At 41.7% G+C, this 264,309-nt stretch overlaps 1 protein-coding gene, 1 long non-coding RNA gene and 1 pseudogene across 3 annotated transcripts; all 3 read right to left on the bottom strand.

Moving 5' to 3' along the window:
* Positions 1-42,574: 42,574 nt before the first annotated feature.
* On the bottom strand, positions 42,575-52,608 carry LOC118894136. The gene is made up of 3 exons (XR_005019657.1): positions 50,678-52,608; positions 46,622-46,715; positions 42,575-42,974 (listed from the first exon to the last, which is right to left on the bottom strand). It is a non-coding gene; the product is annotated as an uncharacterized LOC118894136 (long non-coding RNA).
* Positions 52,609-63,350: 10,742 nt separating this feature from the next.
* LOC118894135 lies at positions 63,351-67,336 on the bottom strand (annotated as a pseudogene).
* A 3,568-nt stretch (positions 67,337-70,904) lies between these two features.
* On the bottom strand, positions 70,905-171,570 carry RYK (receptor like tyrosine kinase). Of its 2 annotated transcripts, none has more exons than XM_036849924.1 (15): positions 171,161-171,570; positions 134,317-134,438; positions 123,316-123,415; positions 121,436-121,570; positions 118,202-118,255; positions 114,397-114,541; positions 108,523-108,623; positions 105,424-105,558; positions 104,055-104,141; positions 98,691-98,760; positions 93,105-93,237; positions 92,044-92,153; positions 91,724-91,883; positions 72,482-72,618; positions 70,905-71,333 (listed from the first exon to the last, which is right to left on the bottom strand). In XM_036849924.1, exons 1-15 carry the CDS (start codon positions 171,387-171,389, stop codon positions 71,222-71,224), a joined length of 1,830 nt encoding a protein of 609 aa, XP_036705819.1. In that variant the 5' UTR covers positions 171,390-171,570; the 3' UTR covers positions 70,905-71,221. The 2 variants fall into 2 exon arrangements, with proteins under 2 accessions (XP_036705819.1, XP_036705820.1); XM_036849925.1 differs by having other exon boundaries at positions 105,424-105,549; positions 171,161-171,389.
* Between the last annotated feature and the right edge of the window lie 92,739 nt (positions 171,571-264,309).

The following is a 264,309-nucleotide window of genomic DNA, read 5'->3' on the forward strand; positions in this document are numbered from 1 at the left end:
GGGCTTGTTTCTGCTCATGGCGTTCCCGACAGCCTGACTCTCCCGCTCCAGCCCGTCCCACTCAGCCACCCTCTCGCTGCAGCAGAGACACAGCCCCCTCTGGGCTTCCTGACACGTAGGGAAGGGGGCTTATCATGCCGATGGACCGCGGGCTCCACGGGAGCAAGGGTTTTGCTCTGCTTTGTGCCTGGCGCAAGTGGGTGCTCACTGAACACCCATTGAATGAATGCGAAACTTAATCCCAAGGTCTTTGAGGGCCTGGAGGGTGGGTTGGGCAGTGCTCGCAGCCGCTGCCCTGCACTGCCGTGCTGCTCTTGGCCTTGCTGCCCACATCGCCCAAGAGGAAGTCCTGAATCCCGTTCCCAAGAGACTGGCTCCTTGAAAGGGGCCTCTGGACGTCACAGGCTCACCTCCTTTCCCCAGGTTCTGTGGTCGGGAGTGTCTGTCTGGACGCCGCCCGGAGTGGCCCCCAGTCTTCCCATTCACCTTTGAAGGCTCCTCCCAGCTTCCCACGCCCCCCGCCCCCCCACCCCAGGAGCCTCACTGGGGGATGGGGGTGGCTGGGCTGGTGCTCAGAGACATGTTCATCCACGGCCTCCAAGGCTAAGGGACATTTCCGAAGTGCCGTCCCTTCCCAGGGCACAGGGCCGGTTCCCCAGGAGTCATCGGCAGAGTCCACCTGCGCCGCTGGGAGCCTCACCTGGGTGGCCAGGCGTCAGGCTGACGGTGCAGCAGCCCCTCCCTCAACGAGCCATGCTCTTTGCTCACTGGCGCCTCCCCAGGCACCTGCAACGTGCCAGGCCCTGTGAGCGCTCGAAGTTCACCCCACTGAAGGTCACGATCCTCCATTGTAGGGAAGAGCTTTGTAAGTCCAAGCCCCCAAAGGTAGGTGCCTCAGCCCAGTACTGTTAGCGTCCCAGCAGAAGTCACTTCTATACTCTTGCCCATGCAGGGAACACTAGGGAACATGACTGTGTCGAGGCAGTGGTAGGGTGGTGGGCTTAGCACATGGTCAGGGACTTTGCCTTAGTCATCCTTGAACCCCCAGAGCAGGCCTGTGAGTGTTTGCAAGGCCCTGTGCTATGGCGACAGGATGGCTGAAGCCCCACCCACTGTGCGCTGGACCCCCTACCTTGACCACGGGCCTCCGTCACCATGCGGGCTCTCGAGTTGGGCCACAAGGGCTCCCACCCTGGCCCCACCACTCCCAGCTTGTGTGACCCCGAGCACACTGCCTCGTCTTGCCAAGCTTAGGTTTCCTCGACTGTAAGACGGCACAACAGTGTCACCTACCTCACTTGGCAGCTGTGAGGATCAGACGGTATAATCCACGCCAAGCGCTTAGAACTGTGTCAAGCATACATCGGTGTTAGCCACCGCCATCACTATTCCTGCAGAGTCCTGCAGCCTGCAGGCCAGAACTGGCCCCTGGGGGACCCCTGTCTGCCTCCCGACTGCTGGGTCCCTGTCTTGCTTCACAGCCCGGCCCTGACATGGTTTCTTCAAGGAGGAGCAGGAAGCACCCCTACCATGCGGGGAGCAGCCTCTTGGGAGGCACTGCTGCGTGGCCAGAACAAAGCCTCAAGCGGCAGTGTCCAGAGACGCAGATACTTAAGGATCTTTCCGGCCCCAAACTTACAGACGCAGAGACCCGCAAAGCACTCCCCCCAACTTCCTCACTGAAAGCCAGAGTCCTGCTGGGAGGATGGGGGTGCTGTGGCCTCAGCCCTGACCTCTGACTTCGGGGAAGAGCCTCCTTGGAGAAGCTATTCAACTTGCAGAGACCTTGTGGGAGGGAAGGGGGTGTCCCACCAGGACACCAAGGGGAAAGGGCGTTGTTTACATTTCCTCGGACTCTATTGTTTCAAAGGACACAGCATGGCCATTTCCCACAACAATGGTGGGATGGAGTCAGAATTCCTCACGTCTTGCAGTTGAGGTCGGGCTGGCTGGGCGGTTTGTTTATAACAAAAGTCATCATTTTACCAAAACTATTTACTAAAAACTATCTTCCCGTATCAAATTTGAGAATTTTGGTCTAAATGTGACAAGTGGGTTTACTTGCTACAGATGGTTTTCCTGCAAAGACTGGCCAGGCTTGGTCAGGTTGTTGAAGTGAAAACAGTGGCCCTGCAGGCACCCTACATACAGGGAGGCTTGCAGAGCAGCTGCCCTGCACCGTGGGCCCGAAGGGGAGCAAGGCTTTGTCTTCCTCAAGCCTGTGTGTCTAACCACCACAAGTTACGGGCCTTGAGAAGAAACGGAAGCCCATTCAGTGATGAGTCAGACGGCGAGGTTGAGGGGGTAGCCTAGGTCTGTCCTGGACACCTCAGTACCTTCCCCATCTCCACCTTCCAGGGGCTCAAGGCAAAACCTGGTGCCTCTCTCCCCACCACAACTCCTGCTGGCCCTTCCTTCAGCGTCTGTCCAGAGCTGGACCACCTCCCGTCACCTCCACGGTGGCCACCCCGGCCCAAGCACTATCTTCTCCTACCTGGGTCATTGCCGTGGCCTCCTCCCTGGTCTCCCTGCTTCTGCCTTTGCCCCTCTACAGTCTACCAGCTGGAGAACGACCATTTTAAAATGTAAGTCCGAAGTTGTCACTCTTCTAGAATGGTCCAGAGTCCAGAGGACCCTTCCCAGCTCACATGGAGCCAGATCCAAAGTCCCTTCTGTGGCCTGTACAATCTGCTCCCACCCCACCCCCAGCACACTCACCTTGGTCCCCTCGCTCACCCCTCCCAAGCACGCTGGGCCCTCGCTCTCCCCTGAGCAGCCCCTGCACAGCCCAGCTGTTCCCTCTGCTCCCACAGAGCCTCCCTCACTTCCTTCGAGTCCCTGCTCAAGTATCCCCTCATCCCTGACCATCTGGACAATTGCCAGTGTCCACTCCACTGCACACCCTCGTCTCCTCTACTATGTGCTTCATAGCACTGCTGACACCTTAGCTGTCTGCTCACCACTTACTTGTTCATCATTGGTCTCCCTCCCTAGAGCATCAGCTCCTCAGGGGCAGGAAGTGGTGGTATTCACGGCTCCATCCCCACTGCCCAGCCGCCCGTGGCAGGAGCTCGAATAACTCTTGGTGAATAAATGGTGATTAAATGAGTGAATGCCGAGGGCAGCCCCAGACAGCCGTGATTCCTCTCCTCTGCCCACGGCTGACGGAGCCGGGGACTGCCAATCCCCAGACGGGCCAGCAGCCAGGCAAGTCAGGAAGAGAAAGCTCAGTCCTCCTGCATGGTGGGGACTTGTGGACCAAGCCCTCATCCGTCTCCAGCTCTCTCTTTCTCAGGAGTTTAGAGAGGATTAGCCAGGAGATAGCAAGAAAGAGAAGTTACCTGCTGAGGGTTCCCAGTCGCAGAGACAGTGGCTCCCCATGGAAAGACTGCGGGTCCGCAGATGAGGCCCCAGGTTGTCGCAGACTTCTGGCTCCAGGTGCCACTGGGAGCCCGCAGGCCCAGGTGAAGAGCTGCTCCCTCCACACGTATGGTATTACGTCCCTGGTGTCGGCGTTAGGATTGGGAGCAGGGTCAGGGAGGGCTACTCTGTGTAAGTGTTAGGGCTCAGGGCAGTTCTGGGTGAGACAGAGGAATGCCTTCGGTGGCCTTTGGCTGGTCTGGCCATCCAAGGAAAGCATTCCAGAGAAGGAGGGCCAGAGAGCACACTCTCAACTTCCACAGGCGATCGTGAACTTGGGAGAATATTCCAGGTAGAAGAAAAAAATACAATAAGAAATAACAAAACTGTTTCCTGAGCAGAGGCAAAGAAGCTGGAAAACAATTGTGTAGATTGGCTAATGTGTGGAATTCATGCTGCGGGTGGGGGTGAGGGGTCAGGAAGAGGTGATCAAATGTTTCTCCAGCACCTGCTGTGTGCCAGGCCCTGTGCTCCGTGCTGGAAGACGAACCAGGCCCGATTCTCCCCACTCTATCACACCCTGCACAAGGCAGTGGGTGTCAGAAATATGTGTGCAGCCAGCATCACATGCACACGCATACATGCTCATGCACATATACAGTGCACTTCCACACACACATACATGGAGAAGACATACTTGGATGAGAGCTTACTCAGCGGCCCTTGTCAAGTCTCTAAAATGATTTCTCCCAACAGAAAACAGGCAGTGGCACTAGAAGATCCACAGGGCAACTCACAGGCTGCACCCAGCTCCCCGCCTGCAGCCCCCTGGAGGCCAGCCTCCCACCCTGAAACAAATCCCTTCAAGTGGCTCTTGTTCCTTCCAACAAAAGCACCCAACTCCTTCCTCCCATCAGAAACGTTGAGAATCTAAGGTGTCATCAGTGGGAAAAAGCAGGGTGCGGAACAACGTGTGAGTAGGTGGATTCCATTTGTGATGTTAAAAGTCGCCGTAATCATGGATGTGTGGGTTAGCTCTGGGGGGAAACAAAGATCCTGGCAGCATGGGGTGGGGGGCTGGAGTGGGAAGGAGAGAGATTTCATTTTTACTGGGTTTTATAACACATTTTGAATTTTGTATCAGGTTTATGTATTACTTAATCAAAATAAGAAACTAATTCATAACATTTTAAAAAATGCCCTGGCTCTGTGGAGCCAGACTTCCTCACAAGCAAGTCTCCAAGCATGGTGGCCCACAGGCCTTCCTCACCATTGGGTGCCGGCCAAGTGCTGTGGGCCCAGGCACACCATGGGCTCTGGCCAACTCATACACAGAGCGCCCAGGCTGGGAGGCACGTGGAAGCCCTCGGGCAGGGGGCCTGGAGAGCCAGGCGGCGTCTGAGCTGCTCCCACCGCGGCAGCCTGAGGAGGCTCAAGTCCAGACCTTTGCTCAGCCCTCGAATGGCTCTGTTGGAGCATCGCGGTCCCAGGAGAGCAAGTTCCATTGGCCAGTCCTTGGTCTGATGCCCGCCCTCAGCTGCATCAGAGCAATAATGGGAAGGGACTGGGGCTGGGAGTGGACATCCTGCCCGTGCCTGGGCTCACCCTGCCAGGGCTGCCCACAGTGGGGAAGCTTCACTCACTCCACTGGGTGCTGCAGGGTGCCAGGCCACCACAACTGGCCGAACATCCCCCACGGGGGTGATGGAGCACAACGCACTTGAAACTACGGGGTGGAACGTGGTGGTGGACAGTCAGATCAAAGGAAGCACAGACTGAGTGACCAGCCACAGGAGACGGCTTGCATCCCCACTGACAGAGTGCCCTGTGAGAGAAACGAATTGGGTCTTGAAGAACTGCTAAGCTATTCTGAACATGAAGTTACAATTTCAGAGGCAATTAACGGGATTTGGTTGTGTGACTCACATTATAAGCCCATCAGGGCTAAACCTCCGCGTGGCTGGCGTGCCACAGCCTGGGCCTGTTTCTTGGCAGGAACTGGAGAGCTGATCACCGGTGATGCTCCTGGGAGCATGTCAGAGGTGGGTTGAGAATGTCAGCCGCCCGAGAATGTCAGAGGTGGGTCGGTGGATCCCAGCACGTTCCCGAACCTTCTGGCTGAGTGGCTTACTTCTTGGCAATCTTGCGGTGCCCTGCAGTCTATGGAAGGACATTTCTCTTTCATGAAAATATTGAAATAATTGGAGCTGAGTGATACAAGTCTGGCCTGAAAACCCCCGCCGTGAGTCCTGAAGCTGAGGCTGCCAAACCCCAGTGTTCTCACTCACTTGGTCAGTATTAAACAATGACTTCCTCCCATGAATAGGGATGATTAAATACATTTTCCTGGGATTACTTTTTATTACATGAAAATCTGTATTTTGGAATAGTTAATAGGCTATCTATACACCTAACTATTGTTATCAATAAGATATCAACCATTCTGCGATGGCCAAGGGGCTTTTCAGTTATGGTCGATACCAAAAAGCCAAAGGCCTTATGAAAAATTATTCCTGTCCACAGACTTGGAGAAAGGAGCCAAGCACCCCCAACTTCCCTTGGCATCAGCCATTCAAGATGAAGGCTCCGTTTTAACTTCAAAACATTTCTTCTGGTCCCCTCTGTGAGAAGAGCTTGTTTTGTTCTGCCATGTATTCTGCCTGTCTTCAACCTCTGGCAGAGGTCCCTGGGACCCTCAACCCAGGCCTGTTTCCCCAAGAGGGTGACCAACTGCCCCAGTTTATGTGGGACTGAGGAGGTTCCCAGGGCATGGGGCTTTCAGAACCAAAACTAGAAAAGTCCGGGGCAAACCAGGACAAGTTGTCCAACCTAGTCCCCTATCACTCGGTCCCATCATAGTTGCTTTCTCCACTCTGATCCACAAGGACAGGGAGGGACAGTGTGGTCTTGGCAAGAATAAGTCAACTCCCAATAATTTCTCCCACATGGTGGTCCACCTGCTCCAGTCTCTGTCCCAAGGGCTTTTCATGTATTATCTCATCTCACACTTTCCACAAATGCATTGTGGAAAATCCCAGAGAGGTTAAATGACTCATCCAAAGTCACCCTGACAATAGGTGGAGAGGCAGGAACGGGGACACAGGTCTACCTGACACCAAAGCCTCACCCTTCACCTGGGAACAACATGCATATAAACCAAACAATCATTCTACAGTTTCTTACACCACTTGCCTTTTAAAACTTTGCTCGGGAAACCCTAAAAGATTTTTGAAACACTTTGTACTGTCTCAAAATTTAACTCTACAGTATTTTATTATAAGTCTAAATTGCTCTAAATATATATAATTTTTGATATATTGTAAATATTAAATAAACTGTCACATCACTCTTTAAAATGTATGCAGTGATGGGAATGCAAAATAGCACAAACTCTGAAAAGGGGAATTTGGTAATACCTAGCAAAATTACATGAGTGTTTATCCCTTTACTCATCAACCCTACTTCTAGGAATCTATCCCAAAGATACACTAGCAAAAAATACAAAATGGCATATTGTAAGGCTGAATCACTGTTTATAACAGCAAAAGTCTGGAAATCCACATTTCCAGCAATCAGAGACTGATTTAATAAACCACAGCATGTCAATACAATGGAGTTCCATGCAGCTATGAAAAGGAATGAGGAGAATTTCTGTATACATTTTTGGTATAATAGGACATGTATTGTTCTATGAAAAAAAGGCAAGGTGTAGAATCATGTGTATAGTATACTACATTTTTATACAAGGGCCGGGGAAATATATGTATATACATATTCATATTTGTCTGTATTTTAAGACAAAACAACAACAGTTGAAGAGTAGATAAAAATGGTATCCTGCATGGAGAGGGAGTGTAAAGGATTTAGGGGAAGAGACTGGAAGCTGAATTTCTCTGAATTTACCTAACTTTATAGCTTTGACTTTGGAATCATGTAGATGTTTTACAGAATAATTAAAGAAAATTAAATCAAATGAACCTAAGTGGCTATCAAGCTGGTGGCTTAACCATACAGAGAATTATTAAAGTGACATTAAAATACAGTAATTTGGATGAATATTAAATCTTAATCTTAAATAGAAATCTTTTTTTTTTTTTAATAGATTTATTTATTTATTTATTTATTTACTTTGGCTGCATTGGGTCTTCATTGCTGCGCACAGGCTTTCTCTAGTTGTGGCGAGCGGGGGCTACTCTTTATTGCTGTGCTCAGGCTTCTCACTGCGGTGGCTTCTCTTGTTGCGGAGCACGGGCTCTAGGCGTGTGGGCTTCAGTAGTTGTGGCTCGCAGGCTCAGTAGTTGTGGCTCACAGGCTTAGTTGCTCCGCGGCATGTGGGATTTTCCCGGACCAGGGCTCAAACCCTTATCCCCTGCAATGGCAGGCGGTTTCTTAACCACTGCGCCACTAGGGAAGCCCTTAAATAGAAATCTTAAGTTGCTTAGTTGCTTAAGTTGCTTAAGTTACTTAGTTCAGTAATCATACTGTAGTGATAATATTAGTAACATTATTTTGAAACTATTGTATATTAGGATAAAATAAATAATTTTGTTAGTGTTAAGAGGAATCAAAATTTTCAGCATAAGAGAAAGGAGATACAAATACAAAATTTTAAATGTTAAGTCAAATTCTGTAATCTTAAAGTTTAATCTGAAATATTAATATTGACTCATAATTTATTTTTATGTTAGAAAACAAATACCTGTTTCCTAGCTCTGCCCTCTGAAAAGACTTAGAATTAATGACTCATCCAGTAGAAATGAGCACTCCTAGCACCCAGATTATGGTCTCTAAATACCATCTCCCAGTAAAAGGCTTCTGGGAGAAATGTCCAGAGGCTGAAGCAGGAAATTTACAAGGTGAGCCTGTAATACCTTGTTAAACTAGAAAGAAAGGATGCTACCCAAGACTATTAGGGTCATGTCAGAAGATCACAGGAGTCAAGTCTTACCAGCCAGATAGACATGAAACAATTTGAGCATCAAAATGAATAATGACTGCAATGAAATTTTACGTCAAACATACTTAAAATAACTGAGTCCATACATAATAACACAAAAACAAAAACACTGACTCAGATCATGGGCCCGGAGCACCCTTGCATGTCTTTTATGGGTAGGCTAGGAATGCAAGCCCCTGGCCACTCATTGCCCAGACCATTTATCAGGGTTATGTTAGCAGAGAACAACCTTGGGGGATGAGCAATATCTCCCTCCAGGACAAAGGTGACTCCTCATCCTCTAAGCTAAGTGTTTCTCATTGCAGTGCAACCGCACTGCATGTATGGCATCCACCTGGGCTGCTCTGTCTCACCCCCTGGGACCTGGAAGACAAGGGGACTGACACTTACATGAAACCATGTTGCTTGCTGTGACGTGAATAAAAGTCCATTGTTTCTGACCCAGGAGTTGCGTGTCTTCAGCTGACATCCATGAGACTGTGGCAGCTAACTTGATGGCTCTTTGTAAGTTAAGATCCCAGACAGACACTCATCCAAATCACTGGTCACCTTTAGAAGTTATAAGGACACCAGCTTATTATTTTGAAAATTAGTAAAAAGCAATCATTTATTGCAAAACTGGCACAAACTATACTTCAGGTAACTAAATATTTGATGTAGGAAAATTCTTTATAGAAGGATCTTAGCTAATGAATTCAAAAGCGGTAGATAGAATTTGAAAATCACCATTTTGCACACCCTAATATAATAATGAATCTAAGCAATGTTCATTAATGACAGTCCTTTAAAACCACTAGCTAGAATGTTGATGAAAAACTCTGCAGTGCAGCACTCACACAAACAAAGACAACAGGCATTTATGTGACTTTTGCTGCAATAAAATGAAAACAAAATCACACCATCTATGAAGTGTTCTTATAGAAAATCACATATGAATCTGATTAAACCTCCAGACCTAACCACCATTCACAGGGAAGAGAGGGAACAGAGAAACCTGTGAATGACACCAAGAGGGTGCAATCAACAAAGTCCAGAATATGGGAAACTCTATAGTACAGATGGCTTGGTTTCTTCAATAAATAAAAGACCAGAAAAAAACAAAAAGAGAGAGGCAGAACTGCTAGATATTACAGGAGACTTAAGAGATGTCAACTAAATGCAATCACTTTGAGAACTTTGTTTGAATCCTGATTTAGACAAACCATCTGTAAAAAGACATTAATGAGACAACTGAGGAATTTAAACATGATGGAATATTTAATGATATTAAGGAATAATTGTTAACTTATTGTGTCACAATAGTATGTGGTTATGTTTTTGAAGGAGTCCTTACTTCTTAGAAACTGAAATACACACAGATGAAATGATATGTCTGGAATTTACTTTAAAATAATCCAGCAACCCAGAGGCCGGGGAAGAAGTGGGAGTGGGGCTTGGAGATGATACAAGACCCATCATATGTTAATTATTAAAGCAGGTCATGGGCACATGGGGATTTGTTTTAATATTTTCTTTACTTTTGTGATTGAAAATTTCCATAGTAAAAAAGTATTTTTAAGCAAAATGGTACTATTTCTGGGCTTCTTAAATAATGTAACTAAAATCCAAATACACAAAAGTTATGTGTTTGATGGAATTAGAACAGTACATCAAATCTGAGAAGAAGAAATTAATCTATTGAAGCAAAGCTGATTTTCTAAAAATTGTGGGCATTCCATCCTAAACAGCATTTGGGAATATTTTGTCCCACTCCCATACCTAAGTAGACAGCCTGCTTTTAATTTACTTTCTAGAAATTATTAGCATAAAGAGAAGGTAAAAATACTATCAATCATGTGAAAGACATTAGAGTTTTGGATACTAAAAGGAGACTGGTATACTTGAAAAGATTGGAACCTACTGGACTGGGGGTAAGCGGGAGTGTGCCGGCTCAGATGCTGTCCTGGCTTCCTCTGCCCCAGCCTCCCACCCCATCCCCGAACCCACTAGATCTCCCCACTCTGCACCATAAGCCTGCTATCGGGCCCTCCTGGGTCCAGTTTGCTCCTCCCCTCTTCTCTCTCTTTCTTTGTCCATCTCTCTCTAGCTCCCATGTCAGGGCTTGCCGCCATATGTGACATATATGGGAAGCGGTAGGTGCCATATATCTGGCCCTGCCATAAATCTGCCCACAGGGAGGGGGCCCCAGTCCTCCCAGACTTCAGGGAAGGGCCATGATCTTTGACCCCCTCCTCCCCATGGGCCCTCCCCTCCATCTTCACTTTTCCACCTCTGGGTCTCCAGATAGGCCTTCCTTCACTGCCTCTCCAGGAAGACGGTGTCCCGTGTATCATTCCCGGGCCCAGCAGCAAACCCACATCAGCTCCTGCAATGTGCTGGCCTCCTGGAGAAGCTGGCCAGGCTGGAACCCCCCGAGCCGTCGCAGTCATTAGCAGGCTGCTGCCCATGATGGGAGGAGGTGCACCTGGAATGAGAGGGGACAGAGTGGAGGGTCAGCACAGGACAGCATGTGGTAGAAGGAAAAGGATGGCTTAAATGCCCCCCAAGAGGGCACATCTGCAATGCTCAAAGAAGGAAAAGGTGAGTCCAGAAGACGATCAGCAGATGGTCAGCAGGCACTCATTCGGGGGGGGGGGGGGGGGGGGGCATGGGCTAGTGAGAAGGAGGGACAGCCGGGGGAAGGAAGGCAGTCAGTTACTGAGTCATTCATTCCGAAAATGGGTGCAGTGAGAGCCCCTGGCTGTGCTGCAGTGCCTGAGACAGAGTCCTCCAAGAGAAGGTTCCCTACTCAGAACATATCAGAGAGCTTGTGCCTGAGGGACCACTATCAGAACTCAGGCCTGGGGGCCCTCATCAGGGTTCAGAACCTGGGGGACCCTCATCAGAGCTCAGGCCTGGGGGACCCTCATCAGAGCTCAGGACTCCTCAGGGCTGGCCCTAATGGTCCATGGCCTGCTGGTAGCTACCTGTCAGAGTTTCAGTGTTTCCACACCTTCTTGATAACAGGCCCATAGACCCTCTCCAGGCACTCAACTCCTGTTGGGAAAGTTTGGCTGGAAGTACAGTGAGATCGGGCCAGGTGAGAAGAAACGAAGGGCCTCCCCAGGACTCTGGCCTGAGGCCAGCAGCTGGCCAGTGTGCCCCTGCAGAGAGGAGGAACCATCAAACAGGAAGTCCCCGCAGATGAGGGGCTGGGAGTGAGAAGGTTGGCAGAGTTCTGTCTGGAGGGGCTCTGATGTCCCCGACACCCCTCAGTGCCCCCATTCCCACCCCGGGGTGGCGGCACGCATGGGGAGGCTGCGGTCCGAGGAGCATCAAGTCCCCAAAACGGAATCCCTGTGAGTCCAGCTACCCTGACGCATCCCACTCAGAGGCACTGAGAACCCCCGCCACGGCTCTGACCACCCCACTTCTGGGTTCTCTAGGGCAGAGTGGGACATAGGCCTGGAGTCGGACCGGAGGACAGATGGGCCAAAAGCAGGAACATTTGATCTGACTGGCCAATGTGCACGGACTTGTCTTACAATGGCCCTGCCAGCGCTCACCTGCCCCACTGCGTCCTGCACACACTCTGTCACGGCCACTCAGCTGTCTGTCATCTGTGAGGGTGTGTCGCTGTGTCTCCCCGACTCAGCGGCGGAGCCAAGCTTACCACAAAGGAGTGAGGGACAGAGCTGAAGAGAGGAAGAGAAGAATGGATGATGCCTGTGGCCTTGGGAGCCCTCCAGGAAGTGTCTTACTCCTTTGGACCTTGGCTCTGTGACTGCAGAAGGGAATGGCACTCAGCCAAGCCCAGAGGACTGCAAAGTCAGACTTCCAGGAAAAAAATTTCAAAACACTGAAGTTACTCAGTCCTTGAGCGAGAGGCTAGCCAGGGACTGGGATCCGCTTTCCCGGGAAATGCCCAGCCTCTGCCCAGGTGTGTGAAGAGCCTGGCTCTCCAGACGGCCCAGCCAGCCTGAGTGGGCATCCAGAGCCTGCTCGGCAGAGGCCCCACGGCTCAGGCCCCGCACCGCCCCTGGATGCCAGTTCAGAACCTCCTGTGGGGTCAGTGAGCCTGAGCCGGAGGGCGAGGAGCAGCAGGAATTTGCGCCATCCAAACCAGAGATGCTCACCTGGGGCTGCAAATCAGGATCACCTGGGGCAGGGGAGATTTCTAAAAATAGTACTATTTCTATCCCACTCCAGACCACCCCAGAATCTCTGGGGTGGGACCCAGATCAGGGGATTACAACGTGCAGCCAGGACAGAGAGCTCCCGGCCCATCTCCTGACATGTGAAGGTGGGAGGGTGACCCTCCAGCCACAGAGCATCTCAGCGAACTGACTTAAATTCTGCCGTCACCGCTCCTGGACTATGCATCAGTGTCCTGCTAACTAACCCTTATTCCCAAGAGAAAACACAGACTCCTTGGCCTGGCACCCGGCCGAGTACCCACCGTCCAGAAAACAACCCTGAGCGATACGGCGTGTGTCCCAGGGGTGCTCCTGGGTCTGCAGCTCCTGACGGCATCAGAGAAAGGGAGAGAGGGTGGGCGGGGGAGAGACTGCAGGGGTAAGAACATGGACTTCTGGTCAGTTGGGTTTCAAATCAGATCCTGCGACCTTGAAAACGTAACCTCTCTGAGCCTCTTTTTCCTAAAATGAGGACGGGAATTCTGACTGACTCAGATTTAAGGTGAAGCGTTTAATGAAGAGACCCCAACTGGCACCCAGGCAGGGCTTGATACAAGGAACTGTCGTAGCATCGATGTGGGCCTTAACGTGTTACCTGCTGCAAAGGGGAACCATCTTTGGGGAGGGGTGTTGGTAGTCTGTCTGTCTCCCTGTGACTGGCCAACAAGAGTGCCGGTTCCTGCTGGTCAGGCTTTGAAGGAGGTAGAGTCCAGCCCCAGAGTTTAGCTCTTCATGAGAACGCCCTGCCCAAGGCCACCCTGGAGGCTGAGTAGGAAGTCTGCCTGAGTGAGCTGAAGTTTGGGGGCAGTTCCAGAACCCACTGAGTCACAGCCCTGGCTTCTGCAATACTCGGATGCCTGGAGGCTGGAAGAAAGACACTACAAATGTCACTTGCCCATTGCTCAGGAATGTCAGAGGGCATGAAGGTAAATCCTAAATTCTGTGGGATTACAGAACCCCCATCAGAACCCCCTCCTTCCCTTGTGCTGGGGATGAGAGAAGCACAACTCTGGGCTAGGCTTCCAGCCAAGGATGCTGACTCACACAGAATGACCAGGTGACATTTGTGCAGGTGTGGTAAGAAGTGGGTGGCCGTGCTCAGCTTATCAAAACTGCTGGAAAGAAAATCCTCTGAGTCCCATCCCTAAAGAAATCAATGAAGATTTGCTTAACTTTTATGCCTGAGAAATAGGATTGTGGCCTTCCCAGGAAACTTTCCCTGATTGCCTACTACACCCACAGTCTACCTCATCCAAGTACCTGTTACTCCAATGCTTGCCCCACTGGCTATTTGCATGTCTGCCTCCCCACTGGATGGTAAGCCCTGTGAGGCAGGCCTGTGTCTTGTTCATCACTGTACCCCTGGCACCCAGCACAAGGCTCCTTCCAGTACAGCCTATGAGGCCCCAAACATGGAGTGAGAACATTCAAACACCAGGCTGGACCCTGGTCTCCAGATGGCACAAGCAGACATCCTGCCCCCTCCAAAGCCAAGGAGGCTGCAGCTGAACTACTCTGACCTCAGGACCACCTAGACTTGACACACAGCTCATCAAGAAGTCAGCCAACTTGGCTGCTGGGCAGGCTAACCTCGCTGGGGTCTCCCCAGCACCCCCAGCTTGCTAGTGTAGCCTTTGAGAATGGGCTTTGTGCCCAGTGCCCCTTCGAGACTGGCCTGTGTGCGGTGGCGAGGCCCTGTTATCTCAGGGAGGGAACAGGAGTTTGGGTTGGGCAAGAACACACTTCCTGGAGGGCAGGGCAACCTCACAATGGGAGACGGCAGCTACCCTCACCTGCTCCCCAACAACTCACACAGCTTCCTGTAGTCTACTCCCCGCAAAAGGGGGTGTCTGAGCTGTGAGGTGGGTGATTTCGTAGAGCCTCCTCAGACTGGACTAACAGGCTATTGGGAGGTCTTTGACTTTTACTTTGAGTGAAATGAGAACCACTGCAAGGTTTTGAACTAGAAAGAGATAAGCTTTGACTTATCTGTTCACAGGATCCATCTGGCTGCTGTGATGAGAATAGACTGAAGGGGGACAGGGCTGGAAGTGTGAGACCTCCTAGGGAGCTATTTGATACTGACATTCAGTGTGCACTTCCTGTGAGCCAAGACTTAATCCTCACAAAACAACAACAACAAAAACCCACTATAAAGTTGGTATAACTATAATCACACTCTTTATAAATCAAACTATTGAGTCAAAGATGTTAGGTAACTGCCCAAGTATACAGCCAGTAACTGGTAAAGTCAAGATTTGAACCCAGGCTTTCTGGCTTTAGAGTTCACACTTTTAACCAGCTTGTATTTCAAAGAAAGAATCAATATGATCTAATAATGACGTGATGTGGGAACTCAAGAAAGAAACCAAGAATGATCCTAAGATGTATGTCTTACCACTTCTAATCAACATGATATTGGAGGTACTCGCCTGGGTGATGACATAAGAAAAAGAAGTAAATGAATAAAAGTTAGAAAGGAAGAAGTAATACTGTCTTTATTTGCAGACAGCATGCTCTTATATGTTGAGCTCTCCCTGGTTTCCTTTCTAAGAATTAAGCTGGGACCATCATAGGGTTCACCTCATTTTCTTCCCATTTTTCAAGAATCACTGTTCTTCATTGCCTAATATCTAATGTCTTAACAATACTGTTTCATATATTTGTCCAGATTTTTAGTTATTTTGGGTGGAAGTAAATCTGGTCCATTAATCCATCTTGGTCAGGATTGGAAATTGTAAATGTTCACCTTTTGATAGTGAACATGTTTAGTCTATTGTGCTTGTTTCCTTGAAACTTGCTGCAAATACCTTGGCTGCTGACAGATGAGAGATGATCCCAGGATGTTCTGTACATGGAGGAATGTGGGGTCCAGGCTCACCTCCCACTGCAGTGCCACTGCCATTCTGATGATTGTTTTAAGTATTGAACAGTTAGAGCCGGTTTTTGTCCAGGCTGTTGTAGCTTACAAAATTTAATTCCTTCAAACACTGGGTTGCTAATCTACTTGCTTTCAGTTCCATTTATTAATCATAACTAAGGTTTTTTCCTCGTCATAGTTCTCAAACCCTGAAGTGCTTTCCCACCCCTCTCCTTTGCCTCTCTCTCAATGTAAAGGCAGCTACCTTGAGCCTATCCAGCTTGAACAAAAAAGACCAAAATTTAAAATTTTCCCTGAGGGCTTTATTCAACTGATAAGTTTTACTGAGCCTTTATTGCTCAAAGCTTTAAAAATACTCTCTCTTACTATCTGGGGCTTCAAAATATTTGTCTTTCCCTCCTTTCAAGGTGCCAAATTTCTAAAATCTCCCAATTTCCTTTCATTTCAACATTTACACTGGCTGAGTCTTTCCTGAATGCACGTCATCCTTGCAATATCCTGCCATCAAGGCCAATAATATCCACACATATTAATACTCTACTTCCCATCTTTTTCCTTGGTACTGATGACTCATTAGGCATGGGATCTTCCTCTCACATTCAAAAAATGATGATTTTGTCAAATGTTTTTTCTCTAACAACATGGACCTCTATTTCTCCAGCCCCCAGCATAGCTTCCTCACTGCTTACCACCTACTGCTATGCTAATGTCACATACTGTAGGATTTAATTTCAGCAAGACTCCACTTCCTTTACCAATTTCTGTGTCAGTCAGAATGGACTAACAACTATAAGAAACCTAAATCTCAGTGGATTAATACAAAGACTTTTTCCTCCCTCACACAAACAAAGTGAATGTTCCTGGTTGGCTCTCCCTTGCATCTTATGGATCCTCCATCGTCTTGCAGCCTTCTTCTGGGTCCTCTGTATTCAGATAGCTGCCTTATAGGTAATGAGAACAGCCAAGAACCTCATAGTATATCGTAGGAGCTGGGCCAAGAAGTTGAATTCCATTGATCAGAACTAATCACATGGCCCACCCAGAGGCAGGGGACACTGGGAAATGTAGTCTTCCTGTGTGCCTACAAGAAAAAGTAAATGACTTCACAGTACTGTCCAAGTGCCTACCTTTACACTCACTCATCTACCATGAACCCATCAAGAACAAAATGAGAATATCAACAAAGAGAAAGAATGTATTAAAAAAAAAAAAACAGAAATTCTTGAACTGAAAAATACATTAACTGTACTGAAAACTAATGAGGGGTTCAACAGCAGACTTGATCAGGCAGAAAAAAAATCAGCTTGAAGAAAGGTCATTTAAAATCATCAAGTCAAAGGAGCAAAAGGAAAAAACTGTATGAAGAAAAATGAAGAGAGCTAAAGAACTTATGGGACACTATCAAGTGGACCAACATACACATTGTGGGAATCCCAGAGGGAAAAGACAAAGAGAAAGGGGCAGAGAGTTTACTTGAAGAAATAATAACTAAAAATTTCCCAACTCTAAGGAAAGAAATGGACACACAGATTCAAGAAACTCAAAAAACTCCAAAGAGAACCACAATGCGACATTATAATCAAACTGTCTAATGTCAAAGACAGAGAGAGAATCTTAGATGCAGCAAAAGAGAATCACAAACAAGGGAGCCTCCATAAGATTTTCAGTGAATTTCTCAACAGAAACTTTGCAGGTCAAAAGGAAGTGGGATGATATATTCAAATTGCTGAAAGAAAAAACTGTTGGCCAAGGATACTATATCTGGCAAAACTGTCCTTCAAAAAATGAAGGAGAAATTAAGACTTTCCCAGATGAACAGAAGCTGAGAGAGCTTATTACCACTAGACCTGCTCTAGAAGAAATGCTAAAGAGAGTTCTTCAAGTTGAAACGAAAGAATGTTAGCAACATGAGCCATTTTAAAATATAATAATCTTGCTTTTGCACAGCAAAGGAAACCATCAGCAAAATAAAAAGACAACCTAAAGAATAGGAGAAAATATTTGCTAATGATATGACCAATAAGCGGTTAATATCCAAAAATATATAAACAGCTCATACAACTCAATATCAAAACAATCCAAACAACCAGATTAAAAAATGGGCAGAGATGCGGTGCGCTTGCGCCCCGAGCCACGCACGCGCGGTAACGGTAGGATGGTGGCGTTGGTACCTTTTGTGGTTCCCATCGTGGGTGACAAAACCTTGCTGGTGTGGGAGCTGAGCTCTGGACCCATGGCCAAGGCCTTGCAAGTGAGCCGAGCAGGGGCGGAGGGAGGGGTGGAGGAAGCCACCTCGCGCCTCAGTAACTGGGTGCCCCGGGGTACTGCTTCAGCACCTCATCTGCCTGTGGTCTCCACTGAGAGGAATCTTAGTTCTAGAGCCGACCTGAGCAGTCAGCTCGCCCCCACAGATTTTTGAGAGATAGTTCTCAACAGCCGGCATTGCCTCCTAATGCTTCTCGAATCTTAGGATTTCAGAGGGAAACTTGTTGCTGAAATAAGAAGTGTTTGGAGTTGCAGGATCACCACAGTTGCCTGCGGCGAAGGGCTGGGGGAATAGAAGGGAACGGGCGGTTTGGCTTCCTGGGCGTGAAATTTCCTGCACTTACTTAGCATGGGACCACCCTACAGCATTCTCTGTTCACAGTCTTCTCCCAGTTTGGCCTGTATTTGGTCCGAGTCTTCCCAAACGCAGCAGTGGTCGGTCCTGTGTTCTATGCCATCATCAAGGTTTATTCAGCAAGGGATGCCCACAGAGCCCAAAAGGCATGCGACCAGAAGCAGCTTTTTCAGACATCTCCAGTGAAGGTGGGTCCAAATGTGGAATTCCTCGCTCTACTGGGATGAAGTGCTGAATGTAAAACTAATAGGCCATCGGGAATTCCCTGGCGGTCCAGTGGTTAGGACTCTGCACTTTCACTGCTGAGGGCCCGGGTTCAATCCCTGGTCCGGGAACTAAGATCCCAAGGGGGAAAAAAAAAAAAAAGGCCAGCGTTTGTACAGCACTGTGGTGTACAGAATGCTCTCAGATGCACTGCTCCACTGATCCCCCAGTTCCCCAGTTCTTTCTGTTTTTTTAGATGAAGAAACTCGAACTCAGGATGGTTAAGTGACTTACTTAAGGTTCACGACAGTAAATGTGGAAACTAGAGGCCAAACCCAAACTTAACTGATGTTAAACCCCATGTCATTTTATGCTGCCCCTTAATTTAAGAAATCTTCACAAGAGTCTTCCTTATATTTACTTTTATGTGGATTTTAAATGTGTGAGGTTGACAAATTGTTTTTTAAATTAATTAATTAATTTGTTTATTTATTTTTGGCTGCGTTGGGTCTTGTTGCTGCGCGCCGGCTTTGTCTAGTTGCGGCGCGCCGGCTTTGTCTAGTTGCGGCGAGCGGGGGTTGCTCTTCGTTGCGGTACGTGGGCTTCTCATCGTGATGGCTTCTCTTGTTGCGGAGCACGGGTTCTAGGCACGCAGGCTTCAGTAGTTGTGGCTCACGGGCTCTGAAGCACAGGCTCAGTAGTTGTGGCATGTGGGATCTTCCCGTACCAGGGATCGGACCCGTGTCCCCTGCATTGGCAGGCGGACTCTTGACCACTGTGCCACCAGGGCAGTCCCGAGCTTGACAAACTTTTGTCAGATGTGACATAAAGGAGGCTTCATCATCATCATCACTCTCAAACTGCCTATTCAGAACTCCCTTCAGATTCCAGAAAATGGTTAAAATATTCTTTAATGCATTGTAGAAACCTTATTCCATATTAACATGCCATGCAATTTTACTTCCCCAGAATTAACATTTCATTATGTGCCTCCATTCAGCCACCATTCCTTTTTCAAGGACCTTTTCAATTCCTCTGAATAAGTGAGTGAGGCTTCGATTTCCCAGACCTTTCACTTTATAATTGTGTGTCTTCTCTGACTGGCTTCTTGCTCTGGCTACTTCCTACTGACCTTGCTGCCTATTCTCACCCATATTTCTTTACTCACTGATTTCACCTTTATTGAATCTGAGAACTCTCCTCAGATGTGACTCCAGGTACACTACCTCCCACTTCTGTACCCTGTTTAACACCCTCTTCAATCCTGGCTGTACTCCCTGGGATTGAAATGATTTCATATCAGACATTCTTTAATTTGCGGACCCTGCGACCATTTCACATAACCACTCAGATATTACGGATGGTCCTGGAAAGATTATGAAACAGTTACTTGGTATCAGTTGTGAGTAATGAGTTCTTTTCTTATATTGGACATTAAGACCATTCCATAAGCTTAGGTTCTGAGATTTTCACAGCATAAAGCCCGTCACTGATAGAGTAATGAAGAAAATGTTCTACAAGTCACTATAGAGTTGAGAGGAAAGGGCATTCGTATTAGATTTCTTTATTTAATGCAGAGCCTTAGTTTACTACCCACACCCCCGAAATTGTTACCTACTTTAATTATGCGTTCTCTTTAAATTTTATTTATTTATTTATTTGGTTGCACCGGGTCTTGGTTGCAGCAGGCGGGCTCCTTAGTTGCGGCTCAAGGGCTTCCCAGTTGCCTCACATGGGCTCCCCAGTTGCAGCAGGCAGGCTCCTTTAGTTGTGGCTCGCAGGCTCCTTAACTGTGGCATGCAAACTCTTAGTTGCAGCATGCACGTGAGACCTAGTTCCCTGACCAGGGATCGAACCCGGGCCCCCTGCATTGGGAGCACGGAGTCTTAACCACTGCACTAGCAGGGAAGTTCCAATTATGTCTTCTTTTATTCATTAGCAGGTATACATACTTCTTATCTTTTTTTCCCCTGTATTTTTTATAAATACAGACAAGAGAATAACATCTTCAAATAAAATGAAGGAAAGGCCTAATGTATCTGAGTTTTTCTCAGTAGCACGAAGGGAAATGTTTGCCAGCAAGAACTGTGGCAAGGTTATCCCAGATGTCAACTGTCTCTACTACCCAGGGGCTCAGAGCCCTTCTGAAGCTTCCTAATTGTCCAGGACAGCTCCATTATGACTCACCATACAGGGCCTAGCCTCCCTGTTTTAAATGTTGCGACACTCAACATTTAAAAATTAGTCTTCATTTCTCCTTCCCAGCAGGCAGCTTCAGTTGGAGAAAGTAATTTCATTTTCTTATGTACTCATTCATTCACTCAGTCAACAGACCATCACTCATCTATTATATGCCAAGATCTATGCTTGTTTCTGGTAACAAGGAAAGAATAATATATGGTTCCTTCAAGCACTTAAGGAGCTCATAAACTAGTGATGGAGGAAGATGCACAAACAAATCAATAATGAATTAACAATGAAAAAAAATGAGCAGAAGATCAAAGAACAAGAGATGGTCAACAGGTACATGAAAAGATGTTCAACATCGTTAATCATCAGAGAAATGCAAATCAAAACTACAATGTGATATCACCTCACACCTGTCTACTTGATAGCTATCATCAAAAAGACCACAGACAACAAATGTTGGCAAGGTTGTGGAGAAAAGGGAAACCAATGTTCATAGCAGCATTATTCACAATTGCCAAGATATGGAAACAACCTAAGTGTCCATCAACAGATGAATGGATAAAGAAGATGTGGTATGTATATATACAATAGAATACTACTCAGCCATAAAAAGAATGAAAATTTGCCATTTACAACAACATGGATGGACTTGGAGGGCATTATGCTAAGTGAAATAAGTCAGACAGAGAAAGACAAATACTGTATAATATCACTTATATGTGGAACCTAAAAAATACAACAAGCTAGTGAATATAACAAAAAAGAATCAGACTCACATATATAGAGAACAAACTAGTGCTTATCAGTAGGGAGAGGGAAGGGAGAGGGGCAAGATAGAGGAGGGGGGCTAAGAGGTATAAACTATTACGCATAAAATAAATAAGCTACAAGGATACATTATATAACACAGGGGATATAGTCAATATTTTATAATAACTGTAAATGGAGTATAAACTTTAAAAATTATGAATCACTATGCTGTACATCTGTAAATTATATAATACTGTACATCAACTATATCTCAATTTTTTTAAAGTAAAAAAAGAAAGAAAAAAGTAAAAAAAAAATAATGATCTCCAGTAATAGTAAATACATGAATAAATATAGTAATCTTGATGCATGGAACTTAAATACACATGTGACAAAAAACATTTTTTAAACCAAAAAACCTATGTTATGGGAATACAATGTAATTTGAGACATCAATAATATAAAATAGAGGAAGTGGGGAGCTGTAATGGAGTAGAGATTTTTGTATGCAACTGAAGTAAAATTGTTATCAGTTTAAAATAGCATGTTATATTTTTAGGAGGTTTTATGCAATTGCAATGGCATCCACAAAGAAAACATCCATAGAACATACACAAAGGGAAATGAGAAAGGAACCAAAGTATATTACTACAAGAGAAAAATAAAGAAATACAAAGGAAGAAAGGAAAGGAGGGACAAAAAAGCTACAAGACATACAGAAAACAGTTAACAAAATGGTAATAGTAAGTCCTTCCCTCTCAATAGTTACTTTAAATGTAAATAGATAAACTCAACCAAAAGACATAGATTGGCTGAATGGATTTTAAAAACAAAATCAACAAAAGGTTGTCTATAAGTGACTTACTTTAGATCTCAGGACACATTATAGGCTGAAGGTGAAAGGATGGAAAGATATTCTACAAATGGTAACCAAAAGAGAGAAGGAGTACTAATATCAAAAATAAAAATATACTTTAAATCAAAAACTGTTACAAGAGATAATTCACCAAGAAGATATAACAGTTATAAATATTTATGTACCAAACCTCAGAGCTCCTAAATATATGAAACAAACTGCAGAATTGAAGGGAGAAATAGACAGCAACACAATAATAGCTGGAGACTTCAATACCCCTATTTTCAATAATGAATAGAACAAACAGACAGAAGATCAATAAGAAAATAGAGAACCTGAACTTGAACAATATAGCAATTGGACATAATAGAGCACTCCACCTAATAACAACAGAATATACATTCTTCTCAAGTGCACTTGGAACATTCTCCATGACACACCACGTGTCAGGCCATAAAACAAGTCTTAACAAACTCAAGATTGAAATTATACAAAGTATCTTTTCTGATTACAAATGGAATGAAATTGGAAATCAAAAGCACATGGGAAACAAAAATTCATGAATATGTGAAAATTAAACAGCATACCCTTAAACTACCAATGCACCAAAGAATAAATCACAAGAGAAATTAGAGATAAATGAAAATTAAAATACAATATACCAGCACTTATGGGATACAATGAAAGCAATGCTAAGAGGGAATTTTATAGCTGTAAATGTGTACATTATAAAAGAAGATCTCAATTTAACGTCTTAAATTTACACCTACAGAAACTAGGGGTAAAAAACTAAACCCAAAGCTAGCAGAAGCAAGGAAATATAAAGATGAGAGAAGAGATAAATGAAATAGAGAATAGAAAAACAATAGAAAAAATCAATAAAATTGAGATAAATTTTTGAAAGATTGATAAAATTGACAAAATCTTAGCTAGATTAACTAAGAATAAAAGAGAATACTCAAATAACTAAAATCAGAAATGAAAGAGGAGATATTACAAATGATGCCACAGAAATAAAAACAATTCATTTTTTATATAAAAAAAGAATACTATGAACAATTGTATACATAAATTGGAAGAAATGGATTAATTTCTTGAAACACACAACATACCAAGTCTGAATCATGAAGAAACAGAAAATTTGAGCAGACTAATAATGAGTAAGGAGATTGAATAAGTAATCAAAAAGCTGCCATTGCTGAGAAGAGGGAGAGGGTGTACCCATATGTAATGAAACCAGCTCAGACCTGACCCTCAGGGCTCCTCCTCCAGCATCTTGGGATCTGACACTGCCCCCAATAGGGCAGTGACAGACACTGAGAATAGGAGAACTAGACACTGATTCATACCTGGCTCTGGCTTTAGTCCATCCATCTCCAGCCCCACCTCCCGCCATCACACTCTTTGACTTTAGACACAAAGCTATAAAACAATGGAACAGAATAGAGAGCCCATAAATAAACCCAAGCACTTATGGTCAATTAATCTATGACAAAGGAGGAAAGAATATACAATAGAGAAAAGACAGTCTCTTCAATAAGTGGTGCTGGGAAAACTGGACAGCTAAATGTAAAAGAATGAAATTAGAAAATTTTCTCATATCACATATACAAATAAACTCAAAATGGATTAAAGATCTAAATGTAAGACCAGAAACCATAAAAATCCTAGAAGAAAACATAGGCAGAACACTCTTTGACATAGATTGTAGCAATATCTTTTTGGCTCTGTCTCCTCAGGCAAAGGAAACAAAAGAAAAAATGAACAAATGGGACCTAATTAAACTTAAAAGCTTTTGTACAGCAAAGGAAACCATCAACAAAATGAAAAGAAAATCTACTGAAGGGGAGAAAATATTTGAAAATGATACATCTGATAGGGGTTAATCCAAAATATATGAACAGCTCATATAACTCAATATCAAAAAAACACCAAACAACCCAATTAAAAATTGGGTAGAAGACCTGAATAGACGTTTTTCCAAAGAAGACAGACAGATAGTCAACAGGCATGTGAAAAGATGCTCAACATGGTTAATCACTATAGAAATGAAAATCAAAACCACAATGTGATATCACCTCACACCTGTCTACTTGATGGCTGTCATCAAAAAGACCACAGATAACAAATGTTGGCAAGGATGTGGAGGGAAAGGAACCCTAGTACACTGTTGGTGGGAAGGTTAATTGGTGTAGCTGCTATGGAAAACAGTATGCAAATTCCTCAAAAAAAGAAAAATAGAACTACCATATGACCAAGCAATTCCACTCAGGGATATATATCTGAAGAAAATGAAAACACTAATTCAAAGAGACACTTGCACCCCAATGTTTATAGCAGCTTATCTGCCATAGCCAAGATAAGGAAGAAACCTAAGTGTCCATCAACAGATGAATGGATACAGAAGAAGATATATATATTCTAATATATACATATATATGTATTCCATATGTATATATGTATATATCAGAATACTACTCAGCCATAATAAAGAAAGTTTTGCTTTATGCAACATGGAGGCTATTATACTTAGTGAAATAAGTCAGGTGGAGAAAGACAAATACCATACAGTTTAACTTATATATGTAATATACAAAATAAACAAATAAATAAATATACTGAAACAGAAATAGATTCACAGATATAATGAACAAACTAATGGTTACCAGTGGGAGAGGAAAGTGGGGAGAGACAAGATAGGGGAAGGGAAATATGAGGTATAAACTACTATGTATAAAATAAATAAGCTACAAGGATATATTGTACAACACAGGGAATATAGCCAATATTTTATAAAACCATTAAATGGAGTTTAATCTATAAAAATACTGAACCACTATGCTATACACCTGAAAATAATATAGTACTGTAAATCAACTATACTTCAATAAAAAAAGAAAATTAAGAAAACAAATCCATTTACAATGGCATCAAAAAGAATCATATCTAGTAATAAACCTAACCAGAGAGATGAAAGATTTGTACACTGTAAACTACAAAACATTGTGAAAAATATTAAAGAAGATACAAATAAATGGAAAGGCATCCCATGTTCATGGATTGGAAACTGTTAAAATGTTTGTACTACTTAAAGTGATCTACAGTTTCAATGTGATCACTATCAAAATCTCAGTGACATTCTTTGTAGACTTAGAAAAATACATCCTAAAATTCATATGGTAACCCAAGAGACCCTGAATAGCCAAACAATTTTGAAAAAGAGAAACAAATTTGGAGGTCTCATACTTCCTGATTTCAAAACATATTACAAAGGTACAGTAATCAAAACAGTGTGATACTGGCAAAAAGACCAATACATAAATCAATGAATAGAATAGAAATCCCAGAAATAAATACATATATGGTCAAGTGATCTTCAACAAGAATGTCAAGACCAGTGAGTAAGGAAAGTATAGTCTTTTCAACAGATAGTAGTAGGAAAACTGAATATCCCCATGCAAAAGAATGAAGTTGAACCCTTACTTTACACCATATACAAACATTTACTCAAAGTGGATGAAAGACCTAAGTGTAAGACTTAAAACTATAAAAGTCTCAGAAGAAAACATTAGGGAAAATCTTTATGATATTGGGCTGAATGTTTTCTTAGATATGACACCAAAAGCATAGGCAACAAAAGCAAAAATAGACATGGGATTACCTCAAGGTTTAAAACTTTGGTGCATCAAAGGACATAATCAACAGAGTAAAAAGAGAACATAAAGAATGGAAGAAAACATTTTTAAGTCATATATGTGATGAGGGTCTAGTGTTCAGAATATAAAAAGAAGTCCTACAACTCAACAAGAAAAAAATATAATGACCCAATTAAAAACGGGCAAAGAATTTGAATAGACATTTCTCAATGATGATATACCATGTCCAAAAAGCATATGAAAAGATACTCAACATCATTAATCATCATAAAAATGCAAAGCAAAACCACAGTGAAATACCACCTCAGAGCCATTAGGATGACAATTACTAAAAAAAGAAAGAAGTAGAAAATAACGACTATTAGCAAGGATGCATAGAAATTGGCACTCTTGTGCACTGTAAGTGGATTTGTAAAGTGGTATAACTGCTATGGAAAACAGTACGAAGTTTCTTCAAAAAATTAAAAATAGAACTGCCATACGATCTAGCAATCCCACTTCTGGGTATATATCCAAAATAATTGAAACCAGTGTGTTGAAGAGATTTTTTCACACCCATGTTTATAGAAGCACTATTCACAATAGTCAAGAAGTGGAAGCAATCCACATATCCACTGATGGATGAATGGGAAAACAAAGTGTGGTGCATACATACAATGTTATTCAGCCTTAAAAAGGAAGAAAGTCCTGTCAACATGTACAACATGGATGAATCTTGAGGACATTATGCTAAGTGAAATAAGTCATCACAAAAAGACAAATACTGTATGATTCCACTTATATGAGGTATCTAAATTAGTCAAATTCATAGAAAAAAAAAGTAGACTGGTGGTTACTAGAGGCTGAAGAGAGAGGGAAAGAGGAGTTGTTTAATGGGTATAGAGTTTCAGATTTGCAAGATGATAAAATTCTGGAGATCTATTTCACAATATGTTAATATACTTAACAGTACTGAAATGTACACTTAAAAATGGTTAAGAGGGCAAATTTTACGTTAAGTGGGTCTTTTAAAACCACTATTTAAAAAATATGTGTAGGAATAAATAAAAATGAGACCACTAAATTTCAAACTCAGTGATCTGTAGCCAAACACACACTCAGAGAAAAACTTATAGCCTTAAATACATTTGTTAGAAAGAAAGGTTAAAAATTAATGAAATAAGAGATTAACCAAGATGGCGGAGTAGAAGGACGTGCTCTCACTCCCTCTTGCGAGAGCACCAGAATCACCACTGGCTGCTGGACAATCATTGACAGGAAGACCCTGGACTTCACCAAGGAGGATACCCCACGTCCAAGGACAGAGGAGAAGCCACAGTGAGACGGTAGGAGGGGCGCAATCAGAGTAAAATCAAATCCCATAACTGCTGGGTGGGTGACTCACAGACTGGCAAACACTTATACCACAGAATTCCACCCACTGGAGTGAAGGTTCTGAGCCCCACGTCAGGCTTCCCAACCTGGGGGTCCGGCAACGGGAGGAGGAATTCCTAGAGAATCAGACTTTGAAGCCTGGTGGGAATTGATTGCAGGACTTTGACAGGACTGGGGGAAACAGAGACCCCACTCTTGGAGGGCACACACAAAGTAATGTGTGCATCGGGACCCAGGGGAAGGAGCAGTGACCCTGGGGGAGACTGAACCAGACCTACCTGCTGGTGTTGGGGGGTCTCCTGCAGAGGCGAGTAGTGGCTCTGTTTCACCGTGGGGATAAGGACACTGGCAGCAGAGGTTCTGGGAAGTTCTCCTTGGCGTGAGCCCTCCCAGAGTCTGCCATTAACCCCACCAAAGAGCACCGGTAGGCTCCAGTGTTGGGTTGCCTCAGGCAAAACAACCAACAGGGAGGGAACCCAGCCCCACCCATCAACAGTCAAGTGGATTAAGGTTTTACTGAGCTCTGACCGCCACAGCAACAGGGAGGGAACCCAGCCCCACCCATCAACAGTCAAGTGGATTAAGGTTTTACTGAGCTCTGACCGCCACAGCAACAGTCAGCTCTACCCACCACCAGAGCCTCCCATCAAGCCTCTTAGATAGCCTCAACCACCAGAGGGCAGACGACAGAAGCAAGAAAAACTACGATCCTGCAGCCTGTGGACCAAAAACCACAGCTACAGAAAGATAGAGAAGATGAAAAGGCAGAGGGCTATGTACCAGATGAAGGAACAAGAAAAAACCCCAGAAAAACAACTAAATGAAGTGGAGATAGGCAACCTTCCAGAAAAAGAATTCAGAATAATGATAGTGAAGATGATCCAGGACCTCGGAATAAGAATGGAGGCAAAGATTGAGAAGATGCAAGAAATGATTAACAAAGACCTAGAAGAATTAAAGAACAAACAAACAGAGATCACCAATACAATAACTGAAATGAAAACTACACTAGAAGGAATCAATAGCAGAATACCTGAGGCAGAAGAACGGATAAGTGACCTGGAAGACAGAATGGTGGAATTCACTGCTGCAGAACAGACTAAAGAAAAAAGAATGAAAAGAAATGAAGACAGCCTAAGAGACCTCTGGGACAACATTAAACGCAACAACATTCGCATTATAGGGGTCCCAGAAGGAGAAGAGAGAGAGAAAGGACCAGAGAAAATATTTGAAGAGATTATAGTCGAAAACTTCCCTAACATGGGAAAGGAAATAGCCACCCAAGTCCAGGAAGCGCAGAGAGTCCCATACAGAATAAACCCAAGGAGAAACACGCCGAGACACATAGTAATCAAAGTGGCAAAAATTAAAGACAAAGAAAAATTATTGAAAGCAGCAAGGGAAAAATGACAAATAACATACAAGGGAACTCCCATAAGGTTAACAGCTGATTTCTCAGCAGAAACTCTGCAAGCCAGAAGGGAGTGGCATGATATACTTAAAGTGATGAAAGGGAAGAACCTACAACCAAGATTACTCTACCCGGCAAGGATCTCATTTAGATTTGATGGAGAAATCAAAAGCTTTGCAGACAAGCAAAAGCTAAGAGAATTCAGCACCACCAAACCAGCTCTACAACAAATGCTAAAGGAACTTCTCTAAGTGGGAAACACAAGAGAAGAAAAGGACCTACAAAAACAAACCCAAAACAATTAAGAAAATGGTCATAGGAACATACATATCGATAATTACCTTAAACGTGAATGGATTAAATGCCCCAACCAAAAGACATAGACTGGCTGAATGGATACAAAAACAAGACCCATATATATGCTGTCTACAAGAGACCCACTTTAGACCTAGGGACACATACAGACTGAAAGTGAGGGGATGGAAAAAGATATTCCATGCAAATGAAAATCAAAAGAAAGCTGGAGTAGCTATACTCATATCAGATAAAATAGACTTTAAAATAAAGAATGTTACAAGAGACAAGGAAGGACACTACATAATGATCCAGGGATCAATCCAAGAAGAAGATATAACAATTATAAATATATATGCACCCAACATAGGAGCACCTCAATACATAAGGCAACTGCTAACAGCTATAAAAGAGGAAATCGACAGTAACACAATAATAGTGGGGGACTTTAACACCTCACTTACACCAATGGACAGATCATCCAAAATGAAAATAAATAAGGAAACAGAAGCTTTAAATGACACAATAGACCAGATAGATTTAATTGATATATATAGGACATTCCATCCAAAAACAGCAGATTACACGTTCTTCTCAAGTGCGCACGGAACATTCTCCAGGATAGATCACATCTTGGGTCACAAATCAAGCCTCAGTAAATTTAAGAAAATTGAAATCATATCAAGCATCTTTTCTGACCACAACGCTATGAGATTAGAAATGAATTACAGGGAAAAATACGTAAAAAGGACAAACACATGGAGGCTAAACAATACGTTACTAAATAACCAAGAGATCACTGAAGAAATCAAAGAGGAAATCAAAAAATACCTAGAGACAAATGACAATGAAAACACGACGACCCAAAACCTATGGGATGCAGCAAAAGCGGTTCTAAGAGGGAAGTTTATAGCTATACAAGCCTACCTAAAGAAACAAGAAAAATCTCAAGTAAACAATCTAACCTTACACCTAAAGAAACTAGAGAAAGAAGAACAAACAAAACCCAAAGTTAGCAGAAGGAAAGAAATCATAAAGATCAGAGCAGAAATAAATGAAATAGAAACAAAGAAAACAATAGCAAAGATCAATAAAACTAAAAGTTGGTTCTTTGAGAAGATAAACAAAATTGATAAGCCATTAGCCAGACTCATCAAGAAAAAGAGGGAGAGGACTCAAATCAATAAAATCAGAAATGAAAAAGGAGAAGTTACAACAGACACCGCAGAAATACAAAGCATCCTAAGAGACTACTACAAGCAACTTTATGCCAATAAAATGGACAACCTGGAAGAAATGGACAAATTCTTAGAAAGGTATAACCTTCCCAGACTGAATCAGGAAGAAACAGAAAATATGAACAGACCAATCACAAGTAATGAAATTGAAACTGTGATTAAAAATCTTCCAACAAACAAAAGTCCAGGACCAGATGGCTTCACAGGTGAATTCTATCAAACATTTAGAGAAGAGCTAACACCCATCCTTCTCAAACTCTTCCAAAAAATTGCAGAGGAAGGAACACTCCCAAACTCATTCTATGAGGCCACCATCACCCTGATACCAAAACCAGACAAAGACACTACAAAAAAAGAAAATTACAGACCAATATCACTGATGAATATAGATGCAAAAATCCTCAACAAAATACTAGCAAACAGAATCCAGCAACACATTAAAAGGATCATACACCACGATCAAGTGGGATTTATCCCAGGGATGCAAGGATTCTTCAATATACGCAAATCAATCAATGTGATACACCATATTAACAAATTGAAGAATAAAAACCATATGATCATCTCAATAGATGCAGAAAAACCTTTTGACAAAATTCAACACCTATTTCTGATAAAAACTCTCCAGAAAGTGGGCATAGAGGGAACCTACCTCAACATAATAAAGGCCATATATGACAAACCCACAGCAAACATCATTCTCAATGGTGAAAAACTGAAAGCATTTCCTCTAAGATCAGGAACGAGACAAGGATGTCCACTCTCACCACTATTATTCAACATAGTTCTGGAAGTCCTAGCCATGGCAATCAGAGAAGAAAAAGAAATAAAAGGAATACAAATTGGAAAAGAAGAAGTAAAACTGTCACTGTTTGCGGATGACATGATACTATACATAGAGAATCCTAAAACTGCCACCAGAAAACTGCTAGAGCTAATTAATGAATATGGTAAAGTTGCAGGATACAAAATTAATGCACAGAAATCTCTTGCATTCCTATACACTAATGATGAAAAATCTGAAAGAGAAATTATGGAAACACTCCCATTTACCATTGCAACAAAAAGAATAAAATACCTAGGAATAAACCTACCTAGGGAGACGAAAGACCTGTATGCAGAAAACTATAAGACACTGATGAAAGAAATTAAAGATGATACCAACAGATGGAGAGATATACCATGTTCTTGGATTGGAAGAATCAACATTGTGAAAATGAGTATACTACCCAAAGCAATCTACAGATTCAATGCAATCCCTATCAAATTACCAATGGCATTTTTTACAGAGCTAGAACAAATCATCTTAAAATTTGTATGGAGACACAAAAGACCCCGAATAGCCAAAGCAGTCTTGAGGGGAAAAAATGGAGCTGGAGGAATCAGACTCCCTGACTTCAGACTATACTACAAAGCTACAGTAATCAAGACAGTATGGTACTGGCACAAAAACAGAAACATAGATCAATGGAACAAGATAGAAAGCCCAGAGATTAACCCACGCACCTATGGTCAACTAATCTATGACAAAGGAGGCAAAGATATACAATGGAGAAAAGACAGTCTCTTCAATAAGTGGTGCTGGGAAAACTGGACAGCTACATGTAAAAGAATGAAATTAGAATACTCCCTAACACCATACACAAAAATAAACTCAAAATGGATTAGAGACCTAAATATAAGACTGGACACTATAAAACTCTTAGAGGAAAACATAGGAAGAACACTCTTTGACATAAATCACAGCAAGATCTTTTTTGATCCACCTCCTAGAGTAATGGAAATAAAAACAAAAATAAACAAATGGGACCTAATGAAACTTCAAAGCTTTTGCACAGCAAAGGAAACCATAAACAAGACGAAAAGACAACCCTCAGAATGGGAGAAAATATTTGCAAATGAATCAACGGACAAAGGATTAATCTCCAAAATATATAAACAGCTCATTCAGCTCAATATCAAAGAAACAAACACCCCAATCCAAAAATGGGCAGAAGACCTAAATAGACATTTCTCCAAAGAAGACATACAGACGGCCACGAAGCACATGAAAAGATGCTCAACATCACTAATTATTAGAGAAATGCAAATCAAAACTACAATGAGGTATCACCTCACTCCTGTTAGAATGGGCATCATCAGAAAATCTACAAACAACAAATGCTGGAGAGGGTGTGGAGAAAAGGGAACCCTCTTGCACTGTTGGTGGGAATGTAAATTGATACAGCCACTATGGAGAACAATATGGAGGTTCCTTAAAAAACTAAAAATAGAATTACCATATGACCCAGCAATCCCACTACTGGGCATATACCCAGAGAAAACCGTAATTCAAAAAGACACATGCACCCGAATGTTCATTGCAGCACTATTTACAATAGCCAGGTCATGGAAGCAACCTACATGCCCATCAACAGACGAATGGATAAAGAAGATGTGGTACATATATACAATGGAATATTACTCAGCCATAAAAAGGAACGAAATTGAGTCATTTGTTGAGACATGGATGGATCTAGAGACTGTCATACAGAGTGAAGTAAGTCAGAAAGAGAAAAACAAATATCGTATATTAATGCATGTATGCGGAACCTAGAAAAATGGTACAGATGAGCCAGTTTGCAGGGCAGAAGTTGAGACACAAATGTAGAGAATGGTCATATGGACACCAAGGGGGGAAAACTGCGGTGAGGTGGGGATGGTGGTGTGCTGAATTGGGCAATTGGGATTGACATGTATACACTGATGTGTATAAAACTGATGCCTAATAAGAACCTGCAGTATAAAAAAACAAACAAAACAACTAATACTAAACTTTCATTGGGTTATTTGTATGGAAATATGTTAATATAAATGTTTCAGACATTACATGAAATTTCTAAAAATCTTATATTTGTATTTGTATGGAAATATGTATGGAAATATGTTAATATAAATGTTTCAGACATTACATGAAATTTCTAAAAATCTTATATTTGTATTTGTATGGAAATATGTATGGAAATATGTTAATATAAATGTTTCAGACATTACATGAAATTTCTAAAAATCTTATATGTTCTGGTATAATCTTATAAGTAATAATCCTAGTTATTACTTTAAAATGTATATCTCAGAAATAACTAATTTTCTTGTCAACTGCATTATTATGAACTTTCATCAAATCTTTAACCGTGGTCATTTTTAAGTCTTTTGTCATTTACAGACAGTTCTGGGTGTACTCTGATGATTTTGCAAATATGTTCCTATAAAAGGGTTTCATCTTCAAGAAATTCATGGAAAAGACTCTGACAAGTACAGGTTTCTGGTAACTGACTATACTGCTGAACTGAATGAATAAGCATTTTCAGAACTCTAATGAAAAACTGATGAACTCATAAAAGTGCTAACAAAAGATCAAGATGAAAAAAAAATTAATTACATGGGACTGAGTGAACTGATGAGGATGAGTATAATTTTTGTGACTTTCTGTCTGAATTAAAAAAAAAAAAATCCCACAAGGACTCAGAGGCAAAGAATATACAAATCAATTTTCACTGCAAAGTAAAGGAGCTGTTACAGTGGAGGATTACTGGACTGAATGTCAATATTATGACATGGTATGAGTGTGTTTCATGTTTGGTAATTGCAACCATTGTTGCTTTTGTTGTGGTCATCCATGTACAATGCTTGGTGTCAGTCTATTTATGTCTTGTAAAAATAAAATACAGTGTGTGTGTGTGTGAATAAAAAAAAAAAAAAAAAATTAATGAAATAAGATTTAAACTCAATAAGTTCAACAAACAAACATATTAAAAACTATAGACCAAAGATAATAGAAGAAACATGTCAAAGTCAATAAAAACAGAAAATAAAAAATTTTAAAACAGAAGTGATCAATACAACTAAAAACTGGTTATTTGAAAGAATCAATAAAAAAGACAAATCTTTGGCAAGTGTGATCAAGAGAAAAAAATGACAAAAAAACAGTTTAAAAAAAAAACCAATATCGAGAACATGAAATAAGACATAATTTTTGGAGAAGAAAGTTTTTCAATTATGAAAGAATTTCCATATACCAGATTCTTTTCTCACAGGTTATCACAAAATATTGGGTATAGTTCCCTGTGCTATACAGTAGGTCATTGTTTGTTATCCATTTTATATATAATAGTGTGTATATGTTAATCCCAAACTCCTAATTTACCGCTCCCTCCTCTTTCCCCTTTGGTAATCATAAATTTGTTTTCTATGTCTGTGGGTCTGTTTCTGTTTTGTATGTAAGTTCATTTGTATCATTTTTTTTTTAGATTCCGCATATAAGCAATATCATATTTGTCTTTCTCTGTCTGGCTTAATTCACTTAGTATGATAACCTCTAAGTCTATCCATGTTGCTGCAAATGGCATTATTTCATTCTTTTTTATAGCTGAGTTATATTCCATTGTATACCACATCTTCTTTATCCATTCCTCTGTCGATAGACATTTAGGTTGCTTTCATGTCTTGGCTATTGTAAATAGTGTTGCTATGAACATTGAATGCATGTATCTTTTAGAATTATGGTTTTCTCCAGATATACGCCCAGGTGTGGGATTGCAGGATCATATGGTAGCTCTATTTTAGTTTAAGGAACCTCCATACTGTTCTCCATAGTGGCTGTACCAATTTACATTGCCATCAACAGTGTGGGAGGGTTCCTTTTTCTCTACATCCTCTCCAGCATTTATTATTTGTAGACCTTTTGATGATGGCCATTCTGACCAGTGCAGCCACTGTAGTTTTGATTTGCATTTCTCTAATAATTAGCGATATTGAGCATATTTTCATGTGTCTCTTGGCCATCTATATGTCTTCTTTGGAGAAATGTCTATTTAGATCTTCTGCCCATTTTTTATTAGATTTTTTTTTAATATTGAGCTGTATGAGTTGTTTGTACACTTTGGAGTTTAATTCCTCATCATTCTCATTGTTTGCAAATATTTTCTCCCATTCTATGTGTTATCTTTTCATTTTGCTTATGGTTTCCTTTGCTGTGCAAAAGCTTTTAAGTTTAATTAGGCCCCATTTGTTTAATTTTGTTTTTATTTTCATTATTCTAGAAGATGGATCCAAAAGATACTGTTGCGATTTATGTCAAAGAGTGTTCTGCCTATGTTTTCTTCTAGGAGTTATATAGTATCTGGTCTTCCATTTATGTCTTTAATCCATTTTGAGTTTATTTTTGTGTATGGTGTTAGAGAATGTTCTAATTTCATTCTTTTACATGTAGCTGTCCAGTTTTCCCAGCACCACTTATTGAAGAGACTGCCTTTTCTCTATTGTATACTCTTGCCTCCTTTGTCATAGATTAATTGACCATAGATAGGTGCATGGGTTTATTTCTGGGGGAAACCTGAATTTATGGATGAGTTTCTTGGAAAATATTTGAGTGAGGATTACACAATATATATAATTGTCAAAATTCATTAAAATAAAGACTTCTGCATTTTGTTGCATATAAATTATAACTTAATTTTAAAACATAGATAATAAAAATTGTTTATCCTTCAATGATTTCCCTCTACATAAAACACTAGGATCATATACTGTGCATAAGAAATCTATCAGACTTTCAAAGAACAGATGACAATAGCTATGAGCCTAAAAACTTGTAGACAATTTCTCAATATAGCTCTGAAACAAAAAAGTGGCAAGTGTAGTACAATGAAATGAGAGTATAGAGTAGCTGCACCTATAAACTTAAATTTAACTTTTATAATTATTAGAAAATCAAATCTGGATCATATCAAAAGAACAATGTGTTATAACCAAATAGAGTTACCTCAGAAATGTATAGGTGGTTCAACATTAGATAATTTAAAAATAAACTTACTATATTAACAGATTAAGAAGAAAGGGAAAAGGACCTTCTTAATTGATGCTATAAAAGCATTCTTTTAAAGTATCTCTCAGAAAGCTACAGAAGACATCAGAGTAAGTGATGAAACACTGGAAGTATTTCCATTAATGTAAAATAACAAGGCAACTGCAAATATTGAAGATTGTCCTAAAGACTTTTTCTAAGGGAGAAAAAAACAAATAACATACAAACCCAGAAAAAATATAAACAGAAAAAATTGTCTAACTGTTGGTAATATAATCAAATACATAGAAAATTTTATAACATACCATCGATAAATTGTCAGAACAAGTAAGAGAGTATAGCAAGTAACTTCTTTCACCAGCAAAAAAACATTTTAAAACTATAGTAGAAAAATTCCCATTCATTTTTTCAAAAATCTATAAAACTTCTATTTCTACTTTTGTAATGTGTAATAATAATAATAATAATTTTGAATTGTAAAAGACATATATGAAGCAAATTACAAAATTTTGGAAGACATACAAATAATAGATTATAGTTGGAAAATATACTGTGATAGTGGATGGGATGACTCTGTTAATATGTCAATTCACTAAGATGTAATTATTAACTGCAATTACAATAGAAACATTTAAAGGATTTTATGAGAGATTCCAAAATTCATCTGAAAGAGAGAATTTCAAGAATATAGAAGATGAATTGAAAAGACAAGAAAAAAGTGATAAGGGAGGAATGTGGCCTTTAATATAAAAAAGCATACTGAAAAGCTATAATAATTATAACTGCATGGTGTTGATTCAGGTATAAACAAGTAGATAATTAAACAGAATAGAGAATACAGAATGAAACCTATGGATGCATAGGAATTAAATATATTGAAAGTTGCATTGGAAAAGAGTTTTTGAAAGTATAGAATATTCAATCAACAATTTGGGAACAATTAACTATATAATGTGGAAGTGGAAACAAACTTGCCTTATCCCTTCACAAATATGAACTCATCTATAAAAGTACTAGGATAAAATTTAGGCTAATATATTTATCATAATTAGCAGATAAGAAGGAGTTCTTAAGACATAATTTTTTTTAATTGCAAATGGAAAAAAACTAATGAATTTGATTATATAAAAACAAAGGAGAAAAAATTAGTGATAGACTGGGAGAAAATGTTTGCATAAAACATATCAGCTAATAAATAATATCCAGAATATACAATGAACTACAGTGAAAAGAAGAGATAAAAGAGACAAGCCACCTGCCTAGAAAATGGGCAAAGGTTATAAACTGACAATTTCCAGGAAAGGATATACGGATGGGCCTAAAACTTTAAGGGAGGGACCCTTACTCTTTTATCAGAGTTATCTGTAGTCAAAAGAGCACCCCAAGAGGGTGAGGAAAACCCACATTGCTGTTTTTTTCCCTCTATCCTTCTGCCACTTGGCCTAAGACATGGGTGCAATTGTGGGAAATGGGGTAACTAGAGCTCCAGTTTTAGTTTTCTAGCCAGAGGACCACAATGGGGAGCCACAGGGAAATAAAAAGTATGCAGAAGGTTGCAGAGAAGAGGGAGCTTGGGAGAACAAATCCATGAACTTGTTTACGAAATCCTGGGCTCACCTCTGAATTGTGCATGCATAGATCTAATTCTATACAGCATACCAAAGGTTTTGAGAACTAAACTAAGAGATAGACTGCTTTCCAGGTCCCAGACTGACCACTAGGTGGCATACATGCAGGACAGATCTGAATAGCACTGCAAAGGCTTGAAAATGGAACTTATTTAAAACCACAAATGACAGAAGGCTGATTGGAGTTTGTAGCCAGAACTGAAGTGAGTCGATTGCCTTTACAAAAAAAATTTCAACATTTTATATAGAATTTAAACAAGACCCAGTAACCTATAACATAATAATCACAATGGCCAGGATGCAATCCAAAATTACCTGGCATACAAAAAACTAGGAAAACCTCAACTCTCATGGGAAAAGACAATCAACAGATGCAAACATCAACATGACATAAATATTGGGATTATCTGATAAAGACTTTAAAGCAGCTATTATAAAATAAGGATCAAACTGTTAAAATGAATGGAAAGATAGAAAGTCTCAACAAAGAAATAGAAGCTATAAAGAAGAACCACATGGAAATTTTAGAACTAATACAATAACTGAAATAAAAACCTCATTGGATGGACTTTTAGTAATAGAATGGAGATGACAGAGGAAAAAGTTGTGAATCTGAAGATAGATCAGAAGAAATTATCCAATCTAAACAACAGAGAGAAAAAGATTGGGGGTAAAAAATGGACAGAGCCTAAGAAGCCTGTGGGACAATAAGAAACTGTCAAACTTTTTTGTCAACACAGTTGCAGAAGGAGAAGAGAAAAAGTGTAGTGTAGAAAAAAAATACATGAAGAAAAAAGGCCAAAAAACTTCCCAAATTTGGTGAAAAATATAAACTTATAGAGTCAAGAAGTTAAATTAACCCCAAAGATAATAAACCCAGAGAAATTCATGCTAGACACTTCATAATTAAACTGCTGAAAAATAAAGAGAAGGGAAAAAATCTTGAAAGCAGGAAGAATAAAAAAAAGATGCATCATTTCTTCTAGAAGAACAAACAGTCAAATGACTATGGATATCTTATCAGAAACCAAAGAGGCCAGAAGGAAGTGGAACAACAGTTTGAAAGTGCTGGAAAAAAAAAAAAAAAGTGTTCTGATTATGGTAGTGGTTATAAAAATCTATACCTGTGTCAAAACTCATAGAACTATACACTAAAAACAGTCAAATTTTCATATGTTAAACAACAAAAACAAGTTGCAAAAAAAAAATACAGTTCAGGAGTAGACTTCATCAATTAAAGCTTACTTCTACACAGAAGTAGTTTCTTTGCAGCTTCTTCATTTGCACTCTCAGCTACCCAGATGGTTAAAGTTACCAAGTGTGTTAGATGTTCTTAAAGCCACTAAAACAGCCTCTGCTTGCACTACAGTTAGGCATTTCTGCAGAATTTTTAGCTTTTTTTTTTTAAGGTCTTCACATCACACTAAGGCTTTGTCTTTAATTATAAGAAAGCTTGCCTCTCATGGCTTCAAAACACTAACGTGTTGGAGAAAATCACATGAAAACTAGCAGAGTTTCTGAGTTATGCTGACATCATTGTTTATCAATCATGTGTGAGCTAATCATTAAAGAAACATTGTAATGGAACAGACTGTATTTGATAACAATGGGAAAATATTACATGAAGTTAAAGTGTTCTAAGGTCATTTTTGCCCAAGAGGTAAGTAAAGGTATTGACTTATACTGATCTTTGGTAAATCAAAGATGAATGTTATAATTTTCTGAGTAAATACTAAAAGAATGAAAATAGAGCATATACTTAGTGAACTTAGAAGCTAATTGAGGGGAAATGAAATTATTAAAATATATACCTACTCAAAAATAAGAAAAGAAAGGAGAGAAAAGTATGAGACCTATGAGACAAACAGTAAGCACATGGATTTGAATTAAATTGAAATATACTAGTAATTAATTATCTAACTACATAAAATCAAAACAAAAGTGATGTTATTTACAAGCTATATGTTATAAAGAAGCAGCAAGGTTTAAAGTAAAAAGGAGGAAGGAAATATATCATGTAAATATTAACTAAAAGAAAGCTGGCTTAGCCAATTTAACATATCTCTATCTGTAACTGATAGAAAAAGTATACTAAAATCAGCAATATTTTTGAGCTCATTTCAGCAATGCTATTAAGAAACTTCACCTACAGACACATTGTTGTACCTGACAACTTATAGATACATGTTCATTGCAAGCACATGTGGAACATTTATAAAAATTTACCATAAAGCTATAAAACAAATTTGAAAAGAATGAAAACACATAGAGCATGTTCTGTGACCACTATGCCATTACTCTAGAAACTGACAACAACAAAAAAGATAACTAGAAAATTTTTGTATATTTTGATATTAGTGAATACACTCATAAATAACCAGTGGGTTAAGGAATCATAATGGAAATCAGAAGGTATTTTGAACTGAATAATAATGAAAATGGTAAATAATAAAACTCATGTGATCCAGGGACTTCCCTGGTGGCACAGTGGTTGGGAATCTGCCTGCCAATGCAGGGGACACGAGTTCGATCCCTGGTCCAGGAAGGTCCCACATGCCGCAGATCAACTAAGCCCATGTGCCACAACTACTGAGCCTGCGCTCTAGAGCCCACGAGCCACAACTACTGAAGCCCACATGCCTACAGCCCGTGCTCCACACAAGAGAAGCCACTGCAATGAGAAGCCCGCACACCACAATGAAGAGTAGCTCCCGCTCGCTGCAAATAGAGAAAGCCCGCGCACAGCTATGAAGACCCAATGCAGTCAAAAATATATTTTTAAAAAACTCATGTGATCCAGCTGAAGCAGTATTTAGAAGAAAAGGTAGTGGCTGCAATGCATATATTAGAAAAGAAAAAACACTTAAATATTTGAATGTAGAGAAAGTGCAAAACAAATCCAAATAAATGCAGAGGAATAAAGGAATTTATGAAATACAGATGCAATAGAGAGGATCAGCAAAGTTAGAAGTTTATTATTTGAAAAGATTTTGAAAATTGAACTCTGATAAGACCTGTCATTACACTAGCAGGTTCTCACTGTGAAGACTGGAGGAAAATCCATGGTGCTTCCAGCAGGGGGAGGGGAAAGTACTCATTTTAAAATATGAAAAGTAACCCAGAGTGTCCTGTTCTCTTTAACAAAGGCCTGCTGTGAGATAATAGAAATATGTATTGGTCTCTGTCCCCAGTTCCAGGCACAGAGGTCCTAAAATCTTTGTAAAATCCTGAGAGCACTAGGAACATCTATTCTTCTAATGAGGTGATTCTGATGGGCTCCTGAATGGCTGGATGGGGGCTGGTCACCAGAAGGACCAACCCATGATTAGAAGCTTGGAATTGTCAGCCCTGCCCCACCCCCATCCTCAAGACGGGGGAGAGGAGCTAGAAATTAAGTTAAGAATTGATGATGCCTATGTGAGGAAGTCTCCATAAAATCCCAATAACAGTGGGTTGGGAGAGCTTCTTGATGGGTAAACACATCCACATACTGGGAGGGTGACACACTCCAAGTCCCAGACCTTGCCTCATGTATCTCTTCATCTGCTGTTACTCTGTATCCTTTATTATATCCTTTAATAAACTGGTAAATGTTAAAAAAAAAAGAAGAAGAAGAAGAAGGCACAGTATCCAATATCATGAATAAAAAAGTGAAATAACTACCAACATTATGGACATTAAAAATATAACAAAATAATTTTGTAAATATTATGTATACATTTAAAATTTATAGGGAAGTTGCTAGGGAAAATATAACTCAAGGATGATAGAAAACTAAATATTCATAGGCTTCCAAAGAAATTGAATCAGTAGTCAAAGATCTTGTCACAAAGAGAACTCCAGATCCAAGTCACTTCAACAGTGTCCACAATTAATCAAAAATAAATAATTGCAACCGTACATGAACTCTCCCAGGGAATAGAAAAGAAGGAATATCCCCAATCCATTTTTCCTTTTGGGGTTTGGCATCAAAACCCTGATGCCATAATCTGACACAGAAAGTATAAGAACAGAAAATTAGAAACTATTATCACTCATGAACATAGATTTTAAAAGTCATTTTTAAAAATGCTATTATATCAGATACTGTACAGCAAGATATAAAAAGAATGCTACATCATCATCAAGTTGCATCATTCAAGTAATACAAGATTGGTAAATTATTAGAAAATCAATCAATCAATTAGTTTGCCACATAACAGATTAAAGACTGTGAGGTCCATCAATACATTTTGTATTGTGTTGTTGTGATGGTTGCACAACAATATAAGGTATTAGAATTAATAAGAGAGTTTAGTGCATTTGCTGGGTACAAATTCAATATAAAAAATCAATTATATTCCTTCAGCAAGGTTACTGGATACAATATCAACATACAAGAATCAACTGTATTTCTATATACTTGCAATAAACAATCTGAAAATGAAATTAAGAAAACAATTCAATATACAATACCATCAGAAAGAATAAATACTTAGGAATAAAGATACTTAAGAATAAATTTGACAAAATAAGTGCAAGACTTGTACACAGAAAACTACAAAACATTGCTGAAAGAAATTAAAGAAGCTTTGGAAAGTCATCCCATGTTCATGGATTGGAAGACTTATTGTTCAGATGGCAATACTCCCTAAATTGACCTACAGATTCAATGCAATCCTAATCAAAATCCTAGCCGGGGTTTTTTCTTTCTTTTTTTTTCAGAAATGACAAGCTGGTCCTAAAATTCATGTGGAAATATAAGGGACACAGAATATCCAAAACAATCTCAAAAAAGAAGAACAAAGTTGGAGGACTTAAACTTTCTGATTCCAAAACTTACTACAAAGCTACAGTAATCAAGACAGTGTGGTACTGGCATAAGGATAGGCATATGGATCAATGGAATAGACTTGAGAGTCCAGAAATAAACCATAACATTTATAGTCTCTACATATTTACCTATTCTGGACATTTCATATAAATGAAATCATATAACATGTGGTGTTCTGTGACTGGCTTCTGTCACTTAGCACAATGTTTTCATGGTTCATACTTGTAGCATATATCAGTATTGCATTCCTTTTTATAGCTGAATAATATTTTGTTGTATGGATATACCACATTTTGTTTATCCAGTCATCACATGATGGACATTTGGGTTATTTGCACTTTGGGATATTATGTAGAGAGTTTAGAAGTCATCACCCTCATTCTCGCACAAGAAAAAAGCTAAACGAACTGGAAATCAACAACTCTTTTTAGATCCAGAGAATTGACATCATAGGGCAAACTGTTTCCCTGAAAACTAGAGAAACAGATGGATACAGAGAACCATATCTTACCAGGAGAATCCCAGGACCAGAAGCTTGCAGCTGGAGCCAGTACTGATAGGAACACAAACTATAATTGACAAATTGCTGGAAGCTCAACATAGACAAGCTTGAGAGCAAAAAACTCTGGAGGGGACAGTCGTGGGGATTCCCAACACTTTTATTACTTCCAGGAGCCCCTCAGCGTCTCATGTGAAGATTGGAGAAGGTTCCCCTTTTGCTTCTGGCAGAGGAGGGAGAGAGTAACCAATTTAGAATATGCCCAGAGCATTCTTTTCTCCTTAACATGGCCTGCCCTCAAGAGAAACTATTTTACCATAGCCTGACTGACTTGAGTTTTGCCCAAGACTAACCAACCTGAGGAAAGGAAAATATTCAACTCCAGTCCCCTATAGCCTTCCTGTCTCACTTAAGGGGTGAGGGAGCTGAGAAGCACTTATGATGCTCAGGGACACAGGCCTACTAAAAGATTGAGATCCAATCATAGTACCATAGAGTGCATCCCCTTCCCCACACCTCGCCTCCACGTCTACAGAACTCCTGTACAACAACAGGGGATTACTTATAGCTAAAAGGTTGCAAACCTCAGGTTCTATTTAAGAAGGAGTCTCTAAGGAAACTTAATGACAACAGGGCAGACAAAAACAAGAACACTAAAAGAAATTTTAGTCTCTGACACCACAGTTACTGCAAGTAGTAAACACATCCTAATTCCTAGACAGATAAATATAAAACCTCACATTAATGCCCTATTGGTTCATTTTACACAATATATCATGTCCAGCTTTCAACAGAAAATTCCAAGGCATGCTAAAAGGCAAAAAACAACAATAAACAAACAAACAAACAACAACACACCCAATTTGAAGAGACAAAGTATCAGAACCAGACTCAAATATGGCAGAGATTTTGGAATTATCAGACTAGGAATTTAAAATAACTATGATTAATACACTGGGGGCTTTAATGGGAAAAAAATGGATAGCATGTAGAAACATGGGTAGTGTAATCAGAGAGATAAAAACTCTGAGGTAGAATCAAAAGGAAATGCTAGAAATGAAAAACACTCTTAACAGAAATGAAAAATGCCTTTGATGGGCTTGTCAGTAGATTGGACAGGACAGAGGAAAGAATTAATGAGCTTGAAAATATGTGAATAGAAACTTCCTAAAAAAGCAACTATACACCAATAAAAATTAATTAAAAAAAGAAACTTCCTAAATTGAAAAGCAAAGAGAAAAAGAAAGAAGGAAGGAAGGGAGGAAGGAAGGAAGGAAGGAAGGGAGGAAGGGAGGAAGGAAGGAAGGGAGGAAGGGAGGAAGGAAGGAAGGGAGGAAGGGAGGAAGGAAGGAGGGAGGAAGGGAGGGAAGGAAGGAGAGAGAGAGAAAGAAAGACAGAAAGAAAGACAGAAAGAAAGAAGGAAGGAAGGAAAGAAAGAAAGAAAGAAAGAAAGAAAGAAAGAAAGAAAGAAAGAAAGAAAGAAAGAAAGAAAGAAAGAAAGAAAGAAAGAAAGAAAGAAAGAAAGAAAGAAAGAAAAAGAAAGAAAGAAAGAGAGAAAGAAAGAGAGAAAAGTAAGGGGTAAATTCATTAATCATTGTAATGAATTTACCCCTTACTTTGAACAAGTGGGACTACAGAGAGTATAAGCAGAAAACGCCTTTATTCCTGCCCCTAGTAAAATTTCCAGCAGGTTCCATGGCTTTCTGATCACTCTTGAATAATAAAAATCTTCCAGTCTCAAGAATCCTATAATTAATATGACTAGTCCAGTGCAACAATCAAATCCTTCTCTCTTCACTGTCAGCTTCTCCTGCACTCCCTGGCAAACACTGCTGGTCTGGAAGTGCTTGTGGAATGGATTCTCTGAGTCTCAGTTTCCTGATCTGTAAAATAGAGGTATTTTACACTGCACTGCTTACCTCTCAGGGTTGAGGTGTACAATAAGGGGAATAAAGTGGCAGAGCATGTCACTTCCTGAATGTGTGACCCTCTGGTGTGTCTCTAGAACTCTGCATACGATGCTCTTTCTGGCCAGGAAGACTCCTCCCAAATCCGCTTCTCCTGGCCAGCTCTACTCTTCCTCAAAACTTGGCTCCTGGGAAGCCTTCCTGACACCCCCGGCTGAATTTGGGGCCTCTCCCTCACATTGCCCTCTCTTGGAGATTGATTGCACTGTTTGTGCTTGTGTTTTCTTATTGTCCTCTAAGATCCACCACCACAGTCTGCAGTGGTGTTTGTTGAATAAACAGAAAGAGAGCAGAAGGGAGGAGTGTAATAGTCCTTGATAAGCGGCGATGAGAACTTAACAATGTGAGGTTGGTATTATTGGCAATAAATGAGAGAGGGGAGAGGCAGGCGAGGAATGAAAGCAGGAAGAGGGAAGAGACAGGGTAGGAGAGAAAGGAGAGTGAGGACCAGAGACAGAGCAGCTACCCAGACTCACAGGCTTCTTGTGAGAGTGTAGGAGGCAAAGGGAGTGGGGCCAGCTCTTCCCAATCTCCTACAGAGCAGCTAGAGGAAAGAGGAGGGAGCAGGGTTGGGAGGCTGGTCAGCTTCTCTCTCCCTGATCCCCGCTCTCCCTCTTGTTCACTGTGGCCCAGCCCTCCTGTGGGTGGCCTATAGGCAGGTGGTGGGGGGGGGGAGGGATTTAGAATAAGACTGTCTCCAAAGAAGTTCTCCCAATTTCTTCTTCCTTGCTCTTCCCTTGTATTCTTGAAATGGAACATTCCTTGGACATTTTCTTTATAAGTTCTGCATGTGGTGGTCTGTCTCAGACTTGGTGGAATCTGATTGTCTATCACATCGGTGACTCAGACAAACTGAAGAGTCCCATTTTAACATTGCTTACACTAGTTTAAGAAATGACAAAAGGAAATAAAAAGTACAGCACTAAGAACGGGAGAGGGGGCTACCAGAAGAATTTGAAGAAAATCAGATGGAACCATCCTGATGGGCAGAGCAGAGGAAGCAGCCACAGAGGTAGATGCCTAGAAAGTAAGAACCACCTCTCACGGGGGCCTGGGAAGACTCTGTTGTCAGAAGGTACAGGCACAGAAGGCAGGAGACAGTGGGGAGGAGAAATCATGGCGAGTCTTAGGCCCACCTGGAAAGAATTGTGTCCAAGAGAACATACACCCTATGCTTGCCTCTGTCTTGAGTAGGCACAACAGTAGGCCAAGATGGCACCCACCCAGGCCAAACCAGAGGGTGCCCTATAAAAGAAACTAGACAGGATTTGGGGGGAAGCCTGGGGTTCCTCGTGCCAGTGCTGCCATCCCAAGAAAAGACTTCCCCATTTTATTGGGGGCTGGGAGAGAAGTAGTCCTGGTCATGACCTCTAAATGGAATCTTGCCAGTCAACATGCTCAAGGCTCCAACTTGGAGGAGAGGGCTGTTGAAAAAATAGATCCTATGATGGTAGAGAAGACCAATAAGAGCCACCTATATTAAAACACAAATCCTTCATTCACAGATATAAATGGATAGCCAAGGATCCCCAGATCTTTGAGTAAAACCAACAACCCATAAAAAAGAACCAAGATAAATAAACAGAGCTATGAACCCAGGAGAAACGGGGATAGTGTGGGGGATAGGAAATAACATTTTTAAAAAATCTACTTAGTATCCTCAGTGAGGTTTTAGGAGGTTTTTCTTCCATAGACAAAGGAAAAAAGTCATCCAAAAAGAGAAAATTGAAAACAATAAAAATGTCCATGAAAATTAAAAATGTAATTGTCAAACTAAAAAAATGCAAAGTGAAAGAAATACCTGAGAACAGTAGTTCTCAAAATGTGATAACCAGCCACCAGCAACAGTATCACCAGGGAACTTTTTAACATGAAAGTTTCTGGGTTCCAGTTCCAGACTTACTAAATCAGAAACTGGGAGTGGGGCCCAGCAATCTGTGTTTTCACAAGCCTTCCAGGAGATTGGGGTGCACCTCAAGTTTGATAACCACTGAGACCTAAAACAGAGAACAAAAAGACAAAGAGGTGAGAAACATGAGAGAAAAATTAAAAGATCTAGAGAATCAATGCAGGAAGAGTTATAGAAAGGGAAAACAGACTTCTGGGGAGTACACAATCAAATACATAATTTCAGAAAATGTCCTTGAACTGAAGAAAGATACAAATCTTTAGATTTAAGAGTCTCCAGGGTTTTATCCCCTCAGAATTGCTGGGAAGATTAGAGCTAGTACATGTAAAGAATCTGTAAAGAATCATGTAAAGGATCTCATAGCACAAAGCAAACACTCAGTAACTGTTACTCCCTTCTCACTCCTTGGGTGCTTGGCATGTACCCTTCCAGACCTCTATCTACACCTTTACAGAGTCCTGCTTGTAGTTTATTTTTTTCATAAAGTTCATCTTACTGTACATAGTGTTTTGCAACTTCGTTTTTTTGCATTTAACAAACAGGATGTTCTCCCAGGTCAGTTCCTCCAGATTTACTTTAATTACTAGGCAGTATCCACACTTCACCTGACTCTTGTTGATAAGTTTGTGTCTATTTTTGCTACAGTTATAAATAATGCTCTACTAAGTTTCAGGTCTACCAACAGTATGTGAAGGTACCAAATTCCTTCACCGTCAACACTTGATATTAAAAGTGAGTTTAATTCTTGATACATGTTATTAAAAAGAAAAGATCCCCTTGCTGCATTTCACTGCATCTCCCTGACTTCAGAGGAGGTGACCTCTTTCTTGTGTTTGTTGAACATATTTATGTTCGCCTCCGTAAATTTTACATTCATATCCTTTGTCTAGTTTTTTTCATATCAGGTTGTTTATCTTTCACTTATTGTTTTATATAGTCTGAAAACTAATTTTTTTCTATTGTGTATTTAACACATTTAAATTTGTAGCATAAGGTTGTTTAATATTAATTTTTGAGAAGGTTGTAAGATGACTTTCTAATTGAATTTTTCTCCAAATAGATAATTTTTCAAAACCAGCATTTGAATAGTTTTCTTATCTTAAGAAAATATGGTTTAAATCATTCCCCCAGGGACTTCCCTGGTGGTGCAGTGGTTAAGAATCCACCTGCCAGTGCAGGGGACACGGGTTCAAGCCCTGGCCCGGGAAGATCCCACATGCCGCGGAGCAACTAAGCCCTTGCGCCGCAACTACTGAGCCTACACTCTAGGGCCCGTGAGCCACAACTACTGAGCCCCTGTGCCACAACTACTGAAGCCCATGCACCTAGAGCCCATGTTCCTCAACAAGAGAAGCCATCGCAATGAGAAGCCTGTGCACCACAATGAAGAGTAGCCCTCACTAGCCGCAACTAGAGAAAGCCCACGTACAACAACGAAGACCCAACACAGCCAAAAATTTAAAAAAAAAAAAATTTATAAAAATAAAAATTGTTCCCCCATTTTCACATGTAAATGTGCCCAATTCTGGCCTCTCTATTCTGTTCCAGTGATACATTTTTCAAATCCTTAGTAATCTACCCCCCCAACCATCATCACTACTACCAATCACCATCATTGGCTATGTTTTTCAAAATATTCTTATCTATTCTTGAACATTTTTTCTTCCAGATAAATTTTAGAATAAGCCTGCTAAGTTCATTTTATTTTACATTCACTTACTACTTTTTCAACATTCTTCCTTTGTGTAGATTCAAGTTCCCAACTTATATTACTTTCCTTCCCTCTAGAGAACTTCCTTTAACATTTCCTGTAAAAATAAAAAGGCCAATGGCAACAAATTCCCTAAATTTTTGTTTGTCAGAGAAAGTCTTTATTTCGCTTTCACTTATGAAGGAAATTTTGCAGGGTAAAGAATTCTAGGTTGGTGAGTTTTTTTTCTCCCTACATCTTAATTTCACTCCACGGTCTTCTTGTTTGCATGTTTTCTGAGGTGAAGTCAGATGTTAATTCTTACCTTTGTTCCTCTGTAGGTAAGGTGTTTTTCCCCTCTGGCTTCTTTCAGAATTCTTTTCTTTATTTTTGATTTGCTGTAGATTGAAAATGATATGCCTAGTCTTTCTTCCCTCCTTCCTTCCTGCTTTCCTTCCCTTCCTCCCTTCCTCCCTCCCTCCCTCCTCTCTTCCCTCCCTCCCTCATTCCTTCCTCCCTCCCTTCCTTCCTTTATTTCCTTCTTTCTTTTTTGGCATTTATCCTGCTTGATGTTCTCTGAGTTCCTTCCTAGATCTGTGGCTTGTCTGACACTAACTTAGAAAAATTTCCAGTAATTACTGGCTCAAGTATTTCTATGTTCCTTTCTTTCTTCTCCTTCTGGTACTCCCATTACATGTATGCTACACATTTTGTGTTGTCTCACAGACCTTGAATATTCTGCTCTTTTTGATTGTTTGTTTTGTCTTTTAGTCTTTGTTCTATTTGCTTTTCAGTTTTGGAGGTTTGTATTGAGATATCTTCAGCCCAGATTCTTTCCTCAGCTGTTCCAGTCTACTAATAAACTCATCAAAGGAACTCTTCATTTCTGTCATGCTTCTGATCTCTAGCATTTCTTCTTCTGCTTACACTGCTCATCTGTTTTTGCATGCTGGCTACTCTATCCATTAGTGCCCTTAGCATATTAATCACAGTTGTTTTAAATTTGTGGTCTGATAATTCCAATATCCCTCCCACGTCCAGTTCTGATGTTTGCTCTGTATTTTCAAATTGTTTTTTGCCTTTTAGTATACCTTGTAATTTTTCTCTTGAAATACCCAACTCTAGTCAGCTCTAGCCTTCCACCTGGTAGAAGGGAAATTCCCAACTCTAGCCCCCTCTAGCCATTCTGTCCCACTGGAATTCCTCCTACGTTCATTTAAAAAGTGCTCATTTATAACTGTATTGAACCTATTAGCTAATTTGGGAAGAACTGATATGTTTATAATTTTGCATCTCTGTATCCAGGAATATGTTTGACATCTCCATTAATTCAGGGTTCCTTTTTAAAAAGTTCAATAACTTCAGTAATGTTTGATAGGTTTTTATACGTCTTGCACATTTTTTGACCTGTTTATTCCTAAGCATATTATATAGCTGTTTTTAAAGTTATTTTTTATAAAATCCTTTAAAAAAAATCAGGTACCCTTATTGGGTATTGTTGGCTTCTTGGAATGCTAATGGTTTTAGTAAGTTATTCTTTACTGGGCCTCTTTCCTTTGTTTTTTGTTGTTTTTGCTTTTTTATTAGTTCCAATAGTTTGTCTGATAGCTTTATTAGTTTTAATTGTCAGTTGAGTCTCCTGCATTTTCTAGGTACATAATGAAATAATCTGGAAATAATTAAAATTTTTGTCATCCTTCCTGCACCATCACCCGCCCCCCTCCCTGTATTATTTCTTATTCATGTCTTACTGTCCCATGAGATTTTGACAAATAAGGCCAGGCAGAATATGAGGTCACAATCCAAATTTATGGCCCACATGCGAAAAGAATCCACTGCGAGCGAAAGTCAGCAAAAGCATGAACAGCTTCAAATTTCTAAGAACTTCAAGAAATGGAATTAGTAGATCCAGATTATTAAAAAGGAATGTGTACAATAATTAAAGAAACAAAAGGTGCAATGAAAAACATAAGCAACTACTTAGGTAAAAAGAGATATATTTTTACAAGAAAAAAAAAAGAGAGCTTTTAGAAATGAAAAATACAGACACAGAACTTTAAAACCCAAATTCCATTAAAGAGCAGAAGAACCACAACTGAAAAAAAAAAAAAAAAAAGAATTGGTGAATCAGAAGCTAGGTTACCAAAAGCTACCCAGAATGCAGTACAGAAAGTTAAAATGAGGAAAAATATTAAAGAGAGGTTAAGAGACATGGAAGGTAGGAAGAGGCAACATTAGACTTCAAAATATTTTTTTCTCCCTCTTATTGTTAAAGATTAATTAACCCAACACTATACTCTAGTCCTATATCCACACTTGGCATTTCCTCCCAGACAACAGGAAGTTAATCAAATGCTTACTGTAGCAAGTACACTTGCACAAAAATATATTTTCCTTAGATCTTCGAAAATAATTTCAAGGCCGCTTCCTGGTATTCTGTGCCTAGATGAGAAAGTATATTTGTAACAAAGGTACTGTGCACTTTCTAATTTTGCTGCATAAAAATTTTTGAAAATAAATCAAGGAACCTAATTCTTGGGGCAAGAAGGAGTGAGGGAAGGCATTTGTCATGAAGTCACCGTGGCAGTTGCTGATGCCTCCCTTCCATGGTAGGTCAGCCAACAATGTCAGCTCTTCAGAATGACATTCTAAGTGATGTTTGTGCTGGTGAATTAGAGCAGGGAGTCGATGATGTCTAGGTCATGGGTCATTTCCTTAGTGGCTCACGGCCACAGGCAGCAGCCCAACCCCAGTAGGCGCCTTGTGGTCTCAGGTCTGGGTCCAGAGGTCAGGGCTGTTGGGCTGAAGTTGTTATCACTACTAGAAAAGCAACTCCAGGAACTCTAGCTGGATCATGTACATGCTTAAATACAGGTTGAGTGAATGCATAAACATATGAGCCAGCACTATGTTATGCTGTGGGAAAGGCACTCCATCAGTTGGTCTCATGTAAAAACTTCCTACACATGGACATCTCACCCTGTAGATCAGCATTAAGAATTAAGTCCATCCTTCTCTCTCTTTTTTTTCAGGAGTGTGTGTCTTAGAAACCAACCTTGTCTCCGGCATACCTTTCTCCAGGGCTTTTGAATACATTTAGATTTTTTTTCTGCCAGTAGGAACTCTTGGAATAATGAATTCCATATGTGTATATTTCTCAGTGGGAAGTGGGACGATTACCTTTATTTGGTCAGTAAAATTACTCTTTGCTCCAAGAAATCATTATATTTCATAAGCCCTAAGTGCTAGAAGAAGTTGCAGAGGAGAGGGTGGACTGGTCCTTCACTGCTTAGGGAGCTTACAATGTTAACAGACTCCAAAATACACGTCTTTGATGTTCACGTGAAGCTATGCATCCATACTTGTTGAAGGAAAACATTTCTCATACCAATTTTTCAGAATGCTTAAAATAAATGCTTGAGTGATTTTCAAAAAAGGAAAAAGAAGGTAACTCTGGTAACCAGGGTAGCACTGGGAAGAAAATGGGAACAGGAGACCCAAACAAGTTGTTATTGCCAAACTGGGGGAGGGAGCAGAGGGCATAGGAGAGGTTGGCCTACAGGCAAGACTCTCTCCGGAGGATGGGGGGCTGGAGAGGGCTTGCCAGAGAGACCCAAATTTCTGCCCCTGGATGACTCAGTAAGAACCACAACAGGAGTGAAGGTAGCTCCCTGGGGAGGTCCTGATGGAGGACTGAAAATGGAGAGGACGAGTTTTGTGTTGTCTGCGTTGGGTTTGAGGTAGCTGTGTGACATCCAGGTGGGGATGTCCAGGAAGAGATATTCAAAAAGGCCTGGACCAGAGCCCCAGGTGTGGAGGTGCTGGGCACAGAGCAGGAATCTGAGCATAGATGGAACACCTTAGGGACGCGATGGAGAACGAAGACTGGGCTAGGAGCCTCAGGAAGCCCTCACGTTAGGGGCGATGGGGGAGAAAGAAGTCTGTGTAGAAGGTAAGAGGAAGAAAAGACCCAGGAAAGAAGCACTGAGGGAAGAGAGGGTCTCAAGCAGGGTGATGTGGTTGGTAGGGTCAGGAGGAGGAGGACTGAGGACACTGAATCTGGTCGCCTTGGGAGTCTTGGGACCTGCAGAGGAAGGCATCCCAGAGAGTAAGGACACTAGTCCCAGGTCAGGGTGCTGACACCCGAACAAGCCAAGAGATGCCCCAGGGGTGCTTGAGCCCTCCTCTTCCAGGCAGGGGAGACTGAATGGAGAGTGGAGGGAAGTGCTGGATCGAGGAGCGACCACCAGAGATGGGAAAATCACAGGGAATGAAGACCACCCTGGGAGGGGACCCAGGGTGGGAGGGGACAGTAGTGTTGGCAAGAGGGAGAGATGAGAAAGGTCTTTTGAGAGAGGGGAGGGGTGTCCCAGGAACACAAGATGGACTTTTTCGAGAAAGAAAGGGGAGTCGCTGACTGGGGCTGAGTCAGGGAGGGGGTTGGGGAGGGAGGGGCCAGTAGGGGGGGGAGGGGGCTAAGATGAGGATGAGGGGGACAGGAAGGGCCAAGTGAGGGAGAGGACAGTGAGGACAGTCTGTGGGATACCAGTTGGACGGACCACAGCACAAAGTGACTCGGGACAAAGAACAGCTGGGCTTCTGAGAGGGCCCCTGGCCTGGCCTGCAGCTTAGAAAAGGAGCCCGAGGTCATGCTGGGGCCAGCCTTCCTTTTTCCTGAGCCCCAAGGACCTCGAGGCCTCCAGGTGACCACACAGCCAGTGGTGGCTTCTTTTCTGGGAACACTCCCCAGCCCAAGAAGTCCTCTGTCTAGTATAACCACCCTGGCCTTGCTCTGTTTCCTGTGGTTTCCTCCCTTCACCCACAGCTTCCAGGGGAGGCAGGCGATACTTCCTGTGCAATTCCTTCTGGAATTCCTGCCCAGGCTTCTGGGGTCTGCAGCTGTTCTGGAGAATCAAGCTGTGCCACACTCATCCACTGTGATAATCCAGACGGGCCTTTGGTCGGGAGGGTCCCCTGTCACAGGATGGCTCAGGCAGCTGTGAGGAGAGTGGCCGGGAGTCGGGGAGGCTGGGGGGTAGCTTGGTTAGAAGGGCTTGAGGTGTCCGGGCAGGAGTGATGGGGGCCTGGACCAGAGGGTTGGTGACGCAGTGAAGAGAAGTGGAGGTGCAGGGACGTGTTTTAGAAGTAGGGGATTGAGCAAGGGGCTGAGAGAAAGAGGGGAACCAAGGCCGGTCTCTCAGACCAAGGGACACTGAACGTTGTCACCTGAACAGCAGACTTCCCAGTAAGCCGTGTACTCAGTGAGCGTGTGATGGCCCAGAGGGTTTTCTCCAAGCCTGGGAAACCTCCGGCAAAGACAGCGGGTGTCTGTTTTCCTGAGACGGGGCAGAGGGTGGGCAGGGCCTCCGGATGGGAGCATGAGAGGGGCCGCTTCTCCTGCCCAGCCTCTGCAGGGACTTCCCCGAAAGGTTCAGGGTCAAACCTGAAGCTCCTGGGGGAGGTCCAGCCTCGTGGGACCACCTTAGGCCTGACCCCCCAACTTCTCCCCAGCTCCTGCCCTGGGTGCAACCATGGTAGTGTGGGCTGGGAGGCCAGGCCAGACTGCTTTCACCATCCTGAGAAGAGAAGTCCCCCTTGACCTAATGTGATGCAGCTTTCCACAAGATGGACATTTTTGGTTTTTATCTCTGGGAAATGGAGTATTTGTTTTCCAACAAACAAATTCTTGGATAGAAAGAACTGGATTTGCAAATAAAAGTTTTAATAAAAATGGGGGGAGCAGGGGAGGAGGAAGGCAGCCAGACGGTTTCCAGCTGATGCCACAAATGATTTCCTTACTGTCAGGATGAGGCTCAGCCTCAGGGTGTGTGCAAAGCTGCAGTCATACCCTGGGGCCAAAGTGGTCTGAGCCACTGGGTTTGGGGGGGGCGGGGGGGCGGTGGGGAGCAGAAGTTCACAGACATAGGCTCTCCTCACACCAATCAGAAAACCAAACTCCAGGACAAGTGATGGCCACTCAGATGAACAAGGGCCACGCGTGTGCACGTAATCCACACCCAAACCCTAGCAGCATTCCCATCCCACAGACAGTGGCTCAAGCCGCTCCCCCTTAGAACGGGGGCCACTGCCCCTCCAGGGACCACCCCATGTCTCTGGAGATGCTGGAGGTGCCCTCCCCAAGTGTTTAGGCTTCGCAGGTTTTTACCGGGCCCTCGAGGAAGGCTCTCTGGGGCTGGAACCCTGGGGGTGCCCACAGTTTCAGAGCCTTTCCTCCCATACTCATTGTACCATAACTGGCTGGTTATACACCCTAAGCCCCCTCTTCTGTCCTCCCCTGCTACCCCCACTAGACTGTGAGAACAGGGTGGCTTCCTAGCCTTCTCCATTCCCAGGGCCTGGCAGAGCTTCTCAGTGTTCTAGTTGAATAAACAGACCAATGACCAAATATTCAACCAGCTGATCAAATCCCTTTGGTACAATATAAATTTATTCCTGAGTGGTGAGGACAAACAGCCAAATTGTATCTCCCTAAAAACCCCTCCTATACCCAAGGCCTGGCAGGAAGATAAAGCCATGATGGGGTGCCTCGTGCCCACACGTCACGGCCACAGCACTGAACCCAGCGTGGGAAGCAGCTGGGCTAGCTCTAGATCTGCTCATTCTGCTCTCCTGCACATGACTGATCGGCCGATAGTAGGTAATACACAGGTTTGCTATGCTCTGGTATGAAAGGATGAGATGAGCTGGGCCAATGAGATGGCCTGTCTCAGAAATTTGATATGAATATAAGCAAAGAAACGGCCAGTTAATTGCAGATACGTAGTGTGTACATAGAGGATTAGGAAGGCCAAACTGGCTGTATGTAAGCTTCAGTTACAAACTATAAATAAGCAGAGGAAGAAGCTAGCTGGTATCCAGAGAGAAGCCAAGAGGAGGCTTTATAAGGCTAGGGGTCAAGGACAGCCTCTTGGACAAGGGAAACAAAAGCAAAAATAAACAAATGGGACTACATCAAACTAAAAAGCTTTTGCACAGCAAAGGAAACTATTAACAAAACAAAAAGGCAGCCTATGAATGGGAGAGGATATTTATAAACCATATATATGATAAGGGGTTAATATCCAAAATATATAAATAACTCATACAAGTCAACATCAAAAAAAAGACCCAATTACAAAATGGGCAGAGGACCTGAATAGAGTTGACATTTTCCAAAGGCATATAGATGGCCAATGTACACATGAAAAGATGTTCAACATCACTAATCATCAGGGAAATGCAAATCAAAACCACAATGAGATAGCACCTCACACCTGTCAGAATGGCTATTATCATAAAGACCACAAATAAGTTTTGGCAAGGATGTGGAGAAAAGGGAACCTGTCATGCACTATTGCTGGGAATGTAAATTGGTGTAGCAGTCACTATGTAAAAAAGTATGAAGTTTCCTCAAAAAAATTAAAAATAGAACTACCCTCCAAACCAGCAATTCCACTTCTGGTATTTTTCCAAAGAAAAGGAAAACACTGATCTGAAAACATATATGCAACCCTATGTTCACTGCAGCATTATTCACAATAGCCACGACATGGAAGCAATTGAAACGTCCATCCATAGATGGACAGATAAAGATGTGGTGTATACACACACACACACACACACACACATACACAAACACACGAATATTACTCGGCCATAAAAAAGAATGAAATCTTGCCATTTGTAACAATATAGATTATATTAAGTGAAATAATTCAGACAAAGACAAATACTGTATAATTTCACTTATATGTGGAATCTAAAAAACAAAAGAACAAACAAAACAGAAACAGACTACAAACAGGTGGTTGCCAGAAGGGAGGGGGAGGGGGATAGTGAAAAAAAAAAGGTAACTATGTGAGGTGATGAATGCTAATTAGCTTAACTGTAGTGATCATTTCAAAATGTATATTTATATGAAACCATCACGTTGTACACCTTAAATATATACAACTTATGTTAATTACACCTCAATAAAGCTGAAAAAAGAGTTTAAAAATAAAATTTTAAAAGGACAGTCTCTATTGCAGAGGGAGGAACACTCCCAAACTCATTCTACGAGGCCACCATCACCCTGATACCAAAACCAGACAAAGATGTCACAAAGAAAGAAAACTACAGGCCAATATCACTGATGAACATAGATGTAAAAATCCTCAACAAAATACTAGCAAACAGAATCCAACAGCACATTAAAAGGATCATACACCATGATCAAGTGGGGTTTATCCCAGGAATGCAAGGATTCTTCAATATACGCAAATCAATCAATGTGATACACCATATTAACAAATTGAAGGAGAAAAACCATATGATCATCTCAATAGATGCAGAGAAAGCTTTCGACAAAATTCAACACCCATTTATGATAAAAGCCCTGCAGAAAGTAGGCATAGAGGGAACTTTCCTCAACATAATAAAGGCCATATATGACAAACCCACAGCCAACATTGTCCTCAATGGTGAAAAACTGAAACCATTTCCACTAAGATCAGGAACAAGACAAGGTTGCCCACTCTCACCACTATTATTCAACATAGTTTTGGAAGTGTTAGCCACAGCAATCAGAGAAGACAAAGAAATAAAAGGAATCCAAATCGGAAAAGAAGAAGTAAAGCTGTCACTATTTGCAGATGACATGATACTATACATAGAGAATCCTAAAGATGCTACCAGAAAACTCCTAGAGCTAATCAATGAATTTGGTAAAGTAGCAGGATACAAAATTAATGCACAGAAATCGCTTGCATTTCTATACACTAATGACGAAAAATCTGAAAGTGAAATTAAGAAAACACTCCCGTTTACCATTGCAACAAAAAGAATAAGATATCTAGGAATAAACCTACCTAAGGAGACAAAAGACCTGTATGCAGAAAATTATAAGACACTGATGAAAGAAATTAAAGATGATACAAATAGATGGAGAGATATACCATGTTCCTGGATTGGAAGAATCAACATTGTGAAAATGACTCTACTACCCAAAGCAATCTATAGATTCAATGCAATCCCTATCAAACTACCACTGGCATTTTTCACAGAACTAGAACAAAAAATTTCACAATTTGTATGGATACACAAAAGACCCCGAATAGCCAAAGCAATCTTGAGAACGAAAAATGGAGCTGGGGGAATCAGGCTCCCTGACTTCAGACTATACTACAAAGCTTCAGTAATCAAGACAGTTTGGTACTGGCACAAAAACAGAAATATAGATCAATGGAACAGGATAGAAAGCCCAGAGATAAACCCACACACATATGGTCACCTTATCTTTGATAAAGGAGGCAAGCATATACAGTGGAGAAAAGACAGCCTCTTCAATAAGTGGTGCTGGGAAAATTGGACAGGTACATGTAAAAGTATGAAATTAGAACACTCCCTGACACCATGCACAAAAATAAACTCCAAATGGATTAAAGACCTAAGTGTAAGGCCAGACACTATCAAACTCTTAGAGGAAAACATAGGCAGAACACTCTATGACATACATCACAGCAAGATTCTTTTTGACCCAGCTCCCAGAGAAATGGAAATAAGAACACAAATAAACAAATGGGACCTAATGAAACTTAAAAGCTTTTGCACAGCAAAGGAAACCATAAACAAGACCAAAAGACAACCATCAGAATGGGAGAAAATATTTGCAAATGAAGCAACTGACAAAGGATTAATCTCCAAGATTTACAAGCAGCTCATGCAGCTCAATAACAAAAAAACGAACAACCCAATCCAAAAATGGGCAGAAGACCTAAATAGACATTTCTCCAAAGAAGATATACAGATGGCCTACAGACACATGAAAGAATGCTCAACATCATTAATCATTAGAGAAATGCAAATCAAAACTACAATGAGATATCATCTCACACCGGTCAGAATGGCCATCATCAAAAAATCTAGAAACAATAAATGCTGGAGAGGGTGTGGAGGAAAGGGAACACTCTTGCACTGTTGGTGGGAATGTAAATTGATACAGCCACTATGGAGAACAGTATGGAGGTTCCTTAAAAAACTACAAATAGAACTACCATACGACCCAGCAATCCCACTACTGGGCATATACCCTGAGAAAACCATAGGTCAAAAAGTGTCATGTACCAAAATGTTCATTGCAGCTCTATTTACAATAGCCAGGACCTGGAAGCAACCTAAATGTCCATCGACAGATGAATGGATAAAGAAGATGTGGCACATATATACAATGGAATATTACTCAGCCATAAAAAGAAAAGAAATGGAGGTATTTGTAATGAGGTGGATGGAGTTAGAGTCTGTCATACAGAGTGAAGTAAGTCAGAAAGAGAAAAACAAATACAGTATGCTAACACATATATACGGAATCTAAGGAAAAAAAAAAAAGGCCATGAAGAACCTAGTGGCAAGACGGGAATAAAGACACAGACCTACTAGAGAATGGACTTGAGGATATGGGGAGGGGGTGGGGTGAGATGTGACAGGGTAAGAGAGTGTCATGGACATATATACACTACCAAATGTAAAATAGATAGCTAGTGGGAAGCAGCCGCATAGCACAGGGAGATCAGCTCGGTGCTTTGTGACCACCTAGAGGGGTGGGATGGGGAGGGTGGGAGGGAGGGAGATGCAAGAGGGAAGAGAAATGGGAACATATTGTATATGTATAACTGATTCACTTTGTTATAAAGCAGAAGCTAACACACTATTGTAAGGCAATTATACTTCAATAAAGATGTTTAAAAAAAAAAAAAAAAAAAGGACAGTCTCTTGGGAGAGACGACATGCGTGGTGGTTTCTGCAGGTGAGGGGTTACCTAGATGGATGGGAAGTGGGGGTATGATGCAGCATTTATAGGAAGGGAGATTACGTGTGAAGGCACAAAAGGGATGCGTGTCTAAGAACCACTGGCTTCGTGAGTGAGTAGAAAGCAAGGGAGGGGAAGAAGGTGCGTGTGAGGGGGACAGCAGGGCCAGATGGTGGAGGGAACTGTGCTACGGTGGCAAGTCTGGCCCCTGCAGGGAATGTTGAATACACTCTGGGAAGGCCTCACCTCTGGACACCTCCATCCCACCATGTCGCCCTCCCAAACCCACGGCTCCACCATCTCCCAGGACTAAGCCACCTCTAGACCCAACGCCAGATCCCACTCTACCCACAAACCACTGACTCCTTTCATCTCACATCTACGCTGCAACCTCTTAGACCCAAGGCTCCAGGCCTTCAATATTCTGGTCTAACTACCTTGCCCAGCTGGAGCTCACAGCTGACCACCTGAACTACATCTCACCAACACCCTAAACTCTCTTGCACTGCTGTCCTCACACCTGTCCAGAAAACCCACAATCCTCCATCAGCCCCCCAGTCAGCCTTCTCTCCTGTGGTGGGCTCCTAGCTGGGCCCCAGATCTATTCTCCTCTTCTTCCACAACACTAGAGTTTTAGTTGGTGACATGGCTGCCCAGCTAGACCCATTTCCCAGACTTCTTTGCAGCCAGATGCCTAAGTTCCCACCAATGGAATGTGAGCAGAAGTGATGTGTACAACTTCCCTCTGTCTTACCTAAGAGGAAATTATTTGCTTTCCACTTCTGCTCCTACCCCCTTTCAGGAGCTGGAACACTGATGTGCAGAGACCCAGCTCTGGCCATGCAGCCACATTAGCATAGTCTATGGAAAGGTGGAACAAGATGGAAGGGACCGAGGACCCTGAGTGGTTCTGAAAAATGAGCCACTCCACCCTCCTCCCTTTGCACTGTAACATGAGAGAAATAAATATTTATCATATTTAACCCACTCCTTGTTACAGCAGATTCTACTGCTGTCAAATGTGTGGAGAACAATGCCGCAACCCGTCAGGGCAGTCCCGTCTCCAGGCCTCAGCTGAGGTCCACCTGCACTTGATCCTGATCAGCTCCCTTGCAAACTTCCCCTAGTCAAAGCTTCCAACTCTCATGTTTAGCAGGCCCCCATCCAACCTCTCACTCTCAACAATCCTGTCTTGTGGCACAACAAATGTGGAGACCACCAAGCAGGGTCTCCCACCATGTTCTACACACCCCTGCGGTCCTCTCCTCTTATCTCAATGGTTGGCGTCCTTTTCTCTGTGCTCTGATTAGACTCCCTGGATTAAATTCACAGCTCCGCTACATACTACCTGTGCAACCCACCTCAGCCTTCCTTTCCTCAACCGCAAAACGGAGGTGACAATACTACTTAACAGGACTGTGAGGATTAAAGGAGATAATGCATGAAAAGCAACTGGCACAATGCCTGGCATATAGTCAGCAATGGGCACCTGCCACTAACATCACTGAAACAAATGTGACCACATCACTACCTGATGGAGACCCTCCACTGAATCTCCGTCACCTACAGAACATAGTCTAAACCTCTCAGTGTGTTAGGCCCTTCATGACACATCTGCCATTTACCCCTGGAATCTTCTCTCTTGCCACTCTCTGCCTTGAACACTATGTTCTAATACCAAGCTGCCCACAGATCTAAAAAACAAAAAACACACAAAAAAAACCCCATTCACTGATTAGACAAATATATATTAAAGTGCCCACTTTTGGAGCATTAGTGACTACTCCAATAAATTAATTCCCCTTCCTGGAAAAAACCACCCACCTCCCTAAAAATCACCATGAGAAAAAGCCTATTTTTCATCCTGTGTCTGGGAAGTGATACTGAATTCAGTTTCCTAAAATAAAAGTTAGGTTACCCTTCTTTCAGCTTTAAAATGCGATGCTACGCTAAGATGGTTATGGGGAAAAAAGCAATCTTTATTATATCTACTTTTAAATCTTGTTTAATGCATGTGAAATGTTGTATCCCATGGAAAGGGAAGGAGGTTCCTTTCAGAGGGACATCTGACGCATGAGCCAGATGGTGAGGCTGGCAACACAGGATGTTGTAGGAAGACGGCCAAGGTGGCCAGCAAGGACGGTGGGGATAGGGGCAGGCCCTCAGGGCAGAGCCAGTCCCGGATTTTCACAAAGCACGCAGCACCTGGCTGCAGCCTCCTGTCTCTTCCTCTTCCTGCCTTCCCAGAACAGGCAAGAAGGACCCTAGGGAGTACTTTCCATGAGACAAGAGTCTGCTTAGCTGACCAAGAATGCCTGTCAGGTCAAATAAAGCTGCCCTCCTTTCAGTCAGGTCACCTGTGGGTCTTTCTAAGGGGAAAAAAAGAGCAAAGGCCAGAGGGACGCTGCCTAGAGATCCCAACACAAAACTTAAACACAAGTTTATCAAGACATTGCACTTCCTGACGAAGAGATTACGGTCAAGTCAAACCCATTCTGGCCTGAGCAAGTCAGAGTTAGAGGAACTTTATTCAGAAATATGAACTCTAGTACTTTTCTGGGGCCAGGGCCTATGACCAATTCCTCCTCAAGTCTACCAGAGTGTCCAGAATGTCCTGTTCTCTGAGTTATGTAGACAACATCTAAGGTGTTCTTTAGATATATAGTAAGTAATGCTATCACCAAATACTTCCAATTCAAAATTAACAAACCTTATATGAATGCAAATAGTCTTTAAAAAGTCATATAAAATATAGTCCAATAAATTCATGTGATATTTCATTAAATGAATAAACAAATGTTTAAGATCTTTTAATAAGAATTTTTATGGAGACAGATAGCTAATCTCTAGCTTACTTCCAAAGGCCCTAGGTAGTCAGACCATGAAGCTAGAGGAAAGGCACCTGGTGGGAGATACTGCAGGCCAAACACTGAGGAGAACAAAAATATCCCTGCAAGGCCAAATCTATAAAGTGGTGGCAGAATTATGGACTCGTGGAAAATAGTAGGGCCGAGGCCAAAGTAACAGCAATCACGATGGAATAGTAGGGTTTTCTGGACATAGAGGCTAAAATGTTCCCTAGTAATCCCTACCAGGCTTTCTCCTCAAATAATGGCAGTACTTACCAACCTGAAAACAAGTTGACTGGGCACTCGCTACATTGGCAAAGACTTCATAACCACTGCACTTCCTCTCATACTGACAGTACTCTGAAGCAGTGATATACTGCTAAAGGAGGCCAGATACCAGCCCCTTACCCCATTTCTGCACAGTGGCAGACACTGCTAGTTGCCCACCAACAGCCATCCCTACTTTCCTACCAACGGAAGCCAAGTTTCGTTCAAGGTAAGAATGTGCTCAACTAAAAAGTTTCCTCAAATGTGCATAAACTGATGAATGAATAGTATATATATATATATACACACACACACATTACAGTGGAAAATTTGGCAATAAAAAGGAATGAAACCCTGATACATGCTACAATATGAATGAACCTCAAAAATGTTACGCTAAGTGAAAGCACCTAGACATAAAAAGTCACATATTGTATGATACCATTTACATGAAAGGTCTAGGATAGGCAAATCTAGAGAGACAGAAAATGGATTTGTGGTTGCCGAGGGCAGGGGTGGGGATGGAACTAGGAGTGACTGCTAACGGGCATGGGGTTGCTTTCTTTTTGTGTTGGTAAAAATCAATTCAATTGTGGTAAAGACTGCACAACTCTATGAATATACTGAAAATCACAGTTGTACACTTTAAATGGTTGACACGTGAATTAAATCTCAGTAAAGCTGTTGAAAAAAATCCAACAAAACCGATTTCCCAAGATGCTGGACTGCTAGGGGTGCCCATGTGCTACAGTTCTGTCCAGTAAGGTGCTGGTGGAAGTATACTATGGGAAAGTTGTCTCCTCAAAAAAAAGACTCAAGTAACTCATGCTTTTTGCCTTTCATCTTTTTCTCATCTTCCTGCCTACTAAAAGTCTAGGCCCTGGGGGTTCCCTCAGAACAAAAACATGTTAAAGATGACAGAGCAGCAAAAATGGAGGTAGCGGGTAATGGATGATATCCTGGGATCACTGCACGAGCCCTGGTTTGTCTCTCTCTGGAATTGTTATGGGAGAGAAATAAACCTGTACTTCATTAAGTGATTATAGTTGTATTTCTATCACTTGCAGCCAAAGGCTATCCCTAATGATGCCCGCCTATCTAATATCAGCCTCGGCTGATTCTTAGAGCCAAGAAGGAAAAGGAAAAAAAAGTAGACTCAGAAAGACACAAAAAAGTGGATTCCAAATGTAACATTCAGACACCATGGAGTCAGCGTTAATTTTTTTTTTAAAGGGTAAATAGTTATTTTACTTTCAAACTATACATGTTTTTCCCAATTTTTGTATACCCCCAAGGGAGTGCTTACCCCTCTCTAATAACAAATCACTAAAAAATGCTTTAGTTTTAAAATACTGATGAACCAAATACGAGCAAATGGCATATTATTATTATTATTATTTTTGGAGGGCCTGGTTCTTTATTTCAAAAAGACATTTATCAATGTTCAGTACCATAACAGTTACACGATTGCTTTTTCTTTCTCCCAGTCGGCCCCCAAAGAGAGGACACCAAAGGAGAGTACATTTTAAGCCAGTTTTGCTGTAGGATGCACACCTAACTGACCTCACCGAAACCTCACCAAAAAGGGGGGATTGGGTAGGGAAAGAAACTTTAAAAGATCAGCACACTGCCAGCCCAGACTGTAGAGAGCTCTTATAGCCAGATGGGGTGACCAGTGTGCCCCAACCCCAAAGAAGCAAAGTTTCAAAATAATATAAAATTTAAAAACAATTTTGTACATAAGCTATTCAAGATTTCTCCAGCACTAACTGATACAATGTACAATGAGATGGCACTTTTAGAGACAGCAGCTTCAGACCCAGAAAAGGGTGATGAGTTTCATATGGCTAAATCAGTGGTAAAACATAATTTTCTATTCTTTCTTTCAAGGAGGCAGGAGAGCAAATTAGTGGTCACCTCAACATAAGGGGCACATGATCCATTCTGTGGGCGGCTGGGAAACAGGCAGAGCTGGGACAAGGATTTGGTCTCAGAGGTCTCACCATCTTAATTTCGTTTGGTCACTTCTGATGGAAAAAAAAATAAAGTTGCCCCAAAATACTGTAAAGCTGAAAACCTGAACAGTGTTTTTTTTTTTGTCTTTGTTTTTTTGGCTAACTCCTTCTGGAATCACCTTTCTGGTTTGGCGGGGACTTTTTGTACAGCAATGAGGTTTCCCAAAATGGAGTCCTTCTCTGGGCTGTCTGGCTCTCAGGAAGGCAGGCCCATACCTTTTTCCCTCCTCTATGGAGAGGGCAATATGCATTAAGCTGAAGAGTTACCTTCCAAAAGTGAGAAAGGGATTAGACTGCTGCTTCAGAACTATGGAATTATCTGGAATGTTTTACAAATGGCTGCTACGTCAACAGCAACAGAAAAGGTAATTACACAATGTGTCCATCACAGCATGCTTTTAAAGACACCTGGCATTGTGCTCACATTCCCTTACACGTTGTTCCCAAAGGTGCTCAGCCTCTGGTCCAAATGGGATCTCTGGGGAGAGGCAGAGACAGTTTGGCGAAAAGGACCCAGGGGTGGGGGTGGGAGAGGTGGCGAAAGGAGAAAGCAGCCTCCCAGTTAAAGATCAGCCCTCAGCTTAAAGGTCAGCTTCGGGCAGGGTGGCCTCAGCAGAGTCGGGGTCAGAGGGAGGAACAGCGCAGGGCGGGACCGGGGTGCTCTGCATCTCATCCCGGTCAAGCAGAGTCTGGTCCAGCATCCTTTGTGTACAGAGGTGCTCCTCTTTGGTGCATATCAGTTCATCTTCCAAATCACCAATTGTCTTTTCCAGCTTGGCTACCAATCTCTCAGCAAACTCAGCACGGGTCTCTGTCTCCTTGAGTTTATCAGTAAGAATCTTTCTCTCTTCCTCATATGTCTTCTTTTTGAGAGTACTTTCCTTCAGCAGCACTCAGACACTTCCGGTTCTGGTCCGTCAGTCTGACCTGCTCATCCATCTCTCGGCAATGGGACTCTGCCAGCTCAGCTCACTCCTCTGTGCGTTCCAAGTCTCCCTCAATAGTCACCAACCTAAGAGCCACCTCTTCATACTTCCTATCTGCTCTTCTGCAATGTGCTTAGCTTCTTTGAGTTGGATTTCCTGGAGCTCCATTTTTTCTCCCTCTTCCAAGGCTCGGTTTTCAGTAACCTTCATGGCTCTCTCGCTGTCATCAGCAGCTTTCTCGGCTTCCTCCAGCGTTTTCAGGGCAGTGGTCAGGCGTTCTTGAGCGCGGTCCAGCTCTTCAACCAGCTGGACCCTATGGTTCAAGGAGGCCGCCTCAGCCTGTTCCTGGGCCGCCTTTCTCCTCCACTTCCGCAGGAGGCGCTCGGCCCTCTCCTCCGCGTCACCGGCCTGCAGCGGCAGAACCGGGGTCTCGTGCTTCACTGCCTCGGTGGTGGTGACCCCGGCCATGGTGCCGCCCGGCCCTTGCTCGCCTTCCGGTTCCTGCCTCCTCTGCCCGGAGCTCGGTCACTTCTCCGCAAATGGCATATTATTTGCTCAAAGTGGAATCATTTCAACTATAATTGATTCCCAATTTTTTTAAAAAAATACGTTTCTAACATCTGTTCTTTGAAGGGTTAGAAGACATCTCCCATTAAACCCTTTAGGCCTGGTCAGCCTTAATCCTTAAAGAACAGCACTCTGAGAGAGAAAACAAAGGCCCAGAGTTTCAGTCTACTTATATATAAAGTCTATGTTCTCAGTACACTTATGCATGATGTTCATGTGTCCCAGAGGATTAAGTTCAATGTTATTCTGAACTATTAAGGGCAAAAATGAACGTAGAAACAAAAATTATTAACAAGCAACTGTTTACCTTTTTCTTTTCTAGCCCCATAAACTATATCACCTCCTTTTTATTGTATGCGTGGGGGTGAAGGGCATGGGAGAGTAACACCTGGAAAAGAATCTTCCACTCAAGTCAATGAATTACTTCATTTGAGATGATTATTTCATGTACAACTCCAAATAAAGTTGACCTTATAGAAGTACGAAACAGAATTTGCAATCAGGCTAATTGTTTCTGTGACCAAAGAAAAAGAAGGGAGAATGAAGTATCAATGAAAAGGTGGCTGGGGGTGGGGCTGGGGGGTGCTTAAGCCAGCACTGGGGTGGGATATGGTCTTCCCTACCAATCTGTCTCTTTTTATTTCATGCTTTATTGGTTTATATTGCATAAAACTTAAACCCTTTAAATTTGAATATAAATATCACATTATAATAGAACACAGTATTTTAAATGAGATGTTTTACAGAGTTACCACTTTTTTTTAAAGCCTAACTGCTCTCATGTGCAAATTTAGATGTTTTTACTTACCAATTCACTAAATATTCAACCCTACCATGTGTCAAGCACTAAGTAAGCAGTGGAGATTCAGACCTGAGTGAAACACTAGTTCCTATCCTCAAGAAATATAAACAGCCAAGTGGTAAAAATAAGCCCCCAGCTTAGCTTTGTCAGAATGTAAACCCAGGGAACAAGGCTGAAAAGCAACTACGGCAGAGCCTGGAGGAGCGGGGTGAGGTGTCAGGGGAGTCTCTTGGGCACCGGGCAGTCTGGAGTAGAGTGTGGCACAGGCAAAGGGAAGGACACATGAAACAGCACCACGCTCAGGCAGGAAAGTGGTAAGCTGGTGAAGCAGGAGGGGACACAGCAGAGATGAGTGGAGCCTGTGTACACCTAGGTGCTCTGAACTCCACTCTGAAGGCTCTGGGAAGGGGCTGAACGGTTCTGAGCAGAGACAGCTCAGTTTTAGGAAGCATTACTCTGGCAGAGGCTGGCTGGGTGGGATATAGACCAAGGCCAGTCCAGCAGTTTCAGCGCAAGAGGCCAAAAGATGATGATGGTGAGCAAGACCATGGCAGGTCTCAGGTCCTAAGGAAGCAACCTCAACAAAGGCAGGTTTTCATATAATGGAAATGTTTAAAGTTCTGTGCACCACTTCCCTTCACCCTCGCATTTTCCCCCAATAAAAACATAACCTTTACCACAACAAGAGGCTGGTGGCTAGAGTGGAGAGGCTTTCACGCTTGCAGATCAAATGACAAGAACAAAGAGTATTCCACACCCTAAGGGATTTTTCTCCCTCTGCTCGCTCATTCCCATCACCAGTGAAACATTTCCTGGAAAACAAACATGCCCCGTGCCTGCCCCCGCAACCTCCCACCCCAATACTTCTTTGACCTCCTCTAGTTCTGTTCCATTTCCCTTCACAGCAAAACTTTCAAGTAGGGTCTCCACTGTCTCACCTAGTATTTACACTTCCACTTGTTCCAATCCCTACTGCTTCTGTCAATAATTGCATAATGCCAAATCCCACACAGGCTTCTTCTTCCACTTTGAAATACTTTCTTTCCTTTTTTCCTGTTTTTCTGTTGTTGCTTTTTCCAAATGTAGTGGTTTCTTCTCTTTTTCTGTTATTTCTTCTTCCTCACTAGATCATTAAAAGTTGGAGTTACCAGGACCCTGTCCCAAGACCTCCTCTCCTTCTACACTGGCTCCCGAAGCAAGTTGATCCAATATCATGGCTTTAAATACGGTCTGTATGTTACACTCCTACATTTATATGTTCAATGAGACCTCCTCCCTGAGCTGCAGGTTCTCGTCTATCCACTCAAAATCTCCACTTAGATGACCAATTGGCATCTCGAACATGGCTTACAACAAATTACTGATTCCCCCTGCCAAAGCAAAATCCTGTTCCTCCTAGAGTTTTTTTTTTCCATCTCAGTATATATAGTTTGGCCATGCAGCCAGACTATGTGTTCAAGCTCCAAACCAACTAGTTATTCCTGATCACTCTTTCCTTCTCCACCCCACCCTCCAGCATCCAATGGATCCAGATCCAATCTGCCCCTCCCAATCTCCTGCACTACTCAAATTAGTCCAAAACCACTATCTTTTCTCTCCTAAACTATGCAACAGTTTCTTATAGTCTCATTGCCTCCACCCTTGCCTCTCTACAGTCTGATCTTCACAAAAATGTTGTCATAATCTTCTGTAAATTGCAAATCAGATCACGTTACTCCCTTATTTAAAAACTCCTTGACAGCCGCATAGCACAGGGAGATCAGCTCGGTGCTGTGTGTCCACCTAGAGGGGTGGGATAGGGAGGGTGGGAGGGAGACGCAAGAGGGAGGGGATATGGGGATATATGTATATGTATAGCTGATTCACTTTGTTATAAAGCAGAAACTGACACACCATTGTAAAGCAATTATACTCCAATAAAGATGTTAAAAAATAAAATTTAAAAAATTTTAAAAACTCCTTGAATGAAATCCCACTGTACTTAGAATATAAATGTGTCCCATGGCTTACAACCACCCCCAGCCCTGTTCCAATGTCTGTTCCAGCATCTCCCAGACCTCTTCCCTAACTACATTCTAGCCACACTGGCCTCTATTCTCCTCCTCCAGTGGCAGCAGCTGGAGGTGAACAGGAAGGGCTGACACTGGAGGCCAGCTCATTCCTGCTTTAATGCTTCTGCAGTTATGTCCCTTCTGCCTGGATCTTCTCATAGGTGGCTTTTTGTTACTCAGATCTCAGCTCAAATGCCACCTGCTCAGAGAAGGTTGACTAAAGACATGTAAAGTTATTCTCTATGATACCACTCTGTATTTTTTTTTAATAGCACTTACCAAAATCTTACTTACGTTCATTATCTGCTTCTTCTAACCAGAATGTGAGACCTAGAAAGGGAGGAACATCATGTCTTGTTCCCTGCATACCTTGAAGGCCAGATATACAGTGGGCGCTCAATAAATACATAATGAATGAATAACCCAATCCTCCTTACTTCTATAAATAAAATTTTCTTACAAAGGGGGTGTTACGAGAAAGGAGAGAATATAATAGAGCTCTTGGTCACTAGAGCCAGCTTATACCACATCAGTGCTTTACTAATTTGCTTCTTTCCTATAAAAATTACATTTTCTACAAAATCTATTCAGTAATATTCACAAACCACTGGAACAAGACCAGCCATGGAAATCTCGTAACTGCTCTTTTCACTGAAGTCAGTGACTCCAAGTAGTTCCGCAAGAAAAATCTATTTAAAGTCTTAAACCACCTCTAAAACAAATATACATACATAAAATAAAACAGCTTACAAACAGAGATATGGTTAAAGGCACCACACATCCAGGAAAACTGAGAGCACCTCTTACTACATGCTAATTTGGGACAGAAGTCAATGACAGCACTTTTTTCTTTGAACCGATCTTGTGCACACAACTGTGATATATAAACAATGCACTAACCTGAACACATAAAAAAATGCACTGAATGTTGGAAGGGATGCTAGAGCGGAACCACTCACTTCATGTGCATAATAATACACAATAAACGCTATAAATAAATATTTGACTGAATGCCTTCTAAGACTGCAGGTTGTCAACCAAAACTTCTGTAACTTACAAAGTTCAAAGAGCTTTGAAAAAGCTGGCCCCTTAGGGGGCTGAGTATTTCATAAAACCAAAGAACCAGTGTTAATAAATGGCATACAGAAAGATCATGCTCTTGGCCTGCTTGTGACAGAGCACGTACCATGTGAGCTATTTTCCCAGATGTGCTGCTGATTCATAAAGCTCCTTTAAGAAGAGCAAAAGCCTCCAACTGCTACGCATTCTCTCCGATGTACCTGTGAGAATGGGAGCAGAGGCAGGCACGTGCACGCCTAGCTATTTAAGAGGTCCATTCAACTATGTCTTAGGCCAACTCTAGCCAAGTAGAAATACATACGTACCCTGAATTTAACGGCTCTGGAGAAAAGTTTCAGTGCTGTAATACTTCCTTGTAATAATCATCTCAACTTTTTATTAGAACCTGGAGGCTGAGCAGAGTCAGCTGCACTTGTGTTAGGGCTTGGGAGTCTGAGTGAGACACCCATGAAATGAAACAGGGCTATCCAGCTGTTGTGTGTTCAAAGACTTACCAGATACAACCAATCATTCATTATGAACAATATTTTCAATACTGTCATAATATAAAACAAATCCTTTGATTTCTCAGGTGTTTTTAAAAAACCATTTTATAGTTAAGCCAGCCTTGAAGATAGGTACAAAATCTACCTGTTTACATTTTTTTACTCAAAACAACTCAAGCACCCATTCTGTGCATGGCACTATTCTAGGTGCAATAAAAGGAATTCCTAACCTTAGAAACAAGATTTCACTTTCTGGAATTGTGTTATCTCCTTTTCCAGAGAGTAAAAATAAATAAGATCGCCACTGTTTACTATTGACCTGCCCCAAACCCACTTCTGGCTCACAGAAATGCTAGGTTCTGCCAAAATTAAGATGTTTCAATGAACTCAGCTCCTACTTCCCCCAAAATAAGAAAAGAGAACTCCTTTTCATTAAAAAAATAAAAAACAATTCTCCATGGAAGGGCAGTTTCTGTTTCTAATGAGTATTTTTCTCTTTTTTTCCCCTCTAGCTTTTCTTTAAGTTTTCTTCCTCCAATATTGCCTTTTCCTGTACAAGGCAAAGCGACATCTTTTTCTGTTTTTCTTTTCCTAAGAAAAAGTACTGCATCTTGAAGACAAACCATTCCCAAGACTAGTGATAAATATTAAAACAAACAAAAAAAACTTTAAAGGTGAATCACCTACATTACCTTGATGAAGTAAAAAAAAAAAAAAGCAGTTGCACTAAGGTAGCTATTCCAAATATCTGTGTTTAAACAATTTTAAAAACTGTTTATTTATTTTGTAAGAAGAATGTACCCCTAGTCCAAAGTTAACTATGTGTAAAAAAATTTTTGGCCAAAAAATTTACAAAAACATTTTCAGTTCAACCTAATGAAAGTGATATCTAGAAAATATTTGACATTATTAAGTCTGCCTTAGATAGTTCCGATTCTAAAGCATTCCTAAGGCACGGTGTTCTGGAAGACAAATGTGCTTCTGCGGCGCTGCGTGGCGTATGCGGCATCCGTGACTGGCTGCAAGTGAGCCCTGGCAGGCTCCTTCCTCCTGACGCTGGGGGACTGTGAGAGGAGTCAGACATAGGCCCCCAGGGCTGCATGGAACTCTGTGAGACACTGGACCAGCTGCTGGAACTTGGGCCTCTCTTCCGGATCTAAAGCCCAGCAACAAGCCATCACAGCAAATCTGCAGAGTGACAAGACCAGAAAATTTGGCTAGTGATGATATAGTACTCCTAACCTTTTGGTCAATATGATACCAGTTATGTTGTCTATCTAAATGTGGGTGTGGAGAGGACGATATATTAAAAAAAATCAATCAATATTACTATCTGTTGGCAGAGCTAAAATGAGTTATCTGGATGATATTTGTGGATTTCAATTCTGAAACATGTCAAAGTATATCAGCAAATAGAGATTGTATATAACTACCTAAAACACAGTCAAAATAATAACCTGTGTTATCCTGTTCAGTTGACTCTTAAACAACACAGGGGTGAGGGGCGCCAACTCTCTGCATAAAAATCTGCGCATAGCTTAGTTAGCCCTCCGTACACCCAGTTCCCCCTCATCCGCATATTCAACCAGCCATGGACTATGTAGTACTGTAGTATTTACCACTGAAAAAAATCCACACGTAAGTGGACCCACATAGTTCAAACCCGCATTGTTCAAGGGTCAACTGTATTTAAGTTCTGAAAGAAAGAACTTGGAAGAAGAGGAACCTTTAACTAAACTGTAAGAATCCTGGATCTACAGTAAAATCTGTGCAAAAGCTGCCACCTTGCCACAGTATAAAAACCTTCAGGGGATTCTGGAACTGAGACTCAATCATCCCTGAACAGCCTCCTGCCCACTCCGATCCCATTATATGGGAAGACTAACTATGTGATAAAAGCAGGAAACAGGAACTATCCCACTCACCAGACCAGAACATCTTCCTTATACGTGTATCAGTTCACACCAGCTGGCAAGGCACAACAGCAATGAGAAAGGCTCTTTATAACTAAGGATGTCCTTAAGGCTGTGTAGGTCCTCACTCTACACAGGAAAACCGACAGTGTTCAGTGTTTTCTCACTATGTACATAAGTCTCTTGGATTAGATTAATCACTACAAATATGAGATGCAAAAAGTCCTAATGTCAAATGCATTAAAAAGAATGAATGAGTCTGGCTGACTTTGTAGTTTCTCTACAGGAGTATAATTCAAGTCCAAAGAGGCATTATTCTCAAAAGGGAAGTCTCTGTACGAGTATGGACACCTGTTCTTTTTCTTTTATCCAAATGTTGTAAATGGAATGAAATCCATGTCTTCAAGCTCAGAAAAAACTTACAGTTCATCAGGACAGTTGATTGGCTGGGCTATTCGGTAACCGTCTTTCAGGTACGCGGCCATCTCAAACGGGTCGATGTCCACATAGGGCGTTTGGCCCAGAGTCATGAGCTCCCACAGCGTCACTCCAAAGGCCCACTGAGAAGAAGAACGGCAACATCGTGAGGGGATATTTAAAACAGCTGTCAGAGTGCTGCTGCCCGTGGCCAGGTAGGGACCAAAAATGCAGATTGATCAATTTTTTTTTTCTTTTTTTTTTTGTGGCATGTGGGATTCTTAGGCATGGCATGTGGGATCTTAGTTCCCCGACCAGGGATCAAACCCGCACCCCCTGCATTGGAAGCGTGGAGTCCTAACCACTGGACCACCAGGGAAGTCCCAGCAGATCAATCAACTCTTAATGAAAGCAAAATGTTATTTATAAAAAGAAGTCTACCATACCCAGTTAGATTCTCTTGTTGGACAGAAAGGAACATTTTAATAAATGCATCCTTTAATGTGAATATCATTATTGTATATTCTAAGGTAATTAGAGCCGTTGGAAAGAATTATTTTTACTGTTGATTACAAGCCCCACCACCCAAAACTGTTAATTATGTCTAAAATTTTCCTAATATGTAAATGTGTTACTTTAAATACCATAGCTAGTCTGCATAGTTGAGAAGTGGAAAATGCAAATCATGTAAAATATAATGTCATGGATTTTTACTATATTCAGATAATTTAAATTAACAGATGAAAGTATACTGAAATAATATCTTCCAACCTTGCTTGGGTAAAATATCAGATTTATTTAAAATCAACATGTAAACTATTGGTAGGAGCAGAAATCATAAGCAGTGGCAACAGTGCTCAGTCATGGTCCAGCCAGGGCTCCTCAGTTTGCCTGTGGCTTCTGGGCAGTGTGTGGATGGCAGGAATATGTCTCCACAAAGCTGCTGCCATGAGGCAGGGCAGGACTCAGACTGGGGGCTCCCACTGATCTGCTGCCACGTGTCGGCCTTGAGGTCAGGAGAGCTGAAGGTGGGTGAGGAGGAAGATACCTGTGTACCATGCTATCACGTTTATGAATACCTTCAAGTTCTAGACATTTTTTTTTCATTTTTCATTTTTTTTGTCATTTAACTTTCACAATGAACCTATGAGAATCACTGGTAGCCCAATTTTACAGATGAGGAAACAGGTTCAGAGAAATAACTTGCCCCCAAAAACACTTTTTATAAGTGAAGGGGGAAAAAAGGAAAGGAAAAAAACACAAGAACAGGTCTGTTTATTCAGAAAAATAACTTGCCCCCAAAAACACTTTTTATAAGTGAAGGGGTAAAAAAGGAAAGGAAAAAAACACAAGAACAGGTCTGTTTATTCAGAAAAATAACTTGCCCCCAAAAACACTTTTTATAAGTGAAGGGGGAAAAAAGGAAAGGGAAAAAGAGGAAAAAAACACAAGAACAGGTCTGTTTAATAAAATCTAAGCACATTGCATCAAATTCTAAGTTATTTTGTTCAATAATAATGAAATACTATCTAAAGTATACAGATTTTTTAAAGCCTTATATTTGTGAACAATAGTTTTATTTCTTATAATCTAGGCAAACAAGGAAACAATGGAATGACATCTTAGAATATTTTTTAAAACTGTCAATGAAGAATTCTATACTAAGCCAAAATGTACTTGAAAAATGAAGACAAAATACAGTTTTTCAAACAAAAGCTGAGAGAATATGTCACTGGCAGACCTACACTTCAAGACACGTTAGAGCAGCTCTTCATGTGGAAAGGAAAAACACCAATGGAAATCTGGATCTACACCAAAAATGAAGAGTGCTAAAAATATACGAACAACAACTAGGTATTTTTTCCTCATTTAAAAATTTCCTTAATAGACTGTTTAAAGCAAAACCCCATGCACTGTGGCGTTTATAATATAAATGGAAGTAAAATGTATGTCCATAATAGCATAAAGGATGGAAGGGGATGAGTGGAAATACTGTATTGTAAGCTGCTTATATTAAACATGAAGTGGCATAATATTCGAAAGTAGAAGGTGTACACTGTAAGCCCTAGAACAGGTTTCTCAACTTCAGCACTAGTGACACTGTGGACTGGGTGAGTCTCTGTTGTGAGAGGCTGTCTTGTGCATGGCAGGATGTTTAGTTCAGCAGCATCCCTGGCCTCCACCCACTGGATGCCCCAAGTTGTAATAACTGAAAATGTCGCCAGATATTGCCAAATGCCCCACACTCCCAGAAGGGAGGGTGCAAAACTGCCCCCGGTTGAGAAACCCTAAGCCAGACTGATGAAAGAAAATAAAAAGACACAAATAACCAATATGAGGAAGAAAAGAGGAAACATCATTACAGATCCTATAGACATCAAAAAATATTATAAGCAACTCAACTTTATGCCAATAAATTCAATAACTTAGATGAAATGAACAAATTCCTTGATATATACAAGTTACCAAAATAGATACAAGAATAGGGCTTCCCTGGTGGCGCAGTGGTTGAGAATCCACCCGCCAACGCGGGGGACATGGGTTCGAGCCCTGGTCTGGGAAGATCCCACATGCCGCGGAGCAACTAGGCCCGTGAGCCACAATTACTGAGCCTGCGCGTCTGGAGCCTGTGCTCCGCAACAAGAGGGGCCGCGATAGTGAGAGGCCCGCGCACCACGATGAAGCGTGGCCCCCAGTCGCCGCAACCAGAGAAAGCCCTCACACAGAAACGAAGACCCAACACAGCCATAAATAAATAAATAAAATAAATAAATAAATAAAATAAATAGATACAAGAATAAATAGAAAATCTATACAGCCCAATATTTCTTAGAGAAATTGAATTCATAATTTAAAATCTTTCCACAAAGAAAACTCTGCATCCAATTTCACTGGATGAATTCTATCAAACTTGAAAGAAAAAAATACGATATTAGTTTCCTAATACAATGTTAGTTTCCTAGGGCTGCCATAACAAAGTACCACAAACTGGGTGACTCAAACAATGGAATTTGCCTCACAGCTCTGGAGGCTAGAAGTCCAAAATCAGGGTGTTGGCAGGGCTACACTCACTCTGAAACCCACAGGGGAGAATCCTTCCTTGCCTAATCCTACCTTCTGGTGCTTTACCAGCAATCCTTGGTGTTCCTTGGTTTGCAGCTGTAGTACTTCAATCTCTGCCTCTGTTTTCACACAACATTCTCCCCTTGCATGCCAGTGTCTCTTCTTATAATGATATTAGTCATATTGGATTAAGGTCTACCTTAATTATGACTTCATCTTAACATTATATCTCTAATAACCCTGTTTCCAAAGAAGGTCACATTCTGAGGTATAGGGGTTAGAACTTCAACCTATCTTTTGGGGTAACACAATTCAAACCACAGTACAATCCTACACAAACTCTTTCAGAAAACAGGGGAGGATGGAACACTTCTCGACTCATTTTTAGGCCAGCATTATCCTAAATACCAAAACCAAAGAGTTTAGCTTTTTGGAACTTAATATCTTTTTTATCAATTGTTACCATTAAGGTAGAACAGTGGCCATCCTTGAGGTCTGTGCTTTGGGAGGAGGGAAGAGACAGGAATCAGATGCAGATGGATGTATATTTTTAAAATCTTCATAGAGACAGAGTCTACTGGAATTTCCCTAAACCTATTGGTTTAAGGGGAATCTTCTATTCTGCTTAAAGATGGAAAAACGATTTCAAATTCATAAAAGTTAAAGGAAGGTGCCTGCTGACATACAGGTGTTTGTCTTTAAACTTTATATGAACTTTTAATAATGACAGTAATTAGTCAATGTAATGCTTAATTTTTAAAATGCTGTCCAGGGCTTCCCTGGTGGCGCAGTGGTTAAGAATCCGCCTGCCGATGCAGGGGACACGGGTTCGAGCCCTGGTCCAGGAAGATCCTACGTGACGCGGAACAACTAAGCCTGTGCGCCACAACTACTGAGCCTGCGCTCTAGAGCCCGCGAGTCACAACTACTGAAGACCGCCTGCCTAGAGCCCGTGCTCCGAAACAAGAGAAGCCACTGCAATGAGAAGCCCACGCACCTCAATAAAGAGTAGCCCCCGCTGGCCGCAACTAGAGAAAGCCCACGTGCAGCAATGAAGAATAAATAAAATCTTTATTTATTTATAAAGCACCCAAAAAATAAATAAAATAAATTAAATTTTTTTTAAATAAATAAATAAATAAAATAGTGTCCAACTGCCACAGGGAAGGTAGTTCACTACACAGATGGAACAGAGCCCAAAGAAGTGAGGCTAGTTGGAAGGGTGTTCCTACCCCTTATTTACAAGATGAGATGGGTCTGTTCTTATTCACTTATTGTGGTAGCAGCTTCGGGAAAGGAATAATCAATCCAAACTAGATTTTGGAGGAAGAAACAATGAGAATTGGTAAGAAGTGGATACTGCCACTTGATGAGTAACCCCATCCACTGACAAGGGATGTTCTAACAACTTCTGACTGTAAGACTTTCATAGTAATGCTGGTGGTATCTGAGACCTGGAGTGTACACAGGTACCATAACAGTACAAAATATATAAGATGACTTTAAAAAAATACTTCTTTCACATTGTTGTATCCACATTATCACTAAGCACCCATCTAAGTTTCATATGTTACATATTGCAGCACTAATAAACACCAAAAAGAGAACAATAAAGCCAAAGGGAAAGTTGCAGTTTCATTTCCTTACAAGCCAACAACCAAAAAAAGTGATTAATTACATGTTGGCTCACCAACCCTCTACAAAAAAATCAAGACCAAATAGCACAAGGATAATTTGTGGAAAACTTGCTCTCTAAAGTCTTCTGATAACTGAACCATTTAAAATTTAGACAGACTTATTCTATAATTTCCTCTTGTTTGACGTCTTTGGAAAGGGGGCAATGAGAAGGTCAGCCTGTTTTTTCCAGAGTTTTGTAAAACTTTTATAAAAGGCTCTTGCTACATCCATTTAAAGAACATGTAGAGAATAACAGTGTTCTTCTATTCATCTTATTTCTCTTCTCCCAACTTGTGTTATTTTACAGCTTCTTAATATATAGAATACAAAATTTTTTTTTCACTAACAACATTTACAGATGTGACTTGTCAAAAAGTATATAATACTCGGGACTTCCCTGGTGGTGCAGTGGTTAAGAATCCGCCTGCCAATGCATGGGACACGGGTTTGATCCCTGGTCCGGGAAGATCCCACATGCTACAGAGCAGCTAAGCCTGTGTACCACAACTACTGGGCCTGCGCTCTAGAGCCCGTAAGCCACAACTACTGAGCCTGCGCACCTAGAGCCCATGCTCTGCAGCAAGAGAAGCCACCACAACGAGAAGCCCGCGCACTGCAACGAAGAGTAGCCCCCCGCTTGCTGCAACTAGAGAAAGCCCGTGTGCAGCAACGAAGACCCAACGCAGCCAAAAATAAATAAATGAAAATTTAAAAATAAATTTATAAAAAAGAAAGTATATAATAATTCTTTTTTACCCTTTGATGTAATGTTCACTAATGTTGGGACTATTCAGAGATTTCCATTCTGTTACTTCAGGCTGACCTCAATATATTACATATGATGAGAAAAAAATTTTGTCCAATTCTAAATGATCTCATCTGACCACAGTAAAAGCATAATCAAGTGTTCTACGGCTAGGCCTTTCTGTTAACACTAGAAACCTAACATCCCTTTCTCATATATGGAATGGGTTCAGATGACCAAAGTGGAATTAACTTAATGTGGGACAAGTGCTTTCCAAGCTTGGGTAATAAGAAAAATCACCTGGAGTGTTTGTTAAAATTACAGATTCCCTAGCCCCATCCTAGTAATTCTGAGACCTGGAACTCAATATTTTTAAGAGTCCTAGCTGGGTCTTAAGATCCTGCAAACTTAGGAACTAGTCTTAGATGTGTTAGCAGCAGTGGTCAGACAGCAAAGACAGAAGACAGTTTTTATGTATTTTTATTGTAGTATGGCCAACATACAATAAACTGTTCGATTTGATATATTCTCACACATGTATACACCTCTGAAACAACTGCCACAATCAAGATAATGAACATACCCATCACTTCCAAAAGATTCATACAGCTCTAATCCTTTCCTCCCAGTCCTCCCACCACCGCCCCACTATCTCCAAATAACCATTAATCTGCTCTCTGCCACTAACATTAGTTTGCATTTTCTAGAATTTCACATAAATGGAATTATTAAAACTGTACATTTTGTCTAGCTTCTTTCACTCAGAATAATGATTCTGAGATTCATCCATGATATATCGACAGTTCATCCCTTTTCACTGCTGAACAGCAGTCCATTGTATGAATACAGCAGTTTACCCATTTACCTGTTGATGGACACTGAATTATTTGCAGGTTTAGCTACTAAAAATAAGGCTGCTATGAACATCTATGCCCAAGTATTGGTAAGGACATATACTTTCATTTACCTAGGAGCAAAATGACTGGATATGGTATGTACATGTTTAACTTTTTAAGAAACTGCCACACTGGGAATGGTCCCTGGTGGTCCAGTGGTTAGGAATCTGCTTTCCAATGCAGAGGATGCAGGTTTGATCCCTGGTCAGGGAACTAAGATCCCACATGCCATGGGGCAACTAAGCCCAGGTGCCCCAACTGCTGAGCCCACAGGCCTCAACTAGACAGCCCACACGCCACAACTTCAGAGCCCACGTGCCGCAACGAAGAGCCCTCGTGCCACAACTAGAGAGAAGCCCATGGGCCACAATGAAGATCCTGCGTGCCACAACTAAGACCCAACGCAGCCAAAATAAATAATTTTTAAAATTTATTAAGGATAAAATATCTCATACTTAAAAAAAAAAAGAAAGAAACTGCCAAACTGTTTTCCGAAGTGTATGTACCATATTACATTACCATCAGCAGTGTAAGAGAGCTACCGTTCTTCCATATCCTTGCAAAGACTTCGGTCTTCAATTTTAGCCATAGTAATGGGTGAGGAATGGTATTTTGTTGTGGTTTTAGTTTGCGTTTTCCTAATGACTAATGATGTTAATCATATTTTCATGTGCTTATTTGCCATTTATATATCTTCACTGGTGAAGTGTCTGTTCAAATATTTTGCCCATTTTTATACTGGGTTGCTTTTTTATTACAGGTTTCCCCTGCTATCTGAAAGTAGAGCATTCCTATTTTGTAAACAGAAATGCCATAAAGTGAGGCAGCAATTACTTTAGAACACATCTTACTAACACATGCACAATATAAATCGAGATAAATCACAGATGCTCACAAGCACAGTTCAAAGCCATGGTGGCTTGATGCTGAGATGCTGAGTGTAGTGTCTGGCGGGGCCACTCTCACTGCCTGGGGTGCAAGATGCCTCTATAATGGCTGCTACAAAACAAACACTTGAATGCTATTTTTGCTTTTTACCTTTTTTTGGTAAAACCAAAAATCCTCTTTGGATTTCTCTTGGTTTGTGAAAACAGGTACTAACATAGGTCTTTTGTAAAAGCGAAGTGGCATAAATCAAACTTTTGAAAAGTGGGGAATACCTGTACTGAATTTTTAGAGTTCTTTATATATTCTGTAAGTATGTCCTTTACCAGATATATGATTTGCAAATATATCCTCTGAGTGTGACTTGTCTTCTCATTCTCTTAACACTATTTCAAAAAGTACAAGCTTCAAATTTTGATAAAGTCTAATTTGTTCTTTTACAGATCGAGTTGGTGTCTTGTTTAAGAAATCTTTGCTTAAGGTAAAGCTCCAAAGATTTTCTTCTATTATTCTCTTCTAGAAGGTTTATAGTTTTAGGTCGTGCACTTAGGTCTGTGATTTATTTTGAGTTAATTTTTGTACATGGAGCAAGATATAAATTGAAGTTCATTTTTTTTGTAGCTGGATATCCAGTTGCTCCAGGACCATTTGTTTAAAAGAGGATACTTTCTCCATTGACTTGCCTTTGCACTTTTGTTGCAAATTAGTTGTCCATACATATGTGGGTCAAATTTTACATACTCTATTCTGTTCCACTGATCTACCTATCTACCTTAATGCTAATACCACAACTGTCTTGATTACTGTAATTTGAAATCAGACCCGTAACTTTCTTTTTTCAAAGCTGTTTTGGCTATGGTTCTTTGCCTTTCCATATCAATTTTATCAATCTGTCAACTTCAGCAAAAAAAAAAAAAAAAAAAAAATTAAAAGGCTGCAAAGATTTTCTTCGGAAATGTGTTGAATCTATAGGTCAACTCGGAGAGAATTAACATTTCAATATTGAGTTTTCTGGCCAACAAACAAGGTACACCACTCCACTTATGTAGGGCTTTAATTTTTCTCAACAGTGTTTCATAGCGTTCATCATATAGGTCTTTCACAATTTTTGTCATATTTATTCCTAAGAATTTCATATTTTATGATGCTTTTATGTTTTAAAAAAACTTTAATTTCTGATTTTTATTAGTATGTAGAAATACAACTGACTTTTCTACATTGATCTTATATCCTGTAATCTTTCTAAACTCATTTATTAGTTCTAGCTATAGCTATCTTGTATATCACATTGGATTTTCTTCATAGACGATCAAGTTGCCCACAAATAAAGAGTTACTTTTTCCTATGCAATATTTTCTTGCCTTTTATTTCCTTTTCTTCCCTTAGTGCACTGGCTAGAACCTTGAGAACAATACTGATGAGAGTGGGTGCCCTTGTCTTGTTACTGTTATTAGGTAAAAAGAATTCAGCCTTTTAGCATTAAGTATGATAATAGCTATAGGGTTTTGTTTTCGTTTTTTGTAGATGCCCTTTACCAGACTGCTAGGAATTTTTACTAGAAATGAATTTTAGATTTTTTTCTAATACTTTTTCTGCATCTACTGAGATGATCATATGGTTTTTCTTTTTTAATATGTAATACAGTAAACTGCACTGTTTGATTTTTCAAATGATTGAAAAAGCCTGTATTCTTGGGATAAAGCCTATGTGGTCATAATATTATTTTTAAATATATTCATGGGTTCTAAACTTCTGTTTAATTTTTGCATCTGTGATCATGAGTGATAATGATCTGTAGATCAGTTTCAAGGTAATGTTGACTTCACAGAATGAGTTAGAAAGTATTCTCTCCTCAACTTTCTGAAATTGTATAGAATTTTTATTATTTCTTCCTTAAATGTTTGAAGGCATTCAGCAGTGCCCTAGAGTTTAATCTAGACCTAATATTTTCTTTTGGGGCAGGTTTTTAACTAAATATTAAATTTTGGGGGAATTACCTGGCAGTCCAGTGGTTAGGACTCCACACTTTCACTGCTGAGGGAGTGGGTTCAATCCCTGGTTGGGGAACTAAGATCCCACAAGCCACGCAGCAAGGCCAAAAAAAAAAAAATTCCATTTTTATATGGCTATTCAGATTATCTACTTCTTGAGTGAGCTTTGAAAATTCTTATCTTCCAAAGAATTTGTCCATTTCACCTAAGTGTCTAAATTTATTGGGAAAAAGTTGTTCATAATATTCTCTTACTGTTAATACCTGTGAGAATCTTTAATGATATCATCTCTCTCATTCATTATATCGTTAATTTGCAACTTCTTCTTTTCCTGATTAGTCTGGCGAAAGAGTCATCATTAATGATATTCTCAGAGTTAAACATTGGTTTCACTTGATTTTTCTCTACTGTTTTTCTGTTTCATATTTCACTGTCTTCCATCTAATCTTTATTATTTCACCTTTCACCTACTTACTTGGGATTTAATCTGCTCTTGTTCTAGTTTCTTAAGGTGAAAACTAAGGTCACTAATTTGAGACTTTTCTTCTTTTCTAATATTGATGTTTAATAGTATACATGTCGCCCTTGAGCAGCATCCCCCAAATCTTGAAATGTGTTTTTACTTTCATTCAATTCTAAGTACTTTATAATTTCCCTTTTGATTACTTCCTTGACACATGGGTTATTTGAATGTGTATTATTTAGTTTCTAAATATTTGAGGATTTTCTAGATTCCTTTTTGTTGTTGTTGTTAATTTATTTTTATTTTTGAGTGCATTGGGTCTTTGTTGCTGCTCGCGGGCTTTCTCTAGTTGTGGTGAGTGGGGGCTACTCTTCATTGCGGTGCGCGGGCTTCTCACTGTGGTGGCTTCTCTTGTTGCAGAGCACGGGCTTCAGTAGTTGTGGCTCGTGGGCTCTAGAGCACAGGCTCAGTAGTTGTGGCACCTGGGCTTAGTTGCTCCGTGGCATGTGGGATCTTCCCGGACCAGGGATTGAACCCGTGTCCGCTGCATTGGCAGGAGGATTCTTAACCACTCTGCCAGCAGGGAAGTCCTAGATTCCTATTTTTGATTTCTAATTTAATTCCATTGTGTTCACAAAACCCTACTTTGTGTGAATTAAATCCTTTTAAATTTATTGACTTGATCATGATCCAGAATGTGGTCTACCTTAGTAAATATTACATGTGAACCTGCAGATATGCATTCTGCTGTTGTTGAATGGTGTGTTCTATAACTGTTAACTAGATCAAGTTGGTTGGTACTGTCATTCAAATCTATATCCTTACTGATTTTCTGTCTATTTTACCAATTACTACACAAGGGGCATAAAAATATGTTCAATTATCTTTTTAAAGGATTTAAGTAATGAGAAAAAAGAACTGTATACATTTACCCATGCAGTTACCATTTCTGGTACTCTCTGTTCCTTTGTCAGACCCGTATTTCCATCTGGTATTACTGGTTCCTAAAGGACTTCCTTTAACATTTCTTATAGTGTGCATCTGCTAGTTATGAATTCTTTCAGCTTTTCTATTTCTGGAAAAGTCTTTATTTCCCCTTCAGTTTTTGAAAGATATTTTATCTGGGTATAAAATTCTACATAAGTTTTTTCTTACAGTAGATATTAAAGATGTTTAAAGATGTTGCTTCACTGTCTTCCCCCTTGCATGGCTTCCAGTGAGAAATTTTCCTGGTTCCTCTGTATATTAACATTCTTTTTTTTATGGCTGCTTTTAAGATTTTCTCTTTATCGCTAGTCTTGCGCAATTTGATTATAATGTGTAATGCATTAGTTTCTTCGTGCTTATTGTGTTTGGGGTTTGTTGAGCTCTTAGATCTGTGGATTTATAGTTTTAATCAAATTTGGAAACATTTCAGTTATTTCTTCATTATTCTTTTAGTCCCCCACTGCCCCGCAACTCCAATGCATGCTTTTGTGGACCCCGATTACAACTATATTCAGCAACCTGAAGTTGTCCCATAGGTCAATGAGAGATCCTTCTTCAAGAATTTTCTGTACCTTCTCTCTTCTATCTCTTGCTTTATTCCCATCTCAGACAAGAGGTATACCTCCTCCCATGCCAAACTATACCTTTACGTGGGTTTCTGAGCCCGTTCACCTATCATCTCTTGGACCTCCCCTCCAATAATCACAAGTCCATCTCTTTCTCCCCATTGCTTCCCTGCCTAAAAGCCACACCAAACAAACCCAATAGAATAAAACACAACATTAACACAATAAAACCTCTCTTGATCCTGCCATCCCATCAAGCTACAATCCTTCCACTCCTTTTCATAGCTAAACTTCTTCAAAGTGTAATCTATTTATTGTCTCCACTTTCTCACCTCCCACAGAGCCCTTAACAATCATATCCATCTTTAATGATTTACTAAACCTGCCGTTCAAAAGCCCTCAAAGATTTCCTCATCCTTTCTGACTACTGCAGATATGTTTAGAGACTAGACTCTCCTTGAAACTATTTCCTTCCTTGGTTTCTAAGACACAGCATTCTCTGGATTCTCTTCTTACCCTTCTGTTTTATTCATTGTTCATCTTTCCTTTCTCACTAACTAAATATTCCCTACATTTTCTCTTAGCTTTCTTCTCTCTTTATATTCGCTACCTCTGAGATCAACAAACTCTCTTGTTTATTCAATCACACACTTTTACGAAGCTGATGTACAATTTCTAATATCCTGCTTCTATGTCTATCCAGAATTCCAGACCTATGTTCCACCCATCAGTATCCTGAACTCAACATGCCCCATAGCAAATCAATCATGTTTTCCCCTCAAACCAGACAGTCTACCTGTTGTCCTCAATTGTGTTGCATCTTTACAGTGCAAAGATTGCACTTATGTTTTCAGAAACATGGGCCCTGGGCACAAAAGCAGAGTAGGTATCTATGCAATATATCTAATACTTAAGAGAGAGACCTTAGGCCACAAAGGTCAATTTGTAATAAATCAATTTACAATAAATCATTTACTCATAAATAACAACTGTAGTCAAAAGAACACATGGAATCTCTGAATTGAAGTCTGTAGGAGTGAGACAAGGAGAAAAATGAGGATTCAACATGGAAACAGAGGGGAGAAGAGGACAGTGTGAGGCCCTCCAAGATTCTTTTACACAGTCAAGTACACAGCTCTCTAAGGATAAGATTAACACTGCTACGTGCACACACACACACACACACACACAAACACACACACAACTTTAATTCTGTAAATATGGAAAACCTTCTAAAGGAAAATAATTAAGTCAGAGTTCCCCACTGCCTGTTCTGGGAAAAATGACTTGTGCCAGAAAATATAAGGCAGCGTGTGATAGGTGCCATTATTAGGTAGACAAAGAATTCTTTATGGGTGTCATTAAGTAGATACAATTCTCTGGGATTCAAAGATGATCAAATTAAATGGCATAGAAGCACCTGGTGAGCTTGGACTCAGCAGGAATTCCGGATTGGCTGAAATGCAGAATATAAGGAAAAGTACAGTAGAAAATATAACACTGAAACAAGAAGATAAGGAACAGAAGTTCTGAAAACCAAGGCGAAGGAGTTTGGATTTCTCTTTACCAATTCCTTTAATTAAGAGTTCACTCTGAAGATCAAAATATCATGGAGTAACATTCCAAGCAGTGGAAGCTTGAGTCCAGTCGACTTTCATTAACATTAACTAAACAATTTTCACAAGTTTCCAAAACTAACACTATGCCGTACTCAAGGTACAGGCTTTATGAGTATATATCCCTTTCTGAGTATCCAATTTTTGAAGCTATACTATTCTACGAATTTTAATTTTTCAGACACGTATTTTCCAGGCCTTTCCAATAACCACAGCGGAAATATATATCTATAGAATTATGTTACTTTAAAAAAGCTTTACTGGATGCACAGTGGTGGGCCAGGCCCCTGGCACACTGAGTGGAGGCAAGGGCCAGGAGCCAGGATCCAATTAATAAATTTACACAAGTGACCTTTAAAGGGCTCTTTTTAACAATTCTTCAGTGTAAACTATCACCTAAAAATCTTAATAATCCTTTATACTTATCACTGTGGCTTACACTTTTCTATTCCAGCTAAACAAATGTACCCAAGTGTACAATGACTATATAGTGTATTTTGACTGCATCAGGTATCGAATTTAGTACATGTTGCTAACTCTACTTCAAAAATCAGCAATCTCTAGGCACAGAGTGTCCTACATGACTGAAAAGAGACCAAATCTGTCCTAGGATCTAATATCGGATGCCTACCAAGCCATCACACATATCTGCTATATATGGTACTTTCCTCCACTGTATCAGATGCTTAGACATTGCTCTATCAGAACACTGGGGCTATTTGAAGGGGATATTAAATAGAATGATAAGGACAAGGCAGGAAAGGAAAGGAAGGATATGTTCACAAGATCTCTTAAGGAAAATATCTATTCTCAAGGAGAGCCAAATACAGAAAATAAATTGAGTGCAACTACTTGATCACAAGACAGGAACTGGTCACTCTGAAAATATATTAACTGTTCCTAAAGTAAATCCATTTATTCCTCATTCCCAGGAAATATTAGGACTATTTCATAAAACTAAACAATATTTTCTTAATGTTAATAATATTAAACTTTAAATCTTTATTTCCTAAAGTAATGTCTGAATGATTTTTTCACCTCTCCAGCTTTTTTCTAATGTCTTTTAATCAATTCATCTTAACATGAATATTTAAATAGTACGTCTAAGATAGTTGATGTATAAAATGTGCAACCATAATGGAAACAAATTAAATAATGGGACTCTAAGTATTATTCTAAAATTAATAATGAAGAAAGGGAGTAAAATAGAAAGTTTTCTATTCTTTTAAAAATAATAAGCATTCTCTGAAAACTATAGCTCTCTCTGATACCACAGTAGTTCAGAAGACCACTCTTCATGGGCATATTATGAATGTGAGTTTCTCCTGCACCAGTCTGTTCAGGGTTGTGGCAATGACTTTCCATGGCACTGGGCAAAGAGGAGCAATAAGAAGCACTCTGCAGCAAGCAGAGTATCTGCATAACTACAGATTTCTCTCCTTCTTCTGGAGATAATCTCTAATGTTCACAAAAGAAATAATGTCAAGGAACACATTTTCATATGCCCTGCACCCTAAAAACTGTTCGAATACCTTAAAGGATCTCCTCATTGCCATAAACCACACTGATAAGACTCACATGGAAATCATTTCCTTGACTTGTTTTTTTCCCAAGAAAATGCTTTGTAAACACAATATAATACCATAAAGGCAAGAAAACCACCAAGAAAAAACTCTTAATTGTGTATTCCTGATTGCATTCAGTCTCTTAATAGAAGGTAGCCTCTTACAGAATTAGCTACTATAACTAGCTAAATAATTCAAAGAAGACATAAATCAAGAAATCTATTTTCAAATAAAGGAAAAGAAAGTCACCAAAAAAGATCTATGGCAGTACCACATCTGATGAAAACAGAATAAAAACAATATCCAGAAATTCTTAATAATGGCTACGATGATGTCATATCTTAGAATAATATTAGAGATTTATAACTAGTCAAATCTGGTTGTGCATATTTCCTAAGTTCAACAGTTAAAAGCTGATATTAACATTATAATAATCTTGACATAGAAAAATTTAAATCCTTCCAGTAAAAACTATTAAAACACAACCCAGAAATGCAATGTATTATTTTTAAGACAGAAAACATTAATGTATTTCCAAATAAATCAGGGAGAATTTTTAACTATAAAGGAATGCAAAAATGTTAAGGGTCTTTTAAAGGGCAGAGAAAATGTTCCCTCCAAGGCAGTAATATCATTTGTTAGATGCTACATTCATAGCTAAAATATGTACTTTACATGTGTAGATATTCTGGGAGGAATGGGGTTACATTACTTATTTTGCATTTGACTCTGAATGAAGTTTTACAGCCCGAAAGTAGAATATTAAATGTAGCTTTTTAAAACCCCAACTTAATCCATAAAGGAAAGGTGGAAACACAGCATAATGATTATGTATACACATTTCAATACAAATGTTAAAAAGCAATTTAACATGTGTGCTTTAACATAAGAATTCAAAAAATACTCAATCCCACAAAACAGAAAGGCAGGATTTTTACACTAAATAGCCCCATCACAGTCATAGGAAACAGAACAGTATTCCCATTCCTTTCAATCTCAATTGTCCAAGGAAAAAGATATTGTGGGGAAAAATACATTTTAAAGGAAATGAATTTATAAGAATCTAAAGAAGAAATATCTGAACATTTTAGGAGCTGACCATGTTAAACGTAAATCAATGTGGGTATTCTCACCAACACATTCTAAGTACAGCTCAGAAGAACTTGGGTCACACAGACATTTCAAGTAAGTTTATGCCAATACATGCTAAAAGTGGTGATGATTTTAAAGTAATTCTCCTGTTAAGTCAAGTTCTTACATAAAATATGTGAACTGCTGCAAAATTTGTAAAATATCATAATTGTAAGAAAAACTAATTCTAAGTATGATTTTGAAATATTTGCTTAACCAAGCCATATATCCTCTACATGGACTTTACCAGCTAGTAAGCGCAGTGTACCCAGCTGAAGAGATGTAGATCACATTGCTTAGAAATGTATTAACTATAGTCTCATTAGTTGAAGTGTATCATCTAATTTTCACTCTGGAGTTCCTGTGAAATATGTGATCATAAGTGTTATAAAAAATAATTCCTAAAAAAATTTCCTATTACTGCTTAAATATACAATGGAATACTTACATAGAAATAAGCAAATACATTAAATTAAGCATGCATATTTTGGGGGCTTCCACTGTGCAAGCTAACAGTACTACTGGCCATCTTGCATACCCCTCTGAAATATTACTTATCAATATTCCTTTTTCTAAGAGAATAATCAAACAATTCCCAATCTCCTTGAAGTTACATGGCATCTTTGTATTACAGACTGCCATCTAAGCAACATCTTCTATTTCCTGCCCGTTAGACTAGTTTTGGGTTCACCACAACTGCCACCTCATTTCTGTTAAGGCAACTATGCTATATTTCAATGAGTAATAAAATCATAAAATTTTAAAATCATCAATCTTTTTAAAACCATTAAAAAGAATATTAACATCCCAAAGAGATGAGTGAATTAATCTTTTAAATCAAATATAGAATGATATTTTCAAAGATGTGAGGAAAGTTTCTTTTACTTTTCTGCATTCAAAAATGTTCAGATGCAGGCTTTTCTACTAAAGGGGTGGATTTGAAAACCATGTAGCTCTAGTTCAACTGCTATTATGTTTTAGAACTATGTTCTAAAACCAAAGTTAAACTCAATTTTTTTCCCCATGAAAACAGCTTTGCTTAATGTAGTAACTGGTAAAGAATCCCACCTACAATTCAGAACTTCTGAATAAAGATTTGGCAACCTGAAAAACAAGCACCTGAGTATAACTGGTCCTTACTGTCATTCAATACAGCAGCTGTTTGCTAGCCTAAATCAAGCTCTGCTTTCCTTTTTTTTAAACATCATTTGAGAAAAATAAACATCAAAAACAAAACAAGCAACCCCTCCTTCCCCCAAAAGAAGTCCAGGTTCTCTTTAGATAGCTATGAGAACTATGTAAGTTGCTTTGCGTATTTGTATTGCTTTACTTGGAATTTTAACTTCTTGACATTAATGTTAGAGAAGTTTTATTTTATTATCACAGCTCTGGAAGAACAGACCAGGCCTAGTTTCCCACTGCAATACAAGCTGAACCCTCAGGGCTCTGTGTCTAAGAATCAGGATTTATTCCTCCCACCTCCACCCATTCTCCAAAAGGCCCCATGCCTCTGGCTGGGAAAGACTGTGGCAACAAGTTTCCATCCACTATTAACCTTTGCAGCTGCTCCATGAAGCAGAAAACATCCTTCGCATCATCACTCATATCTATTCTGCCCATCTCACAAGTGTCAGATAAGCTTTTTTTTTTTTTCTTTTCAGAGAGTAGTTGATTATAAATTAAGTTAAAACGAAGTATTCTGAAGATATGCATAATGAAAGACCTTCACTTACAGGAAAAAAGTTTAAAAACTATATATGTAACTTGTTCATTCACATCAAGTGAGCACATCTCATCAAAACACTTGGTATGCAGAAAGGCACAATATATCAAATAGCTAACCTAGCTCCTGAAAAAGAAAAAAAAATTTAAATTAAAAGACTATAATAGGGCTTCCCTGGTGGCGCAGCGGTTGAGAATCTGCCTGCCAATGCAGGGGACACGGGTTCGAGCCCTGGTCTGGGAAGATCCCACATGCCACGGAGCAACTGGGCCCGTGAGCCACACTTACTGAGCCTGCGCGTCTGGAGCCTGTGCTCCACAGCAAGAGAGGCCGCGACAGTGAGAGGCCCGCGCACCGCGATGAAGAGAGGCCCCCGCTTGCCACAGCTAGAGAAAGCCCTCGCACAGAAACGAAGACCCAACACAGCAAAAATAAATAAATAAATAAAAAAAAAAAAAAAAAAAAAAAATATAATAAAAAGAGAGGGTTCCTCCCTTAACAAATCATTTTAAGGATTTTAAATTGGAAGATTAGTTTTTCAATAAGGAAATCTTAGGTAATTTCAATTACTGAGTGTAGTGGATTGAATGGTGGCCCCAAAGATATGTCCACATTCTAATCCCTGAAACCTATAGATATTACCTTATATGACAAAAGATGTGATTAAGTTAAGGACCTTGAGAGTAGAAACATATCCTAGATTATGAGATAAATCCTAAATGCAATCATATGTATCACTGTAAGAGAGAGGTAGAGGGAGTTTCGAGAGACAGACACATAGAGGATAAGGTGATATGAACATGGAGCAGAGAGAGAGATGGAGAGAGATGGAGAGAGATGGAGAGAGATGGAGAGAGATGCAGCCACAAGCCAAGGAGTGCCAAGAGCCACCAGAAGCTGGGAGAGGCAAGGACGGTTTCTCCCTTAGGGTCTCTGGAGGGAGCACGGCCCTGCCTACACCCTGATTTCAAACATGTGGCTTCCAGAATTCAACTGTGAGAGAATAAGCCTCTGCTGTTTTACCACCAAGCTTGTTGCAATCTGTTACAGCAGCCACAGGACACTAATACACTGAGGGAAACTGTGTATTAAAAGAGTAGTCCTTAACCCACACAAACTTAGTAAAAGGGAAACCCTATATTATAAATAAAATATATCACTGAGACACAAGATATAGTAAGCCCAATTTTTATAGCTGAAACTTTGAAGCAAATTACTCTATAAAATTTTACATGTAACACTAACAGATATTGAGTGATACAGGGGGACCTTATAAGCAGAAGTTTTACCTAATCTCTAAATATTCAGCTATAATAATAAAGTGCATTAAGCAAGAGATAGGGAAATAAATTAATTTTCCAAATCAAACTAAAAAGTGGCAGACATTAAAAACAATTAAAATGCCTACAAAATACACACGAGTAACTGTGGCTTCTGAAACTATGCATCACTAAGTTTAAAGGATCCCACTATATGATCTGCTTGAATAGACAGAACCACCCAGAAACTGACAAAAAGGAAGACAGTGACATCTGGGGAACTGTAAGCTACACAGGCCATAAAACTTGGAAGAGGTCGTTTGAAAAAAAGAAAACAATAAATCTTTACTATCTGACAGCCACTTGGTCATTCTGAGACTTAAAAAACCTAACTTCAATATCATCACCTTTAAAACTGGGATAGTGTCTACCTATCTCATAGTGTTAATAGCCCCCTCACAGGTCATCATGAGGATGAAATGAGATTACACACAGTGATGCTCCATGGTTTGGGTCACAGCTTATCTCCACAAACTAGCTGACAGTTAGAAAGCTAACTATACTTGCTTTCTGAATAAAAAATTTCAGGGAACAGTTATCAGATTTAAAAAATTGAAAAACATTTTAAAAGCATTTGGAGCCTCCTCCATTCTGCTGATATCCCGGGGTCCCAGCACTTACCACATCACTAGCACTGGAGAACTCATTATTAACCAGACTTTCAAGAGCCATCCACCGAACTGGCCTGTTTTCGTTGTCCCCCAGACAATGATAGTCCATAGGGAACAAGTCTCTGGAGAGGGCATTATCTGTGATCTTAACTTGAAGTGTGTCATCAATGCTGAAAAGTAGACATGAACATCAAATACAATTGAATACTGAAAAAATATGGACCACAATCACTCATAAATACAACACAGTTCCCACTGTGACTCATGGAGAGAACCCAAATTCAGGGAACACTAAATATCAAACGACAGTGACAAGCTCATGGCACCTACACACAGTTCCTAGCAGCCAGGTCTTTGTGGATGACTTCCCTTCTGGCCAGATAGCTCATTCCACAGGCAATCTGAATAGCCATGTGGACCAGGTCTTGTTGAGAAATTGCCTGTGGTAACAGAAAATGACAATGTTTGCAGTTAGCACAAAAACTTTGATGGCAGTTATTTTATTCCACAATCTTACTCCATCCCAAAGTACACCTACACACTAAGTTTTAAAAAGCTACTTCTTGACCAAGAACATGTTCCCATAGCTTCCTATACTTATACCTACTACAGTCCTTATCATTCTGTACTGTAATTTACCATTTACTTCACTCTCATCTGTTAGGTGTATCTCCCCAACATCCAGCATATACAGTAGCGGCTCAATAAACATCTGTTCAATGAATGCTGAATTCTAAGGGTAATATTTCAAATGTTTATTATTCAATAACTTGTTCTTTTCTTTTCCAATGTTAAGCTTTTATTAGGAGGTTATCCCCCGGGGACCATTTTCAAACTAATGCTAGTTTACAGCTCTCTCTGATGTGCTCCTCTAGAGCTAGTGTGCCAGGACTGTAGGTTGAGGAATGAAATTCTTCCCCAGGTGATGCTGGTGGGCTACGGCTGCCAACCACTTGCTGGAAACCCTGGCTACCAAATTATCACCCACAATCTACACCTCCAGCTACCACCAGCTTTTTTTTTTTTTTTTTTTTTAACATGGACCAAATGGCTCTGTAAGGTCTATTTCCATTCCTAGAAGGGAGATCTAGTACAAGTACCTTCAAAGAGTTAGGAGGAAAATGACTGAGATGGTGTCACAGAGGGTTTGAGGTGATTATGAATAATACACAATGGTTATACACGGAAAACCTTCAGCATCAGCAGAGTGTAAGCCTGAATCACAAACCATCTCCCTCTAAATCAACAGGTTAGCAATATCTTCTGGTTCAACTTGAGTTTCTTTTTACAGACTTCTAAACAGTTTATATATAGGAATGCTAACATCTACCTTCAAAGATATTATTAGAAGCCACTGGTAAATAATCGGTATTTGGGCAAATATTTCTCACCTGTGGATTATTGGCCTCTACTAATTTGCACTGCCGTAAAAACAATTTAAGATTCCCCCAATTCATGTAAGGCAATATCACCATGGGCTTTTCTCCTTCTTCTATACAGACATGGGTAATAGGAAGAAGATTTCTATAAAATAATAAGAAATCAGGAGAAACACACGTGAAATCTGAAACTTCAGGGGGTTATTTTTAATAAAAACTAATAAAATAAAGATAACCTAAAACAAAACAAGAAAATCTCAAACTTACTTAAAAACATATAACCATTAAAAATGTAAAATTATAAATGCTCTTTTAGACTAGACTTTAATGTTTTCCACATATCCACTTTCTTGATAGGGAAAAATTATAAACTCAGAAGTTGTTTCCTGTGGACTAGATTCTCTTAAGACACACTCTAGCCACACTAAATCTCTACTCTAAAGGGTAATCAAAGGGACCTAAAAAATGACTTGAGCATGAGCATATGATAACAGCCCATTTGGTTCATTATAACGCTTAAAAAAAAAAAAAAAAAAAAAGGGCCCCAACGCAAGTCTGCAGAAAAGAATATGATAATCAAGAGCTTGAAACTGTCACAAAAAGCCAAGAAGTTCTTAGCAGGTCACATGGGATTTCTAAATCCTAAATTTACCATTTACTGTCTGTGTGACCATCTCTCTTGGCCTTAGTTTCCATACCTCTAACATGGGGATCCCACCAGCCATACAATGTTGCTGTGATATACAAATAAGGCCAAGCACGCAGTAAAAAAAAATCTTGTTCCTTTTAAAATCTCCATGGCACACATAAATACTTTCATCCTATTGCCTAATGACACCTCTTCCATTGGTACCTGGAAATAACTGTTAATTTTTCCCAAGGCTATGTAACTTTTTACGTAATTACCTCATTTCCCCCACTAAGCTGAAAATTCCTAGACGGCAAAAACTAAAGTGAACTCCTTTTTTACACCCAATGCTTTGTATTCTGTGCCACAGAAATAAGCATTTAATAAATATTTGATAAGTAACACCAAACAACAACCTGAAAAACATTCCTCCTCCTTAACTTGGAAAATTCTGCCTCTAAGGATATTAGTAAGGAAATATTATTAAACATATGAAAGCTATATGAACAAGGATAGTTAATGCAGTATTACTAGTAAAAGCTGCAAACAACAAGACTGTCCAAAAGTAAGGAAGTACAGCCAAATAATAGGATAGTATGTAACAAATAGTCACAAAGGGATGCTACAAGAATATGAGTAAAAGCTTACTTATAGGAAAGCAAGATACAAAATTCACATGTTTGCAGGATAATTACAAATATGGTGGCAAATACAACTCTGCACAGAAGTATGCCAAGAGTTGTTGTTTTTGAGTTGTGAGACTTTAGATCATTTCTACCTTGCTTTTCTGTATTTCCTAAATTGTCTCAATTGAGTATGTATCTCTTTTAAAACCACAGTCACACAATTCTGGCCTAACAGTGCAGAAGTGAAAGCTGTGGGCCCCCCTCCTGCTGTGCAGGAGTTACTAACAGGGAAAGCACTGACCCTGAGGAGCCGGGAAAATGAGGACTCAGAGATCAGTAAACCTGTATGCGGCAACTTCTCTGTAAGGCTTCTGCTTGCATTACAGCCCAAGAGTGGCAGTGATGATTAGTCCCACTTTACAGGCGAGGGAATCCATGAAGGGGGTAAGGGGTAAGGTAATCTGCCAATGACAAACAGCAAGCACATAGAGGAAAAAATTCAAATCTTCATCTGATTCTAAAAACCTTGTGTTTTCCACTGGATCACTGGACATTCCCTCCCAGGGGAGCAAGACACACCAAGTCCCACACATACTAAAATGACTACAGCAGGAGGATGGAGGGAGGGGGAACTGGAGGAAGGCAGTCAAAGGTACAAACTTCCAGTTATAAATAAGTACTAGGGATGTACTGTACAACCTGACAACTATAGCTAACACTGCCGTGTGATATACAGGACAGTGGGTAAGAGAGTAAATCCTAAGAGCTCTCATCACAAGGAGAAAATTTTCTTTCTTCTTTCTTTCCCTTTTATTGTATCTATATGAGAAGATGGATGTTAGCTGAACCTACCATGGTAATCATTTCACAATATATGTAAATCAAACCATCATGCTGTATGTTTTAAACTTATACAGTGAGGTATGTCAATTATTTCTCAATAGAAGTGGGAAAAAATGACTACAGCAGGTGTGCACTCAGGTTTCACTGAACCTACCATGATTTCAGGAGTAATGTGAAGAGCTGCCCAATCTCTTTAACCCTCCCAAAATTATTTCTCTGCACCTTTCCTCATGACTGAAACTCACTGAGCAAAGTTAACGGAATCTGACCCAAACACAGGAAGTCTGCTGGATGAGATCAAATCATTTATTCTATCACCAGAGGATTAAAAGCCCTCGGGGAGAAGTAACAAGCTGCATGAAAACGTTTCAGAGAACAAATGGCTGCTCTTCGTTCTGCCCAGTTTATAAAGGAAAGGAAGATAAAGAGGAAGATCTGGGATCTATAAGAAGAGTGGGTGAGGCAGAAGCAGGTGCTATAGAGGAAAGGCAGGTTCTGCAGGGACTTAAGGCAAGAACTGGTCCAGTTCTCAGTCTTGCCGAGCGTGCCTGCAGAGTGAGAGCCATGAGGCATTCAGCAAAGTGCTCGTCATCATCAGGCACCCTTGGGCCAATGGAGAGTCAAACTACAAGCAGAAATAGATTGAGTACTTTTTATGAAGCACGTCTGATGGAATTTAAATAGATCGACAGCTATCTTTTATTTATACAGCTATTTTAACTTATAATAAAAATTATTCTCAAAAATTCCAGTGGAAAAAGGAATGAAAAGAAAGAATTTCAAGATGCTTTAAAATATTTCAACACTTTAAAACTCTTAATCATGGAATGTTAAAACATGAAGTAAACATGATGAATTACATACCAAAACTAGTTTTTTAAAAAAGGTAAAATCAGAAACCAGGTGTCATGTCTTGCTGAGTGTATTGAATTTGCTTGATAAATTCTATAATATGATCACTGAATATCATTATTTCATTTTTAACCCTCATGCCTAGCAGTGTTCCAAGTGCAAAATGGGCACTTAATGAATGAGAACATATGCATACACAGAGCCATGAACAGTCTAGACATCAGGGGTCAAAAGAAATGTGTTACAGGCCCTAGTCCCCTTAAAAATGAAATATATTGCTACAGTGAGAAGAAGGAACCATATACTTTCTACATATTGACAATGTGTTTTGCTCACTAAAAACCAGGAGTCCCGGTATCACTTTATGAATGAGGAAGAACAATTAACCAGGATCAAACCATAACCTGCCTTTAGAAGACATTCCCTAATCACTGAATGTACAGTAACAAATAACCCTAATTCAGTAAGTCATCCCATTCCACCACCTAAGGGTATCCTGGGGCTACTAATTCATCCTAGTTGGATGCTGGAAAATCCTATAGCTTAAAGCTGCCTGAGAAAATGCTGCAAATGCTTGCTCTGAACATTTTTCAGCCAAAGCACCTTTGGGCTACTGTGGATATAAAACTGCTTCTTGAGAAAATCCTGGCTTTGTCTATATTTATCCCTGCCACCCACTTCTGTGCTGATGTGGTACAGACCTTTCATCAAGGTAAGAATACTAGCTAAGTACCTAAGTACTAGGTTAACATTACATACTAGTATTAAACACTCTGGTTCTTCCCGCTAGGGTCAGCATAATAAATCAAGTACTCCCAACATTGTCAAAAAGGACATTCCCAATTGATCATTACCCAGTTCTTGCTTTGTTACTCAGAGGAAACAAAATGTGTTTTTTTTTTTTTTTTTTTTTTTAGAAAATATAGTCTAAAGCGTAAGTTATCTATCCATTCCTCTGCAAATGAGTTCTATTCTTGGAATGAATCAGTGAATCAGGTCAATGGAAGGTAACATTCTTAAATCACATGACTTTAACCCTTCAAAAGGACATTTTTAGTCCCTCATTACTGTGTGGTCAATTTTTTTCAAAAGTCTCTGGCTTTTTTATTTTCAATGAAACTAAAAAGTATATCTGTTCATAATCTTAATCAATGTCCCAAGTATATGATAAAGCTAATGACATCTGCCTCAGAATGTGAAACCAGAAAAAGTTTTCTCCCCCAAGAAACATGTACATTTCCTTCCCTTCTAATACTGAGATGTATCAAACTTTAATGTTTCCTTCAGCCTTGCTTGCCCAGAAGCTAAGAGTTGTTTTATGTTCAATCACATAAAAATAACTGTCTCCTTAACGTTGGCTTATTTGTCTTCTTTTCCACCATCACAATGCCAAAAAACTCAATTTCATTTTCATTACCATTTTACTGATCTTACTATAGCTGCCTTCTTTTTAGGTTCTCAAATTCTTTTGACTATGAACCAAAGTATAAATAAAATTCAAAAATAAAACTCTGCATAGTCATCTTATTTTTTGGCAGAACTCAAGTAACTGCTCAAAGTACACAGAAAGTACAATGCATAACGCCTTTTGCACATGACTTTCTATCTTTTTTTTTTTCCCGGAAGTCCATAAATATCTTCCAGCAATGATGGTCACCATTCCATTTTTTAAACATATGTGATCAAATTTTCAGTAGGCACACAAATTAAGCTGACTCTGTATAGTGCTTTAAAACAACAACAACAAAAACCTTGCCCAAACATTGATACTGCACATTGTGATACTATAATTACACCCTTTTTGGCTCAGAAGATAGAATCTCTTGTTATAGCTCTGTGAAAAGGACTGATAATAAGCTTTTAAAAAAAGTTCTTCCTATACAGAACTGTAAATATTTTTTAAAAATCATACTGCAAACTAATGATAAGAGACTGGTTAAATAAAATGTGGTGCATCCATTCAACGAACTACTATGTAGTCTTTTTAAATGTGGATGTGAATTTATAGTTACTTACATGAAAAGTTAGATACATTGTTTTGCCATATCAAGAAGTGGGTTAAACCTTGTTAAAGATAATGGTATTGTGATTATATAGAAAAATGTCCCCAACTTTTTGGAAAATGCATGCTGGAAATGCATTGAAAGTGCTGAGATATCCAATTTAGTTTAAAATACTTCCACACTTGCAAATATCTACCTATATCTACCTAAATAGATGATAGATACATAAACATGCACAGCAAAAATGGCAATGTTAACCACCAATGAATTTAGGAGGTGGGCTTATTGGTGTTTATTATTCTTTTCTTTGGTACTCTACATGTTCAACATTTCATAACAAATATTTTTTAGCATACGTATATCATTATCCTACTTTTTAAAGGGAAAGATGCACATAAATATAAACTCTTTCCTGAAAGCTCAGCTACAATTATCCAGATGTGGGCTTACATACTCTTCTTTATATTTTACTGTGTTTTTAAATTTTGTGCAATGAGCATGCATTTTCACTTTTATATTCAGGAAAAAATAAATTAAGTTATTCCAGAAATGCTTTCTATTAAGAGCACATTACAACATTCTTAAAAATGTAGCATACAATGCTACCATGCTTAACACTTAAATGCTGGGTGGTTTCTCCTCTCACCTGTGATGAAGACCTCGTAGCTTACAACTTTCAGTGAGCATCATTGTCACCTGAATTTCAGAAGCTTGATCTACATAAAGAAAAAGACACTGTCATATATAGTATGATAATATTATACATATGACATCAATATTTTCTGGTATTGGTAAGTAACTATCTCAGACTGTATGGTAAATTTCATTAAAAGTTACAGGCAAATCTAAATAGGTCTAGCCTAAAATTCTATTGTAGTAGGTAGAGTCTCACTGACAAGGTCAACATTTACAGATGCCATTAAGGATAAGTTTGACTACATAAAAATCAGAAATTAAGTAAGGTTCCAGAAACAAAGTAGAGAAAGTAATAACAGGCTGGAAAAATATCTGTAACACATAAGGCATATAAAGGGCTGATTTCGTCTTTTTCCCCCTTCTTTAAAGAACTCATACGATAAGAAAAAAAACTGAAAAAGAGGCAAAGGATATAAACACATAGGTTACTAAAAAAACAACACAAATGACCAGCAAAATTAAAAAAACGACTTTCTGCCTCACTCCTCAGTAAAAAAATGCAAATTAAACTAGGAGATGCCATCTTCCTCATCAGACTGGAAGAGACACAAAAGTCAGCCACCTGCCAGTTTGGGCAGGAGTGTGAGGAAACAGGCTTATCAACAGGTGGGGGAAACAACAGCTAACACAATTTTTAATACCTTTTACCATCATCAATCCCACTGCTAAGAGTCTACTCACAAAAGCTCATCTGTATAGAACATAACAAGAATACTGTTCAATTATAACAGCAAAAAAACTCAAAACGACAAAAGACCCAAGTGCCCATCACAGAGAGCTAGTTAAATTAGCACGTAAGAATACTATGCAGCTACCTTAAGAAAAAAAAGTCAGATTTACATGTACTGACAGAGGAAAATCTGCAAGACATATTAAATTTTAAAAGCAAGGTGAAAAACTGTGTTTGTGCGATCAGTTATATTTCAAAATCAAATTTATTTGGAAAATTAGATATATTTGGATGTGTTTTTCTTCTTACTCACAGAGGGAATCATAAGAAATTGTTTACGGGAGTTACTTTTAGAGATGCGAGAATTTACATTTTGCACCTTTCTGTCCTGTTTAAACTTTCTAACCTTACAAACATAAAATTAGAAAAAAATGACCACAGGAGTTCTGACTGGAGATTGTGGTGCATTTTACTGTTTTCTTCTTCTTACCTCTATGTGGTTAAACAAACAAAAAGAACTACTATTATATTAGTAGAAAAAGATTTAATTTTCATATAACAGCCCAAATTAGCATGATTATTCCATTTTATTTTTAGCTTCTGAACTCATGGTTTTTGGTCCAGGTAACAAACAGAACTAAAACTGGCTTTTAGTTCAATGTTTTTGAAATAAAACATGATAATGCAATTTACCAATATCTTTAGTCTGCACCTTCAAAAGAATTTGAAGCCATTAAATATTTGCACAAATCTACAAGGATGCCTCCTCTTATAGGGGCCACTACTTCAGTAAGTACAGAGGATTTTCTCCCCTGTCTGAAAAGAACATTTCCATTAAGTGAATAGTATATTTTCATTATAAAATTGAAAATGAGTTTTAATTTTTAAAAAAATGGGTTTTAAATATCAAAAACAAAATTAACAGTATACCTTTAAAAATACTTTCAAAGAAGCCAATAATCGATTTGTATGTCAACAATAAAATAAAACAGTAATAATAATTTATAGATCTTCTGATCAATGCAGTAAGAGGGAGAAGAAGATAGAAAGATGGGCAAAGCCAAGATACACCTCCCAGCCCTACCCAGTAAAATGCTAAACCAACAGTAAAATCCAGACCACTAAACTCAGGCACCATGATTATACACTCATTCCTTAAAAGTGGAGCTGTCAAAGCTGAGAAATAGTAAATTTCATTTACTTCCAAGACTAACCCGTGGAATCACTCCCTCTCTCATTACTTGATATTAGTGTTCCCTTTCCAGACAGCTTCACTTAGTTAAAACTTTTGTAGGAATACAAAATGGGTAGACAAAAAGCCAAGGACGTGGAATACTTGCTACTTCTTTGAAAAAGCACTTTATCTCAGTGTCTGCTGAAATAAACTCTAGTTGTTTAAAAACTGCTTAAAATTTAGGAACATTTAGTAAATGGCAGAATATGCCTTTTTACTCTTTCTGTAATCTAAACAACTGTTAATAAAATTATGGCCAGAACTATTTGGGGGCTGGAAGGATCTTTTTAGAACTGAAAACTAGTAATAGTTGGAGGTCTGTACCCATTTGGTAAGAGTTTACCTTCTTGTCAACTGGTACAGAGATCCAAGTAAAATGAAAGGTAATTTCAGGATGTGTCATTTTTTTCATAATTTTTTAAGGTTTTAACTTTGATAAGCATGTTCTATTAAGCAAGGGACACTTGAGCTGGATAATGAGCTAAGGAAACTTTGGAGAAAAAATAATTTTATACATTTAGTAAGAAAAAATCATTTTCCTGGATTCCTTACCCAGTCTGGTCCTAGTCTTATAATTTTAAATACTGAAAGGTCTATCTTTAAGACGTATACATTTGAAAAGAATACTATACAATAATTTACATTCTAAAAGTTACAAGAACAAAATGATTTTTAAAAAACCCTACTTATTTCTAATTTGTAAAAAATTAGAAGCTATAAAAGAAAACAAGAACTTAACACCAATAACCTCAAATTAATTGATTTACTTCATGGAATTCAATTTCACAATATTCACTGTGTGAAATTCAGATTCCTAATTTCAATCTCTGGAAATTTATATTGGAATATCCATTAAGTCTCTGTGACAAATGGTAACTTTTAAGAAGCCAAACTCCAATTTCCTGCTTATGCCTAAAGGCAAAGGTAGGGACTTCCCCGGTGGTGCAGTGGTTAAGACTCCACACTCCCAATGCAGGGGGCCCGGGTTCGATCTCCGTCAGGGAACTAGAGCCCACATGCATGCCACAACTAAGAGTTCACATGCCGTAACTTAGAGTTCGCATGCCACAACTAAGGAGTTGGCGAGCTGCAACTAAGGAGCAGGTGAGCTGCCACTAAGGAGCCCGCCTGCTGCAACTAAGACCTGGTGCAACCAAATAAATAAATAAAATAAATATAAAAATAAATAAATAAAAAAATAAAGGTAAAGTAACTGATCTTTTAAAAACTTATTTTTGCATTTTTAGCTGTACTTATAATTGTATAGCATGTAACAAGGCATACATATTTGTGAAAGAACTTTGTCAACTCTACGTAGCTTCAATTAAAAAATAAAAATAACATTCCAAAAGAATAAATCTCAGAGACACTCAATCATGTGGAGTTATCTAACAATTTTGAAGCAAATACCGTGGTCGGTAAACTTCCTCTGTGTTTCCCACGCAAATCATGACCATATCTTGGCTAAGGACTCACTATGCTTTCTCTTGTTTCCGTCTAGCTCAGAGAGAACATTATAATTACAGTGGTAAGACACAGAAACAAGCAAGTGACTACAATTCAAAGGTACACGGAAAGAGAAATCTTATCTTGTGAAACAGTCCCAGTATCTGCATTGTGTTTTCTTATCACTATTATTTCCTTTCCCCCCACTTCCAATCCTAAATCAACCCAATTCTACACAGAAACCTCTTTTGTTAATTCAACATTCCTTCAGAACAAATTAATAGTAGCCCAGTTCTAAATTATCCATAGAATATTTACAAACCCCAGAAGAAATATTAGAGTTAAGGGGGAATGTTTCCTTTACAAAATGGAGAAACTGTAACAAAAGGCAGACATTATTAAACTTAGGGCTCAAATTTTACATTTATAAAGAGTAATATGTAAAGTATCCTTCAAAACTAGTCAGAAAACCTAGTGGGACCAAACCTAAAAATCAATCTTTAGAAGTGTTTTGGGGTTAGGAGAAGTGAATGAATAAACTAAATTCATTTTATTAACTGTTAACTTACTCACTTAACAGTAAGTTAAACCATCTGTTTAGAAAGAAGAAAGTGTGTGTTTGTAGCATCCTTAAACAAGCAATTTTGCTAAATTAAAAGAAATCAAATTCTAAAGTTTTTTTGTTAGATTAGTACAACCCAACTTTTTAGAAACAATAAACATAAACCCTTCATACTTCCTAAGAATTCCTTTAACTAAATTTAGAAACGTAAGTTCTTATAAATTAACTTTGTGAACTTCATAAAACTGTCACCTCCTACTCATAAAACTGAATTTAATTTTGCCCTCAATTTCTGCATTTGGAATGCTAAATTTGTTTTTCCAAAATTAAAAACCAGTTATTTCAACTTACATCAGACACTGTCAGACATTAAGCACTCTTTAAATTACATTTTCTCTCTTAAAATGAACAAATAGACTTATCTAAGAATTATTTAAGCTTTTACAAAGCTTAAATATACAAATCAATTATAAACCATTACAATTTTAATATTATAAAAGGTCTTGCTAATTTACCAGTATTAGGCAATAAGCCATATAAAAACATAGTCTAGTTATATGTTGACAGGGAATCTCTAACTGAAAAGTTTATATAAATCAATAAGTGAAGTCAGTAAGTGAAAAATTAAGCATCACATTTCTCCAAAAGGAGAATATGTGAAAATAGGTATTCTGTTCATGAGAATATAAACTATCACTACCTTTTAGAAAACAATCTGGCAACAACTATCAATATTTTAAATGTAAACAACTTGTGGGGCAGCAATTCCAACTACAGCTATACCTGCAAAACTCTACCAAGAAATAATACACACACACACACACACACACACACACACAGATATTTTCTGCAAATTATATATAACAGCAAAAAAAAGGGAGGAGAGGGAGTGAGAGAAAGGCAAATAGCAGCTATTCACATAAGGTACAGTGGGTCTGGGGGTCATTTTTTTTCTTTATAAGTCCTCAGTATTGGGGGTGGGGGGGTGCTGAGATGGAGGGAAAACTACTATCAATGTTTTTTAAGAAGGAAAAACCAAAGAATTTTAACCTAGGAAAAACATAATATTAGATATAGCAAAAATGAAGTCAAGTGGATGCAGTTTAATTAGAAGCCTGAGTAATATCTAATAAATATATAATAATAATAATAATAATATAATAATAATAAAATATAATAATCTAATAATCTAATAAATATATAATGTCTTAATTTATTAGCTTCTATTTTCTATACCTTAATGAAAACAACACAAATCTCCTAAAAGGTTAGACTGTATGAGCTAAATTAACATGGACTGATTAAGGTCTGGCACACACTGAAAATCTGAAACAATTTCGCTGACATAAGCCACCTTAGACAGAAAAGCAGTATGGAAACAGAATGGGAAATAAAATCCTACCTTTAACTGTTTTTACAAATGCTTGTTTTTCCTTATTTGGATCTTTTTCATCTACTAAAATCCCATGGAAAATACGCCCAAAAGTACCTAAAAGGAAAAATAATAATTATTGAGATCATATGATAACGTTCATAAAATTATAAGTACAAAACTTTCTGGCACAATACAACTTAAACATAACAAGGGAAAATGTGGTCAACATTACTCCTGCCCTAGCATAAAAAGACTCAAATCTTTGTTTTTTAATGACTGTTAAAGGCTCTTTTTAATTACAAAATATCTTATCTTGCCTTTTGAAATACCAAATTTAAACTATATATGAGAATTCATTCTGAAATATCCTAAATAAACTAATGATATAGACAGGAGCACTGGAGCTCAGTAATGGGGTATCCATAGAGACATTTATGAGTTTCTAGGCTTAGCCTCAGAGCAACGACAAAGGAGAAAAATGGACTCTCCTCACACATTCAAAAACACCAAAAAAATCTGCTTCCATTAATTACTATTTGCCACTGGAGACAGTTCAAGCCCCTCCCTTGGCTGTGACTGACCTACAAGCATCTCAACCAAACAGATGAATTCAGAATGACTCACATGCATCCAAAACATTCCAAACTGAGTTATGGAAGGGGGGAAAAAGTAATTCTCTATTTAACAACTTGAAGAGCTCAATAAAGTATTTTATTATTAATTTCTGTCTTCTTCTTTCAGCATTCTCCCCAGCCAATACCCTGAAACTCAAAAAAGAAAGCAAGGACCAGCAAGAGGGGAAAGGTAGGGTACTATCTCTCAAACACCTATCATGTGTTAGTTCATTTAATGAACATCAGTTCATCTAATCTTCATAAATGTCTAAGAGTAGACAACGGAGTCCAAATTTAGAGAAGAGGAAACTGGACATGGAAAACAGGAAATGATTTCTCCAAGGTCACACAGGTAATAAATTGTGGGACTGGGATTGGAAGTTGGGCATAACTCCAATCCCCATGCATGCGCCTTCTGCTAGAACCCATACACTTTCCATCACAGAGAGAATTACTTAGAATGTTTCAAAGAGGCCTGCTAGGTAGTGATCATCTCAGACAAGAACTAAACAGAAAATATACTTTAAAGGTGACAAACACTAATAATCATGCCTTAATATACTTGAAAATCAACACTTGCACCAAAGCTGTCCATATTAAGGCAAATTGAAAATCTAAAGAAAGGGAAAATAAAAATCAGTGTTATAGAGGAAACAAATTGTGCACGGCTTTCTATCCTTAAACTCAAAATGAGATCAAATTCTTAAATTCTGAAACAAAAAAATTTTTATACTACTAACATTAAATCTTCCTTGAAAACCTGATTTTGAGATAATAGATACCTTCTTGGAGTACATCTTTTAGAGTTATCCTCTCCCTGGATATTGCGATATCCTTCACCTTAGCTTTGGCCTCCAAAAGAGTGACACTTCTCAGGTCATTCTTCTCTATCCTCAAGGTAGGATAACCTGAGGAGCCAACAAAGCCAAACCAAGAAATATAAATACCCTTATTATGGCATCAGGGTCAACTAGTTCAGTTAGAACCTCAGGACTCAAGTCACAGGAATGAAACAATGTAAGAATCATAAATGGAAAAAGGCACACACACGAACAGGGAGAATTACTTATGAAGGCCATACTAAATTTTAAAGAAACACTTTCCCACCTATCCCAAAATCTTAAAATGCAGAATTAAAACAAGAAACACTAAAAATAATATTATATTACTACCAGTTCAATTGTTCTTCAGCCAAATGAAACAAGCTTTGATTCATGGAATTTAATTTAATCCCTCATATGGACTGCTTTTCTCTCCAAAGATTTTCTAATATAGTCTCCTAACAAAAAAAAACCTTTTCGAATGAAGAGATGTTTGTAAAAATATCTTTTCTAAAAAAAATATGTAATTGATTTAATCATTCTGGCATCCATACAGCCTAGTCATACCACTGTGAGATTCATATTCGTTTTTCGGTTCCCTTAATTCCCATTCATTCTTAATATGATGACAGCAAAACAGAATTTCTGGCCATAAATTAAAATTCTCATTGCAAGAAAAAAAGTCAGAATAAAAGTTAGTGTTAGCAAGCAGAAATTGGACTGGTAACCCCACTGGAACAGTATTTTGGGGAAGAAAAATCCCTAAAGAATGGGTGGACCTGGACAATGGTCATCAGTGGCTGTGAGAAGAACCACATGAAGGGCTCTGGAGAACTTTGTAATGGATGGATTCGGCTGACAAAGCCTGATTCCACTGATAGCACTGTGACCATGATATGTCTAGGTGCGTGTGCATATGTGAGCATTTATGAGTGCATTTATGAGTGTTTAGTCCTTCCTGGAGTTCTCTGAGTTTCTTGCATCTGTGGATTGTTGTGTTTTGTTATTTTGGAAAACTCTCGGCTATTTTGTCTTCAAGTATTTTTTCCACTCCTTTCTTTTTTTATTTATAGACAAATATACTTCCATTGGGTTTTCTTAAAAGCACTATTTGTTTTTATCATACATAAGAAATGAAGTATCTATCTCCTTAAGGTAATGTCTACAAAACAAATAAACTTCTTACTGGTGGTAAATAAAAAAATTTGTCAACAAATAAATGTATTTCCACTGACTTTTTAAAATGCATTTTGCTTTTAGCATATATAATAAATTACTTATCTACGTCTTTAAGGTTATATCCACAATCAAGAATTGACTCTAATGAGCAAATCTTGACAGCTAGACATTAAAAGCAATGATGTGTTTCTTATAAATAGTTTGGACTACTCTCCCATCTATCATTATATTTCCTGAGGAACATACGTCTTTCTTTCCTTGGAGATGTTAACTGCTGTTATGATTTCTCTTAGATTTCTTTTAAGCTAGAGTGCCCCCTCCTTCCCTTTCGTTTTTCTTGCCACATCTTATTAAAGAAACTGCGTCAATTATCCTGGAGAATGTCCAGCATCTGCCTCTTCTAGTGTCATCTAACTTGTTTCTCTATCCCTGTATTTCTTGTAAATTGCAAGTCAGTTTTACAGCCTTGATTAGATCCAGGTTAACTCTTGGAGGGGGAGGGGAGACAAGAATATTCCATCTGGGAGCACAAAATACTTAGCTGTCCTACTTTTAATGATGCTAAGTTTCAGTAGTGGATTCAGGCAGTGACACTCTGATCCCTCAAATGGTAAAGTTCCCTACTTCCTTTTGTTCGTATAGTTTAAAACACTGACGATCTTTTCCTGAATCAAGTATTTTATTAGGGGATGCAAGTATGATTTTCTAATTCTATCATTCCTTCCACATTTATTAGCTGGGATTCTTCTGTAAAAAAACATTTTCCTTCATAAACCAGCACTATCTGGTTATTGTGAAATAGTTCAGGTAGCCAGTTGTCAGAGTAAGGCATTATTGGTGCCTTAGTTAACTCCCATAATGACCGATTTTTCTAAAAAGTATCATTACGAACTTGTGGATTTTTACCCATTTTTACATTTCACATTTACATCACTTCATCAATCCACTGCAGTCATTATTCTTTCTGATGCTCAATGGTCCCATTTTGGGGAGCTCTTGTCTTCAGTAGCTTCCTGGATTTTTGGCTCAACACATGTCCCAGGTTTATCTTACACATTCCCGACCCAGTCCTGGAATCATCCGTTTCTCCAAAGAATCCTGGTACTTCTTAAGGAGAAACAGTACTGAAAGACCACAAGAGGGCACTGGGTGACAAACAGATACTCTTTAATTTTAGTTTACTAGAGAGTAAATGTCAGCCCAGGGGAGATAATAGTTAATCGCCTACAAGAACCTCATTAATCAATGGCACCACTGAGTTGAGCCCTGACTTGTGGTCCACTGTCTATCCTGATGATTGTGTAGTTTCTTATTTGTATGGTGACTGAGTCCTCATTATGTCTAAATTATACTCTAAGAATGATTATTTTCCCCCAAACAGCTACATGTTACAGTATAAAAACTTTCATCAAAATCCTGTTCAAAAAAAGGAAATCAGACCCCATTCTCAACTCTAATGGCAGCTAGTTTCCCATCATGATCAGAAAACAATGTAAAGTCCTAACCACAGCCCATGAGACCATCAAATAATTCATTAAAATCTGAGTCTCTGCCTTCATAGAGATCAGTGGCTTATTCTAACTACCTGAAAATCCTCCTTCTGAATTTGTATAGAGATGATTCAGCAGCCCTCTTAACATAATCTATAGAAACCTCCCCAAAACTAATTCTAGCAATTAAACCTAAAATTTTAATACTCCAATTTTGGAATGTTTCAGTCAATGCTCTAGAAAGCAAAAGTTAAAGCCTAATTCTGTACATGTTAGATAATATGTACACAGAATGGCACACGTCCCACAAGCAACTAACCACACAGGACCAAGGAAAGACAGACCATAGACAATTTTAGTAAACCATCTTTAGAATTAAATTAACTCTTACTGGTGATAGGAGTTGCATTGTTGGGTGTGTCGGCTCTCAGATACTGAGTCGTCTGGGTAGATGGCTGAGACAGCCCTTGGGAACTACTGCTGGCACTGATGCTGCAAACAATTTTTAAGAGAGAAATACTTGGCAAGTCAGCTTCAATGAGAAATTTCTTTTTTCCATACATACAAAACGCATGTAGCCATTATAACCAGCTTAAAACCCTAACGGAGATCACAATAATGCATGGATCTCTATCACAAATGTTCCATATTGAAATTTTAATCTGCCTCATAACGTAGAGCTCTATTTTTTTCCTTCCTTTCTACCTCCACAACCACCAGGCAGGTTCATCATATCATAGTCATTCACAAATGTGGTATTCCTCAGACACCATAGATAGCAGTCCTGAACCTCACAAAATGTTATGCTAGGGAACCATCTCTTAGGAAAAGAACTCATGCCTCTCAATGAGATTGCTTTTAAGAAAAGGAGTATAAAGACAGGTCTCTTTTAATGATGGTCCAAAATCAAATGGCCTACAGATGATGGAGTATGAAAGCAAATCAAACATGCCAACGTGCTCAAAGCTTGGGAAGGGACTTCCGACCCGGTTCAAATCTGTTTAATCATATACATTTTGTTTCTTCTACTTCCCCAATCCCAACCTTTTTAGAATTTACGGAACTTATTAGAAATCTCTAGCACGTGAAGCATTCTATTATGCCATATTCTTTAAGTAATGAGGAGACCCAGAAAATGGTAGGCTCAAATAAATGTGAATCCCATACTCAAGACTACTACAGATTAATGTCCTTTTGTCTTGTCAGTGGACGACGACCTTATCCCAGGGTCACCCTTGCACACATTCCAATTTCACTGCCTCAGCCCTTGTACTTTTGCAGCAGTGGAGAAGTGAAGCATAGAAATTCAGCATGAAGAGTGAAATCACAGGCAGGATGCCATCCCCTCAGGAGGAAGGTCTACTTTCCATGCCTCCCTTAGCTATAGGATCAGCAGAGTCCCATAAGAGGCTCCCAAATTTCCTAAATATGAAAATCGTTTAAATGACCACACCCCACAAAATAGTTCTGTATTTTCATAACCTGATGATTAAAAAAACACATAATGATAAAAAGATGCTACTCAAAAATTGATCTATATAGGTCTACACATATAGTGGGTATGGGACAGTACAGTGAAGAGATGTAGAGCATAACCTTGAAATCAAAACTGCCAGCACCACCATTTATTAACTAGCTGTATGACCTTAGGCAAAATGCTTTTGGAGCCTCAAATTCCTCGCAGATAAAATAACCATAATACTACCTCCTGAAAAGGTTGCTAAAAGGATTACATGAAAAATATAATCCTTTTAGGGCAGTGCCCTGCCCTCAAACATACACTTACAAATTATTATTACTAATTATGCATATTATTACCAATATTATGCATCCTTAATTCCTGGAACCACCAGGCACCTGTTTTTGGAGTTCTGAGTACATACTACTCAAAGACCACGTCGGAAATCAAATCTGTTAAAAAGTCCAAGATTCAATAATGGGGAGAGAAGAGAAGCATTATCATCCCCAAAGAGGGGGGAAATAATAGAATACAATTTACTTACCCATAAAATGGGACTAAGAAAACCTACCTCCCAGGATTTTTGTGAGGCTTAAGTTGTATAATACACGTGAAAGTACAATTTAAATATTACCTGCAACCAACGTACAGGTTGAATAAATATGCACAGACCCCAAATTATTTACTAGTTATTGTGTTTCTCTTCAGCAGCTCAACAGTAGGTGGCACTCTTGTACCACCTCAGAATTCCTGAAAAGCTTGGGCATACAAAGATGTTATGCGCTCATCCATATTTAGTGGTCCCTACAATGAGCATAGCACTAATGTTAAGCGATCAGAACAAACCTTTGAAAGCCCAGACTTACTGTCATGAGAGAAGCACGGAGCAGTTGGGGATCAACCCCTGATACCTATTAAATTCAATATCTACATCACATGAGGTAAAAAATGAGATAAAAATGTACACTTGCTAGCACTTAATAGTTTAACACCAGTCTAAATAAATTATCTCATTTGACTTTCATACGCAAGTAAGATTAGTTATGAAGACATTAACCCTGCTTTAGCGTTGAAGTTAGAACTTAGGGCAAAGATCATCATTTTCCTTCAGAGCGCTTATTATAATTTATATTTCTCTATTTTTCTGTGTAATTCATTTATTTAATTATTCATTCAAAAACTATTTACTAAGTGTATACTAGATGCTAGATACTGTGCTAGGTGCTGGGGATACAGCAGTGAACATAAGAAACAAAGATCCCTACCCTCATGAAACCTACATTCTAGCAGGGATTTCTGGTTTAATGTCTATCTTGCCCAAGCAGACTGTAAACTCCATGAGGGCAGGAAAAATACCTATTTGTTCACTCCTCCCTTCTCAGCACTTAAGCCAGGGCCTGGCACAAGAGGCCTCAAGTGGGCCCAACTCTTAGTGAGAGCTCAATTAACACTTACTGAATCAATCAATCAATAAACAGAGAAAAACATCCTTCCTTGGAATAGAAAGCTATAAACCACATAGAAGAGTTGCTGCTGACATGAGCTACTGATATATACTGAAAGAGGGAAAGAATTATTGCTCTAACAGAATGGTTTCCTGTCTCTCTCTACTCATCCCTCATTCAACAGATTCTTCATGCCAACATTCATTCAGTGATACCTGCTAGACACTGAATAAGGGGAATACAGAAATGAATAAGGGGAAATAAAAGGGACCCTGTCACCAGTAATGGCAAGGGTGATGGGGCAATGCAGATAATGGAAAATGAAGATATTGCCAAATAACAAGTTCAAGTATCCCACAAAGGAGTGAACTCTCCTACAGTTGCAAGCTAACAGGGAAAGACTACCGTACAGACAGGGTGCAGACCAATCCCTCTGTGGAAGGACTTTACAAAAGCTCTGCATCTCCAGAATACACTCATCTGGCACAACACAGAGACTGAAAAGATGAGCTTATAGTCTCAGGAGAGGGCAAGTCACACACGTGGGCTCCAACTGCCCCTGGCATGAGCACACCTCAGGCAGTTTTATTCTCTGCCTCTAAATAAGCTCTGTGTGTAAGAGGACTCTGGCTCCTGAGTGTCAGGAATGGGAGAACTCTCTACCATCCCTGTGCAAGCAATTCCATGGAGCCATGGGTTCCATCAAACCTCACAGGGCTGCTGTGAGGATTAAGAGGATTAATGGATGTAAAGCACATGGAACAGTGCCTGGCATATAACAAGTGCTTTATACAATTACAATACTGAGTTATTACAATACAGCTATTACAACAATAATGAGTCCCTCCTGTTGCTTGGCCCTGGTCCTAGCAGTGCAACCCTGAAAAAGTTACTTAATCTCTTCAAGCCTGTTTCTTTATCTTTAAAACAAGGACAGTACCATACCCATAAGCGGCTGTGAGTGTCAAATAAGATAATACATGTAAAGTGCTTCGTACAGTACTGGTAAATAGCACTCAATGAAATGGTAGCCATTGTTATCTCAGTGGCCCCAGCGCAGAGGGAAGAAGCAGTGTCTCTATTAGATTACTGGATGGGAACTTTCTAGTCACCACTATTAGCTTGCCTGGCATGTAATAAATAACAGCTAGTAGAATAGGAAAGAGTTGAAGAACAAATTAGTCCATCACTACCAACACACTGCAACTTTCTGAAAAGAAAAATCATAATAATGGCACTTACTATATGCCGGGCTTGTTCTAAGAGCTTACACTTTTATTTCACTAAAACTTCACAACATGCCTACAAAGTATGTGCCATGATCATCTCTGCTTTAGAGATGAGGAAAACTGAGACATAAAGCAGCTACAGAACTTCCTCTATCTGGGCCACAAAGCTAGTAAGTAGCACAGCCAGAATTCAGAGATGTCCACGCTCTTAACCACTAGGCTGTACTCTGAAAACAAGTGATGATGAAAGCTACTTCTATTCAGGCAACGTCTGGAAACATCTGCCTGAAAACTAGAGAACTGGAACACCAATTCATGGGTGGTAACAAATTATTTCAGCAGCAAAGGTATAAGCCCCATGGATTCTGAAGTTCTTACACAACTCTGATCTCTGTGGGTTCAGAGCGCCCCCACACAAGCAGCAAGCATTCAAGGAGAATGTGTTTACCAAGACAGACTACTAAATGCCATGCCTTCCAGTGACCTCTAACTCTGCCATATCCTCTCTCAGAGTCCCATCAAAATCTTCCTGTTACTTCACTTCCCCCTCAGTTCTTTCTCTACAAAACCCGATTCTAACACAACCATATATACAAAACATACTCTGAAACACCCCATCCGTGAATTTCCCTTCTCACTCTGACCTCCTCTCTCTTCTTTCTCTCCTCAGATAAAGAAAGTGTAACAGAGGGGACAGAGAGTACTTAGGGGCAGGAATTAATCCAACCAGGATACCCATCCCCTTGTGCTTTTGTTTCTGCCACACATATGCTTACCTGCTGTACGTACGGCACCATGTAGGACTGGGGAGTCAGCAGTAAGATGCACTGCTCCCTAACTGGGAAAAGCTTACATTCTAGCAGGAGAGACAAGTACACAAAAACTGATTTTAGAAGGAAAAAGCAAAATAATTGCTACCAAAAAGAGAGAGAGACAGAGAAACAGAGAGGGAAGGAGAGAGAGAGACAAAGAGAGGAGGGAGAAATTGATGGTTGGGAGGCTTAAAAAAGAGTTCATGAAAGTGATGGCAATGGAGTTGAAATGTGAAGAATGGTTTGAACCAGTGAAAAATGCAGGGAGCCCTGTGGGCAAAGGAGAGCATGAACAAAAGTCCTGGAGGGCAAAGTGTAGGGCAAAAGTGAGGAACAAATAATCATTTAACTGGAGCGTGAAGTAAGGATGAGAGACAAGGCAGGCTCATCTCCAGACTGTAAAGGAGGGCGCCTTGAAAGCCAAGTCACGAAGCTGAGAATGTCTTCAGTCAGCAACTGGGAATCACTGAGGAGGGAAATGAGAACTGTGCACTAGGAAAATAAACCTGTCTATCATTCCATCTTTACCTCTCACCCTATCCTGGCTATAATGTCCTCCTGGTCATCTTGACTCACCCAGGCTGGGACAAACACTTGTTCTATTCCCACACTATAATACACATACCACAATCATCAAATTTACAAACTTTTATAATTATGGGTTAATGTCAAAGATTAAATACTTGAAGTCACGAAGTATATCATTATTTTTTTTTTATTCCTAGCACTTAGCATAATATCTAACCCAGTGTATCTCAAAGCCTACACATTAGACTCATCCAGAAAGCTTTAAGAAAAATACTGATGCTCAAACACCACCCTAGACCAATGACATCAGAATTTCTGGAAGGGGGTACCTAAGTGCTGATGTATTTTAAAAGCTTACCCATGACGCTAATGTGCGACCAGGTTGAGAACTAATGATTTAAATCATAGCAGGTTCTCAATAAATGTTAATAAATTGGATGGATGGATGGATGGACAGAAGGATGGATAGTGATGGAGGGACAAACTAGAAGGAAGAAACAGGGCTATTTCAAAAAGGTACTAGGAGTCTAGAAGAGAGTCATGTCAAAGGGGATGGGGAAAAAATTGATCTCTACTACTTCTCCACCAACTAATAAACTAATTTCTGACTTCACAAATTTTTAAAAATAAAATCAGAGAAACAAAAAGACAGTATTTTTTCCCTTGGCTAGGGCTTAACCACCCTTCTTCCCCTGCACCACTGTGCACCAGGGGGCATGGGTGTGTGTGGGCTCCCATGTAAATGCAAACAACTGCTTTTATTTTTTTCCTTTCCCAAAATATATACGATACCTGTCATCCAGTTCAATCCTTTTCATACTATGAAGGTGCAAAACAGCTAATATTATTGCTACAAGAAATATTACTGCACAGCAAACCCCTACGCTGATATAAAACACACGCGTAGAAGTGGTTGGAGCTGCATGTACAGGATCATCTGAAATAAAAATGAACAGCACATTAAGCTTTTTAAACAAATATCATCGATTGCTTTGTGACCCAATATACACAACGAGCACCCTGTTCTTTGTAAAAGACTTTCATTTCACGTGTCCATTCTTTGATAAGATCAGTTACCAGCAGCCTGTTGATGTAAATTCACACAATTTAAAAAGTGTTTTTGTTGTAGTAAAAAAGGGATTTTAAATAGAACTTTTGGTTAATGAGTAAAATTCACAAGTGGTATACATATAATAAACCATCTATAGCAGTGCTGTCCAATAGGGGAATGCTCTATAGGGTGCATCCCAATATAGCAGCCACTGGCCACCTGTGGCTATTAAGCACTTGAAATGTAGCTAGTACAATGCAGGAATCGAAGTTTCAATTTTATTTCATTTCAATTAATTTAATGTTAAATAGCCACACGTGGCAAGTAATTACCATACTGGACAGCAAGCTCTACAGACCCTTCCTCAACAGTGACGCCTGGTACGGAGAGATCAGACATCTTTGTTGCCGATGACCACTAACTCACAGGGGGAGGGATATACAGTAGAGCGACCCACAGGTAAAACAAACAAACAAACCTTTCATCTTTTTCGCTTTTGAGAGTAACAGAAATTATTTTGCTTATCTGTTTTTAAAGATAAAAGCAGGAAAACAAGACTATACTCATGAAATAAAATAACAGTCACCTTAATATTATTCAAAAAGAAAGAAAGCCTCAGCAATAGGGGAAATAATTCAAAGACACAGAGACACATGTATACACATACACACAGGAGCAACTGAGAAAGAGACACAGAAACAAAGATCCACATGATAAGAGCAAGCAGAATGGAAGACAGAGAAATAGAAACAGAACTGGTGTAACTGGAGATTCATGTAAGTTTTGATGAGTACTCACATCAGAATTCTAGTGAAGAATTTGGGTTTTATCCTAAATGATATAGGAAGTCACTGCAAGGCTTCAACCAAAGGAATGACACACACGATCATACTTGAAAACACAAGAAACACAGATGACTCTGCATGCTGTATAAAGAATACTGTGGGGAGGGGCAAAAGCAGAAGCAGGCACAGATCAGGTTACTACAGCAGTCCAAGAAAGAGAGAGCAGCGGCTTGGACAAGAGTGTTACGGGGAAGGTGAGAAGTTCATGGATTGGGAAGCAGTCAACAGAGTTTGCTAATGGATTGAACCGGGGTAGAAAGAAAAAGAGGAAGCAAAGCTTTGGCTTAAAGAATTAGGTGGATAAGGTACCTTTACAAGGAGAAAAAAGAAGCGGGTTGGGGAAACAGAGAATCAACAGTTTTGTTTTGTCCAAGAGTACCTAGTACACATCTACGTGGAGATGTCAAACTGACAGAAATACAAATGTGGAGTTATGGGGATAGGTCAGGACAAAAGATAAAAGTCATAGCTTTCAAAAACTTAAAAATAAGATTGCTTTCTAAAAGTTAAACTTTGAATCAACAAATAATAAACCAGAACAGATCAATGCAGAGAGACCGAATGGCTTCTAGGGCAGCTAGACTTGACAGCAGCCTGAATGAAGGTATGACTTTCCTTAAGAATGCCACAGGCCGTTCAACCTTGAAGGGGTGGGAAAGGAAGGTCCCAAAGGCTGATGTTGGCAGTATCCATCTCAGCACACTCCAAGGCAGAGGAGAGGGTACCGCTCTGCTGGGCAGATCACCAAATGCGCCCCGCCTGATTACCTCCAAATTCCAAGGCTTGTGTATGTACTGTTCCCATTCCCTCACTTTGACATTTCACCTGCCACCACCTAGTCACCCTTCAGGTCTCAGACGAGATGCCACCCTCCTCAGGAAGCTCACCCTCATTCCCAGAGGAGGTTACTTGCCCCTCTCCTCAGGATTTCCAGAGCCCCTTGTGCTGGCCTCGTCACAGACTGCCATAAGATACTGTCGTCACTGGTACTGCAACTCCATTTCCTCTGCTACATTAGAAAGCCCTGGGGGCTTACGGAGTCTGCTTTGTTCACAGTTTAATCCTCTGCCTCAATCATACCACCTGGCACATCATAGCCTCTCGGTAAACGTTAGATGGATGAATACACAAAAAGGGAGGGGAGGAGACAGGGAGCAAGGAAGAGACAGACAGAGACCAAGGATACGCAATACTGTATTCTGTTTGTCAAAAATAATAACCCTAATAGCATAAAAGAAACGGATAAAATCACCAGAATTTTACAAGTAAAGTTGGAGAGCAGCAATATTTTAAAAAATAGTTTTATTTTCTTCTCAAAGACAAATCCAAATGAAATATTTCTAAAAGGCAGACAAATCTCATATTATTTTACCTTCAAAAATGGTCTACTTTGAGACAACCCGATACTTTGTGCCTCCTTGAGGCGATGAAAAAGATAAAATAGGAAGCACATACTACCATCTATGAACTATTCTAGCCAAAAGAGTTGGTCCTCAACCTAACGAAGTACAAAATCTAACTACCAGTTTAGAAGAGAGAAAAACATGTTAAATGACACCACAAAAATGCAGATGTGGAAAATTCTATGAGACAAATGATTCAATTTCTTCAACAAATAAATGACAGTGAAGGGAAGGGGGTGGTTTCTGATTAATATAAAATACATGTCAACCAAATACAGTGTGTGTAGGCTTCATTTGGATACTGATTCAGGGAAGAAACTATATTTGAGACAATCAGGTTAATTTGAACATGGACTAGCTATCAGAAGATATTAAGGACTTAATTTTGTTACATGTGATAAATCAAATACAAGTGAATAGGTGTTGGGTGATTGTGGCTTTTTTTTTTAATGGCCTTTTAAAAAGTTACCTACCCTGAAACATTTATGGGGTGAAATGATATGATGCCTAGGATGTGCTTTAAAGTACTACTCTATCCTTCCCCACCCACGCACCCAACTGAAAAAGGAGGAAGGAATCAACGGTACAGGACTGGCAAATGTTGATCATTACTGAAGCAGGGTGATGGTCACACGGGGGTTCATCAAAACATTCTCTTGACTTCTGCATACTTGAAATTCCCTCCCCCAATTTTGTTTTAGTTTACTTCCATACAAAGAATCTAGTAACATTTTAAGATACTGCTATTAAAATGATTTCAGGAAGAGTAAGAGTTAATGATGTATCCATGTCAGAAAAGGAAAAAGAAGTCTAAGTTATACTACCTTACACAACCATTATCAAAAAATAAAAATCTCCTTCAAGTTTCTGCTCTGTAGGTTTAAACAATGTGGATATTTAAGCCTGTATTTTCACCTGGATGAAACTAGCTGAGGGTTACATCCAGGCCATGAATTAGATTTTCTATCCTTCTGTTAAACAGATGAAGATCTTACACATATTTCACGTTCATACTTTAATTATGACCATTTGAAATGATGATATAAATTCTTGCTTATAAAAGTTTTTACATCACATGAAATATGTAAGAATTTTGCTTTACAAAATTTTCAATATTCTAATAGTTTCATCTGAACATACCAATCTACAAAACATCAGTGAAATAAGCAGCATGGCATCATTTAATCTTTTGACAAACTGGAAACCACAAAACATCCAAGCTACACAAAACCATGTTCATTTGCAATCCATCATTTTTCATCCCTAATGATGGAAAAAGATAATACAGTAACACTTACAAATAGTTCTGCTAGTGTTTTTGTCCAAGGATGAAGTTTTTACTTCTTCAAGTTCTGAATTAAAAAGGAGATAAAAGATGCTTTAGAAATTCTTTCTTTTCCATGAAAATCCTTAAATACCAAATAATATTTTCTGAATTTTTTCTAACATAGCTTTATGTTCTAACAGAAGTCCCTGAACTAGGTAACAAGGTATTTGTTGCAAGATAATAAATATATACATAGCTAGTGGGAAGAAGCTGCATAGCGCAGGGAGATCAGATCAGTGCTTTGTGACCACCTAGCGAGGTGGGATAGGGAGGGTGGGAGGGAGATGCAAGAGGGAGGGGATATGGAGATGTACGTATACATATAGCTGATTCAGTTTGTTATACAGAAGAAACTAACACAACATTGTAAAGCAATTATACTCCAATAAAGATGTTAAAAAATATATATATAATAAATGCTACATTACTATTCTGATAATCATCACTATATTCATCAATCAACAGTCTATGCCTATATTAGCCAATGGGTATTACTTACAGATAGATGCTCAATGAAAAAGGGTTTCTGTGGTCAAGAAGTCTGGGGAAAGCTACATACTATAACCTCTGTGGAGGTTCACAGTGCACATTAGCAGAGTGCAAAGGCTCTAAGGAGTTTGAGAGTAACAAAACCTGTCTGATCCAATAGTTTACACCCTCATAAAGGAAAATTTTCTCCCCAGTAGCACCCATTAACATTCTATACAGTACATGTATGCTTTCTGTGGCAGACAGTTTTCAAAATGTAGTAAGCTGGAAAGCCATATAAATATATTAGGATCACATAGTAAAGAGTCATGAATGTAAACCGGATGATTAGGGTGGCCAGAAGTATGACCACCAAATAAAAAGGGTGGTACTATATTAAACTTAATTCTAAAACAGAATAGAAAATTACATCAACTGCTAATTTTCATGTACATATTAAAGAAAATGGAGAAGGTATGGGATTATTCTGAATATCGGCTGATCATTAACCTTAGTGGGCTCCACAGACCCCCACCACACTTGTCCAACATTCTGCCTTTAAGCACTAACAGATGAAGTGCCATGGTATAGGCAGCGCCACCTCCCTAGGAGCCAGGAACCACCTGTTCTGCATTCCTCACTGACTGCCTATGCAAGCTTAGGTGACCACTCCAGGTCCCAGTCTCCTCATATTATATAACAACTAGGTTGAACTAGAGTCTCTAAAGTCTTCTTTGCCTTTAAAATTACATGAAGGTATAACTGGATATGCAAGAACTGACAAATGTATCAAAACACCAAAGCTAACAAGGGACTAACTTTTCATTTTAAAAATGTCCATTCTGACGAGATCGCACATTCAGGGTGGTGTGGCCGTAGACTAAAAATGTCCATTTTGGATAAAGAAGTGGTGAAAATACACGTGCATGCACACACACACACACCACACACATAATGGAATACCATTTAGCCATAAAAAATAAGGAAATCCTGCCATTTGCAACAACATGGATAGACTTTGAGGGTCTTACGCTAAGTGAAATAAGTCAGACAGAGAAAGACTATGAGATATTCTATGATCTCACTTATATGTATACAGAATCTAAAGAATTAAAAATTTTTTTTAAATCATAAGAAAAGAGATCAGATTTGTTATTATCAGAGGCAGGAGGGAGGAGGAACTGGAGGAGGTAGTCAAAAGGCACAAACTTCCAGTTATAAGATAAACACTAGGGATATAACGTACAGCACGGTGTACATTATATGTTATTTAACACAATATGCTAACTGTATGATATATGTGAGAGTTGTTAAGAAAGTAAATCCTAAGAGGTCTCATCACAAGGAAAAATTTTTTTTATTTTTTTGCTCTCTCTTTCTATTGTATCCATATGAAATGATGGATGCTAAGTAAATTTATTATGATAATCATTTCACAATGTATGTAAATCAAACCATTATGCTGTACACCTTAAACTTATACAGTGATGTATGTCAAGTATATTTCAATAAAACTGGGAAAAATACACATGGAGAGTAACTGTTTACTTTATATTTACTCTAATTAAAAGATTAAATTAGAGCTTAAAAAATGCCCGTTCTAATGCAGTACAGCTTTTTTACTGGCATGTTACCTGGACATTAGCCATTATAACTCATGTGCTGGCCTCAGGCGTTCTCATAACACTCAGCACTAACTTTGACTAGGAAATGTGTTAAGAGACAGTTTGCCAAAGAAGCCAAAAAAGCAAGAGCACGGGTTTGCAACCTAGCTCCACCACTGAGCTGTCCGGCCTTGGCAAGTTGGTTGGATTCTCTGAGCCTCAGCTTCCTCCTCAGAAAATGGAGATAAGGAGAGAACCTACTGCCTAGGGCTGCTATAAGCATTAAATGGGTTTAATGTGTGTAAAGTACTTGGAACACAGCAGGCACTCAGCAAGTTTAGCGGGGTTTTCTTTAGCTTTTTTTTTCCCCTACCTTAGATACTAACCAGCTCTACCAATGTGACTTTGTAAATTCAGGTCACTTTAATCTCTCTGGAACTTAAAGTGAGTGGGTTGGACTAGATAACCTTTAAGGAGAATTCTAAAATTCTTTGATCTATGACCTAGTATGCTGGAGCTCTTTCATATCCACTGTAATTTCTTGAGTAACAGATTATTCAAAAACTACCAACATGTATTAAGTACCCACATATGGTATTCTAAGTTTCAGGTTAGTAGCTTCAATTAATCTAAAATCAACCAACCAACCTCTTGAAACAGGTTATTATGCCATTTTACAGATGAAAAAAACTGAGACTTAGGTTAAGAAACCTGTTCCAATATCCTGTCAAGAGCAGAGCTGTAATTCTAACGCAGGTCTTTCTGGCCCCAGGGCAATGTTTCTACATAACAGTAATTCATAATTAACACCCCATTACTCAGGGGTCCCTATCAGAATTACCTGATTTCTTTACCTCTTCAGCCACTAGTGCTATTTCACACTCCTAAAGGAAAACGTCCTTAGCAATTCTGATAAAGATTTTGAGAAAGCAGGAACTGAGTGGGGCCTGAATGAAATTCCTGGCTACAAGCTATCTCGGTGATTATTTCGGAATATCATCAGTTAGTGCTCTCTTTTCTCACTTGCAACTATAATCAAGATTTGATCACAAATCTGTAAAAAGGTGACAAAATCTATTTTTGAGCTTCTCACATTTATATAAAACACATACTTTGGTAAATAAATTCCTTACTTTTGTAGCACATTTTCCTTCGTTTAAAATTTAAGACTGTAAAGTTTTTTGAAGAATTTACTGTCAAGTTGAGCTGCATTAGTATCATAACCTCAGAATCTACTTTGCCAGTACAGGAAAGCTCGACCCGAAACACTGTTTAAAAAAAGAAAAAATATTTTAATTTTCTAAAAATCAACATTAATGCCCATTGAATAACTTAGAATTTATTTTTGTTGCAATAAAACTAAAAATAATACATTTACATAACATACTAAGCAGAAACTTTCAGAGAACTTATGTTTAGACTACACAACTTCGGACATTAGGTACTTCATTCATTACAGATATAAAAGTTAGCATTAAAGAACAAACCAAGACATAAAGGAAGAGAATTATTTTCAAATTTGCTCATGATTTTTAATGTATCAATCTGTCTCATAAGTTCTCTTATTATAATATAGTAAAGCTACAGAATCATAAGGCAAACCCTACTACCTCACCAGTCACAATCAACAGTAACAACAAAAATTACTTGATAAAAAGGAAAGACAATTCACCACCAAAATGCAATTATGTATTATTCTTAATGAAGAGATTAAAAATAAACCTGTAAATGAAACTGATAAATTCTCAACTATGAATTAAAAAGAAAAAAAAAAACCTTTCTAAACAGAAATCGGCTTTAATCAATTAATGTAGCAAGGGGATAACAGATTTTGGTGCACATCCTTTTTTTTTTTTTTTTTTTTTCTCCAATCTTTCAGTTTAAGACTCTTTTTCTACAAATTTAGAATACATCATTCTACCATCTATATCAGCGTATGAACAATATGGGCATTTTTTAATTTCTTTACTGGCCCATAAAAACTAACCAGCCTTCCCATGTTTTCTTAAAGCTTAGATTAATGAATGTCACTAATAACAGTGAGTAAGACTGTTAAAAAAGTTCCATAACACTGGGGCTTATACTGTCAAGTTTTAAAATTTTTCATTTTCTTTATATCTCACATCTTCAGGAGCCTCTCTCAAAAGGCTGGCTCAAAAGTAGTTAAATTGGTGTAAATATGACACTTAAATGATTTACTCAGACATGTCCTGAGTGCCTATCCTGTTCCAGATGTTATGCTAGGCACCAAGGGTAGATAGCTGAAAGACAGCTCCTGCCCTCAGGGTGGCACAGGCTAGAGGGAGAGACAAAGACAAAGAATTACAAGACAATGTGATCAGTTCAAAACAGTTAAATACAGAAGAGTTAACAAATGGAGGGAGAGGAAGCAGGAAAAGGAGAGTACAGATTCTGAGTCTTGCAGAAAATTTAGTATGAATAGAAATTCACAAGCAGGAAAGATGAAAACATGGTTCGAAATACCGAGACCAGCATGTGCAAAGGCATGGCTCTGAGAACTACATGTAGCATGGTACTGCTGGAACACTGGGGCAAACGCAGCAATAAGGTTTAGACAGGCAGGCAGGGGCAGATGGTAAACACAGCACACTGGCTGGGGAGTCTGCAATGTACTCAGCTGATTGGGGTAGGGGCACTAAGGGGCTGGATATCACATGGTCAGAAGTGAGTGTTCAGTGATTGCCAGGGCTGCAGTGTGGGAACTAACGGAAGAGAAACAAGACCAGACAAAGGGACCCAGCTGGGGGCCAACAATGCATATAAGGAGACAGAGGAGAGCTGAGTGCAGACAGTTCTGGAGGAGACGGAAAAGAGGAAATGGTTTAAACAGTCCAAATAATCCCTATTTTAAAAAATTACTTTTCAAAGTACTTACGCATCTGATACCTACGTGTGTGCGTAGAACACTACATTATCAGTAGTTTAACTGTTCTTTGAGAGTACATGGGACACGGTTAAAAACAGTATGTTAAACTCTGTCACTGAGACTCACCTGATAAAGTGCGTGGAACTTCCCCCTGAGCAGAAATGTTGACCTGCGGCATGTCCATAGCCACGAAATTGTCTACTTGGAATCCCAGCTTATATTCAACCTGTAAAATGGAGAAATAAACAAACTGGATACGTGATAACAGAAAGGGCACCAACAGCTTGACCTCACTGATTTAGGTCATTAACTAATGAATGCATGAGCCTTTCATAAGAACAAATAATCTAGCTATTTTTTAAAAAGTCCAAATTGCCAGAAACAGTGCTAGGAATGTTCCTTTTTTTTTAAACAGTTGAAGAAACCAAGCCAGGGAAGTTGAATATATGCAAAGTAGCTAGAGTGGGAATCCAGCTCAGCTGCGTCTGATTCTAAGACTTTTCTCCACCAGACTGCGTTACCTCTTACATGACCCATTAGATTACTACTGTCTTGGGGGTGTGTTTATTTTTTTCTTCCAGTTTTATTGAGATATAATTGACATATATCGCTATATAAGTTTAAAAGGGTTACAGCATAATGATTTGACTTACATACATGATGAAATGCTTATCACAATAAGTTTAGGGAACATCTATCGTCTCATATAGATACAAAATTAAAGAAATAGAAAAAAATTTTTCCTTGTGATAAGAACTCTTAGAATTTACTCTCTTAACAATGTTCATATATAACATACAGCAGTGTTAATTCTATTTATAAGGTTGTACATTATATCCCTAGCACTTATTTATCTTATAACTGGAAGTTTGTAGTACCTTTTCACTGCCTTCATCCAATTCCCCCTGCCCACCTCCTCTGGTAACCACAAATCTGATCTCTTTTTCCATGTGTTTGTTTGTATGTTTGTTTGTTTTGAAGTATAAGTGACCTACAACACTATATTAGTTCCGTTTCTGCAACACAGTGATTTTTTTCTATACATTTCAAAATGATCACCAAAATAAGTCTAGTTAAGATACGTCACCACAAAGATATTGTTTAGTTATTGACTATACTCCCCACACTGTAAATTTCATATCCTTGACTCTTTTATTTTGCAACTGGAAGTCTGCACCTCTTAATCTCCCTCACCTATCTCTTTCCTCCCTCTCTACCCTCTCTCCTCTGGTAACCATCTGCTTGTTCTCTGTATTTATGACTCGGTTTCTGTCTTGTTATGTTTGTTCATTTGTTCCTAGGAATTTTCAATTGGATAGAAATTCAATCCAGTAAGCCACCCTCTATTTCATGCTCAGAACAGTACCACCACTCTCCTGTACAATGTGCCATCTAGGATTCAGAAATTCTGCTGAGGACCACAGCCGCTGACAGAGAAGCCCTGGAGAGGCAGATAGATATGAAGGGCCAAGGAGCTGAGATGTATAACTTACAGACCATGACTAGTCACCAATGTCTTCTCTATCTGATAAAAGCCAAGCTCTGAGGGCCTGCATGTGACTGGTGGATGAAGGTCTGTTCTACAGATCCACTCACCTCACAAGCAGATTCCAAGGTACAAATTTCTCATAGAATATCTAAGCCACATTCTCTAGTCCAGCTTTCACCACTGAGAAAGTTTATGTTTGGATGCCCATCTAACCTCTGGATCTATTTCTCAAGTGATTCAGAATCAGGAAAGGAAGAGGGGTGACTAGGAAGATGTCCTGGGAACACCAATATTCTCTATCAATACCTGGCCTACATAGGTGGCTTAATAGAACCAATCAGCATCAATCAATAAATATAGTCCTGTTGCTAGAGAGATGTTCATGAAAAGAAAGAGCTCAAACTGCAAAGCAACAGGTGGAATTCAGAACGGCTACCACCTTCAAGACCTTCAATGAGGCCTTATATTTCTCGTTACTCTTTGTCCTGCCCTCGGGGACTCAATAAGAATGGTACCCCTCTCCCATTCAGTGGTCACAAGGGCTTTTTGGTGGAGGCTGGGACTGGCAGAAGCCAAAGGGCAGTGGGTTAGGAAAACAGTAGTAGGAAAGAGGTTCAAGAAACCATTCTTCAAGAAACTTGACTAGGAAGAATGTAATCAGGTAATAGGTGGGGAGCAGGGCTGGAGGTGGGTGGTGGGGTAGATTTCAAAGCCTTTCTTCTTTTTTCAATGGGAGATACTCAAACATGTTTATATGCTAATGAAGAAAATCAACAAAAAAGGACTTAACAAAGAGGAAAGGAAACAGGGAAAGAGTAACCTTCCAGAGTATAAAAGAACGGATGGACACCTGAGTATTAACTGGGTCAGGAGGTGTTTAAACCATGGATAAGAAGGGCTCAATCCAATGACTGTAACTCCCCCTCTGGGTTTCTCTTTTCACACTCTACTTGAAAGTCCCAGAAAGCTGTAGGGGGTATGCAAATATTAAAGTATTGCTTTACAGTTAAGATAGGTATACAAACAATTGTTAAAGGCTGTATTTGGTAAGTGCCATTTTCATAACAAAGGGAATGTTCTTGCTGCTGCACATCAGTGACTTAGTGGCACCTTGGCTAGAAGTGTTCCCTCTCATCTTAGCGTGCCGAAATACCGTCACTGCCACCAGGGGGTGCGAGAGAGCTGCAGCCTAGCAAGCCTGGGCCAAGAATGAGCAGGCTTTCCCAGCAATACTCACTGACTAAGAGAATGCATTGACTATATCCCTATATCCATGCTACCTCTAAACAGGGCAATACATGAAGGGCAAGTGCATGAAAAAAAAATTAAGCACAGTCAGCAAGAACTGGATTAGAACCATGAGACTGTGTGACCATTAGGTAAATTACTAACTTTTCCGAGTTTCAGTTTTTATAAAATGAGGCTAGTACAACCATGTTATGAGGATCAAATAAAATAATTAATATGACACACCTGTCAGTCTGGCACAGGTCCCCTCTAATAAACGCAGACCCCAGTGGCATCAGCAGTCATTCCAGAGTAGCTACCCTATGCCCTGCTGCACTTCCCCATAAGCACCAGCCTACTCCTGGCCCCAGATTCTGACACAAGCTTTCCTATGCCCTGCCAAGAACAATATTGCAGCCCTTCTGTTTTGTCCCACATCTTGGGAACACCACTATTCTGAACAGCCTCCCATACTCTCAGCCTCTTCACAGGTGTCTTCCCCACCTTCTCCCCCAGCCTGGCTTTCCTAACCCTCAACCCTCAGGGCCTAGACAGCAGAGTCAGCATTCTTTCAGGATCATTAGGTCCTACACACCCCTTCCGCATGCAAAACCCCCTATACTCTGAAGCTCCCAACTTCTACTCATAACGGCTATCTCTCACGCCATCATCATCAGTGACACACAGGGACTTTGCAGAGGCCTGGGCGCTTGGCTCACTCTGTCTCCTGCCATCTTCCCGATGGCTTCAATATTAACATTCAGTGTTCCTATGTACTGAAGAATTGTCCCATAACCAAAACAAATGCAAAAATCCCACTCTATCAAAGATCCCATCATAACATCTGATTCCTATAAAACCGGTTCTTTGTCTCCAACACTCTGATTCAACCAACATTTATGAAGCACATTTGTAAGCCAAGGGCTATGCTCATAGTTGGGATGCAAAAGCCAATAAAGCTATTTCCATCCTCTCCAGCCTAGCTAGTGACCTGGTTTCACTTTCCCACAGACTGTGCCCCAAAGAAGACTAGTTACCGACACAGTCGTATTGCCATCAGGACTCTGACCACCTCTCACTCTACTTCTGCTGCCAGCACTGCTGGGGGAAATCACACCTGGAAGAGAAAGTTGCTCCTACACAAAGATGATCCCCAGGTTCAGGGCAGGCCGTTAATCCTGCTCAGCAATCCCTTCCCCAATCACCCCTCTCTCCCTAGTCTTCTCACTCCAAATCTCACAGGATCCACAGCGTCACCACCTGCTGCCCTCCCCACTTCCCTTCTCTCAGACGATGCTCTTGTCCCCTTCGGCTGGCACACAGGAACCCCCTTTCTGCCTTTCTTTTCAGCTCCAGGCAGATCTGTTAGAACCCTCAACCTTTGCACACCAGTCCCAAGGAGAGATCTGTTCTCCTCTCCAAATGATAAACCCTTCTCTCCTAGTATACTAGCTCTAGCCCACTTCACCACTGATGGGACTTTGTATCATCAACTCATCTCTCTCTCTCCTATATCTTCATTTTCTCCCATATGCCCAATTACCTACTAGACATATCTACCTAATAATCTTACAGCTCTCAAATGCAGCAGATTCAAAACCAAACTTATTATGCTTCCCCACACTTGCTGTCTCCTTTATTCTAGGTCTCAGTTATTGCAAGCAGAGACACAGCTAGCCAGGGACCAGAACCCCTGGGGCAGCAGACAAAGCCAGTGGCAAACAGGGTCAAAGGCCCTAACTGCAGTGCTGAGGGCAGGAACAAGACTAGCTCTGGAGAGTCTCAGTGCAGCCAGGGGTTGGAGGCGGAGAAGGGCAGGAGGGAGAGAAGTAAGCTTGTGAGTGGAGCTGGGTAGAGTCAGGGGCACGGAGAGAGGTGGTGAAGGGGCTGAGTAAGATTTCTGAAAAGCCCAAACCTTTGGCCAACAGCAGCCTGGAACAAAAGAAGTGTGAAAGCACCATGCCTGTCCTTTGCTTCCTCCCTTTTTTGATGCACTGCCTAAACATGAAAGGCATTCCAAAGCAGTTCTCTTCTCCCTCAGGAACCTTCAGAATATAAAATTTTAAACTGCAGTTTCTGGGGTTAGAAACTGCCAATTATTAAAGGCCAGTTTTTTCCTATTTTGGCATGTATCGATCTATATCGAATCTCACTTGCCAATGATCCTTTGAAGAAACAGATCTCCTCTAAAGCTAACATTTATAATCTACTGGAACAAAAGGAAATCTGAACAGCAGTTGTTTATCAGAAAAAAGAATGAGCCAAAATACTTCAGAAAAGAAACTAGAGAATATATAAATATTTGAATAAGCTAAGAAATAAACATTTTTGGTAATCTTCCCTTACTTGGAAACAAATGGCAATTGCAAAGAGGCAGCTGCTGAGTAAAGCCACTTCCTTTTGGAACACAGTACAGATTTAAAGTGAATACACTTGTCTACAGCCAAATAGGCTTTTAATTTCTCTGAAATTACCCGAAGTGCTGCATTTCTCATAGAAACCCCACTCTGCAGGCGATACAGCAGGCTGAGCCCCAGGGCTGCTGTAGGAACTCTGGACAAGTTCCCTGCAGACCCTCCTGACAATGATGAATTCCTGAAACCAGAGAACAGCTATGGGATGGGAGTGAGCGGGGATTGTATTCTGCTACATTTTGGTATATTTTTGCCTTTCAGCTATCTAAAATATCTACTGACACTTAACAGATGCAGTTGCATGTTTTTTTCTGGATATTGGAGAATGTCCTGGAATACAGAAGAAACTACTTATTCGTTAAAGCCACCAGTAGTATTTTTTTTCTTTTTTTGAGTGTGTGGCCTTGTGAAAGAGAAGCAACACCAGAGTTCTCATCCCATCTGGAAATGCAATTAACCCATCATATTTACCAACCACTCACTAAGGCAGTGTGACACAATGTCATGAATAAGACACAGCTCCAGCCTCTGAGAAGACCACAACCTGTTTGGCAAGATAAAACAGAATCACGTATACACTGAAGAACACTATGATCAAAAGCTTTGATGTGTTAAAACTAATGTTAAAATATCTACAATGTGAAGTGAAATACCAAGAAGCCTGGAGATCTCTGGAAGCAAATACCTCATCTTCTGGCAATTCTCAAAAAGCAAGAACTACAAAGTGTTGGAGCCTGGGAGCCATGGCCCTCCTTTTGAAAGTTCCTGATTGCATCCCAGAGCCAACATGATCAGTTGAAGAACTCTCCAACATGTCTCTCCTAGCCCCTTGCATGATTTTCCCATTTCAAAAAAATACACACAAACACACACACACACACACACACACACAGAGATGCTTATCTATGCACAGACTATCTTTAGAAGGGGAGACTAGAATCAGGTAACAGTGGTTGCCAATGGAAGGCGAACTAGGTGGCTAGATTGCTTGGGGATGGTTCTAGGAAGGTGTAGGGGATTTATTTTTCACTGTATACCCCTATGCCTTTTGCATTTCGTACCATATGCATAAATGAAATACTCAAAAGATTAACTTTTAAAATAGACAAACTTCAATTAAACAACTGTGCTAAAATCACTGAAGAGATTATGACCTAAAACTGGAATTAGGAGCTGCAATGGAGGCCGAACATGAAATTAGATTTAACGTACACACATTCCTTAGGTTTTTACTATAAAACACTTTAAGATATAACATGATTAGCACTTTCCTCTAAATTCTTACACCTGCTACAGATGAACTGTGAAATAAGTTTAGCTATATATTCAAACTATGAATTCCATTCACTTTTCCAAATTTACAACTTTATTCAGAGTAAAATATCTGGAAAATCCCAGGTGTGCAACTAGTTTGTCAACTAGCTTGTCAAATGTACCCAACCTATGTTTTCACACTTCTAGATACAGGAATCCACCACTCCTAAAGCAGCACATTCTAACTTTGAAAAGCTCTAACTGCTCAGAAGTTCCCCATTTGCTGAGCTGTGCCCTGTGGCTTCTACCTGTGCATCTCTTCCATAGTCGGTTAAGGAATACCTGTAACTAACTACCAGGTGCTACACCAGGCTCAAGGGCCACAGAGGACAAAAAGAGGTTCCTACTCTTAACATGCTCAGCACCTTGGAGGGAGACAGAGAAGAAAATCAACTACTAAAATATTCTTAGAGTATGATAAGGGCTATGAGGGAGGAAAGAGAAGGTCACTGTGGGTACAGAAAAGGGCACCTGACATAGATGAAAAAGAGGTGACACCAAGTATAAGTTTTGAGATAAAAAGAGTTAATGAGGTAAAGAATGGGGAAAGGGCATTTCTAGCAGAGCAAACAACAGCAATGTAACAGGGCACAGGGCATTCCAGAAATTGCCAGACCCCCCCCCCAAAAACATGGCAGTAAACAATTAGCAGGAGGGCAGGCAGAAAAAGAAAAGGCAGGGATGAGATCATGAAGGCTCCCTAAGAAATAGAACTTTATTCTGGTGGCAACCAAGAGCCCTAGGGCAGGTTTGCGGGGGGTACAGCAAGAGGTCAGTCCAGAGGCAAGACCAGTTAGAAGACTATTTCTGTATCTAGTTAAGAAACAATGAAAGCCCAAACTAAGGATGAGGCATTAGTCTCGAGAGAGATAGGAAACGAATTTAAGGTGTAATTATGAGAGAGAATAATCTGGACTGGGAAGGTGAAGGAGGAGTCTAGGATCCCTTCTAGGCTTCTGGCCTCGACGTGTAAATAAATGTGATGGCCTCCAACAAGTCAGGGAGCTTCTGCCTTACGAGGACTATCATACCAGCAAGAGCAGGCCAAATGTGCACTAATGATGGTAGTTAATACCCGCCACAGAAGTGGTTTGGAAAGTATGCTCTACAAGATAATGTGAAGAACATGAAAGGACAGTACAGCTGTACCAAGGCTCCTCCTAATCCAACATGTACCCACACCAACACTGCTTCCCACTCAAACATATATATTCATCTGAGCCCCTTCTTCTATCTACTCTCCTCCACTCCTACTTCCTCCTTGCGACAGGCTCCTAAAACTCCTCAGGCACCCACTATCAGCAGTCAGACCCCTGAAACTCACTCCAAATTAAAAAAAAAAAAAAAGTTAGTGTATATTTTTAAAAACGAATGAATAAGAGAATGTTTAATTCTGTTCAATTCTAACTGCCACATCCTACACTGCCTTTTTATTCATAAGTCACTACTCATACACTTGCCCAGAAAATATTCTCATGGTATATCAGCATTTTTTTTTCCCAAGTGGTCCCAGAAACAATCACATCCTGTTCAAAGTCAGCAGCTTACCCAGAATAGAATCTCTACTATTTCATTAGATTTTTCACTATTTTAAAATATATGTATTATTTGTTTTCATATTCATCAACATTAAAGATAGGAAAAGTAACAAAGGACTAACCATCAATTTTTTGGAGAATATAAAAAGCTTCTCTGCCTGAAAGATTCACAGAAACGATGGATCTCAGAGTTGCAAGGGAACTTAAAATTCAAGACTGCCACTCCACAAATGTTTAAATTCCTTCTACAGCACTACCACCAAATGGCTACCTAGTGCAGATCACCTCTTCCAGTGAGAGGAAACAATCACACTGGCTAAAAGTGAAACCTAGTTCTAAACACAGGTGCAAAAATTAGTGGTTGAAAGGGTGTTGCGTTATGGGATTTTAATATATAATTTCAAATTATTTCCCCACGATTACCTGTTCATTATAAAGGAGAGAACTTTACAGTGGAGAAACCTGGTGAACTGTGTGATCACAGTTAACATCAACAGTAAGGGGACAAACTGACATCGTGTGCACTGTGGAGGACAGCAATGCTGTAGTGTTACCACCAAGGAGACATTCCGGAATCTAACCATAAGGAAACCTCAGACAGACAACTCAAACTGAGGGACAGTCCACTGGCCTGTATGTTCCTAAATGTCAAAGTCAAGAAACACAAAGAAAGGCCACAGGAGAAAAAAGGGCTATAAAGAACATGATTGGGATAACTGATGAAATATGAGTTCTGTAGATTAGATAATAGTATTGTGTTAATATTAAGTTCCTAACCCTGTTCTTAGAAAATGTACACTGATATACTTAGGGGTAAAGGGGCACAATGCACGCAATTCACTTGCACACAGTTCAACGGAAAAAAGTGTGTGTGCATGAGGATGGGGAGAATGAGCGAATGAATGATAAAGTAAGTAAATGGAGCAAACCAGTAACAATTAGTGAACTTGGGTAAAGGATATTCTTTGAGAATTCTTTGTACTGTTCTTATAATTTTCTCTATGTTTGAAATTATATCAAAATTAAAAGTTACCTGCCCCAAATAACATCACACAATGTTATATAAGAATACTGAAAAATGTGTTAGCTGTTTCCTTGAAGAGTCCAGGTGCCTACCCATTCAAACTAACAGACCTCAGATTAAAATGTCTCAGGTGAACCTTTTCTGAATTACCTATATCACTTATGCTGGCCCTTCAGTATATTCAAGTTACCATCTACTATATGTTCTTAGTTCACATGAATTTTCTCCCTCTGTTTTTGCAGATTTCACCCTAAAGAGATCTATCCACTCCTAAAAGAACACCCCCCTATTTGGATACCCCAAGGCAATAATGTTGGACAGTTGAGGTGCTCTAGACAGCAAGGCACATACGCTTTACCCAGGATCCAAGCTAACTCAACTTTAATCACAGCATTCCTGCAGCTATGTTTTAATGCATGTATGTGTATGTGTGTACGTTTCTCTAATGTACATGTGAGTATATATAATAATGTGGATATATGCATATTTATATAATCATTTTTACTTATCTGACTGGCAAACAAATATACCTAAAATATTTAGCATTAAATGGTGAATTGAAATAAGCACTCTTATTCACTTTGTAAGGAATGTTGGCTTATTGGTACCATCTTGGGAGAGGGAAGGGAGAAAGAATTTGGCGATATCAATCAAAATTTTAATCATGCACAGTCTCTGACCCAGTCATTTCACTTCCTGGTCACAATGTACTACTCAGAAATAATGCCAAAAGTACACAAAAATTTCTGAACAAATTAAGATGTTCTTAATGTATGTATACATACATACTCATAAACATTCACAAACACACATATTTTTTGTTTCTATATTCATCAATAATAAAGTTAGAAACAGCAACAAAAGATGAACTACCAATTGTTTTTACCATTCTTTTACCATGGATTTTGCCTGCCAAATGAAGTGAAGAAACTATTTGTAATAGTGAAAGGAAACATTGTTTGAAATAGTAAAATGCTATTAAAAATCCATGCGTCAATGAGGCACTTAACAAATAACAATACATCGTACATCCATATGATACATGTTATATATATATTAAAGAGACTGAGTTAAATCTGAAAGTAGAGAAATGGAAAGATGCCAAGACATAGTATCAGGTAGGGGGAAAAACACTGTACAACACATGTGTTAGAAAATCCCCTTTTTGTTTAAAAAGGAAAAAGAAATGAGCTTTGAAGTATACCAAATTATAAACAATGATTACTTCTTGGTACAGAGGTACAAAGTCTTAACAGTTCTTAAAACAATTCTATAATATTTGAATTTTCCTAATAACCATTATTGTTTTCTAAATAGACAAAAAAAGAGCTATATTAAAGTGATCAAACTTAAATGACTTGCAACAAGTATAAGAACAAATACCACTTTATAATAATTTTAAGATAAACTGTACAGAAGGTATTCTTATTCGTTTTTAGTAGCAAAAACTATTTTTATTTCCCAAATAAAACCCTACTCAGAAGCTTACATATAATGCTGCCAAAAGAAACTGAAGTTGATCGGGGGAGGTGGGCTCTACATTCAGCCTCTCACTCTCTGACCTAAGAGAAAACTTATCATGTTAGAGGAGCCCAGACAGTCAGAAGAAATGTGAAGAATTCAGCAACAAGCAAACCAGGCAAGAGGTTCGTCATAGTTACACACAGGTGCTTACGTCTGCTGTACCTGACTTTTACCACTTCTCCATAAATGGGAGAACTATATCCAATACCTCAAACATGTCTGAAACACCTAACTTACAAATTCCCCCACTGCTCACTCATATCACTTCATCATAACAGCATAGTCATTAACAGGTCCAACTGTCCCCTCTTCAAGCTAGAGCTACATCCCTATTTGAAAAGCTTGAACAGATGTAAGTGTTCTGCCATAAGCTAGTCACATAAATAATGACTACCTTCATTTTCAAGGATTTGAGAAAGTCTAAAGGACTAGGCTCAAGATTTAAAATAGAAATCTGAAAAGATCCAGTATTGCTACAGCCCACCACCTACTGACCCCCTTGTGCGGTTGGCAGCCCATTCCTCAGATACAGTCCTTGCCTCAGCCTCTGGGCCTGGGTGGTCCTGTCTTGGCATCTTTGGTTGACTGCTCTCTTACCTTGGACTTTGCATGCCAAGTGAAGTGCAGGAAATTTGTCTCGCTGGGTACTAACAGGTTAAAGGATAGGGCGTAGTGACTAATAAGATCATTTCTCACATAATAAAGTTCTGCATCAAGACCTAGAAAAAAAATAGAGAAAAAAATTAAACGCCCATAATACCCTCAAAAGCATTAACCATCAGTATTTCAAATACTGATTATTATAAAAATAACATTGATGTACAAATGCACATCACAAACATATCCCACGTGTGCTGCCTTACAAAGTAGGAAGAACACGGGATTTCATCATCGCCAACAAGGATTAAGAAACTGAGACTCAGGACAATTAAGTGGTCCTCCAGCTAAGCACAAGGGTGCTGGAGCCAGAACTCTGGGAGCCACGCTGTCTTCCAAGAACCACCAATGTGGTACACTTCCTTTTGGAAACAGACCTTCTCAGAGAAATGCCTACAAACAAAAGCCCCTTAACCCCACAAAACTGATGAGGATTTAGGAAGAGAGATAGGCACCTGGGTGAAAATATTAGTGTGAACCAAGGCCTCAAGACCCCAGCCAGAGATGACCTTGGCTTCTGTCAGTACGACGTGCTGGCTGCTTGGAGGGCATGTTACCAAGGTACACTCACACCACTGCCACACAGACACACATCTTCTTCCCAACCTGAACTACAAGGTGGAGAACACCATACTTCTCGTATTCTTGGGACAGTCCTCTGCACAAAGCAGATGCTCAGTAAACACTTGTTAGACAAGTTAGCACTGCAGATAAAAAGAGAAATAATCGAGATGCCTGAGAAAGCTGGAGATTTCAAATCTCACTCATTGCCATACCACTTTCTTGCCCAAGGTCACATCCAACCTCCAACACACATCACATTTTTCAATTTTGTGATACCCCTTCTTAAAATAAAAATTTTAAAGGCAAAATTTAATCACCATCTTGAGTGGAAAACCAGTAATTATTGTGAAAAAATACAAGGTAACCAAAAAAAAAAAAATCAATTAAAAGGAAAACAAAACATTACTAAATTCTAGCTAAATACTGTGGCCTACACCAAGGCAGTGAGCCTGAGCCCAGCTCATCGTTTACCAAAAGGGAGGAAGGGGATAATATAGCAAGTGTTTGAGAGAGGTAAAGAATCAGAGGTTTTCTCTATGATAACCCAAAAGAACTGGAAGAATGAAGGCAGGGAGTAAGTTCTCTCAATTGATTTACTGTTATTTAAAGTTGTGACTAGGTGTCCCTCTAGTAATGCATGACACATATTCCACACATGGGAGGGAAAAAGGTACAGGGGAGGCCAACTGAAATGTAAATTTCATACTTACTGAGCCTTATACCAGGAGTCTAAAACACCTTGTGGTATGCAAAGAGGTCAAGGTGAGGCTCTCACACCTCCTAAGACACAGATATAGAAATGAATAACTCTGTTATAGGCATTTCTCCTGTAAAATTAGTTTTCTCATTTCTGAACTGAATCTAATACAATCATTAATTCAGAAATGAGATTTGAGGCTTACATAGAGGAAAGCTGCTGCACTGGTTGAGTAGCACTGCTTTATTGATCCTATAGAGGAAACCAAATGCAATGAGAGAAAGTTAGAGGCCATCTGCAAAAGGCTCTCCCTGCCAGCAGAACAGGAAGTGCTAGCAAACAACTGGGGAGGGAGGACTGGTGGGGCTGGAGAAAGGAGGGTAGGGGAAAGAAAGTAAGAAGGTGGGAGAGAGGTAGGAGGGAAATGCAACAAGAAAGCTGGGTACAAAGAAGGCCATCAGCAAACACAATAATTGTAAATAGCTTAAATTTTGCTTGTTTTTAAAAATGTTTTTTTACTCTAGTCTAGATTGATGCTGTTCACAAGAGATATACAATACCTAGAACAAAATTTTAAAATATATGCCAGGTTAAAAGGGGGAGAAAAACAAAGAAGTAAATATGGCAGTACTGACATGAGACAAATTAGAACTCAAGGTAGAAAGACTTTATATTAATAAATTCATTAATTAATATGAATTTATTAGTAAGAAAAGGTTCATATTCATAAAAACATAAGATACAGTAGTACAACTAACAAACGAGCTTCAAATATAGAAAGCCAAAAAAAAAAAAAAATCAAGAAGAAATAAATCCACAATCATAGTTGGAAACTAACATCCTTCAGAAAACAAAAGATCAAAACAGATAAAAATTTAGTGTGGACATATAATTTGAACAATGTAATTATGAAACATGAAACAAGGGAGGTTCATCATGAATTAGACCCATACACATTTTTTAAAATGGATTCTAACTTGAAATAATGCAGGCTACCTTCTCTGATCAAATACCACAATAAAGAAATTAACCATAAGGATAAAGTCAAAAGATGATTACTTGAAAAGATTAGTAGGGACTTCCCTGGTGGTCCAGTGGTTAAGAGTGTGACGCGGACTTCCAATGCAGGAGACTCGGGTTTGATCCCTGGCTGGGGAACTAAGATCCCACACGCTGCAGGGCAACTAAGCCGGCGCGCCACAACTACAGAGCCCGCGTTCCGCAACTGCAGAGCCCACGTGCTCTGGAGCCCATGCGCCACAACTAGAGGGAAGCCCGCGCACCGCAACGAAGAGCCTGCGCACTGCAACAAAGGATCCCGCGTACCGCGACAAAGGATCCCGCATGCCACAACTGAGACCTGACGCAGCAATAAATAAATAAATAAATAAATAAATAAGAAAAAAGGAGACACAGATTAACAATATTTAGGAAGAGGCAACGTTACTACAAATCCTATAGATGTTAAAAAAAGAATATTATGAACAACCTAATGACAATTCAGTAATTTAGATAAAATAAAAAAATCCTTGAATTTACCAAAACTGACAAGAAGAAATTAAAAATCCAAATAATTAAAAATCTTCCCTCAAAGCTCCAGGTCCAGATGAATTATACCAAAACATTTAAGGAAGATCTAATACCAATCTTGCACAAACTCTTTCAGAAAATAGTCAAAGAAAGAACTTCCTAATTCACTTTATGTTACACTGATATTAAAACCTGACTAAAACATTGTTAAGAAAATTAGACTGACTTCCCTCATGAACACAGACACATTCTCTATCAAACATTAGCAAACTGAGTCCAGCAATATGGAAAAAGGTTAATACATCATGACCAAGTGTTTATAAAAGGTAAACCTTTAAAAATCAATATAATTAAACACATTAATGAATAAAAGGCAAAAACCCAGATCATTTCAATAGATGCAGAAAATGCTTTTGGTAAAATTCAAAGTCTAATAATGATTTAAAAAAACTGGGCAAACTAGGAAGAGAAATAAACCTTCTCGGTCTGGTAAAGAGTATCTACAAAAACACTATAGCTAACATCATACTCAATGGTGAATTTAAATTCTTATTTCTAAGATGAGAAACAAGGCAAGGATGTCCACTTCCAACACTTCTATTCAACCTTGCGCTGGAGGTCATAGCCAATTTATAAGACAAAAAGTATAAAAGTTAGAGAGGATGAACTATAGTTCATTATTCACAGATGACAGGATTACGTGTGCAGAGAAAACACTATGAAATCCATTATTAATAAAATCCTACTAAAACCAATTCATGAATTTGGCAAAGCCTCAGAATACAAGGCCAATATTCAAAAAATTACTTGTATCTCTATATACTAGCAACAATTGGAAAATAAAATTTAAAAATCAATACCATAACATAAAAGAAAACATTATCTAGAAATAATTCTAACTAAAGATAAGACCTCTTTACTTGGAAACTACAGAACATGACTAAGAAAAATTAGAGATGACCTAAGTAAGTGGAGAGATACCATTCTCTTAGATAAGCCTCAACACTGTTAAGATGTCAAGTTTCTTAAATTGATCTATAGCTTTAAAGTAATCTTAATCAAAATCCTAACAGATTTTCTGAAGAAACAAATTAACTCTAAAATGAAATTTAAATGCCAAAATAATCTTGAAGAAAAGAAAAGAAAAAGACAACGTTGGAAGACTCACACTACCTCATAGGTAATGAAAGGATTCCAGTTATCATCCTATTTCACAACAGGATGAAGAACTAGAGTAATCAAGACAGTGTGGTATTGGTATAAGGATAGATATATCAATGGAACAAAACAGAATCCAAAAATAAACCCACAAGTAAGGGTCAGTGGAATTTCAACAAAGGCACAATGGCAATTCAATTAAAGTGATGCTAAACCAAATGGATAAAGGTATGGGGGAAAAAATCTTGAGCCCTATCTTACATATCACACAAAACCTGATCTGAAATTGATTACAGACCTAAATGTAAAGGCTAAAAGTATAAAGCTTCTAGAAGAAAATGATTATCTTCACAACCTGGGTTAAGCAAAGATTTCTTGGACTGGCCAAATAAACTACAAACCCAAAGAGAAAAAGAATTGATGAATTGGTCATCATTAAAATTAAAAACTTCTGCTCCTTAAAAGATATTAAGAAAATGAAATTCAAGTCACAAACTGGGAGAAAATATTCACAACTCATATACCTAAAAGGACTTGTTTCTAGAATAAATAAAGATCTCTTATGAACCAAAAATAAAAAGACAACCCAATTAAATAAAATAGGCAAAAGATGTGAACATACATTTTGTAAGAAAAGATATGTAAACAGACAATGAGCATATGAAAAGGTGCTAAACATCATTAGTTATCAGCGAAATACAAATTAAAATCACAATGAGATACCATTTCCACTCACAAGAATGACTAAATGTTGGCAAGGATGTGGAGCAACTGCAACTCTCATACATTGCCGGGAAGGTAAAAATGTCCAACTACTTTGGAAAACAGGCAGTTTCTTATAAAGTTAAGCATATGCCTACTCAGACCCAGTAATTCCACTCCTAGGTAATTATCCAAAAGAAATGAAAACATATGATTCCACAAAAAAACTCATATGTGAACTTTTATTCAGAATAGACAAAACTGGAAACAACACAAATGTCCATCAGCAGATAAATGAATAACCAATTGTGTATATAATGGAATACCACTCAGCAATGAAAATAAACTGTTGAGATTGTAACAAAAGGGATGAATCTCACAGACAATATGAGTCAAAGAAGCTGTACACAGAGTACATCCTATATAATTCCATTTATATAACGTTCTAGAGCAGGCAAAACTAATCTGTGGTGACAGAAATCAGATCAGTGTGGTTGCTTGGGAGGGGGTTGGGAGGGAGATTGGTGAACTGATTACAAAGGGAACCTCCTGGGGTGATGGAAATGTTCTGCATCTAACGGGGGTGTGGTTACATAGGTGTATGAATTTTTCAAAACTCGACCAACTGTATCTGCACATTTCACTGTATGTAAAGTTTACCTAAATTTTTTTAAAGAGGGAAAAAGAGAGTCAACAAGTTTTTACTTCTCTTTTCCAGTCTCAAAAAGCTTGCATACCATAGAATGTTACTATCACCAACATAAAAAGTTTCAGAAAAAAAAGAATTAATCTTAAGTGATCAACAACTTCCAAATTTAAATTTCAAACATCATTTACAGGGAAATGAAGAATTCTGTTCCTAATAAATAACAGTTATAATGTTATTACTGGTAATAACAACGATGTGTAAATATTTAAATTTTCCAGACACAGTTCAAAGTGTCAAGAACATCTAGGAGTTCTGTAAATTCAACTCCACATAAAGCTCCTTCCCAGTATCTTAGCTACCTCATTCATTGAGGATTCTGGAACCAGTTTATGAAATTTCTATACACCCTTATCCTGTGACTTATTATGGCAGACCCCCAATGTACTTGAGACCAACCCACTCTCAACCCAACCTTCAATAACCCTTTTATTCCTCAACTCCAACAACCTTCATCCATACCAAAGCAACCCATTTCTATGGACAGTGACAATATATAAATTGCTCTACCTCCAAAATCTTAAACTGTAATTATCTCAATAGTTAGTAGCTCCTCAGCTCCTTCCCTTTATTGTTACAACAGCTGTTCTGTGGGCTCATAATATCTCCAGTGTCCATAATCCTCTTGTTTCTCCCATTTGATTACAGCAATTATTTCCTTATTTTCTTCTTACTGGCCTCAACGCCAATTACCGCAATTACTTTCTTACCAGTACCCTCGACTTTCTCCCACAGCCTATATCAAGACATGCATACCCTACCCTGAAAACAGCCAATCTTGAACTTGACTTGACACCCCTACTCCTTGTCTTCTCTGGTGTTATAACTGAATGCTGCATAATCCTGAATGAAGTCATTCCCACAAGTGAGTCACTACAAAACCATGACTTCTATGCTCAACAAATAAAGTAATATACATAAGCTGTTGACAGTTTGGAGCCCTGTGATCCATGTCTTAATGGCCACCAAAATAAACTGAAAATTTTAAATTCACTACCCTAGATTGAGGTATTGAAACTGTAATACAACCGTTAAACAGAGTTGCTGTTTCCTGACTAGATTTTGAAAGCATTTGTTTTGAAATAGCTATTCTTTATTAACTCAGGTAGTTATTCCTAGTTTGGAATGGTTTGAATTTCTTCAAAGAAGCCATTAAAATTAGGTTCAAATTTTCACCTATCAAATTAGCAAATACAGTTTGTTCTGTCATAAGACAGGTTCCTGAACACCACTTAGCTTATAAGTGGTTAGTAAATAAAATAATAATAACAGTACAACACAGAAATTGTCAGTTTACATTTGAATTTTCCCAGGCAAGGGGAACTGGAAGAGCAGGTAAAGAATTATAACTTTCAGTGGAAAAGGAAAAGACCCTCACTCAACTCAGCTACCACCAGGCAGGAGCCCTCTCAGCCCTATTTTAAGAAAACTAAAAATAAGCACCTGCACGCAGGGCTCTCTCCTCAGAGGAGCACCACCAGTCTCTGCATGGTTCCTGGACCTAGGAAGCTGCACTTTCTCTTGTGTCCAACTCTATGGCAGCCCCAATGGCTTGGAAAGCTGCTCTCATCTGCACTATCTCAAGAACATGCAAGCCAGCGATTTCCAACTTATTATGTTTTAACATCTTAAACTCTCCTCTGAAGCAGCCTCAGCCACCCTAAGTGGTTTGACCAGGCTGTCCAAGTTATCTCATAAGGTACCAATTATGCTTTTGTTAGTAACTGGTTTGAAACTGCAGAGGTCTTGAATGGTTTGCCCTTAACCTTATTCTTCCCATAAGTCCTGTTATTTTCAGTGACTTGGAAACCTTAAATGTTTTTTTTTTTTTTAACGTATTTGATGTTGTAACAGAAATGCTTATGTTCTTTAAATACAATACTGAATGTTAGGCAGGGTGTGGCAAGCAAGCAATTTGTGAACATATATCAATGCTTTATAAATATTTATACTCTGACCCAGTAAGTCCAATTCAAAAAATTCATCCTAAGAAAACCAAATATAGATCCAAATGTTTATGTATAAAATATTAATCAAAATAATATTTAAAATTGAAGAAAAGTAACAATATAAACTACCAGCAATAGAGCAGTGATCAATAAACTATAACATATCCATAACAGAGAACAACAGTTTTCAACAATTTCTCTTTCTTTGGAGGAGAGAGGTGGTACTCTAAGCCATTATACCCCTTCAGTCAAATCTCTCCTGTTCATCCATGTGACATATTGAGCTTCCCCTTTGAAGACAGGTTTTAATGACTAAAAAAACACTGAAAAAGACTATGAAGCCATGAACAGGACTGTTACAAATAAATTTTAATGAACTGAGTTTTGCTTAGAATGTAACATTAAATAAGAACAGGCAAGATACAAACTATATACAGCAAAACTTTAATAATGTCTGGCATCTAGAATAGTTCCCTTGCATAAAATAGGTGTTCAATAAATGTCTGGTGAATTAAAGTTAAATGTACATGTATATGCACCCTCAGTGTTCACAGTAGCACTACTTACAACAGCCAAGACATGGAAGCAACCTAAATGTTCATCAACAGATGAATGGATAAAGAAAATGTGGTATATATATATATACAATGGAATATTATCCGCCATAAAAAAGAATGAAATAATGCCATTTGCAGCAACATGGATGGACCCAGAGATTATCATATTAAGTGAAGTAAGCCAAAGACAAATATCATATGATATCACTTATATGTGATACAAATGAACTTATTTACAAAACAGAAATAGACTCACAGACATAGAAAACAAACTTATGGTTACCAAAGGGGATGGGGGGTGGAGATAAATTAAGAACTTGGGATTAACATATACACACTACTATATATAAAATAAATAAACAACAAGAACCTATTGTATAGCACAGAAAACTACATTCAATACCTTGTAATAACCTATAATGGAAAAAGAATCTAAAAAAGAATATATATACATTCAGAATATATATTCAGTTATATATATAACTGAATCACTTTGCTATACACCTGAAACCAACACAACACTGTAAATTAACTATACTTCAATTTATAAAAAGGTTAAAAAAAAAGAGGACCTGCATTTAAAAAAAAACTGTACATGTATACGCACAATGTGTGTGTTCCATCTCTCAAAAAAGAATACCAAAAAATATGAACAGTGATTGATTATAAATGGTGGATTATGGGTGATGCTTTTATTCTTTTTCTTAAATTTCGTATGAAAGTTAAGTTAAACTGGGAAAAATAAAAATTAGCTTTCAAAAACATGTTTAAAGAAATATGCATACAGCTACAGCAATTCACTAAACAAAAACCCAAATACTGCCTAGAATAATCCATGAAGGCCAGTAAAAGCTAGAGAGAAAGCCCTCAAACAACAAAATTCAATTTTAAAAAATCACATTGGTAAAGATAATATCTTTGATATATCAAGATTAACACTAGTAATAATAATTTACTAATGACTAAAACACCTTCCTTCAACTTTCCCTTAAAATACCCAACCAAAAGGTAAAATTTGGCAAAGCACTATGAACTGAAAAGCTCACAGTGAAAAGTTCAAAGCTCAAAAAGAACTTCACCATGCAACAGTGACAATGGGGCTGAAATGAGAAGAAAATCCCTGGACTACCCATGCTCACTGTCTGAACAAGGATAACATGGGAAATCCTGAAGGTGACAGGGAAGGCAATAAAGCTATAGGTTTCAGGGAAATCACAAACGGGCCAAGAATTACATTCCCAGACAAATTCTCATCATACGTGAAGACAACAGATTCTCAAAAAATACACCGATTATGTATCCTTCCCCAAAAAAGTTACTCCAAAACATACTGAAAGATTAATAACACTTTTATTTCTAACGTGAGGTAATCATTTTATACTGAGGTTTACATAATACATAATAATTCAAGTATAATCATCATGAATATAGCTCTAAATCAAAATGTAAGGAGTCCAAAAAATTCCCCAAATATTAGAAATGCAAAGAGAACCCAATGTAAGTACAATCTTCCCAAAATAATAGAAATATGAAGAGAACCCAATTTAAGTATAATCATGGTACAAAACTATCAGTCTATGACTGATCTTAGCATGTTGATATGTGTATCTCCATCCATAATTAATATGGCTGAGTGGACATGCAGACACACCAAGACCGTACTCTAAAGGAAATTCAATTCTTTCAAAGCATCAATAAGAGATTTAGAAAAAGTGATCAGCTATAATGAAAAGCACAGTCAGTTTCGTATAGTAGAAAACGTATAGGCCACAATCTGACCACAGGTAAGAAGACAGAGAGTGAGGGAAAACATAACATTATAGATTGTGAAGTACCATCTATCTCAAAGAGTTACCTATGTTCTAAGATTTCAACTACATAAAGAAAAATGAGAACATAGAAAAAATACTGGAAAGATATTTACCAAAGACTGCCAATGCACAGTTAAATAACATATACTTTTCTTCTTCTTTATGGTCCTGCACACTTTCCAAATGGCCTATCAGTATGTTTTTACTCTGATAATCAGGAAATAAAGTTAATAAAATAAAAAGAATTTTAAACAAATTGATTTTTAGAAAAAGATAAAATCTATAGAGACTATCATACGTTTATTTCTGAATAATCTTTTTTCTTTCCTTCCCCATCACGCTCAAAACAATTTTTAAGTAAAAGTGAAAGACAATGAAGACAGAATCTAGATAATCTACTTCTTTCTAATTGCTTCTAATTATTAGTGTTTCAAATATGACAATAACAATTAAATGCAATCTCAAAGCAGGGGTAGTAGACAGCAGGGCTTATCATTGTCTGGGAGTGGTGTGGTAGGCTCCGCAGAGGAGAAGTGGGCAGTGAGGAATGGTTAGAGAGGCAATGAGGGAAACAGTTTATTCAGTGATGCTTTATTGAGCCAGCTGGGCACAAGACAGGAAAAGGGTAACTCCTTAAGAGACCAGGAAACGGAGCCTGGTTCTAGTAGAGGGGAGTGACTGAGAAAGTAGGTTGGGGTGTCCTGATCAGAACAAGGAAGTTCCAAGGGCTGAGAAAAGGACCAAGTCCAAAGTGGCCATTTCAATGAGTGCCTTATTTAGAAAAGAGACCTGAGAACCGGGACACCAGCATGGTCAAAGGAGTAACAGCTGAGAAAAAAAAAAAAAATCACAGTAGATTTTAATATCCTTTGGGATAAAGGGAGAGAAATAATGAAAACAAGTCAGGGTATAGTCACTGAGGATCATCTTGCAACTGAGTGGCTGCAACAACCCTAATGGGTCAAAGGTCATAAAGTATCAATAAATCTCAATGATATCAAAAGAGACGAGGATGCTGAGTCACTGTCCTGGGGCAAAACAATCAAAAATCAAAGTAAGAAAAAAAGGATATAATGCATGATAAAAGCTAGTCCCTTAATAAACAATCCAAAAAGGAAATTAAGAAAACAACTCCAGGGCTTCCCTGGTAGTGCAGTAGTTAAGAATCCGCCTGCCAATGCAGGGGACACGGGTTCGAGCCCTGGTCCAGGAAGACTCCACATGCCGCAGAGCAATTCAGCCCGTGCGCCACAACTGAGCCTGCGCTCTAGAGCCTGCGAGCCAAAACTACTGAAGCTCTCACGCCTAGAGCCCGTGCTCCACAGCAAGAGAAGCCACGGCAGTGAGAAGCCTGCGCACCGCAACGAAGAGTAGCCCCCGCTCACCGTAAACAGACAAAGCCCACGCGTGCAGCAATGAAGACCCCACACAGCCAAAGATAAATAAATTAAATAAATTTTAAAAAAAGAAAAGAAAACAACTCCATTTATAATAGCACCCAAAAGAATAAAATACCTTACAATAAATTTAAACAAGGAGATAAAAGGTTTATCCAATGAAAACTACAAAACATTGTTGAAATTAAGGAAGACCTAAATAAATGGAAAGACATCCCATCTTCATGGATTGGAAGACTTACTATTACTACTGGTAAGGTCGAAATACTACCCAAAGGGATATATCAGTGTAATCCCTATCAAAATTCTAACCCCTTTTTTTGCAGAAATGGAAAGGCAGATTCTCAAATTAATATGGAATTGCAAGTGGCCTCCAATAGCCAAAACAGTCTTGAAAAAGAACATAGTTGAGTCACACTTTCCAATTTCAGAACTTACCACAAAGCCACAGAAACCAAAACAGTGTGGTACTGGCATAATGATAGACAGCTAAATTAATGAAATAGAACTGAGAGTGCAGAAATAAGCCTATACATTCCTAGCCAATTGATTTTTTTAAAAAATAATTATTTATTTATTTATTTGGTTGTGCTGGGTTTTAGTTGTGGCACACAGGATCTTTGTTGCCATGTGCGGGATCTTTAGTTGCGGCATCTTTAGTTGAGCCATGTGGGATCTTTTTTTTTTTTTTTTTTAGTTGCAGCATGCGGACTCTTAGTTGTGGCATGCAGGATCTAGTTCCCTGACCAGGGATCGAACCCCTGCATTGGGAGCGTGGAGTCTTGACCACTGGAACACCAGGCAAGTCCTTAGCCAACTGATTTCTGACAAGAGCACCAAGACCACTTAATGGAGAAAGAACAGCCTCTTCAACAAATGGTGCTGGCAAAGTGGATATCCACATGCAAAAAGAATGAAAATTAGACCCCTACTTCACACCATATACAAAAACTAATTCAAAATATATCAACAACCTAAATATAAGACCTAAAACTATAAAACTCTTAGAAAAAAACATAGGGATAAATTTTCATGACCTTGGATTTAGCAATGGATCCTTAGATATGTCACTAAAAGCAAGAGCAACAGAAGAAAACTAGATAAACTGGACTTCATAAAATTAGAACACTCCCTAACACCATACACAAAAATAAACTCAAAATGGATTAAAGACCTAAATGTAAGGCCAGACACTATAAAACTCTTAAAGGAAAGCATACGAAGAACACTCTATGACATAAATCACAGCAAGATCCTTTCTGACCCACCTCCTAGAGACATGGAAATAAAAACAAAAATAAACAAATGGGACCTAATGAAACTTAAAAGTTTTTGCACAGCAAAGGAAAACATAAACAAGACGAAAAGACAACCTTCAGAATGGGAGAAAATATTTACAAACAAAGCAACTGACAAAGGATTAATCTCCAAAATTTACAAGCAGCTCATGCAGCTCAATATCAAAAAAACAAACAACCCAATCCAAAAATGGGCAGAAGACCTAAATAGACATTTCTCCAAAGAAGATATACAGATTGCCAACAAACACATGAAAGGATGCTCAACCTCAATAATCATTAGAGAAATGCAAATCAAATCTACAATGAGGTATCACCTCACACCAGTCAGAATGGCCATCATCAAAAAATCTACAAACAATAAATGCTGGAGAGGGTGTGGAGAAAAGGGAACCCTCTTGCACTGTTGGTGGGAACGTAAATTGATACAGCCACTAAGCAGAACAGTATAGAGGTTCCTTAAAAAACTAAAAATAGAACTACCATATGACCCAGCAATCCCACTACTGGGCATATACCCTGAGAAAACCATAATTCAAAAAGAGTCATGTACCACAATGTTCATTGCAGCTCTATTTACAATAGCCAGGACATGGAAGCAACCTCAGTATCCATCGACAGATGAATGGATAAAGAAGATGTGGCACATATATACAATGGAATATTACTCAGCCATAAAAAGAAATGAAATTGAGTTATTTGTAGTGAGGTGGATGGACCTAGAGTCTGTCATATAGAGTGAAGTAAGTCAGAAAGAGAAAAACAAATACCGTATGCTAACATATATTAAAAAAATGGTTCTGAAGAACCTAGGGGCAGGACAGGAATAAAGATGCAGAAGTACAGAATGGACTTGAGAACACGGGGAGGGGGAAGGGTAAGCTGGGATGAAGTGAGAGAGTGGCATGGACATATATACGCTACCAAATGTAAAACAGATAGCTAGTGGGAAGCAGCCACATAGCACGGGGAGATCAGCTCGGTGCTATGTGACCACCTAGAGGGGTGGGATAAGGAGGGTGGGAGGGAGACGCAAGAGGGAGGAGATATGGGGGATATATATATATGCATAGCTGACTTGCTTTGTTATAAACAGGAACTAACACACCATTGTAAAGCAATTATACTCCAATAAAGATGTTAAAAAATAAAAAAAAAAACTGCGCATTGAGTCATTATCAAGGTGAAGACAACCTAGAAAATGGAGGAAAATATTGCAAGTTATGTATCTGGTAAGTGTCTACTATCCACAATATATAAAGAACTCTTACAACTCAACAACAAAAAGACAATTTAAAAATGGGCAAGGGACTTGAAAAGACATTTTTCCAAAGAAGACACACAAATAGCCAACAAACACATGAACACCAGCAGTCACTAGGGAAATACAAATCAAAACCACAATGAGGTAAAACTTTATACTCAATAGGATAGCATTAATTAAAAAACAAACAAACAAACAGAAAACAGCAAGTGTTATCAAGGACATGGAAAAATTTGAACTTCTGTACATTGCTGGTGGGACTGCAAAACGGCTCAGCCACTGTAAAAAAGTTTGGTGGTTCCTCAAAAAGTTAAACATGGAATAACCACATGACCCACAATTCCACTCCTAGGTATATATCCAAAACTGAAAACAGGTACTCAATCAAGTACTTAACACACATGTTCATAGCAGCATTATTCACAATAAAGATGTGAAAACAGCCCAAATGTCCATCAACAGATGAAGGAAGAAAACAAACTGTGGTATATACATAGAAATGGAATACTATTCCGTCACAGAAAGGAGTGAAGTATTGATACATGCTACAATGTGAATGAACCCCCAAAACATTATGCTAAATAAAAGAAGCCAGATAGAAAAGGTCTCATATTGTATTAGTCCATTTATATAAAATATCCAGGATAGATAAATCCACAGAAATAGAACACAAATTGGTGCTTGCCAGAGGCTGAGGGAAGAGGGAGATGAGAAAAAACTGCTTAACGGGAGAGGAGTTTTACTCTGGAGCAATGGAAATGTTTTGGAACTAGACAGGGTTGGTGGTCGCACAACATGGTATATGTACTAAATGTCATTGAATAATTTGTTCACTTTACAATGGTTAATTTTATGTCATGTGAATTTCACCCAATAAATTATTATTTTTAAAAAAGAAAAGAAAAAAAGCTGACCCCTGCCCCATAAATGGGGAGGGAGCGTACTAAAACTGACTTCCAGTGACTAGAAAGTATTATGAGGAAAATTTCACTCGCAAGAAGAAATCAGGAGCTGTGGGAAGATGGCGGAAGAGTAAGACACAGAGATCACCTTCCTTCCCACAGATACACTAGAAATACACCTACACGGGGAACTGCTCCTACAGAACACCCACTGAACGCTGGCAGAAGACGTCAGACCTCCCAAAAGGCAAGAAACTCCCCACGTACTTGGGTAGGGCAAAAGAAAAAAGAAATAACAGAGACAAAAGAATAGGGACGGGACCTGCACCAGTGGCAGGGAGCTGTGAAGGAGGAAAGGTTTCCACACACTAGGAAGCCCCTTCGCGGGCGGAGACTGCGGGTGGCGGAGGGGGGAAGCTTCGGAGCCACGGAGGAGAGCACAGCCACAGGGGTGCAGAGGGCAAAGCGGAGAGATTCCCGCACAGAGGATCGGCGTTGAGCAGCACTCACCAGCCCGAGAGGCTTGTCTGCTCACCCACCAGGGCGGGCGGGGGCTGGGAGCTGAGGCTCGGGCTTCGGTCGGATCGCAGGGAGAGGACTGGGGTTGGCGGCGTGAACACAGCCTGAAGGGGTTAGCACACCACAGCTAGCTGGGAGGGAGTCCGGGAAAAGGTCTGCAGCTGCCGAAGAGGCAAGAGACTTTTTCTTGCCTCTTTGTTTCGCGGCGCGCAAGGAGAGGGGATTCAGAGCGCCGCCTAAACGAGCTCCAAAGATGGGCGCGAGCCACGGCTATCAGCGCCGACCCCAGGGACGGGCATGAGACGCTAAGGCTGCTGCTGCCACCACCAAAAATCCTGTGTGCGAACACAGGTCACTCTCCACACCGTCCCTCCCGGGAGCCGGTGCAGCCCGCCACTGCCAGGGTCCCGTGATCCAGGGACAACTTCCCCGGGAGAACGCACGGCGCGCCTCGGGCTGGTGCAACGTCACGCCGGCCTCTGCTACCGCAGGCTCGCCCCCCATCCATATCCTTCCCTCCCCCCCGCCCAAGTGAGCCAGAGCCCCCGAAGCAGCTGCTCCTTTAACCCCATCCTGTGTGAGGGAAGAACAGACGCCCTCAGGCGACCTACACGCAGAGGCGGGTCCAAATCCAAAGCTGAACCCTGGGAGCTGTGCGAACAAAGAAGAGAAAGGGAAATCTCTCCCAGCAGCCTCAGAAGCAGCGGATTAAAACTCCACAAACAACTTGATGTGCCTGCATCTGTTGAATACCTGAATAGACAACGAATCATCCCAAATTCAGGAGGTGGACTTTGGGAGCAGGATATATTAATTTTTCCCCTTTTCCTTTTTTTTGTGAGTGTATATGTGTATGCTTCTGGGTGAGATTTTGTCTGTATAGCTTTGCTTTATAATAGCTTTATTTTATCCTCTTTCTTTCTTTCTTTCTATTTTTTCTCCCTTTTACTCTGAGCCATGTGGATGAAAGGCTCTTGGTGCTCCAGCCAGGCATCAGGGCTGTGCCTCTGAGGTGGGAGAGCCAACTTCAGGACACTGGTCCACAAGAGACCTCCCAGCTCCACGTAATACCAAACGGCGAAAATCTCTCAGAGATCTCCATCTCAACATCAAGACCCAGCTTCACTCAATGACCAGCAAGCTACAGGGCTGGACACCCTATGCCAAACAACTAGCAAGACAGGAACACAGCCCCATCCATTAGCAGAGAGGCTGCCTAAAATCATAATAAGGCCACAGACACCCCAAAACACACCACCAGACGTGGGCGTGCCCACCAGAAAGACAAGATCCAGCCTCATCCACCAGAACACAGGCACTAGTCCCCTCCACCAGGAAGCCTACACCACCCACTAAACAAACCTTAGCCTCTGGGGACAGATACCAAAAACAACGGGAACTACGAACCTGCAGCCTGTGAAAAGGAGACCCCAAACACAGTAAGATAAGCAAAATGAGAAGACAGAAAAACACACAGCAGGTGAAGGAGCAGGGTCAAAACACACCAGACCTAACAAATGAAGAGGAAATAGGTAGTCTACCTGAAAAAGAATTCAGAATAATGATAGTAAGGATGATCCAAAATCTTGGAAACAGAATAGACAAAATGCAAGAAACATTTAACAAGGAAGTAGAAGAACTAAAGAGGAACCAAGCAACGATGAAAAACACAATAAATGAAATTAAAAATACTCTAGATGGGATCAATAGCAGAATAACAGAGGCAGAAGAATCCATAAGTGACCTGGAAGATAAAGTGGTGGAAATAACTACTGCAGAGCAGAATAAAGAAAAAAGAAGGAAAAGAACTGAGGACAGTCTCAGAGACCTCTGGGACAACATTAAACGCACCAACATTCGAATTATAGGGGTTCCAGAAGAAGAAGAGAAAAAGAAAGGGACTGAGAAAATATTTGAAGAGATTAGAGTTGAAAACTTCCCTAATATGGGAAAGGAAATAGTTAAGTCCTGGAAGCACAGAGAGTCCCATACAGGATAAATCCAAGGAGAAACATGCCAAGACACATATTAATCAAACTGTCAAAAATTAAATATAAAGAAAACATATTAAAAGCAGCAAGGGAAAAACAACAAATAACACACAAGGGAATCCCTATAAGGTTAACAGCTGATCTTTCAGCAGAAACTCTGCAAGCCAGAAGGGAGTGGCAGGATATACTTAAAGTGATGAAGGAGAAAAACCTACAACCAAGATTACTCTACCCAGCAAGGATCTCATTCAGATTTGATGGGGAAATTAAAACCTTTACAGACAAGCAAAAGCTGAGAGAGTTCAGCACCACCAAACCAGCTTTACAACAAATGCTAAAGGAACTTCTCTAGGCAAGAAACACAAGAGAAGGAAAACACCTACAATAACAAACCCAAACCATTTAAGAAAATGGGAATAGGAACATACATATCGATAATTACCTTAAATGTAAATGGATTAAATGCTCCCACCAAAAGACACAGACTGGCTGAATGGATACAAAAACAAGACCCATATATATGCTGTCTAGAAGAGACCCACTTCAGACCTAGAGACACATACAGACTGAAAGTGAGGGGATGGAAAAAGATATTCCATGCAAATGGAAATCAAAAGAAAGCTGGAGGAGCAATTCCCATATCAGACAAAATAGACTTTAAAATAAAGACTATTACAAGAGACAGAGAAGGACACTATATAATGATCAAGGGATCAATCCAAGAGAAGATATAACAATTGTAAATATTTATGCACCCAACAGAGGAGCACCTCAATACATAAGGCAAATACTAACAGCCATAAAAGGGGAAATCGACAGCAACACAATCATAGTAGGGGACTTTAACACCCCACTTTCACCAATGGACAGATCATCCAAAATGAAAATAAATAAGGAAACACAAGCTTTAAATGATACATTAAACAAGATGGACTTAATTGATATTTATAGGACATTCCACCCAAAAACAACAGAATACACATTTTTCTCAAGTGCTCATGGAACACTCTCCAGGATAGATCATATCTTGGGTCACAAATCAAGCCTTGGTAAATTTAAGAAAATTGAAATCGTATCAAGTAACTTTTCCAACCACAACACTATGAGACTAGATATCAATTACAGGAAAAGATTTGTAAAAAATACAAACACATGGAGGCTACAAATACACTACTTAATAATGAAGTGATCACTGAAGAAATCAAAGGGGAAATCAAAAAATACCTAGAAACAAATGACAATGGAGACACGACGACCCAAAACCTATGGGACGCAGCAAAAGCAGTGCTAAGAGGGAAGTTTATAGCAATACAAGCCTACATCAAGAGACAGGAAACATCTCGAATAAACAACCTAACCTTGCACCTAAAGCAATTAGAGAAAGAAGAACAAAAAAACCCCAAAGCTAGCAGAAGGAAAGAAATCATAAAGATCAGATCAGAAATAAATGAAAAGGAAATGAAGCAGACAGTAGCGAAGATCAATAAAACTAAAAGCTGGTTCTTTGAGAAGATAAACAAAATTGATAAACCATTACCAGACTCATCAAGAGAAAAAGAGAGAAGACTCAAATCAACAAATTAGAAATGAAAACGGAGAAGTAACCACTGACACTGCAGAAATACAAACGATCATGAGAGATTACTACAAGCAACTCTATGCCAATAAAATGGACAACCGGGAAGAAATGGACAGATCCTTAGAAATGCACAACCTGCCGAGACTGAACCAGGAAGAAATAGAAAATATGAACAGACCAATCACAAGCACTGAAATTGAAACTGTGATTAAAAAGCTTCCAACAAACAAAAGCCCAGGACCAGATGGCTTCACAGGCGAATTCTATCAAACATTTAGAGAAGAGCTAACACCTATCCTTCTCAAACTCTTCCAAAATATTGCAGAGGGAGGAACACTCCCAAACTCATTCTACGAGGCCACCATCACCCTGATACCAAAACCAGGCAAAGATGTCACAAAGAATGAAAACTACAGGCCAATATCACTGATGAACATAGATGCAAAAATCCTCAACAAAATACTAGCAAACAGAATCCAACAGCACATTAAAAGGATCATACACCATGATCAAGTGGGGTTTATTCCAGGAATGCAAGGATTCTTCAATATATGCAAATCAATCAACGTGATACATCATATTAACAAATTGAAGGAGAAAAACCGTATGATCATCTCAATAGATGCAGAGAAAGCTTTTGACAAAATTCAACACGCATTTATGATAAAAGCCCTGCAGAAAGTAGGCATAGAGGGAACTTTCCTCAACATAATAAAGGCCATATATGACAAACCCACAGCCAACATTGTCCTCAACGGTGAAAAACTGAAACCATTTCCACTAAGATCAGGAACAAGACAAGGTTGCCCACTCTCACCACTATTATTCAACATAGTTTTGGAAGTGTTAGCCACAGCAATCAGAGAAGAAAAAGAAATAAAAGGAATCCAAATCAGAAAAGAAGAAGTAAAGCTGTCACTGTTTGCAGGTGACATGATACTATACATAGAGAATCCTAAAAATGCTACCAGAAAACTACTAGAGCTAATCAATGAATTTGGTAAAGTAGCAGGATACAAAATTAATGCACAGAAATCCCTTACATTTCTATACACTAATGATGAAAAATCTGAAAGTGAAATTAAGAAAACACTCCCGTTTACCATTGCAACAAAAAGAATAAAATATCTAGGAATAAACCTACCTAAGGAGACAAAAGACCTGTATGCAGAAAATTATAAGACACTGATGAAAGAAATTAAAGATGATACAAATAGATGGAGATATATACCATGTTCTTGGATTGGAAGAATCAACATTGTGAAAATGACTCTACTACCCAAAGCAATCTACAAATTCAATGCAATCCCTATCAAACTACCACTGGCATTTTTCACAGAACTAGAACAAAAAATTTCACAATTTGTATGGAAACACAAAAGACCCCGAATAGCCAAAGCAATCTTGAGAACGAAAAATGGAGCTGGAGGAATCAGGCTCCCTGACTTCAGACTATATTACAAAGCCACAGTCATCAAGACAGTTTGGTACTGTCACAAAAACAGAAATATAGATCAATGGAACAGGATAGAAAGCCCAGAGATAAACCCACGCACATATGGTCACCTTATCTTTGATAAAGGAGGCAAGCATATACAGTGGAGAAAAGACAGCCTCTTCAATAAGTGGTGCTGGGAAAACTGGACAGGTACATGTAAAAGTATGAAATTAGAACACTCCCTGACACCATACACAAAAATAAACTCCAAATGGATTAAAGACCTAAGTGTAAGGCCAGACACTATCAAACTCTTAGAGGAAAACATAGGCAGAACACTCTATGACATAAATCACAGCAAGATCCTTTTTGACCCACCTCCTAGAGAAATGGAAATAAAAACAAAAATAAACAAATGGGACCTAATGAAACTTAAAAGCTTTTGCACAGCAAAGGAAACCATAAACAAGACCAAAAGACAACCCTCAGAATGGGAGAAAATATTTACAAGCAAAGCAACTGACAAAGGATTAATCTCCAAGATTTACAAGCAGCTCATGCAGCTCAATAACAAAAAAACAAACAACCCAATCCAAAAATGGGCAGAAGACCTAAATAGACATTTCTCCAAAGAAGATATACAGATTGCCAACAGACACATGAAAGAATGCTCAACATCATTAATCATTAGAGAAATGCAAATCAAAACTACAATGAGATATCATCTCCCACCGGTCAGAATGGCCATCATCAAAAAATCTAGAAACAATAAATGCTGGAGAGGGTGTGGAGAAAAGGGAGCCCTCTTGCACTGTTGGTGGGAATGTAAATTGATACAGCCACTATGGAGAACAGTATGGAGGTTCCTTAAAAAACTAAAAATAGAACTACCATACGACCCAGCAATCCCACTACTGGGCATATACCCTGAGAAAACCATAATTCAAAAAGAGTCATGTACCAAATGTTCATTGCAGCTCTATTTACAATAGCCAGGACATGGAAGCAACCTAAGTGTCCATCATCGGATGAATGGATAAAGAAGATGTGGCACATATATACAATGGAATATTACTCAGCCATAAAAAGAAATGAAATGGAGATATTTGTAGTGAGGTGGATGGAGTTAGAGTCTGTCATACAGAGTGAAGTAAGTCAGAAAGAGAAAAGCAAATACAGTATGCTAACACATATATATGGAATCTAAGGGAAAATAAAGGTCATGAAGAACCTAGTGGCAAGACGGGAATAAAGACACAGACCTACTAGAGAATGGGCTTGAGGATATGGGGAGGGGGAGGGGTAAGATGTGACAGGGTGAGAGAGTGGCATAGACATATATACACTACCAAACGTAAAATAGATAGCTAGTGGGAAGCAGCCCCATAGCAGAGGGAGATCAGCTCGGTGCTTTGTGACCACCTAGAGGGGTGGGATAGGGAGGGTGGGAGGGAGGGAGATGCAAGAGGGAAGAGATATGGGAACATATGTATATGCATAACTGATTCACTTTGTTATAAAGCAGAAACTAACACACCATTGTAAAGCAATTATACTCCAATAAAGATGTTTAAAAAAATAAATAAATAAATAATAAAGGGCAAGGACAAAAAAAAAAAAAAAAAAAAGAAGAAATCAGGTTTCAGTTAAGCTCAAGAGATAAAGCAGCACTATGAAAGAGTCAGAGGAGACCTCAAAACAAAACTGGAGCCCTACAAGATAAAACTGAAAGGACCAGCAGAACAGAGGACAGAGCAGGCGAACTAGAGTGGGTGGAAGGTGGAAAGGGGCTCTGCGGGAAGGCAGGCAGGAACAAGGGCGAACAGCCCTGGATTGAAGAGGTAGCATTTTGTTATTAGAATGTATAGAATTTTTCTCTTCAAACCTAAGATGAAAAACATTTCAGTTCTTCGCCTATAATAATCAGACTTAAATTTCTCACTGCCAATTCCAGCAAAGTAGGAATGTTACTCTATTGTTAGAAAATATGACATTTGTTCATAAGTTATTTTTAAACAACCCAAATTCCAAGCTGAAAATCCAAAGTTATTTCTGCAAAACTCTCAACATCCATCAAGGAATATTCATTTTCCCCTAAACAATATTAAAAAAAGCTCAAGCTTAATTCAAGGCCTGTGTTCTACATGACCTGGTCTGTGTAGCTCAAGTTCAAATAACACAGTAGTTTAAAAATTATTCTAAACGATTTTAAAAGTTAACTATTGGTTTCCTAAGGCCACAACAATGGTCGATTAGTGCCAATGACCAAACCACGTCCCTTTAAAAAAGAGCCACCTTACAGCACATAACAAAATACATTCCAGGAGCTGTTCACATGTCTGTCTTCCCCACTACCTTACACACCTCACAAGGAAGGCTGGGGTCTTAGGGTATTTGTAGGTACTCAAATGTTAGACGCATGAATGGCTGGCTGTAGATAAAAATCAACTACATCAAAGATAGATTTTAAGGGAAATGATGTTTTAAAGAAAACATCAGGAATCAGTTAAGGTAGAAAAACAAAAGTGATGTTGTAGAAACAGAACTAAAGCAGAGTTTTTGCTAATGAGCAGCTGAGTGACCTCTGGCAATCAATTATTTAACCACCTTCTCCAGGCATCAATTTTCTCAACTATAAAACAAGGGAGTTAAACCAGATAAAGTTAAAGTCCCTCCTCAGCCCCAAAATTCTATTATTCTATGATATCATCCATGGTTTCCAAATGTCAGCCAAAACTCTATTATTCTATGATATCATCAATGGTTTCCAAATGCTAGTCAAAGCTTAAGTTAAAAATGTATTTAGTCAAAATAATCTTCTAGGTTCTGAGGACAGTGTGGTATACAAGCCAGAGAAAAAAAGCCAAAATCACTTACTATGTATGAAACCACTAAATACTCTGTATTTTAATCAATGCTGAAATTAAATAAATACAGAGCTCTTACTTCAAATTTTCCTGGTTTATGGGAACTAACAAACTGAAATAAATATAATAAAGTAACAATTTGTCCATCAAAATCTCATAAACCTAGCTATAGTCAAATTATACCTAGAAAATTAGCTGAGACCTAATATTTAACTACATCATAAGAAGGGAATTTACAAATGTTAGACTATAGGAAAGGGGCATCCTATCTTCATAATTAAAAATGAAAAAGCACATAAATCTTCAATCCCCATAGCTGTTTAAACAATATTCTTGTAGATTAAGTGAGATGTTTCATGTGATCTCTGCCCATTCAGATTTTCCTCCTACATTTCTCCTGCAACCATAAGTGTCTGGATAGAAATGGGCTGAGAGTACACATGTACACACAGAGAGTATAAAAAGAATTAAAGTGAGCTTTTAAGAGAAATAAGACATCAACAATGGAAGACAAAGTAAATATGCCCCTCCCCTCCACCCCCTTCCTACAGGCTGCTTCCTCATCCCATGCCTAAAACTGGCCTCTTCAAAGGAAAGGCAAGTGGTCCATCCTTTGGTCCCTAAGAAGTGGCTAGGGGGTCAGCGTCAAGGAAGGGAACCTCCTGATCCTCTCAAGGAAAAGCCAGCATCTGCAATCACTGAGCACCTTTCCTCACTTTGCCACTTTAAGAAGAATACATGATGTGTGATCAAAATCAACAGCTCACTTAAAACAATCCACTGGAATGGCTATTAGTTGCCACTGCTTTAACAGATCAGGCTACAGGATACAACTATTCCAGTACCAAGCATCTCCCCTCCCGTATCTTCCATTTCAGTACATAACTTTGACTGTAATTCAGTGATCCCTGAAAATGGAAACCCAAAGCTCTCCATCACAAATGCTGTGCTCAGGTTTGCCTCTCTAGTACCTGTGATGATATGACCTTTGACAGAAGTTGTGTGGAATCAAAGGGAGAGTGTGGTCACTCTTTTTTCTCTTCACGAGTATTGTCACTTTTGATTTCAAATGGATGACTCAAATAATACCATCACCTTCCCCATCTGAAAATACTACAGCAGATGGGTAAGAAATTATAAAGAGGGCTGACACTAAAACACAGGATCAGGGAACAATATTTCACATCCAATTAATATAGCTGTCATCTTAAAAAAAAAATCCATAAAAGAATTCTCCCAAAGATGTGATTTGTACCACAACTGCAGAGATGATAAAGGTGCTCCCCAATTCCTATGTAAGAATAGTAAGTAACAAAAACATAACCCATAATCTCTAGCACTATAACATAAAATATGAAGCATGCCCTGCCATAGCGTGAGAATGTTCTAGTATCTGGTAAAATGATACTCTGGAAAATAATTTATCATTGGTTCCTGCACTATTTAAAGAAGAAAATGATCTCACCAAGCTCATGCATGCATTGCAAGTACAGCTCTAGAGTAGAGACGGAGTAATTTACTCACAGTTTGACATAACTACCATTCAATTTCTTTCATAGCCAACTCCTAATAGGAGCACACACTCTCAGTCAGCCGTGGAGGCCATTAGTAACTTAGAGTTGGCTATTATGGCCAGGGGCTCAAAGCACAATGGAGAACTCACAAACATCGTTCCTCCCTGCCAGCAACTCCAAGTGCTAACTTGGAGTCCAGTTCCAAAGCTACCTGAATTCTTTTCTAAGGCAAGTCACTTAGCTCTCTGCTAGAAGTTAGTGCCATGAGGCCAGGAATCTATATCTGTTTTATTCACCAAAACATGTCAAGCCCCTAAAATAAGGCCTAGTGTACATTCAATAAGTAATTGCTCAGTGAGTGATAAATGTTGCTACCCAAGACAATCAACCAGGTGATGTCTAAGTGACCTCTCTTTCTAACAGTCTATGATTTGAGTTTTTATCCAAAAACATACAAATCCCCCACCAACAACTAAAATAAATTATTTTGAGGATTATGTAGCATTTTCATATACATTATGGCAATATGATAACAGACATCCTGCTATACATCTCATGTATGAGGAAACCAACACTCAGAAACATTAATTACTTGCCTACCCACATATAACAGAAGGAGGAGATGGACTTAAAACTCAAATATGCAGATTCCAAATCCAATATTTTCCCACACCATGTTATCTACTATAAACCCACATTTGTGCACATGTGCATGCATGCGTAGGTATACAACCTTAGAGCTTTTTCTTGAAATTAGACTAAATTCTCTCCTTTAACAAGTAATCTAAGGAGTTAAACAACTTTAGAAAAGATGCAAACAATCAAAAAGATAATCCTTGGCCATTTCCACTTCTGGACAAGATAGAATAACAGGACCAGATTAACCCTCTCGTCTGAAATAATCAAAAAACAGACAAAACATATGAGAGTTCAGAAAGACAAAGACAGCTAGAGTACGTAGGACAAAGTACCAGAGAACAGAGAGCTACACAGAGAGAGAATTTCCAAGATCTGCAGAGGGTTGCCCCTCGAGCCTTCAGCTGAGTACTGATCATGCATAAGGAAACTACACAAGGACAGAGAAAAAATAAAAGGTTAACAGTGCATAGCACTTCATACATTTTGGAATATCACCTATTCCCACCAGCCAGACTGGAAAACCTCATGAGTCACAGGTCAATGGAGAGAGTACATGGAAGGGTCTTGACTCAGTAGTGGGGAATAATTGGACCTACACTGAGCACTGCTCCTGTCTTATCTAACAAGTCTTAAAAGCAAGACCTGAAAAGATCAAACTGCTTCCAAGTAACTTAACTGAGTCCCAGAACAAAATATAAGAATAATTACAGGAATACAAAAATATCCAGCACCCAACAGGGTAAAATTCATAATGTCTGCCATCTAGTCAAAAACTACCAGGCATGTAAAAAAGCAAAATAAGTAGATAGACAAATAGATGACAGATCAACTGAAACCAACCCAGAACTGGCAGATGTTAGAATCAGCAGACATTAAAACAACTATTGTAACTGTACCCCACAAAAAGTTAAGTAGAAACATGGAAGATATAAAAAGACCCAAATCAAATTCCTAGAGATGAAAACTGCAATGTAGGAGATGAAAAAATACACTGGCTAGGATTAACAGCAGGTTAGCATTTCAGAAGAAAAGATTATAAATTCTGTTTTCCAGCTTTTAATTATTTTGCCAGAATCTCCCTTGAATATTTTACATCCTTCAACTGTAGTGTGGACCAGCAGTCTGCTGAGAGACAGCTATGTGCCAAGCCATGAGGTAGCCTTAATGCAGTAGGGAAACTATAGAACATGATGGGTACAGTGACACAGATGTGTTTGTACACGGTATAGAGCTATGGAAGCCAAGACGGGGGGCACCTTATCCAGAGGGGGGGTTCAGGGGACAGAGACTTGGGAAAATTAGGCAACTTCAAAGGAAATAAGCTATTAAAACTAAGTTATTTAAACTTACATTCATAAGTTCAGTCCAATCCCCTTTTGGATAATAACTTAGCGGGCAATGGGAAATGATCAAGAGAATGATGACCCCAGTAAGGCACAAGATAGTGAATCCAAAAAAACAACAAAAAAAAAGAAAATATGATTCATTCATTTATTCATTCACTGAACTTTCACTGCCTATCTTACTATATGCCAGGTACTGATTTAGGTGCTGGGCATACAGAGTGGAACAATATAAAAGGTCTCTACTCAAACAGAATTAGCCTTCCTACAGAGGGAAATGGAAACAACAAAAGTATCAGGTACTTAAAAGAAAACAGGGTGGGGGCTTCCCTGGTGGCACAGTGGTTAAGAATCCGCCTGCCAATGCAGGGGACATGGGTTCAAGGCCTGGTCCAGGAAGATTTCACAGGCCGCGGAGCAACTAAGCCCATGCGCCACAACTACTGAGCCTGCACTCTAGAGCCCGCGAGCCACAACTACTGAAGCCCGTGCGCCTAGAGCCCGTGCTCTGCAACAAGAGAAGCCACCTCAATAAGAAGCCTGCGCACCGCAACGAAGAGTAGCCCCTGCTCGCCGCAACTAGAGAAAGGCCGCACGCAACAACGAAGACCCAATGTAGCCACAAATTAATTAATTAATTAATTTAAAAAAAAAAGAAAACAGTGTGACAGAACAGAGTGGCACTGAGGGTCAACCCTAGGAAGGCAAGGCTCTCTGAGGAAGTAACATTAAGCTGAGATCTAGAAGGCTCCAGCTATGTAAAGATCTAGGAAAAGTACATAAGGAAGAGCAACCATCGAATGCAGACCCTAGGGTGAGAAAAGCTTGGCACCAAAGGAACTGAACGGTGGTATGGTGGGGAGCAGGGACAAGGGAAGAAACAGGTGGCAGGCAAGAGTCTTTACATAAACATTCACTTAGAAATCAGGAAGATCTAAGCCTAGATATTTGGTATTTATGAATTACTGTTAATTTCTTAGGTGTGATAATAGTTATTACAAAATTTTAAAGAATTCCTATCTTTTAGAGATACACACCAAAAAATTTTTTACAAAATTTTATGTCTGAGTTTGCTTCAAAATAATCCAAGCAGAAGATGAGGGGGAGTAGGACAAGGGAGCAGATTGGGGAGTGGAGAGGTATAGACCAAACAAAACTGGCCATGAGCTGATAACTGTTGAAGCAGGATGATGGATACATAGAGGTTCATTATACTATTCTGTCTATTTTTGAATGTTTGAAATTTTACATAATAAATACATTTTTTAAAACAAACTTATTTAAAATATAAGGAAAGGTATTAATAAATATAAATGCCCCCCTTCACAGGGGACTTATTAGGGCTGCAAAATTATTCTATATGATACTATAGTGGATGCATTTGTCAAAACCCATATAACTGCAACAGAATAAACCTTAATGTATGCAAATTTTTTTTAAATTCAGGGGGCAGGGGGAGTTGGATGAAGGTAATCAAAAAGTACAAACTTCCAGTTATAAGATAAATAAGTACTAAGGATAGAATGTACATGATAAAGATAATTAACACTGCTATATGTTATATATGAACCCTGTTAGGAGAGGAAATCTAAGAGTTCTCATCACAAGGAATGAAATTTTTTTTCTCTTTCTTTAGTATTTTATCTATATGAGATGATGATGTTCACTAAACCTACTGTGGTTAATTATTTCATAATGTATGTAAGTCAAATCATTATGCTGGACACCTTAAACTTACACAGTGCTTTATGCTTTATGTCAATTAAATCTCAATAAAACTGGAAGGAAAGAAAATCACGTAGGAGGTCAAAGAATCCTAGGATGAAATACAGAATGTTAATAGATGCCCCCTTCCAGAACCAGCTTTTGAGGGATTCAGATGTACCCATAAGCTTTCATCAGGGGGTCCTGTAAGGTCCTCAAAGTCTAAGAACCTCCATCACAGTGTGCAAAACTTAGTATGTGTGGGATCCACACCCTTGTCTAGGAAAAGGCCCTAAGGCTTTCACAAAATAAGGTTGAGAACCACTGATATTTCTCTTGCCAGCAACTTCCTAGCTGAAAAGTGAGTTGCCATTGTTCTTAAACCTAACGGTAATATCTCACTGCCATCATTTGCCTTCCCTGCAAGGACATTACTACACAGCCATTACCACAAGTAAATAATTTACCACCAGTGAATTTTACAACTCTGAAAGAAAGTTGTGACAGGTACCCAAAAAAAAGGAAAGGTGGCAAATTATGTCTGTCTCCTTCACAGTATCACCTTGTTGGGACTTCCCTGGTGGCGCAGTGGTTAAGAAATCCGCCTGCCAATGCAGGGGACATGGGTTTGAGCCCTGGGCCGGGAACATCCCACATGCCGCGGAGCAACTAAGCCCATGCGCCACAACTACTGAGCCTGCTCTCTAGAGCACGCGAGCCACAACTACTGAACCTGTGTGCCACAACTACTGAAGCCCGCGCACCTAGAGCCCGTGCTCTGCAACAAGAGAAGCCACCGCAATGAGAAGCCTGCGCACCATAATGAAGAGTAGCCCCCGCTCGCCACAAGTAAAGAAAGCCCACGCACAGCAGCAAAGACCCAACGTGGCCAAAAATAAATAAATTTATTAAAAAAAAAAAAATCACCTTGTTACAATACTACATTTCATTTAATCTAAAATGCACCATTATTTTCTGTGCCACTAAGAAAGAAAAAAAGCTGTCAATTAACTGGTGATTCACCATTGATTGTAAAATGGTTCCAATTTCAGAGATGTTCAAATGTGAAAAAGCCGTACATCTTACAATGCATGCAACATGCTATTCAAAAACCTCACTGGCTGGGCCCCATCTCAGATCTCCTAAACAAATTGCTCAGAGTAAGTATAGGAATCTGTACTTTGTTTAAGCCCCTCAGATAATCTGGTTAGATAAAGACTAAACTGTTAACTTTCAGAGGCAGCAGAGTAGAGAAGGCATGCACTTTAGAGTCATATAGCCCTAGACATCTCTGTGACCTCCAGCAAATTCTGTAATTTCCCAGAGCCTCAGCTTTATCTATAGAAAAATGCCAATGCCATCTACTTCCAGTGGTTGATAAAATAAAATATGTGAAATACTTGACACAGAGCAAGACATATTTATATAAGAACATGTTCATTATTTATGAACAAGACACAACATATCTGTCTTATGAACAAGAATGGGACCTATTAAATTACTTTTCAGAAATATTCTACCATTCAGCACTGTCACTTGCTGGGCACAGTTAAGAAGAATCAATTAATAAGTGTTTATTACTTAATTCAGCAATACACACATTTGTTTTGGCACACCACATTTTTAGAGGTCCTACATAAATGAAAGCTGTTTAATAACATCTTGATTAGAAAACACTGTACTTGATGTACATCAACAATAACACAAAAAAGCATCCTTTTAAGCATAATATAATTTCAGAGTAGCTAATGGCTCTACTTCATGTCAAGTTTTTGTTTTGTTTTGTTTTAGTATGTATAGCTGGCAAGTTTTTTTCAGAACGCTGGCATAACTGTGTTAAAACCCCAAAAGTAATGCTGTGGAACTTCTCAATTTGTGATGCTCAAAAAAATACCCACATGTTTCATCTGTTTCTAAGATGATCCTTAAAATCCAAACAGTGTTTCAGACAGCACCTTCAGAACTGACTAGTCAACTCAGGATATGACTCACAGGGGACAGGTTAGCCATAACTGGACAGAGTTCTCCCACATGTGTAGCATGAAGACGGAAAAAAAACCCTCAAAACCCACAATTGCACAATGTCTCAGTCTTGCTCTCCCAGTGAAGAACACATGGATTCAGATTAATGCTGCATCAATGCCACCAATCCTACCCAAACACCCAGGATTAAGAGTGTGCTGCAAGGTGCTAACCCACCTCCACCAGCACCCACCTTCTCAAAGTCTGGGCAGTGGCACGATATGCCAGACACCAGCAGAGAGGACACCCTCACTGCCCTCCCCCAAACACTTGGCCTGAGGTTGAAGAGGAAGAGAGGTGCTGGGAGGAGAGGAACACGTGGCTCATCTCATCTTTCTTTTTCCTCAACCATTTCCCAAAAAGAGTTCTTCAGTTCAGCTGCCCAAATCTGAAACTCAGATTCCTCTGTGACTCCTCCCTCTTCTTTAGCCCTCAGGTGTCCTCCACTAAGTCTTCTCCAAACTCCCAGAAAATTCCTCACAAATCCATCCCACCCCCCCTCAACTGCCCTAGTTGATTCCTCTTACCAGCACAAGGCTGACTCTGTCCCATTTCCCAGATCCAGCTTTTCAGTCTTCAAGCCACCCTTTTCACTGGGGCCGAAGCTGTCTTTTCTATAACCCAGTCCTCTCTGTGTACTCGCCTTTCCTAAGCTCAACAGTTCCTCGTTACCTATAAAATAAACTTCAAATTCCTAACCCAATTTCAACCTACCTCCCAGCTTTATATTCTGCCACTCCCTGGTTTTGCCAAATTTTCTCACCTTAGCCTACTCCTTGAATTCACACACATCTGCTTCCATACAGCTATGGCTTTGTTCGCGCTATTTTCTCTGCCTGACATGAAATACTCCTCTTTTCTGTCTTTCAAGTTCATCCTTCAAGATGAGGCTCAAATGTCTCCTTTCCTGGAACACATTCCTGAAAGCCCCTAAGCCTCTCCACTCCCCCTCCTTCTACAGTCAAACGTAATCATTCCCACAACAACTTATATCAATCAGCAGTATAACTCTTATCTCAGTGTTATAGTTGTAGATACAACTGTTAGCCTCCCCTACGAAATTTTGAGTTCTTCAAGAAAAGGAATTCAGTAATTTTGAATTGCCATTTTCTACCACAATATATGGTACTTGGTCGGGCTTCAAAAATTTTACTGGACTGATTTGGGGAGCAATGATCTCAACTAGTATTGAACTGATTTTTAAAAAGATGTGAACAATGCTTAACTCTTTCAGAGGATATTTATTTTAATGGAGAGGCAAGTTATCCAAAGTGAATTTCTAACTGGTGTGAGGCGGAGTCTATTCTCAGAAGTTCCCCCGACTCCTACAGATTCCCTATCACCACCATCACCGCTGCCATGACCAGTTTATATCATACCCCCCACCCATCAGCATTTTATTCCCACACCCCTAGTACTGCCCCAGACACAGACTGATTTCACCAGCTCTGGACTTCCAGGGAACTCAGCTATTAGAATTATCAAGTAGATAGAGAACAGGAGAGAATGCAGATAATAATCAAGACCACAAATGAGCACATGTGGCAGCAGGCTTGCCGATTCTACTCCTTAAGCATTTTGGTTAATCACAGCTCCTCCAGAGCTGACAAAGAGGCAATATGGATTCCAGACTGAGTCAAGACCTGGCCCTCTACTCACTGCCCAAAGGTCCCCAGATCAGTCCTCATCAGTAAAACGGAGAAATGGATGCCTACACTGCAGCCTAAGCAGGGCCTGGGGACACAGGGACGCCACATAAAGCTTCTGAGGCTTTTGGAGTCTCTATACCGATGGACTTCCATCAAGACTGCATGCCCTACTACCAAGGAATGAACTAGTTACATACTTCCTGCAAATCTGTTTCCTCATCTATATCATGGAAGTAACAATACACACCAAAACAGGGATTACCTTTGTACCTGACACAGGCAAAAGACTGCCACACGTCAGCAGCACTCTAAATTCAAGTGTCAACCATTTCTGTGACCACCACCACTACTCTTCCTAATATTGTTAGCACCAAAAAACTACACATCACCAGCTCTTCAATAGTCAAAGCCCAACCATTTACACATTGTGGAATGACCACTTGCCTTTACCCCTATCCTGCTAGGACTCCTCTAAAATGACAGTAATGAAATCACAAAGACATTAAACCACAAACACAGAAAGGGAAAGAAGACAACGCAACATATATTTCAACAAACTTTTGCAAGATGGGAAGCAGTTGAAGGAGTGGTCACTGCCTCTCAGGACCTCTGGAGGGACTCAGCCCTGGATGCAACAAGGGCCACCAAAGGCTGGCCTGAGGCTCTGGCCTGTCAAAGGGGGAGCCTCTGATGAGGGGCATTCAAAGCAGTTGGGCCCCCAGGTCCAGCAAGAGACCCAAAGTTTTTCTGAAGAAACTGAACCACAGAGGCAGGAGGCTGGTGTACCACCAAGCACACCAGAGGCAGCAGACTGCAGGTGTCTTCTCTGCAGACACTGACCAGTCCCAAAGAAGACGTGAAGGTGCTGATGTGTGTGTGTGCGGGGGGACTCCCAATGAAAAGTTCACCCACATTCCAAGGGAGGCCAGAAGACCACCCACCTACCCACCCACAAGCTTGCCCTCCCCTAATCAACTTTTCAGCATCTCACTCTTAATTATAGACAGCCAAGGATCAACAGATACTATCTAAATGAACAGAAAAAGAACTCTGAAATGAACAGGCACATTGGAGGAAGCAGAAGAAATATTTTAAAAATGTTAAACATACAGAAAAAATTAAAAACAAACACATGCCTCAAAGATAAGTGAAGATAATACATCCATAAAATTAGAATAAAATGAAATGGAAATGGAAACAGAGAACAAAAAGAGTTCTAAAATTTAAAATCACCATCATTAAAATTTTAAAAATAAAAGAGCTTGGAAGACAAAATTGAGAAAATTTCCCCCTCTTCCCACCTCCAAACATAGAGATATAAATAAGAGGCAACATACGTTGAGTATCTGAAGGTCAATTCCAGAAAAGTCAATAACCAAACCAATAGATATCTCAGAAACAAACAAAAAAAAGTGATGGGTAGGAAATTATCAGAAGTAAGAGACATTTTTGAAAACTGAAGGATATGAGTCTCTAGATTGAAAGGGCTCACTAAGCCTAGAAGGACCACAAACAGAAGGAAGGACCCACACAGAAGCTGATAAAATTACAGAATTTTTTTAAAGACAAAGACCCTAAGCTCAAAAAACAGAAAACAAACAAACAACAACAACCAAAAAAGAAAAAAAACACACAAGGAAAAAAAGGGATCAGAATGACTTTGGATTTTTCATCAGAAACCCTTAAAGCCAGAAAACTGTGTAAAAATGCCACCAAAAATCGTGAAAATATACATATATTTTTCTGTCTAATATTCTAAATTCAGCCAAATCACCTATAAAGCATGAGGATAGGATAGACACCTTCAGACATGTAAGGCCTCAAATTATTTACCTCCCATGCAACCCTTCTCAGTAAGCTACTGAGGATATACTTTAGCAAAATGAAGCAAACAAAGAAAAAGGAAGACAGAAGATCCAGGGAACAGAGGCTCCAAGACAGGAGAGAAGAGTACAGAATCTGCAGGAAAAATAATCCTACTGTCCAGATTGGAAGAAGAGGATGGAAGGCTCCAAAGCAGGGAGTCTCTAAGAGGAAACCAAGTGAAAGTGATAGATGATTTGATGTGTTACCTGGAAAAAAAATATCAAAAGGCATTTAACATATTTCTTGGAGTGTATGAGAGAATGTAGCCATAGATACAGCAAAGACTCAAAAAGTTTATAAGTCACTTATTTGCTCCAGGAAAAACAATAACATACAGGAAAAGAAAACATAACCATGGGTCACTATTTAACTCACAAGTGAGTTTATATATGTGTGTGTGTGTACGTATATGTACATGTATACATATAATAATGTATAATAAAAATTTACAATATAAATATATACACAACAATCTAAATACAGACTGCTGGTTTTACCAAAAATGATGTAACTATACTGGGGGGGTTTGGGCAAGAGAAGAGGGCAACTGCTCAGTTATGATACTAGGAAGTGAAATGCTTATTCTACATTGATTTCAAAATATGAAAAGTAAAAAAAACAGGGAAAAAAAAAAAAAAAGAGCTAGCTTGGGATAGTAGCTTCCACTGGAAAGCAGGGCCTGGAAGATAAAAAGGCCAAAGGCAGAAGACTGCTGTTTTTTCATTTGAGGTCTTTTAGCACTATTTGATTTCTTTTTTTAACTATGTGCATATACGAATTAGATTAAAACAACTTATTCTCATGTCAAGAACAATCAGTTCAATTTATAAAGATGTCACTACCAACTTCATTTATAAGTCTCACACTTGGAATTGCAAATTCATTGTCTTAGAAATATTATAAAGTGATGGTTAGTTTCCCAAGTCAGCTTTCAGAAGGCATTTAACCCATAATGATATGAAAACACGGTACAAAGTATTTCAAGTAGTCTTAAACACCATAAGCATAAGAGTTCCTGTGGGAAACTGCATTCTGAGAAATCAGTATGCCTGATATACATCTCAGTCCCACCTAATTGTTCTTCCCCAGCCAGGGGCAGCCAAAAAATAAAGTCAGAATAGATGAGGAAGATGGAAGGAAGGAGAGGACCTGGATCTGGCAGGATGGAGAGTCAAGAGACCCACTGTAACAGGTCAACTCTGTCTGCATTAGAGAAAATACTACTGAAGGTTCCCCTTGTCCCAGATGTGGACCAAAGTTGATCAGTAAGGAAATCCTCCCTCCCCTCTTCCCAACAGCTCATTCCTGGGCACAAACTGGATGCTCATCAATCAGGTAACAAATACATCATTTCAAGTATTAATTAGCAATGATTTCTTTTCCACCATGCCATAATCAAACTTCTAAATAAATACCTTTATTTCATTCAATGAAACTTGCAACTTGAAACTTGTTGTGGCCTATGTCAACACTATGTTTGATTATTTTTTAAAAAAGATTATTAAATGTGTGACCTTGAGCAAGTTAAAGTCTCACTTTGCTCATCTCTAAAAGAGGAATAATGATATTCACCTCACTGGGTCACAAGAAAATTAGAGGAAATAATGTGTATAAAACATGCAGGGGGAAGTATATGGCAGGCACTCAATCAATGTCAGCCTCTGGTTGTGCCATGTCCCCTACCTCAATTAGTTTCTTACATGTAAACAAAGTCACAAATTATATACACGCTTTTAACCAAAAAACCTTTACAAAACCATGCATAATACATTAATATTTTTAAAATTAATGTTATGAGTCAATTTATAAGCATTCATTATTTTTCCTAAACCTTAGTCTTGTTTCAAGTACTAATCCAATTTGCTATTTTAATTTAGCTAAATTAAATTCAGCTAATTCCGCTAGACTAAAAAGAGGATTATAGAATGGCAGGACATTATAAAAACACAGCATTCTTTGGTTAAAGGGGACAAATCCGTATATATAACAATGTCTAAACAGCCTGCTTAAAAGCAGTTCCATTTTAACACTGAGTGGACTTCAGTAGACCTCAAGAAAGTCTTATAACAAAAAAAATTGAATAAAATGACAGCTAATGGATGCTTAAAAAAATAATTTTTCCCCTCAAACACTTAGACGCACCAAAAATCTGAGATGAAATAAAGATGAAAAAAAAATGTGGTTTTCTGGCCTATAATACACAAAAGAAAGTGAATGTCTAGCTATCTGCAACTACCAAAGACTTCCCATTTGGGGCCATTTCTATCAGACCTTCCTCTAAGGGGTCATTTCCAGAATCCACAAAGTCACATTTTTCAAATTAATTCCCCAATGACAAAGCTAATTAGGTAGCACAGAACCACCAACTGACCCAAAACCAAGTTCTCCTTTTCTTACAAGGTATTCTAAGTAGAAGAGTGGCCCAGAAATTCAGGATCAGTCCAAACTCCAACACATCCAAGACAAAAACCAAAAAGGTACTGAAGAAGCTAAAAGGTCGGCTACCTGGAGATTCATTCACTATTGTAAAATACGCTTATCGGTCCCAAGATTTGGAGACTGCCACGAACATGTAGTGCCCTTATAACCAATCTCTGTCTCTCATTTAAAAACAAAACAAAACTAAACAAAAAACTACGATAACCAGAAAGTATGAGCACCGTAGTGTGGCCTCTACTGCAGCATCAAAACCACAGCAGATTTAACCTAAATAAAACGTGGATTTCGAGTATCCAAAATCCAGGGCCCCAGAGTGACACGTTGAGGAAAGGTCAAAGAAACTTGGAGCGGCAGGGAAGAAGAGTCTGCCTCTAGGGAATAAGGCGAAAGGCTAAAGAGGCTGTAAACAGGCTGGAATGGGGTAGATCGCCAGGGGCCGAGGGGTCCCCGGATCTTTCCGCGGCGTGCGGGGGAGGCCGGAAGGCTGGCCCAGGGCGGGGGCCGGGCAGGGACCACACCTCCCGGCCAGCAAGGCAGGCAAAGGCCGGGGCCCGGAGGCGACCCGGGGCGCTGGGGCCGGCCCGCCCGCGGTCCAGGTCGCGCGGACTGGGCCGCCGGCGGCCGGAAGCACCGGGGCCCGACCCTACCTGCCCGCCCCGGCGCAGGCGGCCCCACTCACCGATGAGCCGGCGCACCTCGTCCTCGCTCAGGTAGAGGCTCACGCTGGGCCCCGTGGACGCGGGAGGGAGCGCCGGCGGCCTCGGGGCAGGGGCGGCGGCGGCGCCTGGTGCGAGCAGCAGCGGCAGCAGCGCGAGCAGGAGCAGCAGCGGCGGCGGCGGGGCCCTCAGGCCGCGGGTCCACGGGAGGCGGCCCCGGCCCGGCGGCCCCGGCCGCGCTGTCCTGCGCATGGCCACCGCCGCCGCCGCCGAAAAGAAGCGTGGGCCACCCGCTGCGCCGCCGCCGCCCACCCCCGGCCCCGAGCCCCTCACAGCCCCGAGCCGGGGGCGGCCGCCCAGCTCATCGCGCCGCCGGCCCGTGGCAGCCTACCGCCGCTTCAGACCGCCGGAGCGCGCCGCCGCCGCCGCCGCCTCCTCGGCCGCATCTTCCGCTGCGGGAGGCGGGCCGCGGTGGCGCGCGTGCGCGCGCCGCCGCCGCCTCGAAAGCGCGCACGCACGCACCGCCTCCTCCGTGCGGGCCCGAGCCCGGCGAGTAGCGCTTTGGGTTTCCAGGTCTTCCGACGGCGAAGGGCTCCCCGGTCACCCTGTAAAGGAGCCCGTCCCCGCCCCACGTTGTTACCAGCCTGATGTTTGCTTGTCTATTGTCTGTAACTAACACACACACACACACACACACACACACACACACACACACACACACACACACACACACACACACACACACACACACACACACACACACACACACACACACACACACACACACACACACACACACACACACACACACCCCGGGATGGAAATGCCTGGATGCGGCCGCTCTGATGGCAAAAGAGAAACATGCTTTTTATTTGGAGAGAAAAAGAGAAAAGACCTTTTATCCTACCAACGGAGGTCAACATTAACATTTCTGTGTCTGTTTTGATGGATATATATTATATACTTTTATTTTCCAAGAAGATCTTATTGAGCAAACTTTAACCTTATTTCTACACGTTACAAATTTTTATTTTTTATAATCGTTTTGCGTCTCTATAATCAACCTGAATTTGGGGCTGTCAACCCGTGGTCCATGCTGGACGTTGACAGCTCCCCCCCCCCATATGCAGTTGTGTGCAAAAGTGTGTGTCTGTCTCTCAGTGTGTGCTGTGTGTAGGCTTGAGCACACACAGAGAAGTGATATGTACCTCTCCTCATTTGTTCTAGGGAGTCCTTGTCCCTGAAAGACGTTAAGAATCACGTATACACCGTCTTTTTTTTTTTTTTTTTTTTTTTTTAAACTTTTGGGTTTTATTTATTTATTTATTTATGGCTGTGTTGGGTCTTCGTTTCTGTGCGAGGGCTTTCTCTAGTTGCGGCAAGTGGGGGCCACTCTTCATCGCGGTGCACGGGCCTCTCATTATCGCGGCCTCTCTTGTTGTGGAGCACAGGCTCCAGACGCGCAGGCTCAGTAATTGTGGCTCACGGGCCCAGTTGCTCCGCGGCATGTGGGATCTTCCCAGACCAGGGCTCGAACCCGTGTCCCCTGCATTGGCAGGCAGATTCTCAACCACTGCGCCACCAGGGAAGCCCTACACCGTCTCTTTTAAAGGCCGACCAGCGAGCTGGTGCACCTCGTGATGTATTTATTGATGTGTCGCGGTCAAACCTGCTCCAGGTGCCGCCTCTCTTCGTGAGGTTTCCAAGCATCCCGGCCAGGCCCGGGTCACCTAGCCCCTGTGGGCAGGTCCCTGCCCTGACCCTATGCCTCCCACCAGGCCTGTGCCTCTGGGAACAGCTGCTTCCGGCCAGGCCCAGCTTCAGTGCACAGTTGCTGCAAGAGCAGTGAGGCCCTGGGAGGCTGCTATTTTTATCCTCTGGGATGGGTGGGGGAAGAGCCTGGCTGATGAGGCGGGAAGTCCTGGAACTTGATTTTCTCCTTCTCTACTGAGAGGGATGGATTGCGTTTAGAGATAAACCAGCCTTGATTTGTCAAACCTCAACTCCCCAGCACAGAATACTGTGCCCACCATTCTACAGGAGGAGGCTGAGAAGAGGGTGAGGGCTGAGGAAAAGTGCTCCACCCGAGAACGATAAAGCCACAAAGGTCAGCAAAAATACTTCTCTTGGGGCAGCCACTGCTACTTATTAGGGGACCAGGGATCTGTCAAGAAGGGCTTGGGGCTGGTGATGTGCTGTGTGAACAGGCTCTCAATTCAGACAGTAGGAGTTTTTTTTAAAGGATGGCATCTTCCCGGCATTTTTTAAAATGACTCACAGTCCCCATGTAAGGAAGCCCCTGTCTTCAAGGCAATCTCCTCTTATCAGTGACTTCCTGAGGTAGAGTGTGGTGTCAGCAGAGCACGGAACTCTCTGGCAGTCAGGCCTGGCTGGGTTCTGGTACTTGTTAGTGGTGTGACCCTGGGAAAATTACTTAAACTCTCTGAGCCTCTGGTTTCCTCATTTATAAAATAAGGGGGATAATGCCAGATTCACAGGGCTTTTACAGGATTTAATTGGAGAAGATGTCAGTAAAACACCTAGGCAGACACCGGAGTGGGTGGGTGTCACATCCATTGTTGTTGTTATTATAATTAACGTCTTCCCTCTAATGACCACTTCCTGGAAATTTCATCACCAGTTATCTCCAACCGTTCAGACCAGGGATCCTCAAGACCTTCATTCCAGGTAGCACCATGCCTGGCCCAGAGCCAAGCTCAAGACATTAATGCCAGGCATCATGGTTGGCCCTGGGACGCAGGGGTGACTAAGGAGCTTCCTTGAGGAGGTATGATAAACATCAATTGCACATTTTCATCAGTGCTAGGAAGAAAAAGCTAGTGGTTGTCAATGTTCCCAGACCAATAGTAGTATCACCTGGGAATGTGCAAAAATGCTAATTCCTAGGCCCCACCCCAGACTAACAGAAGTAACAATTTCAAGGCGTAGCAACACACAGAGAAGTGGTATGCACATTGCATCACTTGTTCTAAGGAGTCCCTGTCCCCCAAGAGTATCACAGGCCCTCCAAGTGATGCCGGCCACTCTGTCAAGAAAATCTCAGCTCTACCATCTCTCTTTTGGACTACTTCAGTTGCCACTTCACTGACCCCCTGCTTTCCCCTTATTCCTTTAGTCTGTTCTCAACACAGCAGCCAGAGCCATCCTGTTAAACCTTAGCTGGATCAAGTCACTCCCTGCCTCTTAGACTGCCAATGGCTCCCTAATTCATCTAGAATAAAAGGCAAAGTCCTTACAAGATGTCAAGGCAGTTCTCATTCTTCACCTTCCTCCCTTCCTGTCCTATCTAGTCTTCTTCTACTCTCCCCCTACTCACTTAGCTCCAGCCACAGTGGCTTCCTTGCTGTACTTCCAACACATCAGACATGATCCTACCTCAGGGCCTTTGCACTGCTGTTCCTGGAATGCTCTTCCTTCTGACATCCACATGGCTTCATCCTTCATCTGTTCAAATCTACACTCAAATGTTAACTTCTGAAGATTAAAATTTTGACTTCCCAACACTTTAACTGCCCAGAGGGGGAACCAGTTCCCAGTCTCTCCTACCTCTGCAGGGTACTTGGTCTCACACAACACCCAACCAATCTCTGAAGAAGGAGTCCCCTCTCCCTCCTGGGTCAGGGTGTGGGTGGCAACTTTTGAAATTTCCCAATAAGCCTCAGTGCGAAAATGCTGGGAAGCCCTGACCTCAGCCTTCTGAGGTTTCTTTGCCTGGAGGAAATGAAGGCCACAGTCGTCATCCTGCTCCACCCGCTGCCCCCGCTCTTGGTTTTGCTTGTCACTTTGGTTGATCTTACTCTCCTCCAGGAGACAAATTTCAGGCCCAGAAACTACCATCATCAGGACTTGTTTCACTGCTCCTAAAAAAGGCCAGCCTTGGGTTTGAGATGCAGCAGCGTGGGTGGGTGGAAGCACTGGGCCGTCGGGGTCCAGCGGGGAAGGGGTGAGACATCCTGGTTAAGGGAAATGACTGGGGTGTTCACGCGTGGAGTCTTATGCCCACTCAGAGCCTGGCTCACTCATGTCCACAAGGATAGATGCCCAGTTCACAGAGCCCTGAGAACAACTCCCAACCCAGACTGCGCTCACTCAGCTAGGGGAGGGATCTAGAAACGGATGGCTGTAAGTTCTGAAAACACCCCCTTCCTTTGCAAGTGGCAGTTGGGAACACTGCTCTGTGTACTATGGAACAGTTTACTTTTTAAACCTTCTCCCTCCACTTGCGGTGTGAATGAGTCAAGCAGCACCAAAGTCCTGGAAGAAAATATGAACATCCTCTTTGACGCAAGTCATCATCTCTCTCCACCACCTCCCAGACTGGCGTATGTTCTTATAGCCCTTTCTCTAGACAGTTACCTACACGTATCACATACATGCAACTGTACGTGTGTGGTTTCTTTCAGTTTTAGAGAAATGGGTAATTGTTGACACGATTTGTTTTTTCCCTGATCAAAATGAGTTGAGGTCTTGAGGATGCTTGCATGACAGGACACACAGAGGCATTTTGGTTGGGATGGGCAGTGCTAGATTTCACAGTTCTGGTGATGGACCGCACATCCTTTTGCGTGCATCTCTGTGCACGTACGTAGATATTCAGAAGGGCAGATTCTCAGAAGTGAGGTGCTGAGTTAAAGGGAGTTAACTTTTAGTGTTGATGGATTCCACTGAATCGCCCTCCAAAAGACTTTACCAATGTACCCTTCCACCAGTGGCATAAATGAAAGAGCCAAGGTAATATATCAGGGTTTTTTCATTTTGCTTTTGACAGTCTGGCGAAAGAAAAAATAACTCTTTAATCTGGGTTTCCCTCGTTACCAGTGAGGTTGAGCATCTTCTTGTAGGTATTTATTGCCCATTCAATGTACGGCTTTTGCCTGTTTTTCTAGTGAGTGGTTCGCCTTTTTTCTTGATTTGTAGATATTTTCTTTTACTGTATCCCTTGTCATTTAACTTTGCTTATGATGTCCTTTACTTAATTTAAATTTTGGATTTTCATTTTAGATAAATCTTACAATCTATTCCTTTATGGCTTCTGCATTTTGTGTCTTGCTTAAGAAAAACTCCACAATTAATAATTTTTGTGTTTTTATAATGCTTTTGTACCTTAAAAAAAATTAGCCCCTTAATCCATCTGGAATTTATGTTTATATATGGCATATGACACAATTTTATTTTTCCATATGGGGAGCCATTTGTCCCAAGTGCTATTTATTGTATTTATTGAATATTCCACTCTCAGTTGTTGTAACTAACTGTATTAGGGTTCTCCAGAAAAACAGAACCAATGGGATATAAATATAAATAAATAAGTAAATATATGTGGGTGTATATATATATATATAGAGAGAGAGAGAGAGAGAGAGAGGAGAGATAAGAGGAGATTTATTATGGGAATTGGCTGTCACGATTATGGAGGCTGAGAAGTCCCAGGATCTGCTGTCTGCAAGCTGGAGACCCAGGAAAGCCTGCAGTGTAATTCAGTCTGAATCCAAAGGCCTGAGAAGGGGGTGGGGACAATGGTGTAATTTAAATCCCAGTCTGAGGCCTGAGAACCAGGAGTAAGTCAGAGGGCAGCAGAGAGGGAATTAGCCCTTCCTCCACCTTTTTGTTCTTTACAAACCCTCATTGGACTGGATGATGGCACCCTTATTGGTGAGGGTGATCTTCCTTATTCAGTCCACAGATTCGAATGCTAATCTCCTCCAGAGACACCCTCACAGACTTATCCGAAATACTATGTTGCCAGCTATCTGAGCATCCCTTATCCCAGTCAAGGTGACACATAAAAATTGACCATCACAAGTCTACCCCTTGTGAACCTGGCACCCATATACATCTCCTTAAACTATGTTTAATCTCTAAATAAAAACAATAATGAGATCATAACTCTGACGACATGATACAACTCCCCTATGTACAACTGAAAACATGCTAATTTCTTCCCCAGAAGTGGAGGTAAAATCCTTGAGTGATGTTTATTCTTCTCCTGATATCCTACAACTCAGATACTATGATGTGAAATTAATAATACTGATATAAAGTCAATACATCTTATGTTACATGATAAAAGGAAATAAGAGTGGAAAGAAGACAAAGATATTTGTGTAATATACGTGTATATACACACAAATGTATTCATAACAAAATTAATTTTTTTCATAATAAAATAAGCTTTGGGGACAAATGGTTCCCATATGGAAAAAATGAATGTAACAAAATTCATGATAATTACAGGCATCATTTCTGTAGCTGGTCCCATGACTGTAGCTGGTATTTATAACTACCTTCTTCTACTACTCATTCTGTAGTTCCTTTTGCGTTCGGCAAGCACCTCAGCTGGTCATGGTTCTTTATGTGGTAGGGTGACCCAAGCCTTCATTCCTAAAGGGTCTGGCCATTACTAAGCCTGCCTGGATTGGGTTGTCATAGTTTTCCATTGACCCTAATCAGAGGGCAAGGTAAACTAAGGACATCCTCAGGGGTCTCCTGTATTCCTAACAGACTCTTCCTTACTTATCTCTGGTTTCCATTATTGCTTTCAAAAAGTCAGTTGTAACTCTGCCAGTTTGACACATTATTTTTCTTTTCTTTACAGCTGTTTAAGAGATCTTTTTTAGTGGTGTTCCAGTAGGATATATGTAAATGTGGATATCTTTCCATTTACCTTGCTTGAATTTATTGAGATTCCTGGATCTGGTGTCTTTAAAAAAAATTCCAGGAAATTCTCAGCTCCATTTCCTTTGTCACTCCTAGATGGATAGATTGAAACGCTTTTTTTTTTCTGAACTGTTTGAGAATGGGTGGTAGACATCATGAGTACTTTATTGTACATTTCCCAACAAACACATTCTCTTTCATAACCATAGTACAATTTTCAAAATATAGACACTTAACATTGATACAATACTATTTTCTAATCCACAGTCCATATTCAAATTTTGTCAGTTGTCTCAACAAAATCTTTATAACTGTTTTTTCCTGATCCAGGATCCAACCAGAATCACACATTGAGTTCACTTGTCATGTCTTTTTAGTCTCCTTAATCTGAAAGGTTCCTGTACCTTTCTTTTGCCTGAATTTCTTGTATTTTGTAGAACATTCTTCAATTGGTGTTGCCTGACGTTTCCTCATGACTAGATTCAGGTTACATGTTTTTGGCAGGAATATCACTGAAATAATGTATTCTTCTCAGTTCATGGTATTAGAAGACACAGGATGTTGGTTTACTGAATATTCCATTCTTTTTTAAAATATTTATTTATTTATTTGGTTGTGCTGGGTCTTAGTTGTGGCAGGCGGGATCCTTAGTTGTGGCTCGCCAGCTCCTTAGTTGGGGCACATGGGCTCCTTAGTTGTGGCATGTGAACTTCTAGTTGCAGCATGCATGTGGGATCTAGTTCCCTGACCAGGGATCAAACCCCGGCCCCCTGCATTGGGAGCGTGGAGTATTAACCACTGCGCCACCAGGGAAGTCCCCTGAATATTCCATTCTTTTTTTTTTTTTTTTATTCCATTCTTAAGTGTTGTAACCAATTATATTAGTCAGGGTTCTCCAGAGAAACAGAACAAATAGGAAATAAATATAAATAAATAAGTAAATATATATGTTAACTTTGATCACTTGGTTAATGTGTTGCCTGATACATTTCCTTTTAGTAAAGTTACTCTTTTTCCCTTTGTAGTTAATAAAAAATTAGGAGTGGTGGGGGAGATACTTTGAGATTCTTTAAATCTCTGGTTCTTCATCAAACTTTTATGTACTAATTTGATCATCCACTGATGATTTTTTAACTTTATTATTCCTTCCATATTTAGTTGGCATTCAACCATAAGGGAGACCTTTTCCTTTTCTCCTATTTATATTTAAAATTTACTTATATCAGTGTGGATTCGTGAATTCTTGTTTTATTCAATGGATTATAATCTATTAGTATCATTATATATTTTTCAGTCTCAAGACATATTTGATGATATTTGAGATTTGACCACTTCAGTTGGTTCCTGTGTCCTTTGGTATGTCTCTGGCATTGGTTGAACATTTTCTTACTTTATGGAACAACGAAATATTCTTGTCTCCTCTTGTACTTTTCTGTCCCAACCCTGGAATCAACCCATTTTTCTTAGGAACCCCAGTTCCTTTTAGTGGAGAATAGTATTCAGAAACCAAGATTGGGGAGCTAGGTATGCTTACTGCTACTGGGGTATAATTGGTTCTAGGCCCTCTGAGGAGACAGAGCAAGGAAATAAATGCATTTATGTATGTATATGCCTGTGTGTGTATATGCATGCATACACACATGGATCTGTAAAATCCATGAGTTTGCATCAATACCTCTAATTCCATTCTCACACCATTCCTTCCTCATCCCCTATTTGTAACTCCCTTCTATGACAGTAAGAAACCTGGCTCCATTTTCCTCGCTGTATCTGCTTATTTGTTCAGTCCTTCCATAGTTAAGCAAACTCTTGGCCTTGCTTTCTAAAAGCTTAGCCCCAGAAACACCAATCTCCACCCCCACTCCCCACTCCAGGTGTGCCAGCCAAAGCTCTGCCGCCATGAAGGGGAAGGAAGGGAGGCCAGTTAAAGACTGGGCCCTTGACATGCCATCCCTTACCTCTTGGGTACACTGGTCAGAATGTCAGTCACTGATTCCCTTTTGATCTGTGTCCATTGTATTTTTTAGTTCATCTTTTTCATTTAAAAAATTGCCATAAATTTGATTTAAATTTACAAATTCTCAAATGGTTGCTTTTCTACCACAGCCGGTTCTTGTTTTTTTTCTAAATAATAATAATAATAATAATAATAAAAGAATATCTAATATTTATTGAGCACTTATTATTACCTGCTTAACCGAGTGTTTTTACATGGATTATCTCATTTAATTTTCATAATAATCCTATGATATTGGCATTATTTAAATCCCTGTTTTATAGATTAGGAAATCGAGGCACAAATTAATTACCTTGCCCAATGCCATCCACACATCTAGAAAGTGGTAGATCTAGGAATTTATTTCAGGTAGTTTGATTCCTGAGCCCATGTGCTTAGCCATTCTGGAGCAATTACTCATATGCATTTAAACTCTTCCCTTTGTGCTCACTCTTTCCCCAGACATCAGTCTTTCTTGTTGTTGAGTTTGCTACTCTCTTTTAGGGTACTGGTTTTCCTCAGCTACCTCCTGACTCTTGACTGCCTTCTCCTCCTTGGGCTTGTGAACCATGTTGGTCTTTTATTTATTTATTTATTTATTTATTTTTGACTGTGTTGAGTCTTTGTTGCTGTGCACGGGCTTTCTCTAGTCGTGGCGAGCGACGGCTACTCTTCGTTGCGGTGCGCGGGCTTCTCATTGCGGTGGCTTCTCTTGTTGCCGCGTGTGGGCTCCAGGTGCGTGGGCTCAGTAGTTGGGGCTCTTGGGCTCTAGGCACGCAGGCTCAGTAGTTGTGGCACATGGGCTCAGTAGTTATGGTTCACGGGCGTAGTTGCTCCATGGCATGTGGGATCCTCCCGGACCAGGGCTTGAACCCATGTCGCCTGCATTGGCAGGCGGATTCTTAACCACTGAGCCACCAGGGAAGCCCCCATGTTGGTCTTTGAGGTGCAGGTTCTGGGGATGAGAGTGTGCCCCTGCCTCTCCCCGCGCCCAGAGTATGGGGGGGGCCTCTATGTGGATCTTTTGCTATGAGGTCTTCATGTCTGTCCTTGGTGTCACTTGCTGCCTAGACATCAATCTGCCCCTGCGGCCCCAGTGCCCAGGCACTGCTTTATCCTGGGGACAACGCCACTGGTAACCCCTGCTCAGCACAAGAGGAGCTGAGAGAGTATTCCACCAGCCCTGTTGCTTCAAATTAAATATCCTCATGGTTGACCCAAGGACCCCCCATTCCTCAGGTCCATTGACTCTGAGCTTTGATCCGTTGAAAAACCATTCCCACCTCCAAAGCAGGACTTTTCTGGTTTTTTACTGTGGTTTTCTCTGATCTTGTTTCTCCTAATTTGATACCATCCACTTTCTGTTTTCCAGGGGATTTCTCAATTTTTCTGATCCATGCAAAAGAAATCAGTATTTCTGCATGACAAAACTACCATAAGCAAAATTAAAAAGCAAAAGGTAAGTTGAGGAAAAATCTTTACAATTTTTATCCCAGTCAAAAAAGCATGCTGTATGAAGAACTTTTGCCAGCTGATATAAACACACACACACGTATCTACAATTCAACAACAACAAAAGCAGGTAAAGAAATGGACAATTCGCAGAAAAATACAAATAGTTTGGAAATATATTAAAATGCTTAAGCTCAGTCATAAATAAGAAAAATGCAAGTTAAAACTACACTGAGATACTGTATTTTAACCTGTTAGATTGACCAGTCTCTAACGGTTTGATAACATGTCATAGCTGACGGGAATGAAAATTACAGGTCTCCAAGGAAGGCATTTTGACAATTATCTATCAAGTCTACAAATACGGATATTCTCTGACCAGCAGTTTCACTTCTAGTACTTTATCCTAAGGATATATTTGCATACTTAGGAAGTGACATGTGGACAAAGTTATTCACTGCATTATTTCATAATAGCAAACAATGGGAAACGTGCTCATTGATAGTGCAGTGGTTCAGTAAGCTATGGTGGGTCCCCATGGTTATGTGGGTGTAAAGAAAAATGAGAAGGCTTTTTATGTGTGTGTATGAGTAAGACCAGGTGCAGAGCAGTATGTGGAGCATGCTACTATTTATACAAAAAAGGGGCAATGGAATATAATTTATATGCTTGTACGTGCCTAATATAGATATGGGAGGTTACACACACACCACCGTCACCATCACCACCACCACACACTGATATTGATTGCCTGGAGCAGCGATGGGAGGAAAACTTATTGTATATCCTTTGATACTTTTTAGAATTTTGAACTAGGTGAACATGCTCTCCTTTCCCTCAACAATTTGTTTTATAGTTCTTCTCAAAAAACAATGTGGTTCAATGATTAGACTTATTCTCTGGTGCCATTATGGATTCTCTTCCTCCTCCTCCCTTCCTCCTCCTCCTCCTTCTCCTCCTTCTCCTCTTCCTCCTTCTCCTCCTTTTCTTCTTGCTCCATGACTTTATGAGATTTGGGAATGTGGGGAGGGACAGCAGATATGTGCACCTAGTTTGCTACCTGTTTCCATTCTCATCTCTCATTATTAATCTCTAATGTATAGTATCAAGTTCAAAATAGCATAAGCCAGTGTGTTATGACTGAGAGAGAGAGAGAGAGAGAAAGAGCCTGGTTTTAAGGAATTGGTCTTGTGATCATGGGAGCTGGCAAGTCCAAAGTTTGTAGGGCAGACCCACAGGCTGGAAATTCAGGGAAAAGTTGATATTGGAATCCTGAGCCCAAAATGTGCAGGCTAGAAACTCAGGCAGAAGTTCTATGTTGCCGTCTGGAGGCCAAATTCCTTCTTCACGGAAACCTGGGTCTTAAGGCCTTCAACTGATTAGATTGAGGTCCACCCACATGATGGAAGGTCATCTGCTTTTTTACAAATCTATGGAGTCAAATGTTAATCACATCTAAAAAATACTTTCACAGCAGCATCTAGACTGGAGTCTGACCAAATATCCGGGCACCACTGCTGAGCCAAGTTAGCACATAAAATTAGCTACTGCAGCCAGTCTTCCTGTTTTTGTCCTCTTCACTGCCCACGGCTCTCTGATTACTCGTTGTTGTTGATGTCGAGCAATGTGTTCACAGCATGTTGACCCCTGTGCTCAGCCACACGGTGCTCTCCAGGCACCCACGCCGCCACAGAGATCATAGGGTGTCATTTTCACTCAAGTGTCGGAATCACTCCATGGTTCTCCCAGCCTCACACAGAGGGAAGCTCCACCGGGACTAAGATTTCACTGGACCACATTTCCCTTCCCTGGCTTCATTGATTTACTGAAGCTGTCTCTAATCTTTTCCTCTCTTTTACTACAAATATAATCATAACAAATAAACATTATATTTGTGACACAATGCACTCTTGAAAAATTTCTTCTCCTTCTCCTTCTTTTAATGATGCTGTTAGGGGTACCTGCTATGGATTCATCAGCCAAAGAAAGAAAAGGCACTTTTTCTTCCCTGTTCAACAGGATCTTAGGTCATGGTAGCTTTAAATGCTTAAGGTCAGCCTGGCTCACCTGAACCCCAAAGAGTTACCAGACCTGTGTTCTCAGGAGCTTGGTGAAAGAAACTAAATTGGATGAATTGGGAGTGGATGTGAGGGCTAGGTTAGAGCTTCCAGGGAAGGAGGGATCAGTTACCAAGTAAACCTGACTGGGGCTGGGGAGGAGGAGTGTCTCAGGTTTTGTGAGGAGGCTGGAAGTCTGTGGACACTGAGTGGTGGCCCTGGTTGCCACAGGGGCCCCTGTAACTGAGCCCTTCTGTGAGGAAGGCCCTGGGAGGGCCATTTCAGAGTCCTGCCTGGAGAGGCAGTGCTGGTCCAAGCTGAAGTCCAAATCTACAGAGCAGGAGAGGCTCCTCTTTCCCCACTGTTCTGGACTAGACAAGCCTAGGCTTCTGATGTGACTTGAGGGAAGGGGAAAGAGTCACTGAAAATGACTGGTACTTTTTGCTGACCATTATGAGTGGGCCAGGTTTGACTGAGAAAAATAAAGGTGTATGTCATCCTTGCAATTTGAGTACTGAGGAGTAGTCTTTACCTGATAGGTATGTGATTTTTAGATCTGGGCTCATTCTACTCAGGTTCTTTCTGCTAGATTCTGTCCTTCTCTCAAAGCAAAGTTCCTTCCCTTACTCAGAATAACCCTTCTCTTTGGCATCTGTCTCCATCCAATTATATCAAGAAATATATGAGACCCTGCAGGATTCTGGGGGTTCCTCATTCTTTCTGTAGAAAATATTACCTTTATGGGTGATCAGTTTGCACTACCTAAAACCCCTGCTTAATGCAATGCCTGCATTTCCTCCAAGTAAATGCTTTTCTGCAAGGAAAGCCAGAGTTCCCAAACTCTGTCCTATGATATACCGGCTTGGTAATTGGTTTATAGTTGTTCCACCAAACTTTATCCAGTAAGTTTGAGAAACGTTGCATATCAATGCCCACTTTTGGAGAATCAAATGCACATTAATGGGGGCGGGGGAGAGATGGAGTGGGAGTTTGGGGTTAGCAGATGCAAACTGTTACATATAGAATGGATAAACAACAAGGTCCTACTGTATAGCACAGGGGACTATATTCAATATCCTGTGATAAACCATAATGGAAAAGAATATAAAAAAATTGTATATATATATATGTATGTATGTAGATATATATATGTATAACTGAGTCACTGCTGTACAGCAGAAATTAACACAACATTGTAAATCAACTATACTTCAATAAAAAAATAAAATAAAAATTTTAAATGTACATTAATATAATAAAGATTGTGAGAAGTCCTGGTAAGCTTTACTTAACTCAATGGTTTCTAGACGTATTAAATCACCACTTTCTCATGGTACACTCATTGGCATCATCAGTTCTGCAGACCATGTTTGGGAAACTGGAGCAGTGGAAGGACCACTAGGCTTGGAATGAAAGGAACTTTGTCCTAATCCATGGGAACCCCTCGACGGGGTCACCGTGCTTCCTTGGAACAACCTCTTCCAATTTGCAAAATGAGATGGATAGACTTGATTTTTTTATTCAGACCTGAAATTGAACCTACCTTTTTATTTGACCACTATTAGAAAATTGGGGCCTACGGGAGGAGCTGAGAGTTTATCCAAGAGAAAGGAGAGAACAGTGAATGATGATGAGGCAGATCGGGACTCTGACCCCCTCCAGCTCTGTGACCCCAGGCAAGTTGTAGGTCCTTGGTTGTAAATGGAGTCAATAATAGCAATTCTGCAGCAGGGATGAGGAGAGGAGGGCGTGAGGCTGTGCATGCAAAGCACCCAACCAATGGCCTGGCCCACTGGAAGCATAGCTGTGAAATCGTTGTCCTAGTGATGATACCACAGAAGGAGAGCTGCGGCACTCTCTGAGATTTAAGTATAATTGGTTTGAAACCCCACCTTTGCTTCTACTTAGGTTCATGCACCTCCGCCAAAAAATGCCCTTGTGTTCCTAGGATCCACAGACTCCAATTTCACCCTCCACCCCTGCTCTGAGTTCTCTGTTCCGAGCAGATCCAGACAGCACCAACCTCTTTCCTCCATTTGCAGGATCGTGGGGGGCAGTGTTTCTGTAACAAACTTTGTTAAAGATGTGGAGTAAAGGGAAGTGGGGTTGAGAGTAGAATGGGAAGGGTTCTAGACCAGCCCAGAATGGTCCAAATCTTGAGACACTGCTGATCTTTACATGGCAGTCACTCCCACCGAGGCCCAATTCTCTCCAGCCACCCACTGAATTGGTGAGATATCTCCCCCCCCCACCTCCCCCCGCTCCCCAAGGCTGTCCTCAATTCCCTTCCCACTTGAGATGCCTTTAACTCCCCGATTCAGGCTTATTTCCTCTGCAGAGGAGTTTAACTATCTCTGTTTTCTATTCTCAACTGTTCACGTTCACCTGTCTCCACCCAGGTGTTTTGTCAAACAAAGAGCCTTGTGCACAAGAGGAATGCATGCCTGGGGGAAGACACAGCTGCAGTGTTATGATTTTAAATATTAGCTTTCCGCCCTCTCTGCTACAATTATAATTATTACTGAAATATGCCTAGGAGAGACGGGACAGTCAGACTAGCATGTAGATGGATCATTTTCGTGAAATTTAGAGGATAGACTAGAAGTGAAATGTAAAATCAGAGGTCGGGAAACCAGGCAGCAGGGCCTTCCTGATAGAGTAGGTGAGAGAGGATTGGGCCTAAACAGGGCAGGGCAGTGAGGATGGGAACAGGGGACCTGATGTGAGAGATATTTATGGGATATGATCAGTAGGCTTGATGATAGAGGGAGTTAGGTTGTGGGGAGGAAGCAGAGGCCAAGAACGAATCCCAAGTGTTTGGACTGGGAACAAGTGATGATGGTGCCATTATGATGGAGAGAGGATAACAGCAATCTTAATGCTCTCCTTCCTCACCATCCTTTCCTCCTTCTGCTACTACTAATGATCGGGGCCATTTATTGAGCATGGACAGGAGGTCAGACACTCTGACGAGTGCTTAACACGCATGATATATGAGACCATTTGATCCTTTAAGGAATGCAGTATCATCCAATTTTCCAGGTGAGAATGCAGTAACTTTCCCAAAGTTTCACAGATAACAAAGTGCACTTTGAACACATTTAGGTTGTGAAATAGCGATTTTGGTTCGGGACATGCTGAGTTTGAGGTTCCTGTGGAATATCCTGGCAGAAATGTCCCACCAGAAGATGGAAATGTAGGTCCGAGCTCAGCAGAAAAACTGAGCAAGAGACACAGCCATCCATACAGAGGTGGCAGGAGAGGCCAGGGCGATCAGCATGGGATGAGTCAGGGAACCTATGTAGAGAGAGGGGGAAAGAGAGGTGAGATGAACGCTGGGCATTTCAATGCAAGGGACAGGAGAGGAAGAGAAACTACAGGAGAGGCGTGACCAGAGAGTGAGGAGAACCGGCAGAGTAGCAGTGCAGTCCAGTAAAAGTTGTGTGTCCCGCCTGCTGAACGCTGCCAGGGAAGCCAAGAACGAAGCATGCCCAACGCATCTGTCAACCAAGGGGGCAAGAGAGGGTGAGACAGAAGGATCTGGGAGCAAAGTCTGCAAGAAAAGGACGTTGACTTAGAGGTAAGTACATAGAAAACTAAGCAAAGGGGGAAAAGGGGAATTATTAAATCCTAGGAAAACAAAAATTGTTCAAGAAAGGAAAGGCAATTAGAGTATACTATAGGAAGTTAGTGTGTGTGAGAGTCTTCATAAAAGCTGAATCTTTTATCTCCCATGCTTGGAAATCAGTAAATAATGTCAAAAGGTCAAGAGGTAGCGATATAACTTCACTCTTTAGCAATATGGAGGAAAATATTTTTAAAAACGAGTTAAAGGTGTAAAGTGAGAATGGGAGTAGAGGACAGGAGAGAGGACCAGAAGACTGCTGTTTTTCTAATGTTTTAGGGAATTACTTGACTTTTAAAATTATATGTATGCAGAACTTTGATAAAAAATTAAAATAAAAGATTGAAATGGGATAAAGAAGGGTCGATTGGAGCATGATGAAGGGGTTCTGCCCACCCCGTGAACTGAGCTGTCTGGTAGACCTCATTCCAACTACGTAGTAAAAACCCATGTAACTCACGAGACAGGATGAAACATGAAGTCTTAATCTGTGGAGGACTAATAGCTGAGACATCAAATAGCAGGTTCACTCCCCTCAGCCACCACAAGAAGCCCTCTAGCAACAAGAATGGCAGACGCCTTAGCTTATCACTTCAAAGAGGTTCTGTTCTCCGGTGGACACGAGACAAAACAGTCTGGAAAGTCTGCATAAACTCGGAGAACTGGTTTCCACTGTGTCTGTGGTGTGTGTATGTGTTTATAGAAAGAGATTTGTGCTGGAGGAGGACAGAGACGGGAGACACAGTGATAGAGGGAGAGCAAGGGTGATAAGAGGTAGAACAGTCCTCCCCCTAACATGATTCTGACGTGAGGAGAAAGCAGGAGAGGAGCATTGCCCTGGAGGTGCAGGGGCACCTCTGAGAAGGGGAGGCTTGTGGGCTTAGTGTCCAAGTTGCAGTTGCTCAGATGGGTCTTCTACCTTCTGAAAAGGGGAAGCGAGTGGGATGACAGCACAGAGATGTGAGTGGGCCCCCGGGTTTGCAGGTCCTAGAGTGGCTTAGAGGCTTCTAGGAGCTTGCAGTGAGTCACAGGTTAGTTGGGAGGGTGAGACGTGCTGCCCTGCTCAGGAAGAGACACCTACCCACGGGGGCCTGTGCCAGGAGGTAAGAGAGGGACAGGCCTGATCCTTAGCAGTGAGGGAAGGGTGAGGCTGGGCTCCATGGGATGGAACAGGATGTGCCACTGACCAGAGCTGCCCCACTGTCATCTCTGAGAGAGCACCACAGACCAGAGGACATCAGGAACTGACAACAGCCTGGGTCCCAGAGCCTAGGAGACCAAAAAAGGGATCCATTTCTCCCTTTGCATGGTGACTGTGCTGATGAGCAAAGTTCTCAGATTATGTTGGACCAGGCAGCAGTGCAGAGGAAGAGAAGGGGATGCGCTGAGCTCCAACTGGATACTGACCCCAAATGTGGCTGTGAAGTCAAGGGCTAGGACTGCATGTACCGGGATCAACTCATCCTTCAAAGGCCAGGACAGAGTCACAGGATCAGAAAATAAGGCCAGTGCGAGAAATTAGTAAGTTTCTATTTTACACCCTTGAATTTTGTGAATGGCCATAACTGGCTATTATTTTCATTACACTGTTAATATCTTTTGACTCGAGAGGCCACAGGGGCCTGAAAACCTAGTTATCCTAACAGTTTAAGAGCTATTGTTTATTGAGTGCATACTAAAGGCCAAGTGCTTTACACCCAGAACCTCATTTAATCCTCATACACCCAGTGGTGTAGCCCCATTACAATCCCCATTTTACAGGTAAAGGAGCTGGGATTTAAACAGGTGGTATAACTTGACCAGAGTCAGTAGTAAATGGCAGAGCCTGAATTCAGACCCAGTCTGCGCTGGTTCCAAAACCTGAGCTGACACTGAAGAATGACGTGTGCAAATTGTGCTTATAGCCACAGAGCCTGGTTTCTAGAAAGCAGCTGGTGTCTGGACATTAGTGAGTGAGTGCACACATCTACTTCTGGGGGCCGGTCGGCACAGAAAGGTGTTGTCAGTGGTGTGGAAGGGCTGCCAGGTGAAAGCCCTGACGTGTGGTTTGGTGCTCTAACCTGTTAACAGTAGCAGAGGCAAGCATAGAACAAGAAGCCTGAAAGTCTTCAAGCTCGAGGCGTGCTTTGTCCTAGTGATTTTGAAACAATTGAGGAATTTCTTCACTTTGGAAGACGTTCAATAAATTTCTATTAAGTGAGGTATTTAGTTCATGTTCTTTCAACTCGTGCCAAAGAGCTGTCAACTTAGATCACGAAAGATCATAACATAAAAAGCTCTCTGTTCTGGCAAGATTCATCAAGCCCTGTGCCTTTCCCTGTTAAATTCTTCCACATCTGTCCTCTCTCTTTCTCGGCTCCCCGCAGGGGCTTACACCTTCATCACGTCCAGCCTAGGCCACGGCAACAGCTTCACCATTCAGCAGGCACGGACCAAACTCACTGCTCCGGGTCAGGCAGCAGGCTCAGCACCAGGGTCCAGAGAGGAGGAAAATGTGGTTCCTGCCCTCAAGGAGCTCCCAGACTCAGGAGGAGATGAGCACTTGTGGCACGATTGCCACTGCCCACCCCAAGTCCCCTTCTCCACTAGGAATAGAATTCCCGCTCTATATGGCTGCCCAGCTGGGCCACATTTCCCCACCTGCCTTGGGCTTAGGTGAGGCTGTGTGTCCCAGTTCTTGACAAAGGCACTTGAGGGAAGTGCTGTGTGCCGCTTCCAGGTCCAGGACATCAGGCTGGCCTCCTACACCTCTCTTCCCTCTTCCAGATCCGCTGGAGCCAGATCTGGTGGTGACCAAGTTTCTAGCATGCAGTTAATGACATTGCCTGAGGGGATAGCAGAGCAATGACTTAGACAGACCTGGGTCCTTGAATGATCATGAGGAGCAGGTCTCATCTCATATAGGTGAGAAAAATAAACATCTACATGATTTAAGCCACCATATTTTGGGAACTGTTTTTTATAGACAATTACCTTTACCCTAACCATAACAGGAATGTTTAAAAGAAAAAAGAGTAGCCCAAAGTATTCCTGGTGCTATGATAAAAATGGAAACATCAGTTTAGGTCGGGTAGAAGGTAGGAAAATGGAAGAAAGAGGAAGAGGCTGCCTGGTAGAGGCGCCCTTGAACTGAACCTTGAAAGATGAGTGTTTTCAGCAAACTCACATTTCCCATCTAACCTTTATTCTTTTGGTCTGCTATTTTTTTGTCCAGGTTACTTCTTTCAGATATGTTCTCTTTCATCTCTCCCTACTCTCCACCTATTATAGCCTACCAAGGCTTCAAGACTCAGATTAAATCTCATTTTCTCTGGGGAAGCCTTTCTTGACCAGCTCCCCAGGAGTGACATCTCCCTCCTCCAAAGTCCTGTGGCCCTTAGTCTCTATTATGTATTGATCACACATTTAATATCTTCTCTACCCATATCTGGCAAGTTTTGGTAGCCTCCTCACCATCTGGCACACTGCCCAGACTTGATCTGGGCTCCCTGAGGGTATCAGTATACCCTATATGTCGATTGCTTTTGTAACAGTCCTACCTCAAAATTTAGTGGATTAAAATAACAATACATTTTTATTGCTCACAGTTCTGGGGGTTGACTGGGCTCAACAGGATGGTTCTCACTTAGGGCCTTGCACACTATTGTGTTCAGATAGCAACTGGGGCTGGAGTCAGCTGAAGGCTTGTCTGGGCGTGTTGTTCAGGATGGCTCACTCATGTAGCTAGAAATTGATGCTGCTGTTGGCTGGGAGCTCAGCAGGTCCTAGAAACCAGAGAGCCTACATCTGGCCTCTCTGTGTGACTTGGGCTCTCACATAATTATAGCTGGATTCCAAGAATCAATGCCCAAGAGGATCGTGCAAAAGCCTTGTGACTTAGCCTCAGAAGGCCCAGCATATCACTTCCCCCACATTCTACTGGTCAAGCAAGTCACTATGACCAGCCCAGGCAGGGGAATTAGACTCTACGTCTTCATGTGCATCAGGGAGATGAGGAATTAATGACAGCCATCTTTGGAGACTATCTCACACCATGTAATTGCGGGATCTGGAGTGATGGTTACTGCCACATCAAAACAAGTGACCATCCTGTATTTCCTCACCTACAAATCAGAGCCCCAGGGTGACAATGCTTCCCCGAGTCAATGAGAAGAATTCAACGTGATTCTGGCGTTAACCTGGGGATAGGAGGGCCATTCAAATGCCAAACTGTCCACCAAAATCTGGATGGCTCAGTGCTGTGAGCCAAGGGGGTGCCAGGAGAGGACAGAAGAAACCGTGGAAAGCAAATGTCTCTGGGGAATTGGGGATAAAGTGTCTGTTCATCTGTGTTTCTTCTGAAAGTCACTGACCACCCGCCCTTGCCCACCTAACATGGGGGTTAAGGACAAGGATGGAGCAGAGCTGAAACGGGGAGGGGTTGCAGGAGGCTAAACTTGGAGGAAGGCTTTAGCTTATCCTGAGTGGCTCAGCCTCTTAGCGCCCATTTGAGCTGAGTTTAGGCCTTTGGCTAAAGGAGGAGGAGACTGTTCCCCACCATCTACCCCCAGCCACTTCGGCCTTTGAACTCTGTGGTAGACTGAATGATGTCCCCTCCCCACCAAAGTGTCCATACCCTAATCCCTAGAAACTGTGACTATGTTATGCTACATGGCAAAGGGGAATTCAGTTTGCAGATGGCATTAATGTTGCTAATAGGCTGACTTTAAGATAGGGAGAATACCCTGGGTTATCGGGCAAGCCCAACGTAATCAAAAGGGCCCTTACATGTGGAAGACGGAGGCAGAATCAGATAAGGAGATAGGTGATGAAAGCAGAGGTCGGTATAATGCGATTGCTGGCTTTGAAGAGGGCAGGGGGCCACGGAACAAGGAATGTGGCAGCCTCCAGAAGCTGGAAAAGGCAAAAAACAGATTCCCCTCCAGAGCCTCCAGAAAGGGGCACAGCCCTGGTGACACCTTGAATTTAGCCCACTGAGACCCATTTTCGACCTCCGAACTAGAGAACCGTAAGATAGTAAATCTGCGTTGTTTAAAGCCACTAAGCCTGCGGCAAGTTGCTACAGCAGCAATAGGAAACAAACTCAAAGGACCTCAGTGATTAAAATGGGAGTCCCATCACTGGGGACAGTGGGCCTGCACACCTCTTTGACAGATAACATACAAGAGCAGGAAGTATCTTGTCAGGACCGGTCAGGACTGCTGGGGAGAGGGCTGGAGAGGAAAGTGACAGAAGCTGAGAGCAGGCCGGACTCTCTGGCTGAGAAAGCAGTGGGGGGCAGGGAAATGAGGAGTGAGGGGCCAGTGGACTGGGTAGAGGGCATTTTGTGAAAGAGATGACTTGCCCTCTTCCCAAGAGGAGGGACCAGGAGAGACTGCCGTGGTGGGTGACATGATCCCCCCCTCATTGCCCATTTTGGAAAAACATTCAGTAAAAGCTGTCTCATTCTACAAGCTTTTGGAGGTGGATTTGTGTGTGTTCTGGATATACCTCTGGGTGAAGTGTGGCCGCAGAGCAGCCAAAGTTGCTGATTAAATGAATGTCTCTTTTCCTTGTCTAAAGGCAGAAACTTAGGCCTGTCTGAGAAGTTCTTGCCCAAGTCCAAGGAGGAAATTTTAAAAGCCATAGGAGCAGAACAAGCAGGGCTCTGAGAAGGGAGCATGTTTATAGGTCAGTTTGCTTGAAACGAGGAGCAGAGTTATCTAGAATCCTTCAGACCAACGAATATCAAGGAACGTCATGCCTGGTGCCTTGGGTTTAGGATTCAAAACCCAAAATATGTTTCCTTACCTCTCAGAGCAGCAATTTCTCCCTTGAAGACTAGTTCAAGATACATGGAGAAGAAAGATGAGGTTGGTGGCTTTTCAAATGGATGTTTATTATTTCCTCCTCTCTCTCCTGTCTCTACTGGAGAGCAGGGGGAATGGGGGTGGGGAGGGAAGAGATGCCATCTCTGCTGCTTCTCAGTTTCCATCTCTTGGTGAGGGAAGGAGCACCTCAACCCCCATGGGTGCTTGGAGTGTCAGGGACAGTCCTGGCTTTGCTCTTGTGGGAAGGTGAGGGGACAACAGGGCACTGCTCACAAAATTATAAGGTGGAGAGTATTCCCGAGGCTGCTCATCTCAGGGCAGCCTGCTCCAAGGGTTTGGCCACTCAGCTAGGGCGCTCACACGTGGGTGCTGCTAGGCAGACCCCCAGTCGCCGCTGTCAGACCTCTGCCCAGGGATGGGGCTCCGTACCCCTGACCTCTCACTTGCCTACACTCTCGGTCCCCTGCCTTAAGAGATGATTCTTGCTTTAAAAATACTCATGCCCTGATTTAGACTTAACATTTTTAGCTAATGTCTTCTGCTGCCACTGTCATAGCTGGTTAAAAGATAACATATTAAAAACATATGCAGTGGACTTCCCTGGCGGTCCAGCGGTTAAGACTCCATGCTTCCACTGCAGGGGGCACGGGTTCGATCCCTGGTCGGGGAACTAAGATCCTGCATGCTGCACAGTGTGGCCAAAAAAAAAAAAAAAAAGAAGTATGCAAAATGTAAAACAGTTTACATTTATTTTCCTTCCTCTTTGTAATCTTCACACAAAGTAAAGAAACTGTGAAACCTCCACAGCTTCCTGAACCAGAGCTGTACTCAATACAAAATGCTGCAGGTAGATAGTAGAGGTGCGGGCTGTGGATTATGCCCCAACTTGATCCTTCCCAGCCATCTCTTATTCTTCATCCCTGAAGGATTTCTCAAATGCATTGTCAAATTCATTGCCTTCGTTTCCTTGCCAATTCATTCCAATCCAGCTTCCATCCCCCCACTCAGGGGAAACTGCCCGTGCCTTGGTCACCAGAAACTGCTGATGGATAGTTCTCTTTTTTCCACTTACGTTACTTCTCAGAGGCATTTCACACAGTTCTTCCTCGCGAAAGGCTTTCCTTGTTTTCCTCCTGCCTGACTGATGGCCACTTCTCAGCCTCCTTCCTCCTCCTTACCCGACCTTTAAGTGTAGGGGCCCAGAGCTCAGATCTGTGCCCTCCTCATTTCTCTATTTATATAATCTCCACAAGTGATCTCATCCAAGTTTCTATCTCTGGCTCAACTCTTCCCGCTCGAGTTCCAGATTTGCCTTTATCAAAGCATTTTCCAACTCTACTTCTGTCTTTAATAAGCAGCTCACATTTAACGTGGTTCAAAGTCAAACTCGGTTTCCCTTGAGTTCTGTTCCTCAGCACTATCATTCACCTCAGTAAAGGGTACCCCAGGTTGCCATTCCTGAAGCTGAATCCCATCTCTTACCTTTCACTTCCCTCCTTTTGCTAAGCCATTGGCAAATCCCATCTTTTCCACCCTGAAAATATATCCTGAATTCCCTCTACTTCTCTCCAATTCCATCATCTCCTTGGAAAGCTTGACCCTGACTCCCCCCTCTTCCCCCACCACCTAACACTATCCACACATACATACACCCACCCACACACACTTGCTCTCAGTCTCTCTGGCTCCCACTCCCTAATGATTCTCCAAAAAGTTGCGTTTAGAGCATTCATCACATTCCGCAGTTGCATTATTTATGTCCTGACTGTCTTGTTTACATTCAGTCTCCTCAGGACCAGGACTAGAGTACGCTGAGTGAGGCAATTGCCTTGAGCACTTAAGGATATGCCAGAAAAACTCAGTAATCAAGGTAAGTAATACTTTATGCAATATTTTTAAAAATCAAAATGCAAAAAAGTTCACGATGAGCAGAGCCAATTCCAGCATCGCATAATTTAATTTTATCGTAAAGTCTTCAGTAGACGTCTCTATAGATAAAGACAATAACAACAACAACAAAAACCACAATTCCATGATCACACCTGACAAAATCAATAATAATTCCTTAACGTTACTGCATATCTGGTTCATGTTCCATTTTCCTTGTTGTCTCACAATGTCTTTTACAGACGGTTTGTTTGAATTGATTTCCAAATAGGGTACATGTGATGGTTAATTTTATGTGTCGACTCAGCTGGGCTAAGGGGTGCCCAGATAGTTGGTAAACATTATATCTGGGTGTGTCTATGAGGGTGTCTCTGGAAGAGATTAGCAGTTAATTCAGCAGATTGAGTAAAGAAGATCACTCTCACCAGTTCGGGGCAGGCATCATCCAATCCATTGTGGGCCTGAATAGAACAAAGAGATGGAGGAAGGGCAAATTTGCACTCTTTGCTTGGGCTGAGATGCCTTCGGACATCGTTGCTCCTGGCTTTAGGGCATTCAGATGCAGATCAGGACTTACACCGCTGCCCCTCACTTACCCCCCACCACCACCCCCAGTTCTCAGGCCTTCAGACTCGAACTGAATTACAGCATCAGCTTTCCTGTGTCTCCAGCTTGCAGGCACAGATAATGGGATTTGTCAGCCTCCATAACTGTCTGAACCAAAGCCTATAATAAATTTCTTCCTGTATATATCCTACTGGTTCTGTTTCTCTGGAGAACCCTGAGTCCACCCATTGCTGGGTTATCTCGATTCTCTTTTTTCACTCTTTTAGGCAATTTGTTTTTTGAAGAAATCGAGTCACTTATATGTAGAGTTTTCTACATGTCCTCTGTATTTCCTATAAACTTGTAGTTGGGACTTAATTAAATTCAGGTTCAATTTTTTTTTTAGCAATAATATTTTACAGATAATGTTGGGTACTTCTAATTGCATCACATCAGGAGGCTTATAATGTCTATTTGGCTCTATTTTTGTGATGTTAAGATTGACCAGTGAGTGAAATGATATGATGTCTGGGATTTACTTTAAAGTACCCAGTTGTTTTAAAAAATTAATTACTAAGTTCAGATATTGTCAGCCTGCGGATCCATCTATTATAAAGTTCCCCCTTAGCCTTGCACCTATGATTTTAGTAGTTATTGATGATCATTAGTCAGTACAAATCTATGGTATTCTAACTCTATCTTTCCTTGTATTGGTGATCTACTGCTGCACAACAAATTATCCCAAAATTTAGTAGCTTGAAACAACAAACATGTATTATCTCATAGCTTCTGTGGGCAGCAATCTTAAAGTGGCTTAGCTGGGTGGCTCTGGTTCAGGGTCTCTCGTGTCATTGCAACCAATCTGCTGACTGGGGCTGCAGTCATTTGGGGCTGGAAGATCTCCTTCAAACTCACTAACATGGTTGTTGGCAGGGCTAAGTTCCTACTGGGTCTGAATAACTCAGTTCCTCACCTAGTGAGCTTCTTTCTTCATAGACTATTTGAATGTCTCACAATATGACAGCTGCCTCAGAGTGTGTAAGGAGAGAGAGAGAGAGGGAGAAAGGGAGACTGAGAGAACAAGATGGAAGCCAAAGTCTTTTCTGATCTAATCTCAGAAGTGACATGCCATCATTTCTACTATGTGCTGTTGGCCAAACAGACCAACCCTGATACAGTGTGGGAGGGGACTGCACAGGGTGTGAATACTGGGAGATGCGATTGTTGGGGGCCATTGTGGAGGCTGGTGACCACATTCCTTTGCATGTATTAGCTGGAAATCTATGACAGAAAATTCTCCTTCATCAACTACTCAGTTACTCTAAAAGATAGTTTGTATGAAAGAGGCAAAATAAATTCTCTATTCTTTCCTTTTCTTTACCACTTTTCAAAATAATGAGTTGGTTCCCTAGCATCCACTTATCTGCCTAATAAATTATTTTTAATAGCATAATGAACTCATAACTTGAATATGCTTATTGTGTTTCAATCAAGTACACACATCGTTATTTTCTCAGACATTTTTCGTTTTTATTTTTTGTTTGTTTACTTTTCATTTTCAGATTGTTCCATCTTTGGTTAGTGGGAATTCCTTCTTGTTAGCTGTTGTGTCCTTTTGGCACAAATCCAGTAGTCTCTGATAACTTCTTTGTTTTCTGGTACCATAAGACATTTCAGGCTTATCTTGTACATTTCCTGCCCTAGCAGTTTCTCCAAAGAGCCCAGGTTCCCTTTACTTTTTTGGTTTATTCTTCTATTTATTCCTTTTTAGAAAAATATCATATAATCAAATATTTATGTATACACATGGCCATATTTCTCCTGCCTCTTTCTTAAAATAAATATGGCATACCGTTCCTTTACACACTGTTCTATATGTTGCCTTTTTCACTTAACAATATATCATAGAGATCATTTTGTAGCAGAATATATCGATATTTCTGAATACATTTTACATATGCATTGTATTCCTTTGTGTGGATATACCCAGTCCCCTACTGAGGGACATTTGTGTTGTTTCAGTAACAGCATCTTCAAAGGAACAGTTGTGTGAAAAATATGATCAGAGGTTTAATTAATTTAACAAAGGTTAAGTATTCAAATGAATGTACATAACTCCAGGGTTTTATGTGATATAATCTTTTCCATTTATTCTTGAAATGTAGGGGCAATAGGATCCCAAGTTGATCCTATTTTTCAGCTAGGGAAATTCAGGTGCAAAGGGAGTAAGTTCCTTTAGATATCCTGGATTTTATTTACCCCTATATCTCATAACTACTTTTACAATAAAATTTGTATTGGTGACTAGAGAGATATATTAGCATTCTCTATTATATTAGCAGTAAGCCATTTCTCCACCTTCAATTAAAACAAAAAAATCAAAGTTAATTTTTGTTCTTTGTAATGAACTCCTTGCCCCGACACACATTTCTTGGGCTCATCTCTACCCCATCTCCACTTTAAAAGATTTTGCTGGGGGCTGCAACTAAACAGCCTTCTCAATACAGAGACCTGAACATACCTGATGACATAAATCACAGTATTGGTCTGTGACACAAACCCCCAAACCATTACCTGATATAGACAACTTGAGAAAAAAAGTCGCACAAGTCCTAAAATAAAAGCATCTACCCTAACCCTCCATTCCCTCCACCAAGATGTTACACTCAAAAAAAAAACAAAGAAAAAAAAATAAAATAAAATAAAGAAGGATTTTAACAATTGGAGTTTATTCTATTCTTCTGAAGGGCCTCTGATAGAAAAGGCGTTGAACTGATGGGCCATTCCCAACCCTTGTTCATTCATCAGAAACGCAAGGGAATGGAAGGAGAGGCTAAAGAAAACTCCTATTCCCAGGCCCATCCCCAGGACTCACATTGCCCGAGATACTTTTGGTCAACTTCTTATTTATTTATTTATTTATTTATTTGGCTTAAGGGATAGTAGAAAGACTTACAACTCCTACTTGTTGGAAAAAGCAATGGTATAGCTCTAAAGTAAGTTTCATTTGGATGAAAGATTTAGATATTTTCTCAATAATCACTTTGTTGATTTTATCAAAAATGGATGTTGAACACTGTCAAATGCTTTTTCTGCCTCTATTGAGATTATCATATAACTTTTATTCTTCATTCTGTTAATGTGATGTATCACATGATTGATTTGTGGATGTTGAATCATCCTTGCATCTCTGGAATAAATCCCACTTGATCATGGTGTATGATACTTCTAATGGGTTGTTGAAATTGATTTGCTATTAGTTTGTTGATGATTTTTGCATCTATGTTCATCAGGGATATTGATCTGTAATTTTCTTTTTATGTGGCATCTTTGTCTGGTTTTGATAATGGGTAATGCTGGCCTCGTAAAATGTGTTTGGAAGACATTCTATTTGGGGGGAGAGTTTGAGAAGGATTGGTGTTAATTCTTCTTTGAATGTTTGGTAGAATTCACTAGTGAAGTCATATGGTCCAGACTTATGTTTGTTGGGAGATTTTTGATTACTGATTCAACTCCGTGCTAGTAATTGATCTGTTCAAATTTTCTATTTCCTCGTGATTCAGTCTTGATAGGTTGTATGTGCTTAGGAATTTATCCATTTCTTCTAGGTTATTCAATTTGTCAGCATATAATTGTTCATTGTAGTCCCTTACGATCCTTTGTATTTCTGCGGTATCAGTTGTAACTGCTCATCTTTCATTTCTGATTTTATTTATTTGAATCCTCTCTTTTTTTTCTTGGTGAATCTTGTTAAAGATTTGTCAATTTTGTTTATCTTTTCAAAAAACCAGCTATTAATTTCACTGATATTTTCTCCGTTATCTTTTTAGTCTCTGTTTCAATTATATCTGCTCTAATCTTTATTTTCTTCCTTTTACTAACTTGGGACTTCATTTGTTCTTCTTTTTCTGTTCCTTATGGTGTAAAGTTTAGTTGTTTATTTGAGACTTTTCTTGTAAGGCTGGTTTAGTGGTGATGAACTCCTTTAACTTTTGCTTGTCTGGAAAACTCTTTATCTCTCCAATTCTGAATGAAAACTTTGGTGAGTAAAGTATTCTTGGTTAGAAGTTTTCATCTTTCAGCACTTTGAACATATCGTGTTTCTGGCCTGCAAAATTTGTGCTGAAAAATCTGCTGATAGTCTTATGCGGGTTCCCTTGTATAGAGCTAGTTGTTTTTCTTTTGCTTCTTTTAAGATTCTCTCCTTGTCTTTAACTTTTGACATTTTAGTTATGTGTCTTGGTGTGGGTCTCTTTGGTAGCAGCTTTTTTGGAACTCTCAGGGCTTCCTGGATCTGAATGTCTGCTTCCTTCCCCAAGTTAGGGAAGTTTTCAGCCGTTACATTTTCTTTTTTTTTTTAAAGATTTATTTATTATTTATTTATTTAATTTATTTTTGGCTGTGAAGTGTCTTAGTTGCAGCACGCAGGATCTTCTTTGAGGCATGCAGGATCTTTCGTAGTGGTGCACAGGCTTCTCTCTAGTTGTGACGTGTGGATTTTCTCTTCTCTAGTTGTGGCACATGGGTTCCAGAGCGCGTGGGCTCTGTAGTTTGTGACATGCAGGCTCTCAAGTTGAGGCGCGCGAGCTCAGTAGTTGTGGTGCATGGGCTTTGTTGCCCCGCAGCATGTGGGATCTTAGTTCCCTGACCAGGGATCGAACCTACGTCCCCTGAATTGTAAGGTGGACTCTTTACCACTGGACCACCAGAGAAGTCCCCAGCCATTACATTTTCAGATAAGATTTCTGCCCCTTTCTCTCTTCTCCTTCTGGGAGCCCTATAAAGTAAATGTTAGTCTGTTTGATGTTGTTCCATAAATTCCTTAAGCCATCTTCACATTTTTTCATTCTTTTTTCTTTCTCTCCTCTGATTGGGTAAGTTCCATTGCCTTGTCCCTGAGTTGACTGATCTTTTCTTCTGCTTCATCTAGTCTGCTGTTGAACCCTCTAGTGTATTTTTCAGTTCAGTTATTGCATTCTTCAGCTCTGTGACTTCTGTTTGGTACTTTCTTATATTTTTTCATCTCTTTGTTGAAGTTCTCACTGTGCTCATCCATTCTTCTCCCCAGTTCAGTGAGCATCTTTATGACCATTACTTTGAACTTTTTATCAGGTAAATTACTGATCTCTATTTCATTAAGATTTTTTCTGAGGTTTATCTTGTTCTTTCATTTGGAACACATTCCTCTGTTTCTTCATTTTGCTCGACTCTCTGTTGGTTTCTGTACAGTAGATGAAACAACCACTTCTTCCAGTCTTGAAGGAGTGGCCTTGTGTAGAAGATGAACCTTGTTATTACAAGGTTATACCTTGTTATAACCCTACCTCAGCTCCTGGTTTTCTCTTAAACCTCTGTGCTTATCCAGGCAGCCTATTATATTTTTAGTAGCTCCCAGTAGTTGAAGATGTGTCAAGACCTGCCACTGTCCCAGAGTGGAGGATCTCAGCACCTAGATTGAATCTGACTGGGAGCTAACCCTCAGACAGCAGCTTTTATGCAAATATATATAGTTCTGAGGGGCTGCAAGGGTAAGCCCCACTGGCTACCAGAGCCAAGTGATCCAGAGATGTCCACCGTGTGGGCTCCAGATGAGTGTATAAGCTCTGGTATCTGGGAGACACCGGAAAGCTGGAGCAAGGCAGAGGGAGAATGCCAAGATAGTGTCCACAGCCCATCTTCCTTGAGAGCAGCTCCATAGGCCACTAAATGTGAGCCAAACCTGGAGCCGGCTCCTCAGTTTGAAGCTCCAGGACAAGCAAAGTGGCCTCCTTCACAGAAAAAATGGTTGGTGTGCCTCAGTCCACTGTCTGTGCTGTGCTCTGGGCATGGTAGTTTGTTAAGGACGGTTCCTCCAATTCCCACATTCCCATGGAACCCAGAAACACAAGCTCCTCCAGCCACCAGAGTCAGGTGATCAAGGGGTGCCCTCTGGGCATCAGCTGCATAAACCAGACACCAGACATGTGTAAAGCTTCCCTCCAGGAGACATAATAAAGGCTCTATAGGACAAGCTTACAGCTAATATCATACTCAACAGTAAAAATTGAAAATTTTTCCTCAAAGGTCAAGAACAAGAAAAGGATGTCCACTCTTGCCACTTTTATTCAAGACAGTGTTGGCAGTCCTAGACAGAACAATTAGGCAAGAAAAAGAAATAAAAGTCATCCAAATTGGAAAGGAAGAAGTAAAACTCCCTATTTGCAGATTACATTATATTACATATTGAAAACCCTACTCTATCAAAAAACTTTTAGAAATAATAAACAAATTCAGTAATGTTGCAGGATACAAAATCAATACACAAAAATTTGTCATGTTTCTTAACACTAACAACGAACTATCAGAAAGCTAAATTAAGAAAACAATCCCATTTAAAACTGCATTGAAAAGAATAAAATACCTGTCAATAAATTTAACCAAGGAGCTGAGAGATCCGTATATTGAAAACTACAAGACATTAATGAAAGAAGTTGAAGAAAACACAAATAAATGGAAAGACATTCCATACTTATGGATTGGAAGAATTGATATTTTTATAGTTCAGTTTGCTTAAAACCTGGGACAGAGTTATCTCTAATCCTTCAAACCAATGAGAATCCAATACCTGATGCCTTGGGTTTAGAATTAAACACCCCAAATAAGTTTCCTTACCTTTCAGAGATGGCTTTTATCCCCTCTAAGGCTAGTTAAAAATAAATGGAGAAGAAAATAAAAACAATAATTCAAAAATATATATGCACCCCCAAGTTCACTGCAGCTTTATTTGCAATAGTCAAGATATGGAAACAACCTAAGTGAATGGATAAAGAAGCTGTGGAATATATTTATATATTATATATAGATATATATAATGGAATATATTATATATATAATGGAATATTATTCAGCCATAAAAAGAATGAAATTTTGCCATATGCAGCAACAGGAATGGCCCTGAGGGTATTATCCTAAGTGCAATGTCAGAGAAAAACAAATATACATATGATCTCTCTTATATGTGGAATCTAAAACAAAAGAAAACAGAAACCAAGACCATAGAACAGATTGGTGGTTGCAAGATGCAAGGGGTAGGGGTGTGGAGGGGTAGGAGAAATGAGGGAACTGTTTATTTTTAAGTTTAAATAAATTGAATAAACATTAAAGAAAAAAATTAAGACGCAATCCATGTTCAAACAATTGAGTCTTCAAGTGCACGCCCAGGGGGGGAAAAAAAGGTTTAAATATTAAAAAACCAAATCATAGAAGACAAACTAGAAGAAAATAAAATCACATAATTATCAAGTTTCTGGATAGGAAATACTTTTGTAAGTTTTTTTTTTTTTTCACAACTCACACACACACACACACTGTATCTTATTTTTACAAGAGATAAAAAAACTGACACCAAGCATTGTGAATGGATGACCACAACAAAAGCAACAATGATTGCAACTACTGAACATGAAACACACTCATACTATGTCATAATATTGACATTCAGTCCAGTAATCCTCCACTGTAACAGCTCCTTTACTTTGCAGTGAAAATTGATTTGTATATTTTTTGCCTCTGAGTCCTTGTGGGATTTTTTTTTTTTATTCAAACAGAAAGTCACAAAAATTATAATCATCCTCATCAGTTCACTCAGTCCCATGTAATTAATTTTTTTTCATCTTGATCTTTTGTTAGCACTTTTATGAGTTCATCAGTTTTCCATTAGAGTTCTGAAAATGCTTATTCATTCAGTTCAGCTGTATAGTCAGTTACCAGAAACCTGTACTTGTCAGAGTCTTCTCCATGAATTCCTTGAAGATGAAACCCTTTTATAGGAACATTTTTGCAAAAGCATCAGAGTACACCCAGAACTGTCTGTAAATGACAAAAGACTTAAAAATGACCACGGTTAAAGATTCGATGAAAGTTCATAATAATGCAAATGACAAGGAAATTTATTTATTTCTGAGATATACATTTTAAAGTAATAACTAGAATTATGACTTATAACATTATACCAGAACATATACGATTTTTAGAAATTTCATGTAATGTCTGAAACATTTATATTAACATATTTCCATACAAATAACCCAAAGAAAGTTTAGTATTAGTTGTTTTTTTGTTTGTTTGTTTGTTTTTTTATACTGCAAGTTCTTATTAGTCATCAGTTTTAACTTTTGTAAGCTTTGAAGTGAAAACAAAAAAGAAAAAAGAAGAAACCACAATGGAAAAGACTGACAAATTTGAATAAATTAAAATTTAAAACTTCTGCACTGCAGTGAAAGCAATGAAAATAAAATAACCAAAATAAAAAAGCAAAGAGGGCTTCCCTGGTGGCGCAGTGGTTGAGAATCCGCCTGCCAGTGCAGGGGACACGGGTTCGAGCCCTGGTCTGGGAAGATCCCACATGCCGCAGAGCAACTAAGCCCGTGTGCCACAACTACTGAGCCTGCGCGTCTGGAGCCTGTGCTCCGCAACAAGAGAGGCCGCGACAGTGAGAGGCCTGCGCACCGCGACGAAGAGTGGCCCCCACTTGCCGCAACTAGAGAAAGCCCTCGCACAGAAACGAAGACCCAACACAGCCATAAATAATAAATAAATAATAATTAAAGGTGCTAAAAATAAAAAAAAAAAAAAAAGCCAAGAGACCAGAACAGGGGCAGTGGGTGAGGCTCTAAGATATAATTACCACAGCTAGAAGACTAACATCTTTTTTATACAAAGAACTCATAAAAATTGGTTTAAGAAATTAAGGCTTGAATAAGTAAATCAACACCTGCAGTGACAAATCACACAAGTATAAACACTGCTATAAGTCAAGATGGCAAAAAGTTAAAATCTGTGGTATTCTGTGGTCTTCACAGAAATACAAATTAAAACAAGGGAAAAGTATGGCTTTTTTCCACCACAGTGACAATATTTATAACAATGATAATTCCTAATCCTGGTGACAGTGCAAGAAACTGGTATTATCGTAGATAGTGCTTATCACCACACAAATCTCAGAAAACAATTTGTCAACTTGAATCAAGAGCCACAAAAAATATTTTAATACTTTGACCCAGCTATCCCACATCTGGGAATTTATCCTAGGGAAATAATCTAACGAAGAAAGAAGCTCTTCTTGGTGAAGTCCACTGAGTGTTATTGGCTTCTCAGCAGCTTCTGGATGACCTGAGCGTGAGTCTACAGTGGTCCTGGTGGGTGGCATTAGGGGACACCCCTTTCCACAAGTGTGTGTTTTCATCAGTTGATGTACATGGCAGCTGTGAGATTTTGGTTGAAGAATGAGTAAGAGGTTCCTAGGGATGATAAAGATGAGGACCGTGGGGGACAAGAAGGTTTGAGTCTCTGCCACTGTAGAATTGGCTGCCTCACTGGTTTTGATGCTTTGTGGGAGAAACAGAAGGAAAAGAATGAACAAAGGACTATGTGAGACCCTAACGTCCAAACAGTATAGTTTCAGGGCCTACATGGTCAAGTGCCATACGGAACAGAGTGAGAAGCATTCTCCTACTCCTGTCAAGGCGCAGAGTTCTCAGCAGTGCTCCAAAAGGTTCCTGGCAGCACAGGTGGTGTGGGCAGAGGACAAGAGCATGAATGGGGTATGTGAGGGTGGGGACTGCATTTGTCTGATTTTCTGCTGTATCCCCAGGTGTGTCAGGCACAGTGCCTCACCTCCAGCACACACTCAATGTATATTTCTGAATGAGTAGAAGAACTTGAGTGGTCTTCACTCACCTGTGGACTCTGGGAAACAGGGCTGATCTGGATGAGTGGGGATGAGAGCTGAGGCTCTTCCTGAGTGGGTGGTGGCCTACATCTGCAAGATGGCAGTCTTAATGCCAGTGTGGTCCCACCTATAAACATGGTGAAACTGGGGAGCTCTGATTATATTTATAATATTGAAAAATTGCAAACAATCTAAATGTCTAACTATAAATGATGGAATGTGCAATTAATGAAAAGTCATGCAAACACAAAGTTGAAAAGATGGCTCACAGGTACTCTCAGTTTCCTTCCTGGACACATGGAAGACTGCATTGTCCAGGCCTCCTCACACCCTGCCTTACCTTAAGATACAGCTTCGTGGCTAGGAAGTGATACTTGTTCTGCTGGGCTAGAGCATCTAAGATGCCACACACAATTCTTCATTACAGTCAAGAAGAGGACCATGTGTTCAAATGGAGGGGCCATAAGGTTTAAGTAGCCTCCATCTCTAAGTCATCCCATGGAAGATCACTGCACGAGAGTCACTCGGGTCCACAGAGGACATTGGGGAAATAAGAAATAAGCCTTTATTATTTTAAGCCTCTGAGATTTGGGGGTTGATACTGGAGCACAAGCTATTCTAAACCTAAGGGGCAACATAGAAAAAGTCTCAAAACACAGTATTTCGAGAATGCAAACTTACTCTTAAGTATGAACAAGGCAAGACGTTTGGGTTACCATCATGAGGTTGTGAGTGTTTCTTTGCATTTTTTTTCTTCTTTACTCCTAAACTTTTAAAAATTATTCTCTATTCTCTTTATAACTAAAAATAAAATAGTGTGAGAGAAGGAGGAAGAGAGGGCAAAAGGAAGAGGAACTGGGAAGCCCCCGCCCTCCAGCTCCTTCTGTTCTTCTCTCTGAGCCTGAGGGTCCCATAGGCTTCCTGTCAACCCATTCAACAGTTCTGAACAGACACCTTTTATCAAATGACAGCTGTGTGCTGAGAAACATATAGGTTCACTTTACATTATGTCCACACAAGAGTCTATAAAGGGGATGCTCTAACCATCATTGTACAATTGTGGAGATCGTGATTCAGGAAGGTTGTCACTTGTTCAAGTTTATGGAGCAGGTTAGTGGCAGAGCCAGGATTCAAACCCAGGGCAACCTTCCTTGTAACCAGCCTGTTCAGCTCTACAACTTAGCTCTCTGGGATGCAGGGAAAGAGTGTGGTTTTTGGAAAGTTCCCTCATCTTTCTGCTTTGAAAGTCCATTACACTTTTGTTCCCCACCATCCACATGATAACATGCTTTCTGTTTCCTGAACAGAGCTAAATTTTACCTAATTTTTGAATCTTAACCTGTTTATGAAAAACAGGGAGGCAGCAGTGATGGTTTCCCATGTATGTGGTGTGGCTGAAGAGACCTCTATGGGACCAGGTGTGTTCTTCCCTCCCCAGTGGCCAGTCCTTCAAAGGACAAGTATGGTGTGATGATGAGCCCTGGACCAGGTAGAGGCAAACAGAACTGCTCAAGTCCCAATTATGCCTCTATGAGAGCCTGACCTTAGGCAATGCTCTTAACCTTTCTGAGCCTCTGATTTCTCTTCGGTAAAAAGGTATTAAGTTCTACCTTTTTGTGAAGCCCACATGGAAGGGAAAGCTCTTTGAAAAGTGTCAGTGCTGGAAAAATGAAAGTTAATGTTATTATTTTCCATAGCAGATATGGAATCAGGAAATGGAGCCTGCATTACCCAGAAAATCATCATATTTTCTCACTGCCATCTGGCCTGGTTCAAGTGCTTAGAGCTGGCTCACATTTGATCTCTTCCTCTTGACTGGCCAGGGCTCATCTGAGTTCCCTGAGCTCTGGGAGGTGACGTGAGCGAGTAGAAGAACATCTGTGTCCGAACAGGCTTCTCGCCCACTTTGCCTCTCCTCCTCTTCCCCAAGAGGGTGCCTAGGAAGAGATATCTACTTCTTACCAAATATCTCTAGGCTCACCCACATTTCCTAGACCCCTGCTATTATGTGGAGCCATGTGACCAATTCTGGACAAAGGGCTGTGAGTGGATGTGCTGGCCCTCACTTCTGGGCTGACACATTTAAGAACCAGGGTGGGTCCCTCCATCTCTATTTCCCTGCTCTGGACAGGGTGACCAGAAGACCCAGCTACAATTCAAAAGAGCCTCCATCAGTCTGGCTTCCTGAGACTTGGTACTGCCAAGTACCAAGTACCAAGTACTTGGTATTGCCAAGTACCTGCCAATTCACTTTGGACATGTATCATATGTGAGGAGTAAATTTCTGTCTTATATGACTGAGATTTTGAGTCTGTTTGTTACCAGACTGAAGGCTGTCCTCTACTAGCTAATACAGACCAGAGAACCAGTGATTCTCTGCAGGGAACCTGAGCCTGGGGAAGGGCACAAGGAAGATGTTTAGTGGCATTTGCTCTTGGCTGTCAGCCCCCAGATCACTCTTTTTCACGCTAGGCATAAAGAAAATAAAGTCAATTTTTAGAAATATTACTCATTCATTAAAAAATATTAAAAACATAAGTGGCAAAAAAAGATTGGGAAAGAGGGAAGGAGGGGGAAAGGGATAGAGAAAGAAAAAGAGAGAGAGAAAGGAAGGGAGGTGAGCTGAGCCAATCAGGTTACCCCAGTCTTGTGATGGTGCCCCCGAGAAGTCCTGGTGAGGCACGCAAATATGGCCAAAGGGGGGCTTTGAGCAAGGTAAGTAAGTGGAGAAAGATAAGAGCAATCCCGCCAAGAAAGGAAAACACAGCAAAACCCCCTTGTTTTTGGACTTTCTTGGCTGTGCTTCTTGTCCTTGGGTTTCATCATTGGTTCAACAAGTATTTATTGAGTGCCTGCTATGTGCCAAGCAGGGTTCTGGGGCTGGATACTCAGCTTGAACAAACTGTAGTACCTGTTCTCATGAACTATGCTTTTTAGTGGGGAGAGAGAGAGCCAGCCAACACATATGTGTACTGTGGTGTGTTAGGAGCTGGCACATCTCCATGCGATGGAGAGAAGGCAGGGAGATGACAGAAGGTAACGTGGCTCCAGTGTTTGTTTAAAGGATGGTCAGAGAAGACATCACTGAGAAAGCAAAGCCCGAAAGAAGGAGAAGGAGCTAGCAATGCGGCTACCTGGGAGAAGTGCGAGGCACAACAAGGAAGCCAGGGTGGCTGGGCTGGGTGGCCAAGGAAGGGAGTGGTAGGGGATGACATGCAGGAAGTACTGGGGAAGGCAGATCATGGTAAAGACTTTGCTCAGAGATGGGAAACGCTTGGTGAATTTTGAGCAGAGGGATAATATGAGCTAATTTACATTTTAAAAGGCGGACTCTGGTTGCTACATGGTTAGGGTTGCCAGATTTAGCAAATAAAACTTCATGATGTCCAGTTAAATTTGCATTTCAGATTAATGAATATTTTTCTTAGTAGAAGTGTATCCCAGATAATATTTGTGACATATTTATACTAAAAAATTATTTTTTGTTTATCTGAAATGCAAATTTAACTCAGTGTCCTAAATTTTATCTGGCAACCCTGTACATGGAGAAAGCTTTAGGGCACGGAGGTAAAAGCAGGAAGATCAGCTAGGGGTGTTGCAAGAAACCAGGTGAGAGATAAGGATGGTTCAGACTGGGGAGGTGGTTGGTCGGGGGGAAAAGTAGCTGGTTGGATTCTGGGTATATGACATCCCCTGTGTATGCTCTCTCTCTCTTTCTCTCTCTCAGACCTTTTTTTGTGAGCTACTTTGATTCATTTTGCAACAAAAATAGAGGAAAAGGGGTGGTGGTCATTGGGAGGATATGGCTGGGGCCTTTTGGCATAGGGGGAGGATGTGGGTTTTACCACAAGTTTCATATAGTTTTAGAGAAACCATGAGAATAGAATTAGTCGCTCGAAGGTGGAAAGGAGCCAAAGGTCTGGTGACAGCCTCGAAAGAACTCTGTCTCTCCCTGCTCGGGGGCATGTGATACGCTCCTGGAGAGGCGGGAAGACACTTTGTCTACGATACCTCCTTTCTGGTTCCTTCCCCTTAGCTTGGCGCCAGCAGGCATCTCCTGGTTGGGGAAATGTTGACTTGTCACTGGATCATTGTACTCAGATCTTTTGTTCTGAGCCAATATGCTGAGGATATTCTTAGAGGACAGGGGCAATGCTTTACAGAGGGTAGGAGCTGGAGGGGGGGAAGAGAGCCCCTGTGATGTATCCTAAGGTGTGTTACTCACAGCAAGCCAGATCCAGACATTATCACCCCCTCTCATGGCGAGGAACTGGCACAGAAAGGTATGGCGACCTCCTCAGGGTCACTCTGTGGGGCTTCCTGACTTCCCATCATCATCATGTGTCTAGTTCAACAGAAATCACTCCGGTGCTAATGAGCTGAGAGTCTGACAGGAGATAAGACAGCTGTACAGTTTTCATTCCGCTAAGCGTTTACGACCAAGTGTTTGGTCAAAAGAGAGCCACATAAACATAATTCTTACCAGCTGCCTTCCCTCCTTGCCTGCCTCCTGCCTCATTCCTTCAGTTGTTCAACACGAGTGTATTGAACAGCTTCTATATGCCAGGTTCTATGCCAGGCCCCAACGGCGATGCATTGGTTGAGCAGGTAGAGGTTTGAAGGAAGAGGATAGTTAATCAGGCCAAGGGCGAGGGATGGGGTTGGTGTCCCATGAGGAAAGCTCGTGCACATGCTATGTGGCAGGAGGGAGTGTGGATGATACCGGGGGTGAAAGAAGGCTGGAGGGGAGGCTTGCAGATGACAGGGTGCCATGTGAGAGTGTCTGTCAGGTCATGGTTAAGGACTTTAATTTTTATCCCAAGAGCCAGGAGATGCCACGGAAGTACGGCATGGAAGTACTTTAAGCAGGACTGCAACATTTTGAAAAGATAAAACCCAAATGTCTGTCACTAGAGGACTAGTTAGGTCAATTAGGAAACACCCATACGGGGAATCCCAGGCACCTGTTCAGAAGAATAAAAAAAAAAACAAAACCCAATGTGCCCACAAAACCCAGCTACCATGCCACTTGGTTACATGGGCCCATTGAGCAAGCACTGGGGTGGCTGAGAAAAGAGGCTGACGGATCTCCATAGCACATGTTTTGTTCACCTGATTGAAAAAAAAAAAAAAGATGAATAAAGAATGAATGCAAACTAATAGCATGATTTCTATGAATGTTGGTAAATATTTGCAAATGGTACAGAACAGTGCATATTGTATTCTCTCATTTGTGTAGGAAACACATATATAGAAACAGTTGATTCTTGTTATTCACAGTAGTTATGTTCTATAAAGTTGCCACAAACACTGAATTAGCAGATATTGAACTATTGTTCCCAGGGGAAATACAGGGTTAGGTTCCTGCAAGCTCCGGTCACAATATTATCATCAACAGACCAACACATACATAACTTTATTGTTTCTGTTTAAAGACATCTTATTTAATATGTATTGCTGATTCATTAACACTGAGCTCATAGCCAACAGCACTGGAACTCCTACCTGAATGAAACTCATCTAGCACATGTATCTTCTCTGTAAGGCACATCGAAGTCTTCTTGTGCGCTTAGGAACCCTAGACAGCACTTCAACACTATGATTGGAGGCAATTTTAAGCAGCACAATTATTAACAAAAAGCATGAAAATTCAAAAAACATGGCACTAAATAGACTGCAAAGAGGACACTTGTTTACAGGCTGAGAGCTGAAGCAGGGAGGGAGGGGGCCGCCTTGTTTGACCTCAGCTTGGAACGTGCATGTTGGATGACTCAGATTTGTCCCTGCTTTGCACATGCCTGTGAATGGCTGTGCAAGTGCCTGGAGTGTTGATTTGGGGCTCCAAATAAAGGTTAGTGAGTAGATGAATTTGCAAATACTTGAACCCATGAATATGAACATCAACTGTTTAGGAGAAATAACCTCAAACTTAGACATAAGTTACAAAAATAAAAATACTACAAAAATATTCATCAACACTTTACCCAGATTCACCTATTGTTAACATTTACCCCATTTCCTTTATCGTGTGTGTCCTCCCTCCCCTTCTTATGTACACACACACACACACACACACACGCACACACACGTTTTTCTTCCTGAAACATATGAGGGTAAGTTGAACATCATGGCCCCTTTACCCCTAAATATGTCAGTGTTTATGTCCTAAAAAAGGGATTCTCTTACATAACTGCAGTAAACTTATCAATTTTGGTAAATTTAACATGGATACAGTACTTTTATCTAATCTACGATTCTCCTTAATTCTGGAACACGTCCACAGTCTTTCTTTGTGTTTTGTGATTTTGATGCTTTGTAACTGCCACTTTAAAAAACAGAATATTCCTCATTTGTCTGATGCTTCCTCATAGTTAGATGCAGGTTGTGGATTCTCCTCCCCTGGAATGCTGCACAGGTGGTGATGGACAATATATTTGCTCTAAAACACATGGAATATCTGTGGAAGGAAGCTAAAGAAACTGGTGACAGGGATTGTCTTTGGAGAAGACAACTGGGAGTCTGGAGGAGAGAAGCAGGAAGGAGAGTGACTTTCCACTATGTGTCCTTATATACCTTTTGAATTGTGTACTAGGTATACCTAGAACCTATTCACAAATTAAATTTAAAAAAAATTCTATAAGGTCGGTGGGTCTGGTATGATTACCCCATTTTCCACATGGAGAAACAGGCTCAAAGAGGGCAAGTGAGCAGCAGGAAGCCCCCAAGGCAAGTGCCATGCCTGCTGCCACTCAAACTGCTCCTCTGACACTAGGTGGCCAGGTTGCAATGAGTGCCCAGAGGGGACAGTGAGGGCGGGGTGTTAAGGAAGGCTTCCTGGGGGAGATACCTGAGCTGAGTGCAGAAAGGTGAGAAGTTAGCCAGGTGACCTGGGGTTACAGGACTAGGGGTGGGCTGAGGGAAGAGGAGCAGGCAGGAGGGTATTTCAGACAGAAAGTGCCTTGGATCCAGGGTAGCTGGCTTGCAAAAGTACACACGCCATTCCGACCTGCAAAGAAGATGAGGGTCTTACTTAGCAGTTCCACCCTACCGTGCAGGGGGAAGCCTGGGCTTGCCTCTAACACTACACCCGGCTCTCCATGTGGAATGGTCTCCCTTTGGTCTGAGTAGTCAGTCTATTTGGAGTTGAACTCCCTCGTGTGGCTGGTTTCCATAGTCTCTTGGAAAACTCACTGTCCTGAGCTCTGTGCCTCACCCTTCCTCTCCTCAAGATGCTCTCTGGGTATCTGGGTAAATAAGGACCCTTACTGTATCCACTGAAGTTTAGGGGGCCCTCAACACACCAGGTCCACTGCACCTCTGCTACTCTCTTTGAGGAAAGGGGCATCAGCTCCTAGCTGTTGACATGAGAATTGAGACTGGGCCCATATGACATCCTGGGCTAACGTGCTGCTATGGCCAGCTACATAATTTGCAGGACCCAGTGCCCCCTTGTTCAAAAAGCAGAAAAAAGAAAAGTACTACTACAGGTACTAAAATATTAAGTTGCTCCTTTCTTCTGCAGTCTCTCTCTTGATTTGTCATGGTGTTTTTTATTTGCTATTTAATGTCATTTTTAAGTAAAGAAAAATTAAAATTTTATACTCTTACTATGAATTTTACCATTCATCTTTAAATTGTACAATGCCAGTTTTAAATAAAAAATAAAAAACTTAAGAGCATTTAACTCATATGTAAAAATCACAGAAATTATGCAATTTATATTTCATAGATCATGCATGCATTTGTATTTTACTCATACCAAACAGTAGAAATGTTGCATAAAACCAACATTTTAATTTTACATCTTGGTATGCTCACATGGTACCAACATTTTCTACCTTCACCTTACTGATGATTAAAGGACTGAACATCACAGGAACTCTGGGTTACCCTATCATTTATCTGTCATCATTTTCAAAGTGAGTGATTGACAGGGAAGTAAGTGAATACAGGAAAGTAACCCAAGTAAGAAAGGATACGGTGGGTTCCTTGGTTGTTTGTGTTTCCTAAAATGCCGCTACCTTCTTTCTGTATTTGAAGCAAGTTCCGATTCCAATGGAAAGCGTGGCCTCTCAGGGCTGTGGGCTCCCACTTAGTCATGGATTATAACATGCTTACCTGTACTCACTTTGAATCTTGATAAAAGCCCGCACGTGGTGAGTCCACTGAAATTCTGTGCTCCTGGCACACGTGGAAATGGAAGGCACACATACTACACGTCAGCCATTGTCCTACTGGACTTCACTCACAAAGCACAAGTTCAAAGATAGGGTTAATTACAAATTCAAAACAGGAATCCAGAGCGTTAAATTAATGCCTGCGTGGAGGCCCTTTGATCAGAGTACAAGGTAAGCATGTCATGGAAGCTGCATGCCAGGCCTTACCTATGTTGCGTGAGAGTGAGGGCTGCAAGGAGCGATGACACACAGGCACATTGCATGGATTTCCTCTGCTCGTGGACATGCTCTGTTGTCCCATCAGACTTCTTTTACAAAACATAAGTTCAAAGATAACATTACTAAGATTTCAAGACGGTGACAGTCCACCATTAAACTGAGTTGGGCCCCAAGTGACTGCACAGGTCACATGTCCACGGAACTGAGGGTAGGGAGGGCTGCCCCCTTCTGCTCTCCTCCTCCTGCCTGCTGGATGTGAGGGGTGTGATGGCAGAGCTTCAGCAGCCACCTTGGGCCATGTGGATGAGAGTTATGCCAGGAATGGCGGAGAGGAAAGATCAGGCAGACACTTTTCTGTCCCTTCCCCTGGGACATAGGAACTTCTGGATCCCCTGCAAGCTACTTGGAGGCCATGGGGAGCCAGAGGTGGGACCTCTAGCTCAAATATCCAGCTACCCAGCTACCTCCAGCTGTGAGTGCTGAGCTATTTTCTGGGCCATATCTGCAGTGGCCTCCCAGGGGGCTTATCTCAGACCAGGGCTTGGCAAACTACATGGCCCAGGGGCTGGCCACTTAATTGTAAATAAAAGTTTTATGGGAACACAGCCATGCTCATTCATTTAGATATTGTCTATGGCTGCTTTTGAGCTATAACAGCAGGGTTGAATAATTTTGAGATACTTCTATTTATTTGAACCTTTAAGGAAAAGTTTGCTGACTCATACCTTAGTGTCACTAAGTTCCCCCATGACCCATCTAACCCTGCGGCCTTCACCACCTGCTTTCACCATCTTCATCTTCCTTTTTATTCTTACAATACTTCAAGCCATACGGGTCAGGCTTTCCCATGGGTATGCTGGTAAATATTTAACAACACGCTCTCTGGGAAGAAAAAAAGCCCTCATGTATAAAGTTTGCCATATCTGTGGTGTAAATATTCCCACTATGGCTAATTTCAAGCTAATGTCATGATGTCAGTGAGAGTTGGGAAGAGATGAAGACAATCAGCTCTAAGGAACTGTTAGGATGCCTCCAGTACAGCCCTGGAGCCACTTCCTCTACATCTGGCCTGGGCTCTTCCACCAATTTGGTGATTAATAGAACCCTAAACTCTAAACAACCAGGCCTGGCTTTGATATACTAATTGCAGCTAAAGGAATTTAGAGAATTTAGCTTTCTGGCTTTCAGCAAAGTAAATTTTCCCCTTTATTTTGTCAAGGTTTCTGTTCTGTTCATTTCATTACATGTTTTGTCTACAGATAGAGTCTAAGATATCAAACCCCACGTAAATAACACTATTGTAACATGTAATTCTGATGTTGCAATTGTGTAAATATTATTTGCTACAGAATCAAGTTGTATGAATGGAGCACTTAAGAAAAAAATAGCCTTCAATTACTAAATCTCTGTAGGGCAAAGGAGAATGTTCCAGGTATCCAAGTCCAAACTAGTATCAGTTCATTTTTTTTCTATGTTTTTTTTTTTGAACATTCAGTTTCTATTGTTTTAAATCTCACTTACTGTTTTTTGAATTATTTGGTTTCAGTGGGACATCTTCTTGAGTGATTTCTTCATAGACCATGCTTGAATGTTAAATTTTCTGACTCCCTGGATTTCAGAAAATGTCTGTATTTTGTCTTCACTTTGGGTGGTACTTTGGCTGGCTATAGAATTCCAGATTCAAATTAATTTTCCTTCAAAATCTGATGCAAAATCTGATGTCAGGCTGAATCTCATTTCTTCATAGGTAACCTGTTTTTTCTTTGAAGCTTATATGATTTTTCTCTTTATGCTTTAATTTCTGAAATTTTACCCAAGTGCATTTAAACATGTTATTTCTTTACTCATCCTCATTGGCCCTCAGTGGGACCCTTAAAAAAACACAAAACCAAAACAAAACATTTATTTGGTTTAATACCAAAACGTATTATGAGGAAAACAAGGATGGCAATAATAGCAACACAGAGATAACTCCAGTTAATTTTTTAAAGCGTAAAACAAAACAATATTATGGAAAAAGTGAAACAGTTCTGTACTGTTTAAAAATGAAAGGTACAGCTCTCCTCAGGCCTCACCTGCAGTCCCTCTCCCCTTTTTCCTTGGTTCATTGGGTATCCATCCATCCAGGAAAAAATGTTTCTACTGGCAAATAGTATTCACTTTTTGCGGGCTTCTCTGGTGGCGCAGTGGTTGAGAATCTGCCTGCCAATGCAGGGGACACGGGTTCGAGCCGTGGTCTGGGAAGATCCCACATGCTGCGGAGCGACTAGGCCCGTGAGCCACAATTGCTGAGCCTGCGCGTCTGGAGCCTGTGCTCTGCAACGAGAGAGGCCGCGATAGTGAGAGGCCTGCGCACCACGATGAAGAGTGGCCCCCACTTGCCGCAACTAGAGAAAGCCCTCGCGCAGAAACGAGGACCCAACACAGCCAAAAATAATAAATAAATAAATTAAATTAAATTTAAAAAAAAAACAAACAACAAAAAAAACTTAAAAAAAAAATAGTATTCACTTTTTGGAAAGTACACACCACGCACACTTAACCACACAGTCAGCCTTCTCTCACTCCACTCCCTCAGGGATCTAAGTGTAATAGGGAAGAACAAATCTGATTCCGAATGGATCTGTTTCTTTTACTTTGACCTTTGTATTCTATTGCTTTTGCTACAAACTAAGAAGGTTGCCTATAGCCTGAAGTATACAGCATAGCTTTAAAGTCAAGGCTCTGACCTTTAAAGGTATAACACTTTTCCATTCACAGAGAGATGAAAAAAAATAGCGGAACAGAGAATAACAGTTGTCTTGTTGGAGGTTTACAGGAGCATCATGACCTGACTTAGGAGGACAGCTGCAAGAACAAAGGATTCTGACACCAAGAAGTTTGCACCAACCAATCACACCTCCTCCCCTTTTAGTATAAAAGAAGCCTGAGTCCTAACTTGGGTAAGATGGTTCTTTGGGACACTAGTCCACCATCTTCTCAGTCTGCTGGCTTTCCAAAAAAAGTCACTATTCCTTGCCCCAACACCTCATTTATTTATCGGCATGTTGTGTGGCAAGCAGTACAAGCTTGGACTCAGTAACATAACCAGTCCCTTGTTGATGGACATTTAGATAATTTCAAGTTTTATGGCTGTGCAAACAGTACTACAGTAAACACCTCTGAATGACTATAGGTATCTTGACATACTTTAATGACTATATGCAAGGGATAAATTCCTAGTAGTGACATTGCTGGAATAACGAGTAAGGACATTTTATTTTTTGATCATTTTTTGCCAATTTGCCCTGCAAAAGTTTGCACATTTCATTCTCAATAACAGGTTATCAGTGTCTCATTCTCTACAAACTTTTTAATAGTAGGTATTATCAAGCTTTCTAAGTACTGCCAATCTGGACAGGTGAAAATATTGGTGCTTTCATGTGTGTTTCTTTGGCTGAATGTATGGCTTAGTATCATTTCCTATGTTTACTGGCCCTCTGAATTTCTTTTTCCTGACTCCCCATTTATGTTCTTGGCCTCAGTGGATCTTTTCTTGGATGACCTGTGTCTTTCTTTGCCTCAGGAAAAAGTCTTTTGGTTACTTCTCCAATTGTCTCCTTTCTTCTACGTTCTCTGCCTTTTCTCCTGCATTCAGACATCTACGTTTGTCCTTGGGTTATTTTATTTTTACCTCATATTTTCCAGCTGTTTGTCTCTTCACTCTGTCTTAAAGAAAATGTTTTTCAACATTATCTCCCTAACATTCAGCTTGCTTTTTAAAAAATGTATAAATAAAATATGGCTTATCCAGTTTATAGATAGCACTGTCCCACAATTTCTTATTCCTGATACCCCTTCCTAAACTTTTTAGCAGTATTTTTCTGGTATGTACCTCTGTATTTCTCAATCAAGACATTATCTTGATTTCCTGTTATGGAAAGTGAAGGTTTAGTACTAATACCACTTCCGTGTCCCCACTGCCATTCTCTCCATCCTGCTGCAACAGCTGTGCCCCAACTTTTTGTTAAAGTATTAGCTACTTTTGGAGATAAATAAGTGAGTGTAGTTCATGGCTGAGTTAAAGTGTTCACTATGGTTATGTTTCCTTTATTTTTCCCCCTGGAATTAACAATTACCTTAAAAAATCTTTTTTGGCTTTAGTTTTACATGCGTCTTTAACTAAAGCCTTCTAAGCCCTCCAAAAGGAATTGCAAAAGACTTCTGCATTCTGAAGAGCCCTTTTCCATGGATTGGCTCCCTCCTTTGTTTCTCTCCTTCTTGAGGTCTGAGGACAGAACCAAGAAAGACAGGATCAGGGCGTCAGGGGAAGATGAGAGGTAGGAAAGGGCTGGGGCCCAGAAAGGGGAAACAGATCCGCAGTGATCCCGGGACTGGAGCTTCAGGGGTCAGTTGTCTGAGCTGGGGATGTCTCTACAGAAAGGGTGTTCTCGGTGGTGGGTGGTTCCCAGCACCATCCCCCCGCAAGATGAACAGCTGTACTGGACCTTTACAGGAGAATTGTAACACTGTAGCAGTGTCATTTTTCTAATTAGCACCAACAAGTTTGCATTTATCTAAGAATAGTGTGTTAAGGGCAGATGGGTATGTGGTGAGTCATACTTGGTGGAGGCAGAAGTGGGCCAAAGGTAGGCCCTCAATGTCTCCAGCTGGGCAAATGGGGTGAGACAGGTGTGAGAGAGAGAGAGACCAAGTCACGAGGAAGGGGGAGCTTTAAACTGGGCAGGAGCCCTTCCCTGACCTCAGTGCCTTCCTTCCCCAACCCTGCCCAGCACAGAGCAGGTGTTAAGAAGTAATATAAGTTCTAAGCACCGTGAACTCAGGGCACCTCTCAAGGCTGTTGGAATGTTAGAGGTTTGTAATTTAGAGGCAGGATGGGGAGCACAGCAACAAGTGGTCCATGTACTTTGATATAATTTTATTCAATGAATTGTGGAAGGACCAAGAGTCCCAGAAGGGCCCACCAAGGACTTGGCAGATCTCTTCTGGGACACCAGCACCTCCTTCTTTCTCCACCAGCAAACCCTTCTGCAGGTGGTGAGGGGAACTCTCAGAAGTTGCTAGTTTTGAACAGAACCAAATTTTAGTTGAATGAAACCCCAGAGATGGGGTAGGGGTGATTGAGAGACTGTACCTCAGACTTTCCCCTGGCTTCACCTGAACTGTGCGGGGCCCAGGACTTTCCAAAGAGCTGGGTGGTGACGCACCTCTGGCAGGCCACCCGAGCAGAGAAATCCTTACTCCGCCTGGGCCTGGTTTTGTGAACTTCCCGAGATTCTGTTCTGGTGGCTGCAGGGAATACAATCGCTAGTCTCCAGACCACCAGTCTAGACTGACCTCCCGACATCCCTCTTGTTCAGCCCTGAACTCTATCTGAAAGTGCCTTGTGACAGGTATTTATTCCGTCTTGTTAACCCTGCCCAGCACATAGTAGGTGATCAATAAGTAATTGTTGTGTGAATCAATAACCCCCATCCTCTCTCAGAGTTGAGCTCTGCAGTGTGATTAGAGGAAGAGGTGACACTGGCTTCCCCTTTGTCAGCACTGCTCCCTTCTGGGAGGTGCCCTGAGCATCTTGTAGAGCTCTCTGCCTTTCTACCGCGGCTGTGCTTGTACACACACACACACACACACACACACACACACACACACACACACACAGGCTGATGCTTACCACCAGTGTCCAGGACACATTCACTGCTCATTTGTGTCTCTTAGCACAGAAACACAAGAGTTCCTGCTCACAGTTTCCCACTCTCCCTCCAGGGCTGCCCCCAGAGATATTTTTCAGGTGTTTTTAGATGTCTAGAGGCACTAACATCAATCATCATGACATCACAGTGCAGTTCTTCCTATGTGCTTGGCACTGTTCACTACTTTTCACTCAGCATCTCATTTAATCCTAGCAGCAACTCTAAGACTCAGAGAAGTTAATTTGCCTGGGACCATCAGATGAGCCCAGATAGGAAGCCAGGTCTTTCTTACCTGTGTCTGTGCAATTGATCACACCACAGTACTTGAACACCAAAGCCAGGGTTCAGCAAATGTTACAGCAGGAGGGATGCCAGGGTTCTGAGGCACTGTGTGTCCTAGCCAGCAGGGGCCGCTGTTTCCCCATGCTCGGGTCAGGAACCTGGCCGCGGTCCCCCACTGACCTAGTTTGTCCCCCACAGAACACAGTCGGAGCTTGGACTTGTGAGCCCAAGGGAGTCCCCCAAACTCTAGGGGACCTGCCCTACCTTACCACAGTCCTCAGCACAGCCTTCAGCCTGCATGCCCCCCAACCAGACACAAGGGAGCATGAGAGGTTAGCCATTGCAGACGCCAAAGTAGAAGTCTGAACTGGAGAGTTCTGCTCTGTCAGAATTTCTTCCAGGTGTAGGGGTCTATCCGTCTGGTTTTTGGGGGCCTGGCTAACTGTTGGGTTCTCTTCCTGAGAGAGGAAGGTTGGCTTTCAGGGAGGTGGGCCCCTGGGGTGGGAGAATCCAGTTAGACTACTGGTCTCCAAATTGGGATATGCAAGATGATCTGTTGGAGGTACAGGGAGAAAATACTAGAACTTTTATTTATGTATTTATTTATATTTTTAATCTAAAAATAAGAATGTAGCCTCGCTAATATTTAATATCCAAATTGGTGGTGGTTCTCTCACTGGAATGGATGTCAAATAGTCCTGTATCAGCAAAGCATGTGTGACAGACTTTATGTGTCCCCACCAGGCTGGACTTATGGAGTGTACTATGTACGTTACCTAAGCTAATCCTTGGGACTTCCCTGGTGGCACAGTGGTTGGGACTCCATGCTCCCAGTGCAGGGGGCCCAGGTTCAGTCCCTGGTCAGGGAACTGGATCCCATGTGCACGCTGCAACTAGGAGTTCGCATGCCACAACTGGGGAGCCTGCGAGCCACAACTAAGGAGCCAACCGGCAGCAACTAAGGCCCGGCAAAACCAAATAAATAATAAAATTAAAAAAAAAAAAAAAAGTAATCCTTACAGCACGGACAAGTAGCTTTTAAGAATTCCCTGTGACGAAACCAGAGTCTGAAGGTAATACAAATGGTACCTGCACAAGTGACCCAGAGAAAGAGAAATGACGGAGCTCTCATTCCACTCCTCGTATGAGCTCTTAGCTGCATATGACATAAAAACAAGGACAGCCCATTCAGATCTGACAAGACATCAGTCTCCCAAATTCAAATCTGTCAAAACCGTTTGAAATTATATCTATTACCATTTATAGAGAGCTTTGCTATAATAACAAACATAGCTGGGCCTTGATATCAGTAGTACTAGGGATAGGAGTACAGCCATATGGCTTATCAGGGGTGCAAGCAAAAATGTGTTTGGAGGCTGAGGCCCAGATCAAAAGAGCCTGGAGATCACTGGTGTGTGCCGCTGCCAACAGCCCTGTGTTCCTGTCCTGACCATTCTTACAGTTTGCTGTGTACCAAAGGCTTAAGCACTGGGTTTTGTGAAGATTGTTGCTGACACTGCTCAAGGCCAGACATTGCAACCATGACCCTTTGGGATTTGGTTCAGATTCCAGCTGAGGCATTTCAAATAGGGTGGTTTTTGTTTGTTTTTGGTCTGCTTCACGAGTGCCAGATTCCTGTAACAGAAGGAGGAGGAAGGGGAGGTGGGAGCCTTCTGTGCGTGGCCCTCTTCTGGGCTCACTGGAGTAGGCCTACTTTACGGGACTCCCGAGGGTCCGTCCTGGTTTACTGCATGTTTCCCCACCCTGCATAATGGAGGGGCCTCCCTCTCAGCCCCAGTCCCTATGTGCTTCCTTTCGGGGGCAGACGATTAAAAAGATCTGCCCAAATCTTGACAGAGGGAGAGTTCATTCTAAGTGGACTCACTGAGAACAGATGCACGGTCGCCTGTATCAGTTCTTATCAAAGTGCAGTCCAAAGACCAATGGCATCAGGATTCCTTAGGATGATTTGGAAACATGCAGATTCCCATGTCCCACCTGAGACCTCCTGACTCAGAATCTGTGAGTGGACTGAGGAAAAAGCATTTTAAGTAAACCCTTGTCCCCACCTCTACCAACTGATGATTCTAAAGCATGCTTGTATTATAGAAACATCACTCTATATAATGATATTTTTGAAAACTATAGTTTTCCAAAGGGCTTATAATCTGAATTCATTTTTCTCAATATGGGATAGGTAGGGCGCAGTAGCCTTCCGTTGATTTTAAGCCCAAGGGTGGAGTGAGGCTCGGAGGGGGTCAGTCACTCACCTAAGTGTGTGGGACGTTACCAGTGGATGGGAGCTGGCCCTCCCTGCCCAGCCCTGCCGCACACACCAGACTCACAGGGTTGTGGGGAGCGAGATGACAGTCCACACATCAGCAAAGGGGGCCCTGGCTTCAAGTAACTCCATGGGAAGGGGGTGAATTTCTGGGGTAAATTCATCCCTAAAACCATATCCCAGCCTGGGCCCTGTGGGAATTACAATGCCACTCATCTTTAGAAAGCGACCTCAGAACTCAAGGCTTAAAGGCTGGCCAATCTAACGACGTGACCAGCAAAATCCATGGAGATTCTTTAGCAAAAAATAGCACAATGCACGTTGGCCTCACAATACTGAAGAGGACTCTGGAGGTTAGAAGCAAGAATTAGAGCGCCCTCTTCTGGCAGAGCCTTCCTTCCCCCCCCCCCCACCCTACCTCTGTAAAAGACCCTCCTGCCCATGCTCTGCCCCAGGCTGGCCAGCACCCCCCTCCCCAGTCTGCCCCCCCCCGCCCCCCGCTGCATCCTGGGCCTGTCTCTACCTCGTCACTCATCACACCATCACACTGCATTGTGCTGCCCGGGTTGGCGTCTGTCTCCCCCAGTGGACAGTAAGTCTCCTGGAGGTAGGGCCTGGGTTCAGAGAACGTTTGGAAAGTGAATAGACTCATCACTGGCGTTTCTCTTGTGTCTTTCACGATCACCTCAAGCACCCTCACACCCCACTGAGACAGAGCCCTGGCACTGCCATTCGGTGAACCGCCAGGGTGGTGAGAAAAGTCTAGAATGTCCATTTTCTCTGTCATGGGGAAGAGGCAGACCTGGAGCCAGGGCTGCAATCGCAAACCAGAGCTGCAGGGCCACCTGCCAACTTGTCACTCTGGGCCTACCTCCCTGCCAGGTAGGAAGGGACCACAGTATTTTCCTCCTCTTAGAGGCTAAGAAATCAACTGAGCAAGGTAAGCCAGCTTTCAAGGCCAACTTCCAATCCAGCTCCCCTGCCACCCCACCCTTTCTTGCAGCTGAGGTGTTGGCCAATGACAGTTTGGCTTCTGCTTTCCCATCTTTCTTGGCAACATTCACAACCCTCCCCAGTGGTGAGCAATGCAAGTTCCAGGCATGCCTTGCTTCATTACTGGCTGCCCAGGTGTCACTTGAACCACAGGGTGAGTGCCTAACTGGTCGTGGGCTGATAAACATGCAAATTTCCATATGCAAACAGTGTTAGGTTGAAGCTTCTTTCCCACTAAGAAAGATACCTGACAACAAGCTGAGAAAGTTGGGTGCGAGCCCATGTCTTCCTGGCACCATCCACCATTCACGGTTACCAGGTATCTGGGAAAACAAGCTGCTTGTCCCCTCATGCAGGAGTGAGTAAACAGTATACACCCCTCTTCTTCAAGCCCCTAGAGGGTGACTTAAACAGGTACAGCCCGATCCTGGTTCTGGGTAAAAGTACTTTTTTGCTTACTTGTTTCAGTGGTGTTTGAGGTTGGTGCAGTTTGTGTGCATGTGATGTGAGTGGGCATGTGATGCGAGTGGCTTCTACACTATCATGGAAACCCTCAGCCTAGTGGCTTTCCACTTTCTTGGGGCCTCGACTCCCATCAGTAGCAGGGATCCTCGCTGTGAGGCAGTGGTGCTTTTTCCAGTAGGTGCCAATGTACAGACCTACAGACCCAGGCTCATTTTCTCACAGGTTTCAACCTGGGGCCACAAGAACTAGGGACGAACTGCATCTCCTTTCCTGAAGCCCTCAATGGAGCAGCGGGAAGTGACGGCGCAGGCATGGGTGACTCGGCCAGGGTGAGGCCTGCAGCTCATTCATCTTGGTCTCTGGCCCTGATGGGGAGGAGATGACACACAAGGGTGGGAGACACCCGCAGAAGCACCCACCAGAGGAGGGTCAAGGGCGGCTTTCTGGGTACAGGATGGGAAGCCAGGAAAGGAAACCACCCTGGAGTTAGGATTTTGTGTTAAGGCTCTGGGGAGCCATTCTTTTTTACGTGATTTGATTGGCAGCAAATAATAAAAAACGAAAACAACAGTGGAGAAGGGTTACTGAGATACAAGCAACAAAAGGCCCTCTGGAATCCTAATCAGTGTCCGGAAGCTGGAAGCTTCCCGGGGAAGAGGAAGGAGTGGATTCTTGGATCCAAAGGTCAGGCTGGGTGCGGGCGGGCGCAGGGAGCGAGGGAGGATAAGGGGAGGACGCGCAGGGGGCCGGGACTGGAAGGCAAGGCCCGGGTCTCACCTCCGGCCGCCCGCGCCGCCAGGGGGCGCCCTCTCGGGCGGGGGTCCCGCGTCCGGCGGACGGGGCCTGGGGACGGGGGCGGGGGCGGGGGCGGGGCCGGGGCGGGGGCGGGGGCGGGGCCGGGGCGGGGGGGCGGGGCCCGGGCCGTGTTCCCGCGCCGGCCAGAGGAATGCGGCCTTTGGCTCTTTCCCTGTCCGCATTCCGGTCGGCGCAGGAATGTGAACAGGGTGTTCACTGCGCGCCCTGGACGCACAAGTTCGGTCCCCTCCCATCGGAGAACGCCTGGCAGCGGCCCCAGGGGAGGCCCCCTGTCTGCCACCCCACAGGACCTGCCGCACATCCGGCTGGAGGACAGGGTCCTGAGGGCTCTCAGGCCAGCTGGGACTCAGCACCAGCCCCCGGGTAGCGGTGCTTCGAGACCAGGTGTGGTTTAGAAAAGGAGAGAAACCTGAAGTAGTCCACTCAGGCACCGAGAAGGCAGGGCCTATAGCTGGAAGGGGAGATGGAATCCACCTTCTCTGCCACCAGCCTCAAGGGGCAGAGTTCAGACCCTAGATTTGCCCATCTTTAGGGCATGTTGTGGATGGCAAGGCCTGGAGATAGGAAGGGAAAAGCAGACAATCCAGTTTGGGATTAGGTGCTCTTTGACCAGCCAGGGAGAGACTGAATATCCAAGAATGAGCATTTAATTCATTCAACAAATATTTACCAAGACTCTGCTCTGTGCCAGTCCCTGAGCTAAATTCTGGGGACACAGAGGTGAACAGGGCATCACCTGTCCTTTAGGAGCTGACATTCTGATCCTAGAGACAGTCACTCAAACACCCAGAGAGAGGGAAGAAGCTGAGGGTGATGGGGAACATAAAAGAATAGCCCAGATTGGGAGATCCAGGAAGGCTTCCTGGGGGAAGCTGCCAAGTGACGTGAAAGGCCAATAGGAGTTAGCCCAAAAGATGGGGGAACAGTGTTCTAGACAGAGGGAACCTTGTGTTCAGAGGCTGAAGGAAGACCATGTGATCCAACTGGTTCCCTGAGCCTGCCTCCCCAAAAGTGCCTGCCATGCCACCAACTGAGTCACAACAAGGATCAGGGTTCCACCTCAGCTGAGCCCATGATATTGGTTGGTTTATGGAACTCCCATTCTGCAGGAAACACAGTAGTGGGCCTGTGAGGAGTATAAAGAGCATCATGACTCAACATGATGCTTTGGGGTATTTTGGGGACAGAGACATAAAGCCCATAAAGCATCTGGCATGGTACCTAGCAACTAGTAGATGCTCAGTAAACACTGGCTGGTCTTCGACGCCCTGCCTGATTCATTGACTCCTCTTTCCCTTCAAAGTAGCTGTTTGTGCTTCTGAGAAGGGCAGCTGTCCAGCTCTTCTGCCCTGGGGAAGTGCTTGGCTGAGGGATGGACACTGGTCATGGAACTTCCTATTTTTTTGTCCCTCCCTGGTTGAGGAGAGGATCAGGCAGGAGATGAGAGTGGCGTGGTTGGCCATCATAAAGGTCCTGGAATACATCTGGGACATCTGGTGCTGCAGGTGCAAAGGACTGGGAGCAGGGAAGGACCTCACCTGTAGGTGCATTGTGGGAAGACGGCCCGTGGGTGAGGATAGGAGGGTCAGGGCCAGGAAGGCTGGACTTGGGCAGTAGTTCAGAAAAGGAGCGGTAAGAGCCTGATAAGAGCTGAAGGGGGAGTGCTGGGTGACAGAGACTGAGGAGGCTGATGAGACCAGACTCTTCAGCTGATTGGCTGCAGGGTGGAGCCAAGGCCCCAAATCCACTGTTAGATCCTCACCTGGTGTGGGTCAGTACGGATCTGAGTACAGGAGGCCACCTGGGATGATAGCCAGTGCATCCCAAATGTTCCTGAGTGATGGAACAAGAATGTTTACGTGCAGAAATTCTTTGTCCAGCCACCCTCCCAGGAATGCACCAGGACCTAAATTCTTCTGTATAGAGGAAAAGTGCAGGCCTTGGAATGGCCTCTCCAGCATTGTTCCTTGGCAAACACAGGAAGATGGGTTTCCTTTAGCTTTGTGGTGCTGACATCTGAATCCGGACCCCTCCCCCAGCCTTTGGGGTGGGGGAAGGGAGGCAGAGGACCAGGCAGTCAATGGAAAATAAACAACCACCTCTGCTCTTCTGACTTATTTCACATTCTTAGAATTTCCTCCCTTAGATTCTGGCTTTGTTATTTTAAAACTCCATGCCTTGGGTAGGGCTGGGAGAATCCCTTGCTGCTGTTGCTGTGGTGAGGCAGGTCCACACAGGGGGCACAGGCCCGGCACCCCAGGAGAAGGGGCCCAGCCATCAGCCTGGTATCAGTGAGCTCCTGACTCAGCCTGTGTGAGGGAGACTTTCGGGGCTGGGTGTAGTGTTTCCTTCCGTCACCAATTCATTCGTTCATTTATTTGTTCTTTCATTCTTTCAACAGCTGTTTATTGAGCACTATCAGGTATACTGCACTGTGCTGGATGCTGGAAATAGAGAGACGAATTAATTGGAAAAATTGAAAATAATCTTAGGGGAAGATGCCATAATCAAGATGAATATTATTTTAATGCAATATTAAAAAAATAAAAATCAATCCATGGTGAACAAAACAGTAGAATTTTAAATAAAGACAGAAGAGTCTGAGGGAAAGGAAAAACGAGTAATACTGATTATGGGTTCAGAATTGAATACAGCATTGGCAGAATATCATACAAGTATTAAAATATCTCATGGAAGTTTGCTTATCGACTTAGAAAGAAACTCATGGTATATCATTGAGTGAAAAATAGATTACAGAACCATATATAAAGTATGGTTTCTATTAAAAATATATCCAGGTCCTGGAAACTGTAAGAGCATATGCCAAGATGTTAATTGCTTTCTCTCTTTTATGGCCTTCATTTTGTTTGTCTCTGCTTTTTTGGCTATTTTAACAGTGAACATGTAATACTTGTATAATTAAAGGTATTTCAAAAAGACAAGAGAATTGTAGCAGAGCACGCTGGGCTGTACAATGTAGTTAATCCTGGGCTATGAGAGACTGGAGAATTCCCCAAATCACCCTGCTTCTCAGTGCTGGCAAGGGGGCAGGGCCAGGTTTACCACTCCCACTTTATAGATGAGGAAGCCGAGGTTCAGCGAGGTGGAGGACTCAGAGAACAGTACCATTGGGACCTGGTGGAACCGGCCTTTTCATGCTGCCCTACTGGATCCGCATTACCCACAGCCTGGTTTGCTGGGTCTCTTGCTTCCCAGCTTCTTCCAAACTGAAACCTCTAAGCCTCCCTTCTTCTTGGCCAGCTGCTCCCCATTGACCTACCTCTTCCGTTGGTGCTTTCTCAACAGAGAGCATAACTGTAGGAAGAAAACCTGCAAGAAATATCTGGGTGGGTGTGGCTGGCTCCTCTCTGGGCATGTGAGGGACTGAGTGAAGGAGTGAGAAAGTATTTCCAGTGTTATGTTTTTCTCTCTGGCACAGACACACCCCGCAGACTGGCATGAATCATAAGTAATTCTCTAAAGACCCCATCTTCCTGGAAATGCCTAGTAGTATTTCCCAGAGTTCAGAAGCCATCAGCCCTTCATGCCAGCAGGCTTGCCTATTGCCCACCTGCTGTAAACTTCTGGCCGTCCCCGGGGGAGGGCCCTGAGGGAAGAGGGGCCTGAGGCAGAGGTGCCACTTCTGGAAGCTGCAGCCACTCTGGGGTTTGTTCACACAAGCCTCAGAGCTGAGACCTTCCTGACTTAGCAGTCCAACTGTCTTAAGCATGGTGCCTGTGGAGGCAGAATTGAGGCCCCTTCTCTCCTAAGAAGCGGGTTCCTGGGCTCCAGCCCACTCTTAGCAGTGTGTGGTCTCTGCTTGTCTATTGAATGCCATGAAGCAAGGGCACCCTTGCTCTTAAACGTGGGTGTGGCAGATTGCATTTCCCAAAGATGGCTGTGATAATATTCCCTTGCAGCTGGCTATGGCTATGTCTCTAAGTTATGGCAATGACATGTAAGTGGAATTATTGTGTAGAAATTTCTGGAAAGTTTCTTTCAAAGAGAGGTGGAATGCCCTTCTTGTCGCTTTCTCCATACTGCTGCCTGTATTACAGATTGGATGGCTGGAGCTCTAGCAGCCTTCTTGGACCATGAAGACTTGGGGTGGGGGAAAGCTTTAAAAAATGCAAGAAACCCAGAAGCTATGAAAGAAAAATTAACATATTTGACTAGATTACAATTTCAAACTTTGTGTGGCAAGAGATAACACAAAGACAACAGATAAAGAGATTTGAAAACCATGTTTATAAACCAGGACAAAGGGAGCAAAGAATTTTTAGAAACTGACAAGAAAAAGATAAATGACCCAATAGAAATATTGACAATTTATTTAAGAACAATTCTAAAGAACCAAAAGATATGAAAAATCACTAGTAGTTAGCAAAGTAGTTAAATCAGCCACCTCCCCAAAATGAAAAGGATTGGTAATACCTATTGCTTGTGGACCTGCAGAGAAAGAAAGGGATATTCACATACATTGTTAGTGGCAATGTTCATTTTTATAGGCTTTCTAAAAAATCAATCTGGCAGCATCAATTAAAATTATTATATAAAATGAACAATTTGATATATTATAAATTGTATAAATTATATGTACATAAATATATTTTGACTGCCAATCTATTCTTTATCATCTATCCTCAATATCTGTACAAGATAATGTTAATTATTGCAGCTCTGTCCATAGTGTCCAAAAATTGGAATCAAAGTGAATGACCAGTTATAGGTTTAGTAAATCAAGGTGCATCCATACCTAGGAAAGTTGTGCAGCCATTTAAAAGAATGAAATAGAGAAATGCCATAATAAATTATCATTAGACATTGATGAATAAGAAAAGCAAGATGAAGAAAAGCATTTACAGTATTTAGGGAAAAAGATGATTTAAAAACCTAGATATAGCAGAAGCAAGAAGAACTACAATCCTGCAGCCTTTGGAACAAAAACCACATTCACAGAAAGATAGACAAGGTGAAAAGGCAGAGGGCTATGTACCAGATGAAGGAACAAGATAAAACCCCAGAAAAACAACCAAATGAAGTGGAGATAGGCAACCTTCCAGAAAAAGAATTCAGAATAATGATAGTGAAGATGATCCAGGACCTCAGAAAAAGAATGGAGGCAAAGATCGAGAAGATGCAAGAGATGTTTAACAAGGACCTAGAAGAATTAAAGAGCAAACAAACAGAGATGAACAATACAATAACTGAAATGAAAAATACACTAGAAAGAATCAATAGCAGAATAACTGAGGCAGAAGAACAGATAAGTGAACTGAGGCAGAAGAACAGATAAGTGAACTGAGGCAGAAGAACAGATAAGAAGACAGAATGGTGGAATTCACTGCCAAGGAACAGAATAAAGAAAAAAGAATGAAAAGGAATGAAGACAGCCTAAGAGACCTCTGGGACAACATTAAACACAACAACATTCGCATTAAAGGGGTCCCAGAAGGAGAAGAGAGAAAGGACCTGAGAAAATATTTGAAGAGATTATAGTCGAAAACTTCCCTAACATGGGAAAGGAAATAGCTACCCAATCCAGGAAGTGCAGAGAGTCCCATACAGGATAAACCCAAGGAGAAACACGCCAAGACACATAGTAATCAAAGTGGCAAAAATTAAAGACAAAGAAAAATTATTGAAAGCAGCCAGGGAAAAATGACAAATAACATACAAGGGAACTCCCATAAGGTTAACAGCTGATTTCTCTGCAGAAACTGTACAAGCCAGAAGGGAGTGGCATGATATACTTAAAGTGATGAAAGGGAAGAACCTACAACCAAGATTACTCTACCCAGCAAGGATCTCATTCAGATTCGATGGAGAAATCAAAAGCTTTACAGACAAGCAAAAGCCAAGAGAATTCAACACCGCCAAACCAGTTCTACAACAAATACTAAAGGAACTTCTCTAAGTGGGAAACACAAGAGAAAAAAGGACCTACAAAAACAAACCCAAAACAATTAAGAAAATGGTAATAGGAACATATATATCGATAATTACCTTAAACATGAATGGATTAAATGCTCCAACCAAAAGACACAGGCTTGCTGAATGGATACAAAAACAAGACCCATATATATGCTGTCTACATGAGACCCACTTCAGACCTAGGGGCACATACAGACTGAAAGTGAGGGGATGGAAAAAGATGTTCCATGCAAATGGAAATCAAAAGAAAGCTGGAGTAGCAATACTCATATCAGATAAAATAGACATTAAAATAAAGAATGTTACAAGAGACAAGGAAGGACACTACATAATGATCAAGGGATCAATCCAAGAAGAAGATATAACAATTATAAAAATATATACACCCAACATGGGAGAACCTCAATAAATAAGGCAACTGCTAACAGCTCTAAAGAGGAAATCGACAGTAACACAATAATAGTGGGGGACTTTAACATCTCACTTACACCAATGGACAGATCATCCAAACAGAAAATTAATAAGGAAAAACAAGCTTTAAATGACACAACATACCAGATAGATTTAAATGATATTTATAGGACATTCCATCCAAAAACAGCAGATTACACTTTCTTCTCAAGTGTGCACAGAAGATTCTCCAGGATAGATCACATCTTGGGTCAAAAATCAAGCCTCAGTAAATTTAAGAAAACTGAGATCATATCAAGCATCTTTTCTGACCATAACACTATGAGATTAGATATCAATTACAGGGAAAAAAACGTGAAAAACACAAACACATGGAGGCTAAACAATGCGTTACTAAATAACCAAGAGATCACTGAAGAAATCAAAGGGGAAATCAAAAAATACCTAGAGACAAATGACAATGAAAACAATGATCCAAAACCTATGGGATGCAGCAAAAACAGTTCTAAGAGGGAAGTATATAGCTATACAAGCTTACCTCAAGAAACAAGAAAAATCTCAAATAAACAATCTAGCGTTACACCTAAAGGAACTAGAGAAAGAAGAACAAACAAAACCCAAAGTTAGCAGAAGGAAAGAAATCATAAACATCAGAGCAGAAATAAATGACATAGAAACAAAGAAAACAATAACAAAGATCAATAAAACTAAAAGCTGGTTCTTTGAGAAGATAAACAAAATTGATAAACCATTAGCCAAACTCATCAAGAAAAAGAGGGAGAGGACTCAAATCAATACAATTAGAAATGAAAAAAGAGAAGTAACAACAGACACTGCAGAAATACAAAGCATCCTAAGAGACTACTACAAGCAACTCTATGCCAATAAAATGGACAACCTGGAAGAAATGGACAGATTCTTAGAAAGGTATAACCTTCCAAGACTGGACCAGGAAGAAATAGAAAACATGAACAGACCAATCACAAGTAATGAAATTGAACCTGTGATTAAAAATCTTCCAACAAACAAAAGCCCAGGACCAGATGGCTTCACAGGTGAATTCTATCAAACATTTAGAGAAGAGCTAACAGCCATCCTTCTCAAACTCTTCCAAAAAATTGCAGAGGAAGGAAAACTCCCAAACTCATTCTATGAGGCCACCATCACCCTGACACCAAAACACGACAAAGATACTACAAAAAAAGAAAATTACAGACCAATATCACTGATGAATATAGATGCAAAAATCCTTAACAAAATACTAGCCAGCAGTATCCAACAACACATTAGAAGGATCATACACCATGATCAAGTGGGATTTATCCCAGGGATGCAAGGATTCTTCAATATACGCAAATCAATCAATGTGATACACCATATTAACAAACTGAAGAATAAAAACCATATGATCATGTCAATAGATGCAGAAAAAGCTTTTGACAAAATTCAACACCCCTTTATGATAAAAACTCTACAGAAAGTGGGCATAGAGGGAACCTACTTCAACATAATAAAGGCCATATATGACAAACCCACAGCAAACATCATTCTCAATGGTGAAAAACTGAAAGCATTTCCTCTAAGATCAGGAACAAGACAAGGATGTCCACTCTCACCCTTATTATTTAACATAGTTTTGGAATTCCTAGCCACAGCAATCAGAGAAGACAAAGAAGTAAAAGGAATACAAATTGGAAAAAAATGAAGTAAAACTGTCACTGTTTGCAGATGACATGATACTATACATAGAGAATCCTAAAGATGCCACCAGAAAACTACTAGAGCTAATCAATGAATTTGGTAAAGTTGTAGGATACAAAATTAATGCACAGAAATCTCTTGCATTCCTATACACTAAGGATGAAAAATCTGAAAGAGAAATTAAGGAAACACTCCCATTTACCACTGCAACAAAAAGAATAAAATACCTAGGAATAAACCTACCTAGGGAGACAAAAGCCCTGTATGCAGAAAACTGTAAGACACTGATGAAAGAAATTAAAGATAATACCAACAGATGGAGAGATATACCATGTTCTTGGATTGGGAGAATCAATATTGTGAAAATGACTATACTACCCAAAGCAACCTACAGATTCAATGCAATCCCTATCAAATAACCAATGGCATTTTTTTACAGAACTAGAACAAAAAAAAACTTAAAATTTGTATGGAGACACAAAAGACCCCAAATAGGGCTTCCCTGGTGGCGCAGTGGTTGGGGGTCTGCCTGCTAATGCAGGGGGCGTGGGTTCGAGCCCTGGTCTGGGAGGATCCCGCGTGCCGCGGAGCGGCTGGGCCCGTGAGCCACAGCTGCTGGGCCTGCGCGTCTGGAGCCTGTGCTCCGCAACAGGAGAGGCCGCGATGGTGAGAGGCCCGCGCACCGCGATGGGGGGTGGCCCCCACTTGCCGCAACTAGGGAAGGCCCTCGCACAGAAACGAAGACCCAACACAGCCATAAAATAATAAATAAAATAAATAAATAAAGGGAAAAAGATGGTTCAATTTAAAAAAAAAAATAAATAAAAGACACATTAAAAAGACCCCAAATAGCCAAAGCAGTCTTGAGGGAAAAAAACGGAGCTGGAGGAATCAGACTCCCTGACTTCAGACTATACTACAAAGCTACAGTAATCAAGACAATATGGTACTGGCACAAAAACAGAAATATAGATCAATGGAACAAGATAGAAAGCCCAGAGATAAACCCACGCACATATGGTCAACTAATCTATGACAAAGGAGACAAGGACATACGATGGAGAAAAGACAGTCTCTTCAATAAGTGGTGCTGGGAAAGCTGGGCAGCTACATGTAAAAGGATGAAATTAGAAAACTCCCTAACACCATACACAAAAGTAAACTCAAAATGGATTAGAGACCTAAATGTACATCCGGACACTATAAAACTCTTAGAGGAAAACATAGGAAGAACACTCTTTGACATAAATCACAACAAGATCTTTTTTGATCCACCTCCTAGAGTAATGGAAATAAAACCAAAAATAAACAAATGGGCCCTAATGAAACTTCAAAGCTTTTGCACAGCAAAGGAAACCATAAATAAGATGAAAAGACAACCCTCAGAATGGGAGAAATATTTGCAAACGAATCATCGGACAAAGGATTAATCTTCAAAATATATAAACAGCTCATGCAGCTCAATATTAAAAAAACAAACAAACCAATCCAAAAATGGGCAGAAGACCTAAATAGACATTTCTCCAAAGAAGACATACAGATGGCCAAGAAGCACATGAAAAGCTGCTGAACATCACTAATTATTACAGAAATGCAAATCAAAACTACAATGAGGTATCACCTCACACTAGTTAGAATGGGCAGCATCAGAAAATCTACAAACAACAAATGCTGGAGAGGGTGTGGAGAAAAGGGAACCCTCTTGCACTGTTGGTGGGAATGTAAATTGATACAGCCACTATGGAGAACAGTATGGAGGTTCCTTAAAAAACTAAAAATAGAATTACCATATGACCCAGCAATCCCGCTACTGGGCATATACCCAGAGAAAACCATAATTCAAAAAGACACATGCACCCCAGTGTTCATTGCAGCACTATTTACAATAGCCAGGTCATGGAAGCAACCTAAATGCCCACCGACAGACGAATGGATAAAGAAGTTGTGGTACATATATACAATGGAATATTACTCAGCCATAAAACAGAACGCAACTGGGTCATTTGTAGAGATGTGGATGCATCTAGAGACTGTCATACAGAGTGAAGGAAGTCAGAAAGAGAAAAACAAATATCGTATATTAATGCATATATGTGGAACTTACAAAATGGTACAGATGAACTGGTTTGCAGGGCAGAAATTGAGACACCAAAGCAGAGAACAAATGTACGGACACCAAGGGGAAAAACGGCAGGGAGGTGGGGGTGGTGGTGTGATGAACTGGGAGATTGGGATTGACATGTATACACAGATGTGCATAAAATGGATGACTTATAAGAACCTGCTGTATAAAAAAAAAAAACCTAGAGACATATATATATATCCTTTTTTGGGTCCTTCAAGAATCAGTCACTAAAATGGGATATTAGACTTCAAGTTTATTGGGAAAAACTCCTGTGATTAAAAAAATGGGGAGTTTGGGGCTTCCCTGGTGACGCAGTGGATAAGAATCTGCCTGCCAATGCAGGGGACACAGGTTCGATCTCTGGTCCAGGAAGATCCCACATGCTGCGGAGCAACTAAGCCCGTGCGCCACAAGTATTGACCCTGCACTCTAGAGCCCGTGAGCCACAAGTACTGAGCCCACATGCCACAACTACTGAAGCCCGTGCGCCTAGGGCCCGTGCTCCACAAGAGAAGCCACCACACTGCAACCAAGAGTAGCCCCCACTCGCAGAAAGCCCACGCGCAGCAACGAAGACCCAAAGCAGCCAAAAATAAATAAATAAATAAATTTTAAAAATGGGGAGTTTGCTGGAGGAGGCTAGGAGAATGCAGTTCTAAGAAAGTTTTGGCAACTCGGATGGGGTGTCACTGAATCAAAGTCCCAGGTTCCTGGAGTCCAGTGTCCTGGGAACAGGCCTGGCTTAATGTCCATGCCTTGCTGGGTCAGAGACTGGAGAAGCCTGGCCTCAGTGCAAACACTACAGTCAGAGGTATGAGAGGCGCAGTCCTGTGCTGCCACGTGTTCACACATGTGGATATGCTTGCATATGTTTGTGTCTAAATATGGATATATGTGCATGTATGTATACATGTGGAGATGTGTGTGTATATATACATTTAGTAGATGTGTGATATCTAGGCATAGAGACAAGTGTGGAAGTATATGCACTAGGTTGCTACATGGGTTATGGGAAGGGGTCCTACAAAAGAAAAAAGGAAAAAAGAGAAAGAAAGAAAGGAAGGAAGAAAGGGAAAGAAAAGAAAAGAAGAAAAAAATGCACTAAAATCCCTAGAATTCCAGGCTCCTATATTCAACAGTCTATAGAACATCTGAAGAAGTATCTCAATTTCTACACGTTTAAAAAATGAATTTGAGTTTCCCCCCCTCCAGTGATCAAACCCCGCTCTTCTTGCAGCCCTACTCAGTTTCTGATTCCTGTTACCTGTTTTCCTCCTACTGGAAGTCTTTAGAATCTTTTTTATGCCAGGTATTCGGAAATCTCTCCACCACTTCTCTTGCTCTGGGTCTTTCTTCATTTACTGTACTGGGTACTTGACAGGCACTTAACTCACATCCTTCCGTTCAGGGAAGTTCTCTTGTGATATTTTTACATACGATTTCCTTCTCTCCACTTCCTCTGTACCTCCTTTCCTCCTTGGGCCTCTGATTGAGCCTCCAAATTTTTTCATCTTTTCTCTCCTGTCCTTTCTCTTTTTAGTCTCTCTGGATGATTTTTCTCATCTCCAAATCTTCCTATTAAATCTTGTCTGTTTTTATTTTAGAATCACAATTTTAATTTGATTTTTTTTTTCCTTTCTGTCTTTAAAAAATATTCTGATCTAATTTAACAGAAGCCATTTTCTCATCTCTCTAAAGATATTATTGTTTTTCTTGACGTTTTCTTCTACTCTGTGCATTATATGTTGTCTGCTTTATTCTGTTTCTTTGTTGTGGTTTCTGTCTTTTGTGTCAGGAGTTTTTTCAAGTGACTGGTGACTCTTGCACATCTGTTCATAATTCAAGAAGGGTGCTCAGAAAAATCTAACAGGAAACTGTGTGCTTAGCTAGAGCTTTGTTTCACTGGAAGGTGATAGGAGGACCGGGGTTTGTCTGGAGAGCCCCACGTGTCAGTTTCTGTGGGTCTTTCCTCTGAGGCCATTCAGTTTCTTCTGAGAATGGTATAATCTGGCCCTGGTGGGGAGGGCAGGGCTCACAGCATGGCTGAGTGGCAGCCAGTGTTTGGGGGTGTGGGGGAAAGGGGTCATGGGTTCATCTTCCATGTGTGGACCTTCACCCAATCCCCCGTTTTCAGTGCTGGGTCCCCCTTGCCCTCTGTTGTGCCCTGGTGCCCCTGAATCTGGAGTCCCCGGGGTCTAACTTTACAGTCTCCTCCGGGTGAAGGATAAGCTAGCTTGCTGCCCAGCGGGGAGGGAGCCGGGGTCTCACTGCTTGTGCCCTGCTTTCCACTCCAGCCCCTCCTGCAGTGCCTGCCTCCTGAGAAACCAGAAGAGTAGTCGGTGGGCTCCTGACAGGCAGGTCCCTCCAGACACTTGGTTTTAGTTTGTCCGTCTGCCACTTACTTTTCCTCTTTTATAAACGCACTAACATCTTTGCTCTGTTAGTTTTTCCCCTCTACCCCCTGCCATCTAGGGGTCCTTGTGGGACTATATATGATTATATATATATATATATATATATATATATCTCCCATATATACATATATATATGTAGTTCTGCAATTTGCTTTTTTCACACATTACTAGGTCATGGGCATTATTCCATACTGCATATTCAGGTCTATCCAGCCCCTGGATGTATTTAACTATCCCCCCTTGGCATGACTTCATGTGGTGGCTTGTTCAGAATTTTCACCCCTGAAACCAGGGTTGCTGGGAGCTTCCTGTGTGTCCACAGTGGTGCATCCTGCCCTCCACCCTGAGCCTCCATCTGCAGGACCCTGCCGGTCACAGCTGGATCGGAGACCCTCACACCATGTCTCTGCTGGGAGATGTGCTGAGATGGAGTTGGAGGGTGGCTCTCGCCCTTCCAGGAGAGAGTAGGCGTGCAGGAGGGTGCTAGTGAGGGACCTGGCTTCCCTGCCAATCGGCCCATCGGAGTGCCTGACACTGACTCACTCCCAGTGTCTCCACTTTTCTAGGGAGGAGGCCTCCCCACCTGCCCAGGGCAGCACCGTGAGTCAGAGATGAGGCTCCTGTCCCACCTGCCCCCACCCTCGAGCCCTGGTTCCCAGGTCCGGGTTCCCGGGCAGGCTGCCGCAGACATGCCAGTGAGAGGCTTTAAGATGACCCGGCAGAACAGACACAGGAAAGAATGCTCAACATCATTAATCATTAGAGAAATGCAAATCAAAACTACAATGAGATATCATCTCACACCGGTCAGAATGGTCATCATCAAAAAATCTAGAAACAATAAATGCTGGAGAGGGTGTGGAGAAAAGGGAACACTCTTGCACTGTTGGTGGGAATGTAAATTGATACAGCCACTATGGAGAACAGTATGGAGGTTCCTTAAAAAACTACAAATAGGGCTTCCCTGGTGGCGCAGTGGTTGAGAGTCTGCCTGCCAATGCAGGGGACACGGGTTCGAGCCCTGGTCTGGGAAGATCCCACATGCCGCGGAGCAGCTGGGCCCGTGAGCCACAATTACTGAGCCTGGGCGTCTGGAGCCTGTGCTCCGCAACAAGAGAGGCCGCGATAGTGAGAGGCCCGCGCACCGCGATGAAGAGTGGCCCCCGCTTGCCGCAACTAGAGAAAGCTCCCACACAGAAACGAAGACCCAACACAGCCATAAATAAATAAATAAATAAATAATTAAAAAACTACAAATAGAACTACCATACGACCCAGCAATCCCACTACTGGGCATATACCCTGAGAAAACCATAGTTCAGAAAGAGTCATGTACCAAAATGTTCATTGCAGCTCTATTTACAATAGCCAGGACATGGAAGCAACCTAAATGTCCATCGACAGATGAATGGATAAAGAAGATGTGGCACATATATACAATGGAATATTACTCAGCCATAAAAAGAAATGAAATGGAGGTATTTGTAATGAGGTGGATGGAGTTAGAGTCTGTCATACAGAGTGAAGTAAGTCAGAAAGAGAAAAACAAATACAGTATGCTAACACATATATACGGAATCTAAGGAAAAAAAAAAAAAAAAAAAGGCCATGAAGTACCTAGTGGCAAGACGGGAATAAAGACACAGACCTACTAGAGAATGGACTTGAGGATATGGGGAGGGGGTGGGGTGAGATGTGACAGGGTGAGAGAGTGTCATGTACATATATACACTACCAAATGTAAAATAGATAGCTAGTGGGAAGCAGCCGCATAGCACAGGGAGATCAGCTCGGTGGTTTGTGACCACCTAGAGGGGTGGCATGGGGAGGGTGGGAGGGAGGGAGATGCAAGAGGGAAGAGATATGGGAACATATTGTATATGTATAACTGATTCACTTTGTTATAAAGCAGAAGCTAACACACCATTGTAAGGCAATTATACTTCAATAAAGATGTTTAAAGAAAAAAAAAAAGAAAAGATGGAAATGACCTAAAAAAAAAAAAAAAAAGATGACCCGGCAGCCTGGGCTGAGAAGGTCTTCAATGGTATTTATTTATTTTTTGAATAAGTAAGATATCCACAGACTCTTTACATTCTTGGACTCAAATATGGTGAAATTGTCCCTCACGTTCTTGTCACACAGCCAGGCAGCTCCTTTCATTACAGGCAACTGGTGCTAATTTCTTGTGCAGTCTTAAAGAGATATTTTAACGGAAAAAAAAAAAAGGTCAAAGAAGGTCCACACGCCCCTATCTGGAACACTTGGGGGCAGGTGAGTTTGGGAATTCTGGATTCGAGGAGTGTACAAAAGTAGTACGTGTATATTATGTCACACCCCCAGCAGAGTCTGTGATAAAACACGCTAGTATTTCTGCACCAGGTAGGATAAATGGAGCCGTAATCAGCCTTAAGTAAGTTCAGTTCAGTTCAAGTTTTGCTACCACATGTGTTTGTGCCAAATTTCCTAAGCAAACAAACAAACAAAAACTTCTTTTTTTTAGAGAGTTTTGAACTTCATAATTGTGGGTAAGGGAATGTGGACTTGTGTTTATACTACTTATTTAAAAGCTTACGGTAGTATTCTGTACACAATGGATCAGTACTAAGGAGGTTTTTTGGGGGGTTTTTTGGTTTTTTGGTTTTTTTGCATCTGCATAGTATTCCATTATACACATGCACCAGTTAATTTAACCTTTTTAAGGACATTTGGGTTATTTGCAGTTTTCTCCCCAGCTGCATCAGTGCTGCAGTGAATACATTGTACACTCATTTAGCACATGCGCAAGCGTATCTGAAGGATAAATTCCTAGCAGTGGGATTGCTGGGCCAATTAATAATAATGATATTAACATTTGCATGGCATTTGCTAAGAGCCGGACACTATAGTATGTGCTTTACAATTACTAATATATTTTAATCCTTTCATGAGCATCTCCAGAGGTAGGTACTATTATCATCCCCTTTTACAGATGAGAAAAACTGAGGCACAGAAAAGTAGGTGACCTGAACAGCTAGGATTCATACCAAGGTTCTGGGGCTCGACTTCATTCTCTTAACTATTACATTCTACCGCCTTTGGAAGGTCATGGGAATTTGTCACTTAAAGGGATGTTGTCAATCTTCCATGCAGCGTTACCAATTCCCATTCCCACCAGCAGTGTGTGAGTGCCCTGTTTTCACACCGACGCTGTGCTGAATCAAGGGTTTTGATCTTTGCCAATCTGACATGTGAAAAGAGTATCTCTGTGTAGTCGTAACTGGATTCTTTCATTATGAGTCAGGTCGGGCGTCTCTTCACCTAAGGGTCGTTTGTGTTTCTTTTCCTATGAACCATCATTCATATCTTTTGCTCATTTTTCTGTTTGGTTATGTCTGTGACTTTTGTTGAGCTTTTTATATCTTGGGAAGGTGAATCCTTGGTGATTCAAGTAATACGGATTATTTCCCAGGCAGTCATTCATCTTTTGATTTTGCTTGTGGTGAGTTTTGGGCAGAGTATCGTAAGGAGGTGAATGAAAGAAAAGGCATCAGCATTGGGAAGCGGAAGGAGGGAGAAGACAGAACAGATCCCCGAGAGAGATGTCCTCTGCCGACTGAAGCAGGAGAGAAGGAAGGTGATGGTGAGAGTGAAGGGACCACTTGTGGAGACTGGGGGACAGGGTTCAAACGCTCCAAGTGTGGTCCACTCAGACTGGCAGGTGGGGGCAGGAGAGGTTCCATGGCAGACGTGAAGATGTCTCTCCAGGAAAGGACTGCCCAGCTGCAAGGCTGTAGTCAGCTCACAGCCTACAGCTGTTGACTCCTGCTACATCCACCCAGCTTTCAGAACAAGTTTAAGGCCTTCTTGGGGTGGCCTTGGCAAATGACTGAGCAAGGTGGTGGTACAAGGGCTGAGGCATTTCCATGCTTCCCCCTAACCCTGGGCTCCTCTAGCGCTCCCTGGTGGGCTGGCAGAGATTGTCAGATCCACACCGCAGTCTGGAAGCTCCAATCGTGTTTTCTCTCCTTTCTTTCACAGGTGTTTTCTCCTGTGCCACACTTCACCCCGTAAGTCATCTTGCATTCCTAACTCCGTCTCAGCATCAGCGTCCTGGAAAACCCAGGCAGCCCAGACTCCTAAAATCCTCTGGTAAAAATTGACATGCAAATTTTAGAATTCAAGAGCTATTCCTCAGTTTTAAAAAGTTCACTGAAATATATTTCTTGTTTGAGTCTAGAGATTTGCTTATTTGTTTTCCATTTGGTGGTGACTGTAAGTGTCCTTTGGCTTGGACATAAACCAAAAATGTTGGCCTGTGGGTGAAGACAGTTGAGGGCAGGCCCACCAACACCTGGCGGGGATTCCGATCTCAGCTCAGAGGCTGGAGGAGGGAGCATTGTGGAGTAGCCGGTCTGGGTCTGGGGTGACTGACCAGGCAGGCCAGGACCTCTGGACGGGTCTCTGAGGTAAGGAATGTGGGAGCACCTCCAACGCTGGCCCCAGGCCTGAGAACACACCACACAGGAGGTGGGGCTCAGAAACGTCTTCCCCAGCAGCTGCAGGTGGACCTGACTGCGCAGCCCTCGTGGGCAGCCTCTTTCTGGCCCAGCCATCTCTCCCGGGCCTGCTGCCGTGCCCTGACTGGTCTCCAGGTTGCCAGAGTGACCCCATTATAACACTTCTCGGCCTTCAGCTTTGGATGATAAAACCCGGAGTCCACCTCCTTAGCCTGCGATTCAAGGCCCTTCATACACTGGCCCTGCTCTTCCTTTTCGGTCCCTTTTTAACCACCCCCATCCTTTAATCCCTTCATTCCACAGTCACAGGACCACCGGCCAGTCTGAGAACCCAGTGGGCATTGTGTCCCAGCTAGTCTCTCTGCCTGAAACACCCTCTCTTTCTCTCTCCACCCTTTAAGGCCTAGGTGATATATCAGCTCCTCAGATGCGATTTACGGAGAGAGAGGTAGAGAGGAGATAGGAAAGTGTGGGTTCAGTTTGCCATGTTCAAGTTTCCTTAAGAGACTGCAGTAAATATTCAAAGTGCTCTTAATTAGAAAACATCTCTCCCCCACCCACTCCCCACCCACTTAGTTCCACTAAAACGTGGAACTGCCACGTCTTAGAGGATGCCCAGTGCGGAACCTGGACCACATGGGACCTGGGTTATATGGGTTACACATACATTCCTGGAAGAGAGTCTAACAGGCAGTTCTTAGCCTTTCTTCCTGCAGCCATTTTCACCCCCTGCTGGCCACCCCCATTTCCTCCGTGACCACAATCACTGATCAACATTAAAACCACTAATTTGTGTCAGACATTCTTTCAACTTTCTTACCAAGGTTGCTTGAAATGTTGAAATGCAGTAGAATGTAAGTCAGCCTTACTAACACTTACTGAGCATGTAATATGGGTGAGGCATGGTCATAGGTGGTAGGTCAGTGTGTTACAAGGAAGCATAATATGCAACAGAGTACGTGCCTCCACGGGAACGGATAGCCCCATTTGTAGACAAGGCAAATATCAGTCAATCAGTGGCTATGCGTGGTAAGTGACACAGGTCCTAAGTGACCGGGAACCTCAGAGGAAGGTGCTCAGAGCAGCTGAGGCAGCCGGGGAGCGCTTCCCACAGGAGGTGGGGATTGAGACGGTTTTTGAAGAATGGCAGGAGCTTAGCTAAGGAGAGCTAAGAGACTCTCCTCTCACTCTTAGGGAGGAGGGCCTTGAGGGAGAATGTGGCTCTGTGAATCACTCAGGAGGAGCCCTACTTAGTTTGTTTGATGAGCCTGGGATGCATCAGATATCTTTTTTCTTTCTTTCTTTCATTTTTTTAAAAACAAATTTATTTATTTATTTATTTTCAGCTGTGTTGGGTCTTTGTTGCTGCACACGGGCTTTCTCTAGTTGTGGCGAGCGGGGGCTACTCTTCGTTGCAGTGCGTGGGCTTCTCATTGCGGTGTCTTCTCTTGTTGCGGAGCACAGTCTCTAGGCGCGCGGGCTTCGGTAGCTGTAGCACGCAGGCTCAGTAGTTGTGGCTCGCGGGCTCTAGAGCGCAGGCTCAGTAGTTGTGGTGCACAGGCTTAGTTGCTCCGCGGCATGTGGGATCATCCTGGACCAGGGCTCGAACCTGTGTCCCCTGCATTGGCAAGTGGATTTTTAACCACTGCACCACCAGGGTAGCCCCAGATATCTTTTTAAAACACTGGTTGTCAACCATGGCTAATATTTTAATTACTTGGAAGCTTGAAAAAATGCTAATATCTGGGTCTCGCTTCCAAGGAGCATGACTGCATTGGTCTGGGGTGCGGCCCGGCTGCGGGGAGTTTTAGAAAGCTCTCCTGGTGATGTGCAGTGTGCAGCCAGGGCTGAGAGGCTCGGCTGTATGGGAAGTTCAGGCAACGTGAGGCTGTCAGCCTGTCAGCCCTTGGGCGCATGCAAATGTTGGGCTCTGGCACTTCTGAGGCGTGCCTCTCATTCCATCCTCCTGGACAGTAGCCACCCCAGGGAGGGGTCCGGGCCTCTCTTAAATCCCACTCGCACACCTGGCACGAGGTTCCCAGGAGGACTTCACAGTTTCACATTAAGCAGTCACGCAGTCATTGAGCAGGCTGCAAGCTGCTTGGCTTTCCTTCCGCCATCAGTTCCTCTCCTCTGGTGCTTTCCTGAAGCTCTGAAGCTGTGACCGTCGGAGGGGGGCGGGGGGCGGGGGCAGCTCCCAGGACAGCACCACGGGCAGGTTCCCTGAGCACACATCTACACACGCGGGCCGGGCAGGGGCCTGGCGCGGACCACAGAGGTGGTGCCAGAGGGGATTTCTCTCCCTGCGTTTCCTGGCGCTGAGCGGGGCCTGAATGAAGTCCACCTTGCCGTTTGACGCTCTCTCCACTCAGTGGTCTCAGGAATGCTGCTCCTCATTTCAGAGAACTCTGTAGGTGTGTGGTTCTTGGCTGCCTGCTGGCATGCGCATACTGGGTGAGGACTGGCCACCAGTCACAGGTTTGACCCAAGGAGGCCACGGCCCCACCCCCTTGCAGCAGCAAAGCCAGGTGTCCGAGCGACTCCAGGAAAGGGCACAGAGGGGTAACATCATGATTTTCTGACAAGAAAGATTGCTACACCCTGGGGTTTACAATCAAGGCAAGAGGTGAAATGCCCTAGCTCGGTGGCCCTTTTATTTAGTTATTTATTTTAAAATAACTTTATTGATTTTGTTTTTAAATGATCCATGTTCTTTATTAAAAGAAAACAATGCAAACAGCAACACCCCCAGAAGAAACTGAAGTCCCACTGGCTCAAGAAAGCCAGTCTCTTTAACACTTTGTGAGCATCTCCAAAGGTCAGTGCTGCTGGCACTGGGCCTGTGCGCCAGGCAAGGGCACAGAGAACTCGACCTCTGAAAACCTTCTCAGTCCTGGGCCTGCATAAATGATGCGATGACTCTCTCTCCACATAGCCCCTCTAGAGACTTCCCACCACCCTGCCTTCTTGGAAAGAACATCCAGTGCTCCCACACCGGAACCGGTCCAAGCAGAGAGGATGCCGAGGCGGTGGCTCATCTTCCTCGGGTCTGCTCGGGAGCGGCCTCCTGGCAGTCATCTGCAGTCAGCTCCTTTGCCTCACAGCCCTGCAACTATGCTAAGAATGTGAACCATTTCCCATGGGGCTGGCAACCGAGAAGCAATTCTGAGCCCAACCTCCCCAAATATCTGCTTTGCAAACAGATAAAACAAAGAAGCATCCTGAAAATGTGATCTTCGGCCGGTCACCTTAAGCGGTGTGCACATCTGCTCGCCTGCCAGGAGTGTTTCTGCTTCCAGAGGCCGTCTTGGAGTTGTTGAGGAGCTGGCTTGGGCTGTGGTGTGTTCCCCAAGAGGGCAGAGAACAGAGAACTCTCTGAAAGGGACCTCTCAGGGGAATGGGGACCAAGTAATGACCCAGGTCCTTTGCAGGGGTCTGGCTTCCCTCCCAGTTCTGGGGTCTTCTGGGTGCCTTTTGGCCCCTGAGATGTCTGGGTTGCCTTCACCGGCAGTAAGAAACCACCTAGAGCAGCCTTTGGCCTGTCCAGCCCACAACACCTCCGATTTTGTGGCCTGATGGGGCGGGGGCGGGGGCAGGGCCAAGACCATGGCGAGCTTGTGAGAGGAGGAAGAGGACACAACTTTCTGAGTCGCTCTCACCTTCTGAGAGGCTCCAGAATACCTTGCTGCACCACTGCAGGCATGATGGGGTCCCCATGACCTAAATAACCTTTCGGATGTAGGGCAGGTGGGAGCCCTGACTCATCCCAGGGGAGCCTGCCTTGGGGAGGGTGGAAGTGGGGATTGATAATCCTGAGACGTTGAAACCACCTGCATGTTCAGTGATGGCTCAGTGAATCATGATATGTCCACAGTGTGGAAAATCATGTAAAAATCATTACCGTGAAGACTATTTAGCAACATTACAAATGTTCATGATACAGTGCTAGGTGAATGAAAGAAGAGATTTATGCAGAAAAGACTACAAAGGGATTTAAAAAAATAACAGTTGCTACAGTGGTGTGATTATGGACATCATTCTTTTTTTAAAAAATTTATTTATTTATGTATTTATTTTTGGCTGCGTTGGGTCTTCGTTGCTATGTGTGGGCTTTCTCTAGTTGCGGCGAGCGGGGGCTACTCTTCATTGCGGTGCGTGGGCTTCTCATTGTGGTGGTTTCTCTTGTTGCAGAGCATGGGCTCTAGGCACGTGGACTTCAGTAGTTGTGGCTCGCAGGCTCAGTAGTTGTGGCTCGCGGGCTCTACAGCACAGGCACAGTAGTTGTGGCGCACGGGCTTAGTTGCTCCGCGGCATGTGGGATCTTCCTGGACCAGGGGTCGAACCTGTGTCTCCTGCCCTGGCAGGCGGATCCAGATTCTTAACCACTGTGCCACCAGGGAAGTCCCAGGACATCATTCTTTTAAAAGAAAGCAGTGGCTTTAATGTCAGACAGATCTGGATTATTTGCTTAGTTATACAGTATTTCTCATTAGAAGCGACATTGGCAGGTAGCTTAACGTCTGTGAGATTGGTTAATGTCTCTGAGATTGGTTCCTCATCTGTAAAAGGTGCACAATAATTCCTGCCTTACAAGATTCCTGGGAAGATAAATCAGATGATGCGTCTCCTCTCTTCTTGCCTTCTTTCCTCCTCCTCCTCCTTCTCTCCCTCCCCCTGCATATTTTTCACTAACACAGCACCATGCAGTTACCCACAAAGGATTCCACCACCGAATCATCCTTAGGTCTGCCTATCTTTCTCTCTGTCTCAGGGAAGCGCATTTGCCTGTTTGGGCTCCAAGCAGAGCTGGAGCCCACATGCTCAGGGGAGGAGGGCCACTAATGACAAGAGTCTGGGCTGCCAGGGGCTGGGGAGGCCTGTTTTGTTTTAAATTTAATTTTTATTTTATATTATAGTTGATTTACAGTGTTGTGTTAGTTTCAGGTGTACAGCAAAGTGATTCAGTTATACATATACACATATCCATTCTTTTTCAGATTCTTTTCCCATAGATAGTTTATCACAGAATATTGAGTAGAGTTCCCTGTGTTATACAGTATGTCCCTGTTGATTATCTGCTTTATATATAATAGTGTGTATATGTTAATCCCAAACTCCTAATTTATCCCTCCCCCACCCCTTTTCCCCTTTGGTAACCATAAGTGTGTTTTCGAAGTCTGTGAGTCTGTTTATATTTTGTAAATAAGTTCATTGGTATCATTTTTTAAGATTCCACATATAAGTGATATCATATGATATTTGCCTTTCTCTGTCTGACTTACTTCACTTAGTATGATAATCTCTAGGTCAATCCATGTTGCTGCAAATGGCATTATTTGGGGAGGTCTGTTTTGTCTTTGCTTTCAGAGCTGCAACCGTGGTGCCCATCTCCAGCCCCCAAGCAAAGTCACAAATGCCATACGGTTGAAGCAAGGATTTGGGATGCGGCCCGGCTGACACCACACAGCAGACCCTTCTCCCCTCCCTGCTGGTGGGCTCTAGCAGGATCCATGATTCCCAAGGCAGGAGGGCAGAGAAGTGATTTCCAGTGGCAAGTGGACATACATGTTTCGTTTTAAGAGTGTAGGATTTACATAGATGTTCGGAAAAAGTGAAGCAGTAGCTATAATGGTACAACAGACCTAAAACTGAACTAACATAAAGGGAAACATTATGTAAATAACGGTTGGGGTTGTACCTGGATATGTCAAACACCAGGAAAGAGCAGGGGGATGACTGAAGCTTGGGGGCCACTGCCCTGACCTCTTTTTATTTTAAATTAATTAATTAATTAATTTATTTTTGGCTGTGTTGGGTCTTTGTTGCTGCGTGAGGGCTCTTCTCCAGTTGCAGTGAGCGGGGTCTACTCCTCTCTGCAGTGCGCGGGCTTCTCATTGAGGTGGCTTCTCTTGTTGGGGAGCACAGATTCCAGGCGCGCGGGCTTCAGTAGTTGTGGCTCACGGGCTCTAGAGCACAGGCTCAGCAATTGTGGCTCACAGGCTTAGCTGCACTGTGGCATGTGGGATCTTCCCGGACCAGGGTTCGAACCCGTGTCCCCTGCATTGGCAGGTGGATTCTCAACCACTGCGGCACCAGGGAAGCCCTGCCCGACCTCTTGCATCCATCCTCTAACTCTGACCCAGCCTCGTCTCTTCCAGGGTCTGTCCTGCCCCCCTCCCACTATGGCCAGAGGTCTTCCTAAAAAGAAACCTTCACTACAAGGCAGTGCTCTTAGGGAGAGGAGACGTCTGGACTTCTCCTTGGCAAGGCCTCCAAGATCTTCTAGGATGGGCCTCTGCCCATCTCGCTAGATTCTCTGTCACCCTTGTCCTTTTCCCACTTTAGATTCCTATACAGTGGACTTCCAAACCCAGCTTGCTCACGACGCCTCTGAGTCTTGGGATATGCTGACTCCTCTACCTGTGATGTCCTTTCCCCCTTATCTGTCTTAAGGACTCCTATTCAACCTTCAAAGCCTTTGCAAGGGTCTCTTTCCTCTGTGAAACTGTCCTGATCTCTTTGCAAAGGGTTAAGCCCACCTCCCCCTCTACCTTTTCTTTTTATATATAAATTTATTTATTTATTTATCTTTGGCTGTGTTGGGTCTTCGTTGCTGCCTGCAGGCTTTCTCTTGTTGCGACGAGCGGGGGCTACTCTTCATTGCGGAGCGGGGGCTTCTCATTGCAGTGGCTACTCTTGTTGCAGAGAACGGGCTCTAGGGGTGCAGGCTTCAGTAGTTGTGGCACACAAGCTCAGTAGTTGTGGCGCACGGGCTTAGTTGCTCCGCGGCATGTGGGATCTTCCCGGGCTCGAACCCGTGTCCCCTGCGTTGGCAGGGCAGACTCTTAACCGCTGCACCACCAGGGAAGCCCCTCTCCCTCTGTCTTGAACACCATTTTATCACATGGAGCCCAAAGCTTCTGTTTCCTTGACTGTCTCCTCGGTGAGGTGGCCTCTGTGGGCCCTGAACGTTTAGTTCAAAGTTACTGTACTGGGACTTTGTACGGTAGCTGGTATATGACAGGCACTCAGATACTAGAAAACATACAGTAATTATAGCTACTGTTTGTGAAGTGCTCTCCATGTATTATCTCCCTGAACCCACACAGCCTCCTTAAGAGAAAGAAACTACTGATGCACCTATGTGAGACATGAGGCTGAGAGACGGAACGCATTTGCTGCAAAGCTGATAGTGGAGGGGGCAGGACCAAAGCCAGGCCGCCTGACTTTCGTGCTGGGCCCTCGGCCCACTGCTCTCTGCTCTCCTGCGCTCAGAGCTGCCCCTTGGTGGCGTGCACCAGGCGGGCCTCTGGCCCCAGTTGGTTCACAGGACTCCTTCCGGCCACCAGGTGTGGCCACAGTCCCAGGCTGGAGCGCACAGGCTCCTGGGGCTGCTCTATAAAGGGCACAAGGCTCAGGGTGGAAAAGCAAGAGGAAGGAGAAAATAGAGTTGAGTCAGATGCCTTGTGGAATTTCTGGCCTTTTTTGAATTCTGGGAAGAGAAAAAATGGCCGTACTTATTCCAAGTATGTCAAGAGAATAAGGGGCTCCCTACTGTTTACATGAAAAAAAATCTCTGGCAGCCAACACCTGCAAGCAAGAGGCTGGGAATCTGTGAGACCCAGACGCCCTGAGCTGGGGCCCCAGGCCCCCAGGGAGGCAGCTGGCCAAGAGGGAAGAAGCATGAAGGGAAAGGGGCAGACAGGACCATCCTCGCAGCCCCAGCATTTCCTGCAGGAAGAATGTGGTCCCCGTCCCTGGAATGTGGGCGGCCGCTCCTGTGTGGAAGGGGAAGTGAACCGCCACCTCCCTCCAAGCCCCCACTGCCGGCTGGGCGCCCTGCTCTTGGAGGCACTGGGCTGTCTAGTCCAGCCTCATTCCTCAGCAGCCCTCTCCTCGGAGGAGAGGCCCCGCGCTCAGAGCTCTGCAGAAATACATTAAGAACAATTAATTAGCTATCTTCATGCACATGTACGTGCATGAATTCAGTCAGCAAACATTTATTCCTTCATTCAATATGTGCCCTGGGGCTGGAACTGCTGTCAGGTCCTGAGGAGCTGGAGGCATCTGGCAAGGTCTAGATTGCAGTTTCTCACTTGCGGGTGGGTTTGCTTGAGAATCACATACACGTGCTGGGCCCCACCCAATCTAGGAATCAAGACTTTTGGGGAGGGGTCTGGGTCTGGGCCTGAGGAATTTGAAAAACTCCCCAAGTGGTATGGACGGGAATCTCTGGTTCAGACACAATGACCAGGTTGGAAACATTTTTGTTCAGAGCTATCTCCACAGTCCTATCTCTCTGGGAGGGTGGAGGCATGATCTCCATCTTGAATTCATTCATTCATTCATTCATTCGTTCCACCGGTATTTAGTATTTATTGAATGCTAGGCATGGGGTTGCAGACTGACCCTGGCCTCCCGGGGGGGGCTCTCACAGGTGTGAGGGCCCATCACGCCACCCCCCTCCTCTGCAGAGCTCCCCACTTCATTCTCACAAAAGCCAAAGTCCTCATCGGGCCCCATGCGGTCTCTTCCCAGGTACCTCTCCCACCGCCCTAGCCCCTGCTCAGGCGTTTGCTCTAGCTGCCTTTTCCATTGCCAAGCTCCTCCCTGGGGTCCCCTCTGCTAACTCTCTTGAAGACTACCACCTGCCCCCACCCCGAGCACCGCTTTCCCTGCTCTTCAGCTTCTGTTTACCCTAGCGCGTATCACTTTCTGATGTTCTCTGTCGTTTGCTTATTAATTATGAATACTATTACTGTTGTCTGTCTCTCCCTCTCCTCCAACGGAATGTAAGCACCCAGAGAGCAACATCTTTGCTTTATCACAGATCAGGAATAGTCCCTGGCATAGAGTGGGTGCTCAGTAAATATTGTTGAATGAATTAAGCAAATAATAACACAGATAAATATAAAATTACTAATGTGGTAAGTGCTGGCTAGAAAGAATGATCAAAATTATCTCTGAGCTCCTCCCAGCTTGTCAGCTGTATAATTTCACTTTTGTGTTTCTTAGAAACATCGTTTGGTGTTTACAATTATCCCATGTGGTCAAGACCATTCCTTTCTATCTTTGTTATCATTGTATTCTTCCCATAATCCAGGCCTCAGGAGGGGAGAGTATGTTGAAGACCCAGAGGTCTCGGTCTCTCCGCTGCCCCAGGAATGAGGGCAGCAGGGGACCAGTTGGTGGCCGGTGGCCAGTCACGTATTCAGCCAGGACCAGTCACAGAACCTGTTCAGAGGATGAGATAATGGGATTTTAGAACAGTTGTAAAAATACCTTACATGCCAGCAGGGAATGGATCAGCGGGTTCAAGAGGTGCTGAGGCTTCTGACCTTCCATGGAAGCCAAGGGAGAGAGAATTCCAAGGAAAGTGCTCCAGAGTGTCAGTATTGCGTATGTTTGTTTTTGTGTATGTGTGCACGTATTTGTGTAAAAGGAGCTGATGCCACTGACCCCATTCCCAGAACCCCAGCAGAGATCAGAAAAGCCACTTCTGCAAGGCAGAAGGAGAACCACATCCAAGAACTAACCCATCAAAGAAAGGATGTGTCAGGCAGCACCCTGGCACAGAGGGCAGGGGGATATCAGCCTTAGCCCGGCCATATGGACCCTTAACCATCCCAGGGATGGGGCGGGGGGCAGCAGGTCAGTGCAGTCTGAGACTCTCAAGCCCCTTTCTTCTGTCTCCCCTCTCTCTCCCCAGGCGGCTTTTGGCATCTGCCTATTATGAGTGCCCGGCATCCTGGTCAGGGTGACCATGAGGGTTAGTCTTTGGCCTGGTTGATGTGCCCATTTCCCAGAGAGCCAGAGCTGGGCTCCAGGAAAGCTGGGATGAAGAGCGGGCTGGGCCAAGGAGAGAGTGCCCTCCTGTGTTCTCTGGAGCAGGGGGCCACCCGCCAGCATTTTCTCCATGCCCAGATATTTCTTGGTGCCCCAGAGATGTTACCCTTCTTTAAATGTGCTGAGGGCAGTGCCTGATGATGCAGGGAAGTGGCGGGTGAGGATGGCACCGCTAAGGAGTGTGCAGTGAGGGTGGGAAGCTTGGGAAAGCCAGGCGCACGGTGTTCCACCAGGGCAACATGTGGCCGTCTCCGGGCCAGAGGGGGCCTACGGAGACGGAGACACCAGACCAAGGAGGCTGCAGGAGGGGGGCCAACGTCAGAGGTGGCATGGCTCGGTCAGAGCTGGCACACTCCAGCAAGGGTGAGACCGGAGGTCACAGGCGGTGACTGAGGTCACGTGGTGGGGACGGGGTGGGGACAGGTCCTGGGAGCCCACGGGGAGGAAGGAAAGCACCCCTTCTGCTGGATATGACTCCAGGCTGGAATTGTGTGTGGATTGATCAAGTCATCCCTGTCTCAAGCACCTTCTGTGGTTCTGATACCCCCAGATCCAAGTCGAAATCCCTCATGGACAGCCTTCAAAGCCCCACCACAGGTACCAGCTCCCTCTCCCAGCCTCTCCCAGCCTCTCCCAGCCTCAATCCCACTTCTTCCCATAACCGCGGCTTCTTCTTTGGTGCTTTCAATCTCATTCCTCACCATAAAGTGCCACCACTTCCCAGAAACCTTTCCCAAACATGCCTGTGCCCTTGGTGACCGGGAATGGCTCTTTTGTCTGGGGGTGTCCCTCCTTCAACCACAGACAGGCAACGGGCACAGAGTGGAGAGGGCTCTTGTGAAGGCTGGGCCCAGGGAGCCCACCTTCCCCATTCTCCTCTGCCCAAGCTCGTGTACCCCCGACGAACCAAGCCTCTCAAACACAAGGACAGCACCAAAGTGAGCACACACAAAGCGTAAGGCAGGCAGGCTTCCAGAGCCCAGTCCCTGACTCTACCATCCAGACCAGCAGGCCCCAGAGTGGTTCCTTGAGACAGCAGCTCTGTCAGGGACAAAGGGATTCCATGCCAAATGCATTCAGAAATCTCTCTGGTGATTCAGAATCACCCATTAGCACATTAAAGACTCTGAGAAGTCCTGCAGGAAAGTGCCTCTTTGAGTTATTTAAGCCAGCACTTCCCAAGTTTACATGACCAGGAGACCTGTTGTGTATGTGTGTGACACAAAGTATGACACTCATTAACATTGCCCAGAGCTCCTGCATTGGGCAGGCTTGGACCTCCTCTGTGCCTGATGTGCCATCTGACTTCAGGCAAGTTCCCTGGATGTTCTGAACCTCAGATGCCTATTTGCAGAATAAGTTCCTCGTGTGGTCAATGAGAGTGAGTGCGTGTTTGGCTGGCGGTCCCAGGAGGACATACCGTGGGCTCCTGTGGGTCCAGCCTTGTCGTTATGGTCCAGGGCTCATGGGGCAGAAGCAGGAGTGAGTGCTCTGGAGGACATGATCCTCGGGATCACACCCAGGAACCCCCTTCCAACCCACCCTGTGGCCATCCGACGAAAGAGGCCCCCTTCCGGGCAGCAGGCATTTCCTGGGGTCCGTGCTGTCCTGGTCACCCTCTCTCCAGGCCATCTTGTACCCCTCGGCCCTCCACTCTCTAGCCGTATAGAATGGATACCGGCCCCCCCTGCACGCTGCTCTCCCTGCCCTCACCCCGGCCACCCGCCTTCCATCCTCAAGCCTCTTCCTTATCTGGCAGGTCAACCTACAGGCCTCAGGTGAGATGCTCTTCCTCTCTGAGATTTCCTGGCTTCCCTCAGGTCTCTGCCCTGGGCTCCTGTAGAATCTCTGCTTCCACTTCACGAACTTCACGAACGCTTGCTCCACACATTGTGAGTTTCTCTTATCAGCTGCCTCCAGCCGGCTTGAGCTCCTCTGAGGCAGGGCTGCTGCACCACCTGTGGCCAGCATGACAGTAGAGGAGGGGTCAAAAATGATGTGATTCCCTCTCACCCACTCTGGGCCTGTTCTGGCCTCCTCCTCCCTCCTCCTGCAGGAGCCGGAGACTGTGTCAGCCGCCTGCTGCTGAAAGTGATGACTCACCTGTCCCCACATCAGCCCCACATGGTGCAAACCCCCTCCCAGGAGCATGGAGGAAGTGCCGCAGACTGTGGCTGGGCCCTGTCACAGGGAGCAAGTGAGTGCTGGATGGGAGGTGCCTGTGCGGGGGGTGGGGAGCCGGTGGTGGGTAGGGGGGGTTGGGAAGCTCCCACCCTCGCCCTGAGCATCTTCTTGGTTTCTGCCAACTGGGGCTGTGCAGAGGGGCGGTTGTGTGGCCCTCAGCAGAGGTGGGGCTTAGGGACCTGGGCATCCCGGGCAGATGATGCGGGAGGACGGTGCTCAGAAGCCCAGCCCAGCCCAGACTGCCTGACATGCTGTGGGATCCGCGAGTCCCGGGTAGCTGGTGAGGAGCCAAGGCCCAGATCATCCCCTCCTTAAGCCTGAGGTGGGAGGCGGACAGCAGCCCTGATGCGGGACAGGTGAGTGAAGGACCTGAGACGGGGCCCTGGGACCTTCTAGCTTGGCCAGAGCAGCCCAACGGGCCAGCAGGGCAGGGAGGGCGGGCCCAGTGCCTCGGGGAGCCAGTGAGCTGCTAAGGGGCTCCGTTTTGGGTGAGGCCCAAGGCCCGAGGGCCACGCTTCCTCCCATGCCCGGGGGTGCTGGGCCTGAGGGTTCCCATGGTCACTGCCCAGCAGGGAATCTCCCATGGGCAACTCGCCTGCTGGGGCCCCTGGCTGCCTCCCCCAGCCCTCCTGTAGGTCACTATTTTGAACTTAAGGCCAGAGCTGCCAAAGAAGTAGCAGGATGCATAGCACAGTGGGCCTTGGGATAGGGATGGCAGGGCCCACAGGGTGAGTCTCCAGCTCCTGAAATGCAAACCAACCTTGCCATTCCCTGCCTCCCATCCCTCCCTGTGCCCTCCAGGTAATCAGGGTAACATGCAACCCTTGCCTCCAGTGATGTGGTCTCGACACCCTAGAAAAGCCTCACCTCTCACTCTTCTCCATTTGTGATCACTTCTGTTTCCCTCTGCCCTGAATGCTGGGTACCAGCACCCAGCTCCATCCCCCTCCTCCTGCCCTTGCTGCTCCACCAGGGCGTGACTCTGACCCCCAGCTGCTTCCTCTCTGCAGCCCCACAGCTCCCACCTCCCCTCCCACTGCCAGCTCTGTGCACTGCCAGGTGGGCCCAGATGTCACACTCTTGACCAAGATGCTGAGGATCCTCTGGGAGCCTCTCCCCAGCAGTCCCCTTCTCAGCCTGCGGACGCCTGCACCCATTCACCTCCCTGAGTACAGGGGCCGCCTGGCTCTGCCGGGAGTCTCCTACCCAACCTTCCCAGCCACTGCTGCTCCCGGGGGCTCCCTGAGCCTAGCTGTGGGGTCTTGTTCATAATATTCCGGCAAGGTCTGACATCTTTCATGTTGTTCACATTAGGGCTCCTCTATGGGGACCTAGGCCCCTGGGTCCCTGTTCTCTGCCCTGAGCCCCTCACCTGTAGATTCCCCCCTGCAACACCTTACTCTCCCCCCACCCCCCCTCCCCCGCCATCACCTCCCTGCATCTCTGTCCTCCCTGCTCTCAGCCTCCTCTGATAGGATGCTGCTGGTGGGGCAGTCTGAGTCCCCTTGTTCCTCTGCCCTCGCAGAGCTTGCCTTAGATCAAGTTTTGCTGGTCTCAGCTAGCTGCATGCCCTGCTGCTCTTGTCTGAGACCTGCCCTCCAGTCTCTGGGGCTGTCCTGGCCCTGACACACACTGCTAGCCCTCCCTAAGGTCCTCATGAGAGCTGCTCAAGTGGTCGCTTATCCACTGACAGCTCCCACTGCCGGCCTCCACCCCACGCCAGGCCTAGGCTGGAGCCGGGGCTGCAGTGTGGACAACAGGCCCTGTCATCAGGGCTCTCACAGCCTGCTGGGCAAACAGTTTACAGAATCAGATAGACCCATTACTGCAGGAGCCAACCAAGGTGCTTGGGAGCTTGGTGGGCAAACGGGGTTATGACCGGGAGAGAGTCCAGGAAGATGTATTTGAGCTTCTCCAGACTCTGGCCGTTTGACCTCTGCCCTTCACCTGCTCAGACCATCTCCTCCCAATGGCTTCTGTGATGCTCGCTGGTCTCTGATCACAGCTTTGGGGGCACGTGTCCAGACAGTCCCATTGCCTTAAGCAGACCACCTGCTCTTGTGACCCCATCATGTGCTTCACAGGGGCTGAGTTCTTGGCTGCCCCTGGAGTGAGGGCCCCTCTACTTGGTGTGCAAAACTGCACTTAGGGACTCCTTGGGGAAGGAAAGGCTCTGATCCCTAGGAGGAGGCTACCCCTCTAGCCCTATCCAGCTGAGGGGCCTCCATAAAGGTCCCTCTGCCTCCTTCCCATCTGAACCAAAGGCCTCACTTGTCATTTTTGTTGAGGTTGTGAGCAGTTGTGTTTGCTGCCAGGGCAACCTGCTCCAGGTTTTTGTGGGAGCAGAGGGCATGGTACCTAGAGCAAAACCAGCCCACCATGACGGTCTGCTGGCCCAGTGCCTGCTGCCGAGGGAGCAGGCAGGCTGTACAGAGGGGCTGGCTCTCATCGTCTTGGTAACAGGGCCCAGACATGAGAGCACTGGAGGAGGCTGAGCTCCATTCTCCCCTGCTGACCACCTCCAGGTGCGTGTCCCAAGGTTCAGGTTGAAGGCTGTAAGTGGAACACCATGTGAGTGGTCCTGCCAGCCCCTGGGCCTCACCTGGTGCATCTCACACCAACTAAGGATGACCCTGGATGAAGATGGAAGTTCCCATTCGAAGCTCATGGTTGGAGAAGGGTGAAGAGCAGATCCTAGTAGGAGGGTTCTGCTCTGGACAGACAAAACAAAGTTAAACATAGCATGAGAGAATGAATGAATAAATGAATGAACCAAGAGCAAAACACATCTTTACAGATGATGGTACAGTTTGCAAATCATTCTTGTTGGTTCTTACAAAAGGCCTGTGACCCCATATTTTACACAGTGTATAAATACATCCAGGATTCCACCTATTTCTGTACTAACTCCCTGGTTTGAAAATCTCTTGCCTCAGTCAGCATTGTGCATGAGGATATAGCTGCTTCTTTGGGGATTTGAGATCATGCCATCCTTGCTTTAGGGTTAGTCTATGATTCCCAGCAATGATTATCTGAGCTTGTGACTAGAACCATAAGGGCCCAAGACATGGGTCATTACCCAGAACCAAAGATGAGAGGGCCCTTCACCTGGGAATCAGAGAGCAAGCGGATTACTCAGTTTAAACCTCATACCATCTTCCCCTACATACACCAAAGAACGCACTGCTTTCTCTCAGGCCTTTATCCACACACATGGCTCATTCTCCAGTGCATCATGATCAGCTGCTGCACTTGCTTCTTAAGGGCAACACCTGCATCTGCTCATCTTATCCTCCCAGAACTTGGGACCTATGGTAGATTGTTTGCAAAGATAGTTTCAACAACCCCTCTCATTCCTGTGTGTATGGTCCTTTGCAATGTGGCTCTGCTGCGTTTTCCATGAAGAGGTGGAGTCTGTCTCCCTACCCCTTGAGCTTGGGTTTGCCTGTGGTTTGCTTTGACTACTATAATGCAGCGGCCTATTCCTCAAGAGGACTAGCTTTTGCTAGTCCTAGTCCTCAGCTTTTGCTCTTGTACTCTTAGAATCTGCCAGCCTGTGTGTGAACATGCTTGGGCTAGCCTGCTGGAGCATGAGAGACACATGGAGAAGAACAGTGCCATCTCAGATGTGACTCACAAGGCTGACTGCCACCAGCGCCAAGAGCCGGACATATTAATAAGGCCATCTTGGACCTTCCAGGCCCAGTAAAGCCACTAGAAGACTGTAGTCACACTAGTGATCCAGGTGAGACTAGCAGAAGAATCTCCTAGCTGAGCCCAGGCCAAATTGCTGACTCATAGAATTGTGAGCAAATAATATGGTGGTTGTTTTAAACAGCTAAATTTTGAAGTGGTGTGTTACGCAGTAACAGGTAATGGGTACAGGGAAGTTTGTAGTTGTAGAGGGTTGAACTGTGTGTCCCCCCAAAACATGTTCAGGTCCTAATCCCCAGTACCTGTATAATTTGGAAATAGGGTCTTTGCTGATGTAACCAAGTTAAGATGAGGTCATACTGTATTAGAGTGGACCCTAAATCCAATGCTGATGACTTTATAAGGGAAAGGAGAGAGAGATTTGGATATAGAGACACAGAGGGAACACAGGGAAGAAGGCCATGTGACTACGGAGGCAGAGATTGGGGGTGTGATGCGGCTATAAACCAAGGAATGCCAAGGATCGCTGGGAGCCACCAGAAGCCAGGAAGAGGCAAAAAAGAATTCTCTCCTAGTGCCTTTGGAGGGAGTATGGCCCTGCTGACACCTTGATTTCAGAGTTTCAGCCTCCAGGACAGGGAAATAATACATTTCTGTTGTTTTAAGCCACCCCACTTTGTGGTGATTTGTTACGGCAGCCCTAGGAAATGAATGCACTAGTTCAACAGTTTTGCTCAGGGAGTGCTGGCTGGCTGCATGGAGAAACTGAGAAGCACAGAAGCACAGAAGCCATCCTTATGGCACCTCTTCCCTGCACTGGCTGCAGTCACCATGTAGCTGGGTCACCACCGCCCATGCACACGCATGTCCTGCTTAGCCCTTGAGGGCTGGCTCCAGGTCTGCCAGGCATGATGCTCATGGCTTTCTTTGAAATGAAGATGCAGGGTGTGTGTGTGTGTGTGTGTGTGTGTGCACACTTTTTTTCTGCACATAAAAGTAGTTTTGTGAGCCTTTAAATATGCTTAGAAAATATAACAAAGTAAAAAGAAGAAAAGAAAAATTCCCCATAACTTTTTCTTCTAGAGACAGCCACAGTCAACATTGGTTTGTAAATCCTTAGTCTCCTAGTTTATATAAGTATTAACATACTATATGTCTTGTTTTGTGTCCTATGTTTTTCACTCAGTAATATGCCATGGACCTTTTCTGTGTCAGTAACCACGAGTGTGTTTACTCAGCACGTGTTTATTGAATACCCCTTGTGTGTCAGATGCATGAAACAGTGCAATGATGAAAATGACTGCATTCACAGTTCCTGTCCTCGTGAAGTTTATAGCCTAGCAGGGGACACAGCCAGCAAGCAAATAATTACACAAATGCTTTTTTGATTTTCTATTTTGTGATCATTTTAGAATTACAGAAGACTTGCAAAAAATGACGCAGAGTTCTCATATACCCATCACTTAGCTCAGCTTCCCCTGATATTAACATCTCCCACAACTAATATTATAGTTCTGAAGACCAAGAAATTAACATCAGTGCAGTACTATCTAGTACAGATTTTCTTATTTATATATATATATCAATATCTATCTATCTATCTATCTACACACACACATAAGAATGTTTTTTTCTGTTCTAGGATTTAAACCAGTGTCTCATGTTATGTTTAGTTGTCATTTTTCCTTAATCGCCTCCAACCTGTGACAGTTCTTTAGTCCTTTATGACCTTGAAACTTAACAGTATTGGTCAGTTACTTTTTAGAAGGTCCCTTAATTTGGGTTTGTCCAATGTTTTCTCATGATTAGATTGAGGTTATGTGATCAGAAAGGATGCCACAGGGGTGGTGTGCCCTTCTCAGTGCATGGTATCAGGAGGTACATGATCACAATATGTCTTATTACTACCGACGTTAACCTCTTGGTAACTTCGTTAAGTTAAAATCTGCCAGGTTTCTACACTCCAGTGTTGCCATTTTTCCTTTTGTCATTAATAAAAATTTCATTTGGGGAGAGTATTTTAAAACTATGCAAACATCATTTTTCTTCTTTAATTTTTGCCACTAAGATTAACATCCAGGGGTGGACCTTGCCTGCAGAGATCTGGAGTTCTAATGGTAGTTTTGTATTTCCTCATTCCTTCTATATTTAGTAAGTAGAATTCTTCTGTAAGGGAGAGTTGTCACAAATATTTCTTCTGTGACAGCAGTGAAGAGTTTTACAAGGATGCAATGAGAACAGAAAACAGAGTGACTTAACTCAGTCGGGATAGTCAGGGAAATCTTTCCTGGGGAGGTGACATTTGAGAAATTCCTGCAGGATCAAAACAACTTAGCAGGGCAAAGGGTTGGGGGCACAGGGGAGGATATTCCAGGCACAGGGAATAACATGAACAAGAGATCTACACCTAAAGCCGATGGAGACTGCATGAAACTGCGTGATTGACTTTGGCCAGGTAGAAACCTTGGTCATCTGGAGGGGCTTCCTCAGTTGAGAGGAGCAGCTGCTTCTTACTCCAGCCAAAGCCTTGCCAGGTGGAAATAAGGGCCTAGAATTGCTGGAATTTCTGGGGTTCAAGAGAAGATGGACATCTGGATTTTTTTTTCCATAAAAATTTTCAATCTTTTTAATTTCAGCAAATAATCCCATTCTCCTTAAAAGCCAAATGTAACCTGTGAGCTGTCAAGGTTTTGTTTTTTTGTGTTTTTTTTTTTTTTTAAGACTTTATTATTTTAGAGCAATTTTTGGTTCACAGTAAGATTGAGGCGAAGGTACAGAGATGTCCCATGTGCCGCCTGCCCCCCACCTCCCCACACAGCTTCCTTGTTATCAACACCCCACCCCACAGTGGTACATTTGTTATAACTGATGAACTTACACTGACACATCATAATCACCCTAAGTCCCAAGTTTACATTAGGGTTTGCTCTTGGTATTTACATTCTACGGGTTTTGACAAATGTATGATGACCTGTATTTACCATAATAGCATCATACAGAGTAGTTCATTGCCCTAAAAATCCCGTGTTCCGCCTCTTCATCCCTTTCCTCTCCCTTCCCTCCCACCCCCAGCTGTCAGGTTTTACCTGTGCATGGCTGAATCATAATTTATTTATCTCTCTCCTATGGCTGGACCTTGAACTTATTATCAATTGTTCACTGTTGTAAACAACGCTGTGATGAACATCCTTGTACAGACAACCTTGGCACCTTCTTTAGCTGTGAAGCTTTGCTCTGAATAGTCACCTGTGGCCTCTTCATCACCAGACCCTGTGGCTTTTCCAGGCCTCCTCTCCTCCACCCCTCTGCGCCTGATGCCTCCATTCTCCCTCTACTTTCCTTCAAGCCAGAGTTGACTGAGACACCCTGGAGTTCACTCCTTAGTAGAGTCTGTGAGGTGATCTGGGATGTGGTCCCATAGAAGGTGCTTAGCTCTCACCGGGGCAGAGGGGCACTGCTGGTCCTGGTCTTAGGGGCATTTCAGGCCGGAGCTCTGGCCTGGCTCGTTCTGCTGCTCTGCTTCCTGGAGGAGAAGGGCCCAAGGCCAGCTCTGCAAGAGCTCTGGTTGCTGAAAGGGCAGCAAATACATTCTTGGTAGATTCACTGAATTGCTCTGATAAGGCTGGTATGGAGGAGATAAGGAGCTCAGGCCTGATGCCAGAATCCAGAGAGGAATTCCCAGCACACGGGGAGGGAAGAACCTGGGGTCCATTCTTAGAGCTGGTAGGCAGGGCCCATCGCCCCAACTCTCTGGCCACGATCAGGTTTCTTCCAATTGTGCCCTCTTGTGCCTTGGCATTGTGACTGGGCAGTTCTCACTGTGTGAGTCAAAAGCCAGGCTGACACATGGTGGGGGGGAGAGGCAAAATGAAAGGCAGCTTTCCTTTCCCCTAAAGCTCCTACCTGGGGAGACAGGAGAAAACTTCCTTGCTGGCTTGTCCTGAAGAAGTCTTCATCTGTGTCCAGGTGAGAGGAGAGGGTGGAGCCCTGATGGCTGCTCCTGGGGGCTGAGGTGGGGGATACCTCATGTTCTCTAGGTCTTAGATTGGTCCAAGTGGCACCTACTGGGGGATTTGTAAAGTTATGAATAGAATAAAGCTACAAGAGAGTCTGGCTGTCAATGGACTTCCTTCCAGAATACTTTTAAAAGTTTAAAAAATGACCATAGAAATAATAATGTCCCCGTTTACTGAACACCTAATCTATGCTAGACATCAATCATGCTAAGGGCTCTTCATACATTTTCTCATTTAACCCTCATGCCAGCTTCCAGCAGTTCAGATTAACAGCCCTGTGTTCAGGATGAGATTAAAAACCTATTCAGAAGTTGTATTAAGGCCAGGCCTGTGAGTGGTGACAGGCTTGGCTGCCACAGCATCCAGAAATCCCCGCCCAGATCACAGTGGACAAGACCCCGCTGTTCACCACACACCCACTCATCTGTCTTGTGTCTGCTCTCAGGGGCCCTAGAACATATGTCACCACCCTGGGACCTTGTCATGTTTCCCCAGCTTGGGGGTGGGGGTGGGCTCCCTGTGGAGGGAGGGTTCCAAGTCTCCAGAAGCTTCTGCCTCCTGAGTCTGGGCCGTCAGGTGAGATACCCTTGACTGGTGGAACAAGCTGCCCAGTGTCCCCTCCCCTGGGAAGGGTTTCATTCTAGTTCTGGATTTTTCATAGTCTCCCCTGCCTCTGTGCTTTACAAGGATCATGCATACTCAGACATTTGTGATAACGAAATAGTCACTATTTCTAACATGGCTTCTTTGGAGGCTCTTGAGATCCTATGCTTTATAGATTCATGTTTTTCATTCATTTCTTGGGGCTCAGTGAGTTCTCACTGTACCTGGCACTGCTGGAGGGACTGGGAATACTGCAGTGATGTGGTCCCAGCCTTCCTGGGCTTATATTCTTGTGGGAAAAATCCTCAGTGAAATACTAGCAAAATGAATCCATATAAAAAAGATTACATACCATGACCAAGTGGGATTTACCCCAGGGATGCAAGCTTAGTTTAGCATCTAGAAATCAATGTCATTCTCCATATTAATAGATTTAACAACAATAATCAAATGATCATTTCGATAGTTGCAGAAAACGCATTTGATAAAATCTTACACTCTTTCGTGATGAAAGCACACAAGAAACCGGGAATAAAAGGGAACTTCTGAACTTGCTAAAGAGCATCTCCAAAACCTCACAGCTAGTATCATACTTAATGGTAAAAACTAAATGCTTTCCCCCTAAGATCAAGACAAGGATATCTGCTCTCACCACTTCTATGTAGTATTGTACTAGAAGTTGTAGCCAGAGCAATTAGGCAAGAAAATTAAATATAAGGCATCCATATTGGAAAGGAAAAAGTAAAACTCTCTCTATTTATAGATGACATAATCTTATATATAGAAAATCCTAAGGAATCCACTAAAAAAACTAATAAATAATAATAAATCACTGCACACAGCAAGGGCTCAGGCCCCTGAGACAAGCTCCCCAGTGCTGCAAAGACCTAACCAAAGGGCTAGAATAAAAGGCAACACTTATTTAATACCTGCTGTTCCATGACAGCTGGGTTTTCCCCAGTTCTGTTCCAGTCGACCTTGGGTCCCAGCATGTAGGCCAGCACTTCTCGTCATGGTGACCTACTTGTTGGGAATGCAAAAGGCTGTCTGCTCCTGGCCTTGAGTCAGCTCCCGGGAGCTCTGACACATTCCTGCCCCAAACTGATCCCACCCCAGCCTTGACCTCCCGAAGGCCTGGTGGTGAGGGGACAAGCCTGCTGCTTACTCCTGTGGGGCTGTGTTGGCGGGGCCACCTGAACACATGAGTGAACTTTGTCCCATCTATCTGTCTGCCACTTGATGTAGATACCAGATTTTTTATCCTAGTAGAAACTCTCTTGGGAAGAGTGAGTCCATGTGTAAGGAGCATGTGTGCATCTCTGGGGGTTTGTATGTGGTGTGTGCATGGGTATGGATGTGGGCCCACAAGGCTATGTGTGTGTGTGTTTTTGTGTGTGTGTAAAAGTGTGCATACCCACTTTAGTGTACCTGAAAGTTTACCATGGATGTTGGTGGGCAGGTGTGCATGTGGCCAAGCCCGCGAGTATATTTCAAGTCTGGGTGTGTGTTTGGTGTGGAAGTGTGTGTATGTAACTGGATGTGAAAGTGTGTTCAACAAGAGAAGGGACTCTCGCCTGTCCACTGTTCCACATATCTGGGCTCGGATGCAGAAAATAAATCAGATGGAACCTTCCCTGCAGTCATGGCCCTGCACCTATGTGCACAGGAATGGAGCTCAAATCACCTCCTGAGCTGGAAGCACCTCTTCTGTGCAAAGCTGGAGGTGGATGCACTGAGCAGGGAGGCCCTGCCTTAGCTTGAGATGGATGCTCTGAAGGGGTGTGGATCACCCCAGGCCCACCCTGGGGGAAGAGCCACCTCAGGGAGCTGCAGACCCGGCAGGATTCAGCAAGGTCATCCTGGGGGATCCCCATTTCTTCCCCCCTTACAATGCTCCCTCACTTCCTGCTCCCCTGCCCCTTTCCCTCAAGAAGGCTTCAACCAAAGTCCAATCTTCATACACATGTGTGACTTTCTCTGTTACCTCCTTCAAATCTTTGCTCAAATGTCACCTTCTCAATAACAACCCCTTTAAGACTGCAACTCTCCCCTTAGCCCCGCTGCCTTACTTTCAACTCCTCATGTCTCTTACACTCCTGTGTTTTTCCCAAAGCTCTTTTCATCTTCTCCCACAATGTGGACCAGCAGCAGGAGAGGACATGAGTGCAGAAATGGAGAGTAAGCACTTAGAAACTTCTGTACTACAGCACCTATAGATACTTCAGCATCTATGGCAATTTGACATTGCCCTGAAATCCAAATGCAGACTGGAAAAAAATAAACTGGTTTTTTGCCACAGAGGGTTTAAGAATCATTGTTCTAACACACCTGTAAAATTTATTCAGTTTCCTGTTTGTCTCCCCCTCATCCCACTGCTGCTTGAATGCAAGCTCCACAGGGCAGGCATTTTGTCTGCTTTATTCCCCATGTTCTCCTAGGACCTAGAATAGTCTGGCACATAGTGGGGGCTTAATTGATATTTGTTGAATAAGCAAACTGGCAGAGATAGTCTGAGAGGGTGAAGCATTATCAGCTCGACATGGGGTAGGAGGGCAGCAAATGCTCCCTGAGCCCCTTCCTGCCTGGTCTGGCTGTGGGCACAGGGCTCTGGTCTGAACCCTTGTGAGTTGTTCTTGGGACTCAAGTATCATAGGGCATGGCTGGGAACTGTCATCCTGATACAAAGAGTTCCACACTGCCCCTACCCAGAGGGAGCCCGGGGCTGGCAGGGGCAGGCAGGAGCGGCTGTCTTGGAGGCGGAGGGAGTTTGGTTCTACCAGCTGTTCCCATGGCTGGGGCTGGCCGGGGCCCACGTGGCCTGCAGTGCCTGGGCCTGCCTCACGGGCCAGCCATCCTGCAGGGCCGGTTCTGGGCTCACACACCCACGGCCACCTGCTCAGCTACTCCCCTCCACCTCGGCCCAAGCCCTTGGGCTCAACCTCTCCTTCTCTGACCCCAAGACTCCACCCATAGACTCTCTTTCATCTTCCCTTAGCTCCAGAATGGTGGGGGTCTGGCCAAGGAGAGGGGCATCGGCCCTCTGGCCAAAACATCCTAAGAAGCTACTGTCCAGGCAGTGTTCAGGGCCACTTGTGACCC

The sequence above is a fragment of the Balaenoptera musculus genome, chromosome 4 (genome assembly GCF_009873245.2).
Source record: "Balaenoptera musculus isolate JJ_BM4_2016_0621 chromosome 4, mBalMus1.pri.v3, whole genome shotgun sequence".
Lineage (NCBI taxonomy): Eukaryota > Metazoa > Chordata > Mammalia > Artiodactyla > Balaenopteridae > Balaenoptera > Balaenoptera musculus.

Bases quoted from the DNA above. Each gene is read 5' to 3' on its own strand.
- RYK (XM_036849924.1), bottom strand. From the start codon at position 171,389: ATGCGCAGGACAGCGCGGCCGGGGCCGCCGGGCCGGGGCCGCCTCCCG. The intron at 123,416-134,316 runs GTAAGAGAGCAG...TCCATTTTACAG, and splicing joins CTTGGCATGCAAAGTCCAAG to GTTGAATATAAGCTGGGATT. The intron at 72,619-91,723 runs GTAAGTGCTGGG...TCTTCTTCTCAG, and splicing joins TCTCCAGTGCTAGTGATGTG to TGGGCCTTTGGAGTGACGCT.